Consider the following 212437-nt stretch of genomic DNA (forward strand, 5'->3'; position numbering starts at 1 on the left):
GACATAGTAAATACATCACATATTTTGATGAATGGATAAATGAATGCAAATTTGTTTCCAGCCTTTTCAAATAGCTTTATATTGAGGCAATGTAAAAGGGACATGCTATAGAAATTATTTCCTTTATTTTATTGAAGAGAAAATTTATGCACAAAAAGTGTTACTCTGGGTCAGCATTGTTCAGTAGAGATGTAATCCAAGCCACATACATAATCTTAGATTTTTTAGTAACCACGTTTTTTAAAACAGTTTTTAAAAACAGTGAAATTAATTTAAACAACATATTTATTTGACCTAATATACCCAAATATTATCATTTGAATATTTCATAAATATTTTTTAAATTGTTAATGAGCTTTTTCCAGTAAGCGGCCTGAGGTGACCTCTAAAAATGGTTCACCATTCACTTAACCCAGAAAACCCCACAAACATGCAAATCAAGAGGTTCACACCTTCGTGTTCACTTTAAGAACACTCGTGAAACTTCCCAGGCCATTAACGGTATGCATATCCTAAAAGCCACCAAGTATCTGAAGGATGTCACTTTACAGAAGCGATGTGTGGCATTCAGTCATTACAATGGTGGAGTTGGTAGGTGTGCCCAGGCCAAACAGTGGGGCTGGACTCAAGAGTCGGTGGCCCAAAAAGATTGCTGAATTTTTATTGCCCATGCTCGGAAATGTAGAGAGTAATGCTGAACTTAAGGGTTTAGGTGTAGATTCTCTGGATATTGAGCACATCCAGGTGAACAAAGCCCCTGAGATACGGCACAGGACTTACAGAGCTCATGGTCGGATCAACCCATTCATGAGCTCTCCCTGCCACACTGAGATGATCCTTACTGAAAAAGAATAGACTGATCTTAAATCAGAAAAGGAGGTTGCACAGAAGAAAAAGATACCCCAGAAGAAACTAAAGAAACAAAAACTTATGGCCCAGGAACAAATGCCACCAAAAAAAAAAAAAAAAAAAAAAATGCAAATAAAAATAAAAGCAGGAAAAAAAATTGTTAATGAGATAGTTTGCATTCTTTCATTCATATGAAGATTTGGACATTTGTATATTTAACATTTAAAACACATCTCAATTCAAACTAGCTACATTTCAGGTGTTCACCAGCTATGTGTGTCTAGTGACTATTGCACTGCATAGTACAGTCTTGGGATGCAGCAGAGAAAGAACTTCAGCCTTCTTCTCTTCCCATTTCTCACCATCCCACAAATACTAAGCACCCACCATCTTTTACCAGAGAGAAGGAAACTATCACATGAGGCTCTCAACCTGTCACATATTTGAGAAACACTAAATTGAGAGATTGAATATACAAATGGAACATGTCAAACTTTACATCTCAGTAGAACTCTGACCCCCAACTTCCAGCAGCAACTAGCCAGGAAAGGCACACCACAATCAGCCTAGAATGGTCAGGACTTGGCCAATGACTGACAGCTTTCCTAATTTTTGCCCCCTCTCCCAACTCAGGATCATTCAGAGAAGGCCAAATATGCTCCCCAAACCAACCATATAAGGTGACCTGATTCTAGTTTTCCTACCTCTAGCTTCCCCATGCCAACAGCCTTCAGGTTCACCTGAAGCCTTCCTTTTTTTCCCACTGTAAAGCTTTCCCACTCCCCTACATCCTCTGAGTCTCTACCAAACACAAGTGATGGTGGCTGACACCCTTGCTATATAGTGAGTCCTGAATGAAGAGCCTCTGTTTATTCTCACATGGGTGGTCTTCGTTTATCTCCACAAAATCTTTGATTAGTCTTTTCTTAATGACTAAAATAATCAAACTTCCTCTTTTAACTTTCCTTGTGGGTTCAGTTTTTCATTTTACTTGTAACATTCATTCATGCAATGACTATTTCCTGTGTCTTAGTAGGTGTCGGCCACTATGCTGAGTCTTTGAAAGTAAGTAAGGGACCACAGATTCAGTCTTTTCTCTCAGGGAGCCTAGAGCTTAGCAAAAAACATATACAAATAAATTTTTAATAACATTTGTAATAAACACTACAAAGGAAATCAGTTACTCGAGGAAATATATGCACTCCCATGTTCACTGCAGTGTTATGCACAATAGTCAAGATATAGAAACAAACTAGGTGTCCATCAGTGGATGAACGGATAAAGAAAATGTGGTATATACATACAATGGAATATTACTCAGCTACAGTAAAGATGGAAGTCCTGCCATTTGTAAAAACATGGATGAACCTTGAGTATATCCTGCTAAGTGAAGTAACCAAGACACAGAAAGAAAAATACTGCATGATCTCACTTACATGCAGAATCTAAAAAAGTTGGAGCAGGGAGGTGGGAGAAATGGAGAGATGTTTGTCAAAGGGTACAAAATTACAGCTATGTAGGATGAGTGAATTCTAGAAATCTAATGTACAGCTTGGTGACTACAGTTAATAGTAACACTGTAGTTTACCTGGAAACTCACTAAGAGAGTAGAAAGAACTCAGGTGCTTTCACCACACAAAAAAAGATAACCATGTGAGGAGATGGATTGATTAGCTTGAATGCAGTAATCGTTTCACGATGCATGTATATCAAAACATTATTTTGTATACCTTAAATATGTACAATTTTTAGTTTTAAAAATAAATTTTAAAAATTTAATTTAAAAATGCACTACAAAGGAAAGTATATTATGATACCTCAACGTTTCAATTTTTGTAAGATATGAGTGCCATTTCTTCCCAAGGAAAGACTTTTATTCTGCTATTTAAACTTCAATAAATGCTTGGCAAAAGGAAAAATACTGTTTTCCCAATAGATCTGCACACTGAAGATCAGACATTTTTCCTTATTGCCCTGTTTCCTTATCCCTTTTTTGCTTATTTCTCATTTTACTTCAAGTGAACACTCCCAAATGGTTTCTGGCACTCTTTCAGCAAGAGATAAAGAAAGGAGACAAAAAGTTTTCTATTAAATAAAATAACTATAGCACACTCAAGGGTAGTTTAAATAATTGTTCTCCAATTTAATGTTTATTAATAACTATTTTATCCAGGCAAAAACTTTGCCAAGCTTTGATTGAGTTAAACCTGAAATAATTTTCATTACTGCTGAATTTCAGATAGTTCAAAACCCAGAATCCAGAAGTGTTTTCTTCTCTCCACTTGGGTACCTATTAAAATTTCACTAAAATCATTTTTAAATCTTGGAAAACTACATCAACTTAAGTGTAAAATTAATTTTACACTTATTTGAATGCTGTGTGTTTTTAAATCATTCTTTCATTAATGTATTTCAATTTATATGGATTTTCTTTGGCTAAGAAAAATAGTTAATTAAGTGGAATATTTGGTAAAATAATGTATGAAATATTCTGAGATCTGGAGCCTAAACTAGATGCATCTAACTTAATTTACCTTCATGACAGTTTAAGCAGTTTACCTGAGAAATAACTTCAAAAAATTTCTCAATTATTAATGATATATATGTCATTATTATCTTTTTGTTGTTTATATCCTTGGACTTCTGATATCTTACTGGTCTAACATCATAAAATCCAGGCTGACTCAACTAATTTGAAGTGAATGTATAATAGCATATCTATCGACCTCACTTAATGATACAAAGTCAAGTTTACCTTTCAAAACCATTACTTAAATCGTTCAGAAATTTTAACTGCATATTTTATAAAATTCTAATTGTATTATCAAATAAAATATGAATATTCTAATAATGTATGTTTATCAAAATAAAACTGTGAAAAATAAAAGCCTTTGAATTCTTCAAAATAAAATAACATCAAACATCAAGATGCTATTATTTTCAAAAGGGAGTCAGAATTCCTGGATAATTGGAATAGAAGCTACACTCCAAGCAATAACCGTCCAAAGAATCAGTTTTCGCTTACATTGTACCATGTCAAAGATAAACTTTCACTCAGAGCTTGGCCACAGATTAGATACCTCTTGGTCCCTGTGAGTTTAGATAATTTTATGTCCTCTGAAAAACCACTCCATTTTTCTAAAGTAATATAACCCCTTCAACAATGAACAGAAAACAAATAAGGAATTCATCCTGCTATAACGCTTTCTTAGTTCAGAGAACAATTTATACCACACCTGTGTAAATCATAAGTGCAAGGACCTCTCTGCAGAACAAAAAGAACATCTTTCCTGTAATCTGGCTGTCTGTCTTGATCTCACACAATCTAAAAAGGCTTTCCTCAGCTGGACCTGAGGAACAAATTCCTGAACATCTTTGGTAAGCGATCACGAAGGACAGACACGAAGTATAGCGTTCACCCACTGTATGACTAGGGAAGGAACCACAGAGATCTCAAAGAGCTGCCCATAGGCAGTCTGCATACACATCCCCATCTATGCTCCCTTTTCTCTCACTCTTCTCACAAAAATAATTTTTTCAAGAATGCCTCCTCCTGGGATTTGGATCATAAATTCATGAGATACTCATACTTTCCATCAGTATGGAGTTTAGTTATTCTTTCCTCCAACTCACATAATCTTCAGTTTGGCTGTTTCCAAGACCCTTCAATCTTTAAGTCTCTCTCTTTTTTCCTGCAACATTTCTGCTAACTGCTCTTAATGCATCCTAAGCTCTCTCTTCTCTAAATTTCAGTAGTTCTTGCTGTCAGTGCCTATCATCAGACATGTACCCTATACTGTTTTGTATGCTTTTTTTCTACATGTTTTGCCTCTCATATTGGCCTGGGAACAGGGATATTTACTGTACATTTAGCTGTTATACACAAGAGACCAAAAATACTTGCAGTGGAAAAAGTCATCCAAAAGAATGTTTCCTAAATCCAGGAAAGGGGAAAATTTTGCATGGGTTTACCCTGTAGAATTTAGACTATTAAATTCTACTATATGAATTAACTAAATTACAAAAAATAAAAATTTTTATCATAAAGATGTGTAATGTATTTAATAAGCCCAAAAGCTCTGATCCTCTAAACAGTACCTTGTTATGAAAAAAATGTACTACCTGGAGAAGCTGATAGCTCTAATCTAAATCATATAAAGAAACTTGATCATTTGGACTATTTGAAATTTTCAAGAGGCATTACAAAAAGTCCAAGATCTTGTCATATTTGCCTCTTAAATGTGTTGAGCTCTTCTTAAATAGGAGTTGTTACTATGAGAAATTTAACCAAAACAAATCAGAACATCCTAAGGAAGATGAGGAAAATAAATACACCATCAAACAGCACGAGGCTCAATGAAAATGAACACCCACGTCTCTGCGTCTCCCTGCCGCTCTTAGAACGCTTAGGGAATTTGAGCAGCTCAGTCAAGCCTACTCAGCACTGCATCACCAAAGCACAAAATAAGACCTGGAACAAGCAGCAGTTTTTGTCACACATCTTGCTTTAGCCAAACCTACTCAAAGCAGTTTCCTTTTTAACAAAATGAACTAACAAACCTCCCCCCAATTTTTTTTTTCAGTGATCAGCACAGCTGGAAATAGCAACATTCTGGGCAGACTCTGGCCCTTGGTGTGAGCCTACATAAGCTGTTTTACCTCAGCTTGCTCATGTGGAAAATGAAAATATTATATAATAATATCTCATAGAGTCACTACAGGGAGTAACTAAAGAACTGATCATATACACAAAATACGTTTTATAAACTAAAACCCATCATTTACCTCTCACCTGTGAAGCCTGTCCAACACACTCATACAGCTTATTGTCACCTACCAGTTAGTCTTAACATAGACATCATCCCAGTTACTTTCCTAGCAGTTATATCTACCTCCTTTCATTCACTTCCAACCTGGGAATGGAAGCCCCTTCAGCTATCAGAGGTAGGTGATCCAGTCAGTCCTTTCTGCAGCAGCCATAAAAGCTGGGGCACAGACATGCATACAAGTTCCTTCCACGGAGAAACTGGTGACTTGGCGCAGGTAGGAAGGAGCAGGTGGGAGAGGTGTCCTCCAGCTTCTCTGGGCTCTAGGGAGGATTACAGCCAGCCTCTAGCGCCTGCTCAATTAGAAGCCTGGCCCTCAGGCAGCAGCTTTTAAAGTATGCAGATAAATCTCTTTGAGGGCAAGACTGGCAGAAGGGCTATTTTGCCCTCTCCCTCTGCACTGAACGCTGGGGTGATAGCCTTGGTGAGTGTTCACTCACCCTTTAAGAATTGCTTCTCAGCCACAGAGCACAGGGAGATGAGCTGGGTGCTTTGTGTCCAACTAGAGGGGTGGGATAGGGAGAATGGGAGGGAGACGCAAAAGGGAGGAGATATGGGGCTATATGTACACGTATAGCTGATTCACTTTGTTATACAGCAGAAACTAACACACCATTGTAAAGCAATTATACTCCAATAAAGATGTTAAAAAAAATGTCAGATAAAGACAAAAAAAAGAAGAATTGCTTCTTATTTTGCTATAGTCTTGTGAGTCTTGTGAAAACAAGTCCCACTGGCTTTCAGAGCTAGATGTTTTGGGAGCCTGACCCTCCCTGGGAGTCTCAAATGTTGGGGTGGTAGACGTGGGGCTCAAACCCTTTTCTCTTTAAGGAAAAGCTAGGAGTTGGGGCTTCCCTCCCCCTTGTATGGTGCTGTGTCGGGGTGGGGTTTATGGTGACAGTGTGTCTCAGCCTTTCCTGCCTGTTTTGATGTGGATGTTTCCTCATTTGTCTGATGAGTAGGAGTCTTTCAGCCAGTTTCTGGATCCTTTTCAAAGGAAAATGCTCCACATGTGGCTGTGCGTTTGGTGTGTACGTGGGAGGAGGGCAGCTCAGGAGCCTCCTACGTCACCACCGTTGGTCAACTCCTCTTGACTTGGTTTGTGAGTTTTTTGAAAGAATACCACAGAGGGAAAGTACCCTTTTCATCACAGCATGCCAGGGGTACCTGATACCACATGACATCACTAGGGATATTAACCTCAAGGCTTAAGTAGTGTTTGGCAAGTTCTTCCATGAAATTTTACTGTTTTTCCCTCTAGTCTTTGGAAGTGTGAGTCTTACATCATTCAGATGCAGGCGGATTTAAAATATGATAGAGAAAAATAAAGGAGGAACAACCAGAGAGACAGAAAGAAAACCCTAAAAGAGTATTACCAATGTAGCCAAGAAAGATGGAAGCATTTCAGGAACAAGTCCATGGTGAGCAACGTCAAATGCCGCAGGAAGTAAAGTAAGGTAATTACTGAAAAGTGCCAAATGAAAGGTTGTGTTGACTTTAATAAGAGTAACGTTAATTGTTTGATGGAACAAAAGAAGAATGCCATGGGCTGGGCTAATTACAGAATGCGGATGTAGAGTGTAAATGACATACTCTGGAAGCTTACTGTGAAGGAAGTATATGGAAAGGGTGGTGGTTAGGGAGACAGTCACAGGGTCAGAGGAAGATATTGAGGGGTTTTATGTATATAAACGTATTTTTTTTAACGTGGAAGAGACTTGAGAAAATGTGTGTGCTAAAGGGAATGAGACATTTGAGAAAGAGAGGAAGAGGGGGGTAAGGCTTAAGGATCTAGGCAACTTGGCTGGTAGAATAAGTACACATGGGGGGATGTCAATATCTGTCACGAGATGAGGCTAAGTTAGTCTTTACTGAGCAATAATGTCTGAACTATTACTGATTGGTTTGTCAAGAAGGCTTAGAGCTTTAATGAGACAGAGACTACCAGCTCAGAAAGCAGGTCTCTCAAAAATACTAATAATATGTAATTATTATTATAATACTGATATTATTTCTTAGATGTCTCCAAGTCACCAAGAAGATGTTCTTCCAGATTTTTAGTTGACATTCTGAAGATATTAAGTGATTAAAAAGGAAAAAATATTAAGTTTATGGTGGAGAATCCTGGCAAGCACTGCCTTAGCCAAGTGATCAAGGTTAACATTTTCAGATAGCAATAAAAAATCAGTGTTCACCATGATATGATAAACTGAGAAGGGCACATCGTTTCTGAGTTATCCTTCCCAAAAAATGTATAACCGCAGTCTAATCATGAGAAAACAGACAAATTCAAACTGAGGAACATGCTACAAAACAATTGACTAGTATTCTTTCAAATTCTCTCTGAAGTACCTAGATTACAGTATCGGATGCACATTTCCTGAGTTGTTTTACAGATGCTAAAACCACCACCAAATGTAAGAAATTAATTACTTGATGATTGTGAGCACGTAGCCCCTATACATACTGGCACCTAAAGAATTGATAATATTCACCCTTGTGACACCACCCTATTACCTCACCATCAACCAATCAGAGAATGGTGCATGAGCTGATCACATACCCTGGGATGCCCCTCCCTCACCTGGCCTTTAAAAATGATTTGCTGAATGAAACCCATGGGGAGTTCAGGTGCTTTAAGCACTAGCTGTCCTGGACTCCTTGCTTGGTGCGCTGCACTTTGCTTCACCACAACCCAGTGTCAGTAGAGCGGCTTTACCGCATGAGAGCCAGCGGACTCAAACTTGGTTCAGTAACAATGAGAGACAAGGAAAACTGAGGAACTATCACAGACCAAGGTAATATAAGAACTGAAGACAATGTGGGATCCCAGATCGGATTCTGGAGCAGACAAGGAACGTTAGTAGAAAAACTGGTGAAATCGTATAAAGTTCTGTTCTATAATCAATAGTATTATTAATTAACCAAGGTTAATTTCTTAGTTTAGATAAATGTTTTATGGTTAGGTAAGGTGAACATAAGCAAAAGCTGGTTAAAGGGCACGTGGGAACTCAGTTTTGCAACTCTAAATCTAAAATTATCTCTCAAGGAAAGAAAAAAAGAAACACAAGTAAAGTCCCACTCTTCCCTCTGCAATCCCACTCCTCTTCCTCTTTTCTCCCAAAATTTTCTAAGTAAAATTCATCATTCTTATCTTAGCCTTCAGAAGGCCCATTTTATCCTGGCCCCAACTTCATCTCTAACTTCCCTCTTGCCACTCTCCAACGCTCTTTAATCCAGAGAAACAGAAACACTGCATATTTCCTCAATGTTTCAATGTGTATAATGTCTCTGCACCTTCAATCATACTGTTCCTTTTGCACAGAATGCCCTTCCATGCCTATATCCACCAAATACCTACTAAAATTTCAAAATGGCCCAAGTGCCTTCCCACCTCATTAGAGATTTCCTTACTCTGTGTTCTCAGAGCAGTCTGTGTACTCTGATATCATAGCACGTATCACACTGCATGTCACACTATCAGTATGGATTTATTTGTCTGTCTTCTCTACTAGATCATCAGCTTCCTCAGAGTTAGAGTTCACGTTTGACTTAAGGGTCCTAGAAGTTTTTAAGACACTCAATAAATGTTTGATGAAATGAATAAATGAATCGATGGTCCAGCCGACAAACCCAGATTGAATTTGAGTATCTGACATTACGTAAACATATTTGTAAGTGGCAACAATAACCTCAGCCTCCTACTTATGTTTGATCAAAGTGAGGACAGTTTTTAATCTCTTTTCAAACCATGAAGTACACTATGAAATTTAAGCAAACATCAAGGATTTACCCAGTCCAATCAGAGGAAAAACACCAGAAAATATTTCCAAACACATAAGGTAGACAAACGGTTAATATCCTAAAGTATAAAGAGTTAGACTGTGGTTTCCTTGAGGGTAGGGGCTAGCACATAGAAGGTATTGGTGTGAATATAAATTGATACAAGTTTTCTGGAAAATCACTTGAACTAATAGATCAAAAGTCTTTTTTAAATGTGCATAATCGTGACCCAGCAATTCAATTTCTAGGTATTTTTCCTAAGGAAATATTTGGACAATTAGGCAAAGACATATGTAGGAGGCAACATTTATGCTAGCAAATATTTGGAAAACATTCCAGATATTCACTAGTAGGGACTGGTTAAGTAAGTTATGCCACAACAATTAATTTAAGTGTTAGTAGTCAACCATTAAAAATCATGTTATGCATCTGTATTTATTAAGATGGAAAGCTATCAAGACTGTATTAACTGAAAAACAAATGAGGTGTTTTTTTAATCCCAATTTTACTTTTCATATTTTTAATACCTGTATGTATTTATGTGTATATTTATATGTGTGTATATATTTACATATATGTGTGTGTGTGAGTAGTATATTCACATACATATCTATATGCTCAGATTTCCTGATCATTATCTTCCCTTCTTGCTTCTGGAAGAAACATAGCTGACCACCATGTGGTCTCACTCCATTCTGCATCCCACAGTCCGCTCCCATCCCACCTTCAGAGGAAGACAAACACAACTATTCTCCTTGGAGTCTGGGGTTGACCTGTCATGTTTCACTAACCCCTGAGAAGGCAATGAAAGCAGCAATGATAACCCGAGCAGTCCCCAAAGAAATATAACTTGCTCACCCAATGCATGCTGAATGGGGGGATGAGCAAGCCAGACAGAGGAGACTAAAGCCTCCACTGTCATCTTGTAATCGATTTTACCTAAATGTATACTTCTTCCAAAATACGCTGCAAATCAATGGAAAACTTTCGTAATACATGAGCAATTTATTTTATAGACAGTTTGGGGAAAACACGTTGAATTTACTATGTACTGTCATACACATGAAGGCGTTTGAGCCTCACAAGCCAGTGACGTAGGGAGGAAAGGGATGCCCTTTCTTCATTTGAGGAAACAGGTTCACAGAAGTTATGCTGTTCACACAAGACCTCTCAATGAGTGAGCGGTAAAGCCTGGATTCAAACTCAGACTTTCTGATTCCCATTTGTGAGCCCTTCCAGGTACAACAGGGCATCCTAAACTGGCCTGATTGTAAGAATCCCCTGAGAAGCCTAGAAACAAATTCTGAATTCCTTCTCCCTGATGATTCGGATCCCGCAGGTCTATCTGAGATGGAGCCTGGAAATTTGTATCTTTTTAGAAACCTCACCAGGTGATTTTTATGATTGGGTCAGTTTGAGAAATGCTGACTAACACTATTGCATATAGCCCTTATAAAGAGAAATATTTATTCTCAGTCACTACTGTGTTTTCAGATATTAAGATTAACCAAGACAAGGGCAGGGCTTCTGCCTGGGGACAGGCCTATTCTATTCCAAACGTAGTGCACCTTGCACCTTTTTTGGCACGTACATTCGGTTACCTCTGTTTGGTTGTCCTCACCATAGGCAGCAGAAACCACACCTTTGGCCTGACAACTTTCCTTCCTCAGCTGATCTCACCTCCCCTGTGGTTGAGTCTACTTTATGCAGTGGCCTCATTTTCTGGTCTCTTCCATCTCTCCCTGGACCCTAGTGCATGAATCTCCCTCACAACCTCTTCCTCAGAGGCTGACCCACAAGCTGACTCAGCTTCCTGTCCAAATCAGCAGCAGTTCAGCCACTGAGCAGTGTCTACTTGCCAGCAGAGAAGCTTCCAGAAACACAGCTTCTTCCAACCGACGTTCCACGATCCTCACCACACACTGATTTACCACTTCCTTTCCTCTAAAGAAATGAGGCTGCTGACAGGACTGCTCGCTGTGCGTGACTGGCTGAAAGGTCTAATGGGAGGCCAGTAACCCTCAGAACAAAAGACCCTTTCACAGCTCTGATGCAGCCTACCCAACTAGAGTGCTGAGGGGCCCAGCTGTCACTGCTCCGGTGGGGTGGGTCCGTCTGCAGTTGTTTCCCAGCAGTCCTTGGCTGGGCTGTGTTATGACAAAGCTGTTCTCCAAGCCCATCCTCAAGGCTCTGCCATTGTGTAAGTCATATTCAGCTGTCTTACTCAAATTTCAGTAACACATGAGAGGTAGAGATTAAGTGTTTTGGGCGTTAAGAGAAGTGAGTGATGACTCTAGCCAAGAATTTAGAAAAGCTTTCTGGACTGCAGTGCACTTGATCCGGACCTTAAATTCTGAGTTGGATTTCGACATGTGATAATGTCTAGAAGGACATATGAATGGAGGAAGAAAGCATAAGCAATCATAGAGAAAAAAAAGTGGGGGGCAGGGGGAGGGTGATGAGTTTTTATTATTCTTGTGACTCCAAAAATTGTCTTAGCTAGTTGGTTTTTCATACAGTCTGATAGGCTGTAATTCTTTTTGGAAGTCCAAACTTGTGAGGAACTTAAAAAAAATAACTAGATTAATCAAGGAAAGAGAGGAACTAATAGTTATAGAATACCTTCTATGTGACAGGCATCCTAAATGATCTCACTAAATCCTCAAAACAATACCTGGGAGGGGGGTATTACACCCACCCACCCATTTCACAGATGAGAAAAATGAGGCTTAAGAAATTAAATAAACTTGTCCAAGGTTACATCGCTTACAGGAGAAAAATCAGAGCAGGTATTCAAACTGAAGTTTGATTGCCCCTAAATCCCACATGGTATCTACTAGACCATACTCTTCCTTAGGATGACGTAAAGAGGGTCATAGCATTATTGTAGGGCATTCCTCAGCCAAGATCTGTGTACCTGGGGTCTGAAGGTACAGGTAACAGAGTTCCTGTTACAAGAGGTAATTTAATTTCAGTAATACAACATCATCCACCACATTAAATTAATCATATTAATTTGGATTTTGTTGGTTTTAACGTATTGTTTTTACTTAATTTGTAAATTTATTTTGGTCTTATATTTGTTTAATAGCTAAGAGTATATAATTAGTGTTATATTTATACATTTTTATATAATTTTTAAAGGATTCACTCCATTTACAGTTATTACAAAATACTGGCTATTTTCCCCATGTTGTACACATCCTTGTATATTTGTACATTTCAAGTAACATTACAATAAAAATATTTTTTCAACATTCAAAGGATTGGAATTTTTTTCCATTAAAAAGGCTCCATGTATTTCTCAATTCTGAGAAAGACCGTATTAACACATTGTTCAAGCATAACCATTAGCCATAACATAGACTTTTTTCATGTTGACAAGTCTGTGGAGAAACAATACGACTGCATGATGCAAGCGCTGAGATTTTTCTACAACTTCATCTTATTCGTTTGCACCAGGGCAGAAAACAAAACCCAGGATGGTGTGTCATGAAATTGTGAGTATTCCATTCATGTTCTGTTGAACTGAAGTCAAAACTAATTGGGAGGAATCCCCTGGCAGTCCAGTGGTTAGGACTCCGTGCTTCCACTGCAGGGGGCACAGGTTTGATCCCTGGAACTAAGATCCTGCATGCCGTGTGGCACGGCCAAAAAATAAAATAAAATAAAATAATCCCTAAAAAAAAAAAACCCAATTGGGGAAGAAACTCTTTTTTTTTTATATTTATCACTTTTAAATTTGAAAATTTTACAGATATTGAAAAGCCCTAGATTTTTTCAAGTTCTTCCTCCAGATTAAAGAAGTAGGGACATAATTCCTGTCTTGTTAGTCCCACAAACAATATAAATGTAAGATATTTAAGTCACTTTAGTTATCTGGGTGATAATACATATTTTACATTTTTATAATACATTTCATAAATGCACATATATTAAATATTTGTCATTTATATCTCCCCTTTTCTTCTTGTTCTCTTTCTCATTTCCAGTCTGTTCCTTCTATTATGGTAAGTGGCAATGAATATTTAAGAGAGGATTCCTTCTTTTCAAAAAGGAGAAGTCATATCCTGCCTGGCAAATTTTTAAAAGTAAGAAACAAAGAAGGCACTGACTTCATCTCTAGGTAAGGATGAATAACTTTAATTACTCAGTGAGTATAAAATTTAACAGAGGGCTTCCCTGGTGGCACAGTGGTTAAGAACTCGCCTGCCAGTGCAGGGGACACGGGTTCCATCCCTGGTCTGGGAAGATCCCACATGCCGCGGAGCAACTAAGCCCGTGTGCCACAGCTACTGAGCCTGCAATGAGAAGCCCGCGCACCGCAACAAAGATCCAATGCAGCCAAAAATAAATAAATTAAACAAATAAATTAATAATAATAATATATATATAAGCATAAATTTAAAAAAAATTTAACACATGCTTTAATCCCTTACTCAGGGCCTCTTAAACCCTATGCCTGCCTTTTTTATTTTTTTTCAATCTTTTTTTTAGTCAAGTATAGTTAATTTACAATGTTGTGTTAGTTTCAGGTGTACAGCAAGTGATTCAGATATATATATATTCTCTTCAGATTCTTTTCCATTATAGGTTATTACGATATATTGAATATAGTTCCCTGTGCTATACAGTAGGTCCTTGTTTACCTATTTTATATACAGTAGTGTGTATATGTTAATTCCAAACTAAACCCTGTGCCATCTGACCCAAATGACACACACATACATCATGCAGTCAACACCCATCCCTACTTACGACCAATGTCTTGACCTCTGTCATCTCATTTCTGCTTTATGCTTTTTCTTCTAGTTACAGAACTCTAGAAAATTCCCCACATTTGCCCCCCTCCACCATCTCACTCCTCACTGACAACCAATTTGGCAAATCTAGTTTCGAACCTGGATGTCTTCTTCAGATATGGTTTTGTCTTTTGCCTCCATCTTTCTGGCTATTGTGGATGACTCGTACCCAAAAGGCTGCCCACATCCCTGTGTGACACTGACAAGAGTAAGCAGCCTGGTTTCCCTTGATAAGAGATTGTAAACATTCGAACTTAAAAACTTGAAGTCAGAAAAAAAAAAAGTTTAAACATAAGTCTGCATAAAATACCACCCAAACATTTGATAGGGGAGGAGTTAAAAGGTATATATAGAAGAGAAACCTCCCAGGCAGACCTTTATATTATTTTCGGAACATAAAGGAATGAAGGGCACTGTTTCTGTGCAGAGGAGGCGTCTGCTGCCACTTGCACTGGCCCCAGAGAAAGGTGCCCAAAACAAGAACCCAGAGTGACTTGACCGCCTCAGTCACCACCGTATCCCACAGTGCCTAGAATAGCCTTCTCTGAAAAGTCAAAAAGGGCATTATGGAAATTTCCATGTTGACCAGTTCCACTGTATTTAAACATTCTAGAGGATGTTATTCTCTAGGAATTTTTACTTACATTTCACCTCCTACAGAACGAATATATTTCTTCTCATGGAGAAGATAGAGAATAAGAAATCATTATTCTTCATACAGTGTCCATACAGTGTCTACAGCTTGTTGCAAAGGAAGTTATTTTCTTCTTCAGATTTCAATCTTTCAAGTTTCATTGTCAATCCAATTTTCTAATATTTTTCTCTCTCTCCCTGAATTAGTTTGAATATACATATCTGGAGACATTACTAAAACATTAATAAGGGGATTTTATACAGTAGGAAAAATCACCTGATTTCATCAAATGACCCAAATTTGAATTTTCTGAACCAAACAGGACATATTTGACAACAGGACTGTACAGACTTCTGAGTTAATTAGAAACTCTAGTGTGATAAAGCCAACCACGTGTTTAAAAAGACTGATTAACAATGAAGGGAAGATGGGCTCCACTGCAGGAAGACTTAACAACATATTTGGGGTTGCGACTAGTTGCCACTAATAATGCAAGCAGTATTCATTATTTTGTTTTTATATAAATCTTGTTAAGTGGTAAAATACAACTGACTTTCTGTGTGCAGGAAAACGTCCTGTGTGAGGCAGAGTGTGCAAGGAACACTAGCAGACCCTGAAAGAGACCCAGAAATCTGTTTTTGATTTTTTAGAAAGTCTACCATGATAACTCATCTCTATCATAGCTGTAAGTGCTTCCTAGAAGTCAGAGAAGTGTCCTTTCAAACGATTTCACATTAAGAAGGCTGTGGTCGGGCTTCCCTGGTGGCGCAGTGGTTGAGAGTCCGCCTGCCGATGCAGGGGACACGGGTTCGTGCCCCGGTCCGGGAAGATCCCACACGCCACGGAGCGGCTGGGCCCGTGAGCCATGGCCGCTGAGCCTGCGCGTCCGGAGCCTGTGCTCCGCAACGCGAGAGGCCACAACAGTGAGAGGCCCGCGTACCGCAAAAAAAAAAAAAGAAGGCCGTGGTCTCCCAACCTACCTCCTTACACGCCTTCATGATCCCACTTAGCCCACTCCATGATTAACCTCACAGATCACTGATGAACTCAGCAGCCTCATTAGTTATCACTTTGACAGAGAACCTACCTCTAAGGGGAATGGAAGGGCAACACGGCACTTGTCTTTATCAAAGCACTCATCACACCATGTAAAAATGACCCATCGATTTGTCTGACTCTTGGTAAGCTCCCCTGGGGCTGGAACAATGCCTTGTTTGCTTCCGATTTCCTAAAACTGGCAGCACAGCACCAGCGCCTGGGAAATAGGAGGCACTCAGTAAATGTTTCTGAATGAGAGAATAAATTCTGTTGTAAAACACTGGGCAAACATGTTGTAATGTGTTCCTCCCATGTAGTTTATAAAATTTTGGACTTGGGAGAGTGCAATGTTCCCAAATTTTTATTCTAAAAATTTTATTTGCCTAACAGTATTGTTAAATTTAGTCCTAAACTATGAGAATGAATTGATAAAGTGAGTAAAAAAGGTGACCTTGGTATCCTTTTCTATTATAAAAAGTCACTTAGAGTTTGTCACATTATATCATGTAATTGATCTCTACAAAGTAAATGTATCTAATTTGAACCCTAAATATGCCGATGAGTGCTATATAGAGATTACTATCACATATGTCCTTAATTCTATCAGTTTTATCTTATAGCTTAAAAAGAAAGCAACACACACACACACACACAAGCAGCATAAGAAAAGGCAAATGGCATTGTAGGGTAGCAAAACATATCATCCCAAAATACAGTCATCCCTCGGTATTGGGAGGGAATTAGTTCCAGGATGCCCCTCAAAATCCACAGACGCTCAAGTCCTTTATGTAAAACAGCATTGTACACTCTGCCCTCCATATCTGCAGGTTCCAGGGTTAGTCGAAACCCTGGATCTGGAACCCGTGGATAAGCCAACTGTGTGTCACTTTGGCATAAGGATTATGTTTAAGCGGAAGGCAATTGAGAAAAAGCAGATACAAGAAAAGCTTTCTGCCCTCCTGTTTGCCTAAAACAGAACATAAATGTACAAAGGTGTCCCTCCTCCCTCTCTCTACCAGGAAGGACAAAAGTTAATCACAAGAGACATATTTAGATCCTCATCAGCCTAGAGATGGCACCAGAGGAATCTATATAACAAATTTTACTAGCTAGTCCTTGTCTTCCATTGGTTTCTCATATATTTGCCTTTCCACTATTTGCTATCCCTAGAGACTCAAGGTCCTTTTCCTTTCTCTTGTCATATCTCTAAAAATGTTTTGTTCCTCTGCTAAAATGCTAACAAAACCTCTGAGTTACTCATCTCTGGTACTCCCATGTGATACATGCATGGTGCACATGTTAATAACCATCTGTTTGTTTTTCCCTTGTTAATCTGCCTTAGGTCAGTCTAATTTACAAAGCCACAGCTAGAGAACACAAGATGCATAGAAGAGATTTTTCCCTCCCCATCAGCATCAACTATGTAGAAACTAAAATGGCATTTGTGGCAAACCCCAAGTATTTTTGTGTAGGCAACAACCTATATTTTGTATTCTTATTAGGTTTATGCATAAAATAATTATTCACAAGGTTTTTTATTTATTTGGTTTGTATGTTTTTAATTTCATCCTTACTTCCAATCTTTAAGAAAGTATGACTGAGAGTACAGGAAGAGCAGAGTATGTGGTGAGGTAAGAAAATGGCAATAACAAGACTATTCTGAACAAAAATGGTGAGGGTACACCATCCATTGTTGATTTTTAGGGATCAAATCATAGAACAACCATTAAAATTTTTGAACTGTTATATCTAGATAACTCTTCAAAACACACACACAAAATTAAAAGATTCCCTGAAAGGGTATTGGAATTTTATACTGGAATAAGCCCACTATAAAAATATGATACAACTGAATTTGTTCTATCTACCCCATATTAACTTATTGATAAGCTGAATAGTGTTCCTTCTACAGATAAATGATATGGCCTGTTTTACATGAATTGTTTTGGAAAGGAGTAGTTCCAAGGATTATCCTTCTCATAAGGCCCTGTGCTACAGAGACTGGCATGCCACTTAAATTCTCTTTGTCAGTTCTAATGATGTGTCTAGACATGCAGAAGGAAGTAAAAAATTGAAGCCATCAACTACATAATCTGGACAGAAAATCACATACAGCTGAAATATTGATTGGATAAAAGAAAATAAACTTCCTGCTAGTACTCACTTTTCACTGTCTGCTCAGACACAATTCTTATCTGGAATGCAATACCTGGGCTCAAAATTGGCATAAAAAGATATTTGAAAATGTATGCAATCCATCTAAATTGTTGGTTATCAGTGTACCCTCACTACAGAAATAGGGACCACTAATCACAACAAAATAAACTCCAGTTCTCTGTGGTCACAATCCTTAGCCATAACCTAAACTTGCATGGACATTACCCCAAATAACTGGATAGGAATTGGCATTTGGACCAAATATGCAGATTGGATGAACATGCAGATATACCATCTGATCTTTGGATTTTCAGTTTTTCTACATATTTACAAAATATCTATTAACTAAACCTTTTTCTACAAATACAAAAGCAAGACTGTAATTTCAGTGGGTTTGACTGGGCAGACAAGAAGAAAAGAAGGTTCCAGGAACCCTACATGTAAGTTATTTCATGTAATCCTCACAAAAATTCTTCATTCTTCCATTCAACAAAAAATGACTGAATGCCCACTATGACAATGCAGTTAAAATAAAAAGAGAGATGGCCACTCCTCTCGTAGAACTCACAGGGAGATCGACACAGCAAATAATCACCATTAAGCTCAGTGCTCTAATGAAAAGAAATATAATTCTCTGAAAGCATATGACAAAGGAAAATGATTTAGACTATGCATTTCTCATTTCAGAGATGAGACTACAGAGGTTAAGTAACTTGATCAAGATTACACAGCCAAGGTGTCCTGGAGGTAGGATTCCTTCCCAGTCCTGCCTGACTCCAGAGCCCTTGCTCTTTTCCTTGTTCCTCTCAATCTCATTAAGACAGCTGCATAAGAAATAGCAAGCCGGAAAGATTCTTTACGGTGAATTATACTTCCCTTTCTTCCAGCCCTTCTAGTTTAATATTTCCTAAAAATGTCCCTCTAAGTTTGAGGAAAAGGTTTGCAAATCCTTGCAGTATTAATTAATTCTGCTTTTATTTAGATACATTACACCTCTCTGGCTCCATGCTGGGACGTGATGTGGCTAGCTGAGTCAGTCCACAAAATCTTGGTCAGTAGTTATCATGTGTATTATAAATACCAGGCAGGGGATAATGATGAAAATAGTCCTGAGACCTAGAGCAACCACAGGTCTTACGGTAGACAGCGTAGCTACTGCCCTTTTGTGTAAACTAACATTAGAATTTAACATTCAGTTGATTTCACACTTCCTATATTAGTATTGGAGGTAGAACATATTGACCAACTTTTTCACATCTTGGTATGTCACCATTAAGGTGACCGACTGGTCCAACTTTTCCTGGAACTTTCCTGATTTTAAAACTGGAAGTCCTGATCTTGAGAAACTCAGGCCCAGGCAAACAAGGATGGTTGGTCACCCTAGTCGCTGTGCTACTCAGGGATTAGAGAGCTATATATTTATTTGACATTTATTTTGAAAACACAGGCAAATGTATACTTATTTGGTGAAATTGCATTGAAGTACATGGGGTGCTCAATGCATACATGAAAGTTCAAAGCATTGCCCCTCATTAGCAATGCATATCTCACTACAGTATGCAAAACAGCAATGAATGTAGTATATTAAATGCAGGATTTCCATCAATCCCTACATACAGGTACACATACACATCTGTAATGCGTTGCCTCAGATGATTTGTACCTTTGCTGTTTATTTTAAATAAAACTGTGCCTTTTGCCTACCCTGGAAGAAATAACCATGAGCTTCACGTCTGAGGAGCATGCATCCCACTGCACACAGCCACATATTCCAGTACAGTTTTGGCAGACATCATCCCACCAGTCCCTTAAACAACTCCAGGGAACTTTCCCCCAACTTCCCCCCAGCAGCAGCAACTTTCCCCCAGCAGAAAAGCAGGAACTTTTTCCCCAATGCAGTAATTACTGCGTGTCTTGATAGAGGCAAACATGGTGTGCTTCTAAACTTCATAGCTACACTATAAAGTTTACCAATTGGCAGGTAAAGTTTTTTGTTTGTTTTTATATTTTCCTAGAGAAAACAAAGTTAAAGGATCAAAATTGGTACACATTTAATTCATGATTCTCTGCTTAGTTCACTTTTACCAATACAAAAAGCTGCAAAAATGTTGAATACCAAAGCCAAATTGTTACATTAGTGGAATTCTACAGCTCTGACAAACTGAGAATCGTATTATCAGTTTCTTCCAGAGCAAAAAAATTACAATTATGACAGCAGGAGCTCTAACAGATGAAAGGGCATGTACGTGACCACATGTACGTGACTACGTGGCTACTACTACCACATGTAGTCATGCTATAGTCCACCATGTGAGTCAGCATCTATTTTCCAACAGGCACAGTTTCCAGATTCAACTGGTGCATTACGTTACGGGCAAACTTCAGCCTTCTGGAATCTTAGCGCACCTCTAAGATAATCAAAAGAAATTGTACACAATCAAAAACAGACTTGGGACAAAAGTAAATAATTATTCCAGGGTGTTACAGGAAAAAGCCCCACGGCCTGAAAAACATGCTCAACATGATTATTATAAGTGATTAAGATTTTTTCTCTCTTCCTTATGAAAAAAAGAAGTATAACTATGTCAACAACACAATGTTATTTTCTTAGTGTTGTTACTTTTGATATTTGATATAAGTGAAAAACAATATTTAATAACTCTTGCTATTAAAAATAGACTCAAGTCCCCATCTTTACATCCAGCTTCATCAGAGAGAAAGTCAGTCAAGCCAGAAGCATCCTAGAAGGAAGAGCCAGCTTGTTTTGCTGTCAGTATTACTCTTCTTCTCAATGCAACTTACCAAAGGTCCTTTGAGGATTCATGTTCAGCACCCTTCTAGGCAAGCAGAGCATATAGTGTTGGTCTTGTTACTAATTTGACAGCTACCAATTATGGAATACTTAAAGGGTACCAGGCTTTGTCTCAGGCAAGCTGCATAAATTGTCATAAATCCTTACAACTATGAATGGTAGGAATTGTTTTTTTTTAATTTTACAGATAGGGAAACAGACACAGAGGGTTGATTAACTCTGCAAAGATCACCCAGGAGGAAGCAGCAGCAACTGGATCAGATCATGAGTCTGTGGGATTCTGTCCATACATCCATGTATACACCACGATGCTTTAAAGTGTTAAAACACAGCATAACTTAATATTTTGCTTCTCTCAGACTTCTCTTTAGAAAACAGAAAAGTTCTAAATTTTATAAAACACTGGTTTTTGTTTTATTTTTTAAGTGCGGCATGAATCAGTCATCCAGGCTATTTTTCATGTGATATTTGAAATATTTTAAACACTCGACACTACAATAAAAATATAAATTATACATAACATAAATTGACATAATTTATGTCATAAAAATAAAATCATTTTGTTTGGATGCATCCTAATGTCTATGAAAAATCTTAGGAGTTGGAGGCTTACAGCATTCTATCTTGTTACTGTTTTGTTTTCATTATTCTCATCTCCTTCTAAAAACCACTTGAAGGTGATCAGAATGTTAAAGTCCAAATAAAATAAGATAGCTAATTTTTTACAATTGTAAAATGACTCGAAATAGATGCGTTAAGTATCTAGAATCCGATGATTACGGAAGTTAAGCACTAAATTTAGTTTTGAGTTTCTATCAGTTATAGAAAATAGGTAAACAAGTGAGAATATAATTCTCATCATTCATTCTATTAAAAAGCAAACAAGTTCCTCAGAAGAGTCAAATATTTTTCTGACAGTAACTCTTGAAAGAGATTTTTTTTAATTACTACCATTTAGTGAGTATCCACTCTGTGCTAGGCCCTGGCCTTGGCAGAACACATCTATTTCCTTTTAAGAAGAACAAACATTATTTCAATCTTTCTAATAGGCTTATGGAATAAAATATCTTTGACTAGTTTTTTAATTGAGTCATTCTTCAAATGAGTATTTTTTTTTTTTTTTTTTGCGGTAGGCGGGCCTCTCACTGTTGTGGCCTCTCCCGTTGCGGAGCACAGGCCCCGGATGCGCAGGCTCAGCGGCCATGGCTCACGGGCCCAGCCGCTCCGCGGCACATGGGATCTTCCCGGACCGGGGCACGAACCCGTGTCCCCTGCATCGGCAGGCGGACTCTCAACCACTGCACCACCAGCGAAGCTCCAAATGAGTATTTTTTAATCTGCCTTCTATTTAAAAAAAAAAAAAAAAAAAAAAGACGATATAGCATTAACTATTTATTAATGCAGGAACAGCATTTCTGGAAACTGAGACAAATAAAAGATGATACAGCCTGGCAATGTCTGATTTCTGAGGAGCTGTCCTAGTGCAGGAATAGAATGAAAGAAATGAGAGAAAGGAAGAAAGCTAATCCTTTCACCAGCTCTGTGAAATATCAAACACCTTAGGTAAGCCTTTGACATTTGCAAGACTACAGTCGGTTTACAGATGAATTCCTTAATATGTTCCTGCTTCATTGTGCTCTTTGTTGCCAAAAAAATCCGATATGCAAAAACTAATGTTAGAATTCGGTAGTATTGCTAAAAATTCTCATGGGTAGAATCTGTCATCCTGCTTTTGTTTTAAATAAGCTGATGTCTATTTTGTAACTTTAAGTAGGTAACATTCACTTTAGAACTTGAAAATATATACTGTTTTTAAAATGGGAAATATGATTACTTAGGATGCAGTTTATATCGTTGCTGTAGGTAAACTTAGAAATTTGCCTTTGTATTTTATACTCCCCTTCGGTTTTGTTTTCAGTATTTAAGATAAGCAAAACCTACTTTCTGTGATTCTTTATTTCTTTGTGCTTTTTTAAATGAAATGAAGCAATTACTAATAGGCATTTTCACTTTTATATTTTTTGTATTATAACATTTTTATGTTTAGACACAATTGGTCATCCATTACAATACTTGAAGGAACTCAAACTCAGAGTTTTTGAAGGCCACAAATGGATTATATAGAAATAAATGGAAAATATACTATCCTAGAATATTAAACATATACATTCACAAAGCAGTTAACTTATGCTATATTTACATATATTATGAATGTGTCTCAGAGGGTCTAGTTTCTGGTGAGAACCAAGACAACATCTTTGCTCTTGGGACTCTGGACTCCTCCTTTTCTGGGTTCTGTAAATGTCTTCCTGCTGTGTGGCTCAGTTCTGAACTTGCATGTTTTGATCTTGTATTAGGATGCTTATTACAACAGACAAAAACCACTTAGCTTTTCATGAATTTGCTCAAAGCTCATTTGGAGTCATTATCTGTAACCGATTTGGGGGACAGTTGACATTCTCCAGAAATCACACTCAAATACCTCCCACTGCTTATTCAGAACCAAGGTGGGCCATTTTCTCTTTAAATGGAAAACAATGAATCCTCCCCTTATGTGTTGTATTTTGGGGACCAAGGAAACAGTCCCCCCCAGATCTCTTCCAGGTGGAGTCTGAGCTGACACTGGCTTCTCTCTTTGCAGGAACACGGAATCCTAACGTGTCTAGGTAACCCAGTTAATTCCACTCCTCAACTGGTCTTCAGCTCAGGGCCTCTCTACCGTAAGCTATTCCATATCTGTCCGCTGGAGAAGTACGCGCCTCACGTTGCACTGAGCTCCTCTTCTGTGAGTCCCATAACTGAATTCTACTGTATTACTTTCAATTTATCTGAAATATCAAATGGCTGGTTTGAGAGAACTGAACACTATCCCACAGCAGTGCCATGTCCGTGAGCTCATTTCTTCATGTTCACAAGCTCATTCCTATTGGTCAGTGTTTCTCAAAGAGTGGTCCACATATCAGAATCTCCTGGTGAGTTCATTAAAAATGCAGACCGGGCTTCCCTGGTGGCGCAGTGGTTGAGAGTCCACCTGCCGATGCAGGGGACACGGGTTCGTGCCCTGGTCCGGGAAGATCCCACATGCCACGGAGCGGCTGGGCCCGTGAGCCATGGCCGCTGAGCCTGTGCATCCGGAGCCTGTGCTCCACAATGGGAGAGGCCACAACAGTGAGAGGCCCGCGTACCGAAAAAAAAAAAAAAAAAAAAAATGCAGACCTCCAGGCCCCACTTCTTAAAATCTTTCACTAGTAGGAATAAATCTAGGTGTGTATTTTGTTTTGTTTTTTTAATTTCCTAGGATGAATACCAATTTATCCATTTACAGTGTGTCTTCAGGGAAGTTACCTAAACCCTCTCAGTCTCCCTGAGCCTTAGTCTTGTCAGCTGCAAAATGGGAAGACTAAAAACTATCATTCAGGCCTATTTGGTATAACCTTAGTAGGCAGTTCATGTTCAGTTCAATAAATGATAGATTTTTGCTTTTGTTTTTGTTTTTTTTGCTGGATTGCTATTGGGTTTGGGGGTTTCAGAGGGCTTCCTGGTGACTATGGGCAGTTCATACTCAGCAGCCTTTGCTGCCTGGGAACTGAAATGAAAAGAACAAGGCCAACGGTTGTTCTAAATCCCTCTATGCACAATAAATTGTTTTAATTAAATTTAACTTTTTTTTTTTTTTACTTATTTTTTTAAAAACCAAGAAGCACAGGGTTTCCCTGGTAACACAGTGGTTAAGAATCCGCCTGCCAATTCAGGGAACACAGGTTTGAGCCCTGGTAGGGGAAGATCCCACATGCTGCGGAGCAACTAAGTCCATGCACCACAACTACTGAGCCTGCGCTGTAGAGCCCCTGAGCCACAACTACTGAGCCTGGGAGCCACAACTACTGAAGCCCGCACGCCTAGAGCCCGTGCTCTGCAACAAGAGAAGCCACAGCAATGAGAAGCCCACGCACCTCAAAGAAGAGCAGCCCCCGCTTGCTGCAACTAGAGAAAGCTCGCGCACAGCAACGAAGACCCAACGCAGCCATAAATAAATGAATAAATAACTCTAAAAAAAAAAAAAAACCAAGAAGCACAGCAGGTTGCTGATTTAAACTCCAAAATGAGCTAAATAAGAGTCATCAGTAAACAGCAAGTACTGGCCTACACAAAGGGGGCTGGTTAAGATGTTAGCTTTTAACTTTATGCGTCAACTTAACCGGGCTACAGGGTGCCCAGATATTTGGTCAAACATTATTCTGGCCGTCTTGGGATTAGAGTAACATTCAAATCCATGCACTTCAAGTAGACTGCCCTCCACAATGTGAATGGGTCTCCTCCAACCATCAGAATAGGACAAAAAGACCAGCGTCCTCTGAGCAAGAGAGAATTCTCCAGCACACTGCCTTCAGACTTCATCAGCGACGATGGCTCTTCCTACAGCCTTCTACAGCAGAATGCATTCAAACTGGAACATCTGCTCTCCTGGGTCTCCAGACTGCCAGTCTTCCCTCTGGAATTGCAGCAATGGCAGCCTGCTGGCCCACCCTGCAGGTTTTAGACTTGCCAGCTTCCATTAATATGTAAGCCAATTCTATGGAATAAATCATATATATATATAATATATATAGTCATAATCATATACACACACATATCATATTGGTTCTGTTTCTCTGGAAAATACTGACAAATACAGAGGCCTTAAATAACAGGCCAGGTCACAGAGCCTTTCTTCTGTAGGTGACGGGAAGATTTTAAATACTTCTGAGTCCAGGAGTGGCATGACCAGGGCCGAGCTAGACTGCAGGAGTCTGAGAGTAGAAAACGGGATCCTTTAGAAAGGAGAAACCAGAAGCAGGATGGTCAGTTAGGAAGTTACTATGAAAGTTTGGTGTGCTGGCATTAAGCAAAGAGGGAGACCGATGGAAATTTTTAGAAACAACAGAACTTGGTGACTAATCAGAGGTGATATCTAAGCAAGAGTCAGGGCACAGGTGTCAGGACAGGGATCCTGAAAAACGGTGATGTCCCGACACCTGAACAGAAGTGCCAAAAAAAAGAGTTGGTTTGTTGGGAAGCGTTTATGAGTTCAGGTTGGAAATATCGAATTTGATTTGTTAGTGAGACATCTAGGACATCTGGAAAACTGAGAGTAGTATTAAAAGAGAAACAATAGTAAACATTAATGAATTGCTGTATGCTAGGTACAAGGCACAACACTTTACAAGCCTAATCCATTGTAATCTTCCCAAGCAACATGAGACAAAAAATCTCAACTATGCAAATATCTCCTTTGTACAATGGAAACAGAAGGAGCTTCAGGAGGTTAAGCTGCTTAGGAGACAGTCAGAGGAGCAGCAAGGCGGCCAGTGAAGCTGGAGAGCTGTGAGCAAGGGGTGATGGGTAGAAAACGAGACTAAAGACAGGCCAGGAGCCAGGTCAGGGAGGGCCTCTGCAAGGTATCTGCCTTGATTCTAAAGGAGATGAGAAGTCGCTGGAGGAGCAAAGGACTTAGGTTCTTAATGTAATTTCATGTTTCAGAAGAATCACTCTGGCTGCCGTGTGGGAACAGACTGTAGACGGCAAGAGAGGCAAAACGCCAAGGAAGAAGGCTCTTGGGGGAACCCAGGGAGAAGTTGATGCTCTGGACCAGAGAGTAGAGGAGATAGGGTTGGGGTGGGGATACATTTTGAAATTAGAGCCCCCAGGCTTTATTCAGGAACTCAGTGTGGGGTAATAGAGAAAGAAAGAAAACAGGGATGATTCCAGGATCTCTTGACTCAGCAAGCGGGTGCCTTGGCAGAACCATTTACCAATGGGGTGGGGGAGGGGGAGCAATAGGGAGGGGAAACCATGAGTTCTGTTTTAGACATGCAGAAGTTATCAGTATAATTTAGTAAAAATAGCAATATCCTACATTGTTACAGGGGCTGAGCATAGGCTGACAGGGTAGAATTTGAAATACTGAAAGGTGCTCTAGACAAATACTCTCTCTCTATTGTTACCCCTGAATGGTCATCACTTTGGGGACTGAATCACTTTTATGTGTGTATCATAAACCTAACCTGACCCTCACTATCCCACAAACTGTAAACCAAACAGAACTGCCTAATATGTTATATTCAAGCCCTAAACAAAATCTTGGAGGCATGCAAATGATGGATGAGAGGCTAACCTTTCCCTCCTGGAGAGGGAGAAGCCAATGGAGGCTCTAGAATAACAGCATGGACCAATATTTAATGGGGACTTACTGTGCTAAATCTTTACCTGAAAGTTTCATTTAACCATATGGTAGTTTTCTGGTCCTCACTCTGCGGCGAATTCAACCAAGCAACATACTGCAAAGATTTATTTGGTTGCAGTATGCTAAACAGAGTAAGGAAAGAAAGTTGAAAGCAGGTAACCAGTTAGAAGTCTAGCTACAATAGCTCACATTTATTAAAGAGGGATGGCAGTGACAGTGAAGAAAATGGAAACAGCATGGGCGAGATACTGATTAGAACGTAAGCCCCAGGAAGGCAGGAACCTCATCTGTCTTGATCACATCTGTCTTGTTGCACTCTGAGTGGGAACAATGACTGGAATACAGTAAACACCCAATAAATATGTGAGAAAGAATGAAAGGAAGAGAGAGAAGAAAAAAGGGAGGGAAGGAAAGGAGGAGAAAGGTAAGGGGATAAAACTGTTTTTTTAATGTGTGTCTTTAGGAAGAAATTACACACTGGGAATTTTTACTGCCCGGTTTCTCAAATTTTCTGAACATCTGTCTCCTTCTCCTTACGTAAGCTCCAGTTTCTCCATTTAAACTTGCTACCTAGTATCATGTTTATTTTTTCAGTATTACAATCAAATAGGTGTTGGCAATTTAATATAATTACCATTAGGAGTTCACCAATTTCTTCCTCATTCCTCAGAAGTGCCCTAAATGTTTGAAGGTGTGTAGGGCTTAATGTAGAGGTAAAACACCCAAACCAATTTTCCATCACAATTGTAAAATTTTTTATTGTTGCTCATATAATAGCTTTACTACAGCTCTCCATATTTTTTCAAAAAGATTTATAATTACATATGTGTCTGATAATAAATAGGAATTATGCATGAATAGAATCCTCTGCCTGGAGACCTAATATTTTTTATTCAACGTGTTTACCATACAAATAATTTATTTTTTAAGGACATAGGTAATTACTTTTGCCCTAAGGATAAGTATCTGGATATGCAAATATATAACCTAAAATTAAAGGATGTACTAATAGAAAGAAAAAATTCTCTGGGAATTCAAGTACCTCAGTCAAACTGTTCACAATATGCATTGAATTCAAGTGAGTTGTGTTAAAATAAATCTGACATATGTTGCTTTTCTACTCTGTCTTTTCAAGATCTCATTCTGTTGTTTCCATTTTTTTCTTTGTTTAATTTTTTCTCTTCTGTCACTTATATGTGAGTTTAGGACTCACAATCTCAGTATCATCACTCTAGAGAATCCTTAGCACAAAGGAAAGTACTAATCTTCCTGGGATATTGTCTTCACTGATGGCACCAACAATGAACAAACAGATTGTCATAGATATTCTCACCTTAAATGAAATAAAACAATGTTTCAAAAAAAAACTGCCTTTGAGAACTTTGGGTATTCTACACTCTACAGAACATAAATTTCATTGTTAGCAAAAGTTAAGATCAGAGATGATGCTGTGTTTCGGCAGCAACATGGAATACTGGTTAATGCATAGAATACTGGCCCTGGAATCAGGCTGCCCAGGTTCATGTTCAGGCTCAACTGCTTGTAAATTCCTCTGTGCCTCAGTTTCCTCTCTATGAAGCAGGGGTACTGGTGGTAATGGTGGTGCCTAACTCATAAGACTGTTGTGAGGATTAAACAGACTAATTTATGTAAAGCATGGGGACACCTGAACTTACTATCATTTCTTCCAGAAATACACACTGCTGGCAGGCAAGCCACTTTCAAGAAATCAAAAAGGTAAGAATCTTTACTGATCTGGGATTTAACAGGCATGGAGATTCTCACCCAGAGAAGCTTTCTGCATTTTCTGACTAGGATGGGAATTGTTTGCTGCTATGATATATAAAGTTCCAGGAAAAAAAAATTTTTTAAATGAAAGATCATCTGAGTTTGTTTTGGCAAATTTTAGAAGGCTTGGCAAATAATTTAGCCTTTATTTACTTTAAGGTCATAATTTTTTAATAATATGCCCCAGCTATTTTCTCATCCTGCCCCAATAAAACTTTTTTAAAAGTTTTCCTTTGCTAAGTGTCCTCTGATTGTTTCCTGTCCTCAACTGAACGAAAAGTTCACTGAGACCTGAAGTCGTCTGAGGCTCCTCTCATCTCTCCTCTAGAGCCAAGCAACATATTTCAGGCTCTCAAAAATCTATGTTGATTGACTGCTAATAAGGCCTTAAATTTGTATCGTACTTCATAATTTACAAAGTACTCCAGCATACAGCATTTCATTTCATCCTCACACACACAAAAAATAAGGATCATTTTCCAGTTTAGGAAACTGGGGTTGAGAAAAATTAAATAATTTGCCAAAAGTCATAAAAGCTAGTAAGTATTAAAAGCCGAACTTTGAGTTTCGGTCCTCAGAGCAAGTCCAGTGCTCTTCGCTCTACGCATTTCCCCACAGCTGACTCCCCATCCTCAATCCCAACAAGTGGGAACTCCCACGTACACCAAGACCCTCGGTTTCACATATTTCAGGGTAAAATGGCTCGCCCAAGACCAAGGTTTGGGATTCAGGGTCCTGACTCCCAGTCCAGTGCTCTTTCCAGAGATGAGAAAGTGCATTAGCTGGATATGGAAGGGAAAGGACAACCAATCGGGAAGTAAGTCAATGACTCCCTCCCCATTCACACCTAAAACTTGCCCAAAATGATTGCAAATCCCTAGAATTTAAAAATGTGAGGGGGCTTCCCTGGTGGCGCAGTGGTTGAGAATCCGCCTGCCGATGCAGGGGACATGGGTTCGTGCCCCGGTTCGGGAAGATCCCACATGCCGCGGAGCGGCTGGGCCTGTGAGCCATGGCTGCTGAGCCTGCGCGTACGGAGCCTGTGCTCCGCAACAGGAGAGGCCACAACAGTGAGAGGCCCGCGTACCGCAAAAAAACAAACAAACAAAAATAAAATAAAATAAAAATGTGTATATTCTGTAAAAGAAACTCTGACTAGGGTTTTGGAACCCTGAGTTTTTACAGAAAAACAAACCCTATATATTTACTTATGCTTTTTCCTTCTCTTCTCCCTTAATACATGAAATTAATACAATTCCTGCTTTTGTCGGGGCTTACTCAAACATTTGCCTTTGGTGTGAAAGATCAATATTTTCCCCTTAAACCAATTAGCCATGAATTAATTCTAGTGTAGCAGATATGAATCTCAGTCCACAAGCTCAGGTGTTCAACAAATATTGCTGTTTTATTGCCTTTTAATCAACTTAATATGGCACCAAGCCTGCATTTCATCCCAGTCATGAAGAGCACCCCTTCCATTCCCAGGCTGCACCAGATTGATGGAGTCACTTGGAATGCAGACAAGGCAGGAAGAACTTTGGGTGAACATCCTCCAAGCCCGGAGTGGTCCTACAAGGGCAGGAGAGTTGGCCTCCTTGCCATACGTGGGCACTAGGGATCTTTACCTGGACTGGCAACCCTCATGCTTAATGTCTCTTCTCCCCTAGGTGCCATTTTTCTGGGGTCTCCCCAATTCCTCAGCTATTGCCCCTACTAAGCAATGCATTTATTCCCCCATGAGACCTCAAACCTCTTAATTATGAGTTTGGGGAGAATCTTCTGCCTCGATTTCTCCAAGCCCTTAAAGGTCTTATCTATTTCCCTTCTCCTCATAGGACATTACCATTAACTCTTTTTTAATTGAAATATAGTTGATTTACAATATTATATTAGTTTCAGGTGTACAACATAGTGATTCAATATTTTTATAGATTATATTCCATTTATCGTTATTACAAAATAACGGTTATATTTCCCTGTTCTGGCCATTAGCTAAGGAACAAAGGAAGGAGGAAAGAAGGAAGGAAGGAAACGTTGCTTCTCCTTTCTATCCAACAAAAATCTCTGAGCCAAAAAACAACAACAACAAAATCTAGACCAGGCTATATTCCTCAAATAGAGAAGAGGGGAAATAACAGGAGAAAACAATCAGCTAATATTTCAGTAAATTATCTCGTCACACTTTTTTGCTCCTAGGTCTTTGACGTAAGTAAGGCATTGATGTTAAACTATTTCACATGAAACAAGAATTAACAAGACTGGTTCCTCAAAACTAGGACAGTGAGCATTGTTGAAAGCACTCATTAAGAAGCATTATGGAAATACAAACTTCCAACACGCCCTGCACACATGGCGCAAAGCTGTCAAACACGACCTCTTTTGGGAGGGACGCAGGTCAGAAGCAGTGTTGGCTGAGACCTTGCTTAACAAGAGTGCAAACCCCTGACACACCGACTGCCGCCTTCTCCCAGATCCTCTCCTGATCCCTTTCACACCTTCAAATATACCCATCTTTTCTAGGGCTGTCCAAAATGGAAACAGAAATAAACTTTGGAGAATAACATGTATCTTTCACTTTTCCAAAAATATTTTCTTTAGCTAAAGGAAGAGTTGGTGAATAACCATAAAATAATACTCTGGTTGGGGGGCGTGGTATTGGATGGGGAGAGTAGGTGACGCAGGGAAAGAGGAGGAATGACATCGTCAAAGTCTACTTTCTTTGACACCAGAAAAACACAACTACTCCAGCCTCATTTTTCTAAAAGGAAAAAATAAAGACTCTAAAGGATCAGCCAAAACACTGTATTAAAGGATTGCGAACTTAAAATCATTTAAAACAAACGTGAAAAAACTTCAAGTTTTTCAGAGTAGAAAGTTATTGGCGTTGTTTTTATAGTTTTTGAAGAGAGAATGTTTCCCTCTAACATCCCTGACTTCTCCATGTTTAACTTGTCATCATTAGGTGTTAAGATTTCTTGAGGATATCCCAGGTTTTTTTTCAAATTAACGTTTTTGTTTACCATCAGACACTTTGGTTTTGACCTGGGATTGAAAAATGGATTGGACTTCGGAATTACTTGCAATTCTTCTGCACAGATTTGCTCAGTCTCCCTCCATTTATTAATTAATCAATCATGTATTACATCAGTATTGGTATTTTATTTTATACTTTGAGTTTTAGTTCAATATTATTTTATTAGTCATTGCCTAAACTGTTCCAGCATTGTAAAACAAGTTTTTTGGTTTTGTTTTATAAGTTTATTTATTTATTTACTTTTGGCTGCGTTGGGTCTTTGTTGCTGTGCACAGGCTTTCTCTAGTTGTGGCGAGCGGGGGCTACTCTTCATTGCGGTGTGTGGGCTTCTCATTTTGGTGGCTTCTCTTGTTGCAGAGCACAGGCTCTAGGCGTATGGGCTTCAGTCATTGTGGTACACGGGCTTAGTTGCTCCACAGCATGTGGGATCTTCCCGGACCAGGGCTCGAACCCATGTCCCCTGCATTGGCAGGCAGATTCTTAACCACTGTGCCACCAGGGAAGTCCTAAAACAGGTTTTTGTAAAAACCAAATAATATTAATAATTTTTTAAACAGCAGTATAAACGGCAACTCTATAAAATAGAGACTATTATTATCCCCATTTTACAAAAAAGAAACTGAGGCTCAGAGATCTTAAGTAATTTTTCAAAAAGAATGATTTGAACCCTTAACTACAGGGGTCCAAGGCAAGTATAAATTTTACACACTGTTGCCACTAGTGTCCAACCGAAAAAACTGGAGAAAAGCCAAACTCGATGGTTGCGTTGCACTGAAATGAAGAATCTGATATTCTACTAAAGCAGACTATTACAAGGCAGAAATGTAAAATGTAATATGAGCCAAAACATAGTCATTTAATATTATTCCATCTGGACATATATCAGATCTTACCCATTATCGAAGAGCAAGGAGATGCAGAAAAACACCAAATAAATGTCTACAAAGAGCGGGCTCCCCTGGTGGCGCAGTGGTTAAGAATACGCCTGCCAATGCAGGGGTCACGGGTTTGAGACCTGATCCGGGAAGATCCCACATGCCGCGGAGCAACTAAGCCCATGCACCGCAACTACTGAGCCTGCGCTCTAGAGCCCACGAGCCACAACTACTGAGCCCACGTGCCACAACTACTGAAGCCCATGTGCCTAGAGCCCATGCTCCACAACAAGAGAAGTCACCACGATGAGAAGCCCACGCACCACAACGAAGAGTAGCCCCAGCTCGCCGCAACCAGAGAAAAGCCCGCGTGCAGCAACAAAGACCCAACTCAGCCAAAATAATAATAATAATAAAATAAATAAATTTATTAAAAAAAGAAGAAAAAAAGAATCGGCCTGCCAATGCAGGGGACACGGGTTCAACCCCTGAAAAATGTATCTACAAAGAGCAAAAATAACTTTGAGGACTCAAGTGAAGCAAGACTAACGCTGCTAATCCAGGCATCACCACCTGGCTCCATGTCTCCAAATTTTAATAGGTCAAAAGTGACCAATTTGAATTTTCTCTCCTATTCCTCAACTTCTCCTTCCTGTCCCATTTTTAAAAGCTCCCCTTAAAACCCCTGGATTGCAGAAATGAACTGAACCAACAGGGCAGAGCTGTAAATAGTGATTTTGGAAATTTTACAATTCCAAGTCAAATCTAAATCCCCCTGCTCTGAGTAGGAATTGTCCACAGTCCCCTGGCAGAGAAGCTTGTAGAGAAGAGGGGATGGGAGAGGGAGGGTGTGTTCAACCTTTATTTTCTCAGCCCCTCAGTGCACACAGGACCAGCCAAGCAGCTCTGAAAGAGGGATGCTTGGCAGAGGGGAATTCTAATTCTACTCTCACACCTGGGATTCCTGCTTTCCTGTGCACTTTTCCAAAGCCCATCGGCAATCTAAATCCTCCTGGTTAGAACTTTACCTCAGAAGACTGGAGTAGCAGAGCCTACCCCTTCACCCTTTCCCTCCTACATCTGCCCCTACATCTGCCTCACTACGATGTGCTCTCACTCTGATCTTGCCTGGTTCAGTCACCTTGTCTCCCACCCATCGTGCAACTATGTGTCACTTCACTTTGGATCCAGAGGGTTTGGAATCTCAACTTTATTTCTAATTCTACCCAATTCTCAATGCTGCTCACTAATTGTTCTCTCTACCAGCCAAGTATAAGTGCTTTTAGAACCATTTTATATATATATATATATATATATATATATATATATATATATATATATATATATATATGGTTGTGCGGGGTCTTGGTTACAGCTCGGGCTCCTCAGTTGTGGCAGGCACATGAGATCCTGTTCCCCAACCAGGGATCAAACCCCGGCCCACTGCATTGCGAGCATGGAGTCCCATCCCCTGCACCACCAGGGAAGTCCCAGAACCATTTAAAAATAAGTCACTAACTCAGAATTGAATCCTTCAGGAAATATCCCTATGAAAAGGCAGAGAACAGATTTCCAACAGCAGCTGTGCACTAAAATCGCCTATTAAATCCTGAGGCCCAGGCCATGATCAGGACCAATTAACTTAGAAGCCCTGGGAGAGACACTCAGGCACTGACATTTCTAAACATTCCCTCAGTGGTCCCAGCCGATGGCCACGTTTGAGAACCATTGTGTGGAGACTCAGAACCTGCTGGTAGAAGCTAAGCAAGGTAGACATTCATTTCTACTTTGTTTCTGGAAAAAAAACCCACCAATGATGTGAAGCAAAAAGCCACTTTGGCTGCATTTGTAACACTCTTCTATAACATCTGGGGTTTTCCGTTCATGTCCCTTATGGGTAACTCTAGATTAAAAAAAAACAGAATTTGGCAAAGGTATGGCTGCAGGTTGTCGTGTCTAAGGATAGTGCTGGAGGAGAGATCCAAGGGTGAGAACTACTTCTGTGGAAGAAGGAGTACCCAGAGTCCTTTAAAAGAATGAAGATGTACTTAGGACCTCCCTCTCTCTCTCTCTTTCTCTCTCTCTCTGAAAGAAGTCACACCTGAGAGCAAAGATTGTACCTAGACAATGTCTATTAGAGGATTGCATCCCTCCCAAATCCGAAGATTTTAATAGTTTGGTCTTTTCACAGTCTTCTTTTGTAATCATTCCCTCTGTGGCAGAGACTGCTAACTATTCCTCAATATTCATTCTCCTCTTTTCATAGTAATAGAACCTTTGAGTTTCAGCTGGCTACTTGGCCACCCAGAATACAGACAGCATTCCCCAGCCTCCCTTGCAGCTAGGCAGGACCATGTGACTAAGTTTTGGCCAACAGGATGGTTGTGAAAGTGATGCGTCCAACTTCCAGGCCATTCCTTGAAAAGACTATTAGGATATAGACATGATGATGCACCACACTGGACCTTACATGCAGCTGCCTTACGATGGCACAGCAACAAGGTGGAAGTCTGGGCCCCCATCCCTGTCATGAAGGAGAGCAACCTTAACAGCTCAGACTTTCATACGGTAGAGAAACTCCCACCATAGTCAAGCCATTACTAATGGTGGGTCTCTGTTTCTATGATTAAACCTACATCCAAACTAAGATAACCTCCAGTTTATTCCTTCAGTGATGTTTCGTGCTGGTGATATAGTGAAGAATTAAGCAACAGAGCAGGAAAAGATACTGTGTCCTTCTCCACACCACCATTCAGCTGAAGCCAGCACAACGGCAGCAGCGCCATATCAAGAGGACAATGGCTGTAGTGTCCAAACAGTGACCACCCGTGAAGTAAGCAGAACCTCAGGGCCAAGCTGAAAGAAGTGAGTGGGAATGTGTGCTACGGAGAAATAACTCAGGGGAAACATGAGATAAGACCACCTATCCCCAAATATACTAAAGGAAGAGAAGTCTTCGAGAGAGACTGACACTTGGGTTATATTTCGTTTTGAACAAATTAGGATGGGAGCAGATGGGTTAGAGCACAAACTTTTGTGAGGGAGAGACTTGAGATCTGTTGCTGACTTTGGGCAAGTGACTTGACCTCCCTTACCTGAGTGTCCTCTCTGGATTTAGTAATAGCTATTTCATAGGGCGGTAAGATGGATTAAGTTAAACGATGCACCTTAATACGTGACACAATGCCTGGCATGTAGTAAGTGCCCAATGAATAACCTTAAAAAAAAAAAAAAAGAAAGAAAAGAAAAACTCCAGCCAGGAAAAAATCATTACATTACCTCAAAAACAGACATTATGAATTCCTGCTTTGGGTCACAACACACCTCCACTTTTAAAGGAAGCTCTTCTTCCCTTCCCTGCAATTCAAGTCCAAACAGAATCCTACTTTCCTCATCAGGCCTTAGCTGACCATCCTCTCCCTTCTCTGAAATATATGTAGATGTATCATCTTGTCTGTTATCACTCATTGCCACTTAATCCCACACTGGTTTTCATTATAACTTAAGACTTTCATGTCCAGCAGGTCTGTCTTCCATTAGAGTCTAAATATCAGAGTCCCTTTCCTGCAGTTCACACATCCTATTCAGCCCAACGTGGTGTGCTCCTAAAATACTCATTAAAGAGATAAATTATACCCTTCAAACAAATGTGCATGTGCAGCTTACAGAGAGCCAAGTAGAATAAATGTCATTCTATTCACATACTGAGTAACCAAATGGCAGAATACCTTAAACTTTAAAAATCAAATTAATGGAATTTTGACATTTGCAATCATCCATGAAGCCAATACCATGTACTTTAAATTTCTCCTTGACAGGAATAGATGTTTTCCTTGACTTACCTCCCTAACAGCAGGTAAGTTCTAGCTGAAAACTCAGCTCCCCGCACAGCTGTTTCCCCTGCCATTTCAAAGCCCATCAGGATCCTATACTTTACTGGGCTCTAATGAAATAATATTCATTAATTTATTTCTCAAACATTTGTATGCCAAATAATAACTTGGGATATCAAAAATAAATAATTCTAGGAATTTCCAATCTAGTATAGTTTGCTGCTCCCTTCTTGGTGAACTTTAATATTTGTGCCTTATATCCCAAGAGCAAAGCCAGGAGAGGACAAGAGACACCTGCATCTATCGTTGGTCTAACTTCATGAGACGGTATAAAGTGTTACTCAGCACGTGAATTGACTGGAATTAATGTTTTGAGTGCCTAAGTCAATCTGTGTAAATCACTTTAAAAAATCCCTGGCAACATAGCAAGTACTTGACAAAGTGTTAGTTACTATTAGTAGTAGTATTCATATTATTAGTGTTATTTACATTTAAAATCACAATATTCAATGTAATATCAAAAATAATTCAATCGCAGCTGTAAGTATTGACAATATCTGAAACCTAGAAAAGTGTGGAGGTGAAAAGCAAGAGGGTGATGAGCCTGATGCAGTTGTCCATAACTGGGAACTTATCAGTTCAACTTGCAGGACCCAAAATTAATTAGGAACACAAAAATTAAAGTGTTATGAATTTATTATGTAAATATATTCCTTATATGTGTTTTCATTTCTATCATAAAACAGCAAAAAAGGAAACAAGAATGTTCCAGTAGGATATACTTAATGATTGATACATGGAACTCTATACATTTATGAAATATCAGAAACATAAAAAGAAATAAATGTATTCAAATTATTTAGCTCAAAACCTTGGAGATTTTAAAAGGAGAGACAAATGGTTAAGATGGTAAATTGTACGCTATGCGTATTTTATGAGAAAAAAATTTTAAGTGTACGTAAAACAATGCAATATTCTCAAAAAAAGGCAACAACCATGCTGATACCTATAAATTTTTGTAACTTCTATATAAATAAAGTTTATGCAAAAGTGTTAGGAGTCCACCACAAGAGGAACTGATTTTTGAGCAAAATAGGATTAGGAAAACTGACCTGCTGACAAGCCTAAAAGGAGAGAAATTTACAGGTACACAATCAAGATTTCCTCAGCTTTAAAAGGAAGACCTACCCTAGATGTATAGTTAACTAGAATCTTCTGTTCAAGAAAAAGAGTACTGAGTTGAATTTGAAGAGATATGAAATATGATGTCATAATATGAAAATACCAGCTATTCCAAAGCGACGTCTGTTCACTAGTGAGACGAGTGGTGTGTACCTTAAGCACCACAGGAGTGTGGCGTGAGGGAGATGGCGCTGGAGGTTAGGGAGGCTTTTTGAAGAGGCAGGCTACGAGCCGGGTCTTTCGGGACCACGGACAGGCAGGAATAAGAGATGACATTGTACTTCAGGGAAAGGAGACGGAAGGTGCAAGGTTTTGAGGGACAGTGAGCGCGCAGAGAATGAACAGATTAAAGTCTCACAATGGCGTGGCTGAATTTATCCATCCCCTTTCCCCTTCAATTTCCCTTTCCATTTCTGGTGGTTTTAGTCACGTCCATGCGGTCCTGGGAGAGAGAACAGTGTCTCAAGATTTCCACCCTGGCTCAACCCCCCAACCGACCCAGAGAACAAAAGAGGCTGAGAGACAAAAGCAAGAGCACAAAGTGACTCTTTACACGTGGGATACCTGCCAAGTCTCACAAACCCAAATGGCGCTCATTGCTTCAATCAGTACTTGATTTATATTACTTTTACAAGAATTAAAAATTGCATTACCGAAGTAACCTCAGTGGAGTGATACACCTTAACAGCAAAGCGAGTCACTGAGGAAGACAAGAGGTGCTTTTTTGTGTTTTGTTTGTGACTAAGCTACGGCTCCAGAGTTACTGTCTCATGCCTGGTGATGGCTCCCAGCTCCTCCAGGCAGCCAGCTCCAGGAGTCCTCTCTGTTTCCCCTTCCATCACAGCCCTGCTAGACGCTAGTTACAAATCTCTTTACATTTCTGTCCCCACAACTAGGCTAGGAGCTTAGGGCAGGGACCCTGTGAAGGCCCGGGTTCTGGAGCCAGAACACCTAAGTTTGAATCCTAGCAGTGTAACTTCAGGTTAAATCACCTAACCTCTCTGGACCTCCCTTTCTGATTTATCAAGGGAGGTTGTGAGTCTATGAGTTAACTCATAAAAAGCACTTTAAACAGTCAGTGTTTGTCCACAGTGAGCATTCAAAACGTTAGCTGTTTGATTCATCCAGAGCCTAGCACAGTATCTGGCATATAGTGTGTGCCCAGGAAATACTCGTGGAAGGAAGGAGGGAGGGAGAAAAAAAATTATTTACTGGGTGGAAGAACACTTGTATTCTTCTTTGCACCTCTCCCAGGACCTAGCAGTGATTCGTAGATCTGTATTCAAAGAAAGACTGCAGGCAAAGATTCTACCTAAAATGAGGAAACAAAGCCATTGGGTGGCATTCCAGATCCCCACGAGATTTTTTTTCTTTTGATCAGAGATCTTACCTTCAAGACGCTCTATTCAGGCTTTTTTTTTTTTTTTTGGCTGCGTTGGGTCTTCATTGCTGCACGCGAGCTTTCTCTAGTTGTGGCAAGCAGGGGCCACCCTTCATTGCAGTGCACGGGCTTCTCATTGCGGTGGCTTCCCTTGTTGAGGAGCATGGGCTCTAGGTACACGGGCTTCAGTAGTTGTGGCACGTGGGCTCAGTAGTTGTGGCTCACTGGCTCTAGAGCGCAGGCTCAGTAGTTGTGGTGCACGGGCTTAGTTGCTCCGTGGCATGTGGGATCTTCCCAGGCCAGGGCTCGAACCCGTGTCCCCTGCATTGGCAGGCAGATTATTAACTACTGTGCCACCAGGGAAGTCCCTATTCAAACACTTCTTTAGTTATCTACTAATCCACCAACACATGAGATACCCATAAGATCTCTCTGAACTTCACCTCCTACAGAGGAGGGGTGAATATAAATGGGAATGTGAAGAGATCCACTCGCATTCCTGAAATACGGACTTTCTACAATATGCACGATGCTGCCACCACACCCTTCCTGAAGCTTTGGAATCATCCTTTCATAACAATTCATAGAAACATTCGTATTTTGGAGCTAATCGTGGGCTTGTGAAACACACTCAAGAATCAGCAATTGGCAGGTTAAACCTGTCCAGGATTTTATGGGTGGAGGATATAGGTGGTGTGGACAACTTCACTTGGATTAAGATCAGTGTTATCTAAAAACAACTTATTCCCCACAAGATTGCACTGGTTTTCCATCAGACATATGGACTGTATCTCACCTAAACACTCTAATATATTGAAGAGAACTTCCATAAATGTAAGATGAGACTTTAATTTTAAAGACTAAAATACTGAAAAAATTGCCAAAGGTCAAAAAAAAAGTCAGGATTCTAGCTCTAGTTCCATTCCCTTCTGAACCATTAGGCCAGGGACAAGTCATTCAACATCCCTGAAATGGTGCAGCAACCCCTGCCTTGCCTACACTGGGGGATTTTTATAACCATTTATTCATTCAACAAGCATTTATTGGGTACCTACTATGGACCAGGCTGAAAGTAAAGCAGTAGGGTAAAAGATACACTTGATGAAATCTCCCAAAGAAATATGTTTATATAAACTGCAAAATGCTATAGAATGGATAGTTTTATTACATGATTATAAACATAGCTGTATTTATTATTTAAGGACAATAAAAATAAAAATTTTCAGGTGTCCATGGATGTTTTCCTAGTCTATTCCATAGGAAAGTATTCACTTTCATCTCTATTTCCTCTGTATTTTAAGTTCACCTCCCCAAAAAGGCCTCCCCTGACCATCCTAAGATATCCCTCCCCTCATTGTTTTTTTTTTTTGCGGTACGCGGGCCTCTCACTGCTGTGGCCTCTCCCCTTGCAGAGCACAGGCTCCGAACGCGCAGGCTCAGCGGCCATGGCTCACAAGCCCAGCCACTCCGTAGCATGTGGGATCTTCCTGGACCGGGGCACGAACCCGTGTCCCCTGCATCAGCAGGCGGACTCAACCACTGTGCCACCAGAGAAGCCCCATTGTTTTTTTGTTTTTTTTTTTTTTTTCAATTTGAGCAGTCACTGTTTATTAACTGACCGGTGTTTTTTTGTTTTTTAAACCAAAACACTAGGTTTTTTTTCCTTCACAGTAAATATATGTAATTATGTATTATTTGTTTACTTGTTTATTATTTATTTCTGCCACTAAATATGCATTCCATGAGGTCAGGGATTTTGTTCTTGTTGTGGTATACTCAGCAGTACCTAGTAAAGTGCCTGGAGCATATTAGGTGCTCAATAAATATTTGTTTCATAAAAGAATGAATGGAAAACCAGTCATGTCATAAAGAACCAGCCTAAGTGAAGAGAAACTAATGAGATGGCTTAGAAGTAATGAGACTAAAAATGAATTAGTGAAGATTTTAGACTCAAATTCTTGGTTAGTGTTAGTCTCTATCTGTTGTTTACTCAGAGGTATAAGAAAGCAAATGTTTCACCATATATCCATTATTTTGTTCAATTCTTATAAAAACTGTTCCAAGTACATATTATCCTCATTTTACAGATACGTAAGCTGAGGCTCAGGGAAGACACTGGCTCAGATGGTGAGTGACACAGGCTGTCGCACTGTGTTGTGTTGTGTTTTGCCTTAATCACTTCCTCCCTGTAGACTGATCATGAAGATTCCAGGAATGGTGGAGAAGAGAAAGCAGGAGGAGAGCGATCAAGGCACCATTGTTCTTGCAGAGTAAGGAGATAAGAGCTGACAAAACACAGTAAAAATTCACCTCCCCAAAGATCCGAAAGCACTGAGGCAGCATCCTCATCGTTACCTATATGATGAAACGCAGGCTTGCTCAGGGCAAGTGATTTGTCCAAAGTACTTGCACTCTGGGTTTCTCTATAGGTCAGCAGTGATTCCCAAGTCCAGACAATACCCTCTCTCTCTAGCTCTCTTTCTCTGCTTTTCGTCTGGTCTTTTCGTTCTCGGTAAGAAAGCTGTTTAAAAGGCACAAAGACCAAGCAAGAAGAGACAGTGTCGCTGCATTGACAGAAACAGGATTTGGCCTTCAACACAGCCTGAGTTGGGTGCTTTACAATCAGGTTTTCCTGCGTGTGTATTAAACCCCCGCTTTGGAGAACTGACCTCTGGCCCAGAAGACTGCAGGAAATCAATTTGCTGCAATTTTTTGCGAAAGCCACAGCCCTCCCCTTTGGTAAAACAGAAACTTCAGACTGAGGCAGTTTGCAAAAACTTCTCTAATGGTGTGCGAGCGCCATCTGACGCCCAGAGGCAGGGGTGGCTTCAGTCTCTAGTTTCAGGCTTGACATCCTAATCACAAAATGTGGTTATCAAAATAAGGAGCCACGCACTCAGATTCCATGGATTTTCTTGTCAGTAATGCATAGCCAGTAATAGCCATTATAACCACTAAAAACCTCGGCTGTAAATTTGGTCTTCATATTTGTCTTTATATGAATTTCATTCTATATTTGTGACCTGAGTCTTATCAAGGCATAGCTCATATACTTATATGTATATTATGTCACCTCCAATTTCACTGATTCAACTAATATTTGTTAAGCACCGACCGTGTGTGACACCCCATTCTTGGTACTTCAGAGGAAACAAAAATGAGTAAGGAGAAAAAAGTCTTGCCCCTAGGAAGTTCCACTCTTGCAGTAGAGATAAAACATCTTGACAACTTAGGGGGGAAAAGTCAACATTGCAAGTTGACTATAAGAGGGAATTGAAGGAAGCTGGGGGAATATTCAGATAATGATCCACTCTCTTACAGCTGAAAGGCTAAGAGGATCTGGGAGGTTTTATGAAATGTGGATATCAGATCACTTGGGGCAACGGCTGCCCTGGGGTGGGGGACAGGGTGGGTGGGATGCCTCTCCGTGACACTGGTGGGCTCAGCAAGGGGAAGACTGGTGCAGGTACAGATCAGCCTGCTACGCTGAAACCTGGGGGCTGGGGAAGGTAGGGGCACCTGATAACAGAGAGGAGGGGAAAGCAGAAGAATGCAACTCGGACACAATAAGAATTTCTTTTTTAACAGGATAAAACCCCAGGTGCTGATGATGGGCCCCCTCCCTCCCAACCCAAATGTCTGTGACTTCCAGCTCTGGGTTCCTCACCCAGCAAATGCATCCCCCCAACTGGGGGCTGAACTGGGCTTTGAATTTACGAGTGCCTCCCGAGAAAGAATAAAGCCCCCAAGCCTCTGCACTGACCATGAGCTTAATCAGAAGTGGCTTCTTTCCATTACTCTCCGGCTAGTTCACCAGTAGTGTTTTAACTGGGTACAGGTGTGTTAGGAGATAGAAAGGGTTTCGCGGGACACACGGGCATGGACACGAGATCCTCAGTTTCCATGTCTTTTCCTAAAAGTGACTGTCCCACACAGGCTCTGATGGGGGGCAGGGTCACCTGCCACCTCCCCTTTCACAAGAAGTCTCCCTCCTCACAAAGGAAAGACTCAGCCTTCACCCAGTCTGACTTTGGAGCAGTGCCCCAGGTCGGGAAAACCTCCAGGTCACTAAACCCATGGACAGTTTGAGAAAGCATCTCCCTTGAGGGCAAAGCAGAGCAAGTAAGGTAGGAAATACTGAAGGAGGTTAACGCTCATTTCATCTCAGTGACACACTGATGGCAGTCTCTAAGCCTGTCTTCTATTGCTGTGTGCAATGCTGTGTACAATATTGCTCCCTCCACTTTAGGACAAGAATTCAGAAGAGGAATGGCTGTCAAAGGAATGTATCTGAAAAACATGAAGAACATTTTTTTTTTCAGAAAGATTTGGCTGTTCGGGTTGAAAATGAGGAATAGTTTTGTGGATTAATTACACGGTGGGCATATTTTATGACTAGATAACTCAAATCTACAGCTTCAAAAATATATTTGAAGCACACATGCAATAATCTGGTAACTGCACATTTATAACTATTTAAGCTTATGATTAAAAATGTTTAAGTATCAAGTATATATGTGAGAGGGGAGATAGAGGTTTTCAAATGATTTGGAGGCAATTCAAGCAGAAAGAGAGTGAGAGAGAGAAGGGCTCTGGAGGGTGGGAGCAATTCAGAATCTCTCTCTCTCACCTCACCCCCATTTGGTCTTTATTGTTGATTTATAAACACCTTCTATGGTGTGCATTGTTTCTTTCTTTGTCTTTGTTTCAACTTGTTTTATGTCCTTTAGTCAGAGACCAAATAGTCATACCTCACCTGCCAGCTTTCCTCCTACTTCTTTTACTTTGATATTGCAGTATCCCAAACACGAAGGGTATTCCTCCAGAAAGAATTCATGGCATAGATTTGGGGAATGCTGAATACTCTACCCTTCCTCCTAGAGATTCACAGTCTATATTAGCATTGTCTGCCCTTCTAGACCACCAGGACCATGCCTGTGGTGTTCACTGTACCTAGTTCACCTGATACCTAGTAGTGTTCAAGAAATATAACTTGAATGGATCAGGACACCAGAGACCCTTAATAAAAGAATCTATATACGAAAACCTGTTCAATGTTCTTTAACTCACTTTCCCAGATTATTTCACCCTAGAGCTCGTGTGTGTGCATGTCCTGCTAAAACACTTTCCATGCAGAGACAATCCCTGAGACAGTAGCAAATGGTTGACCTGCTAGGGCTCCTGTGGCCTATTTAGAACAATTTCTTTATCTGGTAACCATGTTGCCTCACATACAGCCTAGCTCATAGGGGCACAAGGGATCATAGGAATTACTCATCTCCCACATTTTGCTGGCTCTTATACTTAACTACCACACAATACCCTAAACCCCTCAAGGCCCCCTTGTGTATTTCTGAGAATCCCCAAGCCCTTTCTTATATGTACTCACAGGAAAGCCTAGTCAGCTATCAGGTGGAGCCCATCATCTCCTCTGATGACATAAGACACCACCACACCTTTGGAACCTGCCTGCTTTGGGAAGCACCTATGTCATCTCCTCCAGGTACCACTGCATCCTCCAGCCACTGCTGCTGTCACTGAACCGCATGGCCATACCTGGAACCTGCTTCTTCTGCCAGGTACTGTCCCATTTGCCAAGCACTGCAGCCTGATAAACACCTTGTCCACTGTGCTAATGTTCTGGAACCACTGAGAAGCCAAAGGTACTCTGCATTCTCTGGAATCCTCAGTGTGTCAAAGCCACCTTGCATTCCATCTCCAAGTGGGGTTACACTCTGTTGACTGCCTGCCAAGGGAGTATCTCAGCCCTCAATAGAAACAGGCTCAGATGTGGTCATTCACAGAAGAGTTTCCCAGAGATATATCTGAACCCCAGCCATGGATATTGCGTGGCTTTGAGCTACGAACCACCCACCAAGCCAACAGATAGCATGGCGCTCGTCTCTATCCTCCCTGCAGAGCTGCTTTCTCCCTTCTCACCTCCCACCTGCACTGCCGTCAGCCCTCCTCTCCCACCCTCCAGTGGTGGAGCTGCTCCTGAGAGGACACCAGAGACCGTCTAACAGCTAACATCAGTGCACTTTTCCATCCCCAGCTCACTGGACCACTCTGTGGCACTTGCCTCTCCTGATAACTCTCATCCTTGAGCTGTCTCCATTCTGGTGGCTTTCCATTTTCAGTTTAGCTTCATATGTATTTCCCCTCTCCTGCCACCCACTCACCCCACAAAAAATCCTCTTTATAGTGACCAGAGTGATTTTTCTGGGCCTTGAAACATTAAGGACCTAAGTAACACATTCATAAATCTAAATCTCTCCGAATTCCAGATCTGTATAATCAACTGCCCAATATACAACTCCATTTAGAGTTCCACAGACATTTTCAACTCAGCATGTCCAAATCTGAGCCTGTGTTCTCCCCCATCTACCATAGCTCTTCTTCCTGTATTTCCTGTTTCTGTTCATTTACTCAGAAATTCTTCTAAATGCTCTTATACATGTATTGTCCAATCTTCCCAAGAAACTTGTAAGAGGGTTACAATTTCCAGATTTTCAAGGGGATAAAACTGAAATTTAGAAAGGTGACGTAAATTTTTCAAAGTCCCACAACAGGTAGGACATAAAGCCAAGGTTTGCCCCTGGTTCTCTCCAACTACAAAGTCCGTACAATATGAATGGACTTAAAAGTCCCTGAAGCTGGGAACCTTATCTTAATCTTTGTACACCCAGTTCCTTCTACAACTTCCAACACAAAGAAGATCTGCAATAAGTGTTTGCACCTTAAATTACTAAATATTTGCTTATTGCCAAATATAAGCAAGGCGCTGTGCTATGAATCAAGAGAGAAAGAATAAAAGGACAAGACATGGAGCCTGCTCTCAAAGAGTTATTATCTTGTTTAAAGGAAACAATACAGGCAAGATTCAGAAAAGGATGACCTCATCACCACTATTCTTTAACATTATTCTGAAAGTGCTAACCAAAGCAATAAGATGCAACGACAAAATAAAGGGAAAAAACATAGGAAAAGAGAAAAAGTCATCATTATTTGCAATGCTATGATTTGCATAGCTAAAAAACCCAATTTTAAACATTTTTCTAGAAATAGAGAGTTTGGTAAGGGGGTCAGTTACAAAATTAATATATCAAGGTCGATAGTTTTCCTAAAAATTTAAAGTAATCAGCTATAAAATATAAGGAAAAAATCCTACTTTTAATATAAAATACCCAAGCGTCAATTTAATAATATGAGAAAGCTACATAAGGAAAACTATAAAATTCTTTGAAATATATAAAATATGACAATAAATTATTCAAAATATTGTATTTCTAGATAGCTCAATATTTTTAAAATGTCAATACTTTTCAAATTTTATGTTTAATAACACCCACACAAAAGCCCAACATATATATTTTTGTGATATGAAAAAATAATACCAAGCTCATCTGGAAGAATAAAAATACAAGAATAGCTAAGAATTGTAGGAGAAAAGAGTATTGAAGTGAGACCTATCCTTCCAGATATTGAAACATATAATTGAGCAAGCCTATTAAACAAAGGAGAAACAAATCAACAGAACATAATGGAGAACCCAGAGGCAGAACCAAGACAATGTATTTGGAATAAAAGTGACATTTCAGATAAGTGGGGAGAAGATGAACTATTCAGTGATGGTATTAGACCATATGCTAACCCTTGATAAATAAAATAGGATTCCCTACTTCATACATCAGTTACCTTTTGCTATACAACCAGGCAATCTCCAAACCTTAGGGACTTAAAAACAACCTCCATTTATTTAGTTCATTTTTCTGTGGGTCAGCAACTTGGGATGGACTCATCAGAGCAGCTCTTCTTCAGGTCTTGGCTCTGCTGCCCTCAGCTACTGCTCAGCTGATATCTTGGCTAGGGACCAACGGATCTAAGATGACCTCACTCACATCTCTGTAAGCTGACTTGATGTCAACTGGAGTGATCGAGAGCAACAAGGCCCCGTGCATCTCATCACCCAGCAGGCTTGTTCATGTGTGGCCCAGGAAGGTTCCCAGAGAGCACGCAGAAGCACAAAGGGTTTCTTAAGGTCTAGCTTTGGATCTACACATTGTCACTCCCATTCCATTCTATTGGTCAAAGCAAGTCACAAGGCCAGACTTCAGAGGTAGGGAAACAGATTCCACCTCCTCACGGGCAGAGCTCAACTTGACATTGCAGAGAGGGGTGGTACTGAGAAGCATGGAGAACTGTAGCTATTTTTGCGACCTATCACACCTATTAAACCTGAATAAACTCCAGAATATATAATGATTTCTGTGAAATGATAAAACCACAGAAAACTTAGATGAAAATATGGATAAATATTCATATGAAGAGGAGGGAGAGATACTTTTTTTTTTTTTTGGGAGAGATACTTTTTTAAGCAAAACAAAACTAGATCCCATAAAAGAAAAGGTGGATAGAATTAACTCTCTAAACACTTAAAATTTTCACATGACCAGAAAAACACCATAAAAAAAAGATAAAAAGTAAACCGGGTGCAACGTGAAATGCTAGGAAATGGTTAATGCATAAAGAGTTTTCATAATTTGCCAATTTAAAAAAACAAAGAACAATTCATAAAAGTAAAAATCACAAATTATCAATAAAGATGTTCATCCTCAATAGTAACCAAAGATACATAAGCTAAAACGGTAATAACATATAATTGTTGGCCTATAGGAGTGGCAAAGATTTTTTTTTTTAATAAGACAGTGTTATCAAGGGTTTGGAGAAAGAAATTAACACACTGTTCGTGAAACTGTGAACTAGAAGAATATTTCTGTATGGTAGTTTGGCAATAGCTGGCAAAACTTTAAGGACATATACTTGAACCCAGCTATTCCTTCTTTTTCTTTTCTCTTTTTTTTTTTAACGAATGAGGCAATTTACTAACCCAGCATCACTTACTGGAATGCTCCTTGTCGTCAGCCATCACCTTACCCGGCGATCCCATCCAGACCTCTCTGTTCCTGCGGTGTCAGTCTGTGGACCCCACCTCGGGCCTTTTCCACCATTTTCGGCGCCCCCGGAGCTGGGAGGACCACGGGCCACGCTCTTGGAGCCTAGGCTGAGGCAGGACGCCGCCTCCCTGCAGCCGCCCCCCTGCAACTCAGTCACGGAGCCGCTCCAGCGCTGCCCCGGAGGGACAGGTGACACGCGGTGTGCAGAACCAGTTCTCATGGTCGGGAGCAAGCGCTTTAGGCCTGCCCGGCTGACAGCGCCCACCCATTCAGGCACTTTCGGCCTCCTGGACCTTCAGGAAGGCTGCTAGGGCTCTGACGGACTTCCGCGAGCCTCTCAGAGTCACTAAGCATCGTGCTGCTTTCGCACCGCGGTCCAGGGAACAGGGAGCAACGTGGACTTCCGGCGCACCGTTTGGGGTTCGGCTCTCGCGAGAGTTCCAAGAGCTCCTCCCGCAGGTCTCTCTCTGGAAATTCCGCTCGCTATGCACAGCCACAGGCAAGAATGCGTAGGGCGAGTCCTGTGTAGGTGGCAGGTATTTTTCCGTTTTAGCTAGGATGATTTTTTTCTTAAAAAATTTTTTTAAATTATTTTTTAATTGAAGTATAGTTGCTGTACAATATTATATATTACAGGGGTACAATATAGTGAACCACAATTTTGAAAGGTTATACTCCATTTATAGTTATAAAATATTGGCTATATTTCTCCTGTTGTACAATATATCCTTGTAGCTTTTTTTTTTTTTTTTTTGGTACACGGGCCTCTCACTGCTGTGGTTTCTCCCGTTACAGAGCACAGGCTCCGGAGGCGCAGGCTCAACGGCCATAGCTCACGGGCCCAGCCGCTGCACGGCATATGGGATCTTCCCGGACTGGGGTACGAACTCGTGTCCCCTGGCTCAGGCAGGCGGACTCTCAACCACTGAGCCAGCAGGGAAGCCCTTGTAGCTTATTTTATACTTAAGAGTTTGTACCTCTTTTTCCCTTGCCCCCATGGGGCCCCTCCCCCTCCCACTCCCCTCCCCCCACTGGTAACCACTAGTTCTCTGTATCTGTGAGTCTGCTTCTTTTTTGTTATATTCACTAATTAGTCATATTTTTTAGATTCCACATATAAGTGATATTGTACAGTATTTGTCTTTCTCTGTCTGACCTATTTCACTTAGCATAAGGCCCTCCAAGTCCATCCATGTTGCTGCAAATGGCAAAATTTCATTCTTTTTTATGGCTGTGTAGTATTCTGTTGTATATATACACCACATCTTCTTTATCCACTCATCTGTTGATGGACTCCTAGGTTGCTTCCATATTTTGGCAATTATAAATAATGCTGCTATGAACATTGGGGTGCATGTATCTTTTTAAATTAGTGTTTTTGTTTTTCTTGGATGTATCCCCAAGAGTGGAATTGCAGGGTCATATGGTACTTCTATTTTTAGTTTTTTGAGAAACCTCCATAGTGTTTTTCACAGTCGCTGCACCAACTTACATTCCCACTAACAGTGTAGAGGGTTCCCTTTTCTCCACACCCTCACCAACATTTGTTATTTGTGTTCTTTTTGATGATAGCCATTCTGACAGGTATGAGGTGATATCTCATTGTGGTTTTTATTTATATTTCCCTGATGATTCAGCTAGGATGATTATTGAGAAAGGGACACTGGAGCAAAGTCCTGAAGCTGTAAGGGAGTTAGAAATCTGGCTAGAGTGATCCATGCAGAGGAGGACCGCCGGTCAAATTGCCTAATTCAGAAGCACACCAAGGGAGTTTGAGGCTCAGCTCAGAGGCTGGTGTGGCCAGAGTGGAGTGATGGGGAGGGTCAAGAGTAGTAGTAGCGATGAGGCCAGAGAAGTTATGGGGGTGAGGCATGGAGGGGGTGACCGTGGAAGAGGAAGGGCATGGAGGGACTTGGGGGCGGCTTGGAAGGGTGTGGCTTGGATCAATGGGATATGGAAGAGGGTGGGGAATAAAGAAGGCAGATCTTTTAATTTCTGAGTGAAATGGGGAGTCATTGGAGTGTTCTGAAGAAAGGATGACATGATCTGACTTACTTTTAAAAAGGACCTCTCTGACCACTTTGTTAGAATAGACTGAAAGTGAGGTTCAGAGGCAGAAAGAAAGCCAAGTTAAGAAGCTCCTAAAGCAAAACAGGAGAGGAGATGATAGTGGCTCAGCCTGAGCCAGTGGAGGGAGTGAGAACTGGTCAGATCCAGTGGATGGAGGGTGTGAGACAGAGAGGAGGCAAGGATGACCCTGAGGGTCTTGGTCTAAGTAATCAGAAGGATAGAGTTGCCATTATCCAGGGTGAAAAATGCTTGGGTGGAGCTGGTTTGGGGAGAAGACCAGAAATTCACCTTTGTCTTGTTAAGTCTGAGGTGTTTATTAAACAAGCAAGTGGAAATGTCAAGTAGACAGTTGATAATAGTCTGGAGTTGGAGAGGGAGGGTCTAAAGGAGAGATGGATTTAGGCGGGGGACCAATAACAATAAGGGTCTCAAGCACCATCGCAAGTCAAGCTGCCACCCAGGAACTGTGGGACATGGATTAGGCATGTTTGTCATTTCATCGTGGCCTTCTCTAAAGTGTGGGAAGGGAGGTTTGGACTAAGATAAGCCTTAGAAGCCACAGTCTTCACCATAGTTCCCTGTGTTTAGCGTCACATTGGCACGAGAAGCACTAACTGAAAGTTGCTATTGAATTTTTTTCCTGACACAGCACGGACAATTCTCCAAAGCTGTGTACCAGAAACCAAGAATCTAAAGAAGGTGGCAAGCACATCCTTGGAAAAGTTAAAATCTCTGAATGAAACCAAAGCTTTACAAAGTTAGGTTGACCTTTTTTTTTTTTTAACATCTTTATTGGAGTATAATTGCTTTACAATGGTGTGTTAGTTTCTGCTTTATAACAAAGTGAATCATTTACACATATACATATGTTCCCATATCTCTTCCCTCTTGCGTCTCCCTCCCTCCCACACTCCCTATCCCACCCCTCTAGGTGGTCACAAAGCACCAAGCTGATCTCCATGTGCTATGCGACTGCTTCCCACTAGCCATCTATTTTACACTTGGTAGTGTATATATGTCCATGCCACTCTCTCACTTTGTACCAGCTTACCCTTCCCCCTCCCTGTATCCTCAAGTCCATTCTCTACGTCTGCGTCTTTATTCCTGTCCTGCCCTTAGGTTCTTCATGACCTTTTTTTTTCTTTTTCTTGTAGATTCCATACATATGTGCTAGCATACGGTATTTGTTTTTCTCTTTCTGACTTACTTCACTCTGTATGACAGACTCTAGGTCCATCCACCTCACTACAAATAAGTCAATTTCGTTTCTTTTTATGGCTGAGTAATATTCCATTGTATATATGTGCCACATCTTCTTTATCCATTCATCTGTTGATGGACACTTAGGTTGCTTCCATGTCCTGGCTATTGTAAAGAGCTGCAGTGAACTTCGTGGTACATGACTCTTTTTGAATTATGGTTTTCTCAGGGTATATGCCCACTAGTGGAATTGCTGGGTCATATGGTACTTCTAATTTTAGTTTTTTAAGGAACCTCCATACTGTTCTCCATAGTGGCTGTATCAATTTACACTCCCACCAACAGTGCAAGAGGGTTCCCTTTTCTCCACACCCTCTCCAGCATTCATTGTTTGTAGATTTTTTGATGATGGCCATTCGGACCGGTGTGAGAAGATATCTCATTGTAGTTTTGATTTGCATTTCTCTAATGATTAATGATGTTGAGCATTCTTTCATGTGCTTGTTGGCAATCTGTATATCTTCTTTGGAGAAATGTCTATTTAGTTCTTCTGCCCATTTTTGGATTGGGTTATTTGTTTTTTTGATATTGAGCTGCATGAGCTGCTTGTAAATTTTGGAGATTAATCCTTTGTCAGTTGCTTCATTTGCAAATATTTTCTCCCATTCTGAGGGTTGTCTTTTGGTCTTCTTTATGGTTTCCTTTGCTGCACAAAAGCTTTTAAGTTTCATTAGGTCCCATTTGTTTATTTTTGTTTTTATTTCCATTTCTCTAGGAGGTGGGTCAAAAAGGATCTTGGGGTGATTTATGTCATAGAGTGTCCTGCCCATGTTTTTCTCTAAGAGTTTTATAGTGTCTGGCCTTACATTTAGGTCTTTAATCCATTTTGAGTTTATTTTTGTGTATGGTGTTAGGGAGTGTTCTGATTTCATTCTTTTACATGTAGCTGTCCTGTTCTCCCAGCATCACTTATTGAAGAGGCTGTCTTTTCTCCACTGTATATTCTTGCCTCCTTTATCAAAGAAAAGGTGACCATATGTCGTGGGTTTATCTCTGGGCTTTCTATCCTGTTCCATTGATCTATATTTCTGTTTTTGTGCCAGTACCATACTGTCTTGATTACTGTAGCTTTGTAGTAGAGTCGGAAGTCAGGGAGCCTGATTCCTCCAGCTCTGTTTTTCTTTCTCAAGATTGCTTTGGCTATTTGGGGTCTTTTCTGTTTCCATACAAATTGTGAAATTTTTTGTTCTAGTTCTGTGAAAAATGCCATTGGTAGTTTGATAGGGATTGCATTGAATCTGTAGATTGCTTTGGGTAGTAGAGTCATTTACACAATGTTGATTCTTCCAATCCAAGAACATGGTATATCTCTCCATCTGTTTGTATCATCTTTAATTTCTTTCATCAGTGTCTTATAATTTTCTGCATACAGGTCTTTTGTCTCCTTAGGTAGATTTATTCCTAGATATTTTATTCTTTTTGTTGCAATGGTAAATGGGAGTGTTTTCTTAATTTCAGTTTCAGATTTTTCATTATTAATGTATAGGAATGCAAGAGATTTCTGTGCATTAATTTTGTATCCTGCAACTTTTCCAAATTCATTGATTAGTTCTAGCAGTTTTCTGGTAGCATCTTTAGGATTCTCTATGTATAGTATCATGTCATCTGCAAACAATGACAGCTGTACTTCTTCTTTTCCGATTTGGATTCCTTTTATTTCTTTTTCTTCTCTGATTGCTGTGGCTAAAACTTCGAAAACTATGTTGAATAATAGTGGTGAGAGTGGGCAACCTTGTCTTGTTCCTGATCTTAGTGGAAATGGTTTCAGTTTTTCACCATTGAGAATGATGTTGGCTGTGGGTTTGTCATATATGGCCTTTATTTTGTTGAGGTAAGTTCCCTCTATGCCTATTTTCTGCAGGGTTTTTATCATAAATGGGTGTTGAATTTTGTAGAAAGCTTTCTCTGCATCTATTGAGATGATCATATGTTTTTTCACCTTCAATTTGTTAATATGGTGTATCACGTTGATTGATTTGCATATATTGAAGAATCCTTGCATTCCTGGAATAAACCCCACTTGATCATGGTGTATCATCCGTTATATGTGCTGTTGGATTCTGTTTACTAGTATTTTGTTGCGGATTTTTGCATCTGTGTTCATCAGTGATATTGGCCTATAGTTTTCTTTCTTTGTGACATCTTTGTCTGGTTTTGGCATCAGAGTGATGGTGGCCTTGTAGAATGAGTTTGGTAGTGTTCCTCCCTCAGGTATATTTTGGAAGAGTTTGAGAAGGGTAGGTGTTAGCTCTTCTCTAAATGTTTGATAGAATTTGCCTGTGAAGCCATCTGGTCCTGGGCTTTTGTTTGTTGGAAGATTTTTAATCACAGTTTCAATTTCAGTGCTTGTGATTGGTCTGTTCATATTTTCTATTTCTTCCTGGTTCAGTCTCAGAAGGTTTACGTTGCCGTTTAACTCCCTCCTTCACATGTGAGGGCTGGACTTGCAGTTCCCAGAAATCCTCCATTTCTAGAGCAGTTTTGTCACTGCCACAGTGATGTGCTTTGTATCTAGGCAGTCAGCTCTTCAGATTCCAATTTCCTTACCTGGAAAGGAAAGCGAATGGACTATGTAACTGAGTTTCATATCTTTTTCTGTTTTGTTTGAAGCAGGGCAGGGTGAAGGCTGGTAGGAGCTTTGAGCACCCCTAGTTTGGCTCTCCTCAGCTCTAAGTCCCAACTCTGTGCAGGCTGCTTAGGGCACTGTAGGAGCACAGCTTGGAATTACTGGACTAGCTGGTCCCTTCCCAGCTCTGAAGGTCTCTTTTTCTCTTTACAGCCTTCGTGTATATGGCGGTAGGGTGAAGTCAAGCAATGGTGAGTATCAGGAAGGCAGAGACGTGGGGGCCTTTGACAAAGGAAGTATGGTTACCACAGGTAGGAATTCTCCAAAACAAAGTAACAAGCTATGTGGCATTCCAGACAGTTATGGAGATGCCATAGCAGGTGACAGAGTAATCTGGCCTGTGACACTTAATGGATGGGGTTCTTCTCTCCTTTAAACAAAGGTACTTTGAGGAAAGGCTTCAAATACTAATTCAAGTTCGTGTTAATTTCTTACATGCCTATTGTGGATGCATGACTGATGGTTGGAGCCTCAGCCCTACATCTGGTTCATCATTCAGATCACACTGCCCTTAGCAGCAACTGTCCCAAAATACTTAATACAAAATAAATTCAAATTTTCCATGCATATTTTGTACTGAGGCTTCAAAAAGTGAGTCTCCTATTCTATTTGACCTTCACATTTTTTGGGTCTAGGGAATTTCAAGTGCCTACATATGCAGAATTCGCAACATTTCATCTTGCAAATCGAAATGGTTCTCATGCCCCAAACAGAGGAGTAATGGAGGGGGCCTCTCCAAATGAGCTGTTGTCTCTAGTTGACTTTCCCAAATAGGCAGCCAATGTCAAGGACTATAAGAAGAGACCTGCCAAAAGGATTCACCACCCCCTGTACCATATTCCACCACCCTGACACCGCTTCCTGCAGGCACTGCAGAGTTACAGGAGGGTCTGTAACTCCCTTAGCATCTAAAACCACAGCAACCATTACACTGCTTCCTCCCACTTCCTCCTACATTTTTCCCAGTGCTGCAAACGCTGATCATAAATATGTAAAGAAACATCAGAAAAGAAATGCACAATTCTCTTGTCTTCGTTTTATCAATATAACCACTTTGGCTGTGACCTAAGAATCTAAGTTGACTTCATTCCAGTGAATATTCTCTGCCTTTGAGGTCAGAAGAATAAGTTGGAAGAGCGTTGAAACATCGTATTGATTTTCTTGATAATGCACTAGTGTTTGAAGCTGACACATTCAGACAGCTATTGGCTTTACTTCTGCACAGTGCATGAAAATGAATGAATTGACAAGTACTTAGTAAAAAGATGACCTACAAAATTACAGAGCTGCTATTATAAATTTCATACTGCAAAGAGATCTGGGGAAAAATCTTTATAAAATCAATTGCTCAAACGTCAATGGGTTGTTTCATCTATGCTATATGCTTGTGAAGTTTAAATCTCTCTCTCTCTTAAAAAAGAGGTTGCTAAATTTATTTTTGTATTTTATAAAGTATTAGCTCATTTCTCATGGGCAAGCACACCAGGAGAGGAAGGGGAAAATCATGAACAAATTACCAGCCAAACAAATCACCCCTTTATGAAAGCTGGTAATATGTTCCTAGATCACTTTCCTCTACTCCTCCTTCCCTAATTAGAGGAAAATGACTCCTGTTCGGGAAAGTGTCTCCATGGAATTGAACCTGGCTGGTGTAGCCAGCATCGACATTCCTCCCACCTGAGGGACTGGGGTGGAAGGGGTTGGAGTGAGGAAGAGTGTTAAAGGAAAAGAAGCTTCATGCAGAGAGTGCTGAGCTGGTCATTTTCTCCTGTCTCTTCTTAGCTCTCAGTTCTTCCCAGATAACCATGCAGAGGAGAAAGAGCAGGGACAGCCCCAGCCATCAAGGCCACCAGGAGGACCTGACTTGGAGTCACTCTACTTATACACATGTCTTGGCTGGCAACACTGAATCAAGGAGGTGACACATAAAAGCCAAGTGTTTATCTGAAGAGAAAGATAAAAGATTAAGAAGCATAAAAGTTAAGAGAAGGAGCAGCAACATGAGTGAGTTTCAAAAATATAATGTTGGGGAAAATAAATCAGGTACCAAAAAACACAGACAGTATGATTCCACTTACATGAAGTTCAAAAACAGGCACAAGTAAGTTTATCATATTGGCGGTGGTGATGGAAGCTGGACCCACAAGAGGACTTGCAGGCAATGTAGTGTTTCTTTTTTTTGTTTTTGTTTTTGTTTGTTTGTTTGTTTGTTTTGCGGTATGCAGGCCTCTCACTGTCATGGTCTCTCCCGTTGCGGAGCACAGGCTCCGGACACGCAGGCTCAGCGGCCATGGCTCCCGGGCCCAGCCGCTCCGTGGCATGTGGGATCTTCCTGGACCGGGGCACAAACCCGTGTCCCCTGCATCGGCAGGCGGACTCTCAACCACTGCGCCACCAGGGAAGCCCAATGTAGTGTTTCTTGATCAAAGTGCTGGTTGCATGCGCATGTTCTATCTGCAGAAATCACCAAGCTGTACACTTGTGATTGGACACTTTTTTCCACGTATGCTATATTTAAGTGAGGAGCTAAAAGTTAAAAACCTAAGGGGTGGTAGCTAAAAACATGGGCTGCAGTAGATTGTGTCTGGTAAGAAAAGAATCCCATCCCAAAGCAAATATTTTAAGAGAAAATTGAAGGTATCTCATGGAAGGAAATTCAAGAGTTCTACTCCAGCCCTAAGTCATGACATTTTAAAACAACAATTAATCATAGGTTTCCCTTATCTTGTATGTGTTCCTGCTTCTCTCTGTTCTGTAGCTGTGTGTTTAAGAACGCCTTCCCATACTATGAACTATAGTAGATATAGAACTATATATCTACTATATAAGTTTATAGAACTATAAACTTGTAAACCCATCTCCAATGGTTTACTTTACAACATTAGAGAAAGTACATTTGGAAGGACAATCCGTCCTGGTTGACAGAAGTTTCTTCTTCTTGGTTCTACTATCTATAACTCCTTACCAAGAGAGACAAAGTTGTCTCCCAGGACAATAATCATCTGAGCAGTGCTGATTCTGGAGGAAAAGTTATCAAGGTACAGGAGACATTTAAAAGCTCTGCGTGAATCACTTGAGACCAACTTTACTAGTCATTGTTCTACTTTTTATTTAATTTATTCTTGACACTCACTAACAGCTACAGCATACTGCATGCTTAACACCAAACAAAAACAAATTAAAAACTCTGCCTCTTAATTGTGCAATTTCCTGAAAAGACAAAAAAAAAAAAAGAAAGGTGCTACTCTTTCCTTTGCAAATTGTTTTCTAGGTGATGATTTTAAATTTCTTAAATATCTTCATTGACCCTACATCCACAGTAGGCTTTTGGGATGTGTGCTAATGCCTCGGCTGACATTCCATGAGTCCAGGCCCCCACGCACTACAACGGGCCCACCTGGTACAATATCCATTTAGCCTGTACATCAAAGCTTGCTCCCTTTCAGCAAGAGCTACTCCACACTCTGAACCAAGGAAGAATCTGAATTCAACAGGCTAAGGTACTGAAACAATAGATTTACTGCCAGTAGAATGAAGTTGGGCATTCCTGAACCAAGAGAGAAGATGTAAACAACACCTGCTGAGGCCACTGGGGTTACTTGTTAATGTTTAAAAACAAAAAAACAGAAAAAACCAGAACTCACTCTTGCGTGGATGTTTAAACTTCAGGGGCTAGAATGAGGTCCTGCCCTCAATAAAAGTAGGGGAAAAGCGATTTTATGAGAGTTATGAAAAATCTGAGGACCAAGAACTGTTAGGACAGTGGAATGGGAACCACCAAAGGGGCTGAGTGTTGCCTTCTCTGGAAATATGAATGCACAATGTATACTCACCTCTTTAGCTCTTTTCATCTTGCTACTATGTACTCCTTAATATAGTCTGAATGAATAAATATTCTTTTGAATACTCATGATAAGGGCTGGGTTCATACAGGGGTGGGGAGGGAAGAGAAATATAGAACTGAATAAGAAATATTTAAATTATAAATTTTTTGAGGTCACACCTTTTTTATGTCTCTTCTGTATCCTAGTACAATAATGAGCACACAGTAAAGGCGTAATTTCTGAAAATGAGAAAAAACTCATAAAAATAAGCATGGAGTAATAGTGTATGATTCCACTTATATGAGGTACCTAGAAGAGACAAACTCATAGACAGAAAATAAAGGTTACCAAGAGCTGGGGGGAGAGGGGACTGGGGAGTTATTGTTTAATAGGTATTGTGTTTCTGTTTGGAATGACGAAAAAGTTCTGGAAATGGACAGTGGTGATGGCTGCATAACAATGTGAATATCCTTAATACACTGAATTGTACACTTAAAGTGGTGAATTTCATGTTAGGTACATCTTGTCAGTGTAAAAAGTTGTTAATAAAAATTTAAAATGAAAACGTAAGCAGAGAATACTTGGCTAGATAGGAACAGTGACCTGTGATGTCAGGAGGCTCTGATCACCTCTTTACAGCTGGGGCTGGGCATCTGGCACGTGGGAGGCTCAGAAAAGGAGAAGCAGTGCTGGCACTGGGGCTGCTGATGTGTGGGTGAACAGAAGCCGCCTCTCCCATTTGAAGACGGTACATTTTCTTGTGTAGAGTTCTGCTTCAGGTGGAGGACTCGTTTATATACGTGAAGACAGTAATCACATAACTCTACACGGGAGGTGGGAAGCACCACAGAAGATCTGGACTTTGGTCTCAAATACCTCACTTGCAATCTGGGTAGCTTGCTTACCCTTCTCAGGTCTCACTTTGTATTTCTGCAAGTTAAAGCATTGAGACCACATGATACGTGGCCTCTACCAGCTGTACAACCTCATCGTTCTACGTCATCCTTTCTTTTTTTCCAAACAGTTCCAATTTAAGTTCAGTGAATAACACACAGTTTTTCATCTCTTTAGCATTGCTATTCTTTTCTGGACTCTCCAGCATCTTACTATTCTGTTCAAAGGAACAGTGTTCCAAAGTGAACATATGAGTTTCATGAAGCTATGGTGAGTGCAGAGCATGAGGAAACACCACTTGTAACTTCTAATTATAACATAAAATCACCGTGGCCTTTTTTTTTCTTTCTTTCTTTCTTTTCTTCGTTTTTTTTTTAAAGTAATAATACTATACAATTGAAAATCACTTTCAACCATTGATAAATTATGGTCATTAGGAATCGAGCTATGGAGAACAGTATGGAGGCTCCTTAAAAAACTAAAAATAGAACTACCATACGACCCAGCAATCCCACTACTGGGTATATACCCTGCGAAAACCATAATTCAAAACATCGTGTACCACGATGTTCACTGCAGCACTATTTACAATAGCCGGGACATGGAAACAACCTAAATGTCCATCAACAGATGAATGGATAAAGAAGATGTGGCACATATATACAATGGAATGTTACTCATCCATAAAAGGAAATGAAACTGAGTTATTTGTAGTGAGGTGGATGGACCTAGAGTCTGTCATACAGAGTGAAGTAAGTCAGAAAGAGGAAAATAAATACTGTATGCTAAAGCATATATATGGGATCTAAAAGAAAAAAAGAGGCTCTGATGAACCTAAGGGCAGGACAGGAAAAAGACACAGACGTAGAGAATGCACTTGAGGACACAGGGAGGAGGAAGGGTAAGCTGGGACGAAGTGAGAGAGTAACATGGACATATATACACTACCAAATATAAAATAGATAGCCAGCGGGAAGCAGTTGCATGACACAGGGAGATCAGCTCGGTGTTTTGTGACCACCTAGAGGGGTGGGATAGGGAGGGCGGGAGGGAGACACGAGAGGGAGGGGATATGGGGATATATGTATGCATATAGCTGATTCACTTTGTTATACAGTAGAAACTAACATAGCACTGTAAAGCAATTATACTCCAATAAAGATGTTAAAAAAAATAAAGTAATAATGCTATACAGCTGAAAATCACTTTCAACTGTTGATAAATTACGGTCATTAGGAATCGAGTTACATAGTAAAAGGGACCATTTTCCTTTTCCTAAATTTGTTGGACAATAAAAAGCAGCCTGATTACTCTTCATAGGAAAGGATGAGAATATGAGCAAAGAAACTTTTTATACTACCTTTCACTATTTAGAAGCAATAAGGAACATTCAGTGGTGTTTACCTAACCTTGTAGTTCCTCTAGTCAAATTCGTTCATTCCATTCAGTTATTCAAAGCTGCTGTTAAAAAGTTCTAAAGATTTTTTTTGACATTTAAGAACTTTTTATGTACAATTCATACCATTTCAAATGAATCAAATGTGCATATAAAGTGGTTAAGGTAGGTTCAGTTTTAAAGGAGGTTTTCAGTTAAATGTCTGGGTTTTGCCTGAATGATGACAAATAATGTCTGATTGAGCAATTCACTCTTCAATCTATTGATTTGGTAATAAATAAAGTAGAAATACCAAAAAGCCTAAAAGCACTTGAGTATTAATGGATGAAGTTACCCTAAAGAAGAAAATGGTATGAAAACTAGAAATCAGCTTTCCAAGGAGGGAAAAAGACTGAAATTAGAGCAACCAAGTGAAAATTAAGAACATATCTATCTATTCCCCGTCCTGGGGAATTCCCTGGTGGTCCAGTGGTTAGGACTCGGTGCTTTCACTGCCGTGACCCTGGGTTCAATTCCTGGTCAGGGAAGTAATAAGATTCCACAAGCCAAGTGGTATAGCCGAAAAAAAAAAAAACCCATAAAATAACATACCAACAATATTTCAATTGACATGTCTTCATTAGATTATTTATTTTTAACATTTTCTCTTTTTTAAATACATAGTAGTCTGGAAACCTAAGTCAGGCTTCCAGTATATTATTATCAGGAAACCCAGAAAGTTCCAACACCGTAACATATTTTCTTTAGATGATGCTATATCATATTTCAAGGATGCATAGAGGGAATCCAATAATGCTTCAAATTCATAAAACCATAAAAACAGGTTTCATTTAAAATTAAATGAGAAGATAATATGCAAAGATACACAAAATCTTTATTAAATGACCACATAGTAATCTAATATAATACTTCCTGATACAAGAAAAGGGATTATGAACTAGTTCATAGTATATTAAAAAATTTCCAAAGTAAAACAAAATTTGCAAACAAAATATGTTGACACACATTGCCATTTCCTTTTATGACCAATTCCCCTCTATCTGGACATCCACCTTTCATATACCTATTGTCCTGTGCTGTTCCCTGCATCATGTTCTTCCTCCTGGTTGGGGACGCATCCCTACAAGGTCTCTTCAAAACTATACCACCACCACAAAATTCCTTTTGCTACCGAGCTCTGATCCCAGCTGGCTCTCCTGGAAAATGGCCACAAGGTAAATACACAGTAAGGTGGTTTCAAGGGATGACAGGCTTTTCATGACCCGATTATGTACGTTATGTAGATGGCTACTTCCCCACACCAAAAGTGAGTCATCCTAATTCTCGTTGTCTTCTATATAGTCAATAGCGCTAGTTATCTAGAAGAGAGAGAGAGAGAGAGAGAGAGAGAGAAATACATACAGATTTATTTTTAGGTTAAGAGCAAACACCCTAAGATATCTAAAAATTCCATGATGTGTCAGGGAAATATAACTGAAAGAGGGTGGTGGTTCAAGGCATTAAAAAGTGTCTGTACTGACTGGGTTTTATATAGGGTAGCCCAGAACTGATGGTGATACCCAAGCAAAATGCAGGGGTACCAAATACCTATTAAAATAAATTGTAAACAAAAATCAAGCACAGATTAGATCTGAACAAATTCTTTTCTACTTAAGACAGTGACCCCCAACTTAGAGACCACTAGCCTCTACCAGTTTTCAAGTGATGACAAGTAGTCCTCAAATTCATATACACACCCAGCCAATAGACTAAATAAAACACATGCTTCTCAACCATAGGGATGACTATTCCTCAAATGTAAATAGTTCATGATGTGATTAATAAAATCCAAATACATTCAAAGAAAGTATTGAATTCATAATTAGCTTGTCATTAAGTATTTTCTCAGCTAATATACAATAAATATTCAACTACTCGTATGAGTGAGTCCTTGAAATTTTGGGCTTTATAAAAAGTATCTTCATGTCAACAAAAGGGTTGAGAATGGCTAACCTAAGGTTCTATACTAAACTCTCCAGACAAAGTTAGATGTACCAGAACTCCGTATGTACAACATACATAAGCTGATCTCCCTACTTCCTTCCACAGTGATGAATATAACCAAAATACAAGCACGGCACTAAGTTTCAGTGATGTGCAAAAAAACCAGATTTTCCTCTGGAGTAATAAATTTGAAGTAACAAAAGGAAAATAAACAAATATATACACGTGACTAAAATCCATACAAAAATATATTAATTTAATTTATCAGATCCCCTCCATAGATAATTGGCACAGAGTACACTGAAATGTTCCCTTAGCATGAATTGACTACGATCTTATCAGCTAAATGAGCCTATAGGGCTGCTTCACACCTGCTTTCTCAATATCACTCTGTAAAGAGCTCCAAGCTCATTAGCCAAGTGGACCTTCTTTAAAAACAGCAAGAATAACATATGAAGAGCAAAGAATAGATATGAACTCATCAGCAAATCTAAGGCAGGTTGATTGCCTGGTCCTCCTTGAATTTGGGGATCTTCTTAAACTCACTTTGCTTGAAGAAAAGCTGGGCCAGGATGTGGTCTGCTGTGGCCTGGAGATAATCGTCCATGTCAAGGGTTTGCAACTGACAGTGGAAACAAAAAGAAGATGTATCAGCAACAAATTACTCAGGTTCCTACAAAGATCTTACAGACATCAAGGCATTTTCAAGACTGCAGGTATAGCTGTGTAACATTAGGAGCTATGAAATCCTGTGAACGGTCCCCTTGTACACTTGTCTTCTCTTGCCATGGGGAGCTCACCATTTCGACTCTGGGAATAAGGAAAGTCTGACTGATAGCTAGAGATGCTGAGGCATCTGAAGCTTTATTTATTTTTTATTTTTTTGCGGTACGCAGGCCTCTCACTGTTGTGGCCTCTCCCGTTGCGGAGTGCAGGCTCCGGACGCGCAGGCTCAGCGGCCATGGCTCATGGGCCCAGCTGCTCCGCAGCATGTGGGATCTTCCTGGACCGGGGCACGAACCCGTGTCCCCCGCGTCGGCAGGCGGACCTGCAACCACTGCGCCACCAGGGAAGCCCTGAAGCTTTCTTTAGAAGGGACCTCCATCCCACTGGGAGGTAGTTCTCTTTAAAGAGGGAGCAGGACCTTTTGTCTACTTGTAAGCAGGGACTAGTGGCAAAAGGGCCTCTCAGAGCTCCATGCCCACAGGCACCTGATGGAGGCTACCTGGCTGCCAGGTAAGTAGTCCTCCTCCTGCACAGCCAGAGACAGTAGTTCATCTCTGCCTAACTGGCCTGGCTGTCCAGTTGGCTGGCTCTGACTCTGTCTGTCCTGTGCCCTCTCTCTATCACGATCTTACTGTCCTTTCTGCACCCCTCCCCCTTGACACTACCTCTCTTTCTCAGCCAGCCTCTCAATTTCTGCATGTATGTGGGTCTCTCTGTGTCTCTCACTGTGTTTCTGTCTCTCTCTGTGTCTGTGTGTGTCTCTGAGCTTATCTATCTCTGAATCTCTCTCCTAACTCTTTGTGTGTGTGTCTCTAGGTATGTCTGCCTTTCCCTGCCCCTCTGTGTATAGGTCTGTCTGTGTCTGGGTATGTGTGTATCTGTGTGTCTCTCCTTCTGTGTCTCTGTCTCTTTATGGGTCTCTGTCCCTCTCTGTGTCTATGTCTGTATGTCTCCTTCTATTTGTGTATCTGTGTTGTTTCTCTCTTTTTCTCTGTGTTTGTGTCATTCTCTTTGTAGATCTCTGTCTCTCTCTCTGTATGTCTGTGTCTCTGGGCATGTATGTCTCTCTCTGTGTCCCTATGTCTCATTCTGTGTTTCTTTCTAGGCATGTGTTTCTGTCTCTCAGCCTCTCTCTTATTCTTCCTCCTTCCTCTTTCCCTTCATACCCCTATGCAAAATAAATCCCCCTTAGAAACACCCCTAATACCCCTTCTAATGGGTTAGTTGGGGTTATGCTCCCTCAAGATGCATATCAGACATTCCTGGCGGTGGGGGTAGATGTAAAAAAAATTCCTTCTACCCAAAATTCTGATTCATTTTTTCCTTCCCTGCTGTGGATCACTCCCTTAAATTGCTTCTTTTCATTAAAAAAAAAAAAGAAACCCTCTACTTCTATTCTCTTTTCAAAAGATTTATATTCTTTAATTCTTGACTTGTATTTAATAATTTTCAATTGTTATTTTTATCCTTCTTCATATTTTTAAGTTTTAATTTGTTGGTATTAGCCTTTCACGTCACATTAGTCTTTAATTAATTTTTAAAATTCCCTTTTCTTGATCTTAATTTTTTTAACTCTAACTTGCTGTTTTAATGAGTTTTTCCCTTCTTTTCCTATTTATATTTGATTGGATTTCATTTTGCTTCATGATTTGTTCTTATAACAGCTGCAGAGAATGATGACCAAGGGGGTGGCAGTAGTGGTGAGACCCACACCGAAAGCAGGGCACACTGGAATCCTCTTCCCCCCGAGAGTCTACAGCTAGCTTTCCATTGCATCTCCTCCTTACAGAGCTCTTCACAAACCTCATCCCAGGCACCCCCAGGAAGGTTTAGAGACCCAGAGAAGCAGATGCTGGAATTTTCCAGTGTCCCTCAAAGAAGGAAAGTGTCATCATGGGAAATAAGCACCACTGAGCAGGATGGCGTAGGTTCTGTAGATGATACTGCTGAATTCATGCTGTGCTCTCCCCCGGAGATCTTGTTGGGTCTCCATGTAGGAAGAACCATGGCCAAGAGGAATGTCTGTCTGTTCCTGGATTTGCCCCAGGAATACCCAGACTCTTATAATTCTCACCCAGTCTCAGCAGGGAACCTAGTCCTAAGGACTGTTCAAAAATCTAAATTCCACTATTTATTCTTGTTTTTCAAACACATTATTCATCTAATTAAGGAACACTGGGGTGAATTTTTAAAAGCAAACAACTATGTAATACAATAAACAATTCCTCTTAATGTATGTTTTATACCGCAGATCATGATATATCAGATTTGCTTAAAACAAAGAATGATAGGAAGGAATGCTACTCCTTCTTGGTAGCACTGCTCAATCATACTCAATGTTACTTCACGTCTCCTAAAGTTTCTTTTCATATACAAGGGACTCTTCTTTTCCTCTCTGCCAAGTAAATTCCAGAAGAATAAACTAGCCATGCTCACTTCAGCTTCTCCCTCTCTGTCTGGGAACTGGCAAAGCTTCAAAAATCATGCTCTGCTTCTCTACGACATAAGGTAGTACAAGGGCCCACCTCAATGTCAGAAGGCCAGCCCAATTCTAGAGATAGATATTAGGAAACCCACTTGCCCACAGATATTAATCATATTCTCTTAAATACCTGCTTGATTAGTAATAGAAATGATTTCCTGGATCTCTATATACTGCTCTTTGGTCTTTTTTCTCAGCTGGTTGAGAATTGGGGGAATTAAGAGGGAATGGGATGTATTGGATCTCTTTATAACTGAATGAAAAGATTATTTGATTCTTCTCTTCACACATTCGTTCAGCCAGTTCAATCATTTATTCAACACACATATACTGAGGGCCCCCTATGATGCAGATACATGGCTTAGCAGAGTATTCTGCACATCACTGGCACTCAGCAATCTCTTTTGAACTGGCTTATTCTCACCTGGTCTCCAGTGCTGAAGGCAAGAACGAGAAGCAATTCCTTATCGCATGTACTCTTAACATAATGCTGGGTTCCAGTGGGGAAAAATATCACATCTCCAATGTGAATGCTGAACTCTATGGTACACTGAGCATTGATAATGCCCACCTAAGGCGGGGAAAAAACGATGCTGAGGGCTTTCCTGGTGGCGCAGTGGTTGAGAGTCCGCCTGCCGATGCAGGGGACACGGGTTCGTGCCCCAGTCTGGGAAGATCCCACATGCCGCGGAGAGGCTAGGCCCGTGAGCCATGGCCGCTGAGTCTGTGTGTCCGGAGCCTGTGCTCCACAATGGGAGAGGCCACAACAGTGAGAGGCCCGCGTACCGCAAAAAAAAAAAACAAAAAAAAAACTATGCTGAAGTTAAGCAAATAAAATCAAATATTCATTAAGGCTAAGTATTCATAGTGAAGAACAGATGGATAAAAGCATATGGTTATAAAGGGACTTCGCAGAGAGGGTAAATAGCAGAAAAGAGGAAATCCTGCACATTAACTCTCCTGTTTCTGAGACAAAATCCCACAAAAATTAAAAGATGCTCTATTTAAAGTAAATGTCCCTCAAAATGCATTAGTGAATTCAATAGTGTAGAACATCGTGCAAAAAGAGCATTAATCACCATGTTCTAATTAAGGGTTATCAATGACATTCCCTAATTAGGCAGAGGATTTAAATTGCAGTGTTTTACCACCTCTACGCCCGCCTTTCTACGTGCTTGGGAAAATTCAGCCTTCTGGGAGAGCAGCATCCTAATGGTCTTTTAAAAAAGAGTTCGAGACTAAATGTGCACACAAATGCACACAGATGAGCACAAAGCACACCAAAAATAAAATCTGATCCTTGAAATTAAATTTGTGGAAGATTACAATGCCCTTTTCCAATTTATTAGAGCTTTCACTTCTAAAAACATAAAGTTTTTGCTATGGGTGACATAAAAGGTGAATTTCGGTCTGTTCTGATTCTTTCTGTCAAGACTGATTCAGGTACAAGCTAGAGAAGCCCATTTTACCTGTAGATCTCCCCAGGAGCCCTGTAGTAACATGCTACTTCGTGTGGTTTTTCCGAAGAATCAAAGGGGGTGATGTTAATAACTTCACCAAGATGACAAGTATGTGTCAGAAGGATCCTGGATAAATGGGGATATATGGCCACCCTGCTGGCGCTCCACATCTCCCCACCCCCCCACTCATCTTACACTGAGAGGCAAACAGCCAATTTCACAGTCCCCAAAGTAGAGCACATTAAATGCTTGCATTACCTGAGAATGCAAAACTCTGAACATGCAAGCAGGTATTCCAGCCCCTCACCATCAGTGATAAACCTCTTTATCAGTTCTGAAATGTCCTTAGCCCCTTCTCATGCTAAGAGCAAACTTGGAAGTTACCTAGCAGGACCTGCATGGTATCCTCTGTGAAAATGGCCCAGAAAGCCATTGGCACAGAGTCCTATTATGTTACCAACAACTGAACCAAAACAAAGAAATACCTCCTGTTTGCTTCTTTCTGCACTGAAAAGGAAAGTTCAAAAAAAACCTGTTCACAGAGGAATTACCTTTGCACATCCACTTATTACATATCCCATTTCATTTGCATTAAAATGAAAATGTGGCTGTCTTAATCCATTGTTATAAATCGAGTGTACTCAAAGTGAGGGCATTTTTGTGCTTGAGAAAGAAAAAGAAAAATGAAATCCAGTTATTTAGCCAACATTCAACTCAGCAACTTAACAATTCATATAATCATAATAATAACAAATATTTATGAAGCCCTCACTGAGAACATGCAATTTTTTATGTTCTTTACATTTATTATGTCACTTGTCCTTTATAATAATCTTATAAGGTTGCCACCAACCTTATGAGATGAAATTAAATTCTAGGTTGGTTGAGTATACTAGGGTCACCCAGTGGCAGAACTGGGATTTGAATCAGGGAATTTGATACCACAGCTGTGCTCTTAGTCATTAAGCAATACAGCCAGTTGAGCATTTAAAACAAATGAAAATGAAAAGAGAAATGAAAAGAGAAAGCTCACGAGCATCCAGTCTCTTTGTTAATGTAACCACCCACGCCAAGAAGTTAAGCTCCCAAATTCACAATGAGGCCTCAATCAATAGTTTGCATTGATCAAATCAACCAGTGTTTGACTAGCTCTTTCCTTTTCCTTTGTCTAGAAAAATGATGAATCCAATCTAAATCTCATATTTCATCCATTTTAATAATGATTAAATAATAATAATTAAATAAATAATGTTTTAATAATTTCAAAACATTTTTCTCAATTACCTGATTCGGGAGTTCACTAAAAATTTTTTCATTGTTGTTTAGTTCACTTCTGTTTTTCCAATATTGTGCCAATTGTATTATTCCTCCTGGAAATTGATATTCTTTTGAACCTGAATCAGATGAAGTTTAAAAAACAAAATAAGATAAAACTACTTCAAAATGGTACTACAAAAGGAGAGTCAAATACAGTTCTAGTAAGGTACATAGCCCTTCTATAGTCACAGAAAGTTTATGTGGTAGGAATTGCCAATACCACATCTTATGTTCCCCCAAGATATTGATCTGATACTGTCGGATACTATCCTAACTTCCCAAACTCTCTTGAAATTTCTAACATAGAGTGACCTCTTTAAGACAGACATTCAAGTCAAGGAACCTGGCTGGAAAACGTGAGAGTCATACTAAATACCAATCCCTACCTCTCCCCTCAATCCGTCAACGAAGCCCTGTCAGTCCTGCGTCTCTAAATTCTCTGCTTCTCAACAATTCTTTCCCTCTCACATAGTGCAGGCCACCATCATCCCCTACTGGAGGGACTGCAGGAGCCCCCCGGACTCATCACCCTGCCTCTCACCTGGCCACTTCCAATTATTCTCCACAATCCAGCTGGATTGGTCATCACTTCAAAAAACAAAACTAACACCAACTCAAAAAGATATATGCACCCCATGTTCATTGCAGCATTATTTACAATAGCCAAGATACGGAAACAACCTAAGTGCCCAAGCTCACAGATACAGAGAACAGAGTGGTAGCTGCCAGTGGTGGGGGTGGGGGTGGGTGAAATGGTTGAAGGAATTCAAGAGACACAAACTTCCAGTTACAAAATAAACACATCATGGGCATGTAATGCAGAGCAAGGTGGCTATAGTTAGTAATACTGTATTGCATACTTTAAAGTTGCTAAGATCTTGTAAGTTCCCGTGACAAGGAAAAAATCTGTAACTATGTATAATGACGGATGTTAACTAGACTTATTGTGGTGATCATTTCACAATATATACAAATATTGAATCATTGTGTTGTATACCTGACACTAACATAGTGTTGTATGTCAATTATACCTCAATAAAATAAAATAATTAAAAACCTCATTGTGTCACTCTCCTATTTAAAGCCCCTTAATTGCTACATGATTGGCCTCTCCTCTCTCATAAGCCTCTTCTCCTACAGCATCCTCCAGCCCCAGCACACCCCCCTCACACTCTGAATTTCTTTTCCACATTCTCTTTTGTTTCCAGGCCTTTTCTCACATTTCCTACTCTGTTGAGAAATGTGTCTTTTCAAACTTCTCTTGACTGTGACCCACTGTAAAAAACACATTACATCTCAATCCAATACACCTATATAATCATATATATAAATACTTAACTAAAAAGGCTTCACAAAATAACATACTATACCTTTCAGGTCATACAATTATCTCCACACAAGGCTATCTGGAGACTGTGAGTAATCAGCTTTGACAACCAGTTCTGCCAAGCTGGGAGGAAGACTGACCGCCTCATCCTCTTTTTGCTTATGGAATGTTCTAATGAAACTAATTCCACCTTCAGGCTGAAACACATAAGAGACCATATAAGGTATCTGTGAAACATTCTACAAATTTTAACAATAGAAGGGGCGGTAGCTGAGGATAGGGCAGCATTGGCACCAGTGTGGTTTTCAGTGGCCCAGTCAAAAGAGTTGACCTCGATTAGCCTAAGACTTGTGATCTTTATGAAAATCTTCCAAGCATTCAATGTATGGGCATTAGTATTTTATGGTCGATATAAACGCCTGCAAAAATATACACTGGTTCCCATGCTTACCAACACTCTCACTAGTGACTCATTTCTTCTACTTCTCCCTATAACATTAGAGCAGGATCTGCTACAAGATAAATCTCAAAATCTTACTATTTAGATTCCTAAATTTACCACAAAACCCCTTCCAGGTACCACTCACGGGCCATCACCAATTCTGATCACCCATTTGCACTGTCAGCACCCACATCTGACCCTCTCTACCCAGCATTACCAGCAATCTCTCCAGTGATAGTATATCTACTGAAAGAGATCAGAAAGAGGAAAGCAGCCGTTCCTCAGGAAAACTGTGGGAACCTCTGCATTAGATTCAGAAAACACAATTACATTATCTGTAGCGAAGTTATCCCTGGATGAGCAAATGGCTTTTCAGAGATGAAAGTTATAGTAATTTTTATTAACTATATCATAACCTTTCTACCAATTCACTAAACAGTAGCTTCCAGCAGGCCTTCCTAAGGGAAAATAAAGAGCAATTCAACTTCAGTGCTCTTGAGCCCATTACCCCAATGTCACTTTGTTGACTGCTACCTTAGAAACCTGAATATTCATGCCCTCTTTGTACCCTCATGGGATTTGCTCTCAGCAGTGGTACAGACCTCAAGTGACCTGGAAGCAATGCCCTCAGGTATAGAAAAAATTACATCATCAGCTTCCAAGGTTTGAAGTTCATGATGTATAGAAAAGAAGAGCAAGAAAAGCAGTCTTCACTCCCCACATTCTCTATCCAGTGTACTGTGTTTTTAGGGAAGAAGTTCACTTGGCCAGCTGTAACACTGTACATGGTAACGACAGTACCATCAACCGCCCCAATCCATGCTGTCCCCTGAAACATAAACGGAAGAACTCATCCAACACTACTTTAGAGCAATGCTCCTCAACCCTTTTTCATTACCTCCCTTCTAAGGTACCGTGACTTTTTTTTCTAATCACCACGCTATGAAATGTTAACACTACAGAGGTACTATAGATCTGTATACTGTATACACATACTGCTCATGTACTACATGTACATCTATGCTTTATACATAAAAAGAGTAATATTTTTACCCTGCTAACAACCAGTTTTTGCCCCCTTTTGGGCAATACCACCCCCACTGAGCATTTAGAGCTCTAAGTTCATGCTAGTTTGATAGTCTGAAAAGACTGCAGGCACATGTGTACGCACATGCATGTGTGTGCTTGCATGTGTTTGTGTGTGTATGCATACAGAGGCGTATGTATTTTCCAGGTAAGAAAAAGTCTGCATATAATTTTGATAATAATAATAGTAATAACATAGTGCTTTACTGTGTGTCCAGGTATTCTTCTAAGAAGGGTTTACTCTCATATAGATAAAGCTCTAATCTCTCTTCTTGCTGTAAATTCTAAAATCAAGTGAATTGTCCAAGTATAAAAAAGGAGTTTTATTAACAACAACAGAAATATGTCACACACACAAAACTGGCTGATCTATTAATAAGATCATCAGGGTAAGACCGAATTCTGAAAGTTCTATGAGAGCTTAGTCACTACAGCTTCCCCAGGGTCTGGAATACAGAAGCCATAAATACATTTCAGAATTAATGACTTATTTGAAATTCAAGTAAGCACACTAATTTCACTTCCAAAGAATTCTGAAAGGTCTAAACCACAAAAGGGCATCCAACTGGCTGATCTCAGAGACTCCAGGCTGAACATCAGCAAACCAGTTTGTTATTACAGTCACTGCTTTATTCCTTAGAGGGAAGCTGTAGTTTCTTTGATCATTAGATCACAGCTACCAGTTTTAGCTTTGGCTCAAAGGATGGAACAGTGGGGATTTCCCTGGTGGCACAGTGGTTAAGAATCCGCCTGCCAATGCAGACGACACAGGTTCGATCCCCGGTCCAGGAAGATCCCACAGGCCACAGAGCAACTAAGCCCGTGCACCACAACTACTGAGCCTGCGCTCTAGAGCCCAAGAGCCACAACTACTGAAGCCCGTGCGCCTAGAGCCCGTGCTCCGCAACAAGAGAAGCCACCATTATGAGAAGCCCATGCACCACAATGAAGAGTAACACCCCCTCGCCGCAACTAGAGAAAGCCCGCGCACAGCAATGAAGATCCAACACAGCCAAAAATAAATAAATAAATAAATAAATTTATATATAAAAAAAAGATGGAACAGCGATCTTAGCTTAACAATGTATGAAAAATGATTTCATACTGAAGAAAGAAGTTCAAAGTGATGCCAAGAATAATTAAAACAAAGAGGTTAATGCTTCAAGGCACTGATAACTAATCTAACTGAGTACACAGCCAAAGCCTGGATGTGGTCTACCACTTATTTAAGTAGGTTTTGCAACAACCTAAATAATAGCCTGAGGACACACAGCACAAATGCTTAAGGGCAGAACGTGGGCAAACTGGTGACACCTGTACAAGATAGCCGTGTTTGGAGGCCATTGCTTTTTATTCTCAGGGTCCCCAGAGTCATCTGTGAGCTCTGACTGTTCAAGCTGCTGCCAAAGGCATCTTCTTCAATGCTGAGATACTCTTCGGCATTGGTCCTGTACCAGGCCCACTGGATTGCACCACCGGGGAACTCAAACACCTGAAAAGCCATAAGCAAATCATCACCATGGAGGCCACCTCCTGAGGAACGTGAGGCCACCATGGCCTGTGGGGTAAGCGGGAAGCACAAGGGAAAAGGCAAGGTGGTGTGGCGAGTACTGGAGCCCCCAAAAGGAAAAGAATAGGTCTGCAAGACTCCGGGAGACAACGTGGTACATGCAGTGCTATCAGTCTCTGTTTGACATAAAAAAGAACACCTGTCTTGGCAAGAGAACAGGGCTGTCCTGCACTTCTCCCCTCCAGCCAAACACAGAACTATCTACTAAAGAAAAATTCTGCCTGGAGCCAATATCCACCCAACTTTCCCCCTTCTCTATCCCTCACTTCCTTTCCTCCAAACAGCCCACAGCTGCTTCCTTCCAATGAAGAGAGAACAAAGCTTAGAAAACGAGCAATGGAAACTTTGTTCTGGAATCACCATTTATAATAGATGATTCTTTTTCCTAATATGTGTGATCCATACGTTGGATTTAGGTAAATGATTAAGAAACTTGAATTCTGGATCAACACCCTTTTGCACCATGGGAATTGCTGTTTGCAGAGGCTGGGCTCCAGGTTCTGAATGGGGCTGAGAGTTGTTAACATAAACCAAGGAGAGAATCAGGACTCCAGATGCAGTGGTAATGGTGCAGGCCAAGAGACACACCAGGAAAATGCTCGTCAGTGACCACTGCCTCTTCTTTTCCTAGGAGAAATTATGAAGCCATTATTCTCTACTCTTGATGCATGAGAAATATTGCCTCCTTTCTCAATTTGGTTTATTTTCTCTTTATTTAAAAAAATGCATTTGTGGGATAAACATACTGAGTAAAATACTACATGTGGGGCTTCCCTGGTGGCGTAGTGGTTGAGAGTCTGCCTGCTAATGCAGGGGACACGGGTTCGAGCCCTGGTCTGGGAGGATCCCGCATGCCGCAGAGCGACTAGGCCCACGAGCCACAAGTACTGAGGCTGCACGTCTGGAGCCTGTGCTCCCCAACAAGAGAGGCCGCGATGGTGAGAGGCCCAAGCACCGCGATGAAGAGTGGCCCCCACTTGCCAGAACTAGAGAAAGCCCTCGCACAGATACGAAGACCCAACACAGCAAAAATAAATAAATTAACTAATTTAAAAAAAAAGAATAAGGTCTTTGAATGCAGAGAATGTGCTTTAAAAAAAATACATGTGTAAATAAATACACACATACGTACACTCACAGTATGGTCAGGCCCCATAAGACGGCTGCTCTCTTGCTCCCTGTACACCCCCTGCCCCCCTTCCCCAGCCCTGCCTCATGCTTACTTATGCACATGACTGCCTTCCCTCCTAAGTGGAAAGTTTAATCAGTAACCACCTGCCTGATCGCTGCCCCCCACAGCCACCTTCGCTAACCATTGTTCTAGCCCTGGGACCAGACCAGCTCCATTATGTTCAGTCATCAACAGGAAACCACGGCACTTGCGTTGGATGCTAACCCAGAGAGCTGTGCGGAGATGTGTTCCACAGTCCCCCTGGCAACTAAGGAGCCCTTTTGATGTCAAGCCCCCTATAATTGATAGCTTCTTCCTCCCCTATGCAGGGAAGATTGCTGTCTTGTCCTGCCTGCCCGCCCGTACACGGTGGGTGTCACTCCAGGACCTCGGCCTCTGACTTGTAAGATTCTGTGTCCGGTGAATCACTGATGTCTCTGCCGCTGACTCAGGCTCTCTCTTCAGTCTAGCAGCTGGGCAAGTGCAAGGACTGCAGGCTGTGGGGCACAGCCCCACACTCACACACACCCCGTATACCCAGATGACATCCAAATAAACAAAAATAAAAATACAAGGAGCTGGGGCACAGAATAATACTAGAAAATTAAGTACCCAGTTAAGTTTGTATATGAAATGCATTCCAAGTCAGTCAGCCCCTATTTACCAGTTTCTTCACCTGAAAATCAAAGAGGTTATAAGTAGTATTTTCTAAGAACTTTTTGGTTCCAGAATGTACAAATGCATTTACATGTACAGCTACATGCATGGGAATAAGCAACATATCAGTAGTCAATGGGCCTGACAGGTCTCTGTCTCTCTCTCCCCCTCCCTCCTTCATTAAATAGCTTCATTAAATTCCCTTCCTCCTGCGTATTACCTAAATGAGCTTTCAAGTCACCACTCATCTCCAAGTCACAATATTTCCATGTATTTCTATGTTACTATTTCCTGGTTTCATATCACAAATATATGCTATAAACAGCAGTATTATTTCTGAGTTACAATCCACATTACTGAAAGCTGCCAAGAAAATACACACCCTAACCTTTGGACCAATTTGCCCTCACTCCTCTGACCTTTTACCTAAAGGTAAAATGACCTTTATAAGCAATGATGTCCAGGACTCCTTTTCCACTGGTCTTTCTCCCTGAGCAAGCAAATCTTTGATCACTAATAATTCTAACAGACATTCTTACTTTAACATTCTGAAATATTCAAAAGAACACAAATAACAAATGTTGGTGAGGATGTGGAGAAAAGGGAAGGTTGGTGGGAATGTAAACTGGTGCAGCCACTGTGGAAGTATGGAGGTTTCTCAAAAAAACTAGAGATATAACTACCATATGACCTGGCAATTCTACTCCTAGGTACATAATAATAATTAAAAAAAACACTTATCAAAGAGGTACATGCACCCCAGTGTTCACAGCAGCATTATTTACAATTTCCAAGATATGGAAGTGTCCATCAACAGATGAATGGATAAAGAAGAGGTGGTATATATACAATGGAATACTACTCAACCATAAAAAGGAATAAAATGTTGCCATTTGTAGCAACATGGTTGGACTTGGAGGGCATTATTGCTAAGCGAAATAAGTCTGACAAAGACAAATACTGTATGATATCACTTATATATAGAATCTAAAAAATACAATAAACTAGTCAACATAACAAAAAAGAAGCAGACTCACAGATATAGAGAACAAACTAGTGGTTACCAGTGTGGGGGGGGAGGGGCAAGGTAGGGTGGGGCAGTGGGAGGTACAAACTATTGGGTGTAAGATAGACTACAAGGATGTACTGTACAATACAGGGAATATAGCCAATATTTTGTAATAACTAAATGGAGAGTAATCTTTAAAAACTGTATAAAAATTATCAATTCTTAAATGGTATATTTTGTATAACATAATCATTTACCAACATATTCAATTTAACATTGTATAAGGGTAATATATTGAACAATAAACAACTCATTAATGCCATGAACAACAATTCATAGAAAGCTGGGCCATTAAATAGCTAAAGGAGTTAAGAGTTTATGAGAGATGGCAAGTCAGGAGATATTCAGAGCAGGAGATGCTACCATTCTGAAGAAGGTCACTTGAAGAGAGCTGGTCTAAAGAGGGACTGTTTCCTGAGCTCTGCATAAAGGTTATGGGGGGAACTAATCTCAAGACCTAAGTCCCCATTTACATTCGTACCATTCTGGATGTGGTATTCATCTTCCCCCCAGACACAATATTCTGCTTTGCATCTTCATGCATTTCAAATGCTAAGTTGTCCATTGGCATAGATGGGCAAGCAATTCACTGAAAAAGAAAAACGGGGGAGGGATGTAGCTTTAGCAAATGGAGAGATCCCTGAGAGGAGAAGAATGATAATTCTTAAGGAAGGAAGTGCTTATATAGAGTTGAAAGTTAAGGAAATGAAACAAGGAAGTTGTTTCTTAAACAATAATCTCAGTTAAAAAAAAAAAAAACCGTTGAAAGCATAGCCAAATTAGAGACCAACAAAACACTTCTTTTGGTCCCCAACTCTTTGCTCACTGATAGCACATACACAGATAATAACAACAATAGCTAACTAACATTTATTTCCTCCCTTCAACAAAGTACCAGGCACAGTACTAAGTGCTTTCCATACATCATGGGATTTAATTCTTACAGCAATCCTGTCAGATACTATGATGATTATTCCCATTTTGTAAATTAGGAACCTGAGGCATGAAGAGGTGCGATACCTGCCCAAAACCACACAACTAGTTTTAGTGTAGAAGCAAAGCACCCTTTATCAAAAGATTCTTCCATGGCACTGGTTCTCTGCAGAGTTTGATGGTGGGTGCTCAGTCTAGCATAACATTTTATCACCCAAATCAGCCCTGCCTCTAGATAATGTGATTGATTTTTCTATGTGGTTTACTTATTAGATAATTTTGTTACCTGAAAGTTAAATCTTCATTTAAAATTCATCTTGCATCAGCTTTCCTGGTGATGAGCTGTGGCCTGAGTAAGCTAAAAACTGCTACTGTAATCCACAAAACAGTCACCCATCCTCCTTTCCTTTCTATCTTCCTACCTTTATTCCTTCCATAAACATGGTTGAATGCCTACTCTATTCCAGGCTGTATACCACTCTGCACATTACGAAGCCTTTTATTACCTTATAATCTAGTAGGAGAAATGGAAAAGAAAGCAAATAATTTCCCCCCAAAATGTGCTGTGTTCTGATAGAAGTATGTACAAGATCTTGTGAGCACAGAAAGAATAATTGTGTTTGAGATAGGAAGAAAAGGCAAGGCCTCTCTGAAACCATAATTTTGAGCTAAGTCTTCGAGTCCCAACACTGTTTCACTTGGTAGACACACTTAGTCAGTTACATTCTATTTCATATTTCTGACTTGTCTGTAAGTAGTTTAGTAACAGACCATGTGGTAAAAAATATAGATTCTATCTGGGTCAGGCAGCTCAAGCTCTGACAAGGCTGAAGGTTAATCTATGCTCAAGTGATGGGGAGTGACTTTGTGGCTTTCCTACCATATCTCATCAAATCTAAGATGCATCAGTGACTCATATCAATTTAGCCTTTTCTCACAAAGACCTGGAATTTAAATGTACGGCATTGATTTTTGAGGTAATAAAATATTCAAAATAATTTATCTGTGGAGCCAGCAAGGTGATTTTCTCATCATGCTATCAGAGTACCATAAAACATATTTTTCCTATTAAATTTTCCTTGTGCATTTGTTAGAATGAAGTCTACATTTTAACATCTCTAAAAATGGGATGTGCTTTACAATGAGTGGTCTCTAAGACTCAATGGAAATAGAGGTGGTGTGGTCACACCAGTATATACTAGATGAATATCAGTCCTGCCAGTGGCTATAACCAGGGCAGAAGTTTATCATGTGTGATTAAGAGTGAAAATTCTAGAGCCAGACCACCAAGGTTTGAATCCTAATTCTGCCACTTATTAGCTGTGTGACCTGAGGCAAGGTATTTAACCTCCCTGTGCCTCAAGTTCTTTATCTTTACAATGGGGCTAACAATGTTGCCGTCATAAAAGTGCGAGAGGACTGAACTAGTTAATATAAGTAAAGCACTTAGCACGGTGCCCATACATAGTAAATGTCCAATGAATGTCAGGCTTTTCCTTTTTAATAAGCACAAGTAGACTCACTACTTTAATAACACCCTTATCTTAATATGGTAGAAGGACATCTGAATTCATAAACCACCTATTATCCCTCCTAGTAAGTCAAATTACTACATCCTCACCCATTACCTTGAATCATTTATAGAATTGTCCTTATTTTGCAAATTAGAAAATCGGAATAAAAGACCTGCTTATATAAAGATAACAGAATTGTAACTAAAACCTAGGTTTTCTTATTGCCATTACAGTGAACTTCCTATCTAGACCATACCTAAGTACTACTGGCAATATATTTCTTATCTTTTAACCCCTTCACCCACCCTTTCACCATTTAACATCATTTAAACCATGGTCACTTTAGTCTCCAAAATGGGCAGTGCTGGTGGGAAGGCAGGAGTCCTTAATATTTACGCAAGATATTCATCAGATATCCACCAAAAATATATTTTTTAATGAAAGAAACAAAATCACCATTAGATTATCATAATAATAATTGTTTCAAGCAAGATCCCTTGGTGGATGCTTTTAACTTTTTAGTAATTTTATTACTGGTTGAAAGGTTAAGCAGAAAACAGAATATATGCATATTGTTTCTGTTAGAAAACCTGAGCCAACCGGATTCTTCCTTTATGCCATGCTGGCATAGAAGAAAAGGCAGTGCTTCTTTGTTTCAATAAGAACATTTCCCCAGCGGCCCCCATCTCCAAGTTATCTGCCTTCTATGATTCAGGTGGAAAAAGCTAATAAGATAAAGTTGGCAATTATTTGATTACTTCCTTTGAAATGTCTACCAGTAACAAGATTGATCTGTGCTCTTATTATGCAAATGTTTCTTATCTATTGCCAACTTTCAGATGACCAGACACTGGAGACTGTTACAGTATCATAGAAGATATAGACCCTTGTCTCAAAGACAATAATGTAATGATTCGCACCAGTAACAAATACACAAGGAAAATTAAACAAGAAAAAAACTATGTTTTATAGTACCCTGGTAACAAGATGAGGAAATACCCTTACTGGCCCCACAGATAAAACTTAATTTATTTTAAATATTTTGTCCCCTCAAAATCAATGCCATACATTTAATTTTCAGACATTTGTGGGAAAAGACACAATACATGTTCCCACTGCTGCCATAGTCCACCATTACCCACTGCAGAATGTTCTCAGGAAGAACTCTAACGCTAACAGGTGTTATGTGGGTATGGGCTCCTAAAATAAGTGTCAGAGAAGGGAAAGAGCTGGGAAGGAGCTCTGAACTTGTGAAGAAAATGAAAATATCCTATTCACGCAGTTCTGCACGACAATCTGATCTTGGACAAGTTCCTGAACCTTGCTAAGTCAGTTTTCCTCATGTGTATAAAATTAAGGCTAGACTAAATAACCCTTAGGACTGTCCAGCTCTACCCACTTGAATTAGAGATATAATTATTTGGGGAAATAACACTGCTGGATTCCCAACACTCCCATTTTTTTCAAGATTTCATTGACATGATAATTCAAGATATTCAACATTCCAGCTTTTGTTTGTTCCCCAATATAATTGCTTCATATGTAATTTTTAGTGCCAATCCAACAGCATTTTAGAACAGAAGGCTATTGAGTGGTGATATGAACAACAAAATCAGCTGAGTCCAACTCCAGAAAACTGTTACAGCTCATGTGCATTCATTCAACAAATATTGACTGTAATGGTTTATATCAGTGTTTAGAGGGCACAGTTACCTTCTCCAAGAAGCAGACAACAGATAAAGCACAAGAGATAACAGTGATCTTTAGTATGAGCAACGCTCTATTGCTCCAATGCAAAAGAAACTTAGAAACATTATACCTAGTGACTAATAACAATTGTAATAATGTAAGTTAACATTTACCGAGGCTTCCTTTATGATCTATTTTACTGTCCCATTAAATGCTCATGACAGTCCTCTGATGTAGGTACTATCACTAGCCCCACTTTACAAATGAGAAAGGCGAAGTTAACTAAACCAGGGTCATAGAGCTAGCATGTGGTAGAGCCTCGAACACAGACAGGTCTGACTCCAGAGTTCCCACTCAGCCCTTGGAAACAAACAAAGAAACACCCAACATTTCTTGTCACACACAACCTTTGTTTTCTGAAATATATGTAACTATGAAGATATCTTTGTCAGCATTTAAGGATGAAAACATACAATGTAATAGAGGCTGTCAACTTCTTTTTGTCTCCAGACACTGACACTTGCAACACATTATCCCTCATCACAACCCAGTGATGGAGTTGAGGAAGAAATACCACCCAGCTAATCCTGATATACCCATCCTGAGAATTCCACAGTATACATACGCATATCTGTATTCATAAGCAACACTACATATGGCTCCACCTAAATCTTGCTTGTGGCTCCAAAGGATTTTTAAATAAAATGTATATTCAAAGATTTTTGCCACATTTCTCTCATGCAAGACTCATGTTAAAAAAATTTCATCATACTTCAATAGCAGCTTATAATAAACTGAATTAATTTTAAAAATTTAAATGATATATCTGTTTATAAATTACAGGTATATTATTTCTACATAGATACTGCAGTAAACTAGAGAAGTGAACAATGAGTAAGATGAGTAATCCAGGGAAAGCAGATACTGAACCCAAATCAGGAAGGACTGAGACATAGTCACATATAACTGGAAGGAAGAAGGTTCAACAATTAATCAAGCTAGCAGAAGTAGTATAACACGGCTTCCCTGGTGGCGCAGTGGTTAAGAATCCGCCTGCCAATGCAGGGGACATAGGTTCGAGCCCTGGTCCGGAAAGATTCCACATGCCGTGGAGCAGCTAAGCCCGTGTACCGCAATTGCTAAGCCTGTGCTCTAGAGCCCGCGAGCCACAATTCCTGAAGCCCGGGCGCCTAGAGCCCGTGCTCTGCAACAACAGAAGCCACCGCAATGAGGAGCCCGCGCACCGCAACTAGAGAAAGCCCGCGTCCAGCAACAAAGACCCAATGCAGCCAAAAATAAATAAATTTTTAAAAAATGTTATTAAAAAAGTATGACTTTATTAAAAGGATGACTACTTCTACTAGACTGTTTATAAACTAGTTCCTGTACAACCAGTGGTTGCTCATTTTTTTTTAAACATCTTTATTGGAGTATAATTGTTTTCCAATGGTGTGTTCGTTTCTGCTGCATAACAAAGTGAATCAGCTATACATATACATATATCTCCATATCTCCTCCTTCTTGCATCTCTCCCCAACCCTCCCTATCCCACCCCTCTGGTGGTCACAAAGAACCAAGCTGATCTCCCTGTGCTATGCAGCTGCTTCCCCACTAGCTAGCTATTTTACATTTGGTAGTATATATATGTCAATGCCATTCTCTCACTTCGTCCTAGCTTACCCTTCCCCCTCCCCATGTCCTCAGGTCCATTCTCTATGTCTGCCTCTTTATTCCTGTCCTGCCCTGGTTGCTCACTTTTAAAGCCAGTAGTGAAATTAGTCATCTCTAACTTCACCCCTTATCTCAACTCTGCCAAAATTAAAAGCATTCCTAACTTGCCCTCTTTTTATTCGAGGTCAGAAAATGTGGTTGTTTCTTTTTTTAATTTTATTTATTTTTGGCTGCGTTGGGTCGTTTCTGCACGCAGGCTTTCTCTAGTTGCGGTGAGAGGGGCTTATTCTTTGTTGCAGTGCACGGGCTTCTCATTGCTGTGGCTTCTCTTGTTGCGGAGCACGGGCTCTAGGCACGTGGGCTTCAGTAGTTGTGGCGCACAGGCTTCGTTGCTCCATGGCAATGTGGGATCCTCCCAGACCAGGGCTCGAAGCTGTGTGCCCTGCATTGGTAGGGGAGTCTTAACCACTGTGCGACCAGGGAAGCCCAGAATATGATTCTTGGACAAGATACTGTTTAAAGTACTGAACCAAAGCCCTCATTTGTGTCATTCTTGCCAAGTGAGGCCTTCCAACAGTCAGAAAGGCCCCTGCTACACAGGTAATGCTAAGAGTTTGGACTTTCCCACCTGAACCTGAGACTATGGGTCAGAGAATGCTATAAAAACTCTGTGCTATAAAATCTAGACATTTCTAGATCCTAGAACTGGGATACAGAGACATCAGCTCCTACTTTTACAATTCAGAACTCTACAAAGATGACTCAAAGGGGAGTCCCCCTTCTATCCCTACTAGACAACAGAGGATTCCTACCCTTCCAGTCATCCTGGCAGATGTCCCCTCTACTCCTCACCCCTTACCTCTATACCTTACTCATCCTTTCATACTTGGGGGCTCCTCTTTGTGACCATGGCTAAGTAGAGACCTGACACTGAAACTGAACCCCTCAAATTTGACATTCTACTGTATACAGAAAACAAGTCACACGCAAACCAGGATACAGATGTTGTAACATTCCCTTGTAAAGTTACTTTGTAGGCATGGTCACCAGCTAGGAATCTGAAACTTCTACTAATCCATGAAAAAACTAACCAAAGCAGGGTCTGTTAGTTCAAAATAGTGATGCTATCAAAGTTCGTATTTCACCTCGTTGTCCCTGTTTTTACTCGTTCCCCACCTCACACCTTCTCTTTTCTCCTACTAGAAGTGAGAGTGTTGGGGAGGCTATGGCCACTGGCTTAGTCTACCAGCTAAACTTGCTTTAATCATATGTACAGTGAAGAGGTCTAAAGGATAAGTAACAAGTGTACTTCCCTTGAACCTCCACTCCCAACTCATGATGTCAAGCCTATACCTTGCTGAAGACCCAAAGCGAAGTATTCTTTCAAGGGCCACCACTTTACAATGGCAAAGCATTACCTAGGCTCAAACACCCTTCCATTATGTGAGTGTGGGGATGGTAACTAGGAGAGACGGAGCACAAAGGACATCAGTGGTCCAACAGGAACCCTGGGCTGAAGCATCCTGAAGAGGAAGAAGAGAATTGGGATCCTAATCATAATGCTTACAGTCTAAAGCATGTATGTGGCCTACAGAATGGAGAGAGATGTTTCTTTCTCCTCAAAAGAGTTATACCTTGGTGTGGGAAGAGAGGGAGATAAGAGCATTTCTTAACATATTCCAGCACAGTTTTCAAGAGTTGTAACTGGTGAATGAATGCCAGGGGCTGAGCTCAAAGCCTCCCCCCACCTAGGCGTATTAACATTATTAGCTGCTAGTGTTTACTGAAATCACGTGAGGGGCATTACCATTTAATTCTTGAAACAAAACTGCCAACTACCTACTACGAAGGGAAAATTTAAATAAAGCCTCAGGCAAGATCAAGGAGCTGGTTTACAACAAAGAGCTAACACATGGTGGAATCATAAAACAAATCTGCCCGATATTAAAGCACTGGTTTCTTCCACTAACAACACACAACATACCCTTCCAAGTCAGTAATTTTGTATCAGACCTTTTTAATAACTCAAGTCTTTGCACGTCTTACTCTCTGCCTAGAGCAAACACCCTTCCATCCAATTTCTTTGATGGCAAATATGTTCATTTTGGAGATCAGCTCAAGCATTCCCTCCTGAGCGAACTCATTCCTGATTCTTCCGGCCACTTAGCTGCTCCACCGCCTGTGCCTTAATAGCAGTTGCTCCATCTTCATTTCTCTGAAACAATACTTACCTGGGGTAGTGTAACTGTATCCACTTATATATTTCCATCGAGTTCCTCACGATAGCCATACTTTGTCATCATCTCTCCCACCCTTACACTCCTACACTCCTCTCTCCTCCTTCCACCGCCACGCAGAGGCAAATAAATGAATGCTGAATGGAATAATAAATTATCAAAGAACAATATGTAGATCCTTTATGATCTACTCTATGCATCTTGGACATCTGACACCACATTTCTTAAAAAATGAAAACAACTCACCAAAAAAGAGAGAGATAAATATGAGGTGATGAATGTATTAACAAGATGGAGGAATCTTTTCACAACACGTGTATATCAAATCATCACGACATACACTTTAAATATCTTACAATTTTGTCAATTATACCTCAACAAAGCTGGGAAAAAATTAGCTATGGGTGGCAGTAAGAAAAAATACAGTTGATGGATGTTAACTAGACTTATATACAAATATCAAATATACAGATATCGAATCATTATGTTGTATACCTGAAACTAATATATGTCAATCATATATCACTACAAAAAATAAAGTGCATACTCTAGAGTTTTGCTGTTAAGTAGGGCTCTGGATCATTTGTATAATATAGACATTTAAACAACACAGGGAAAGCTAGATAGCATTCAAAAAAAAGTGAGACAATAATGAACATAAAACTTTGTCCAAAAAAGTAATTTAGAAACTAGAAACAGCCTGAAAGATGGAAGTAGCATTATTTTTGTTGGTTCCAATATTAGGAAGACCAAAATGTGAGATTGTCTTGAAAGGCAAAATTAAGAGTAATATGTGGAAGACACAGAAAAAAATCATGGCTTAATTGAAGCAATATACTACAAAACAAAGCATTCCAATTGCAGGAAACGCTCAATTTCCAAAAACACTCAAAAGTTATGTGGCACCTTGATGAAACACAATTGAAGGAACGCAATCTACTCCCCTGATATTCTGATCTTCTTCCATATAATTCCAGAATATTTATAATAGTCCCAGATTTCTAGTTCAGATCCGTTTTCTTTTACAAAATTATCAAATTCATTAGATTTTGAAAATACTGGCCCAAGGTTTCTTACTGGGCCTGTTTTCCAAATGACCTGACATTTTTGCTATTTTACCTTTATTCCAGGTTCTTGGCTTGGACAGACTACATAATATATTGCAAAACAGGGAGGTCAGAGTTGGACAGGTGAAGCATTTTTTAAATTTCCCTTATGATGTTTTCTCCCACCAAAACCTTTCTAGAACCTGACAAGTTTCCATGCCAGTCATCAATTTATAGTCTCTCAGCTCCAAATTCACCCTGATGGGGCTCACCTGCTGCTTTCTGGCAGCTCCACCATCAGTAAACAAGGTGGGTATAAAGACACCAGGTAGTTCTCTGCCCCAGTCACAGTCCCAGAATGTATGGTTCTCCATGGCGACCTCACAGACCTGGCCCAGGCTGGTGATCACCTTCCTTCAACTTTCCCAATACAAACCCCTTACGCTCCAGGTGTCCAGCCAGCACTGTCCAGCATGCAGAAAGAATCCTCACTCCCTCTCCAGGCCCACACCCAGACACCACCTGCAGCTTCCCTGAACCTTGGAGAATGGCTTCTTGCTTGCCTAGTAACTGAAAACCGACTCTGGTCCGGACAAACCAGTAAACTGTGCCATGAAGTGGACTGCAGCTACTCCTTCAACAAGCTCTGACCCCAAATCTTAGCTCCTTCTTACAAGGTTGTCCTTCCTTGTCCCTTATCTCTGGGGTACCATATAGAGCTCTCTTATATCTTATCTCTTTTGTCACAATTTAAAACTTTTTTTTCCCCTGTGGAACCCGGGAGAGAGGGAGGCAGCCAGGTCCAGGGAAACACCACTTCTTCAGCTGCTGCAAATGCTGAACTCCTGGGAATCTGACCAATTTAAAACTTTTTTTTATATTAAGCTTCTCTTGTTTACAATCACCGTGTGGTTTCTGTTTCTAGATTGGACCCAGACTGATAGTTTCCCATCAAGCCAGGCTCAAAGAAGCAACACAATGAAAACCAGCCACTGAAAGTTTCCCTAGACTTAGTCCTAGACCTGTAAAATAGTTCATGTATCTGATGTTTTTTTTGTTTGTTTGTTTTTTGTGGTATGCGGGCCTCTCGCCGTTGTGGCCTCTCCCAGTGCGGAGCACAGGCTCCGGACGCGCAGGCTCAGCGGCCATGGCTCACGGGCCCAGCCGCTCCGCGGCATGTGGGATCCTCCCGGACCGGGGCACGAACCTGCATCCCCTGCACCGGGAGGCGGACTCCCAGCCACTGCGCCACCAGGGAAGCCCCATGTATCTGATGAAATGCAGAATATATAAAAACTAAAAATCTTAAAAGTTTTCAGGGCTCAAGAGGTTAGAAAGCTTATAACCAAGTCATCCAAAATACAAAAATGTTCATCTTATTTGATAAACTGCAATAGCAAAAAAGAAATCTCTTCCATAATAGGTTTAATTTACCTCATTTTAAAAAGGATTTGCAGGACATCACATAAATAAAAGACGTGGTTTCTCCTATCTTAAGCTTACAACCTTATATAGGAAATCAGGCTTAGAATTATCAATTAACGCTTTAAATTTACATGTTTCTGGTTATACATCATTATGTAAGAGACACTATCAAGGAGACAAAACAAAATCAATCATCTAATACTTTTTGAGACATTTTCTCCCCTAGGGATACAAATTTGCTACAAGAGGAATATCAAAAACATAAACAAGAAATATAGCAGCTAAATGAGCGATGGGGAAGGAAAATGGAGAGCCAACCTACCAGAGTTTGGAAAGTGAGAATGTTTGGAAAAGTAAGTATAAACTCTGTCAGAACTTTAAAGAAATGGCAGAGTAAGCTTTAAATAAACAGAATGAAAGAAAACTGAGTATTTCAAGTATGGGAAATAATATGCATAAAGGTGAGAACATACACAGAAAGCTTGGGAGAATCTGAGTAAAGCAATTTAGCTGCAGCAAACTTGCTGAAATAAATCAGTAAGATGACAGTGGCGGTGTGTACAACAGTATCTTGTAAACACTAGTCAGGATGTATGAACTGAAAATGAGGGGAAGAATGGTCATGGGTGAAACAAATATTAGGAGGCAAATGGACTAGCCTCCGTTAATGTAACAAAGTTGCTACATTGTAAAAAAAAAAAGTTGTTACGCAGACATGTCTGGTCTACTGTAAGGACAATGTAGAATAAACTGGGAGGGTAAAAAAACTAATATTTTTGTTCAAAAAAGGAAAATGATCTTAGCCACAGATGAATTTTGTTCCCTTTCATGCTACTTGCCTATTGTCAAGTTTACTTCTTGAGAGCACTTCTAACAAAGAGGTTTTGAGACACAGTGAAAGGTGGGACAGGAAAAAAGGAAACAAATTCAAAGTAATGAGTGATTCCACGTATTCAAAACATAGGGGGAAAAAAGAAATCTTGTCATGATTTATCTTCAGGCAACATTTTGGTATAACTGCATATGATTTAACAAGACATTATCCGAAACATTAAATACAAAAGAATAACCCCCCCAAATCCACATTTATAAATTTCAACAAGAAATAACATAACTAGAGAGACATATAACCCAAACAATGACAGAATTCCTCAGTTTGGTCAGAAATCTCTATGAAGCTGAAATGAATTGTCCCAGAAACAACTGAGAGTTCTTACTGATAACAAAGAAAATACAGTTGAGTTTCAAGTCTTCACATATGCATCACACTTTTATCACTTGATCTCAAATAATTTTTGGAATTAGGTTAAATTTTTTCATGCTCAATTAAAAATCTGAAATGTCTTATTAAAATTTTATCACTTTTTCTATTTAATATTTTTAAATATACCTAAAAGAGAGAAAAAGGTTGATAAAACTTTATATTCACAATCCTATTTTTAAAACTAATTGTTCTCATCTGCTTTAAATTCCCAACTCAGTCTCAATACTGTTGTCTCCATTTTTCCCTCTGGAAATCTCAAAATAAAAAATACTGAAATATTTAACAATTAATTAAATCAATTCCTTAAAGAATTTATTGAACATTTATCATTTACATTTTTTTCTTGTTTGAATCTCCTATATATTTTTGAAAGGTTAGAATTAATCATTTAAAGTTCTCTTTTTTGCTAAAAAACTTAAACTTCCATATTTAATACAAAAGGAAAAATACTCTGGGGTAAGTATAATCAAGTTTCTTAAAATACTAGTTATAACAAAATTTTAGAACAGGCTTATCTTATTTAGTACTGGATATATGTTCTTGCAAATGCGAGAACTAACCAAATCAGTGCTACTCAGAGTCAACACAGCATAATAATCCCTTTGGAGATGCTTTCTAGGTATACTAAACATATTATATCTGATCAACAGATAATATGTAATTATCTGATATCTTTGTCTGCTCTGCCTTTAGAATTCGTTGGATACTGGATTTCACTGGAACATGCTCCGCTCAGATCTATGTTCATCCACTTAAAATCTATGTGCACTTTTAACAGCCAACCACATTTCAATCATCAAAGTAATGTCTTGTTTGACTGTATGCAAACTATCTGCTGTGAAGCAGAAGACCATAATCAGAAATAGAATGTCTGCGGCAAAAACACCTCCACAGAGTAAACACAACAAACTTATTAGCAAGTGACTCTCAAACTGGGCAAAAAGAATAGTACAGTGACTGACTCACTAGGCAAGGAAAAAAAAGACAGGATTCACTCCACAGTCTCTGACATGTAAGTTCTGTAACAAAGGTCTTAGATAGTGCTTTAAATTGGGGGGAAAAATTCTTTGACCCAATGTACTTAGAAATTCCTATTTGACAGTGAAGCTACTTATTAGCAAAAACGCTCCAATTTGGGAAGTGTTAATTTGTACTATTTGTTTACATACCTATTCTTTAATTTCATCAGCCTTTTTTAATATGCTTTGCCATGTCTTATGAATTATTTCTTCATTTTGTTGGTAAAGATGCTTCCTGCTTATTAGATGCTCACTTGGTAGAAGTTGCAAAATTATAGAGCTCTGTTCAGTCCTAGCTAGTGACAAACCTTAAAGAAAGTTCAGCACTTACAAAATAGCTTTAAAATACAGTTACTTTCTAATTTTCCATATTCATTTAAGTTTAGTTATCAAATTTCATAAAGCAACTGGCCACTGATATAGTTTTTACTAGTATGAGCTAACCTCAAAACTTAAATCTGGGAAATAATATCAAAATATTAACATCTCAAATATCCCCCCCCCAAATATTTTATAAACTGTCAAGTACTGTCAAGGTTATCTTACATATAGAATCAAAGCATTAATTAAATGAGGTTTTCCTGGAATTCACAATATACAACATCCTTTTAGCACTGCACCAATTAATGTTATTTGCAAATATAACATATTCTTAAATGTTTGCTTTATGAAACTTGAAAGTAACATACTTCCATATGGATAAGATACACCATAACAATTTTGACATTCCTCAAGCTCCTTAAGTGGATACTAACTTTATAAAAGAGTCTATTTAAGAGATTTTGGATAGAAACCAGGAAAAGCTTCTTAATGATCCAGAATCAGATGATAAAATGATGAGGATGCTGAAGAAGGTTAAGTCCATGTAAGCTTCAAGAACGGAAATCATCCATCTTTGAATATTAGACATTTGACAGCCTGAAGACCAAAGTCAGACTAGGCCATACAGTGTGGATCCTTCTAGTTCACCTCCTGGTATTTTGGCACAAAATGAGGATAGACCACAAAAATCTATGGACATTTTCAAGTCTGGTTTTTAAAAAATATATAATACTTGAACCAATCACAGAATAATATATGGCTTCTAATTACTTTGTCAGTTTAAGCAATAGGAAAAAAAATACATTTTTGTTCTGTGGTGACTATTTATTGGTTAGACTTTTATTTTCCTCTTCATATTTTCGGTGACTGTTTCCCACTGGAATCATCAACCAGGTCTCTCAGGCGATATAAATGTTGCAAAGCCCTTCATTAAAAAGTATAAAACACATTATAAACCATTATTAAGGACTGAATAGGTAATGCAAAAAGAAATGGTGATTATATTGTTTCTTAACTTCAAAATTAGTATGAGAGATAAGTTTATGGAATAGTTTTAGTATCAAAACTGAAAATTTTTCTTTACAAAACCTTGCAATCTGAATAACTGAGGGTTAAAATAACTCATCTAAAATTCTATAAACACTTACTTAAAAAAATTATATGTTTGACATTTAAGGGTTTTTTTTTTTGAAAGTGTGCCAAGTAGCCTAATAAGAAACAATAATAGGTATCACTTGTGTCGCACTTAAAGCATCTTTTTCATGTACTTTGCAGAATGAAATGATACCTTCTGATATACTGTGTATATCATTTAAGAAATAAAGGACATAATTCATTTTTAACATGTACAATCAAGGCAGCTAAATTTAAATAGCACTAAAGAATCAGTTACAATTGAGGAAAACTCATTTTTATTGAGCATGGGGGAAAACAAATGACAATTACATTGAATAATGCAGTATTATATCAACAACCTGGTTTTTCTCAATTATCCCTCAGACAAACCAAGAAGATAGGAGCCCTTAACTTTCCAGTCTTCCTCTAAAAGTATTCTTCCAGCTTTCCTTCTCCCTTACCCTTCAGATCCTTGAGGATCACTCAAAAATATCAGTTAATCAACCATATTTCAGATCTCTGATAAATAAGAGACCAAGAAAAACAGAAATAATATACCAGAATCTCTAAGGTGAGAAATTAGTGAGAAGTTACTGAAAGGTGGTGACTACAACACCTTATTCTACAGTCTCCAACACAGGTTCAATTGATGTATATTAAGTAAAATACATCTTCCACTTTACCAAGGATAAGGAGAGGAAGGAAATTAGTAGTGTTAATTACTGCATTACGTCTATTTCCCTGTACTCTATTTCTTAGACACTTCTACTCAAATGTATTAAGAATCTGAATTCTGCCATCCTTTTGGCAGCTTCTGTTAATTTCTGAGATTGTCATCTTCATTAACTAAATGACAATAACTCACCCAGAGTTACTAAGCAATCAGAGGTAAAATTAGACTTTATTATTTCTACATCCTAATAGCTCTCTACTTAGAGAATTATTTTCTTCCTACAGACATATTTACGAGGAAGAAGATAATCTGTAAATATACTTGGGGCTTAACTTCCTTTTTTCTTTTCAGGCTGTGACTCTAGAGAAGGAAGATGACAAGTGGCTAGAATCTGATGTTACTGTTTACAAATCGGAGGGTCAACAGATCCTTTAGATTTAGAGGGTCTATGAAATTGGATGGGGAAAAAAATCATCTTTATTTTCACAAAATGCTATCTTTAAATTAGCATTTCCTTCCATTATGAATATAAGCAACAGCCAAAATCTGTGACCTCATACGCCATAGAAATCAGAGGTATTTTCATATCACATTATAGTCATTGCAAGTATGTTTTATACTCATCACTACTTCAAAATTACAATAGTTATATAATAGTTACAAAATTACAACAGTTATTAAACCCACTGCTAAAACATACGTCCTCTAAGTCTTTCTGTCTACAGTCCAAAAGTTCGTATGACATAACTGGCCAACTATTAGACAACTTTAAGTCTAGTTTTCATCCTCCAAATAGTGAAGTCTCACTGGTAACCCAGACATCAATGCCTTCCAATATTCCCTTTCTTTAATTGTTTGCTGATCAATATGTGAAAGGTAAGTAAAAGAGCACACCATGGTTTAACGCTTTTATTCAAGTTATGCAAAAGGCCTTCACACTAATACGTTTTTACAAAATGAATTTTAACTTACCTGTATTTTAAATGTATTGTCTTATTTTAAATGCAATAAAGAGAAGCATATATTACTAATTAGAAACGTATTTTAATATTTTCATAGTTAATTCACTATAACTGGTTTCCTTTCTAATCCCATGTAGTATATTTTATGTCTTTAAAACAAAATGTCACGTAGAAAGGGGAGTGGGTAATAATGGGAAGGAATAAAAAAGCTAAGTAGAAGTGTAAAATCTTCAGTCTCCCTACCTCAGCTACGCAATCATTTGGCAGTTCCTTTCATCTAACCTCTATCTCCCGTTTTGAGAATAAAGCGATCTGTTTAGAGAAGAGTCTATCAAAAGTGATTGGTATTTCAAAGTTAAGTGGAGGGAGAAGGGAAGGATAAAATTGTAGAAGGAAATTATTCTTGATTTTCTTCTCTCAAAAAGTGAAAAAGCAGGCTAATGGGGAAAACATCAACCTAAGGGTTGTATTACAACATTAAATAGTCATTCACCTTCAAAACTGAAATTAAAAAACTCATTTCTTATTGTGACAATGTATCTATTGATGATCATTCAAGTAAATACTAATCAACCCACAGAAACTCAGTAACACTGATTATGCGATGGCAATTTAGCTATACTTTACCCATTGACATCTTACATTTGTTTTTCTACTAGTACTACTATACTGGCTGTTCTCTTAAATACTATGTTTACTGGCCTATATTCAGCCTAGAATCCAGCAAGAACTGAATGAAAGGCTTTTCAGAACAAACTGCCCACTATTTCCTAGATCTAAGTAAAATATGAGCACATTAGAATAAAGAAAAATGTTTGCTTTAGGGTCAAGTTTTGCAAGTCTGAGAGCTAATTCTGTCTATCCCTAGTGTAGAATGAAGACCAGAAAATTGAGCAAGAAAAGAGATCTGAGAAATGAGACAACTTGCCAGCTATCATTAAGTTTGGTTTTCACAGCATGGCCTTTAGTATTGAGAATTACAAAATCTTACACATTCATATGTGTAAGGGCGCTTCATATTCACACAATCAAATCTATAAAATAAATACCCGTCTCTTCTACCAATATCATGACTATAGGAAATTCTTCCCAACTTTTTAAGATATGTAACTAAGAAAATAATAGATTAACACCTTAGGGCATTTAGACCTATCTTTATATCCAGGACATTATATCCACTTAAATTTCTGTGGCGATATGTCAAATAATGATATACTTACTTAGGATTATTTATCTCTTCTAGAGGGAATATATGACAACACATTTCACGTACAAGTTGTTCTTCCAGAATATCCACACCAATACTATCTCAAATTGTTGGTATTACTCAGAAATGAAAAGATATTTTCCCTAGGCCATTCACATCTATTATATTTTTAGTGTCTACAGTTATCTCATTAGGTCCTAAGAACATTTTAAATAGAAAATAGCGCAAATTTAAGAGAAAATCTCAGGATTAAAAATTATGCTCCAAGAATCTTAAATATACCTAGCACACCTCCTCTTCCAGCTACTTTAATTCCATTCTGTAACCTTCTGATTTCAATCAGAGATGTTTGTATCCATAACATACTCAGAAATTAACAGAGAACACTTACTTTTGAAGTGACCTATTAACAGGAGCCATACTTTCCTTCAACTGTAATTTAGAGAAATCATCTTCTGAAACCTATTATTAAAAACACCAAATATAATAAAACAGTGAAAATATTATATAATTATAAACTTATATGCTATTTAATATGTGTGATTAATAAGAACATTAAAAATATTGTCCGCATTCCCAAGGAAATAATTCTAAGCAAATAATTTTCAGTAAAGCATTAAATATATATATATATATTTTTATTCTAAAAATACTACAACTTTTTCATCTTGCAACTGCCCTGAAGTATGCTTCAAAATGTTTGTTCATTAAATATCAAATCTTGGCTTGAAATTATGACTTTACTGAACAAGGCTTTATCTCAAGAATGTTTAAAAGGGGAAGGAAAAGAAGGATGGATTGCACTGTATGTTAGTGTTATGATCATTAGAATGTAAGGAGAAAAATTAAGAAATACAACTTAAGTGAGTAGCATGTGATAGTTCCTAAAATCTAGTACACTCACTTGTAATGAAAACTGAATTTTGTAAAGCTCTACTGAATAACAAAATAAACAATATCAATTAAAATGTATTAAGTATTTTCCAGGTATTAAGTTTTTACCAGGTGCCAAGGACTATAATAAGTACTTTCTATAGTTTGTTTCAATTTGTCTTCTCAACAATCTCATTTTACAGAAGAGGAAACTGAATTAAGGAGGTTAAGTGATCTGTACAAATACTGCACTTGCTAGTAAGTGGCAGAATTAGAATTCACAATCAGGCTTGGAAGAACATAAGCTAGGTTTGTAAACACTATACTACTGTGAGGAAAATTCGACCCCTATGAAATATCAGCCCAAAGCAGAAACAGATTTCCAAATTCCTAGGAAATACACAAAAACACAATTACTTTAAAATAAAACTTTACATAACCGTATTAAGAGTCAATAAACACATGGTAACAAAATTAAACTTCAGATGACTAAGGTTATGGGGAGAAGTCTAATGTTGAAAGGTTCTCTAGGCCACCTCAAATATAAACACAGGAAGTTGGACTACACAGAATAATTTTGTAGGGCATTAAAAAACAACTCTTACAATCCTTTCATCTACAGTTTTAATAACATCATATCTAAATACAATGTTGTATTTATAACCATAAACTTAATAGAACAATCCATTCAGGGGTACACAACTGCAAAAATCTTACAGTATTAAATTTGAGTAAGTTACTTTCTAAAAAAAAGAATAACAACAGTACAACTCTACATGTGTTATATACCATGTTTATTAACATAAAATTAGAGGTGAGGCTAAGAAAGATCTAGGAGGAAATCTTATCCTTCACAGATCTCAATTCACATTCATAGATTTCAATTCATAAATTAAGTTTGTGCTTACTTGTTTAATTTCGCCTTTTGGCTCTGTGGTTTTATTCTGATTAAAACTTTCTTGCACTGCTTGAAGATTAAATAACATTTGTTTCAGGGCTTCAACAGGACCATGGTGTTTCCCTCCAGAAAGGGTACAGCTCTAGAAGTTAAAAAAGATGAATGATGAACCATCCAAATTCAGAAGGGGAAAAGTTCTATTTTGTATTATTTCCCCACAATATAAATTAATGCAAAATCCAAACAATACATGTCAATAAAGTGTTCCAACAAATCAAAACTGTAACTCATAAACCTCCCCTTACCCAGTCACCTAAAGACAATCACTATTAACAGCTTGGCACATCCTTCCCAGTCCTTGTTCTTTTAAAATGAATGGTACATGTTTACATTTGCAATGCATTCACTTAGTACACTTAAAATTATAGATTTTTCGAACTGAAAGGTCCTCAGAGAGCAGGTAAGTCAATATGCTCTTTTCAAGTGTGTAAATGATGCTGGTTATCAGCTGAACAAGGACTAGAATTTCAAATATCATATTCTCTGCACACTTCCAAATACGTTTTCACACAGGGAATGCTGGTTTTTCACCTCTTTATGGACCACACATTCCTTGCTACCTTAAAAACACTCACACCTCAATTACCACTTATCTTATCTGCATCCAAAGAAGGAAACAGCACTTAGCCACATAAGGTAGTCAGTTAAGAGAACCTGTACAGGATATTTTTAAACTTCTTTTTTAAAGTCTTACCTTTATTTTTACATCTTTCAAATGAGTTGCTGTGTCCTGATAATCATCCACAAAGTGGAAAATAGGCCTCTTAAGATGTCTATAATTTAAAATATTTCAACATGGACAGTATAACATATATACGAAGTTAAGCACAGTGGCCAAAAAGATTTTAAAGGCACTCTCCACAGTTATATGAACAGGGTATAAGAAACAAGGTGTGGGAACGTAATAAAATGGTGGAGCTCCTGTAGAAAACAGTATGGTAATTCCTCAAAAAACTAAATACAGAATTACCACAATGACCCTGCTACTCCCCTTCTGAGTATATACCCAAAAGAAATGAAAGCACAGATTCAAGCAGATATTTGTACACCTATGTTCATAGCAGCATTATTCACAATAGTCAAAAGGCGGAAGCAACGTAAGTGTCCATCAACAGATAAATGGATCAACAAAACATGATACATACACACAATGGTGTATTATTCAATCTAAGAAAGGAAGGAAATTTTGACAGATGATACAACACGGATGAACCTTGAAGACGTTATGCTAAGTGAAATAAGCCAGTAACAAAAGGAACGATATAGTATGAGTCTTCTTATAAGATGTTATGGATTGAATTGTGTCCCCCACCCCAGAATTCATGGTGAAGCCCTAACCTTGAATGTGGCTGTATTTAGAGATAAGGTTATAAGGAGGTAATCAAGGTTAAGTGAGGTTATAAGGGTGGGACCCTGAAACCATAGGATTAATATCCTCATAAACAGACACATAAGAGCTCAAGGAAAGGACATGTGAGGACAAAGTGGGAAGGTGGCTTGTATGCAAGCCAGAGAGAGAGCCTTCACCAGTAACAGAATCAGTCAGCACCTTGATCTTAGATTCCCCCACCTCCAAAACTGTGAGAACCAAATATCTGTTGTTTAAGCCACTCAGCCTATGGTATTTTGTTATGGCAGCCTCAGCAGACTAAAACATATACGGTTCCTAGAATAATCAAATTCATAGAGACAGAAAGTAGAATGGTGCTAGCAGAGGCTGGGGGTAAAGGAGGATGGGGAGTTAGTGTTTAGTCGGTAGTTTCAGTTGGTAAAGCTGAAAAAGTTCTAGAGATAGCCAGTGGTGATGGTTGCACAGCAATGTGAAGGTACGGTACTTATTGCACAGAACTATACACTTAAAAGTGGTCAGGGGGCTTCCCTGGTGGCGCAGTGGTTGAGAGTCCGCCTGCCGATGCAGGAGACACGGGTTCGTGCCCTGGTCCGGGAAGATCCCACATGCCGTGGAGCGGCTGGGCCCGTAAGCCATGGCCACTGAGCCTGCGCGTCCAGAGCCTGTGCTCCGCAGCGGGAGAGGCCACAACAGTGAGAGGCCCGTGTACCACAAAAAAGAAAAAGTCAAAATAGTAAATATTATATATACTTTACCAAAATTTAAAAAGAAAGAAAATGAAACAGGGCATAAGGATCCAGTTCCGCTTATACTCCTACAACCCTGGAGACAGCACCTGAGGCATTATCTCTAAATGATCTGCATCCAGCCACTGGTTTAGAAGAAATTCAGGTTGCCTAATGCCAACCATAAAAGTTACAAAAGCTTGCCTCTGCAATTTGCTATGTCTGCCTTGAGCAAACTTTTCAGGCAAAATTCTGGTCAGAGTACCAAAAAAGAAAACTACAAAACAGATTATATGAACTGTTCTGTGCCACTCATGAATGAATGTTTAATAAACGTTGGCACGTTTGATAGAATTTGTTCTGAGACTTCTCATTAAATCCTTGTAGTGAATGTCTCTAAGTATGTCTTTCTGTATAGTACAGCTCTGACTCTCAGAACTATAGTAATGTTTCATGTATTCAAAAAACAATTATTTAAACCACATAAAATGTGGGAATAACCCAATTTACACAATAAAAAAATGAGCCACCTGACAGCATTACAAATGAACAACATGACCACACTGAAAGGAGTTGGGCAGAAAATAATTAACCACGGTAACCTTGGAAAAGAATATTTTGACTGGATATTGTAAGGTAAAAGACAAAAAGAACCATACACAAATAATATAATCTAATTAGTAAATGTGTTTCTTACAGCAGTATGGGTTAGCAATTCTGAAACTATGCATATGCTAAGACTGAAAAAATAAGTAAACCTATTATAGATAATAAGAGTAAAGATTCTCACCAGATGAGAAAGAAGTTACAAATAAGGAACAGAGGGGCTAAAACAAACCCTGTGGTATTGGACTGGAATAAGTAGTATCAGTATGAACTCATGATTTTATACCTACATATAAAATATATATATGTAAACAGATATACAAATAAGTATGTGTGTATGCGTGGCTTAGTAAACTTATGTTTCCTAAGTCTGCCTGCTGAGAAAGTCTAGAATAAATAAAAACCCAGCAGCAATAAGCACACCTAGTGCCTAGATCTTAGTTTCTAAATACCATTTTCCAATAAAAAGAACCATGGCTCCTCAGAGAAGTGCTCAAAAAAGCATAGGCACATGTCAAAAGGACACAGGAGCCAACCTGAAGCAACTCTTTATGGCCTAAACTAAAACAATTTAAGCAACAAAATAAGTAATAATATTGTATTGTATTAAACCTAGAATAAAATAAGTATCTATGAGTCCTAATATAAATAGTTTAATAAATAAATGGGGGAGAAGGAATAGCTCTTCATTACACAAGAATTTCAATTAATAATACAGACAAAAAGTCAATATCCACCAATGGATACTAAATTAGTAGATGAAAGTTTGAGACTACTTGTATAGTCTCACAGTATCTCCCCTACGATATTTATTAATTACAAGCGGAAACCATGATTTTACTAAAGAGAAAACCAGTAGGCACCACGTGTTCAAGACTAACATCACAAGTATTAATATATTATAATTTTATATATTACATATTATTGTATTAACATATTGCTCTGGACTGAATGTTTGTGTCCCCCTACAATTCAAATGTTGAAGCCTAATCTCAATGTGACAGTATTTGGAGGAGGGGCTTCTGTGAGGTAAGTAGGTCATAAAGGTGGAACTCTCATGAGTGGGATTAGTGCCCTTATAAGAAGAGAAACAGAGAGCTTTTACCCTCTCTGCTCTCGGCCATGTGAAGATACAAGGAGAAGATGACCATCTGCAAACTAGGAAGCAGGATCTCACCAGACACCTTCATCTGGACTTCTCAGTCTCCAGAACTGCGAAAAATAAATGTTTGTTGTTTAAGCCAACTGGTCTAAGGCGTATTTATTATAGCAGCCTGAACTAAGGAACATATCAATATTACCAATGATATCAATATATCGTGAACCCTCTGATATGATGCACTGAGAAGGGCACAGCATGATTTCTGTTGCATTCTTGCCAAAAATTCATAACCTCATTCTAATCCTGAGAAAACTTCAGATAAACCCAATTCAGGAACTATCTACAAAAAAACCAACGACCAGTAACTCTGAAAAAGTGTCAAGGTCATGACAGACAAGGAAAGACTGAGGAACTGTCAGACGGAAGTAAATTAAGAAGACATGACAACTAAATGCAATGCTGGATCCTGCAACAAGACATTGGTAGAAAAACTGGTGAAATCAGAATAAGGTCTGTAGTTCAGGTAACAGTATTGGGCCTATGTGATCATTATGATATAAGATGTTAACATTAGGGAAGCTGGGAGAAGGGTGACAGGAATGACCTGTATTATTTTTGCAACTTTCTGTATATCTAAAATTATTTAAAAATAAAAAAACACCGTGGTAGTGAGGCTGGGTGTGTAAAGGCATAAGAAAAGGGATTAGTTGGTTAGTATTTAACAGTCATCCATCTCAAACTTTGAAAAACTTATGCAAATTTGTGCCTCTACCAGCTCTCCTTACCCAAGTAAATTGCACCACCCAATCCTTTAGTTGCTTGGCTCAAACATCTTGGACTCATCCTTTGAATGCTCTCTATCTCCATCCTACAAGGTCACCTTCAAAACACATCCCAAGTCTAACTATTTCTGACCATCTCCAATGTACCCACCTAACCCAAGCCTTTACAATCCCTATCCTGGAAGACTGCAAAAGCCTCCTAACTGGGTTCCCTGTCCTTCTCTAGCTCCTTTCAAGGTCTATGTTCCATACAGCTGCCTGTTTATATTTTAAAATGTACATCTGATAATTTCATTCCTCCAAAGTACTCCAGTGACTTCTCATCTCGCTGAAATAAAACATAAAATCTTCATTCCATTACTTACATAGCTTCATGATCTGACTCCTGGTTACCTCTCCATCTTATCTCTTAACGATTCTTCTTTGTTCTTTCTGATTGAGCTACACTGACTGGACTCTGATATTCCTTGAACATGCCAAACACTTTTCTGCCTTGGGGTTTCTGCACTTACTATTCCCTCTACGTGTAAAGTTACTTCCCTATGGGTACACACACGGCTTATTCACTCATTTTAGGTTTTGGTGCAAATATCACCTCACTAGAGAGGCGATTCCTACCTACTCTAGTTAAAATTTCTCTATCTCCAGTAATTTTTCTTCATAACATTTGTAGTATTCCCTCATATATTGCATTTTGATATAGCTTATCTCTCCAATCTAGAATAAAAAATCCAAGATGCAAGGTTTCTTCTCTCTTATTTACTGTTAGGAATACAGTTCCTAGAAAAGTGCTTGGTATCCAAATATTTGGCAAATAAATATTTGATAATTAAGCTTCACTTAATCAGCATCTGCTATAGTATCTTATACAGGGCTCTAAGGTCAGGGACTTCCCCGGTGGTCCAGTGGGTAAGACTCTGCACTCCCAATGCAGGGGGCCCGGGTTCAATCCCTGGTTGGGGAACTAGATCCCACATGCATGCCACAACTAAGAAGTCTGCAACCCTGCATCCCACAACTAAGACCAGGTACAGACAAAATAAATATTTAAAAAAAAAAAAAAAAAAAAAGAGCTCTAAGGTCAGACATATTCTGACAGCCTCTACTTTCTCTAGTAAATTTCACTGAAGGAAAAGATATATATTGTATTAAAATTTTTAGCTAATTTTTGTTTTGAGTGTTCAATCTCTCAAATCTTCCAGATGTTAAAATATCAAAAGTGTATTTCAATATTTAACAGCCATGGCTTATACTTCTAAATCATATTATATATCATTCCTTATGTGTATATATACACATTTACACTTCATTTTAGGGTTACTTGCAAGATACACATACGCTGATTTTATAAAACTGGATAATAAATTTCCCTTTTTTTTTTTGCGATATGTGGGCCTCTCACAGTTGTGGCCTCTCCCATTGCGGAGCACAGGCTCTGGACGTGCAGGCTCAACGGCCATGGCTAACAGGCCCAGCTGCTCCGCGGCATGTGGGATCCTCCCGGACCGGGGCACGAACCCGTGTCCCCTGCATCGGCAGGCGGACTCTCAACCACTGCACCACCAGGGAAGCCCAAATTTCCCATTTTAAATCATAGGGATGTATAATTGCATCTTAGAAACATAATTCTCAATAAGCAACCGCCCTATGGGAAAATATAATTTACTCTATAAGATTCTGTTTTGTATGTTTTCCAGAAGAAAAAAAAAAAAACATTGTAATAACAATTTAGGCTCCCTGTAGAGTTCAATCCCAGATCACTCTACTTTAGAATACTAAAATAAAATTATCAATAATTCTAGGAGTGACGGTTTTATGGATGTGTGTTGGGGAAGAAGGGATTTGAGTCATTTTTTGTTTTATACTATCTAAATAACTTAGAAATTAATATCTATATATATTAGTCATAAATATTCTTTTAATAAGTTAAAAAGATTTAACATCACCCACCTGATTATCATTATTTAAAAAGTCTTCAAGGAACCCGTCAGCATACTTTGCCCTTGAAGTTTGTTGAACACTATCATCAGAGTTAACCGGAACAGGAGATTTGCTAGGATTTAAGGATACGAGACAGCAAATAAGTTTCCAATTTACAAAAATTAGACAGTATATAACTGATGGTTATCATTTAAAGTGGTCACCACTAAATAAGCATTAGGATTCATATTGATGCTGCTTAGTGATTCCTTCACCTTCTCCCTAAACTTCTTCCTTCATCCCGCCCTATCTCCTTGCTTCTCCTTTAAAGCTTTAAGGAAAAACTATATAGAAACTGAAGACATTAGTCTTCAACTAAACAAATAAGCCTTCAAATATAAGTATCCTCCAAAAGCTCATTTGCTTGAAATAAGCAGTGCATTTTTCCAATTAAACACTGTTAGTTACTCAATATTAATACACAAAACTGCCAGAAAGTTATTAACAGTTTCTACTGGGATGGCAGTTACATGCTCTTCTACGTCAAAGCAATAGGACAGACTTCTCCCCCAGAACTGGCACAGATTAATACAGAGGACAGATTAAAGTGGGAGAAGGATCAATTTTGAAATTAAAATTCCTGAGTTCAAATACCAGTCCCACTCACTTATATGACTTCACAAAACTTTATCTTAACTTCAGTTTCTACATTTGTAGTCCCACTCATGTCACAGAAGTATTGCATAAATTAACTCTATATACCTGGTACATTGAATAGAGCTCAATAAATAATAGTTTCTATCTTGATGTTCAAGCAGAAGGAAAGGGGATCCCCAGCAAGAGTCAAAATTTTCCCCAAACCAAATTCTATTAGTTACAGAGAATAAAGAACCTCATTTTATCTTTTTCATTTATATATCAATATAAGATGTATCTCTAACTCAAGTACTCAGATATCTAAGAATCTTCTTAAAACATTTAAATGTAATAATGCTTTTTTCTCAATAATTAGCAGCACTTCATTATTGACTCATTTGATTTGTAATTTACTAGGAACTTTTTCTCGCTTCCAAGTAGCCTTTTCTCCCATTCTTTACCAAAGAGTTTGTACATCCACCAACTATCAACAAAAAAGCATTTACCTCATTATAGAAGATGGGTGCTGGATACATAGGGAATCATTATACTATTCTTATACTTTTGTATTTGTTTGAAATTTTCCATTATAAAAAGTTAAACCAAAAAAAAAATTGGTTGTAGTTATTCTATCTCTCAGTACACTACTTGGAGTATTTCCCAGTCAATTTTGTTTCTGATGACAGATTGATAATAATTTGTCATTATCACAGTGAAGTAAGGTCTATTCCTTCTTCTCACACCATCATTAATTTAATGTAAAACATATCCATCATAATATGAATTTAGTCTTCCAAAAATCAACTACTGTACCATAAGGTACTAGGGCAAACCATTAATAATAATTATACAAGTTAGAAGTCATAGTATCTAATTACAAAATACATTTGATGCATTCAAAAATTTTACTCTTAATTTAAGCATCTCTGATATGATTTGCTCACCCATTTTGACTTTACAAATACAGATACAAATACAACCAACTGATAAGGAGATAAGAAATTAGTAAAGATGAAAGATAAGTTTAAGAATTAAGTGAGCTAATTATTAACCCAAATTTTTTTTTAAAAGATATTAGTGAACCAACAAGTGCGAAATGAAGCTAAACAAACAAAAAATACTCTGGATGATCATCGCCACTATTAAAATTTTTAAGAGAACATCATAAATCAGAAACTGTCCTAAGTACCTTATATTTACTTATTTTTTTTAACATCTTTATTGGAGTATAATTGCTTTACAATGGTGTGTTAGTTTCTGCTGTATAACAAAGTGAGTCAGCTATACGTATACATATATCCCCATATCCCCTCCCTCTTGCGTCTCCCTTCCACCCTCCCTATGCCACCCGTCTAGGTGGTCACAAAGCACCAAGCTGATCTCCCTGTGCTATGCGGCTGCTTCCCACTAGCTATCTATTTTACATTTGGTAGTGTATATATGTCAATGCTACTCTCTCACTTCGTCCCAGCTTACCCTTGCCCCTCCCCTTATCCTCAAGTCCATTCTCCACATCATTCCTGTCCTGCCCCTAGGTTCATCAGAACCATATATTTTTTTCTAGATTCCATATATATGTGTTAGCATACGGTATTTGTTTTTCTCTTTCTGACTGACTTACTCTGTATGACAGACTCTAGGTCCATCCACCTCACTACAAATAACTCAATTTTACTTTTTATTATGATTGAGTAATATTCCATTGTTCATATGTGCCACATCTTCTTTATCCATTCATCTGTTGAAGGACACTTAGGTTGCTTCCATGTCCTGGCTATTGTAAATAGTGCCGTATATTTATTTTCTAATCAACTGAATCCTCACAACACCAAAGTAGAAGTGATTTGTACAGAGTCTCAGCAAGGAAGTGACAGAGGCAAGATTCCAAACTAGAATTAGTCAGTGTCCACTTACAAAAGAATAAGATGTTCAACTGAGAAGGAATCAAAAAAAGGATTCAGGAATTAACTGACTGTCTGTAACAGAATGAAGGCTTAGACAACTGAAGATAATAAATTATCAGAGCCTAAGGCAGGAAACAGGATTACCAAGAATGCATTTCTGATGAATATACGTGTAATAATATCACTAAAAGAAACTTTCCTACCTAAGCTCTCGATTCCTTCTCTATACTCACATTCACGGGTATCTAGGCAAACACTTTTTAAATTATTCTGAGAAACTATGGCATAGAAAGGTTAAGTACACAAACGAAAACAATCTTAGAAACTGCAAACATTTACCATACAAGAAAATGCACCATTATTTACAGAAAATAATGACTAAGAAAGTAAACTGGGGGGACCTTGAAGATGGCGGAAGAGTAAGACGCGGAGATCGCCTTCCTCCCCACGGATACACCAGAAATACATCCACACGTGGAACAACTCCTCCAGAACTCCTACTGAAGGCTGGCAGAAGACCTCAGACCTCCCAAAAGGCAAGAAACTCCCCACGTAACTGGGTAGGGCAAAAGAAAAAACAGAGACAAAAGAATAAGGACGGCACCTGCACCAGTGGGAGGGAGCTGTGAAGGAGGAAAAGTTTCCACACACTAGGAAGCCCCTCCGCGGGCGGAGACTGCGGGAGGCAGAGGGGGGAGTTTCGGGACCGCGGAGTAGTGCACAGCGACGGGTGCGGAGGGCAAAGCGGGGAGATTCCTGCACAGAAGATCGGTGCCGACCAGCACTCACCAACCCGAGAGGCTTGCTGCTCACCCACCGGGGCGGGCGGGGCTGCGAGCTGAGGCTAAGGTTTTGGTTTTGGACGGAGCTCAGGGAGAGGACTGGGGTTGGCGGCTTGAACATAGCCTGAAGGGGTTAGTGCACCACGACTAGCCGGGAGGGAGTTCGGGGAAAAGCCTGCACCGGCCGAAGAGGCAAGAGACTTTTTCTTCCCTCTTTGTCTCCTGGTGCGCGAGGAGAGGGGTCTAAGAGCGCTGCTTAAAGGAACTCCAGAGACGGGCGCGAGCCGCGGCTAAAAGCGCGAACCCCAGAGACGGGCGCGAGCCGCGGCTGAGGGCGCGAGCCCCCGAGACGGGCGCGAGCCGCGGCTGAAAGCGCAAACCCCAGAGACGGGCGCGAGCCGCGGCTGAGGGCGCGAGCCCCCGAGACGGGCGCGAGCCGCGGCTAAAACCGCGGACCCCAGAGACGGGCGGGAGACGCTAAGGCTGCTGCTGCCGCCACCAAGGGGCCTGTGTGCGAGCACAGGTCACTCTCCACACCCCTCTTCCGCGGAGCCTGTGCAGCCCGCCACTGCCAGGTTCCCGGGATCCAGGGACAACTTCCCCGGGACAGCGCACGGCGGGCCTCAGGCTGGTGCAACGTCACGCCGGCCTCTGCCGCAACGTCACGCTGCCTCTGCCGCCGCAGGCCGGCCCCGCACGCAGTGCCCCTCCTTCCCCCATCCCCCAACCCCCGGCCTGAGTGAGCCGGAGGCCCCGAATCGGCGGCTCCTTTAACCCCGTCCTGTCTGAGCGAAAAAACAGACGCCCTCCAGCGACCTACACGCAGAGGCAGGGCCAAATCCAAAGCTGAGCTCCTGTGAGCTGTGAAAACAAAGAAGAGAAAGGGAAATCTCTCCCAGCAGCCACAGAAGCAGCGGATTAAAGCTCCACAATCAACTTGATATACCCTGCATCTGTGGAATACCTGAATAGACAAGGAATGATCCCAAATTGAAGAGGTGGAATTTAGGAGCGAAATCTATGATTTTTTTCCCTTTTCCTCTTTTTGTGAAGGTGTACGTGTATGCTCCTGTGTGACATCTAGTCTGTATACTCTAGCTTCCACCATTTGTCCTAGGGCTCTATCCGTCCATGACTTTTTTTTAAAAATTCTTTTTCTTAATAATTAAGTTTAATTGTAATAACTTTATTATACTTTACCTTCGTTCTTTCTTTCCTTCCTTCCCTCCCTCCTTTAGACAACGAATCACCCCAAATTGAGGAGGTGGTCTCAGGGAGCAGGATTTATGATTTTTCCCCCTTTACCTCTTTTTGTGAAGGTGTATGTGTATGCTTCTGTGTAAGATTTTCTCTGTATAGCTTTGCTTCCAACATTTGTCCTAAGGTTCTATCCGTCCCTTTTTTTTTTTCTAAATATTTTTTTAATTCAATAACTATATTATACTTTATTTTATTTTTACTGTATCATCTTTCTTTCTGTCTTTTTTTCCTTCTTTCCCTCCTTCCTTCCTTCCTTCCTTCCTCCCTCCCTCCCTCCCTCCCTCCTTTCTTTCCTTCTTTGCTTCTTTCTTCCTTCCTTCCTTTCCTCCTTTCCTTCTTTCTTTCCTCATACTTCTACTAATTCTCTCTACTTTTTCTCCCTTTTATTCTGAGCCGTGTGGATGAAAGGCTCTTGGTGCTCCAGCCAGGAGTCAGGGCTCTGCCTCTGAGGTAGGAGAGCCAACTTCAGGTCACTGGTCAACAAGAGACCTCCCAGCTCCACATAATATTAAACAGCGGAAATCTCCCAGAGACCTCCATCTTAACACCAGCACCCAGCTTCACTCAACGACCAGCAAGCCACAGTGCTGGACAACCTATGCCAAACAACTAGCAAGACAGGAACACAACCCCACCCATTAGCAGAGAGGCTGCCTAAAATCATAATAAGGCCACAGACACCCCAAAACACACCACCAGACGTGAACCTGCCCACTAGAGAGACAAGATCCAGCCTCATCCAGCACAACACAGGCACTAGTCCCCTCCACCAGGAAGCCTACACAACCCACTGAAACAACCTTAGCCACTGGAGACAGACATCAAAAACAACGGGAACTACGAACCTGCAGCCTGCAAAAAGGAGACCCCAAACACAGTAAGATAAGCAAAATGAGAAGACAGAAAAACACACAGCAGATGAAGGAGCAAGATAAAAACCCACCAGACCTAACAAATGAAGAGGAAATAGGCAATCTACCTGAAAAAGAATTCAGAATAATGATAGTAAGGATGATCCGAAATCTTGGAAGTAGAATGGACAAAATGCAAGAAACAGTTAACAAGGACCTACAAGAACTAAAGATGAAACAAGCAACGATGAACAATGCAATAAATGAAATTAAAATCACTCTAGATAGGATCAATAGCAGAATAACTGAGGCAGAAGAACGGATAAGTGACCTGGAAGATAAAGTAGTGGAAATAACTACTGCAGAGCAGAATAAAGAAAAAAGAATGAAAAGAACTGAGGACAGTCTCAGAGACCTCTGGGACAACATGAAACGCACCAACATTCGAATTATAGGGGTTCCAGAAGAAGAAGAAAGAAAGAAAGGGACTGAGAAAATATTTGAAGAGATTATAGTTGAAAACTTCCCTAATATGGGAAAGGAAATAGTTAATCAAGTCCAGGAAGCACAGAGGGTCCCATACAGGATAAATACAAGGAGAAACACGCCAAGACACATATTAATCAAACTGTCAAAAATTAAACACAAAGAAAGCATATTAAAAGCAGCAAGGGAAAAACAACAAATAACACACAAGGGAATCCCCATAAGGTTAACAGCTGATCTCTCAGCAGAAACCCTACAAGCCAGAAGGGAGTGGCAGGACATACTGAAAGTGATGAAGGAGAATAGCCTGAAACCAAGACTACTCTACCCAGCAAGGATCTCATTCACATTTGATGGAGAAATTAAAACCTTTACAGACAAGCAAAAGCTGAGAGAGTTCAGCACCACCAAACCAGCTTTACAACAAATGCTAAAGGAACTTCTCTAGACACGAAACACAAGAGAAGGAAATGACCTATAGTAGCGAACCCAAAACAATATATAAAATGGAAATAGGAACATACATATCAATAATTACCTTAAATGTAAATGGACTAAATGCTCCCACCAAAAGACACAGATTGGCTGAATGGATACAAAAACAAGACCCTTATATATGCTGTCTACAAGAGACCCACTTCAGAACTAGAGACACATACAGACTGAAAGTAAGGGGATGGAAAAAGATATTCCATGCAAATGGAAACCAAAAGAAAGCTGGAGTAGCAATTCTCATATCAGACAAAATAGACTTTAAAATAAGGACTATTAAAAGGGACAAAGAAGGACACTACATAATGATCAAGGGATCGATCCAAGAAGAAGATATAACAATTGTAAATATTTATGCACCCAACATAGGAGCACCTCAATACATAAGGCAAATACTAACAACCATAAAAGGGGAGATCAACAGTAACACATTCATAGTAGGGGACTTTAACACCCCACTTTCACCCATGGACAGATCATCCAAAATGAAAATAAATAAGGAAACACAAGCTTTAAATGATACATTAAACAAGATGGACTTAATTGATGTTTATAGGACACTCCATCCAAAAACAACAGAATACACATTTTTCTCAAGTGCTCATGGAACACTCTCCAGGATAGATCATATCTTGGGTCACAAATCAAGCCTTGGTAAATTTAAGAAAACTGAAATTGTATCAAGTATCTTTTCCGACCACAACGCCATGAGACTAGATATCAATTACAGGAAAAGATCTGTAAAAAATACAAACACATGGAGGCTAAACAATACACTACTTAATAATGAAGTGATCACTGAAGAAATCAAAGAGGAAATAAAAAAATACCTAGAAACAAATGACAATGGAGACACAACGACCCAAAACCTATGGGATGCAGCAAAAGCAGTTCTAAGGGGGAAGTTTATAGCAATACAAGCCCACCTTAAGAAGCAGGAAACATCTCGAATAAACAACCTAACCTTGCACCTCAAGCAATTAGAGAAAGAAGAACAAAAAAACCCCAAAGCTAGCAGAAGGAAAGAAATCATAAAAATCAGATCAGAAATAAATGAAAAAGAAATGAAGGAAACAATAGCAAAGATCAATAAAACTAAAAGCTGGTTCTTTGAGAAGATAAACAAAATAGATAAACCACTAGCCAGACTCATCAAGAAAAAAAGGGAGAAGACTCAAATCAATAGAATTAGAAATGAAAAAGGAGAAGTAACAACTGACACTGCAGAAATAAAAAAAATCATGAGAGATTACTACAAGCAACTCTATGCCAATAAAATGGACAATCTGGAAGAAATGGACAAATTCTTAGAAATGCACAACCTGCCAAGACTGAATCAGGAAGAAATAGAAAATATGAACAGACCAATCACAAGCACTGAAATTGAAACTGTGATTAAAAACCTTCCAACAAACAAAAGCCCAGGACCAGATGGCTTCACAGGTGAATTCTATCAAACGTTTAGAGAAGAGCTAACACCTATCCTCCTCAAACTCTTCCAAAATATAGCAGAGGGAGGAACACTCCCAAATTCCTTCTACGAAGCCACCATCACCTTGATACCAAAACCAGACAAGGATGTCACAAAGAAAGAAAACTACAGGCCAATATCACTGATGAACATAGATGCAAAAATCCTCAACAAAATACTAGCAAACAGAATCCAACAGCACATTAAAAGGATCATACACCATGATCAAGTGGGGTTTATTCCAGGAATGCAAGGATTCTTCAATATACGCAAATCTATCAATGTGATAAACTATATTAACAAATTGAAGGAGAAAAACCATATGATCATCTCAATAGATGCAGAGAAAGCTTTCGACAAAATTCAACACCCATTTATGATAAAAACCCTCCAGAAAGTAGGCATAGAGGGAACTTTCCTAAACATAATAAAAGCCATATATGACAAGCCCACAGCAAACATCATCCTCAATGGTGAAAAACTGAAAGCATTTCCACTAAGATCAGGAACAAGACAAGGTTGCCCACTCTCACCACTCTTATTCAACATAGTTTTGGAAGTTTTAGCCACAGCAATCAGAGAAGAAAAGGAAATAAAAGGAATCCAAATCGGAAAAGAAGAAGTAAAGCTGTCACTGTTTGCAGATGACATGATACTATACATAGAGAATCCTAAAGATGCTACCAGAAAACTACTAGAGCTAATCAATGAATTTGGTAAAGTAGCAGGATACAAAATTAATGCACAGAAATGTCTGGCATTCCTATATACTAATGATGAAAAATCTGAAAGTGAAATCAAGAAAACACTCCCATTTACCATTGCAACAAAAAGAATAAAATATCTAGGAATAAACCTACCTAAGGATACGAAAGACCTGTATGCAGAAAATTATAAGACACTGATGAAAGAAATTAAAGATGATACAAATAGATGGAGAGATATACCATGTTCTTGGATGGGAAGAATCAACATTGTGAAAATGACTCTACTACCCAAAGCAATCTACAGATTCAATGCAATCCCTATCAAACTACCACTGGCATTTTTCACAGAACTAGAACAAAAAATTTCGCAATTTGTATGGAAACACAAAAGACCCCGAATAGCCAAAGCAATCTTTAGAACGAAAAAAGGAGCTGGAGGAATAAGGCTCCCTGACTTCAGACTATATTACAAAGCAACAGTAATCAAGACAGTATGGTACTGGCACAAAAACAGAAAGATAGATCAGTGGAACAGGATAGAAAGCCCAGAGATAAACCCACGCACATATGGACACCTTATCTTTGATAAAGGAGGCAGGAATGTACAGTGGAGAAAGGACAGCCTCTTCAATAAATGGTGCTGGGAAAACTGGACAGGTACATGTAAAAGTATGAGATTAGATCACTCCCTAACACCATACACAAAAATAAGCTCAAAATGGATTAAAGACCTAAATGTAAGGCCAGAAACTATCAAACTCTTAGAAGAAAACATAGGAAGAACACTCTATGACATAAATCACAGCAAGATCCTTTCTGACCCACCTCCTAGAGTAATGGAAATAAAAACAAAAATAAACAAATGGGACCTAATGAAACTTCAAAGCTTTTGCACAGCAAAGGAGACCATAACCAAGACCAAAAGACAACCCTCAGAATGGGAGAAAACATTTGCAAATGAAGCAACTGACAAAGGATTAATCTCCAAAATTTACAAGCAGCTCATGCAGCTCAATAACAAAAAAACAAACAACCCCATCCAAAAATGGGCAGAAGACCTAAATAGACATTTCTCCAAAGAAGATATACAGAATGCCAACAAACACATGAAAGAATGCTCAACATCATTAATCATTAGAGAAATGCAAATCAAAACTACAATGAGATATCATCTCACACCAGTCAGAATGGCCATCATCAAAAAATCAAGAAACAATAAATGCTGGAGAGGGTGTGGAGAAAAGGGGACACTCTTGCACTGCTGGTGGGAATGTGAATTGGTTCAGCCACTGTGGAGAACAGTATGGAGGTTCCTTAAAAAACTACAAATAGAATTACCATATGACCCAGCAATCCCACTACTTGGCATATACCCTGAGAAAACCAAAATTCAAAGAGAGTCATGTACCAAAATGTTCATTGCAGCTCTATTTACAATAGCCAGGACATGGAAACAACCTAAGCGCCCATCATCGGATGAATGGATAAAGAAGATGTGGCACATATACACAATGGAATATTACTCAGCCTTAAAAAGAAATGAAATTGAGCTATTTGTAATGAGATGGATAGACCTAGAATCTGTCATACAGAGTGAAGTAAGTCAGAAAGAAAAAGACAAATACCGTATGCTAACACATATATATGGAATTTAAGGGAAAAAAATGTCATGAAGAACCTAGGGGTAAGATAGGAATAAAGATGCAGACCTACTGGAGAACGGACTTAAGGATATGGGGAGGGGGAAGGGTGAGTTTTGACAGGGCGAGAGAGAGTCATGGACATATACACACTAACAAACGTAGTAAGGTAGATAGCTGGGGGGAAGCAGCCGCAAGGCACAGGGATATTAGCTCGGTGCTTTGTGACAGCCTGGAAGGGTGGGATGGGGAGAGTGGGAGGGAGGGAGACGCAAGAGGGAAGACATATGGGAACATATGTATATGTATAGCTGATTCACTTTGTTGTAAAGCAGAAACTAACACACCATTGTAAAGCAATTATACCCCAATAAAGATGTTTAAAAAAAAAAAAAAAATTCTGAGAGTGGGGCCTATGCCCCCCAGGTGACTATGATGTCCTTAAAGTTTGAGGACCACTGGCATGGATAATTATTGGTAACCAATAAACAATATTACAGATCAAAAAAAAAAAAAAAAAAAAAAAAAAAAAAAAAAAAAAAAAAAAAAGAAAGTAAACTGTAAATGAAAAGAAATGAATAACTCTAATACATGGAGAGAATATAGAGGAAGAAAAAACTTAAAGTAAAAGAAGTAACAAGAATTTCAAGCCTTCTCCATTTGCAAAATAGTTGCTTTTGGTTCTAATTCCTCATATTTAATATATATTAATATTTTACAGTGCAACAAAAGGATCATGTAACAAAGACAAAAATTATATAATGTACCTAAGATTATGAAATATTACGCCATCTTGTGGTAACAAATGAAAAATGCAATAAAGCAAGCAACACTGAAAGCTGTGCTCTACGGAATTACCATGTTATAACCACTGTTAATTATCATTGCAATTTAAAAGATAAATCAGATGTTCACATGACATTCTTCATTTGGAAAACTGAATAGTTTTTCTATTGTAACTTACTTACAAAGTAACAGGAATATTTTCCCATGATCTTTCTGCTTCAAGTTTATCTAATGAACAAGGACTGTCATCCTTCTTCATAGACTTCGGTAATTCTTCAGTACAATGCTCTAGATTTCTCTTGGCCTTCAGGATAAGCAATTCAATTCTGTCACCTAATTTAAAAGATCACATTAATTCTTTAAGAAATAAATGCAAAGCACAGCAAAACCTCACAAAGGCAGCAAGAATTCAGATAATTTGGAATATACACATATCTGTAACAGCAAGCTATGTTAAAATGTGACATCTGGGGCTTCCCTGGTGGCGCAGTGGTTGAGAGTCCGCCTGCCGATGCAGGGGACATGGGTTTGTGCCCCGGTCTGGGAAGATCCCACATGCCGCGGAGCAGCTGGGCCCGTGAGCCATGGCCGCTGAGCCTGCGCGTCCGGAGCCTGTGCTCCGCAATGGGAGAGGCCACAACAGTGAGAGACCCGCATACCGCAAAAAAAAAAAAAAAAAAAGTGACCTCTGTTGTGACACAAAGACATTTTCCAGTCACAAAATGCTACGTAAATGAAGACCATAAGAGTTCAAAATAGATATATCACTTGATGGTTACATCAAGAATATGACATAAAAACTCCTAGATGTGAGGTCAAATTTACAGCACTTTCTTTGGTTCTTAAAAACAACAAAAAAACAAAACAATTACCACTGAATGGCTTTTTGGATCCTGGGAGAAGTGGATTGTCACACTGACATTGGCTATGTTCAGAATCACATTCATATTCATTAACTAATCCTTTATCATCACTCAAGGAATGTGAACTGTTTGACGGTTCAAAAGAATATTCAAAACAATCTAATTTATTCATTAGCTGAGAAGTTCTTTGTGCCTGGTAACTATGTCTAGGGGAACAGTGATCTTCTTTAAATATTTGATAAATCCTTTGACTATTTGTATCGGGCAGCAAGTCTTGATTGTAGAGCCAGAGTGGGTATTTGAAATCCGGTATACTCGTTATCCCTGAAACATTAAGGTCAGACTTCTGGCTAGTGAGCCATCTTGGGTAATTCTTTTCAAGTTTGTGTTCTGAACTGTCCCTAAAAGATGATTTCTTGTTAAAATATAAAGATGGTACAGAAACACATTTATTAACCTTATTCACAAGTTTTGGGTTTTTCAGCCTACCACACTGCCTTCCTTTTACATTTGTGTATACAACCGGGGTAACTAAGTTATCCTTGCCCAGCAGAGTGGCTGGTTCTTGAAAATTTTGATTCTTTTCACTGTTGGATGAACTCAGTCTTCCAGTACGTTTTTTGCTTTTCTTGCTAATTCCATGACTTGCTCCAACATAAGTGAAAGAAAATGATCCATCTGCTGGAAGTTTTAATAGATCATCAGTTGTTAGGCTAATGGAGTCCATGTCATTAATAGTCTGCCCTCTACAGGATAAGGACAAATCTTTTTTGTCCTCAAGATTTTCAAAAGCTGAAAAACAAAGCATAGTTCTGTTTACCTTCCTGTATCACATATAAAAATACTTTATAATATTCAACAGTAAATGAAAATTAAGAATTAAGAATCATGTTTGCCATTTTCCCTTCTGGAATATATTCTCCACTTCTAAGAGCAGAATGTAACCTTTTTCCACACTAGGGGCCATTCTGTAAGTGCTCAGTAAAGCGTTAACTGGATTATCAACAGATGCATTTTCCAAACTTGTATTCATGGAAACCAAGGAAAAACCCTTAACATCTTGTGAATATTACTGTCCTACAGAATACAGATCAGGAAGACTAACATAGCCCTAGCCCATCAATTGGAACTGATCAAGTATAAATTCTGAAAGGCTGAGATTTGTTTAAAGTCATTAAGCTAGTTAATGGAAGCTAGAACCACCAAGTCAATGCTATTTCTGTTATGCTATAATAGAACGGCTTAAGGGTTCAGGATCAGCCATCTACTATTATTAGTTACATTTCATGAGCTTCTCCTCTAAGGTCAAAAGGGGATCTTACCTGAAAACCCCTGAGAACCAAAAAATTACAGAATCATTTAAAAAATATAACCAGATCTCAATATTACAAGTCATTTTTGCCCCAAAAGAAGCATTTAGTTTTCCAAGGCTACTATACATCTCTCAAAATGCTTTAAATCGGTAGGCAAAAAGAAAACAAAGAATAAAGCATACCATTCTTTGGTTTATAAACATAGTTGGAGAATTCTGGCATATTAGCAGAACATTTATCGATGTTAATCTTTCCAGTGCTTGCACCAAGATACATATGGCTTAGATCAAAATCATCAATATAGGCCTGTAGAGCCTGAGATGCAGAACTGTACAGTCTATCCTTATACTGAAAAGAGCCATCAGAGTTAGAGGAATTACTACCACTCAGGTTGCAGCTTGCTAACAGAGAAGATACTGAAGATTCCCGAGAACAAACTCTGCGCTTTGTATTTAATTTTGCCATGGCTTCCTCAAAATGGGTTATTTCCACTCATTTCTCTTAGAAACAACTGTAATACAAAAACAAAAGGTTAAAGTTCCAATTAAAAGGAATAATAGCTATACACAGAGAAATTACTAAGTCTGTAAACGTTTTATAACTTTCTTTAAAAAATAAAATCCATTATCTATAAATTATTTTTAGGTAATGCACATTATAGATTATCTGTTTTAATTACTATGAATTCCTTCATCATCAATTTAGAAAACATTTATTGATCACCTATTATGTGCCTGGAATTATGTATACAAAAATCATCTAAGACTATGTATAGAAAGTACCAAGGGAAGAATACTCACTTTTTTTTTTAAAGTCCTAAAAACTACGATGTACAGTCTTTTCTTATGCTGATATAGGCTATGACATCACAATACCTAACATTCCCCTATACAAAATATTTTTCAATTCTTAAGCCTACCACCACGCACTGCACATAGTAAGTGCTTGATAAATTTTTAAAAGGCATCAAATGACGTAGCTGAAACAAGAAGGAACAATGGAGAATACCCACCTTCGACATTTTAAATGCCAATTTGTAACTTTAGCCAACCCCTTCCCCCAAGACTTGAGAAAACAAAACAATTTACAATATTCATTTATAAAGAAATAAACTGCAAGTCTTACCATATAATGAGCTAGCAAAATGTTCTTTTCCTAAAATAACACTGTCAATAATCATTTTCTGACATTCATTTTTGATACTATCCTCACTATTTTCAATTCTTATGTAAAATGGATTCAGCCCACCTCTCTTTCAAAGGAGGCAATAGTTTGGAAATTGCTTTAATGTATTCATCTGTTTTTCCATTATTAAAATTGAGAGAATTCCAGTCTACCTTAATATAGCAACAATAGGATCTATATTTGAAAACCTAAGAAATAACAGAGTGAACAGGTACTACTTCAGTAAATAATATGACATTCTTTTAGAATTAAATCAATGGATTTTCTGAAGTAAAAATGAAAGTTTAATGTCTAGGACTTAACACACGCTATGATGTTATAAAATTAATGTTTAATTTTTGGCTATAATTTTTGGAATGTTAAAGTTTTAACAACTTTTAATGTAATCTTAATAACTGTCAAATTTGACCTTAAAATACTGAGAAAGTTTTCCGTTTACGAAGAAAAGAATAAAAGGTCAGAGCTGACACTAGTCAGTGCAAAGCAGCAGCAGAATATAAGATAATGGTTATTTAGCCTCTGCTTTCCCTGAATGCTGTGATGCTATTGGTATACCTCTAAAGAATGGCTAGGCCAAGTCAGCTCTGCCCTTTCTTCACCCCCTCACTAATGATTTTAACTTTTCTCAAGTACATATTGCTTGGATAACAAACTCGACCAAAAGTTTCCTCCCTTATTCCAACACAGGACAGGTTACCGATTTTATAATTTATTTTACAAAACCTTGAAAACGAAAACAAAACCCTAAAAAGGAAAGCTGTTGGATTACAGTTCTCAGTAAGTGGGTAATAACATTTATTTTAATTCACAAAAGGCAAAAAGAAAATCCACAACTGAATTTTTATTGTGCAAAGTTTCCAAAAGTACACCAAAGAAGAAAGAAAAGTTTAATCAACTCCTATGCACTCATCATCCTGCTTCAACTACCAACACGACGAAACTCTATCCACCCACTTCTCCTCACTTCTGCCACAGAATTATCTGGAAGCAAATTCCCTGCATCTTACCATTTCTTCCGTTAACACTTCCGGGTGTATCTCCAAAAGGAAATCCATCATTCCGACGAATAGAACGTTAGCACGAGTGGCCAGAGATCTCTACTACCTTTCATTCAAAAACAGAACGTAGAGCGTTAAATTACCAATGAGAATAGCTCACAGGAAATGAAGAACAACTCTCAGAAATAACAGCTCTGATTTATGTTATGAAAATGAACATGTGCTTGATCTGCAGCAAAAAGACAAGAATTAATGACCCTGGAAAGCGAAGATCGCTGGCGCCCCTACAGCGGAGCATCTTCGGCTTCAAAGCTTCCACCCTTAACTAGGAAACACCTCCCTCGGGGATTCCAGCACCCACCCACCCACCCCCCACCGCAGTCCCAGACACAGGCTTCTCACAAACCATTCATCAGACAACAAGAGTGAGCAGCCAGTTTTGCCGAGGTGACGGCCCCTAAAGCCGAAGACCCTGCCTCCCCGCCCGCTTCAATCGCCGACAGCGCCTCGAGGCCCAGGTCAGGTCCTCTCCTTCCCGTTCCGCGACCCTCCCCCTAAAGTTGCCTGCTTTCCACCGGAACTCTCATCCCGCCCCCTCCCTCGGGAGACAGCCCACCCCTCCCCTCGGGCTGTCAAAGGATGGGACGCCTTTCGAAAACACACGCCCTTTTCCGGCCAAACTCACTGACGAAGGCCTGGAAAGAGAGAAAAGCGCACACGTCCTCAATTCTCCACCCAAAGCCCTGTCCTGCCACCCGACGGGAGACGTGACAAAGCACCCAGACCCGGACGCCGCCCGGCCTCAGGTTCCGCCAGCTCGCAGGTTCCTCCGCCGTCACAGCCGAGCGCGGAGTCCGCGCTCCCTTTCAAACTGACCCAACATGGCGCTGGCTTGCGGTGCGCATGCGTGGCGCTCGGGGGCTGGGGCTAGCAGGGCGAGGGGCAGGGGGCGGGGCGGGGCGTTAGGTCGCTCTCCCTGCTGGGAAGTGTAGTTTCTCCCTCCTGGTCTTTCTTGGGCGGGGAGGTTCTGAGCTACCTCCGCGTCGATACCCCGCGTGCCTTCCCCACCTCGGTCATGGTTCTGCGCGGCCGGTCTGCGCATATGACAGGCTGAGCTGGCTTCGGCCAGTTTCCCGGGGCTTCGAGACGGGACGGGGCGGGGATGGGGACCTGGGGCCCCGGCGGCTGCCGTTTCGGTCGCTGAGAGCCAGCCCTACAGCCACAGTCCTTCCAACACGCTCGGCCTCTCCGCTTTCAGAGCACCCCCTCCCCGGATAAGACACCGACTCGGCCGTGGGGGGCAGATCCCCCGACCACTTTTTTCCCTCCTCTTCAGGGCCTTCCCCTTCCCATCCCTGAGCCCGGCCTTCCTGGGTTTCCAGCCGGCCCCTCACCCTCAAAGCAGACGCGGGATTGGAGGAGAGAGTTTGGCCAGGGATGGGACTTAACAAACTCCTTGGGGACCTTGATTCCCCGGGAACAATGGCAGTGACCCAGCACGGATTGGGAACCCAGTCAGGCAGCCCAGAAACAGGGAGATTATACAAACATGTAAAGACCCACTTAACAACATGTGTGAACCTGTCTACGAGGCTGGGACGGGATATGAGTTGCGAAGAATCCAGTTTCAACCGAGTGGTGTATCGGAAAAAGATGCCATCTCAGTGTTGGTTTGTGTTTATTTTCCACTGACCCTATGGGTGAAGATATCCTTGACCATTACTCCATCTGAATATGTTCCAGCTCATCCGATGTTACATCACCAGGTAATACAACTGTAGTCTTGCTGTTTGCTCTTTTCTTCTCTTCACCCTCTCTAGCCCACTAAGCTTAACCTTCCCTTTTTTTCTTGGCAAATGAAAAAGTCCAGAAGCTACAAAATTTTGTTGAGTGGTTCAATTAAACACATGTTTATTTTGGCAGTAAGTAGTGCTAGTGATTTGAAAATGAGTAAGACACAATCCCTGCAGGAAGTTTACATGCTAGTGGTTTGTTCCAAAAATCTGCAATTTCTTGAGCCTTCAGTATCAAGTATGTTGCTGGTAGGAAATAAAGAACCGTGTTATATATGCTGGGACAAGCCCAGGTCAGGGACCAGCCAGGATTGTTAATGGCGTGACCTTAAAAACTTCGACGTTTTTATCCACATTCCACATAAGTATCTTTTTAACCTATTCTTTTAAAAGATAATTTCTTAAAGGTTCTTTTTCATTAACATTATCTTTAATGTATCTCTTATTATGTTTTTCCTTCATTGAGGAAAGATATATCAAATGTTTCCAAATGAGTACATAAAGTATAAGGACACTGAGAAAATATTAAGGAAATTATCAAATATATTTACCTAATTCATGGATCAAAATAATTCTACTTCCACTTCATTCCTTCACAGGTTGAAAGCTATGGAGATCTCCACAAGGATTTGGAGAAGAGTCCTAATAATTATTAAAATTCTGGACTAGATCTACTAGGAAAGGTGAAGTAACCATGAGTCTACTAGGAAGGAGAAATTATAATGGTTTACTAATGCTTTTCAAATATACATGTCAACTACGTGCTGTGCCTTGGCAGAGAACTAAACACGAGAAAATAGATTTATGATCCCACCTAAAGGCCTTTAGGTGAGAGCTAAGGAAGACGTGTGCTGATAATTAAACTTTAAGAAGATTTATTCAGGCAGGTCTTAGGAGAGTTTTTTTTTAAGGTAGATTTAAATGTGTCCATTTTAAGAAAAAAAAACTAACTTTTTGATCACCAAGAAGGGGCCTGACACTGTTTCAATCACTTCTATGTATATTAACTCACTTAATCCTTACAATGACCCCATGAGATAGGTATTACTATCCCCAATCTATAGAAGTGAAAATTAAAGTTCAAAGTTTAAGCAGTTTACTCAGAATGATAAAGCTGGTGGTGAGTGGCAAAACCAAGATTTGAATCCAGCTCTGTGTTGTCATATTCTTTCCACCACACCAGCCAGCTTCCCTTAATTGAAAACTGGGTGATGGGCCAAAGGACCAATGAGACTCCACCTTCCTGAGCTCATTCAAAGCAGAAACAGCATCTTACTCAACCTTTTTTGCCACATCTACCACAGTATCTAACCCTTAGCAAGGATTCAGTAAATGTGTTTGAGTTGAATTGATGTGAATTTGATCCTCTCTGAAGAGGTAACATTTAAGCAAAGACACCAATGAAGAGGAGTCAGTCCTCTGAACATATTGGGGAAGAACATTAAAAACATAGGGAACAGCAAATTCAAAGACCCCGAGGTAGGAAGTTGCTTGGTTGTATTTGGGGAACAGCCAGGAGGTCAGTATGAGTGGAGCTAAGTGGGAGAGAAGGAGACAGGTAGGAATTGTCTTTGGAGAGGAAGGCAGGGGTCAGATCATTTAGTGCCACTGCCACTCACTTTAAAAAGATGAATTCCCATTAACACATGATCAACAGATTATGCTGCTTTACAAGAGAAAGGAAGCATGATTTAGCTGTTAGAAATAACAATTTATTGAATAACTATTATGTGTCAGGCAAAAGGGTAAGACATTTAAGTGCATTATTTCATTTAATCCTCATATCAGTTCTACCAGGTTAGGTATTGTCCCAGCTTTACAAATTGAGAAAATGAGGAAAGAGAAATATGAAATAACATGGTTCACAATTAGTCTGTGGCAGAGACAGGATTTGACCCAGGTCTCTTTGACTCCAAAGCCAAAGTCTGCTCTTTTTACTATATCATATTTTCTCACTTGAAAGACTATGAATAAAAAGGGAGAGATTCATGCATGCATGCATTCCAAAAGTAGTTATTGTTCATTGCTATGTGACAGACATAGAAATAGTATTAAAATGTAACACGGCATTTTAAAAAATTTTGTATGATTACATTCTCATCAGTCATTTGTTTTTAAAACTTTGCAGGTAGATGGACTATAAGGCACTTGCCCAACAAACTGCTCAAGAAATTTTAGGTTACTATCAAGATACATCAGGCCGGAAAGTGGTTAAGACTTCAGTAAGAAGAGAAGTTAAATATGTTTCAAGAGTTTGTTTTTTAATGAGAAACAATTCATTGCAAAGACATTTTTAAAAATATTTTCTTCTACAAACCAAAAAAAAGTTTTTACGTTTGCTTCATTTTTTGTTTTTCATTTTTTCTGTATCTGACAGTTAATTTATTTGTGGATTTTTATTCCCCTTTGAGAAAAAGATAACTGTTTCCAGCAAGACTTCTAAGAAATTCCATGGAAATCTGTAAGTACAATCTCCTATTTACAATCATTGTTTTGAATTCAATGACATTGATGTATCTAGAGTTCAATGCTACTTCATTAGCTATAAAACATTATTTGATAGTGAACAGGAAGTAGAAATTAATTATAAAGTCACTTGTTTGAAATGTAAAATTAATAAAATGAGCAATGTGTACCATCTAATTTCCAAATCGGAAGACAATCAGAAAAGAAAATCACTTCTAGTGAATAATTCACTAAGATAGGAAATTTCCACTTCAAGAAATAATTACTATAAAATTAGATTGATATTTTCTTTCTAACAGTATTTCGTGGTCTTTTAAAACTTCACCTTTCCATTAAATGAACCACTTAAAGATAAAGTTTATTTTCCCAATATATTCCTCTTGCTAACATATAAAATTTATTCTGTAAGCTGCTTTTAAGGATATTTTTGAGGATCCTGTTATTTCAGATACAAGTACTCTAAGGGAAATTGTGCTGACATCTTTAACCTTCTTTTTAAGAGTTGTTCCTTTGTTGCTCGTGATATCACATTAATGCCATCAGATCATCATATGCTATTGAGAAAACCAAATATTATTTAGTTTATTTTTGAGGGGTAGGGGTCCACTCCTTTTCACTACTCTGTTTTGTGCTTATTGCTGTTTTTCTCATCTGACTATAATTATCTATCTTGTGTTTCATTTCAATTTTTTTACTGTAGGACAAAGCTGGTATACTTTCTCCTATTCATTTTAATAATTATCAGGAAGGTAATCCCTACCTTTGTTATCTAAATAATTAATGATTCTAATAGTGGCACTTGAAAAAATAGATTGAGCAGGGAGTGGGTAACGTCAAGCCCAGGCACACTATGGGAATAAACTTTTGGATGTTGTAGTTTTTTGGTGCCTTCCAGGTCAGACCAGTGTGGACAGCAACCTATGCATCAAAGAAACCTTGGAAGGTATTTATTCTACAAATACTTGCTGGGTACTTTTATACAAGGTGCTCTACACAATGCCTAGAGCCATTCAAAAAATAGCCTCAATAAGGCTGTTTTAAAGCTTTATTCAAATTTTTCATCAACGATATTGTACTCTTACATGCCATACTACGCAGACAAAAAAAATTGAAACTTTTTGCACTTGCTTTAAGAGAAATTTATACGCACTGCATACTAGTTTATTTATTAATACACAGTAATATCTTATCCCAAATCTTAGTGATTTAACAGACACTGTCTCATGGTTTATGTCATCAGGAATCCAGGTGTAGCTTAGCTTGGTGCCTGTGCCTCAAGGATTCTCACAAGGCTGCAGTCACGGTGTGGTCTGGGGCTTAGGTCGCATCTGAAGGCAGCTCTGCTTCCAAGCTCACTTACACAGTCACCGGCAGTCAGTTCTTCGTGGGCTTGTTAGACTGGGGACCTCAGCTACTTGCCAGCTCTAGGCTGGAAACCTTCCTCAGTTCTTGATGTATGGGCCTCTCCATAGGGCTATTCACAAATGCCAGTTTGCCTCCCTCAGAGGGAGGGATTTAGGAGAGAGCCAAAGAAAGAGCAAACAAGATAGAAGCCAGGGTCTTTCTGTAACCTAATCTTGGAAGGGACCACCGCCCCATCATTTTGGCAGTATTCGGTTTATTAGAAGTGAATCACTAGATCCAACCCTGACTCGGGAAGGAGATTACATAAGTGTGTCAGTACCAAGAAGTGGAGATCACTGGGGGCCATTTTAGAGGCTGCCTGTCACACGATGATTTTGGCAAACTCTCTTTTAATTCTTTTTTACAGTTGAACTGTAAATATCCAATAAATATCAAGCACAGCTTCAAAATTAAGACTGCTAGAAGATACACAAATCTCAATTTTGCATGCTTCTTTTGTCAAGCACAGCCCACTGATCCTTCTAAGTTTAGCATGTTTATGTACAGAAGGAGAGTGTGACTGGAGCAGTTAATATTTTTCAAAATATCTATATTATTCTAAATCAGCTGGGGCAGATATTTAGGTTCTTCCAAAGGAAATCAATCTGAACATGTTGATCAGGTCGGTCTGCCTCAGTCGAAACGTTTACCTCCCCCAGCTTGGAATGAGAAGAAGGTGAGATTGCCGTCAAATAAATCAAGGGAAAAAGCTAGGGAAGCTTAAAATTTTCCAGTACTTCAAGCTTCACAGTTTTATTTATAGGGTTATAAATAATCAAAGCAAGAAACATATGCATGTTAATTTAGACTGGACAACCAAGTTGTAAACATTGCACACTTTGGGGATATGTAGCATGGTCTAATATGGTTTGCCAAGCTAGTGTCTGGGAGAAATTATCCTTCAAAATGCCCTGTGGGAAAAATGGGTTGCATTGTCAAGTTTTTCAAAACACTCTAGACTATTTTCTCTTCTCTAAGGTTTGGAGAAGTCCTAAAGTAAAGACATCTGTCAAACTGTAATTCAGACTCTTCCAAATATTTTCAACAAAGAACATGACTGCAAAACATTGACCTAGATAGATAATGGGTCACTCATCTCAGATTTGGATTCTAATAGAAGCGCTAATTGACTAGGTATGTACGGAGAGAAGTGATTTATTTTTCATTATCTCCCTACTATCATTCTCTCGCATCTCATGGATTATTTCAGTAACTTCCTAGTGGATTCCTCATGTGTACCTTTACTCAACTACATCCTATTCTTCACACAATGGTTAAAGTAGATTTTTGAAATATAATTCAGTGTTGGCCCCCTGCCTAAACTCTTCTAAAGGCTTTATTATGCTCTGCAAGGCACTATCTGGCCCCCACCTACCTCTCTGACCTCTCCTACCACTGCATCTTTGCTCTTCTTATGCTACAGCCACGTAGGACTATTGTTGGCACGAATGCACATCTCAGAGCCTTCGTAGTTGCTCTTTTCTTGCCTAGCGTGCTCTTCACCCAAATGAAGGCTGATGTCATTTTTGTTTTCAAGATCTCAGCTTCATTGCTTCTCTTCAGAGTGACCTTCCTGGCCAATTGGTCAAAGTTCTCAAATACACCAAACCACTGTTTACTACCCTATTCTGCTGTTACCTTCTTCATAGCATCTATCACTAGATGAAATTTATCTTCTTCATTTGTTGTCTTATTTATTACGTCTCTCTTATTAGAATATAAACTTGAGAATAGGAACTTGAACAAGAAGCAGACTAGAAATAAACTCTTGTTCATCGTAGTCTCCCTAACACCAGAACAGTGTCTGTCACATAAACACTTAATAAGTATTTCCTGAATGAATTTATGGACTTTAGTTATGTTATATTGGCTGCCAAATAGAAAGAATTTAAACGTATTTGTTTCCCTTATAACTACAGAACAACAACAACAAAACCTGAAGATATTTTCTCAGCACTTGCACCTTTTCTTATTAATTTCCCACCCAAAAAGCTCCTTTTGTGGTTAGCTTTGAGCACTTGCCTATATGCATGAGAAGGGGGCCAGTTCTTTGGTTGGAATTTTTTTCCTTTCTACCCTCAAGAGATGAAATACAGACCTACCAAGTTCAGCTGACACATTCCCCTATGTTCCCTATTAATTCCCCTGTTAATCTACTGTATGTCACACACTAAGCTAAATAATTTCATTTTTAAATTTAACCCATATATCCCACAAATACTTTCTATTGCCTGTTGTTTTTCCTGTGTATAGATCACACTTGCCATGTTTCTCTGCATGCCTGCCTCACAGTTTTCTTGAAAACTGGACATTTTAGGGAATTCCCTGGAGGTCCAGTGGTTAGGACTCTGCACTTGCACTGCCGAGGACGCAGGTTCGATCCCTGGTCGGGGAAATGAGATCCTGCATGCTGCATGGCTCGGCCAAAATCAATCAACCAATTTTTTTTTTAATCCTTAAAAAAAAAGAAAACTGAACCTTTTAGGTAATATAGCAACTCTGGTTACAGATCCCACCTACTCACCCAGCGCTTCTTATTGCTTGGGCATTTATTTGTTTAGTGATTTGTCTGGACTAATTCCATGAAGTCTGTTTCCCCCCCCCCCCCCCCCCCAGTCTGCAGCCTCAGATATACCTGCCCTGATTTTTGTCCTTGTTTTTATCTTTCAGCCTGGCATCCTATAGGTCATCCCTAGGTTAACACAAGCCATTACTGGTCACAAGTTGCGCTTAGCACCCAAAGCCAGTAAGATTTTTACCCTTTACTGTCAATTCTGTGTGTGGCTTGGAAACTGTTTTCACAGTTCAGGGAGTTTTGTGGTTTTGCCTTGCATGTAGCCAGGGGGCCGGTAGCTTGGAAGTTGTGTCACGAGTCATTCCCCAGAGGACATAGCCTTGGAGTGCACACATTCTTCCAAACCACCAGCGATGAGTATGATTTTATTTTAAAGTGGTCAGAATAGCTTATTGCTCGGTCAGTGATGACTCAGAGATTATGCTTAAGTCTCTTGAGCCAGTAAGACTTCAGCCCTTCGCTACTTAATCTGTGTATGGCTTGGGGAATGCTTGCAAGTCAGTGAAGCCACATATTGGACTGATTGCTCCTAAGTAGGGGCAGCCTAGCATATCCAGCATGATTTGTCTGAGTAAGGACAGCCTAGTACAAAGCTCCCATTGCTTCTCGGTTAGGGACGGCCTGGCACATCACTCTGAATGTTCCTTAGTAGGGGCGGCCTAGTACACCCACTCTGATTTCTCCTGAGTGGGCAACCTCGTATATCTAGCCTCATTACTCTGATTAAGGGCAGCCTAACATTCACTCTGACTGCTCTGAGTAGGGACCTGTGCACTAATTCACTGAAGCCAAGTAACACTTCTACTCCATGAGCAAGTGGGTAGCATAGGGGAAGGATGGTACCATGACTTTCTCAGTTTGCTCCTGTTATTCTAGGGGTGAGGGGCAATTGAGGCCCCAGGATTCACATTCTACTGTGCCTTAGGCAAAGCCCTCACCCTACCAGTGAGATCAGGGTGTCAGGAAACCCTAGTCTTCTGAGCAGTGCATGCGGGGAATAGAGCTTCTACAACATGAGCTGAGAGTTTCGGTGATGAGAGATGTCAGTGTCCTGCTGATCCCAGGATGAAACCATAGCCCTAGCCTGGATCTCGTGGGGAGAGAGAGCCCCTGTCTTCTAGTCTGCACCCAGCTGGAGCAGAGCTACCGTAGAGGGAGGGGGGTGGCTGGAAGGAGGTTGTGGCTCAAATGCTACAGACTCTGACTTTTCCTACCTAGATTTAGTAGATTTTCTTGAATAAATGTTTCTTCCTTTCCTGTGTGCTGTTAGGTCAATTTCTAGGGAATTTAAGTAGTTTTTAAAAGTAATGTTCACCAGTTCAATGACTGTAGAAGAGGGTTTCCTTAGCTCCTCACATAGCCACTCTGGAAGTCCCACTCCCAACTCTAATTATCACATAGGAAGTGCCAAAAATAAGATCACTAAAAAGCCTATCATCTTACAGGTGCTTCCCCAGGTTTATAATTTCTAGTATGTAAAAACAGGCACTTTCCACTGTTTTTCTCCTCCCTTATCCTCCTAGTTTACTGTTCAGCAGTACTCATTCACAGAAGCCATAAAAGGCTATAAAATGATTTAGAGATGCATGCTCAAATTAGCATGTTGGAACAAATGCACATTTACTAAAAGGTGTTCATTGCTTCATGAAATGATGATCTGTAAGAAACATAATTTCATGTATCAATTATCCCACATACCAGCTAAAGCTTGTCAGAAACTGTGAGAGACAATAATTAAAATATTTTTAATTTGACTTGGTCACTTTATTCATAATGAGCATGAAGCTTTATTATAGATCTTAGTAAAATATCCAAAGAACCAATCATTTTAATGATCAATAGATATAAAAATAGAGTTCTTAGATTCAAATATGACAAAATTGATGTCTCTGAAGAGTCTGGAACACAGTAGATACCGAATTGCTCATTCAGTGATAGATTCAATTATTCAAGACATAGAGATGTTTTATGTTTTCAAAGAGGCATGATATTTACATATTTTTTAAAAGCCAGTGACTCCAATACACCTCTAACTAGTGAATTAAGATAAGGTATTTTTTTTTAAAGATAGATTTTATTCATTTTTAAAAACTTGGTTTGTTTATTTTTGGCTGCGTTGGGTCTTCGTTGCTGCCCACGGGCTTTCTCTAGTTGCAGCGAGCGGGGGCTACTCTTTGTTGAGGTGCGTGGGCTTCTCATTGCAGTGGCTTCTCTTGTTGTGGAGCACGGGCTCTAGGCGCACGGGCTTCAGTAGTTGTGGCATGCAGGCTCAGTAGTTGTGGCGCAGGGGCTTAGTTGCTCCACGGCATGTGGGATCTTCCCGGACCCGGGCTTGAACCTGTGTCCCCTGCATTGGCAGGCGGATTCTTAACCACTGTGCCACCAGGGAAGGCCAAGGTAAGGTACTTTTTAACTAGTAACCTACCCTCTACCCAAGACACAACTTTAATTATATTTCATAATCTTATAGGAAGCAAAATAAATAATTTCTGCCTTGCAGTCATTAATACCAATAACTCAAACTTTTCTCACCTTTACAAATGACTGGAAAATGAACAATTAGCCATTGAGTAGACAGTCTAAACCAGGAGTTGGCAAGGTTCAGCAAGGTATCTAGACTTATTTAAAATGATGTTGTTCATTCATTATATTCAGTTATTCATTAATCACTTTCTTGGTGCTGGTAGTATAGTGGTGATCAAAACAAAATGCATATACTTGTAAAGCTTATAATCTTGACATTCTCAAGAAAAAAACCTCTTAAAGTTAATTTTTCATTATTTTATCCAGCAGATTTGCTCCTCAAGGAGTTTTTAGTCTTTGTAAGAGAGAAAAGTACATAAATACCTATAATACAAGGCAGAGTGGGATGACTATCATAAAAGACTCAATGTATGTGAAATAATAATGGCTAACATGTATTGAAGAGTTAATACATGCCATGTACTATCCTGTAAACATATTAATTTATTCAGTCCTCATGACAGCCCTATGAGGTAAATATTACTCTCTCTACATATGAGAAACCCAAGACTTTGAATAAGTAACCTGCCTAAGGTCAGATAACTGGTAAGAGCTAGAATTTGAAAACTGGTGGGCTGACTCTATATGCTACTCTCCTAACATTTTAATTTTATTGCCTGTGTGTACTAGCAGCTATGAAACATCAGCAAAATCAAATATTAAGTATCTCAGTGTAAAGAACTATGCAGATACAGGTGTAAAGTATTATTAGAATTATTACAAGCCAACTTCAATTAAGAGAGTTTTTAATAAGTTCCTGTCTCTTTTAGGGAGCTTCTTTCAAATGTCAGGGAGGCTCTGCAATAATATACGGGTATGATCAGGCCCTACACATGTGTGGAAACTTGATATGTAACAGATAAGGCATTACAAAAAAATGGAAAAGGATGAACTATTTATAATCAATTGTGCTAACATAAGTGATTATTTATATGTAAAAAGTAAAATTAGATGCTGACCTTACACTATACACAAATATCCATTCCAGGTAGATTAAAGTCCTAAATATGAATACAAACTATAAAATTGTAGAAGAAAATGTATGAAAGTAGCTTAATGATCTTGAAGTAGGGAAGGATATCTTGTAGAAGACATAAAAAAGCACAAACCATAATGGAAAATATTGGTCAATTTGACTATGGTAAAGTGAAACACTTCTGTACCAAAAGAAATAAGTGAAAATTTAGGCTGTAGCCAGAGATATAATATTTGCAATATACATAATTAATAAAGGATTTTAATTAAAAACATAGAGAACTTCTATACTAAGCATTTAAAATATTATTCAAGAAGGATAGCTATCCACATGCATAAAATTTTAAAACAAAGTTTTGAAAGAGAAAAGCAAAATGCTTTTGTAAATTATATGTAATGTGTGTACTGTTACTTAAAGTTAAAAATCGAAACTTCCTCTCCAAAATAGAAGAAACAAAGCAGCTGATGCCTAAATGTCCTCCATTTCAATATTGTCCATCCCTAATTTTATCATGAATAACTATGAAAGGGTTTGGGCAAACCTTCCAAAAAGAGCTTCAGTCATTATTCCCCTTCTTACCTTGATTTTTTTTTTTTTTTTTGCTTTCTGTCTCTTCAACACTTATCAAACGATATAATAATTTTTTGATTATATGTCTGAGTCTCTGCTAGGCTGAAGTATATATATAGTTAACCCTTAAACAACACGGATTTTAACTTCGTGGATTTTTTCTTGATAAATACATATTACAGTACTGCAGGGTCTGCAGTTGATTGAATCTTTGGATGTGGAATTGTGGATATGGAGGAACCACAGATACATAGATCCGACTCTAAAGTTATACACGGATTTTTGACTGCATGAGGCTCAGTACTGATAACTTTCATGTTGTTCAAGCGTCAACATAATAAATAGTAAACGTTTGATCACTCAGTCAATAAAAGAATGCTATTAAAAGATTAAGGGTAGTCATTATCAGTAAATATATAGTAAGTGCTTAATAAAAGATACCTAACTCGATGTTAGTTAGAAATACAAAAAGGTCAAAAACTCTTTATCCTCAAAATTTACAATATAATTAGAGAACAGATTAATTAAAAAAAGCAATCTAGGGAGGTATATACAAACCCCTTAACAATAGTTTTGTGCTTAAATTTTAACTGTTTTATATCTGCCTTCTTTTTCAAAGGACCTGATAATTATTCAGGTTGTTTTGTCACTGTCTTCTATAGAGTTTAATAATAAGCTCTTAAAAACTTTGTAGATCTGAAGGAAGGAAACCTTACATACTAAGAAAATTTTAGGATATCTCAGAGAATACTAGGGACCAGTTGAGCTTTTAAAGAGAGACTAACATACAAAAAAATAAGTTTAATGACTTACTTGTTTACCAAATCATAAAAACAAGGTTCAGAGGAAGAACTCTTCATAAATATAACAACTATTTTCTGTAACAATAACATTTAGTTTTTACCTCACTTCCTCCAAAAATTTTAACTTTTTAGAGGTTTAAAATTTTGATTTTACCTAAACCTATCTCCTTAGTTTAGAAAGAATGATTAACAGAGAGAGAAAGTATGGCCAATATTATTCAGATTTCATTTTCATTTAACAACCTACTGCTAAATAGTGGGTTTTAATCCAGTTTTCTCACATTGTCCTAACTTCATTGGTTGTGATAGCCCAACCCAATTCTATTGATGGATTAACATAAAGATTAGTTACTTCTCCAAATCTTGACATGTGAAAAATAAATGAAATTCAGAAGTCAATGTCTATAAATGGAGTTTAATTGTAACACAAGAGTGCCCATTATATATTGTCTATGGCTGCTTCACTGGTACACTAGCAAAGTTGAATAGTTGCAACATAGAACATGAAGCTTGCAAAGCCTAAATTATTTACCATCTGGCCCTTTACTGAAAAGCTTGCTGACTACTGCTTTAGACCATATTACATCCTTCAATTAAGAATTAAGGCCGCGGGCTTCCCTGGTGGCGCAGTGGTTGAGAGTCCGCCTGCCGATGCAGGGGACACGGGTTCGTGCCCCGGTCCGGGAGGATCCCACATGCCGCGGAGCGGCTGGGCCTGTGAGCCACACCTACTGAGCCTGCGCGTCTGGAGCCTGTGCTCCGCAGCAAGAAAGGCCGCGATAGTGAGAGGCCTGCGCACCGTGATGAAGAGTGGCCCCCCGCTTGCCACGACTAAAGAAAGCCCTCGCACAGAAACGAAGACCCAACCCAGCAAAAATAAATTAATTAATAAACTCCTACCCCCAACATATAAAAAAAAAAAAAAAAAAAAAAAAGAATTAAGGCCACAAGATATTGCACAACCACACAAACTTCTCATCAATTACTGTTGGCTTATGATAAATACAGTAGGTAAATGTTTATGAGAAAGAGTTTAGAAAAATTCTAAATGAAAGTAGCCCCTTTAAAAAGACAACTATGGAAACATTATAAACAAAATTTGTAGAAAAATGAATTTTTAAATAATTTATATTAATTATTACAGTGCATATTTTTATAAACTGGCTACTTCCAATTGAATATTAGTTTGTTTTTTTTTTTTTTTTTTTTTTTTTGCGGTACCCGGGCCTCTTACTGTTGTGGCCTCTCCCATTGCGGAGCACAGGCTCTGGACGCGCAGGCTCAGCGGCCATGGCTCACGGGCCCAGCTGCTCCGCGGCACGTGGGAACTTCCCAGACCGGGGCACGAACCCGCGTCCCCTGCATCGGCAGGCGGACTCTCAACCACTGCGCCACCAGGGAAGCCCGAGTATTAGTATTTTAAATTGCTGATATTACCTTCAAGTTTTCTTCACATTATTTGCTAAATTATTGTGCTTTATACTGTGATAGCATTATATTTTCAACTTAGACTAAACTTATTAAATTTTGAATTTTCTTTATTTTGTTAACTATAGATATCGTGTTGAAGGAATAATTCCAGAATCAACATCTAAACTATCTGATTTCCTCTACAAACCTGAAAACAGGGTCACATGGGACAAATCATTGAAAATGTACAGCATGGTACAAAAAATTGATTTGGTAATTTACTGTTTAATATTGGACTTTCACTGTATGAGTACACTTAGTTTTCTATCTTAGTGATTTGAGTTTATTAAATCTGTATTATGTGGACACTTTGTATTTTATAGGTTCAAATCAAGTTGAAATTTTTATAAAAAGCTTAAAACTTCCTTCTTTATTAGTCAAGAGTTCAATTCCAATTACCTTTATTCTGTTTTAAATGAATACCACATTCTGAACTTGGTCAGCTCTCCTGCAGATGTGTGCCTTCGGTTACTGAGGGGACTGAACTCATGGATTCACCTCCTCCATTAGGTGGAATAAAAAGATTAAGCATGCCTTGTTGATGGGAAGTCAGTAGATTTATCTTAGTCATAATACACTAGATAACAGGAACATCGTAGACACTTACTGTAAGGACTTAAGAACAAACAGCATGTGACTTTTTTAAAGAGTAAGTGTGAAATAACATTATATTGTGGTTTTAGAAACACTTTCAAATACATTATCTCAGAAATGAAGAGGGAGAATAAAAACAGAAAAGAAAAATATAGGTAATGGACTAGAAATCTAAAGTCATAGAGGTGAGAGAAAGAAAGACAGAATGCAAGAGGCAAATAGGGCTTAAAAGGGGAGAGAAGATCAGGGTGAGGTGAGGGTAGAGTGAAAGCTCAGGAGGAGAAAAACATGAATGAAATGAGAAAGACTGTTAGCTGGTAGAAAGAAGGAGGAACAGGAAGAAGACAGGAGTGGGGTGAGGGATTCTGAACTCTGGTACAGCACAGTATAGGTCTGACACTTATTAAGACTGCTAGTATGTAAATTATACCTCATAAGCAGCTTTTAAAAATTGAGTCCTACTGTTTGGCTAATAATAACTTTATTAGAAGGAGCTGGTAAATGTGAATGTTGGAGTAATGCATACTTAAACAGTTGCATTTGTAAAATTCCACATCACTGAGTCTTTGGTTCTTAGGGTCTCCAAGCTGCATTTCACTCATCAAAACAAATGGCCCATATATCTGCCATCACCTTATCATTTATTTAGAACTCTGTAGGTTAACTTTACCGCCTTTTATTAAACTGATTTTGAAATCTGGGATGGGGGTGAGATTGTAGAAAAGCCCAGAAAGGTAAAGCAGTTTCATCTTGTAGAGAGGCCTTGAAGTTCTTATCCACAAAGAACGCCTGTCCGTGACCTTCTTGGGATTTGAACATGGCCCATCACAAATGAAAATCCAAACATTGGACTGTTTCATTCATGATTGTATGATACTAATTATACAGTTTCAGTAGCATTTCAGATATTTCTGCTGTTGCTGCAAGTCAGCTGTAATAATGGAAAGTATACTAGATTTGGCATCAAAAAACTTGAAAACATAGAGGAATTTTGTGATTTGCCCAAGGTCACCACAGCCAATGTATGGTATAACCAGGACTTATACCTGATCTCCTCATTCCAAATTTGATGCCTTTTCCAGTATACCACAGTATCTCTGAATCACATTATACTGTGAGAAGAATTAGTCTGCCTTGCAGTGAGTGTTTGTAGCATTCACTTCCAGGGGTGCATTTTAATTGACTCATTCACCCCATTGGTGAGGAAGGGATTCCTGCTCTAGGGTTATGGCGGTGGTTAAACACATGACACCAGCACTAGACAAATGAGATCCACAGCACTTTGTTAATCCTTAATCACAGCCCAGGAAGGACTGCTAAGACTTTGTTAAATTAACATTTGTTAGTGGAGCACAGGGTTCCAATAGTGAGCCAGGTTCAACAAATGACCACAAGAGAAATTGAAATAGAGAAGTTCATTACTCACAGGTCGAGGAGGAAGTGTACAGCACGCCTCAAGGGCCCCATGTGGGGAGGTCAAGGCAGGCTGCAGACAGAGGCAGGACCTGAGGCACATGCCTTTATTAGTGTCTGTGGGTGGAGTGCTTTGGGGTTCCTGGGCTAAGCCCAGATTGATCAATTGGAACCAAAAAGAGCAGGGTTTTGGTAAGCTCCACAGGGGGGCATCTTACCTAAGGTGCTCACAAGGGGAAGGCCCTGGGAAGTGGGAGAGACAGTTGATCAGAAGTGCTGTTGGGGAAGTCATATCAGGAACTTACATTTGCTTGTGACTCTGAGGGCTGTTATCTGGGGGTGTCCTTACATGAGAGGACTAGTGTTAGTTTAAGGCCCCTGCAGGCTGCTCGGACAAACAAAACGGATACTGAGGCAGCAGTACCATGGAGTAGCTTAGCTAAACTCTCAAGGATGCACCATGTCATGCAGAGTGATATGGGAGTTGCACTCAGGAACAGAGTGAATAACTACGGGACGTGCAAGGCAGGCTTTGTAGTATCAAGAGGTTGAGGTGACCCCTGATTCCTGCAGGAGGATCTGATTGGTTGTTGGAATAATTCTGCAGGGTAGCAGGGAACTGAAACGCACTACTCAGGTATAAGTAGGCATTGTGTCTGATCCTGCTGATAAGGAGGGTTGTTGGACTAAGGGTTCTTATCTGTGGGAACAGAGTGGGGAGAGGAACTTGCAGTTAGGCCATTCACAACCCTCCCAGTTTTACCAGATGTCAAAGCAGTGCATATATTGGCCTTTAATTTTAGGCCTTACACCACAGGCTGCTAAGTCAATATATTTTTCAGAATATATTACCTAGTCAGTGTGGGGTAGTAGACACAATATTGTACTGGAAATCCAGGTTCTAGTTCTATACATATCTCTAGTTCTACATGTAATTTAATGTTAGGCTTCAATTTCTTCATCAAAAAATTCAAAGGTTAGATAATATCAAGATTCCTTTCTGACTCTGTCACACTTATGATTATATTAACTCATGTTAGATATATGATTTGCAAATATTTTCTCCCATTCTGTAGGTCACCTTTTCATTTTGTTGATAGTTTCCTTTTCTGTGCAGAAGCATTTTAGTTTGATGTAGTCCCACTCGTTTATTTTTGCTTTTATTGCCTTGCACTTATAATTATACATCTAATAACACTGAAAATGCAAGTTGACTTGGTGATAAATTCTTAAAACCTCAAAGCCCTGCTTTTTCCAAATACAGTCCAACCTTATGCAGTTTGTTTCAGGACACATTCATATGTCATACCATCACACAAAGTTTTGCCGTGGGCTCAATATCCCCCCGAGACTTTATCGACTTAGTGTATTTGAAGCACTGCGAAGGGAATATGGATATTATCAGTTGTAAGTTGAAACATTTTGCCCACACTTTGGAATTACTGTGAGTCATTAATAAATTTTTTTACTTTTAACTCACAGTTTGAAAGAAACAATATTTTCAATGAATTATTTTTGTATTTGCTTAGTGAGGCCAATAAATGCATGTTAATATAGATAAGCCTGAAGTTTTACCTAATTCTAGAGGTGCCATTTATATCACAGTCAATGATTATGGCATCTCCTGGCCTTTTTGCAGCATATACCCTGCAGCACTCAGTATAGATAGATACTTGCAGGCTAAAACGTCACAGCATACATTATAAAACTACTAAGAAACAAAATTGATCTTTGGATACATACTTTTGTATTTAAATTACATAGAATGGGTATATCTAGAAACTGAAAAAACTCATGAATAAAATTTCAATAGATAGGTGTTTTCATAAATGTGCTTATATTTCTTTTAAAAACTGGAGGTTTTGATGTACCCTTATCCACCCCCCACCAAAAAAAAATGTGTCACTCTGTAAAATACAAATACATAACCACTTCCTAATTTGCGTTATTCACTTAAAACATACCAGTTCACACCCCAAAGATCTTCGGACTCCAAGAACTCAAGATAATTCATGGTGAAGGGACTTCGGTAGGACAATGGCCTAGAGCCCTTTTTTTCCCTGTAATTCAATTTAATCTCACTATTCCTATGTGAATAGTTTCCCCTACTGTAAACTACTTGGGGAGGGACAGTTAAGTGTTGTTAATTATTATTTTCCAACAAGGTTGCAGTTACTTTGATATATCTGTAGGACTCTTAAGTTTCTGAGTCCAGGACTGAGTCATTGCTCTGCTGAGAGCACTCATGTGCACAGTTGGCTCTCTTGCCCATACCACTGGGGACTGCTGTTCATCACTTTCACATATTCGTCTCGTATAGTTTCATATAGTTGTCATTTAGTCGTCTCATTTTTAAATGAGGGCACATAAAAACTTATTCACTGCCTATAACACAAAATACTGTCCATTTGAATCATAGATCTGTTATTATCTATATTTTGAAAGCATTCAATTTGTATCTCATTTTTAGTGGTCAGAGGGAAGGTAAAAAATAAGTGTGGAAGATAAAATCAATAAATAATCAGTCATTCAGTGATCACTACTGAATTTGCTTTAAGTGATTTTCTTTGAATGAGTTTTTGATGATTACTGATAGTTTTCTTCTTAATGTTTCTGTTGCTGTCTAGCTTACTGTGTATCTTGCTTTGAGCTAAATATTTTGCATGCATTTTCTCACCAATGAGGAAACCGAAGTTCACAGAAATCAAGTTACATAGCTAATAAGCAGCTCAAGTCTTTCTGATTTTCCAAAATCTGTACTAATTACCATACTATGTGCCTCACAAAAGACCCATACTTGTTTGTGGAATATAACAAAATTTTTAAAAATAAAGACAAATATAATCTCCATATTTTAAACAGTGAAAAAATATGTTAATATCACTTCTGGCAGTACCATTTTGCCAACATAATTGGCTCTGTTAAGATGATGAAACAGGTCATGAAAATGGGAAATTGATTCCACCACATTTGTCTCCTAAGCTAGTCCTAAGCTAGTGCTTAACATTACATTTCTACAGAAGTGACTGCTTATGTTAAAATCATACAGGAAAATTCTCTGACAAAAGCAGGGTTCAGTTGCACAGAAAAAACAAACAGTTGCACAGAGTAAACAAATATATTTGGAAGAGTATATATAATTATCATAAACATAATCATGATCAGATCACCTCCCTTCTAACTTCACATACAATATGCAGCTATGCTGCATAATTCCTAAAACAAATTCTACTGATTTTTAATTAGATATTGAAGTTAGCTACAGGGAATTGGCAGAAAGGGGCATTTAAACTACTTCTATTGACAGACCAAATAACTACATCAAATATTTTATTTTAAAAATTTATAAACCAAAACATCTATAAACCCACTATCCTAATAGTCTCTTTCTTTGTGATTTCTGCTTCAAATCTCAGAAAGTAATTGAACAATACTTTTAACAGTTTTTCCTGTATGTGAAAGATAACAGCATCTTTCAAAGTTCTACATGAAAAAGTGTGAGAGGACAATAGTGATCATACTGATATTCTTTCATTTTTGGCCTGTGTACACATTCAAATGTGCAAACATACATACGTATGTATAAAACTAATGTCACTGCTGATAATAACTAAGTTAAATCAAGTGCTATATCATACATTTTTTAAAATATGCTACTGGAAACAGAATTTTTCATCTTTGTGGAATAAGTTTCATTTTAATTTTTTTTTAATCACTTAGCTACTAGTGTGGATTTTCCAGCATATCCTCCATCTTCAAATTATATCCGTGGTTGTAACCATGCTTGTGGCTATATGTGTTCACCTCTGCAAGAGTAAGTGTTATTTCCATATATTTATTTTTTAACAGTTTTTTAGTTCAATTTGTAATTTGTTAACTAACTCACCAGAAATATGTTCTGGTATATTCTGTTGGGAAAAAAATTGCCCCAAATACAATTTTTAAAATAATTTTTAAAGTATTTTTGTCTTAAGTATAATCAGAATGGATAATTCCCTATAAAGTATGATTTGAGGTTTCTGGCACTAGTCACATATATACAAACATCCTCACCTCCTCCTATTAACCTTAACCTGATGTTTTATGTTTCTCCATTAGAGTCACTTATGTGAATTATTAGGGAATTTTTGCAAATTAAAAATAAATTCGCTAGAATTATAATGCAGTTACGTTTATCAGCAATGAATGCTTTACCTTGAATAAATTCTTTCCAATGGACTACCTACTGAGAACAGATACCTGCAGAATGAGCCATCCAGTAAGTAAATTCAGAAAGGGAAGAGCTGGAGAAATTAGAGATGAGTCACTGCCCACAGGTGGCCAGCCTAGGGATAAGATGGTAACATCCAATACACATAGTCTTTAAATGCCTATATATTAATTCAATGTATATCATTCTACAAATTCGTTACATTTTAATTTTGGGTAAATGATTTTATATTAAATAAAAGATATCGACACATAAAACCAGGTGTAAAACTTTATAGTGGTCAGATATAAACAACTCAATATGAGAAAAATATTTTTGTGAAGGAAGTCAAAATAAAATTACATGTAGACCCATACTCCTTAATATTTTCTCTACTGAATTAGAGAACTAAAAGATATTCACAAATATTTACATTAATGGACAGGATCATTGATGCAGATGATGATGTTGATGACGATATGGCCTTTCTGCCCATCCATCAGTTTTGTGTCTATGGCCAGGACTTTATTCTCCACAGCAGGAAAGAACAAAACAGGGAAGGATTATTACTCCAAATCAGCTAGGTACATCAGCTGCTGGTGGGGACTCTAGTTGGGAAGCTACACAACCTAAAGTGTGCTTCACAGGCAAAGTCCCCTTCTTGCACCTTGTCACCGTTCCCTTTCCACTGCAAAAAGCATAGGACAAAAGCTCTGATTAAGATATCCCATCTAGGGCGGAAACTCTGCCTAGCATCCTGCTGGAGAAGGGTACTGACAAAAAAGTAATTTTGTACCTTCTCTTTCCATGCAGCCCAAGTCCTATAGTAAACTTATAAAACATATTATCTGTAGTAAAGGTACTCTACAGTAAATGTTGGAAAGGCTTTGTTAAGTGTGTAAAGCCCTAGTAAGCTCAAATAGAGATTTAAGACTATACAAACTGCTACTGAGCCCAGCCATTTGACACAATGTAAAAATAGTCTAAACTCTGCATAGAGAGGGTGTAAGAATATAGACACTCACAGTTTGTTGGAGCAGTGGTCTTCAAACCCCCCAAGAGAATTTTGTAAAACTGTATACTGCCTTGCACATTTTTAAGTTGATATTAAAATTTTTCATAGCATTATATTAAGAGGGTGCAATGTCCAGCATACTCTAAATCCTGACATTTAAAAAAAATGGTTATATCACCCTTCTAAGTGCATCCAATGGAATCTAAATACCATAACAACTTGAAACCCACCATTACATTATCAATTTCAAAATACATATAACCTTTAACAGTCAGAAAGTTTGTGTCATTTCTTTTCTTTTCTCCTTGATCCCATATTTTTACTTTTTCCCTTGCATAATTTTATCCTAATAGAAGATATCTTATGCTTTGGGTTCTTTTATTAATCACTATCTATCTATTTTCAATCATACCTCAGCAAAAATAAGTACCTAATTTTTAAAATTTGTTTTATTTTCTATGACCCCAAGTATCTAAATGTTAAAATATATATATGTGTACTGGTTTAAATTGTTATTACTACACATTGATAAAAATAAAAATATATTACATAATTGTTCAATATAAAAGCAAATTGTTGGGCTTCCCTGGTGGCGCAGTGGTTGAGAGTCCGCCTGCCGATGCAGGGGACACGGGTTTGTGCCCCGGTCCGGGAGGATCCCACATGCCGCGGAGCGGCTGGGCCCGTGAGCCATGGCCGCTGAGCCTGCGCGTCCGGAGCCTGTGCTCCGCAACGGGAGAGGCCACAACAGTGAGAGGCCCGCGTACCGCAAAAAAAAAAAAAAAAAAAAAAAAAGCAAATTGTTATTGGAAACACATATTATTAGCAAAACTTAGCACTTACTATGTGCCAGACACTGTTACAAACAATTTACATATACCAAGTAAGTCAATTATTTGATCCTCACAATTACCTCATGAAGTTGGTTGTATCACTGTCCCCATTTTGCAGAAAAGAAAATGGAAGCCCAGAGAGATTAAGTAACTTTCTCAGGGTTACACATAGGCAATAGCAAAGCTCAGCTTCAAACTATGCAGACTGGCTTCAGAGTCCATGCTTCTATCAATTACACTAATTTAACTGTAAAAAACATGGGACAAAAATGCTGATCTAGATGTCCCATCTAATAGAATGAGACTGTCAAGTCTACTTCTACTTTGCATTTTTATAAATTAAGCATAGGAAACTTTGTTCACATAAATGAGTGAATTAAAATGGAGAGGGTGCAACCCTAGCACTGTCATTCAATCCCTTGAAATTCTTCTGAGTTATGTGCTGTGAATTACATAGTCACCTATAATCAAAAATTGTTTTTAACGTCCTATCAGGTGACAGCTCAATTAGATCCTTACATTTTATTGAAAGCAAAGAATTGACATGACTTGGTAAGGTTTTATTACCCAGTCATCTGTCATTCACTTTCTCAATTCACTTCCAATAGATTGAATTTTCCCTTTAGCATCTCAAAGATTTTTATATGCCAGAGTAAAGCACCTTGGTACCATTCAGTATTACTCAGGGGGGAATGACAGGCATCCCTTGGTTCTGTAAAGCAATAGAAGGGTGGTGTGAACAGGCTGGTGGCAAGAGAAAAGCCAGCATCTCCATCAGAGACGTATTCTCAGATTAGTTTAAGGAAAAGTTACATGGAAGTTAGAGATTTGAAAATTTATTCCCTTAAATGTTATTCAGTCCCTCATACCCCTTGGCAAGTCTTCATATACTTTAGTTTGAAGATCACTGGGTTAGAATGTAAAATACTACAGTCTTCTTGGAAGGCAATTTGGAGATAACATTTCATAATGTTAAATGCACAAAAACTTTGACCTAGAAACTCAATGTAAGTATTTATAGAAGTGCAAATGGATACATTACAAGGTGCTTTATTGCAGCTTTATTTATTTATTTATTTATTTTTTTTTTTTGCGGTACGCGGGCCTCTCACTGTTGCGGCCTCTCCCATTGCGGAGCACAGGCTCCGGACGCGCAGGCTCAGCGGCCATGGCTCATGCGCCCAGCCGCTCCGCGGCATGCAGGATCCTCCCGGACCGGGGCACGAACCCGTGTCCGCTGCATCGGCAGGGAAGCCCTATTGCAGCTTTATTTACAGTGGCAAAAAGTGAGAAACAACCCCATGACGGTCAATAGAGGACTGGTTAATAGAATATGAAATACCATGTGCAATCATGAAAAACAATTAAGCTGATCTATATAGATTGACACAGAAAGAGGTGCATGATATCATACTAAGAGGAAAATGAAACTAGTTCCAGAAAAATAAATATGTCTCATTTTTGTAAAACCAAGAATGTACATGTGCATATATGTGGGGTACATATACATATATGTACATACGTGCTATCTTTGTATATCCATAGACAATAACCTGAAAAGATACAGTCAAAGTTATAAATAATGATTATCTCTGGTGAACAGAGTGAGGGTGAATTGTGAAAATGCTCTATAGTTTAAATTTTCATAAGCATATTACTTTTATAATTTTAAAAAGTCAATAAAATGACAAAAAGGAAATGATAACTAAAACTGAAGACTTTAAGATATAGTCTGACTACTTAATATTTTTATGTAAAATATTTATGAGTGTGCAAATCACTCTACATTTTGTCCTTCCTTCCTTCAGTAGCTGTTTACACTGTCACAAGCACTATGTGGGCAATCACTGGCGAATAAGACAAGCTTCCTGCTCCTTGTCTACTTGTACACTCCATACATAAACTTAAAAATTCTTTATATTTTTCAACTCTTCCTTTGTTTACAGGAACCCAGCATATTCCAAACTAGTGATGTTTGTCCAGACAGAAATGAGAGGAAAATTGGCCCCATCAATAATTGAAGCAACCATGCCTTCCAATTTAGTAAGCTTCCTCCTCAATGTAAAGGATGGAGTAGAGACACAAAATCCCATCAGGACGTGGATGTCATCATAATGGGCATTCGTCATTCCTAAAGAAGAAATGAGGCCATTTAAAATCATGCGTGGCAGTTAACTGCCTTTTACTTCTAAGTCAATATGCATAAATACTGTTACACTGTTCTAAACTGTATTCTTGAACAAACTACTAAAGGTACTTGGTGAAAATAAGAGCTCATAGTTGTACAAGAGAAGCATTAAATATAGTTTTTAATCTCATATAAGAATAATGTAAAACAACAAGTGTTCTTAATGCACTTTTATCTTTTGCTTTTTTCCCCTGGAAAATGCCCTGCAAGAAAACATCAATAAGAAAGCATATACAGGCAGAGGTCAGCATTAATTAAAGATTAAAATATATTTTAAATTGTTTTTCTTTCACTTACTGCTTAAATTGATAACTGTAGGAAGCATGAACATAAAAATTGAAAAGAATTCCACCGGAATGTTTGACAACTGATATCTGGAATCTGCAGCTGAATCATGAATCAATTTTTGGTCTGGCCAGAATCCCAGTCCCTTCCTCCCAAGTCCTTCCTCATAAAACTAGAAGACCTGCACTTACCACAACAGACAAGCATAGGAAGACTCCAGCGTAGGTGGCAAGAAGAAGGCGAACTGGCCAAGGACCTGGAGACTTGAGGAATGTTTTAGCAGCGAGTTCTCTGGGTTTCCTTATTGCCATCCATATATTCCAGACAGGGCGCTGCCGAAGCCTCCAACCTGGAACTGCTGACAGGAAAGAAGAAAAAAGAGAGGGGGGAGGCTTTAGGAAAAAGCCTTCTCCTCCTCGCCATAGGAGTGCCCGCAAACAAAAGGGTGGCCCCGCAGAACGCCAGCCAAACATCAACCTAAAAGCTGCACCTACCCCACCGTGTGGGCAAAGCAGAGCGAATCTTCCACCCCACCTCATCTCTGCGCCGCAGAAGCACACGGTGGTGCCTGGACACCCCCAGCCTGTGGTGTCGGCAGGGTTGAGCGGGGAGCTCATCTTCCACCTTCCATCCGGCAGAGGCAGGTATGGTGCTTTGATATCCCTGCTGGGGTAGTGTTAGTGGGATTCAGTGGCAGAGTGAGCTTCCACCCGCACCTGGCAGCAGCAAGATTTAACCAGCTAGGTCAAGGAAGAGCTAGTCGCCAGTCAGCTTCCCTGATCCTTGGTGCCACCAAGGCCCAGCACGATGTGAGCCTCCATCCCCACCCAGCATCAGTGTTTTGCCCTCTATAGTGTGTTGAATGGTGACCCCCAAAAGGTACATCCTTGTCAAATCCCTGGAACCTTGAATGTGACCTTATTTGGAAAAAGGATCTCGGCAGATGTAATTAAGTTAAGGACCTCAGAATGAGATCATCCTGGATTATCAGGCTCTAAGTCCAGTCACAAGTGTCCTCATAAGAGATGCACAAAGGAGAGACATGTGGAGAGGAGGAGGCTATGTGAAGACAGAGGCAGAGGTTGGGGTTGTGCGGCCATAAGCCAAGCAACACCTAGAGCTGCCAGGAGCTGAAAGAGGCAAAGAAAGATTCTCCCCTAGAGCCTTCAGAGGCAGTGTGGCCCTGCTGACACTTTAATTTTGGACTTCTGGCCTCCAGAACTGTGAGAATAAAGTTCTGTTCCTTTAAGCCACCAAAATTTTGGTAATTTGTTACGATAGCTATAGGAAACTAATATACCCTCACTGGTGTCAGCAGGACTCAGTGGGAATCTGGGCCTCTGCTCCTAGCTTGCATCAACAAGGTAAAGCAAGTTGTGGGACATGGGGTCAGCACTCCACTTCCCCTTCCCCTCCCTGGTGTCATCGGGACCCAGTGGGGAGCTGAGCTTATATTTGCACTTGGAGGCAACAAACCTATGCAAATCAGTGCCCATTTTTGCCAGCAAGGGGAGCTGAGCTGCCCCCTCACATCTGCAATGAGGGTCGGTCAGTGCTCTACTTTCACCAGGGTGGTGAGAGCAGGGCCTAGTGGGGAGCTGAATGTACATACCCACCAGTCCTCCCATTACACCTCAACTAGGAGACTGCCTGCTGAGATGGAAGGTTCAATGGGATCCAGAGTCCTTTGGAAAGGAAAGAACATCAGAATGGGTAAAAAGAGGTGAAAATGTCAAATGTCATATGCTATTCTCAGGAGTATATTAAATCACATTTGATGGTTGACAGCAGTACAAAAGCAATTCATTGGAGGAAGGACAGCCTTTCAGCAAATGGTGTTGGAGTAACTGACATCCAAAGGCCTAATCCTGCACTTTGTACAAAAACTAACTCAACATGGAACATGGGCTTAAATGTAAAACATTAAACTACAAAACTTCTAGGAGGAAAATCTTCAGAACCTACAGCTAGGCAGAATTCTTACACTGGATACCAAAAGTATGATCCATATAAGGAAAAATAGCAAATTAATCTTCGTCAAAATTTAAAATGTATGCTCTAGGAAAGACCCTATGAAGAAGTATTATGGAAGGTGTCATCTGTAATAACGAAAATCCTATATAACGCAAAAGTTTGAAGGTAATACTGTCATCCAAGTAATATGAAAAATAAAAATAATTTAATTCTAAACTTAGATTTTTCTTTAAATATTTTAAATAATCTTTCTAATCATACAGCTCTCCTAATAATTTCAGATATTCAGACATTACTGGAATTACCAAAACAAAATGTTTATGTTTAATCAAATGAAATGCTTATTCCCTATGCACCTTCAAATCTTGGATATTATCTAACTGTGATGTTGGACATATAACATTAATGAACCAGAACCGTGCAACATGATTATATCAGTTAAGAAAATATTTGGCTGCAAAAAAAAGAGGACTTTCAGAGAACATAAATGTTGAGAGGTTTATTGCTCTCACACAGGAAGTCTGGGAGTGTGCAGTACAGAGCTAATAATAATTGGGACCGGGGAGGCTCTTTACGTCACTCAATTCTGCTTCGATTGTAGCTTCTGTCTTTCTGTCCCAGCGGCACTGTCCCAGCGTTCCAAGCAGGACAAAGAAGGGTAAAACCTAAAAGACATTTTAGCTGATTTCATCCTGGTACGTAGCCTTTTTGGAAATCTCCACGTTCAATCCAAGATGTTCACATCTCATTAGCCAAGAGTGGAACACATGGCCAGGCCTGGCATCTGAAGGTATTCTAGCATCTGTAGTAGAAAAAGAAAAAGGGAAGTTCTACTGGGGTGCAGAAATAAAATATTACAACTTCTACTTATGTTCATTTTTTTCAAAAAATCACTAATATATGCTGTGTACCTTGCCTACAGTGTCACACTTCACCAGTTATGAAAGGGTCCTGAGACATATTATAGAAGACATTCTGAGGAGTAAGAATAAGTTCCACAATGTGGAAGTTTTGAAAGTGATTGTTGGCTTTCAGTATATTTTGACAAATTGGGTTTTCTAGGGTTACAGTTAAATTGATATAGTTTTAATGGAAAAAAAACCCTTGGAAAATGGAGAAGTGAATTTAAAAGATTTCTATAAAGAAACTAAGGATTGAAAATGCAAATAATGGAAGCAAAAACGAGAATATAGCAGAGCTGACATTTCATTAATGTGAGATCTTTGCAACATTATAAACAATAACAATATATGTAATTAGATCTCATAAGAAGTTAGAAAAGTTATCAAGACTATTTGAAATATAAAATTGCATCCACTGTCAACGAAAATGAGCTTCATCCCAAATGTCTTTCATGTCTTAAGATATCTAACAACAATAGAATAAATTTATACTTTTAAATTATGTAAAAATAGAAGTACATTGAATTAAATATACATTTTGGTCAAACAGTAGGTGAGTATTAAAATCAGTATTTGTCCAAATCAAGGCCAGCTCCTATTATCACCATCATAGAATGAACTGGGACATAAGGATAAATCTGAAGTTTTATCAAAAAATATGTATTATAATTTTGTTTAACATTTTTAGAAGTCTACATTTTCAAGTTTGACAATAGTGTGCAGGGAAAAATGATTTCTCAGTATTGTCAGCTTCTAGACTATACCTACAGTCACTATATTGTACTCCTTCAATACACAGGCTCAAGTGGCACACATAATGATATTACTAACTCCTTTGGACATAAAATCTGGGGAAAGTTTCTTCAGTTCTGTGAGTTTCAAAATGAACTTTGGGAGCTTCTCTGGTGGCGCAGTGCTTGAGAGTCCACCTGCCGATGCAGGGGACACGGGTTCGTGCCCCGGTCTGGGAAGATCCCACATGCCGCGGAGCGGCTGGGCCTGTGAGCCATGGCGGCTGAGCCTGCGTGTCCGGCTGACGTCCATTCTGACGACAGGGAAATGCTCCCTGATTAGACCCAACCCTGCTCTCTGGGAGCTGCTCCCTGACTCATTGTTCTCCAGCTTTTTGTCACACTATCTGAGATGCCCTCCTTTTCCCATCACCCTCCTTTATTCTTTGTGAAGAAATGATCCTTGTTAGCAGCTGAATAACTTTCTCAGGATGCTTCCTACCCAGAAAGTCAAGAGCCCAGAGACCTTTGTATAGCTTGACCCCTCTTTTTGTCCAGGCAGTTGGTGTTTTTGCTAGTAGTACTCTCTTTAAAACTTTTGAGCTTTCTATAACTGTCTGGTTATGGTCCATTACATATTCAAAAGCCACACCCCCATAACTGGTATCAACATATACTTCTCTAGATTTTCCTATGGCTAATTTTGGATCTGACTTCTGTGCAACCACACCCTTAGGCTTTTGTCCACTTCAGAAGATCTCAGCACCACCTTAACTCTCTCAGAAGTCTTATCAAAATATCTGATAGTCACAGTGTTCATTTGATGTTTGACACATGTTCACATCTCACTTTGAGACTTTGCTAACTGGGGTGGCTGGAGATAAGGTGACAAGTTTTCCAATTTAGCAGTTCTGGCTCTCTATGTTACCTTTAACTTCTGCTTGCAACCTAAACATCTTTTTTTTTTTTTTTTAAAGTTCAACTCGTTCTTGTACATAGTATACTCCATGTAGCTAAAAGCCACCAGGTGGCCGTTTCTACATTTTGCCTGGAGATAAACTTGCCCAAACCCCAAAGTTAATTAGGTGTATTTTCTGTTTTCCAAGGTACCACAGGCAGCTGTTTTATCAAATGTTTCATAAAAGCTTTTTAATAAAGCAGTTTCCTCGTCATTATTTCAACCTCTGCTAACAGTTTTCTCAACTCCCTACTGAAGCCAATACCATATTTTCAGGGTTTTGTTGAACAGCTCCCCACTTGTATGTATTAACTTTTGTAGTAATCTATTAACAAAATAATGCCACAAAACAACCACACATTTTTTGTTGACTCAAGGATATGTGTTCATCATAAAGTTATCAAGTATTTGTACTCTTTCAACATTCATATTAACTGTCAATCTCTTTCCCTACTCAATAACTGAAAATTGTTCATTGTTTTTAATATAAAATTAATAGCTTTCATAATTATTGATTACTACAATAATAAGCACTCCTTGGCGTGAGCCCTCCCAGAGTCCACCATTAGCCCCAACAAAGAGCCCAGGTAGTATCCAGTGTTGGGTTGACTCAGGCCAAACAACCAACAGGGAGGGAACCCAGCCGCACCCATCAGCAGACAAGTGGATTAAAGTTTTACTGAGCTCGGCCCACCAGAGCAACAGCCAGCTCTACCCACCCCCAGTCCCTCCCATCAGGAAACTTGCACAAGCCTCTTAGATAGCCTCATCCACCAGAGGGCAAACAGCAGAAGCAAGAAGAACTACAATCCAGCAGCCTGTGGAACAAAAACCACATTCATAGAAAGATAGACAAGATGAAAAGGCAGAGGGCTATGTACCAGATGAAGGAACAAGATAAAACCCCAGAAAAGCAACTTAATGAAATGGAGATAGGCAACGTTCCAGAAAAAGAATTCAGAATAATGATAGTGAAGATGATCCAGGACCTCAGAAAATAAATGGAGGCAAAGATCGAGAAGATGTAAGAAATGTTTAACAAAGATCTAGGAGAATTAAAGAACAAACAGAGATAAACAATACCATAACTGAGATGAAAAATACACTAGAAGGAATCAATAGCAGAATAACTGAGGCAGAAGAATGGAAAAGTGACCTGGAAGACAGAATGGTGGAATTCACTGCTGCAGAACAGAATACATTAAAAAGAATGAAAAGAAATGAAGACAGCCTAAGAGATCACTAGGACAGCCTAAGAGATCACTGGGACAACATTAAATGCAATAACAGGACCCGAGAAAATATTTGAAGAGATTATAGTCGAAACCTTCCCTAACATGGGAAAGGAAATAGCCACCGAAGTCCAGGAAGCGTGGACAGTCCCATACAAGATAAACCCAAGGAGAAACAGGCCGAGACACATAGTAATCAGATTGGCAAAAAATAAAGACAAAGAAAAATTATTGAAAGCAGCAAGAGAAAAATGACAAATAACATATGAAGGAACTCCCATAAGGTTAACAGCTGATTTCTCAGCAGACTCTACAAGCCAGAAGGGAGTGGCATGACATATTTAAAGTGATGAAAGGGAAGAACCTACAACTAAGAGTACTCTACCCAGCAAGGATCTCATTCAGATTCGATGGAGAAATCAAAAGCTTTACAGACAAGCAAAAGCTAAGAGAATTCAGCACCACCAAACCAGCTCTACGACAAATGCTGAAGCAACTTTTTTAAGTAGAAACACTAGAGAAGGAAGGGACCTACAATAAACAAACCCAAAACAATTAAGAAAATCGTCACAGGAACATACATATCGATAATTACCTTAAACGTGAATGGATTAAATGCTCCAACCAAAAGACAAAAGCTGGCTGAATGGATACAAAAACAACACCTATATATATGCCATCTACAAGAGACCCACTTCAGACCTAGAGACACATACAGGCCAAAAGTGAGGGGATGGAAAAAGATATTCCATGCAAATGGAAATCAAAAGAAAGCTGGAGTAGCAATACTCATATCAGATAAAATAGACTTTAAAATAAAGAATGTTACAAGAGACAAGGAAGGACACTACATAATGATCAATGGATAAATCCAAGAAAAAGATATAACAATTATAAACATATATGCACCCAACATAGGAGCACCGCAATACATAAGGCAACTGCTAACAGCTCTAAGAGAGGAAAGTGACAGTAACACATTAATACTGGGGGATTTTAAGACCTCACTTACACCAATGGACAGATAATCCAAACAGAAAATTAATAAGGAAACACAAGCTTTAAAAGACACAATAGACCAGATAGCTTTAGTTGATATTTATAGGACATTCCATCCAAAAAAGGCAGATTACACTTTCTTCTCAAGTGCACATGGAACATTCTCCAGGATAGATCACATCTTGGGTCACAAATCAAGCCTCAGTAAATTTAAGAAAATTGAAATCATATCAAGCATCTTTTCTGACCACAACGCTATAAGAATAGAAATCAATTACAGGGGAAAAAAACATAAAAAACACAAACACATGGAAGCTAAACAATACATTACTAAATAACCAAGAGATCAGTGAAGAAATCAAAGAGGAAATCAAAAACTACCTAGAGACAAATGACAATGAAAACACAACGATCCAAAACCTATGGGATGCAGCAAAAGCAGTTCTAAGAGGGAAGTTTATAGCTATACAAGCCTACCTCAAGAAACAAGAAAAATCTCAAATAAACAATCTAACCTTACACCTAAAGGAACTAGAGAAAGAGGAATAAACAAAACCCAAAGTTAGCAGAAGGAAAGAAATCATAAAGATCAGAGCAGAAATAAATGAAATAGAAACAAAGAAAACAATAGCAAAGATCAATAAAGCTAAAAGCTGGTTCTTTGAGAAGATAAACAAAATTGATAATCCATTATCCAGACTCATCAAGAAAAAGAGGGAGAGGACTCAAATCAATAAAATTAGAAATGAAAAAGGAGAAGTTACAACAGACACCACATAAATACAAAGCATCCTAAGACACTACTACAAGCAACTCTATACCAATAAAATGGACTACCTGGAAGAAATGGACAAATTCTTTAAAAGGTATAACCTTCCAAGACTGAACCAGGAAGAAATAGAAAATATGAACAGACCAATCACAAGTAATGAAATTGAAACAGTGATTAAAAATCTTCCAACCAACAAAAGTCCAGGAACAGATGGCTTCACAGGTGAATTCTATCAAATATTTAGAGAAGAGCTAACACCCACCCTTCTCAAACTCTTCCAAAAAATCGCAAGGAAGGAAAACTCCCAAACTCATTCTATGAGGCCACCATGACGCTGATACCAAAACCAGACAAAGATACTACAAAAAAAGAAAATTACAGACCAATGTCACTGATGATATAGATGCAAAAGTCCTCAACAAAATACTAGCCAACAGAATCCAACAACACATTAAAAGGATCATACACCATGATCAAGTGGGATTTAACCCAGAGATGCAAGGATTCTTCAATATATGCAAATCAATCAGTGTGATACACAATATTAACAAATTGAAGAAGAAAAACCATATGATCATCTCAATAGATGCAGAAAAATCTTTTGACAAAATTCAACACCCATTTATGATTAAAAACTCTCCAAAAGTCGGCATAGAGGGAACCTACCTCAAAATGGTAAAGGCCATATACAACAAACCAACAGCAAACATCATTCTCAATGGTGAAAAAGTGAAAGCATTTCCTCTAAGATCAGGAACAAGACAAGGATGTCCACTCTCACCACTATTATTCAACATAGTTTTGGAAGTCCTAGCCACAGCAGAGAAGAAAAAGAAATAAAAGGAATAGAAATTGGAAAAGAAGAAGTAAAATTGTCACTGTTTGCAGATGACATGATATTACACATAGAGAATCCCAAAGATGCCACCAGAAAAATTTGCTAAGGTTGCAGGATACAAAATTAATGCACAGAAATCTCTTGCATTCCTATACACTAATGCTGAAAAATCTGAAAGAGAAATTAAGGAAACACTTCCGTTTACCACTGCAAAAAAAAGAATAAAATACCTAGGAATAAACCTACCTAGGGAGACAAAAGCCCTGTATGCAGAAAACTATAAGACACTGATGAAAGAAATTAAAGATGATACCAACAGATGGAGAGATACACCATGTTCTTGGATTAGAAGAATCAATATTGTGAAAATGACTATACTACCCAAAGCAATCTACAGATTCAATGCAATCCCTATCAAATTACCAATGGCATTTTTTACAGAACTAGAACAAAAAGTCTTAAAATTTGTATGGAGACACAGAAGACCCTAAATAGCCAAAGCAGTCTTGAGGGAAAAAAACGGACCTGGAGGAATCAGACTCCCTGACTTCAGACTATACTACAAAGCTACAGTAATCAAGACAATATGGTACTGGCACAAAAACAGAAATATAGATCAATACAACAGGATAGAAAGCCGAGAGATAAACCCATGCACATATGGTCAACTAATCTATGACAAAAGAGGAAAGGATATACAATGGAGAAAAGACAGCCTCTTCAATAAGTGGTGCTGGGAAAGCTGGACAGCTACATGTAAAAGAATGAAATTAGAACACTCCCTAACACCATACACAAAAATAAACTCAAAATGGATTAGAGACCTAAATGTAAGACCTGCCATTATAAAACTCTTAGAGGAAAACGTAGGAAGAACACTCTTTGACCTAAGTCACAGCAAGATCTTTTTTGACCCACCTCCTAGAGTAATGGAAATAAAAACAAAAATAAACAAATGGGACCTAATGAAACTTCAAAGCTTTTGCACAGCAAAGGAAACCATAAACAAGACTAAAAGACAACCCTCAGAATGGGAGAAAATATTTGCAAATCAATCATCGGACAAAGGATTAATCTCAAAAATATATAAACAGCTCGTGCAGCTCAATAGTAAAAAAACAAACAACCCAATCCTAAAATGGGCAGAAGACCTAAATAGACATTTCTCCAAAGAAGCCTTACAGATGGCCAAGAAGCACATGAAAAGCTGCTCAACATCACTAATTATTAGAGAAATGCAAATCAAAACTACAATGAGGTATCACCTCACAGCAATTAGAATGGGCATCATGAGAAAATCTACAACAAATGCTGGAAAGGGTGTGGAGAAAAGGGAACCCTCTTGCACTGTTGGTGGGAATGTAAATTGATACAGCCACTATGGAGAACAGTATGGAAGTTTCTTAAAGAACTCAAAATAGAATTCCCATACGATCCAGCAATCCCACTATTGGGCATATACCCTGAGAAAACCATAATTCAAAAAGACACATGCACCCCAATGTTCATTGCAGCACTATTTACAATAGCCAGGACACAGAAGAAACCTAAATGCCCATCGACAGATGAATGGATACAGAAGATGTGGTACATATATACAATGGAATATTACTCGGCCATAAAAAGGAACGAAATTGGGTCATTTGTAGAGACGTGGATGCATCTAGAGACTGTCATACAGAGTGAAGTAAGTCAGAAAGAGAAAAACAAATATCATATATTAACGCATGTATGTGGAACCTAGAAAAATGGTACAGATGACCTGGTTTGCAGGGCAGAAATAGAGACACAGATGTAGAGAACAAACGTATGGAAGGCGGCAGGGGGTGGAGGTGGGGGTGTGATGTATTGGGCGATTGGGATATGTATACACTGATGTGTATAAAATGGATAACTAATAAGGAAAAAAAAAAAGATCGCTAGTGGGAAGCAGCCGCATAGCACAGGGAGATCAGCTGGGTTGTTTGTGTCCACCTAGATGGGTAGGATAGGGAGGGTGGGAGGGAGATGCAAGAGGGAGGGGATATGGGGATATATATATATATACGTTTAGCTGATTCACTTTGTTATAAATCAGAAACTAACACACCATTTTAAAACAAATATACTCCAATAAAGATCTTAAAATAAATAAATGAATGAATGAATTTTAAAAATGTAAAAAAAAAAAGACTTGAACACTAAATTAATTGGCATTTAAACAACACTCCACCAACAGCAAAATACATATTCAAGCACACACAGAATATTTACTTAGTTACAGCACATTTGGGGCCATAAAACATCTCAAAACTTATTTCAAAATGTTCTGCAGTAGAATGAAGAGTTTTTCTGCTCTTCGTCCAGAGTCCCTGGCATGGAGCTCCTAAAACATTTAGAATTTCCCAAATGGGAGTGTCTTTGTTATTCATCATGGACACTGACAATGTATGCTAATGAGGTGATTCGTTGTGGGTCCCTAGATAGCTTATATCAACAAGATGACTTAGGATGGAGATAGCCCACATCAGAAAGACCAACCACTTGATTAGAATGTTGAGGCTTTGAGCCAGCCTGACATCCAGGGAGGGTAGGACAGGGAAGCTGGAGATGGAGTTCAATCACATGGCCAATAATTTACTAAATCCTCCCTATGTAATGAAACTCCAAGAATAACTCTTGACTTCCTTAGATCTTAAAAGTTCTCATCATAAGGAAAAAAAAAATTAACTATGTGTGGTTACAGATGTTAACTAGACTTATTATGGTGGTCATTTTGCAATATATACAAATACTGAATCAATGTTTTACACATGAAACATGTTATATATCAATTATATCTCAATTAAAAAAAAAACTCCAAACTTCCTGATCCCTTGATATATTTTATTTCTTGACCTGGATGTTACATAGTTTTCGCTTATGATTACCCATTAAAATGTCCATTCATTTATGTACTTTTCTGTACACATATTTGACAATAGAAATTTTAAAATATTGATATTAATCCAGATTCAATGAAAGACATAAATCTGCAGATTCAGAAAGCACCCAAATCCCAAACATGATAAAAATAAATATATATTTTGACATATAGTAAAAACTGCAGACCTCCAAAGATAAAAGTATATATATTTTAAAACAACCTGAGAAGTCAATTCTAAATCCACAGTTCTGAAGACATAATTTCAGAAAGTAAAAATAATCCTATTTTGAAGAAACATCTGCAATACAAGAAAAAAAGGTGAGCCTCCCCCCCACCAACCAAGATAAACATGTGAGCAAACCCAAACATTAACTATATAAAATACTAACAATATCCAATTTGGAGGTTATATAAAGAACTAGAGGAATTTGATTAAAATTAATATATTTTAACATCTTTCTGTTGTTTGGAAAGAGGGTACAGATATATACAATTTTTAGATGTTAAGTATGTTAAATTTTTAAGGATAATCAAAAACTTAGAAGGTTTAAATTTCAAATCAGTAGAAGGAAAATAGAAAATTCAACCAAGCCAAAAGGAAGACAGGAAAGGGATAAGGATGGGAAAGAAGCATAGCATAGAAAAAGAAAAAAATAGAAAGCACAAAATAAGATGGAAAAAGTAAATCCAAACAGACTTGCACTTCTGCACTACGGTGGGACAGATACTCTTAAGTGTTCTCCCAATACAAAACACTAGATTCTGAAAACAAACGATTTAATTCATTGCTGGGTTGTGCTATATAAGAGAAATTTCCAGGTCCCATCCCTCTAACACTCACACAGGGGGAAAAAATTGAGCTGAAACAAAAGCAGGAAAGGAGCAGGAAGCATCAGGCAAGAAGCAAACTTGTCTGAGTGCTGAAAATAAGACAAAGACAAACTGCATTCAGTCAGGAACCTTGCCGGGGCTACAGTGGTGCCAGTGGGTTTGGTACTGCCTCACTGGAAGCAAATGCAAAATCACATCTGAAGGAAAGTATACACAATTTAGGTCCTTTGTTTTCCCACAGATTTAGCTTAGCCACACACTAAAGAAAACAAGCCAAAATAGTACACAACAGTATTTAGTACACAATGGTACACACAAAAATTTAGACTTATAAGACTTAAAATACTGAAATGATCAGAAATAGAATATGAAATATTTATGAAAATTTTTAAATTAGAAATGGACTTACAAGAGACTATAATGAATAAACAGGAAGATTAGAAAAAGAACAAAATGAAGAATATAACTACTGACATTAAAACCATCATTAGTGTTTTTAAATCGATCAGACATTGCTGAAAAATGAATTACGAAATAAGACACAGAGCTGATGAAATTAACCAAAATGCAGCACAAACAAGATGATGAAAAATATGAAAGATTAAAGGACATGATAGAGTAAGGAAGTCCATCATTTGTGCAATCAGAGTCCTAGAAGAACAGAGCAGCAGTATTTGAAGAGTGGCTAAAAATTTATTGGAACTAAAATGAATTGAAAGATACAGAAAGCCAGCATACACCAAGAATAAATAAAAAGAAATTCACATCTCCAAACATTACAGTAAACCTGTAGAACACCAAAGAAAAAAGAGATTATTTTATTAAAAGTAGATAGAGATAAAAAGATAATCTAAAAAGTCAGACGCTGAGGCACAAAGATGTTGAAAGACCAACTTAAGGCCACAGAATAAATAAATAGCAGAGCGGTGATATACCCCTTGCATTCTCACTTAAGAAAGTGTACTTTTTACTACTTTATTTTCTCTTTTTAAACTGTCCCAAACTGTTTACTTTACTTTTCTTAACCTTTTTTTTTTTTTCTAACTTTTAAGTTGTCCAATGATTTCTGGCTGAAACAATTACAAGGATTATTAGAAACTTTGTAAAAATGTATTATCCAAAAAAGTAATATATCCCTTCATATGAATTTCAACTACCTTACCAGAATACTGCGTGTAGAAAATTCTATAGCCTTTGATCCTAAGCACTAAATATTTGCATGGTAAATAATTTCTGACATTCTTGCTCCAAGTTATTGTTTTTGATAACCCCAACTCCCTGTTAAAAATCCTTGTTAGGGAATTTTCAGATGTCAAGAAATCTAAAACTAATTAAAAGTCCTCACCAGGAAGAAAATATTTTTAAACAACTTTTATTCATGTTTGTACACTTTATTTTTATCATCCTTTCTTTCTTATATCTGGAAAGGATATAAACTTGAGAACAGACCTACTCCAATCCAATGCTGACCCACAGTTTGGTGCCTTCTAGAAACATGCTCTATGTCCTGCAAATTATAAAATGTCCACAAGCTTATATCTGATTCTTAATCTTGAAGGGAAAAGGGGAACGCAACAACAATGGGAGAAATAGGATACCCATCAGTTTAGTCACTGTGTATATTTGTTGTGGGTATGATATCCTTAATCTCATCTCCAAATCTTCATCTACAAAATTGTAGAGATTAAAACACACCTAATCCATTGTTTTTAGACCCTACAGACTAGCCAGAGGAAATGGACTTCTTCCATTATCTGACATTCTTAAAGACCTATCACTTTGAATTTCTAGTGTCATCCTTCCCTTAATCAACTTGTATGGAGAGTTCCTTCTAGTTCTTTACAACAAATACACTCCCCAGACAAATTCCCTGCTGGGCCTCTGCCACACAACTCATTCGTTCAATACTTACTGAGCACCCTCTGTGTGCCAGGCATTGTGGTAGGTTCTAGGTATACTAAGAATCATTAATTGAATATACATTGCTTTGGTATTTTTTTTAAATCAACTTATCGAATGGTACATAGTACTTCAGTCAAAGACATACACTTTTAGCAGGTTAGCTGGCAATAGAATTTCTTATAGCTATTTCCTAATGAGGTGAATTTCTTGAGCAACTCCATAGAAAAAACCTGCTCTTTGGTACAGCATACCAATGATTTGGCCACTGTATTTTTTATATACAGTCATATATACCTTCCTCCCAATGTTTCCACAATGAATGGAAAATGTACTAATGCTGACCATGATATTCTTTTTATTGAAAAGCAATATAAAATAGCTTTAGAAATAAGAGGAAGGTAATATTTTACGTTATTTCTGTTACGAATATTTTTATGCTTTGTGCCAGAATTTACTTCCCATAACTATGTTTGCTCTATCTGGAACATTTTATATTGTGTTTCTACATTATTGAAAGTATTAGTGTTTAATTTAGAAGAGCTTAATAAACTGTTAATCTGAGGACGTCTTTCCCTTTTTTCTGAGCATGCTTATTTATGTACAGTGTGGAAATCTGATCCTGTTCTCTTCCAATCAGCCAACAGTTCTTTTTGTACCTCTTCTGGTAGTTCATAGAAAACTTCAGGATCAATGTCAGAAGGAAAAGTAATTTTCTCTTCGGTAGAATCTTGCTCTCTATTTTCTGTAAGTCCTTCATGAATAAAGACTGTTGCCATCGGTTGTTTATGGCTGTCTGTAGTGCAGTTTTTGGAGAAAAGTTGCTCACTCTGCACATTTGGAAATGAATGGAAAACAGATACAGCAGGGTCTGTTTTTGAAAAGTGGAATCCTTGAGACTCTTTAGGTCCTTGACTCATCAGTTCATCTTTTAAGTTACTGTCTATATAATGTGAATAATCCTTTTGGCTAGACACATAAGAGGAACTACTGCTATTTAAACCTGATGTTCCTGGTGCACAGGGAGATACAGAGGATATCTGTTTGGTATTGGATAAATGATCCCTAGGATTTAAGGAACCATCTTGCATTTGTTTTGTAGAAAAGAAAGATAATACTCCTCTAGAAGCATGTAATGGACAACTCAAACTTCCTTTCCCTTGAACTTTTTCTCTAGATTTTCCAGAAAGGATTTCTTCTTGAATATCTACTGGAAGCTGCTTAAAGACCTCTTGGTCAATACCCGCAGGAAGTGAGGAGAGTGGAAATTCGTTACTGTCTTTTTCTTTAGAAAAACTTGTAGCATCTTGTGGAGACTCCCCAGTTCTTGTACTTTCAATTCTTCCAGTTGGTAGAAAATCCCAATTTGTTTCCTTGTCTTTAGAAAAATCCTCCATATGAATGTCTTTCATTTTCTAGAATACAAGGGTAACAGAAAAATTTAGATAACTGATATCTTTTAAACATTCATGCTGCTGAAGTGTGATTGTAGCTATTATCCGACCAACATGTTTCTATCCTACTCCATAACTTCAATCCTTTTGGCCAGTTCCAAACAACTAGAAATGATCAATCCACCACAATTAGTCACACAACTGTGTGGATCTTTACTCACTATTCCAGGAAGACGGCTTCCTTCCTAGAAAGCACTGAGCCAGAAGGTAGGTATGTACTGGAAACCTGGAAAGGACCTTAACAATCATGTATTCAAACTTTCAATTCTGTGAATAAAAAGACTGGTGTCCTATAAAAATAAAATGATTCACCAAGGGTATCTAAAATATATGTATATGCACAGATAGCACCAAGGGCTGGTTTTCTAAAATTCCCTATTTTGAAGTGTAACATTTAACAGAAAGAAAAAAAAATACGTCTATGGTAAAAACCCAGTATCATTATTAAGATGTAACACTATTCTATATTTACATGAAATAAAAATTTTAAAACACCTTCCATTTTAATTTGCCTAATTTTCCCTCTAGTTTCAAGCACCATAAAAATGTACATATAGTCATATATAATTCAGGAAACATCAACACATTAGTAACTTCCAAAAAGTAAAAGGAGAAGAGATTTGGGTCACTGTTTTTATTGAGCATGAACTGTGTGCCAGACATGTACAAGGTACTTTCATTTATGTTTACTCTCTAATGCTACTGTGGATGAAAGACCTTTAATTCTCATTCTACAGACTAATTAAAAAGTAAACATCTTTTTAAATGTCAGTTAATATACAGAATAAAAAGGGTCACTAAAAAAAAGTAATTAGAAGAGGGCACTAATTCAGTATTTCCATAACACTATTCTGTTCTCATTATAAGCTTAAATGTAAATGAAAATATTACTAAAATTATAATGACTGATTAAACAATAAAAATAAAGAAAATAATAAAAACATTTAAAATTAAGAGTTGGACTTCCCTGGTGGCGCAGTGGTTAAGAATCTGCCTGCCAATGCAGGGGACACGGGTTCGAGCCCTGGTCCGGGAAGATCCCACTGCAGCGCAGCAACTAAGCCCGTGTGCCACAACTACTGAGCCTGCACTCTAGAGCCCGTGAGCCACAACTACTGAGCCCATGTGCCACAACTACTGAAGCCCACGCACCTAGAGCCCATGCTCTGCAACAAGAGGAGCCACTGCAATGAGAAGCCCACGCACCGCAACAAAGAGCAACCCCCGCTCGCTACAACTAGAGAAAGCCCATGTGGAGCAACGAAGACCCAATGCAGCCAAAAATAAATAATAAATTAAATTTATAGATAAATAAATAAAATAAAATTAAGAGTTCATTGTAGGCATAAACAATTTAGTAAAAGATGATTATTTTTTAAAGCATTTGGTAAACAAAAGTTTGCATTTTCTTTTAGTCATGTGAAAATATGACTAGCCTCTGCCTCTCTATTGCCACACTCTTAATTTCTACAGTTGTAAAATGAGGAGTCATATTCTATCAATATTGCTACCAGAATTTTATGTAATTTCAAAACCAAGAAAATTTAAATATTTGAACAAAGACATTTGGGGGGGCGTCGCTGGTAGCTTATGTATAAATTGACAACAAGATTAGATTTCCAGTATTTGAAAATATTTTCATGTGAGCTAATCATCATATTCCTATATACTGTTATAAAACGTTTTAACAGTTCCAAAACAGAGAACCTCTATCAAGGTTTTCTCTTTTATCCAGCGATGTTTATGTTTTATTCTTAGGTCACAGTACAGTATACTTAAGGCTAGAAACCATAATATGAAAGGCACTATTATAAGTAAGTCATTCAAATCATATCACCCAAAAGAATCTCTAAATTATATCAGTTAAACACAAATTTATATCTCTAAATTTAACCATACAAATCCAGGAACAGTGTACTTACAAAACTGTGCTTGCCAGAGCGTGAAGTTGTTGATAATGATGGTGTCAAATAATAATCAATAGTCCCTTTCTTAGCAGTATTTAGGGCTTTAAGGTTGCAGAAGCACACACTTAAAAGGGTGAGATGAAATGGCATCTTCACATTCACCATATTTCGAAAAAGTTTCATAAGTACATCAACCATTGGGGTCATCACATCATAATTTCCTAAATAAAACGTTTAAGAAGACAATATCTAAATACATTATATCATAATTGATATTAAGAGCTTAATCTAATTTATATTGCTTAGATTAAGAAGTTAAAATCCTAAATAGATATCATTGGGACATCTTGACATTATTTACTGAACTGGGACATCTCAACACTAACACCAACTGCCAAATGAGTTAAAGTTTTCAGAAGATTTGAAATATGGAACTTTTAGTTATGGGAGAATGATGAGGTCAGAAAATCTCCCCATAAAGTTAAAATAAAACTGAACAAAATGGTCAAAAATAATCATTCTGAGATTCTGGAATGAACAAAAGGCAAATAAAGTGAGAAGCACTGATTTATGAAAAGCTGCTGGAACTTAGGTAATGAAGTGGGGACAGCAGCCTTATTGGTTGGAGTTGCTTGTATCCCCATTTACACAGTGCAGTTTGTATAGTAGTTTTACCAGGATGAGGCTCGCTGTGAAAGCCAGAACTTTGCTGCCAGAAAGGACTGACCTGACTTGAGGTAGAGGGCAAAAGCCCACACCCAGCAGTGTTGCCAGAAAAATGAACAAACTTGGTAGGAAACAAAGGAAATCACATAGCTCTTGAGCCTGGGGTGGCATCTGTGGTTGGGATGAGTGAAAGATCAGTGGACCAGCCATAAATTTAACCAGGAGATCTGGAAATGAGAGAACCACAGAGGGACTACATAAGCTCTCCTCACAACCCCAAATGACTGAGAGCTGCACACACACAGAGGAGCCAGGCTTTCCATATGTCTCTCACCAGAATGGCAGCAAGTATACCAGGGGAGGTGCAACAGGGATGAGCCGAAAATAAAGGCCAAGGCAGATTTGAAAAAGGCCTAAATTTTGAAAGTGCTCTCCAACCCAAGCACTTGTCTGCTGACAGAAAATGAAAGCCTTCCAGGCTGTAGTATTTGAGCAAACCTTTGACCAATTATTGTCTAACCACCAAACTATGCAGACACAGGGTAATCTCCTAAGAAGACAAAATTAAAAACTTAAATTTAAATTAAAAAAAAGAAAAAAAGTTAAGCAGAGAGATCAGGGACAACACATCACAGGGCAGGTAGATCCTGCAGCTTAAGTCCAGACAGGTTACAAAGAAAGAAAAGGAGAAAAAAGCCCACAGGGAAAAAAAATCCAAATCCAGAGTTTCTAGAATACATTATCTAGTCCAATTTTCAACAAAACATTACAATACATACAAAAAACAAAAAAGCCAGGAATGTGATTCTTACTCAGGCAGAAAAAGCAGTCAATAGAAACTGACTTTAAGTTCAATTTAGCAAAGACTTTAAAGTTGCAATTATAGATATTTTCAAAGAATTAAAGAAGATCATTTAAAGGAATTAAAGTAAGATATAATAACCACTACCAAGAAAGAGAGAGTCTCAATAAAGAAACAGGATCAAACATACAAACAAAACAAAACAAATGGAAATTCTAGAGTTATAAAGTATAGTAACCAAAACAACAACAAAATCACTAGATGTGTAACAACAGTTTTGAGGTGACAGATGAATCAGAGAACTTGAATACAGCTCAAAAGAAATTATCTAATCTGATAAAGAAGAAAAAAGTCTGAAGAAAAATGAATAGAATTGCACACACCTATAGGACATTATTATCAAGCATACCATCATATGTGCAATGAGAGTCCCAGAAGGAAAGAAAAAGAAGAGAGAATATTTGAAGAAATAAGAGCCCCAAACTCCCCATATTTCATTTAAAAATTTAGTCTACAGAATTAAGAATCTCAATAAATCCCAAGTAGGATAAACACACAAACACACACACAAAACCACTTAGATATACCATGGTCAAACTGCTGAAAAAGACAGAGAGGTAACTAACTCATCACATACAGGAGAACAACAATACAACTGTGCCCGGTAACAATTTATTGCCTCTCAGCTACAAATCACCCTTCAGTAACTGCTGTGTGATAATGCGTTGGACTCTAAAATTTTTTTTACATTGAACTCAACTGTTAAGTTTTGTCAGTAGAGAGAACTGGAGGACCATTAAAGGAGAAAGGGTGTTTCTCTTCCTGGTTCCGATGTACTGTCATTTACCTTTTCTTGCTCCCGTAACATGGTCTGTGTGCAGTACATATGTGTGGAACTATCCAATAGTGCTGTGCCATACCACGTGTGTGTGGAACGCTCAGTCCCTCAGCAACCTCCAGCCCCAGTCTAAGCCTAGTGACCATGTTACCATGGCACTAGCAACTCAGACACTGCACATACCAGGCCTGTGCCATAAACAGCACCCTGACTCTTCCTGCATACCCACCTAATAGGCTCGACTTGCATATGCCACAGAAGGTTGTTTCCTCCAGCTCTTCCTATGCAGGCACCATACCCTCCACCTTTGCACTAGCAGAAGAATGAAGATTCCTCCAGCATAAACACCTACCAGTCTCAGCTTGCCCACATCCTGGAGGATTGTTAACAGAAGCCCTCTCAACATGGACACCTGCATACCCCAGCTCGTGCGCTGCCCTGCCAGTGAGAAAACTCCCAACATCCCAACACCTCCTGTGCACCCACCAATCAGCCCCAGCTCATCTGTAGATCAGAGCGTGGTATTCTCTTTGCCCAATAACTATGGACCAGCTCTGGGCCAGGTAACTCAAAGGATTTCTCTACCATTCAGTGTTCTGCAACCACACCTTCTCCTTGAGGGGTAAGAGGACTCTCTTTTCCAAGTTTGCCCTTCCTTAGATACTTTTCCTTAGCCCTCGGGTACCTCTTAGAGTATCTTTATATCTTTATAGTCACTCCCCTATCATAATTTAGTAATTCTTTGAAACTTTCCCTGTTCAAATTTCTGTGTGGTTATTCTCTCTTGATTGGAACTATTAACAGGAATCTCTCCTGATTAAGCTATTAACAGCTGCCTCCTCATCAAAAATAATGAAAACCAGAAAGCAATGGAATACTATATTCAAAGTATAGAAAGAAACCAGTAAAGGATTATATATCCAGACAAACTGTCATTCAAAAATGCTATTTTGGAGAAGTAGTCCATAAATTTTAGTTAAGTAGAATGGTTTGATAGTGTTGCTCAACTCTTCTTTTCAAATGCAAATGGAACATTCTCCAGGGTAGACCATGTGCTAGGCAACAAAATAAGGCACAATATATGTAAAAAGGTTGAAGTTACTTTAAGCATGTTCTCTGATCAACTAAAATCAAAATGGAAATCAACAAAAAGAAATTTGAAAAATAATCAAATATTTGGAAATTAAACAGCAAATTTCTAAAGTTTAAGGGTCAAGGAGGAAATCACAATGGATATTAGAAACTACTTTAGCGTTAATGAAAAAGAAACACAACAAAATTTATGGAATGCAGCTAAAGCACTGCTTAGAAGGAAATGTATAACTTTAAACTTGAATTATTAGAAAAGAAGGTAAGTATAAAATAAATAATGTAAGCTTCCATCTTAAAAAACCAGGAGTGGAAAGGCAAATTAAACCTAAAGCAAGCAGAAATAACAAAGATCAGAGCAGAAATAAATGAAATAGAAAGTAGAAAGACAACTGAGAAATCAATGACACCAAAAGTTGAATCTTGGAAAAGATTAACAAAACTGATAAACCTTTGCTAGAATGACCAAGGGAAAAAAAAAAAAAAGAATACACAAATTACCAAAATCAAGAATGAAAGAGAGGACATCACTATAGACCCTACAAAAATTAGGATTATAAGGGAATATTAACAACTTCATGACAACAAATTAGACAGCTTGGATGAAATGCATACATTCCTAGAAGATACAAATGACCAAAACTGACTCAAAATGAATAGAAAATCAGAATAAACTTATAACAAATAAAGAAATCAAATTCTTATTCATAAAAGAACAAAGCTAGAGAACTTACACTACCTAATTTCAAAACTTACAACAAAGTATCAAGGCAGGGTAGAACTGGTATAAGGATAAACATATAGATCAACGGAATAAGAAGGTCAAAAATAAACCCTTACATTTATGGTCAATTAGTTTTTGACAATGGTGCTATGGCAATTCAAAGAGGAAAGAACATTCTTTTCAACAAATTCTGTGAACACATGGAAAAGAAGGAACTAAGACTCTTACTTTACACAACACATAAAAATTAATTCAAAGTGGATCTAAGTAGAAATCTTAAAACTATAAAATTTCTGAAAGAAAACATAAGAGGAAATATCTATGACCTTTGGGTTAGGCCAAGAATTTTTAGATGATATCAAAAGCACTATCAATATAAGAAGAAAAAACAAAACAATGAAATACCATTACACAGTCATGAGAATGAGTATAATAAAAGAAAATGACAGTACTAAATGTCAGTGAGAATATGAAAACACTGGAACCCTCTATACTTTGTTGGTGAGAATCTACATTGTTATACTCACTTTGAAAAAAAATGTGTCAGTTTAGAGTTCAACTTTACCATACAACCCAGGAATTCCACTCCTTGTAATCTACCCAAGATGAACAAAAGCATATACTTGCCCAATGACTTGCACACAAATGTTCACAGCACCATTTTTCGTAACGGTCAAAAATTGGAAACAATCTAAATGCCCATAAAGAAGTTATCTCGTGCTATATAATTAATTACCATAGTTTTGTTTTTCTCTGGAGTTGGGAATCATTCCTAACTGAGTCTTTACTTTTAATATCTATTAAAAAACAACAAAGTTTTCTAGTGAAAATTTCATATAGAATAAAAGTATTTAATAGTTCACTAACTCCCTGTGAAGACTACCCATCTTTGGATCATATTTCTAACTCAAAGTTTGTTTTTTTAAGAGTTCGACCTGCCAATTAAATTATCAGAAAATTAGTCCATTACCTATCCCTAACTTCTGAATTATGTGGGATGGAATTGCGCACTGACGACTCTCACGGCTATAGTGCTTCTCAGATGAATACCGACGGATTATTAATCTTATTGTATGTGGCTTCCTTCCGTCTTGGCAGACTCTAAAAATAAAGAGAAAGAGGAAACAAGGAATTAGAAAAAGTATTATCTAAAGTTTTTTAATGGTCCAATATACCTCATTTACCTAAAGGTGCCAGATTTAGTAACTGTAACAATTATAAATACAGTTGATAATTAGGCAGTAGGCAATAAAGGTCCCTGAATAGTCCAAGCAAACTTCACAAAGTCTACATAATAAAGCTCTGAAACTTAAATAAGGCTCTCAGACCTCATGCAGAATTGAGTGCTATCAGAAGAAGAAAAGAGATAAGATATAATAATAACAAGCCATTTTACAATCCAAATCCAAAACATAACTAAAAGCAACATATTAAAATCAGCAGGAAATTTAAGAAACAGAGAAACATTTACTGACAGAAGCAAATATATAAAAAATGACAATTTTTTACACATGTAAAAAAAATAAGATTACAAAAAGAAAAAAAATTTTAATGAGATTATTTCTGTTTAAAAGCACTCCTCAAATAGATCCAAGGGAGTCAGTAATATCACCATTATATGGCTTTAGAGAAATAATGTGAAAGGTTAATTATATACTATATTTAGGAAGGTAAGTACTTGTCCATGCATCTTAAAAAGTGTTCCATCCAAATAATCTTGGTTTTAGTGTTGAAAACAAAACTTTTAATGACATGGAAAATCTGCTTATAAAGTAGAAAATCTAATTACTAGAGAAAATAAATGTCATCAAAGAATAACATTTTCCTTTCTATATGTGTCGCAAACATAAAATACAAGTATTATTAAACATACTCAAATTGATTTTGAATTAGAAAATTTGGATTTTTGTAGTAAACAATTTTTTTCTTATTGCTTTATCACAAAACTTCTTGACTGCTGCTTTATTAAGATAATATCTTAAATGGTGCCTGTAAACATGTTACTAGTTTAAACATCTTCCAGTTCTATTAAGTTAATATGCAACTCAAAGAGTGTAATTTGGTTCCTATAACTAATTAAGACATACTAGAAAAAGGTTATACTCTAAGCAATCTTAAGACCAGTGCCTAGAGAATGGATTAATGGACCAGAGCCTAGATGTATGATTTTATACCTCTTACATATCTATAGTATTAATCATCATATGCTTGAGAACATTCACACGCACGCACAATTCTTTTTTTTGCCAGTTACTTAGATGGCATTATACAACTCAGTCACTGATATAAGGGGCCACTATGTAGAAAAGGGAATGCCAAGCAGAAATAAGGAGAAATGGTTAATAGTTATTTCACAGGTTTAGAGCATCTAGACTCATTTCTGGGTTGATGCTTCAAATAAGAGAACCTATAAAATGTATACTTCTTGCGGTTTCTCTATGCGCACAACTTTTTCTAGTGACCAGGCATTTCACAGTAGTCTTATATTTAGCTGCAACAAAGCAGATAACTCAGTTTCACTAGCATAGTCACAGGCTCAGCCTGAGTCATATCACTGAAGCTGGGTCATATAGCCAGCCAGTTGCATGCAGCAAATGATGAGCTGCACGGCCCTGCTCAAGACATGGGATTGCAATGCATGTTGCATGACTGCAAAGTTGAAGGAAATATCACTTTATCAGTTTTCTGAGACTTACAGTCATCCGAAAACCATTTTCTCTAGTCACATTAGCCATCCTAGCATCATTACAGAAGCACACCTACCCAAAACTGTTAGATCCCTGACACCCCACTTTGAGAAATCAAAGAAATGGGAGGAAAAGAAATGGAGTACTGAGAAATAGATATATGATGGCAAAGGAGCATCAGAAAACTAAATGTCTTGTTCAGTTTATGCAATGCTATTTGTATACTCATAACTCCAATTGACACTCTTCATGTATTTAATAGGCCAGTAACCCTGCACATACCCACAATCACTCTCCCTGCTCACACATAATCCCATTAAGCTATTCCTTCATCTGACTCCATTTTCTTTCACATGGTCTGAGGCACAGGAGATAAAAGGGTTCTTCTGCTTTCTCCATCAATTTCCTATCCTCAATCATCACAAAGTTTATAGGTGCCGTGATTCTAGAGATACCTATAAAACTCCCTTAGGTTAATGATCAGCAGCTAGATCCACAGTAAACCACAATGTTACTAAAATTAAGACCAATGCAAGTAGATGAATTAAATTTAGTTAAAAACATCTGTTACTTTATAATGATCTATCTTTGCATGTTTAGTCTCCAGTTAATCGGTAAGTTCCAAGATAGAACATCAAGTATTCTTTCCATGTACTATACACAGAATCTATAAGATGATACGGCAAAATGGAAAAATCACCTGTTCAAAAGACTAGCAAGTAGTTCTTCAATCTTATTTTTAGCTTCAACTTCTGATGAACATTTTTTAAATGAATCTTCCTCACTAAAGGACTACCAAAGAAGCACAAATAAGGATTAATAAAAACCCAAATAAACATATCCAATTATCAGTGTATATGTTAAATAAGTATTCAACACATTCTTTACTAACTTACCTCATGTACTTAGTTTGAGCCATTTAGTTCACTTTTATATTAAATCTTTTTATCTGCAAGTTATTGTACTCCACTAGAAAGTGCACTGGAAGTCAAGAAAATTACAAAGCTCTAGTGCCCATGCCACGCTTTATTGTACGAGTACAGTGAGGCTCTTAATCTCCTAGGACTGGAATCTGAGTTTAACCTTGGGCAAGTTATTTAACCTTTCTAAAGTACAGTATCTTCATCTTAAAAAAATAATGAGAGGAAGAGGGAGTAAAGGAGGGGGGAAAGGTATGAACAATAGTACTAACTACCTGGAAGATTCACTTGAAGATTAACTGGGATAATGTATATATTATTATCCCTCAGGAAAAAAATTCATCAGTGTTATCTGGGTGGTTATACCTTTCTCCATTTCCTAAACCATTAGACTACTCTGAAAACAAGATTTTTAAAAATTAAAATATTTTGCCTACTGTATACAATATAGGCTATTAAAATTAAGTAGTATTCAATCACAGTGGCTAACTTGAGACTTAAATACTAATTCTTAGATTCAATTTAAGACTATTTATTAATCTACTATAATAAATAGCCTTCTCATAGGAATGGGATCATGTACTAACCTAAAAAGCAAATTAGAATAGTAAGAACACAGTAGTAAAACTAGAAATCTTTACCTCAAATAATGGGACAACCAGTATTCAGTTAAAATGAACATCATCGCCACGTACCTGAGGAGGTCCTGAGGGGGTCACAGGAGAGTTATCCTCTCCAAAACTGAGCTTCTGGATACGCTGAGCAACTGAAATGCCTAACTCCTTTTCTAGTATTTTGGATGAAAAGGTTTGAAGATCACGCACACTACTGATACCCAGTGCTTCCAGACGTTTGGTAGTTTTATAGCCAATACCTAAGCAAAAAGAGATGCATACGGTGTTACAATAGTTTTTCTCTTTAAAATTAGCTAATTAAAATATTATAAAGATATCAACCACGTCTTTTGATACCATAATTGGTATTTTGCTAAGATCAAACTTTATTAAAAATTAGGTTGTTGTTCTGCTCAAGACCTCTGAGTTATGAACCACCTTGAAAACCTAACAACCATAGTATAATATAATGAATAAGGAGACAACCAATAAATGCTGTCTTGATATTGATAAAATGAAATTTTTACCACCTGTTACATAACAATGTGGAAGTATTGAAGAATCATAGTTATTATCCATGTAAAGAAAGACTGTCACTAGAGCAATTAAAATGCATTACCATTTGCTAATTATTAGCTAACTTGACTGATTTCTATACACAATACCACACATTTATATCTGGAGGTAGGAACCATCCCAAATACAACTTCGAGCCAGAAGGCAAACAAACGAATCTTCTCATTAGCGAAACTCCTATGACAAAGTTCTTGCACTAAAACTCAGTCATACTTTATCACAGGAAAAAATTTAATGCTGTGATAAAGGACCATACGTTTCCAGGTTATAACTTTCATGATCATATTCAAACTATACAAAAGTAGGTAAAACTAGGAAAATACTTTCATATATATAGATTCCTAATATAGATTCCCTGCAGAAAACGTCAGGTTTTTTGGTTTTCACCAAGAGCCAAGTACACAGGCTCTAAGAATTAATTACACGTAGCTGTAATTTTTAAACTTAAAGAAATACAATAAAACCAATATATATTTTTCAAATATATTTGTCTTACCAGGCATTTCCTTTATGTGGTTCAAACTATGAATGAGATCTTGAGAACTTTCAGGTAGTAAGAGTGTTTGCTGATTTGGTTTAAAGATGCCAGACACTAATTTTGCCAATAATTTATTAGAAGCCACTCCAGCACAGCCTGTGAGACCCAACTGATTATACATGGCTTCCCGCATCTCAGCTGCAATCTGAGATCCAATAAGTAGTCTGATGTGCAAGATGTCATGCAGGTTTATAGCTATAAAAACAGCCAATGTTGTTAAAAGTCACCATCACAAATTTTCATTTTCTTTTTAACAAATGTTTTAAAAAGATAAAGGTATTAATCTATATCCAACCCCCCTTCCCTACCACCATACTGCTACACCACCATACTGCTACACACTTAACTAATCTCTCTTGTCCTTCACAGGAAATCTGTAAAGTAACTATCACAAGTGAATTCCAAGGCCTGTGATAGCAAATGCATACTGGGAGTGCTGAATGATTAACAGATTACGAAAATTGATCTCATAAAAAATTCCGACAGACATTAGTAGAACTTTTACTCACGTTTATCTGGAAGTAAGCATAAAAGTAAAAGTGTTACATTAATGATAAAGCTAACATTACAGCTTTAAAGATCTGAATCTAAACTTTACACACTAGTGGTATGTGCTATTAAAAACAATTTTGGATCTGTTTACAGTTTAAGAGATCTTTTATTAAAAGTATAGGGAAATTATATAGAAACAAATTTTCTTAGGTGTGAAAATGACATTAGAGTTATATGAGACAGTCCTTATCCTTAGGAGTATTTACATTTCAAGTGTTATGATGTCTGTAATAGTGGCTCAACAATCTATCAACCAATCAATAAACAGCAAGATAGAGCAAATGTGGCAAAATGATAACAATGGGAGCATCTACAAGGAAAGGCATGATGACTGTTCTCACTGTACCATTCTGTCAACTTTTCTGTAGGTTTAAAAAAAATTTTTAACACAATCTTATGTGGAGGAGAAAGAAGAATTCATGAAGAATTAGATATTTTAGGATATAAGACCTAGCTCTCTGTAATATGTTCTAACAAATAGAATCTAAGTTTGCTTTAAAAATTATACAGAAACACATTTGGAACCTTCTTGCTACCCAGACCTCGTAAGTGACAAAAGAGCACAGGTACAAAAGACACATGAAAGCTTCATATCTTCCTCTAAGACGGAATGGTAGCTCTACTTCTTTTCTCCTTTAATATCAGGGAGGTGGATAATGACTGGAGATTGATCCACCAGCACTCAAAAAAGGGGAATAAGAGAAAGCACGTGCTGGCTGAGACCTATGAGCAAGTATGTCAGGACAGGTCTTAGAGAAAAGCAGCTTGCCTTCTACGTGGTATGATTTGGAAGTCACCAGCAGTCACAAGATGTTTGAAAGCCTAATTAGATATTCAGTAGAGTTGACTGCAGCTTATTTTCAAACGCAAATACCCCTGGAAATACCATCAGTCATTCATACTTTAATACGCGAAGGAGAGGAACCATTCTGTTTTCTTGCTAAGAGTTGGCAAAGATTATTTGAACTGATTAAATATGAGCTTGCAAAATATGGCAGGTAGGCCTGGACAAGCTTCCACAAGAGCTAACTTGGGAGGGTCTTGATGCCTTGGGAGAATAGAAGTGAACAAGCAAAGAGGCAGCAAAGGCAAATTTAGTCTACCTAAAATTTTGCTTAAAAATGGTTTTAAGAAAATCAAAAACTACTCTAAAAAGCCAACTCCTGTAACTTAAGGATGACCTAAAGAGTCATCCTCTTTAAAAACGATAACACAGGGACTTCCCTAGTGGCGCAGTGGTTAAGAATCTGCCTGCCAATGCAGGGAACACGGGTTCGATCCCCGCTCCAGGAAGATCCCACAGACCACGGAGCAACTAAGCCCGTGCACCACAACTACTGAGCCTGCACTCTAGAGCCCGCAAGCCACAACTACTGAGCCCGCGTGCCACAACTACTGAAGCCTAGGCACCTAGAGCTCGTGCTCCGCAACAAGAGAAGCCACCGCAATGAGAAGCCTGCGCAGCACAACAAAGAGTAGCCCCACTCACCACAACTAGAGAAAGCCTGCGCACAGCAATGAAGATGCAATGCAGCCAAAAAATTAAAAAAATAAAATAAAATAAAAACTGTAATACAGGACTGTGTCAGAGAAATGAAAAGTGCACAAAGCACTGAGCTACATGTCATCAAAATACGATTTTCTGCCTATTTAATATGGAATAGCAATACCTGATTTTAATCATCTTAGACTGCTGAAATATGGCTAATATATCCAACAAAAGCCAGAATACTTTCAGAAAGACATAATCGACTCTCTGAACTGACTGAACATTAAGAAATGTAGATACTTTTAGTTACTAAATTGAATGAATAAGAACCCACTTACGCTGATTACCGTATACATGACCCGACACAGTCAGTGCTGAGGGTTCATCACTTTGAAGCTGCTCTAGTCTCTTCTCAACCATTTCTGTTAGATCCACAAAATTTTCATCAAATCCGAGTCTCTCAACAACTGGACTAAATTCTTCCAACAACTCTAAATTAAAATAACATTGGAGCACAGATGTAACTGAAGTTGTAACTAGAATAGATTTAACTCTTTTATGCTTAAAAAAATAACAAAATATGTTGTTAAAGGTTTTACATATATTCACAGTCCCATAATATTTTTAATAAAGTCCTCAGTTAACTGGGATTTTTTTTTCTGTACCACATTCTGAGTAAAGGCAATATTTTCCAACAAGTCCAAAAATAACATTTCCTGGGCAGATGCTCATAGCAATAAATTTCTCAATCTCCTATACGTATAATTTCTCTATCTGTAGTACATTAAACATCAATGCTTATAGTTAATTATGATCTTGAAGCAGTAGGTCAAAGAATAAATTATAGTCTGCTTATAAAAGTAAAAACAAATAATAATATATTCTAGCTATGTTTTTCATAAGAATTTTAAAAAGGCCAAACAAAATAAAATTTAAAATTTCCAGTTAATACTAATCCAAAGAGAAAAGTTACTTAATTTTCAAAATATACTACAATGCGATACTTTTTGATTAGTCACCCTCCAGCACATTCCTTAAGGGCAGAGATGGACCATGACTTACATGTATTTGAATGCCCAGCCTCTAACAGAATGCCTAGTCCATAACTCAAATGTTTACTAAATTGAGCTGAACCAGGATTTGAAATAAGTTCAAAAAGACTTATCAATTCTCATTTTTAGGATTAAAACTAATAATTTGAAATCATTAAGAAGAATTTTCACTTCTCTCTAAATCATCTATGGCACCAGCTGGATGGCAGAAAACAAATTATTAGCCTCTTATTATATAAAAATGCATAGGTTCTTAAAGTCCTATAACATGAAAGCTCTGTTTTATTGATGCCAACACTGATAACAGCAGGAGAAAACAATTAATAAAGACAACAGTGTGATCTGGTGACCACCAAAAATCACTTTCAACCTACCTGGAGAAAACCATATATCTACTCTGAGGAAAAACTGACAATGTGTCTGACCATATAAAAGGATTCTTTTGAATTTCCCTCATCAATTTCTGCTTTTCTTCCCCAAAAGTATATACGTGATGTCCAGCAGTAACAGGTAGAAAATAAAAGTTTATCAAAACAATACTATATAAAAAACAAAGAACAAGTAAAGTGCTAAGGAGAAAAGCAAATTAAGTACCGAATCATGCACAAAGCTGGTGGATCGCTGAATATTGATTGATTATATTGGTTCTATTACTAGGTCATAGGAATAAATCACTTATCCATTCCTGAAGTTAACCTCTTTTTTGCTGTCAACTTGTCAACTCCATAAACAAGAGGCATTTATTAAACATATGATTACACAAGGCCAAAGAGAGGAGTTATAATTAGAGAAAAAACTATCTAGACAAAAATGTAATACTGTAGAATAAAAATATGAAATAAACAATAAGGTTATACATCATAAATAGGTCTGAAATAAATTCAGTATAGGACTGTTAGGCTATGTTCCTATTTCAACTCAGAAAATACCATGAAAAAAATTAACAAAATAACATTTTATCGATGCATAAATCATACTTAGAATATTTATTGTTATTATATTAGTGCATTTTTAATTCTTTCAAGATACTACTTTATAAGTTAAGAATCAGCATAAAAACTGAGATTTACTCATTGAATTTCCAGTAGATACTTTCACTGTGAAGAGTTGCAGTGGCACAGAAATCATAGGAGAAAGTCTGATAAGTCTGACAACATAATGTCAGACAAAACACAAACTGGAAAAGTAAAAAAGATGAAACACAAATTGGAAATATATTTATAACACATGGCCATCAAAGGGCTAATTTCCTTAACTTCCCCAAACAATGACACAAACCAATCAGAAAAGAGAGGAGCAATCTAAATAAAAACGGGCCCAAGTGAAAAGGCCATTCACAGAAAACATATATAAATGACCAAAAATACATGAAAAAATGCTCACACTTACAGAGAAATGCAAATCAAAACAATGATTTACTATTTTTTCTGCCTCTAGGCAAAATCTTCATGAGTATCTAATACTGTCATACATACTCGCAATATGTTGGGACAACCTCAAGTGCAACATATAGCAGCATTTCTAATGCAAATTATCTTTGATCTAGCAATTAAACTTTAGGAACTTACTTTAAGGATATCTTCATGAAATGTGAAAATTTCTGTATGAAAATGTCTACTGAAGCATATATTTGTAAGAGCAAAAAGTTGGTAACAGAAATAATCCCTCACTATCAGGGAAGCCACATAATTTACAAGATATCTTTTGAATAAAAGGAGGTGCTATTAATAATTACGTAGGGACAATGGGCATAAAGTGGGACATACTGTCTTCATATCAGTAAAGGAATGGTTAAATAAGTTTGGGACAAAATACAACAGAATACTGTGCAGGCACTAAAAAGAATGAGGAAGAGCTATATGAATGAGATGAAAGATCACCAAGAACAAAGGCAAGATGCACACTGTCTGTATTATATCACCTCTTCTATGTACAGTAAAAATTAACTTCTGAGTATTCAGATACACACACATAATTGTGCACATTGTCTATTCACACACAGACATATACACATATGTGGCGGAAGGGGTTTGGGTCATTGTTTTACACATATGGAAAAACCTGATACTGGTTTTTGCATCTTGCCTTCTACTCACTCAACAAGGCATATCTCTATGAGTCAAACAGTACAGCAACAATTCATTCTTTTTAATAGCCATATAATATTCTATCATAGAGAAGTCTTAGTTTATTTAGCCATTCTCACCCTGGTGAGCAATTGTTTTCATTCCATATTTTTAGCAATTATGAACCATGCTACAAGAAACGTTTTTGTACATATACATTATTTTAGTTCTATTAGATAAATCCCCAGCAGTGGTATTATTGGGTTAAAGAACATAATAGGTATCTTTAATTTCAAAACATGTTTCTAGATTGCTTTCTTGAAAAGGCTGTAATACTTTGTTTCTACTTTTTCTCACATTCTTATTTTTAGTACTAATGAATTTGAGCATTCTTTTTCCACATTGTTGAATTTGCTCTTTTTGTTAATTGCCTATTCATATCCTTTGTCCATTTTTCTTAAGTTTCTTTTTCTTGTTAATTCCTAAGAGCTCTTGGATATTATATTTAATGCTTTCATCTGAAAACTGCTACAAATAACCAAAGAACAAGTAAACAAAAACAATAGCAGGCCTTCCCTGGTGGCGCAGTGCTTGAGAGTCCGCCTGCCGATGCAGGGGACACGGGTTCGTGCCCCGGTCCGGGAAGATCCCACATGCCGCAGAGCGGCTGGGCCCGTGAGCCATGGCCACTGAGCCTGCGCATCCGGAGCCTGTGCTCCGCAGCGAGAGAGGCCACAACAGTGAGAGGCCCGCGTACCACAAAACAAAAAAAAAAAAAAAAAGAATTTACTAAAACAATAGCAAACAAGATAAATAAAAAGCTGATCTGTATACATTTTAAAACTGTATATATTTGCCATATGCCAGTACAACACATGGTTTCATTTTTCCTGTAATTTACTAAAACACTAAGATTCAAACCCAAACCTTAGTAAGGGGGAGTTTATCTACACTGAAATATTTAATATATACATAAAATCTAAGAAAAAAATATACTCCTTATCTTTGCTAATACTTCCTAACAAATTGGTTTTTAATTATGTTAATCAAACATTACAGAAGCCTCTCTCAACTCCCATTAGTGCATTAGAGTACAGCATATTTCTTCATAGTTTATTTAAACTTGGCATTTAAACTTATAATTAAAAACACCTGGTTCTTTTTGGTTTATCGTCTCCCATTTTCTCACTTAAAAATTTTTTTACATTTTCTCATATTTATGTAAACATCAGCGTGACAGAGTTCAAATTCCTTCCAACTATACATTTTTGTCACCATTACTCATAATATATTAAGTCATTCTCATATAAATTTTTTTTTAATGGGAAAGCCCCAAAATAAAAGGAAACTGACTTATGCATTTTACATTTATCAAAAGATTCATGTAGTTAACAGGCATTCTATATAAAAATTAATACTGAAATTATATTGCCCATAATCTGTACCTGTAACGTACCTGTAACCTTATATGACATCTCTCTGTAACGAGTCAAATCTTCTCCATTAACTAATACTAGCTGTGGACACTTTTCTTTTGCATCTCTGACATTCATAAGTTTCTTAACTCCAAGTTCCCTAGCTTCATAGTTGCAGGTAACCACCAAATATTTCTGCTGAACCCCTATAAGAAATAAATATTTTATGAGAAAAATATTTTATGAGCAGGATTAAAAATTAAAATTAAAATATAATTTACTTATTCCATATTATGGTTGTAATACCATCTGTTTTGATAAGAATAAAAAGCTCTCAGTTAAAAAATACAGCCTCCATTCATCAAAGCTCTATGAAGTACAATTTAACAAAAATTAGCACGAACGAGCAATTCTATGAATTCTGCAAAAAGATACAAATAAAATCCTTCGAGGATTTTTTTCAAACAATACAAAACCAAAGAATTAACTCTATATAACTTTATATATAACTCCAGGCCATGTTTTACCAAAAAATAAAGCAGATGAAAATAACTGAGTACAATTAACTACATGTTGCTGCTAGAAAACCTAACTTGTCTTCTGAGTAACTTTCCAATGAATATAAAGCAATGTTCTGTTACAAGTGCCAATCTACGGCAATTACTAGGGATCTCCCCCAATCAGTGTTCTAATTATTGAACTGTTCTTCATAGTAATCTTCAGAAAAGATTATAGAGAGTGAGGTGGCATTATGAGCCCCCTCCTTATCAAAATGATTAAGTTATGATCATCTACAGACTGTTTAAAAATTCTAGTTTTCCGGTAGCTTAAAATTGCTAAAATTATTTGCTTTTCTCTTTACACAAGTTGACTACTTGTTTACCACTATTAAAGTAATGTTCATCTAAAATATGTAAAACACAAATATGTAGATGGGGAAAAAAAGGTTATGTCCATTCCCCTAATGTAAGACATTTTGTTTCTAAAGTGTTGATACTATAAACAAGGCAAAGAAACATTATTTCGTGTATTTTTGATATACCAGATTATGCCCAAAAATAGAAGCACTGGGTCAAAAGTAATAATTTATGATTCACCAGTGATCTATGTAAAAATCAGATTAGTAACTTCCTTAACTAAAAAAGTAGTCTTTTAATGCAGGATTAATGGACTCACCATTATGTCACCAGCCCAAGTTAAGTAGTCATATATTTGCTGAGTACAAATGGAAGACTATGCTACTTTCTCCTAGAAACTTTCAGCATTATATCCCTCACTTCCTGGTAATCATTCATTCCTGCATCTTAATTACACAATATCTTTTTACTAATCATTACTTACAGAACATCTTGTTACCATGCTACTAGTTAGAAATGCCTTCAGAAGAAAATTGAGGTCCCCTAATCCTAACTCCTTGACAGCCTTAATTTTAAAGATCCTAGACTGACCTTGGCATACCAAAAACTAGACATCAGTCATCCCTCTGTTCCTTAGTAAATCAACTAGGCTGAGTTGAACTGGGGACTTATCAAAACCAAAATAGACACCAGAGGGAAGCGGCATGTGAACCAAAATTGCTCTTTATGCTTTTACTAAAAGATAAATCCTTACTACATGCATAAAATAAATTTTTAGACATTTAAATTACTTTCCCAATTTAAGATATAATAAAAAAAAGAAAGTTTTTTTTAAAAAGCCAACATAATAGTAATTAGATCCCCAATGTAAAATTTCTCTTTGCCTTTTAAAGATACTTATGATTTTATGGAAAATTTGTACTGTATGCCTTAACATTTTGGGTTCTGTTCAAAATCCAACTATTTTGTCGAATGTTACACAACTCAAGAGTTAATTTCAAAAGTGAGAGAATAGATGACAACTTCCATTAAAATTAATAAAAGAGATTGTTCTTGAGATAAGACAGTTGTAAAATTTCAAACATTGAGAAAAAGACTAAAAGTTTATCATGGTCTCTCTGTTCATCCGTTTGGTTAACTATACTACTTGTATCATATTCACCATTTATTAAATGATTATAAAGTTTACACCTGTAGTGAAGCAAAGATTACTGCCTATAAAGCATCACAGAACTGCTTCCAACATTTATTAATATGGTTAATAAATCATAATATAAGAAACATAATAAATAACGAATCCTATTATACAAAGAAAATAGTATCAAACTCCAGAATTACCTAAAGGTTTGCCCTTTAGTTCTGGATGTGAGATCATTTCTACTTGTGCGTAAAAGCAATCCAGATCCACGTGTACTATGACTCTAGATGAAGAACTTCCTGCTGGCACCACTTGATCATGGACTGTGGCACAATATGCAAAGAAACATAAAAATACATTCAGGCAACTTATCGCCTCTGAGCAACTGCCAGCCCCTTAAAACACGGCAACTGAGAAAGAAGAATGCAGAGTGATTTTTAAAGTTTTTTTCCTGGATTTATCACATGTGTCAAAGCATCTAAAAATTACAAAGACATGAGAGAAACTCCACCCACAGTAGAGTCTTCAGTCCTGTTTACTTACTATTTCTTTGTATACTATGTTTTTCTCAGGATAGTAATACATTTAAGGAAAAAAATTTATCCATAATGGAAGATTGCAAGAGGTAATCCTAGGACTTGGAAGTTTATGGGAAAATTTAGAGAAAGTTGCAAGGGGCAGAAAAGTTTAAACACTGATCTTTCAACCAACTTATAAAGTATTCTAAGTGGCATGTCCTTAAATTAAAAAAATAATCTGAAATACAAAGCAGCACAAGACAGAACCTATGGGTCCCGATGGACTACATCTAGCTCCCATATGAGATCAAGATTAGCTGGTTCAATGCTGAATACCCAATACCTAAAACAGAGCCTGGCATATAATAGACTACCAATGAATACTTGCTAAATTGCAAGACAGAGTAAATATTTCCTGGATTTTAAAAGTGGTTCATGTCTTGAGGGAAGGGGCAGAGGGATAAGACAGAGGAGATTCCAGCTCTTAACACCAGTTAAAAACAAGGCAGGCTAAATGCAATGTGGTTTTCTGGTTTGGAGCCCGGAACAGAAAAAAATTAAGTGGAAAAAAACTGGTAAAATCTGAATAAAGCTTGTCCTTTCATTAATAGTATGCCACTGTTACTTTCTTAGTTTTGACAAATGTATCACGGTGATGTAAGATATTAAAGTTAGGAAAAGCTATCTGTGCGTCTCTCTGTAAATCTAAAATTATTACAAAATTTAAGTTTTTAAAAAAGGGGGCGGGGGTCTAGGAGGCAGGGAAGGAGAGCCTTGGCCCCAGGCCCGGGGATTGGCGCGCTGCAAAGTAGGGTCCAGAGGCTGGAAATGGGTCACCGGAGAGGCGGCCACTGCAGACGTGCCTCGTCCCCGGTTCCGAGCTGCGCCGTCCCTTCCCGTCTGCGCTGAGCCGGGGACCCAACCTTTGCCAAACGGTCGACAAGTTCCCCCGCTACTGCAACCTTTAGGCGGCCGGGGACTCTTCCGCTTTCACTGGGCTGTTTCAGGGATTACAAATGCAACCTCGATTAACCAACTGACGCGCCCACCCTACTCCTACTGGTCAAAAAATCCCTCTCGGGATCTTGGCCTCAAAACACCGGGCAGCGAAGGGCAGCTCTCTCAGCGGAGTCCGGAAGACGAAAGGACCCGAGCCGGGCGGGACGGTCGCAGCCCAACAGCCGCCGCCACTGCCCCGGGAGTCCTCCCGCCCCGCGCTGCTCATTTACACCAAGGGAGGCCGCCGGGCTCCTCAGGCTCCAGCGCACCCGGCGAGCTGCCGGCTGCCCACGCCTCGGCCCGCTCCATGCCCAGAGCCCCGTCCTCTTCCTCGTCGTGGTCGCCTTCTTCCTCAGGCTCCACCCACTGCTTCTGCGTCCCGCCCCAGCGGCCAACCGCAGGGCAGCTTCCGACCGCTTCCGCCCGGTCTCCAGGGAAGCCGCTCCGGGCTGGCGCCTGCGCGGGCTCCTCCGAAGGACTCGCCGGCTGGGAATCCTCCAGACCAGCGTGCGGGGGTTCCCTCCCGCCCAGCAGTGAATGAGAGATTGCCTTACCAAACAGCTCATTTTTTTCTTAAGGTCTTCGGAGTGAGTCCCACACCACAAATTTTAACTGTTTATCTTTACTTAGAAGCCAGCCTGTTCTCCTGATAACTGTTAGCAGAGTTGCTAACCCTTAGACGCTGAATGATTTATGCTGATGGAGTTGGGGGAAAGGATGGAAATTATGGTGACAGCAAGGCGACCATGTAAACTAATATGATTAGCAAGTATGGTAAAGTTTGCATTTTGTTTGTTTGGTGTTTGATTCAAAGATACTGTGACAGATTGGACCCCTGAATTTTTAATCATTTAAACTGAATAGGATTTTGATACATGAGCTTTGGAGTCGGGTAAAATTCTCAATCCAGACCCTCCAACTTGCTGTGACTTTGGGCAGGTTAAATAACTGCTCTGAACACCTGTTTCTCCACTGTTTTAAAAAAAAAAAAAAAAAGGTCTTGAGTGTATTGGGATTAAATGAACGAATGAAAACTAACATACGCTTTAATATTCCAATGAATATAAAACACCTGGGACATGGAAGGTTAGATGGTGCTCAATAAATGTTCATTCTCTTTGCTTTCTGTTAAGATGCCTTTTGTGCCTATGTGTGTTTCTTCCAACAGAAAATTTGGAAATTTCTGTGCACGTGTGTGTGAATGAATATATATATATATATATATATATTTACACAATTATTTTGATTTTTTTTTACAGGATTCTTTCATAAATAGGTTGTGAAAACTTTGAGAAACCCATTAAAGGGCATGCTGATGCATCCATAAAGAAGGAATAACAGGCAGAGCTGGGGCTCAGTGGTTTGGAGACCAGGTCTTCCTCTCTGGGTATTTTACTCTTAGACATCTGGACCAGTTCCTTCAAACTCTCCAGTATGGGATCTAAGACACCAATTTAAAGCTATCCTGCGTTCTTTGCGATTTCTATTTGCTAAGTCTAGATAAAGTACTTTTGAATTAAGTGCCTCTTTGGCTATCATCAAGGGTCCAATTACTTGTAGACAACTAAGGTATTTTGTTTCAATTCCTCCATGTTGAGAATGATACAAACCAGGGAAATACCATGGCAGATTAAAACAGTTCCTTTATAAGAGCCCTAGGGTCACTAACACTCAACAGCTTGACTAAAAGTGAACCAGCATTGAAAAACAACACACATAAGCCCTCTTTAATTGAATTTATTTCCCTGTCAATTGTCAAACTGAAGAGTGACTTTAAATTTAGTAGAAGAATAGACAAATGGAACCTTGCAACCATAGGGGAGCAAGCCAGGCTGGCTTTGTAGCTCTGCACTTAGAAGGGCCCCTCACTTGATTTAATGTTCTCCTGTTACTGTCTTGAAATTCTTAATAATTTTTGAACAAGGGAGCCCTCATTTCCATGTTGCACTGGACCTCACAAATTATTAGCCAGTGCTGGGAACAGAGGAGGGAAGTGGCATAGAAAAGAACACTTACAAAACACCTGTATGTCAGGCACAGCCCTAAGAGCTTAAAACAGATTATGTCATTCAATATGCCTTAGAGGGTAGGTATCATCATTCTTATTTTACCAAAGATGAAACAGGCCAGCAGAGACTAAGACGCTTACTCAAGATTATGAATCTAGTAATGGTAAATCTACTTTCCAGAGTTTTCCATAGAGAAGAATTCATTAAGAATGTTTCTTCCACAAGAAAAGGGAACCCTCCTACACTGTTGGTGGGAATGTAAATTGATACAGCCACTATGGAGAACAATATGGAGGTTCCTTAAAAAACTAAAAATAGAACTACCAGACGACCCAGCAATCCAACTACTGGGCATATACCCTGAGAAAACCGTAACTCAAAAAGAGTCATGTACCACAATGTTCATTGCAGCACTATTTACAATAGCCAGGACATGGAAACAACCTAAGTGTCCATCAACAGATGAATGGATAAAGAAGATGTGGCACGTATATATAATGGAATATTACTCAGCCATAAAAAGAAACAAAATTAAATTATTTGTAGTGAGGTGGATGCACCTAGAATCTATCATACAGAGTGAAGTAAGACAGAAAGAAAAACAAATACCCTATGCTAACACATATATATATGGAATCTAAAAAAAAAAAAAAGGTTCTGAAGACCCTAGGGGCGAGACAGGAATAAAGACAGAGACATAGAGAATGGACTTAAGGACACGGGGAGGGGGAAGGGTAAGCTGGGAGGAAGTGAGAGAGTGGCATTGACATATATACACTACCAAATGTGAAATAGATAGCTAGTAGGAAGCAGCCACATAGCACAGGGAGATCAGCTTGGTGCTTTGTGACCACCTAGAGGGGTGGGATAGGGAGGGCGGGAGGGAGACGCAAGAGGGAGGGGATGTGGGGATATAAGTACACATATAGCTGATTCACTTTCTTATACAGCAATTAAAAGCAATTATACTCCAATAAAGATGTTTAAAAAAAAAAAGAATGTTTCTTCCACAGAGGAAACCACTCCCTCTGCCCATTTTCCTTGGTGCTTCCTTGCCCCGTTTGTATTCTCTCTCTTCCAACCCTACCCAACTTGCCATCTTCAGGTAGCCGTTGTAGTTTGCATTTTCTAGAATTTCATATAAAGGGAATCCTACAGTTACTCTTGTATGGCTGTTTCCACTAAGCGCGTAAATATATTTTTAGTGTTATTCATGTATGTGCAGAAGCGTGGCATCAAGAATAAGCAAGGCCCTGTTATGTATTAGAGCTGCATTGTTTATAAGCAAAGGGGCTTTTTATGTACTGACAATCACTGAGAAAGAGTTGTTTAAAGTGAGAAGTGAAGTTGCAACTAAGTAAATTCAAATTCAGTTTCATATCAATTCATTATCAGTAAAAGAATTTTGAATCATCTGCCTCATTAAAAAAAATCACGACAACTTGGTTATATTCGGAGGCATAAAAATAAAATTTATTTGAGCTAATATGTGTTGCTTTGTAGTGGGATGAATTAGGGAAAGTGTTTATTTTTTTAATCTGTAAATCCCATCCCTCAGTTTTAATTAATTGGCTCTAAATCTAGGATAATTTCAGGAAATAAATATTTTGAGCCTGGATCATAACTGCGTACTTAAGTGCCAAATGAGAAGAACAATTGCAAGGCAGAATAAACATTTAATTAAAGGAAATTAGGTTGAAACAATATTCATGGGGGAGCATGGGTTTGCAGTGTAGGTAATGGATAAAGAAACTGGGGGCATTCATGAGCTTCAGAAGTCAAGACATTATGAGCTTACATACCTGAAAAGTGACAAACAGGACTTCCCTGGTGGTGCAGTGGTTAAGAATCCGCCTGCCAATGCAGGGGACATGGGTTCGAGCCCTGGTCTGGGAAGATCCCACATGCCACGGAGCAACTAAGCCCGTGTGCCACAACTACTGAGCCTGCGTTCTAGAGCCCACGAGCCACAACTACTGAGCCTGTGTGCCACAACTACCAAAGCCCGCGTGCCTAAGGCCTGTGCTCCCCAACAAGAGAAGCCACCGCGATGAGAAGCCCGCACACCGCAGCTCAGAGTAGTCCCTGCTCACCACAACTAGAGAAAGCCCGCCCTCAGCAACGAAGACCCAACACAGCCAAAAAAAAAAAAAAAAGTGACAAGCGTGACCGGCCATGTCAGGGAAGGCTGGGAAAGTTACCAGCGTCTGCTTATCTCCTCCTAGACAAATTGGCCACATATTATTCAGCAGGAGAACTCTAGATGGTGTTCTTCAAGGGCTTTGAGATGAAGAGTGTGAGGGCGTTTATGAGTATCTGTATTTTATGTTGGTGGTGGCTAGGTAAATAGAGGTTGGCCGTGGGGTCAAAGGAACAATTTGTATTGGTGAGAACAGAGGGCCTGTTGTAGTCTTTCTGTAGTCTTTGATCTAGTACAGTGGTTCTCAATTGCGGACAACGATTTTGTCCCCTAGAAGGTATTTGGCAATATTTTGGAGGCACTCTTGGTGTTCACATCTGGGGAGTTGCAGCTCTGATTACTGGCATCTATTGGGTAGAGGCCAGGGATATTGTTGAACATGCTACAATACACAGGACAGCCCTTTACAATAAAGAATTATCAGTCTAAAGTGTCAGTTGGGCCAAGCTTGGGGAACTCTGGCCTAGTAGTGTTTGTATCATCCTGCTGCTGCCAACTCCCTCCTCAGCTTATGGTCCCCAGCTGTAAACTAATAAAGTAGAATTGGTCTTTGGTTATGTGCTTTTAATTATGAATAGGACAGTTTTAGAGAAGGGAAGATATAAGAGAGGGAGACAAGTATTATTTAGTTGCTTTTCACCATGAGGATTTACATTCTGAGGCTAAAATGCAAATGAATTCATTGGCTGGAAAAGAGATTTCAGAAAAATATTCACACTTTTATGAAGCTTGTGAGTTGCCCCCAGGGTGAAAGGCTAATGAGTCAGAAATAATTTACACGGCTTAGAAGCTGAAACCAGAAAGCACAGAAAGGCTTCAGGTGGTTGAAAGCAAAGTAGAATTATTTTACGCAGTTGTACAATGTGTATGTCGTGCAGTATTTACTAAATAACGCTCATCCAAGGATCTCACACCCTTTGCATAAAATTTTCAATTGTCATGAAAAAACCCTCTTCTCTCTCTCTTTTTTTTTTTTTGCACATTGCACACCAAAGCTGCAGTTTCAAGCTTTCTCAGTGTAACCTAAAAATATTTGCTGCATACCATGTGACTGTGGCTAAGAGAAGGTGTAAGAGGCTGGAGTTTTTCTAACAGTCAGCTTCTCTTTGCTTTGACCTTTCTTTGTGGTTCTGTAGAATTCGATGAAAGGCCTGCATAGTCATTTTAGTAATGACCTTTAAAAAGTTGCTTGTCAGGGTGTGCTCAATAGATATTGCCTTGTCATTTTGGATAGAGAGAGAGGTAGGGACCAACGTGATCACGATAAAAGTCATTTGGTCCCAGTTTGTAAATAAGGTCTGCAAACTTCCGTCTTTGAGAAAAAGAGAACTACTTGATGCCATATAGAAAGTGCAAGCAGATTGACATTGATCAGATACACTGTTACCTTTATAGACACCTAACTTTAATGAAACATTTTTTTTAATTGCAAAAGTGATTTGTGATTATTATGGAGAATTTGGAAAATATAGAAAGGAGGTAAAAAGAAAATGGTATCATCCATAATAATCCATAATCTGGTGCTCAGAGATAACCAAGCATTAATAGTCTTTCCATAGAGCACAACTTAAAAAGAAAGCTTTAGTTTTATTTCACAAATAAACTTCTGTTTCTCTTTCTTTACTAAACCACAAAAACCATTGCCTAAATAAATGACATAGGAAAATCTTTGTACACTTATTTGTTTTTGATGTTACTTGAAGGAAATGAATAAATATGTTTTCAACACCATTTTGGAAATATTAATAATTTCAACTTAATTAATAATATTCTCCATTATCCTGGTTTGAGTATAATCCATAATCTTTATAAAGGAAAATTATATTTATAGGACTTATTTCTTAAAGCTGATTCAAAGACTTCATTAAAGTACCTATTAATCCTAAAAGTACTGCTTGTGTCTCTGGTTTAAAAAAATTATTTTCCCCTTTCCCCTCCAAGAGTGTCTGCCTCAGGGATGTGACTTGGTGAGAAGAGGGAAGAAGAAAAACTGAGTTTCTAAACAGCCGCCTCTCCTGGGTTATTGAAATGGATGCAGAGCAGACACAGGATGATGTTGAACCTTCGGTCTCATTTGTGAAAACTTGTGCAATTTTTTTTTTCCGTGCTACACTACATACAAATCACCAAATTACAAATTAACCCTTTGTGATCCTTGGTGTAATGAGCAGTTTCTTTGGGGCTTTTTCTTTCTTTCTGGGAAATGGGAGGGAAAGAAGCAAGGTATTACCTTGCTCTTCATTTGTATTTTGGTCCCAAAATGTAAATACAATTTTCTATGTTACTTTTTTGTGGTAACTACCAAGATGAATATTTTAATTAGATAAGTTATATAGAAAGGAAGGAAAATTCCACATCTAAATAAAAAAAATTTTTTTTCTCATCCATTTTTTAAGATATTCTAGTAAGACAGAAAGGTATAAGGTATAATGTAAAAATCCCTCATAATCTCCACTGCACCGTGACATGACCGCTGTCAACAGAGTTAACCGCTGTTAACATATATTGATACACTTCATCAGACTTCTTCTTATAATATTTAATATAGAGTAGACATAGTGATAATCACTTCTAATTAACATCAGTGGGATCGTATTATGCAGACGCTTCTCTACCATGCTTTTTCACTTAGTATCTCTCGAACATCATTTCTTTTCCATGCACAAAAATCTACTGTGTTCTTTTTTAACGGATGTTCTGTTTTACCAATTCCACATTCATGGACACTTCTTTCTGATTTTTTGCTGCAGTGAACATCCTTGTACGTATATCTCTGTGCTCTTCCTCAGGAATTTGATCCCACCCTTCCCTAGGACAAATCTAACCTCCTAAAATTCTGTAAGAATGTTATCTTTATCTTTTTAAAATTAACAAAAACCGCTTGAGAGAGCACCATGATACAGGGGACCTGTCATTTCTGCCTCCAAACATTCTCTGGAACCCCTTCAATTCTCTGCATCCAGGCTGACACAGCGCAGGCCACACACAGACATCTCCAGCTCAGCCTACAGCGCTGGCCTCAGAGTGTCTGCCCTTTACCATTTGTGGGCCCTAGAATGAAATCTTTGAAAGGCTTCCCACAACCTTTAGAGCAAAATTCAAACCCCTTTCTCACATGGTCCTCAAGACGGCACTGGGGCAGGCTTCATAGAAGTTTATCATTCTTCCTCCCTGTCCCTGCTTCTTCTCATAGCAGTTTATGTTTTTCTCTTGTACTTGGGCCACCCCAGCCCCCTTTCTGTTCTGGGGACATATGTTAGTCTGAAGTCAGCAAGCTGGAGACCCAGGAGAACTGATGATATGGCTCCAGTCTAAGCCCCAAGGCCCAAGAACTGGGAGAGCCAATGGTGTAAATTCCACTTCAAGTCCTTTTCTGAAAACAAGAGAAGACCGATATCCCAGCTCTAACACAGTCAGGCAGAGAGAGCAAATTCTCCCTCATTCAGCCTTTTGCTTCTGTTCAGGCCTTTAACAGATTGGATAAGGCTCATCCACATCTGCTTTGCTCAGTCTACCCATTGGAACGTAAATCTCACGCAGACACATCCTCAAAGGCACACTCAGAATACCCAGGCACCCTGTGGCCCAGTCAAGTTGACACGTGAAATGAAATGTCCTAGGACAATTTCCTGCCTCCAGACCATTCTATCATTTGAAAGGTTTGTAGAATGGGCTTGTTCTCTTTCTCCAGTTCTCAATTCAAATGTCAACACCTCTGACTTTTCCAAACCGCACTCTCTCAGGTGACCTACCTCAGAATTACCACATTGTCTCGTGACATACTGAGTATCATTTGTAACACTTATCCCGATGTGTAATTTTTTCATTTGCTGTTTACTTGTTTTTAATCTCTCTCTCCTACTAGGATATATTAGGTTAGGGGCCTAGCATGCCTTGTACTTTATTGGTATCTACCCAAAACGTGTGCAATAAATGAATAGTGTTATTTCAACATCAATTGGATAATTTAGTAATGTTAGATTTTAGAAGTCCTGTGTAGACAAATCTTCCTTGTAGAAGAATTCCAAATAACATGTGGAGATAAGCCCCCTTCCAGGAGGTGGAGCTTATTCTTGTCCCTCTTGCAGGTGGGCTAGACAGTGACTTGCTTCCAAAGAATAGAAGATGGAAAGGGAGGGATAGTAAACTTACAGTGGAGACACCTGGCAGTCACTACTTAACCAAACTATCATGTGGATATCATACATCCCTGATAGGATGCGCTCAGAAAGGCACAGCATCACTTCTGTGGAATTCTTGCCAAAAAATGTGTAACCTCAATGTAATCATAAGGAAACCTCAGACAAACCCAAACTGAGGGGTGTTTTACAGAACAGTTAACCAGTTTCTATCAGAAGTGGCAAGATCACTAAAGACAAGATAAAAGGAAGTGTCACTGGTTGGCAAAGACTAAGAAAACGTGACAACTAAATGCAATGTGGCCCCCTGAATTGGATTCCAGAACAGAAAGAGGATATTAATGGGAAAACTGGGGAAATCTAAATAAAATCACAAGTTTAAGACAAGTGTCTATGCTGGTTTCTTAGTTTTAACCAAAGTACCATGGTAGTGTTAGATGTTAACAATAGCAGAAATTGGCGAGGGTTATGTAAGAACTCTCTTGATTATCTTTGCAATGTTTCTGTAAACAAAATGTATTCTAAAATTAAAAGTTTACTTAAAAAAATAGGTAATCACAAATCAGGCTCTAAACAAACCACAATATTTTTTCAAATCTTAGACTAAAAGAACAAAAAACTGAAAACAGAAAGTCCTCCAGACTCATCACACACACACACACACACACACACACACACACACACACACACACAACTCTGTGAGGTGATAGATGTGTTAATTAACTTTATTGTGGTAATCATTTTATGTGTGTGTTTATTAAATTATCACGTTTTGCAACCTAAATATATACAGCTTTTATTTGCAATTATACCTCACTAAGATTGAGGAAAAAAGTCTTATATGTTGCTACTGATATCTAAAAGTGCAATGAAAAATCTATCTTTTTATTAGTTAATATATATATAGATCGATGACTACTAATCTTTGAATTCTGTTTACAAAACTTTTCAACCTCTGAGGTCTCAACCATTATTTTCCATTTCTGTTACCATACTTTAAATTCCCTAAAAGATGCTCTCATGCCCATTTAATGTTTATAATTGAAGGATATTTTTGCATATACTAGCACCAAACAGATAATTACTGCTGTTAAAATGATCACTGCTTAGAAAGTTTCTGCATGAGGTGATTCTTACTTATCTATACATTTTACCTCATTTTTCTTTTAAATAAAGTCAGAAAGATTATTTTTTAAATAAATTTATTTATTTTATTTTAATTTATTTTTGGCTGCGTTGGGTCTTTGTTGCTGCGCGCGGTCTTTCTCTAGCTGCAGCCAGCGGGGGCTACTCTTCGTTGCGGTGCACAGGCTTTTCGTTTTGGGGGCTTCTCTTATTGCAGAGAACGGGCTCTAGGCGCGCGCACAGGCTTGGTAGTTGTGGCTCGCGGGCTTAGTTGCTCCGCAGCATGTGGGATCTTCCCAGATCAGGGCTCGAACCCATGTCCCCTGCATTGGCAGGCGGATTCTTATCCACTGCACCAGCAGGGAAGCCCCAGAAAGATCATTGAGAAATCAAGCACCTAAAGTCAAAATTGCTGAATGTCCAATCCATCTGAGGAGTTAGAAATGGAGAACCATTAACAGATTCTTTCACCAGTGCCTGAAATGGCTCTGACTCTAAAATAGTATCCAAAAGCAAGAACAGTTTGTTACTTTTGTTGTCACTCAGGTAGTTATATTCATTCCAGTAAATGGCACCTGGTACATTCACTTGTGTAATGACAAACTGATAAATGACCTCTGTAGAAAATATCCTGGTTTGGGATTTACACAGGATCTTTTAGCTAAGAAATCGATACCTACTTCAGACATTCTTAAAAATGACTTGATTTACTTTTCTTTATCTTCCTGGAGTCAGAGGAAAGTCATGAAAGATAAGAAAAATGAGAAATCGTCACAGTTTGGAGGAGACTAAGAAAATGGAACAAATAAATGAAAGGTAGGAGCCTGGATCAGATTCTGGGACAGAAAAGGGACATTGGAGAAAATGTGGCAAAATTCGAATAAGCTTTGTAGTTTGGTTAAGAGTTTTTGTACACATGTTTATCTCCCGTTTTTTTTTTCCTGCACAAAGTGTAAAGGGTTCTTTTTTTAAATTATGTGTAACATAGACAAAATTAAGTCAGTAAGTTTTTAAGGAATTTCACATGTTCTGATTCTTTCCACTGCCAATCACCTTAGTTCCTCCAAACTCATAATCTTCGAGATAAAATAGCCCTTTCAAAAAAGAAGTTGTCATGTGAGTCAGCCCACAATTCTTTTAGTTGGGCTTCTTTGATCTCCCGTGGAATATGGACACACTTCAAAATTCCCCACCTGTAATCTTTGGGATCCAATTTCCTCGAGCAACTTACTTTAGGACCCTGGAAGTTAAATATAGCGAGAGTACGTTGCTATTTATTCCTTCATCTTTTCTAGTACTGAAAAGCCTTGTTATATCCAATTTTTACTCATGAGCCTAGCCAAAAAAAAAAAAAAAAATGTTGCAGGTCTCATTGTCACCACTGCAATAAAATTACAGTGATGGAAGCAAAACCTGTGTTCTCAATGTAGCCACATTAACAATTTATGGACACCATGAACAACAGTGTCCATTTTCAGTAGTATGAGGCTTTTATCTCCTGCTTTTGATAATTAGACTACGGTGATGAAAGTTGTTAACACAGAGAAACTGGTTGAAGGATAGACAATAACTTTCTGAACTACTTTTGTAACTTCTGTGTCTAAAATTATTTCAAAATAAGACATTTTTAAACATTGCATTGGAAAACTCCTCAGGAAGTTGTTACTTCAAAGAGAGACACAGTATTTCTCAATAGTTCCAATAGAGCCAGTTTTCCCTCCGGCTTTGACACAGAGAGCATTCTTTCTTCAGTTAGCAGCAGATAAAGTGCAGTTGTTGGCCTGCACTTTAGGAATATTTTGTACAGAAATGTATATGTCAAGATCCTAGAGTTATACTTTGGACAGTGAAGTGTTCACGCTTTGAGAGGCATGAACCAATGGAAGCAAAACCAATGGAGAGAAAGATTCACATTTCTCATCTTACATTTACACCAGAATATTTATGCTCATTGAGTGGAATATTGGGCTGAATTGCCTAGACAATTATAAACTGGGGGATTTTTCCCCTCTTTCCATGTCTTCTCTTTCATGTCAAGTGCATGTAATTGAATTTGAATAAGTATAATGTAGATATCATGTGACTTCATTGTAATCCAATGGAGGAAGTACATACGCAGGAACTTTGCTAAACAGGTAATGATGGAATTCATTCTCTGAGATTACTATAAAAGTGATAATCAGTAAAAAGAAGTCCTTTCAGCAGTTCAGCAATGATGCCCTGTTTTATTATTACCATTCATTAATCACCTACCACATGCTTGACCATTCGTCTACCTCTAGTCTAATACATAACTCAGCAAGGAAATGTCCCTATTTTACAGATGAGGAAATGGAGGCTCAGAAAAACTCCTTAACTGGCCCAATCTAGGTTTGAAATTCAAGTTGAGCGTCTCCAAATGACTAATATTTATATTGGTTGAACTTCCCTGCAGCAAATTCCACCCTTAGTGAATTGTGTCATAGTGAGATTTCGGTATACAAGTCTTTTGACATATTTGAAATACCCTGTTAATTTTAAAAGGAAATGTGATATTTCATTTGAAAATTGGTCATATATAATTAGATTTTCTTAAAAATATAGAAATATATAAGAAATTCAAGGTCTTCTAGTTATTAGGTTCCATTAATAACAGAATGTATCAAGCTAATAAATTATATTTAAGTACATTAACTTAACTATACCAAGATCCTAAATACCAAGATCCACATATAGTATTGCAGTACATTAAGCGTGTTTTTTAAAAGCCAGAAAAAGTATCAGTGATTTAAAAGAAGTAACTCAATGTTTACTTTAAAAAGTCTACTTTGGCCCTTCATTTCCTGTTCAGAACTATAGTGAAAAATTTATGGGTAATCTCCTTGGTGCAAAGTAAACTTTTCAAAGCAGAGATAAATAACCAACCTTACTTTAATCGCATTGAGATTTCTACTAAAAAAGTTAATTATGTAGCTTGGACACGGGAAAAATTATTCCAATGAGCTTCTATTCTAGAATACCGATTGTAACTGGATTGGTAGCAAAGATCATTTACCTGATAAAGAGGGAAAGAAAACTTTGTGGCTGTTGTTGTTTTCACCTTACAATTAAGAGTGGCATAATTAGATACTATACTTTACAACCCTGTTATAAGATACAGGTTTAAACATATCCCTTACGTCATGAAGCCGACGAGTTTCATTCCGGTGCCCCAGCAGCCCTTCTCAGTGAAGTTGAAATGCATTAAAGGTTCTGAGCAGGTAATGTTCTGCTCAAACTCTTGAATAAAGCTAGAACACCAAAGTTCCTCATTTCAATTCCAAAACTACAGTATCACCTAGGTAATCATTGTTTCCTAAACTTTCCTGATCACAAGAATCAGCTAGGTACCAGTTTAAAATACCGTTTCCTAGACACGCCATCTAGCAACTTCAATTTAATAGATTGGGGTGGGGCCTGAGGATCAGAAATTTAGACAAACGTTACAGGTGACCAGGCATACTTGAGACACAAACTTTTAAAAATAAAATAAAGCATTTGTTGCTCTTACTGGATGCTATTAGAGTACTGGAAAGAATAGGAACTTTGCTATAAGTCAAATTACAGTTTTCCTCATTTATGAATTTTCTAATCTCTCCTTCAATGTCTGCTTTTAAAAAAATAATAATATCTATCTCTCAAATTTATTGTATTAAATATGAAGGATCTAGGCTTTTGCTACACAAACTGTGGTCTGGGGACCAGAAGCTAGTAGTCACTGAGAATTTGTTAAAAATGCAGAATCTCAGGCCCTGCCCCAGACCTGCTGAATCTGAATATGTTTGCGAAGAAGATGCTCTGGGTGATTCGTACATGCATTAAAGTTGGCCAAGCACTGACCTCATCACCAAGTAAGGGTTCAGGAAACGCTAGATTCTTTCCTTCTCATTATATTCGTTGTACCAATAATTCAACTCAGCTGGGGTTCAGTGATTGTCACCACCAGTGCTTACTGTTGGTTTAAGCCCAACAGGTACACTTTCAGCTCCTACACAGTGGAAAGGCATTCAAAAATAAACAAGTACATGGGCTGGACATCGGACTACTGCAAAAGGTAACTGAGGATTTCAGTTTCAGGCCTCTACTCTCACACACTGCTGCACACAAAGCCTACAGCACATTTTCCAGTCTTTAGGGATTATTTCAGAGCTTCTCAGGTATGCTTCACTGATAGTTTCTTACACAGCTTTCACCACTATTTAGCAATTGTTGGTAGCAGGAGAAGTCAACTGGTCACTGTTTGAATAAAAACTGAGGGAAGGTTTCATAAAAAGGAGTGGGGGTTTCCTTTTTTTTCCCCTTTTACTTCCAGAGTTTATCCTTGAACTATGCAGAGTCAGAAGAGGAGAATTAGGTACAGCTTGTCTTACTGCATCAAAGACATTTTCAGTAATTGCCTGCAGTTAAGGTGTAGAGCACGTGTTAGTACATGACAAATGAAAATGAGGACTATATTTTAAACTTTGGGGGTGCACTCAGGGAACAATGGAAAAGGCTGGCTGCTGCAACGAATATTCTAGCTGAAATGCTTTTATTAAAACAGAAAAGAAATTTAGTTTAATGGTTAAAAATAAATGAATAGGATAATTCTCAGATTTATAGATATTCTGGCCACACACACACAAAAGGCTTTTTCAATGCCTCATGTGTCTTAAAAAGTGTGCTCTCTGGGCTTCCCTGGTGGCGCAGTGGTTGAGAGTCCGCCTGCCAATGCAGGGGACACGGGTTCGTGCCCCGGTCCGGGAAGATCCCACATGCCGTGAAGAGGCTGGGCCCGTGAGCCATGGCCACTGAGCCTGTGCGTCCGGAGCCTATGCTCCGCAACGGGAGAGGCCACAACAGTGAGAGGCCCGCGTACCGCAAAAAATAAAAAAAAGGGTGCTCTCCAACAGAACATATTGGTATCTGGTCTTTGTAAGTGTTCTGTCACTGATGTGTTCATTATAAAAATATTTTTTGTACATTCTCGCAGAAAGTAGTAAGGTGGGTTCTCACCTATTATTACTAAATTCTTGGGGAAAGATTTGTATACTGAAAAACTGGAACACCCCATTGGGTATGCCTGGAATACCACCTGGTAGGTCTTTGAATTCACTGCCAATCCTTTGCACTATTGTGGAGGGCAAGCCTATCTCTTCTTCCCCATTTCAATGAGACAGATTCAGCAGTGGAAATGAGACATGCCTTGAAACTAAGAAAGTAAAGAAGGGAGAACCATCTCTCACTGAACCCATTGGATCATCAAAGAATTTGGTCTTTAAGAAAAGGACCTACATTCACAAAAGAAACCATTCTTCATGCTATGGGTTGAATTGTTTTGCCCCCAAATTCATATGTTGAAGTCTAAACCCCCAGTACCTCAGATGTAGCCTTATTTGGAGAGTAGGTTTTTACAGAAGTGATCAAGTCAAAATGAGGCCACTAGAGTGGACCTTAGCCCAATATGACTGGTGTCCTTACAAGAAGAGGGAATTTGGGCACAGACACTTGTAGAAAAATACTAGGTGAAGAGGCATAGGAGAAAACAGGCAACCACAAGTCAAGGAGAAAGGCCTAGAACAGATCATTCCCTCACAGAAGGAACTAACCCTGCTGACACTTTGATTTTGGGCTTCCAACTTTAAGAACGTGAGACATTACATTTCTGTTGTGTAAGCCACCCAGTTTGTGATGCTTTGTTACAGCAACCCTGGCAAACTAATATACTTCATGAGTCATTGGGAAGAGAAAAGAGCGGTGGATTTGTGTCTATCAGGATTAGGGCAACTAAATTGTCTATTATGCGTTTATAGTATCAGAAAAACAAGTCTACCAATCTGATGATTTTTTTTCCAATGCTAACCTTGGTTTTCTTTTAGCTTAATAGTAACTACTGTGTATACATTACAGTTATATTGCCACGGTTCAGGAATGCTTTCACTTTTATTACTCCATTGTCATTACCAAGTACTTTCTCCTTCATTAGCTCAGTTGATCTTCAGGGAAACCTTGAGCAAGACAGGAGTTTAGCATATCCCTCTCAAGAATGGGGCCATGTACCAGGACATAAACATCGCTAACACCTTCTGTCTATAACCTTTGCCTATCTCCCATATCCTTATGGAACTGGGTGGAGTTTTATTCCACCCACAGGAAAAATTGTATCAGAGAGCAACAGAAAGCAGAAAGTTTTCTGGTTCGATTTACATCCATACATTTTTTTTCTGAACTATTTGGGAGTAGGGTCCATACGTCATTCTCTTTACCGCTTAGTTTTTCAGTGTGCATTTCCTAAATCCTATCACATTTTGGCATATGATTTTGCAGTCACAAACATTTTTTTATTGCAGTCTAACCAAGTTTACATCCTTTCCTAGTCTTGGTTCATTCCAGCATGATACATACTGTGATTTTCGTGTGCCATTGTTTTTCAAATATTTTTAGTCTATGTGTTCTCCTACTTTACCTAGCTAAGCTGTGAGAATTTCCCAGTTCCTTGTGTTTCCTTATGACTTTGTTCCCCTACCGCCTGTACCTTATCTCTACATTTCTGGTAAGGAGTGGCCATACTGAATCATAACGTTGCTCTACATTGCAGCCTCAAACTTACCCACCCAGAGCTCAGCTGTTATCTTTCAATCCCTCATAATTACTCCATATTCATATCACAGTAAAGCACTGCTCATTTTGTTACTTTTATTTCTGTTACTTACTTTGAGTTTAGTGTGGTTTAAGTAGCTCAAGGGCGTATCACCAGGAGAAGAAATTCACGCACACAATTAATGATTCCAAACAGCCATGCTTTCTCTTGCATCTTTTGGTGGCCTACACAGGCATTTGCTGGAGTCAAAAGACCAGAGTTCTTGTTCCAGTTCTGCCATTTATCAGATAGGTAATCTTTGCCAATCACCTAATTTCCCACAATCTTCGTTACCACAGTTAAAATGTTACCCACCTTCTCTATCTGTTCTGCAAAGACCAGCCTTATCAAATTTAATGATTCTTTTGAGGATGAAATGGTATGTATGTGAAAGGGCTATATGAGAAATGCCAGGGTATTTAAAAACAGTATATATTCAAATATTCTGAATTGGAAAGGATCATAGAGACTAAAATGACTGGGTCATTTTACAGACGAGGAAATGAACGATCAGAAAGATTAAATAACTTGTTCACAGTCATTGAGCTGTTTGGCAGAGCCAGGCTTCTTAATTCCTAAACCAGTGGTTTTTAATCTCAGCGAACTATCTTCCTAGACAGAGTCTACCTCTCAGGTTGCTCAAGCTTATGCTTTGAGGTTGTAAAGAACACCATCCCAAGTGCTAAAAAATTGTAAAGCGCTAATTGTGCAGAATATTAAAAAAAATACAAGTTTAGAAAGAGGGAGACAATTTAAAGAAAATGCACAAGGATTATAGGTGACAGAATTTTTTTTTAACATCTTTATTGGGGTATAATTGCTTTACAATGGTGTGTTAGTTTCTGCTTTATAACAAAGTGAATCAGTTATACATATACATATGTTCCCATATCTCTTCCCTCTTGCGTCTCCCTCCCTCCCACACTCCCTATCCCACCCCACCAGGTAGTCACAAAGCACCGAGCCGATATCCCTGTGCCATGCAGCTGCTTCCCACTAGCTATCTACATTACGTTTGTTAGTGTATATATGTCCATGCCTCTCTCTCGCCCTGTCACAGCTCACCCTTCCCCCTCCCCATATCCTCAAGTCTGTTCTCCAGTAGGTCTGTGTCTTTATTCCTGTCTTACCCCTAGGTTCTTCATGACGTTTTTTTTTCTTAAATTCCATATATATGTGTTAGCATATGGTATTTGTCTTTCTCTTTCTGACTTACTTCACTCTGTATGACAGACTCTAGGTCTATCCACCTCATTACAAATAGCTCAATTTCATTTCTTTTTATGGCTGAGTAATATTCCATTGTATATATGCACCACATCTTCTTTATCCATTCATCCGATGATGGGCACTTAGGTTGTTTCCATCTCTGGGCTATTGTAAATAGAGCTGCAATGAACATTGTGGTACATGACTCTTTTTGAATTTTGGTAGGTGACAGAATTTTATCTGGCATTATTTGAAGTATCTGTTAAGAAATCATTCTTGCTCACTGAGGTTCAGGCTTTGTAAAAGCATCAACATATAGGATCTATGTAAAGCTTGAACAGATTAGCCCTCAGTTCAAGGTCAATAAATGTCCAATATGAGCTGTCAATAATCCTCATTTGTCAACTGATTTTATTACAAGCATGCAAACACAGTATAACAGGTTAACAGTGGCATATTCTGCCTAAAGCTCAATTCAATATTGTTCTAAAAATTGAGACACACTCATTGAAGAGGCTACTAGCATACTTTTTAGACAAAACAGGCGACAGATTTGTTTGTTGATACTGCTGAGTGTTGGAAGAATATACTCCTGGACATTGGGTTGAATCCATTCTGTGTCTGTTCAAACAGAATCCCACTGATAGAATTTTTAATAAGGTATAAAGGGAGACAAAGTTTGAAGCTCACAAATCTAGGAAGATTTTTGAACTGTTTTGATAGCAAAAGTCTTCACTGTGTACCCTATTTAAATCAAAGTTTTTATTCCAGTGAAATATATGAAGAGTTATTCCTAGGTTTCAAGAGAAAAGGCTGCAGTCTGCAAAGTTCAGAGCAATTATCTTAGGATGTTAGAGCTGAAAAAGGCCTCCAAAGTTTCTGTCAGGGCTTGGGCTTCTAAAATCTCACACATCAGAGTTATTCTACCGTTCTCAGCGAAGGTTTGAATGCTAAGACCCAAGATTTTACACATATTTTTACAGATAGCACATTTATAATAAGATTGAAAATCACTGAGTTCTCAAATAGCGTCATCCAGATTGTGCCTCTGACTTACTAATCGTGGAAGTTGAAACCTAAGAAGGATAACGTCAGTTGTAGGTTGTTATTGATCTGTTTTTTGAGATCTAGAGGGAAATTTCAATAAATAATAGAATTTGAAAGCCCATGATTTTCAACCAGGTCATTTAAGTCTTCTTTTTTTAACTTAATAACTCCCTCCCCTCCCCCAATATAAAAGCAATATGGCAATCCTTTATCAATTATGGAGGTTAAATTCCTAAAGAGTACTGTGGTTGGCAAAACCACTGTGGTTATGATCCTAAACACAAAAAATATACAGTGTGAGGAGAAAAATGCACATCATAAAAATGTGATACGTGTTTTTAACTCAGTAAATAAAAGCAGAAGGCATCTGCTTTAGAAAGAAACCAGATTTGTTGGCATTAAATATTTCCTCCAGTAAGTCACCCTTTTCCTGAGTTGCCTTTATCCATTATTCAGGAAAAATTGCTGAGGTAGATATACAAGTTAACAGCATGTTATCAGATTATAACTATTTAATGTTTTCGAATCACCCCTCTCTACCTTAAAATTTACTGTTGTTTTCTTTTCTTATACTTTCCTTTGTTTTTTGCAAGTCTCAGCAAATGCTTGGGTAACACCCAGACTTTTTACAAGGTATCTCAATATTCAAGTATTAGGGGAGAGAGGAGGGAGTCTGGTTTTGAAGGCATGTCAGAGCGGGTGGGGCAAAAAACAGAGCTGGCCATGAACCTCTGAACTGGGCCATACTTCCACGAAGGGAACAGAATGGAACCACACATTCACATAAGCCAGTGCAAGGTCTTTTTTTGAATCTCAAAGGCCATAGCTCAAATTCCCTCCAGATTCTGCTAACTCAAACACAGCCCCAAGGAGATGGAAGACATTTTGATTCAAAATTTTATTAGCAGTAAAACTAGGTTTGAAGTAAAAAGCTTTTTTCTGAGGCCCCTCCCCTACCTCCCATATTGCCCTACCCACCATGAATTGAAGATAAACCACCAAATATGAACAGCCGCGCTGATTTTTCCACCCAGGAACAGGGTAAGAAGCTGGTTCTCAGAGAACAGAGGCCTGTCAGGGCCTGCAGGAGGCTAAACACACCTGCCAACTTACTGATTAGAACTTGGAAGCACAGTGAACCCACAATGCCTCGGGGGAGGCGGTCCAGGAAGGATTCTAAAGGCTGAGCCTACCTGGCTTTAGGATTGTCAGGCTCTCCCCACTAATTAAATAAATAACTGTTCTTGCCTTGGGGAAGACAAAAGAGAGGATGAAGAGAGTAAAAGAGAGAAGGAAAGTAAATACACCGCCTCTGGGAGAGCAGAGCAGAAGTCCTCTTCATTATTAAAATGTTAAGAGCAAATCTTTAACAAACCACCCCCATATACACATCTGCAATAGTGTGAAAAATAGATCACTGCTATTATTTTGGATGGGACTCCATCTTTGTTATCTGTATTTTGTTTTAGCAGGTAGTACAGATTTCAAAGTCTAAGTATGCACACAACTCAGTTCAGAGACAGCTATTCAAGATTTAGAGTAAGGAGATATGTCACCGTCTATAGAGTCCAAAGAATCTACCCTGAGCATGGGAGAGAGCAACGAGAGCTTAATTGTTTTTCAATTTGCCTCTCGTTTTAAATAGAAAATTCTAAGTCTAAGGGTAAATATGAGTTATTTAAAACATATCCCCTAGATTTCTACTGGCAATATCTCATTTACTAATTGATAGTTAGAGAAAATATTCTGTTTAAGTTGACATTCTCTCCCTAGAAGGATAACCATAGAAACAAAAACACACACACAAAAAACCTTTCTTCCGCTCTACATTGATTGCAAGGAGGCTTTCAACAGCCCCTGCACTAATTCTAGTGCTCATGTCTCCAATACTAATATCTACCACAAGGTATGTGAAATAAAGAGGGCACCAATTGTAACAAGCAGCACATGCCCTGGCAGGAAAGATCTAACTATAGAGATAGGGGCCATCAACATACTAGGTGGTCAGAGTGAGCAGTCCAGAACAGATTCTTATTATACAGAGAGGAAAAGTATAAGTCCCCTCAAGTTTGGTAGAGATCAAAGTGGTTAGCTTATCATTTTCTGAGCCAAAATGTTCAACCTGAGGAAATGGATCATTTGAATGCCAAATCTTTCCCAGACACACTAAAAAACACATTGGACAACCCAGGTAAGAAAATGGGCAAAAGATCTGAACACTTCACACAAAAAGATCCTTAACATCATTAGTCATTGGGGAAATGTAACTTAAGACCACTACACACCCATTAGAAAGACTAATCTTCTAAAAACTGTACCAAGTGTGGATGAGGCTGTAGAGCGACTAGAACTCTCATATATTTTTCATGGGAATGCAAAATGGTGCAGTGACTTTGGAAAGCAATGTAGCAGTTTCTTAAAAGTTAAACATAACACCTACCATATGCCAATTCCGTTCCTAGCTATATACCCTAGAAAGATTAAAACATATGCCCACATAAAGACTTGTACGTGAAAGTTCATATCAGGTTTATTTGTAATAGTCCAAAATTGGAAACAACCCAAATGTCCATCAATATTGAATGCATATCAGAATGGCCATCATCAAAAAATCTACCAACAATAAATGCTGGAGAGGGTGTGGAGAAAAGGGAACCCTCTTGCATTGTTGGTGGGAATGTAAATTGATACAGCCACTATGGGAGAACAGTATGGAGGTTCCTTAAAAAACTAAAATAGAACTACCACACAACCCAGCAATCCCACTACTGGGCATATACCCTGAGAAAACCATAATTCGAAAAGAGGTCATGTACCAAAATGTTCATTGCAGCTCTATTTACAATAGCCAGGACATGGAAGCAACCTAGGTGTCCATTGACAGATGAATGGATAAAGAAGATGTGGCACATATATACAATGGAATATTACTCATCCATAAAAAGAAATGAAATTGAGTTATTTGTAGTGAAGGATGGATCTAGAGTCTGTTATCCAGAGTGAAGTAAGTCAGAAAAAGAGAAACAAATACTGTATGTTAACACATATATTATGGAATCTAGAAAAAAAATGGTTCTGAAGAACCTAGGGGCAGGACAGGAATAAAGACGCAAACATAGAGAATGGACTTGAGGACACAGGGAGAGGGAAGGGTAAGCTGGGATGAAGTGAGAGAGTGGCATGGACATATATACACTACCAAATGTAAAATAGATATCTAGTGGAAGCAAGCCGCAGAGCACAGGGAGATCAGCTCGGTGCTTTGTGACCACCTAGAGGGGTGAGATAGGGACGGTGGGAGGGAGACGCAAGAGGAGGAGATATATGTATACGTATAGCTGATTCACTTTGTTATAAAAACAGAAACTAACACACCATTGTAAGGCAATTATACTCCAATAAGAGTTAAAATATATATATATCCCCTAAACAATAAAAAAATAGAATAAAATTAAAAAAGAAAAAAGTATTGATTGGATAACAAATGTGGTATATCCGTACACTCAGCAATAAAGAGGAATGGACAGTTGTTGCTCACCACAAGGATGCTTGCGAAAATGAGTTAGCTGAGTGAAAAGAAGCCAGGCAAAAGGAGAAGGACATAGTGGATGATACCATTTAATTTCAGAAATGTTAATTAATTCTGTGATAACAGAAAGCAGAGTACTGGTTCTCTGGGGGAGGTGGTGGAGGCAGGGAAGGATTACAAAGAGGCAAAGGAAACTTTTGAAGCTGATGGAAGGGTTCATTATGTTGACTGTGGTGTGCATATGTTAAGATGGATCATATTGTACTCTCCAGATGTGTGTGGTTTGGTACATTTCAGCTGTACCTGAATAAGATTCAGGGGGAAATCCCCTGAGAAACCTAACACTTTAGGACATTTAGATTTAGCTCTTTCCTGACCCCAGTCCAGGAGAGGAAGTTTTTGTCCCATAGGAGGCACAGACCAAGAATACACTGTGTTTGGAAAATTGTATTATGGGTTTTTAGGCAGCCTACAGTTAACTAAAACTTCAGCTGACAGTTGAAAGAACTGACCTTGTCTGGCAAAATGTGACTAGTCAGATCTTAGTGGTAGGAGACTTACTTATTCAGATTTAAGGCTTACTCAGCGACAAAAGAAAGGCTATTGTATATCTCTGCAGCAGAGAATGAACGGGGTCTTGATCAGGTTCAACAAACCTTAGCTAGAGGAGGTGATGTCAGTAGTCCTGTAATCAGACTGGGTGGATATACAAATGATCAAATTATATAAAAGCTCCATTTGTCCTATTCAAGAAAGAATTGAATTAAATTATTAACTTGATTAAGCTCCTGAATTTCCTAGATTCATCTGCTAGCTGAAGATCCAGTCTTCCCAATACTATCTTGTTCAAACTCTTCTGTGGCTTTCAAATCTTTTTAAAGCAATAGACTCCTTAATCAAGCAAAACCTCACTCAGAACACCCACCTCAATCACTGCCCCTGCTGTAGATAAAAGCAGAAACTTATGACCATAAGTCATGTTTATTTTATAAGATTACATTTTAAAATCCTTATTGACGAGTATAATGTAACTAGAGAATAAAACACAGGCTTGGATGCTCGTTGCTGATTTATCTACCTCAGCATCCATTTCTATATCTTGTTGGGATTGCCGAGTTTTCAGAAATTCCAGATTCATACAGATAAGGAATTTCAAGTGGTATTTTGTTATCAGCGCTCCTGGAAAACTCTTCAATTAAACTGTTCCAGAAGCTTAAGAGGATGTTAATAAAGGTTTGCCCCTGAGTGGAATTCCCAATAATACCTAACAACTGATTTCATTCCTTACCAAAAAAAAAGAAAAGGCAGGCAAAAAGCACAAAAGATTTACAATAAGTGTTAAAATCGCTTAACAGGAAAGGATCACAACCCCAGGGGCTGTGCATTTACTCTCATTGCACAACTTCATGCTAAGCACACATAAAGCAGACGTACCCGAGCCTCGCCTGATATTTCACAAGGTGCACACAGGCTGTAACAGTGTCTTTACTTGTACAGTTTTATGTGTTCAGACAGGCAAAAACAAATTAAGATTCAGAAAAGAAAAGCCTGAGTCAGAACCGAGTGACAAACTCAGTCGCCAGTAAAGCAGGGCAAGAGGCTCAAGCATCTAATTTGGATGGCAAAGGTGAAGAGGTTTTGCAAGGTGTAATTAATGTGCCTCATTAGTCTACACTGAGCTGATCAAAAGGGAGATTATCCTTGTAGCCTGACTTAACCAGGTGAACCCTTTCAAAGAGGGTCCTGCGATCAGAAGCAGAAGCCAGAGACCCTTTTGTGGGTCCTGAAGAAATAGGCCACTGTGAGTACTATGGCTACAAGGAATGAATACTGCCAACAAGCACGTGGGCTTGAAAGAAGACTAGGCTTCGGATTGAGACCCTGGCCCCAGTCAACGCCTGGAATATTCTCAAAATCAGAGGACCTGGAAAACCATGCCCAGACTCCTGATCCGTGGAAACTGTGTGATAGTAAATATGTGTTGTTTTAAAAGGCGAAATTTGTGGTAATTTGTTATCCTGCAATAGAAAAATGAATACAGATGCTTTATTCCCAGGCAAATAAATCCTGTGAGCACTTCAGGGCTGTCATTCAGTGTTAAAAATTCTTTAAGCTCAGAGACATAGCTGAGAGTGATTTCAGATTAGCTCAGAAAATTCAGCTCAGCTAAAGAGAAAACGCTATAAAGAATCACTCAAAATTATATCGTAAGAACCTGAGAAAGATAGTAAGCAACAGGCTAGGCTCTATGCAAACATAAGTTAAGGCAACAACTTGAAATGGCCTCCAAGGCGTTAAAAGTTGATTTATAAGATATTCTAGTGTGTTTTACCATGATTAAAACTTTTTTAGCCTATATACTAAAATACATACAAATTACAAAAGTAAAAAATGTAACCTTACAGGGGAGGAGCTTGCTAGACACCACCATCAGGTGATCAAAGTTAACATGACCAGTAATGGGCCAAATAGAAATCCTGTGTCTGCTGATAGGATGTAATGAGAACACAGCATCGCTTCTGTGGTGTTCCTGCCAAAGTTGCACATTACCTGCATTTAATCCCAAGGAAACATCAGACAAACCCAAACTGAACGACATTCTACAAAATAACCAACCTGTAATCTCCAAAAGCTTCAAGGTCGTGAAAATCAATGAAAGACTGAAGAATTGTTCCACAATTGAAGGAGACTAAAAAGACATGAAAACCAAATGCACTGTTATGATTCTGGACAAGATTCTTTTGCTATAAAGAATATTGTTAGGACAATTGGCAGAACTTGAATGGGGTCTGAGGATCACGATATATATAAATGTTAATTTCGATTGATTGAATGGTTTTACTGCTATTGTTTTGGAGGAGAATGTCCTTGTTTGTAAGAATTACACATTAAAGTATTTGGGGTTATAAGACATCACGTTCACAATTTAGTTTCAAACGGGCAGGAAAAAGATGTTCTTTAAATTTTTTTGTAAGTTTGAGATTGTTTTAAAATAAAAGGTACACAGGTCTTCCCTGGTGGCGCAGTGGTTGAGAGTCCGCCTGCCGATGCAGGGGACACGGGTTCGGGCCCCGGTCCGGAAAGATCCCACATGCCACGGAGCGGCTGGGCCCGTGAGCCATGGCCGCCGAGCCTGCGCATCCGGAGCCTGTGCTCCACAACGGGAGAGGCCACAACAGTGAGAGGCCCGCAGACTGCAAAAAAAAAAAAAAAAAAAAAAGGTACACAAAAAACGACATACTTGGACATTTAAGAAATGATGCATCTGGGCAACCCCTAAAGTACTTCTCAGGGAGCACTGTTTTTAAAAGGCTTTGGTTTATTTTTTCCAAATATAACACCATGTTAAATAAAACTACCTCTCATCTATATGGCAACCATATACTTTTCTATTTATTTTAAAAACTGCATAATTTATCATTTTTCTCTTTTGTGGTTTCACTAATTGTTTAATTTTTTTTCCCTTTGTGATTAGGTCATGATTTGTATAATCATAGACTTTGAAAAATTTGCAGGAGATGTTTGCTAAAATAAGTACAAATTTCTCTTCTCATATTTTCAAGCATCCACTAATTCTCCATTTCTCTCCAAAATGTAATTTAGTTTGGGATTTTTTTCCTTATGCATCCTCCAGTGCTATTTATTTTTTAGAATCAGTTAATTACAGTACTCTATAAGTTGTAGGGGCTAATAGCAAATCTACCATGGATGTTCAAATGTTATTTTAGTGTAAACAATAAAAGGTATACAACTGGAAAACCATTTCTTTCTGACTTAAGTTTCGATACTAAAAGAAATCAATTTATAACCCTATCTTCTTTTTATTGTTAACTAAGTAGTTGTGGCACACGGGCTCAGTAGTTGTGGCTTGTGGGCTCTAGAGCGCAGGCTCAGAAGTTGTGGCGCACGGGCTTAGTTGCTCCGTGGCATGTGGGATCTTCCCAGACCAGGGCTCAAACCTGTGTCCCCTGCATTGGTAGGTGGATTCTTAACCACTGTGCCACCAGGGAAGTCCCTCCAAGAGCTTTCTACTATAATTTTCTGCATAGGTATCAGCATAGATAAATGGTCCTCTTTTTTTTTCCTAGAAATTTGCCTCATATAACCTTTGTCCTTTTCGCCCAAATATTGCTCCCTGGGCCTACTGCACATCTCTTAGGAGCTCTTTTCCCCATCACCCTGGGCATTCCTTTGCCTCTCTCTGGTGTTATTGGAATCGCCCTTTCCTGGATGCCCCCATCTTCCTCAATCATGTTTCACCCCCATGTTTTGGTAAAGAACATCTTTTAGCAGCCTCCTGTGAAAGACCCCTTAGAAGGTTCACTTTTGAGACCTACCTTGCAGTTCTGAAATTGATTGTTGATGGAGTGTAAAATTCTAGTTTAAAAAATAACTTTTAAAAAAAAATTGAAGGCATTGTTTCTTTGCCTTGTAACTTTAAGTGTTGTTGAGAAGTTCAGTGGTATTCTTACTGCCAGCTCTTTGTATGTGAATTCTCCAGAGTTCAATGGTGTTGTTACTGCCAGTGCTTCGTATGTGAATTTTTTTCTCTCTGGAAGTTCAGGATCTCTCCTTTAACTATGATGTTCTGAAATCTCATGATGCTATATCTAGGGGAGAATTTGTCTTTTTCTTCATTATGCTGGGGCCTCAGTGGGCCTATCAATCTGGAGGAATTTAAGGAATTTAAGGAATATCAATATTCCTTAAATTTTTTTTTGATAATTTACTCCTCTTTGCTTTTTCTATTCTTTATTTCTGATACTTTTATTGGTCAGATATTGGAATTCCTAGGTTTTTTTCAATCTTTTTCCTGGGGGATTTTCTTAATTTTCTAATACTTCTATTGATTTTTAAATTTTGCTATCTTAGTTACATTTCTAAGAGCTCTTTCTTATTCTCTGATTGTTTCTTTTTAATATCATCTTGTTCATCCTGAAACATCTTCTGAATATGTTAATCTCTGAGTATATTAATTAGAATTTTTTAAAGTTTATTCAGTTCTTCTCATTGCTCTGTTTTTTCCAAAATTATTTTTTTCTACTGTTTTTTTTTTTGTTTGTTTTTTTGTTTTGTTTTTTGCGGTACGTGGGCCTCTCACTGTTGTGGCCTCTCCTATTGCGGAGCACAGGCTCCAGACGCGCAAGCTCAGCGGCCATGGCTCACGGGCCCAGCCGCTCTGCGGCATGTGGGATCTTCCCGGACCGGGGCACGAACCCGTGTCCCCTGCATCGGCAGGCGGACTCTCAACCACTGTGCCACCAGGGAAGCCCCCTCTCTGGCATTTTGATGCCTGTCCAGCCCATTTGTTCTTGATTGTTCTTGGCCAGGTTATAAAGACTAAAATTAAAAACCAGGCCCCTGGGGGGTGGAGGGAGAGCCCCTATATAGTCTAGTCCTAACCAGGCAGGTTAGTCTATTAAATTTTGGGGTTCGGTGTCAAGCCCATTCAGCTGTCACACTGTGCTCTGTCCTCTAGCCAAGCTTTTCTCAGTGAGAAAGGAGTTATTTTGGACATCATCTTTCTTGTTCCTTTTCTTATTTCTTTATTAGATTCACTACTCAAGAGTGATAGAGAGGTTCCAGGCTTTGGGCCTTTCAAGGCCTCACCAGAAGCCAATGAGTGTGATTCCCTTTTCACCTGGAAAACTGTTATCCAGTATCTATAGTGGGATGATCTTAGCATTGCTGCCTAAGCCATGTCGGCATCAGAGGACAGGGGTCAGCTCCTGTGGCTAAATCTGGTGAGTAGGTGACATTGCCAAGGGAGAGCATGTAGAATGAGAAGACAAGTCACCTAAAGAAGGACCTCGAAGAATACCGTTATCTAAGGAACTATTCAAGAAAGAAGCTATACCACAGGCAAGTGGAAAGTGATAGAATGAAAACAGAAGAGTATGATGTTTCATAAGTCAAGGAAGGAAAGAATTTCAAGAAGTAGGAGGTCACCAGAGACGAATATCAATTTCTCAGAAATCTCTTTGCTTAGGAAGAAAGGATATGACTAGGAGACTGCAAATTAGGGCCCTTTTCCTTAACCTTGAGAAATACACATATTTCTTTTACAAGGAAAAAATTCTTGAGGACCCTCCCCTCCCTGTGTTGAGTTAAATTATTGTTCTGATGTTACTTAAATATGTAAAAATATGAAACTTGTTTTAACCTCATTATGCTTCCTATATAATTAAAAATGAACAAATTTATAAGTTAAATATAAGTAAAATTATCAAATTAACTCAGTTTACTATTGTGGAGGATTCCCAAACCCTCCAAAGTCCGTTCCCCCTCCCTGAAGCCAAATTACTGACTTCAAGTGAACACGCCACCGATTGCCACTAGTCAGATCGTTTGGGTTTTGGCCTATGAACGCCACTGTATTCGTCAAGTAACAAGCTTTCCCACCGCTTTTCTCTCGTTGAAAGAGAGCAAAACTTTTTATTCGTTGTGGCCTGAAGTTATTTGGCTTTCATATGGCACAACCTCATCGTTCACATATTAAGTTGGCAACTGTCCCTCCCTTTGTCATTAGTCAATGTCATTCAAAACAGCACTGTTACCAGTGATGATGAATCTTGGGCAGTGAGATAAGGTGGCGTGACTCAGACACCAGGTGTTTATTCTTACGTTAGGGATTTTTTTTTTTAAACAAAAGACTTTCTTGAAATGGAATTTTCAGCTGTAGAAAACACTGACTAGGCTCTCCCTCCCCATACTTATTACTCTACTCAGGGCTCAGATGACAGTTGCAATGAAATGATCAAGTTCAAAGACAACTTGAACTCCAGATACTCTCTGGAGCTGGACCTGTCATTGTGTGAAGCAAGGGGATAAAAATTAGAGCCGAAGTAGTGGGGATCTCTTGGAATGCTTTTCCTTCTATCAGAGTATGAAAGGGAGGCCTTTCTTGGTTTGCTACTGTTAGGGGCAAAGCCTACCATCCATTCTCCTTTGCTTTCTCTCTTCCCTTCTCCCTGACTCTCTCCCTTACCCTTTGCAATCTCTTACCCAGCGATCTTAAGCTTGGGAGCTGCCCAATTTCCAGCAAGATACACACACTTCACTGAAGGTAGGAACCGTATCTCAGTAAAGAATGCTTTCTACTTCAGTTATCCAAAAACCCAAAAGTGGTTTAATCCAAACGTGGTCTAGTTTCTCAAATAACACAAAGGTCTGGTGATAAAGAGTTTGCAAGATTTGGTTCAGCTGCTCAATAAGGCCATTCAGGCTTCATCCTCTGGCTCCACTGTTCTTAGGATGTCTGCTGTCTATCTTTCTGTTCTTTGCTTCACAGCTGCAAGTGGCTGTCAAGGCTTCAGAAATCATGTCCATGTTTAAGGCAGGGACAAAGGGACGAGGGTAGTGCCAATCATGTTTTTGTTTTGCTTTAATAGAGAAGTAAAGACTTTCTCAGAACCACTGCCAGTTCTTCCCTGTTCTCATTTAAACTACACTGGGATAGCTAGCACTTAGATTTTTTAGTCTTTATAATAGAAGCAGGCAAGGGAGATTGGTAGTGGGTGTTGCATTAGATCAACCAATGTGTCTGCCACAGATGGTGACAGACAGCTGCTGGATCACTGCTGTTCCCACCTTCCATCTCAGAGGACAGACTTCCAGGCTGTGTAGAAGAATATGTGACATTAATAATAGATGCTTGGAGATAAGCAATATGAGGACTCAAGATTGTCTGTACAATTGTGATTAACTTGTTGGGGACTCGAGGTAGTTGAAAGGTTGGGATATAAAATCTGAAAGTATTTCAGAATGGAATCAAAAGGCCAAATCATGTGCTTGCTCTTAGTTTTTATAAGCTATGCTAAAAAGTACCACAGATTAGGGGTAAGGCAGAAATTAGCAACTCAAAAACAAACAAACAAACAAAAAACACTCTGAGAACTTTGTAAAAGATTCCAAAATAAACAAAAAGACATTGAAATATATGTGTGCATATAACTTCAGACTATTAGGAGGAGTCAAGTTATTCGAAGTCAAAGAGGAGAAACAAATGCAGATAAATATACCAATTCAGGAATGGTTGTTTAGAAGTAGACTCTTATTTTCTGATTCTTTTATGATATATATTCCTCAAAATTTTTGAGGAACCGATGAATAGTTACTTTCAATTCATGTAGGAGCGACTATCCTAAAAAAATCTTATAACTGTTTTATAATTAAACATGTTTGTAAAATAAATTTAAGCCTCATTTTTAATTAAGTCAAATTTATTGTTAAATAACTCTTGGAACATGGAAACCTACTCATATTTTCTAAGATAAGAACAGCTGTTAATACTCTGATTTCACATAATCCACGTGATTATATATTTCCATTGAGAATAAAATATGCTACCCATTATTTTGAGAGTGCACAATTTTTACAAAATGCATTAATTTGATTTATTCATCAAGTATCTAATAACCTCTCCCATGTTCCAGGCAAGCCCAGTCATAGGTACTGGGTTGCAATGGTGAACATGAAGAATGGCCTTCTAGGCTGGTAGGGGAAGAAAGACAAATAACAAATTACAATAAAGTACAATAAATGGATGGGGGAAATACTTAAGGACAGTGTGGCATCCAGCACACAACCCAGGGGGGTGCAGGAGAGGAGGGTTAGCGGAGGTCAGAAAAGGCTCCTTGGGGGAAGTGATGTCTAAGGTGAGACCTAAGGGATAAATAGGAATTAGCCAAAGACAGGTGCTGGGGTGGGAGTGGGGGTAGAAGCAAAGGAGCTTTTTCCACTCTGAAGTAGGAACAGGTTCAAGGGTGAGAAAACCAGAGACAACGGGGCAGTTTGAAAGCAGCTAAGCAGACAAGGCTCTAAACTTGGGAGTCAGGAGGATTGGGGTCTATCCCTAGCTCTGCTACATCTGAGACATACGTGAGACATTGGGAAAGCCACTTAACAGCATGAAATCTCCTGGCAAGATGCGTTTTCTGATTGATTCAGTTACTACTCCTCTACTTCTTGTGAACAGCAGCCATTGTCAGCCCTTACTTCTCTGGATCACGTGTCCCAGCATTCTGGTGGGTTTTTGTTTTTTGTTTTTGTCTGTCTCAGGTTTATTTGTACAAATAGCACAGGAGGACACCAGGGGTCACACCGGTCCTTCTGTCCTCACATTGGCGGAATTCATCAAGACATTCTGTCCTCACAAAGGCCTCTACTCTGGAGCCTTTGTGAGGGCCTGGGCATCTTTGGGAGCCTAAGCCTGAGCTGGAGCCGGAGCTGGAGCCACAGCTGCAGTTGGCTTGGCCTTGGTTTGAGCCTTGGCCTGGGACTTTGGCCGGCAGAGCCTGAGACCCTTGGCGATGTGGGCACAAGCATGTTTCCCGAGGTTGGGGTGAGCAATGTAGGCAAGTCGCCTGAGGTTTGCGGCTGCTACCCTTTAGGAACTTGGGCTTGAGCATTCTGGTGTTTTGTAGCCAGAATTAAGTTAAAAAAACTCACTGTTTGGCGTGTTAAGTGGTATCTTAGGACTCTGAAACCTAAATGTGGTTTTCTTTCTACTCCTAGTACTGTGTTTTCTATTTTTTAGGATGTTAAATCCAATAAGCATCTCTCCACCCCTTAATCCTGAACATTTAATACCAGCCACTTACCTATGGCTAATGTAACAACCAGCAGAAAATTTTAAATAATACCAGACACTATCTTCTGAAATAATTTCCCTTGGTACAAAACTTACCTTTCCTTGTTTTCTCTTGCCTTTCAGGTAATTAACTCTTCTCTTTTTAGTTTGAACTATGCAGTGTAAGATTCCTCTGGAGTCATTCCAAGCAGCAGGTTAAAAAAAAAAAAAAAAAAGCAAAAAAACCTTTATTTATACTGCATATACTTGAAAGTATCATTTGGTTTCTTGACATGCCATGCCAGCAGCATTTTGTTTTAGTTGGGAATTAGGTGAACGGTAGTTGGGCCAACTCAGTGAATCATAAAACCTGCTAATTAGAGCTGGAAAATGGTTTTTGGCTCTGCCCTCACTCTTATTTAATGTCTTGATGAATTCTGACCATACTGCTTGGACTCTGTTAAGAGAGGGAAAGTTATACCCCTGTTATCACTTGATGCAAATATGCTCATTAGAAACAAGAAGAATTTCCAACATTTAAATCCTTCATTTACTTAGTATCTTATCACACTCGAAAATTCAAATGCAGGTTATGTATTTGTTAATTAATATACAGATCTCAAAACCAGCCACTACTTCACGTTCTTTTAAGTTTCATTCCCTGAATTTGTTCTATTTTTCTTAATAAAAATCCAAACTAACACCTATTTTTCTTGAAAGCTGCATTTTCTGTAGTGGCTTAAACTCAGTTTTTCCTGGAAATAACAAAGCGAAAATATTTTAAAGAATAGGTAGTCTTCCAGGGGTGACAGTTGGTGTTTCAGCACCTGCTTTTACACCTGGGAGTAAGAGATCAGAAGTGGTTAAATCTCTGTTTGCTTAATGGGCCAGATTTCATACATAGTTCTCTCTTGTTGTCTTTCACTTTTTCCATTAGGTGAAGCCAGCAAGACCTTTTCCACTGTAAGAGAGATAAAATTGAAAAGTTTGGTCACAGCTGTCCTGCTTGAGAAAAACAATGTTGCTATTCTTCAAGGAGTGATACAAAATGCACTTTCCCAGAATTAGAAAAGGGTTATTATTTGTCCAGTATTTTAAGGGAAACAAAAGGACCTATCTCTTAGGTATTTAGCATCTATCCTCAATACTTTTAGGTGTCAACCTAATCCCTGTGAGAATTTAATGTTTACTTAATTACACTATTTTCTTCTTTTAGTGGGAGAATAAATGTTTTTTGTTTGTTTGTTTTTATACTTTGGTTTATGGTATCACAACAGAAAAATTCAAATGTGACCAGAAAAGCTTTTGAAATGCTCTAAATGAGATTTTAACAGAGGGAACATTCCACTATGTCTAGTGGGATTTAGCATATAGAATCTGTTAATAGAAGTCAAAGTAATTACCTTAAAATGATAGTGATTTATTCTTTTAAACATGCTTTTATATCCATTACATCATTTGATCTATAGCCTTGTCAGACACAGCATGGAAAGGTAAAAATTTCCAAAAGTACATCTTTTCCCATCTCTTATCTCAACTACCATTTCTACTGAGATTGTTGCTCACATTTATCCTTTTGTTTTTAATTAGGTGTGAATATCAAAGCCCTTCCTCTTACAGAGGTTGTTTTTTTTTCTGTTTTTCTTTTGCTTTTTGTGTTTTTTTTGGCGAACTGCGTGGCTTGTGGGATCTTAGCTCCCGGACCTGGAATTGAACCTGGGCCCCCAGCAGTGGACGCATGGAGTCCTAACCTCTGGACCAGCAGGGAATTCCCTGTTATCCAAACTTTGATCTCATAATTCTCTTTTACTCCTTCACCTGAGCCTTAAACGTAGGTGTTCCTTAAGATTCAGTTCTTGGTTCCTCTTTCTTTTTTTAATTATTATTTTAAAGATTTTAATTAATTAATTAATTGATTATTTTACCATGCATACTCTTCCTTGGCAATCTTATTGCAGGGTTTCCTTCAATGGTCACTTTCACAAGATGACTTCTAAATGCATGTCTCCAGCACTGACCTCTCTCCTGAGAACTTGACTTTCCAACTCTTTGCTAGACTCATTTCTAGACAGATTTCATGGAGGAAGCTATAGCTTAGCGTATCTCAACTCAAGGACATTAAAAGAAGTCTAAGATCAAGCTCAGAGATTGACAAGTTTGTGTGTTTGAGCTGGTGTTTGAATATGCTGCAAAGGCACATCAAATAAATTTAGATTTTCCATTATTGTATATTAATCAATATTTTCTATCCATTAAACTTGGCCCTCAACTGTTAGGTCCTACGTATGCAAAAACTGAAGATAATTGAACACTATTTTCAGTATTCCAAACATTTCATAATATATCATCTTAAATTTCAAAAGGTTAAAAAAAGATATAGAAACTGTGCTCCTCCGAAATGGAAATCAGTTTTCTTAGTCAATGTGGTATTATTCTTTAAAAATCACTCCTGAACAATGAGTTGGCAGGTCCAAGTGAATTCCATCCAGATTCCTAAAGGCTGGTGACAATGGGTTAAATTGGTCTTTCAACATAAAGGTGTATTTACCAAGTCAAAGGCCATTGATACTTGTCAAAGGTCATTAGACAAGGAAGTATAAATTAAGAAAAGATCCTGAGAAATTTGGTAA

General features: G+C 38.5%; 3 protein-coding genes, 1 non-coding gene and 3 pseudogenes across 13 annotated transcripts; 2 read left to right on the plus strand and 5 right to left on the minus strand.

Annotated features, from left to right (window-relative positions):
* Nucleotides 1-391: 391 nt before the first annotated feature.
* On the plus strand, nt 392-43037 carry LOC116764974 (annotated as a pseudogene).
* Nucleotides 43038-48150: 5113 nt separating this feature from the next.
* Nucleotides 48151-55057, minus strand: LOC116764975 (annotated as a pseudogene).
* Nucleotides 55058-62717: 7660 nt separating this feature from the next.
* On the minus strand, nt 62718-76099 carry LOC116739087 (annotated as a pseudogene).
* Nucleotides 76100-86032: 9933 nt separating this feature from the next.
* Nucleotides 86033-117207, minus strand: C14H18orf54 (chromosome 14 C18orf54 homolog). Of its 9 annotated transcripts, none has more exons than XM_032603197.1 (9): nt 117082-117207; nt 116312-116404; nt 114302-114630; nt 112816-113598; nt 112126-112276; nt 100959-101061; nt 94393-94524; nt 93003-93073; nt 86033-89578 (listed from the first exon to the last, which is right to left on the minus strand). In XM_032603197.1, the coding sequence occupies exons 3-9, from the start codon at nt 114582-114584 to the stop codon at nt 89506-89508; spliced, it is 1596 nt and encodes a 531-aa protein (XP_032459088.1). In that variant the 5' UTR covers nt 114585-114630; nt 116312-116404; nt 117082-117207; the 3' UTR covers nt 86033-89505. The 9 variants fall into 9 exon arrangements, 6 of the variants coding, with proteins under 6 accessions (XP_032459088.1, XP_032459085.1, XP_032459089.1 ...); XM_032603194.1 differs by having other exon boundaries at nt 116312-116408; nt 116988-117201; XM_032603198.1 differs by having other exon boundaries at nt 116312-116408; nt 117088-117193.
* A 96-nt stretch (nt 117208-117303) lies between these two features.
* On the plus strand, nt 117304-141072 carry STARD6 (StAR related lipid transfer domain containing 6). Its single transcript, XM_032654034.1, is given in 9 exon segments — nt 117304-118068; nt 118695-118778; nt 120224-120317; nt 120507-120556; nt 130969-131095; nt 134179-134296; nt 136610-136703; nt 140873-141004; nt 141006-141072. Coding segments are annotated over 7 exon segments (678 nt in total). The 5' UTR covers nt 117304-118068; nt 118695-118778; nt 120224-120227.
* A 2785-nt stretch (nt 141073-143857) lies between these two features.
* POLI (DNA polymerase iota) lies at nt 143858-178725 on the minus strand. 2 transcript variants are annotated; one of them, XM_032602517.1, is made up of 11 exons: nt 178572-178700; nt 177025-177147; nt 174871-175035; nt 170635-170787; nt 168214-168450; nt 167223-167401; nt 166308-166399; nt 163891-164021; nt 158817-159022; nt 156100-156855; nt 143858-144175 (listed from the first exon to the last, which is right to left on the minus strand). In XM_032602517.1, the coding sequence occupies exons 1-11, from the start codon at nt 178648-178650 to the stop codon at nt 144122-144124; spliced, it is 2175 nt and encodes a 724-aa protein (XP_032458408.1). In that variant the 5' UTR covers nt 178651-178700; the 3' UTR covers nt 143858-144121. The 2 variants fall into 2 exon arrangements, with proteins under 2 accessions (XP_032458408.1, XP_032458409.1); XM_032602518.1 differs by lacking the exon at nt 143858-144175 and having other exon boundaries at nt 152655-156855; nt 178572-178725.
* Nucleotides 178726-189169: 10444 nt separating this feature from the next.
* On the minus strand, nt 189170-189304 carry LOC116739417. The gene has a single exon (XR_004345588.1). It is a non-coding gene; the product is annotated as a small nucleolar RNA SNORA1 (small nucleolar RNA).
* Between the last annotated feature and the right edge of the window lie 23133 nt (nt 189305-212437).

This window comes from Phocoena sinus, chromosome 14, assembly GCF_008692025.1.
Source record: "Phocoena sinus isolate mPhoSin1 chromosome 14, mPhoSin1.pri, whole genome shotgun sequence".
In the NCBI taxonomy this organism is placed as follows: domain Eukaryota; kingdom Metazoa; phylum Chordata; class Mammalia; order Artiodactyla; family Phocoenidae; genus Phocoena; species Phocoena sinus.

Excerpts from the sequence above, each read along its gene's own strand:
- C14H18orf54 (XM_032603197.1), bottom strand. The coding sequence starts at position 114,584 with ATGGCAAAATTAAATACAAAGCGCAGAGTTTGTTCTCGGGAATCTTCA. Across the intron at positions 93,074-94,392 it reads CAAAAGGCGAAATTAAACAA|GTTTCAGAAGATGATTTCTC; the intron begins GTAAGCACAAAC and ends TTTTAATAATAG. Across the intron at positions 89,579-93,002 it reads GTTAATAGGTCACTTCAAAA|GGCTTTGCAACATTTATATC; the intron begins GTAAGTGTTCTC and ends TTTTTAATGAAG.
- POLI (XM_032602518.1), bottom strand. The coding sequence starts at position 178,650 with ATGGAGCGGGCCGAGGCGTGGGCAGCCGGCAGCTCGCCGGGTGCGCTG. Across the intron at positions 166,400-167,222 it reads CCCCCTCAGGACCTCCTCAG|TCCTTTAGTGAGGAAGATTC; the intron begins GTACGTGGCGAT and ends CTTCTTTGGTAG. Across the intron at positions 164,022-166,307 it reads CTTGCTAGTCTTTTGAACAG|AGTCTGCCAAGACGGAAGGA; the intron begins GTGATTTTTCCA and ends CTTTATTTTTAG.